Consider the following 288,358-nt stretch of genomic DNA (forward strand, 5'->3'; position numbering starts at 1 on the left):
TAATCAGTGTCTCTTGGAAATATTTTACTATTCTTTTTTCGAATATTCTATGAAAGAGAAAATGCATGCAACATGATATTAAAAAATATAAACAATAACAATGCAACTAAAACCAGCTGAAGAAACAAAATATTGCAAATATAGTTGAAGTCCACTTTTTTCTTCTTTTTTTGAGACGGAGTCTTGCTCTGTCGCTAGGCTGGAGTGCAGTGGCATGGATTTGGCTCACTGCAACCTTTGCCTTCTGGGTTCAAGAGCTTCTTCTGCCTCAGCCTCCAAAGTAGCTGGGAATACAGGCACATGTCACCACCCCCAGTTTAATTTTGAATTTTTTTTTTTTTTTTTAGGAGATACGGGTTTCACCATGTTGGCCAGGATGGTCCCAATCTCCCGGCCTTGCAATCCGCCTGCCTCAGCCTCCCAAAGTGCTGGGATCACAGGAGCCAGCCACCACACCCGGCCTGAAGCCCACTTTGAACCAATTCTTCCCTCACCTCTCTCTTGCACCTTCCCCAGGGATAAGCTCCCGGAGGTAACCACTGGCTTAAATTGGACTTTTGTCATTTCCACGTTTGTTTTTGTATCTTTTCTTGTTTGTTTCTGTGACTTTTCCTACATATGCGTGTGCTCCTAAGTGATATTTCCATATTGGAGAGCTTTCTAACCACTGTCCTGAGGCAAACTGGTGTGCCAGAAATGCTTCACAAGCTGCCCAGTGCCTTAGTCAGCCAGGGCTCCATAACAAAGCACCAAGAACTGGGGATGTGAACAAGAGATGTTACTTTCTCACAGTTCTGGAGGCCGGAAGGCTGAGATTAAGGTGTCCACAAGGTTGGATTCCTCTGAGTTTTCCCTCCCGGAATATGGCACCGTCTTGCTGTGTCCTCGCACGGCTTTTTGTCTATGCATCTGCATCCCTGTTTCTTTCTCTTCTCATAAGGACGCTAGTAGGGTCAAAGTTCCACCCTTATGATCTCATAAGGAACCGTCTCAAAACTGTCACGTTGGGGATTTGGGCTTCTGCATATGAATTTGGAAGGGCACAATTCAGTCCACAGCATCGTGTTATTAATCGTTTCTACCCTCTACAATCTTACTGATTTATAAGTAAGCAAACATGAAACAATGTTTCATGAAATCACTGCCTGTGAGATACAGAACTGCTTGGCACACTTGCCCATCTTCCACTGCCTTGGCCACCTTTTTCAGAACTCAAGACTCTGAATCTCTTTGGGAAGCTTCTCTGATTTTTCACATTCCCCATAAGAAAATTCTTGGATGATATTTTTGGATATGAGCTTCATTTCTCTTCAATGGAAATTCAATGCCCACTTTTTTTGTACTGATCATTCACAAGAATAGCGAATCTATGAGGGAGAACAGAGAGACTCTTTCTTATTTAAAGTCTCAACCTGTTTGGTGTACATCTCTCTAGCAGAATCTCTGGAATGTGGAACCTCCTTGTCCATGCAGATGAAATGCCGTTATCAGTTTAAAACCAAATTAGTCCATAAAAACTCTTCTGAACCTGGCCTCAAACAGCCCAAGCCCCTCAAATTACAAAAACCACTCACAAACACCGCATTCCTCCTTAGAGGATCTCCACCAACACTGACAGCTCAGGGCTAAATTATTCTCCAGGAATTATCCCAATTGCCTGCAATGCCACACAGCTGCCTCTGCAAGAGACCCTTCCCCTTCACAGGGACAGCCTCCATCCTGTGATGGGCCAGTGCAGGGAGCGGAAAGGCCTGGCCTCCTGGCCTCCAGACAGGACAACATTGAGTCCAGAACTCCCTCTGGGATTTGTGAGGCCTTTGCATTAACTACATTTCAGTTAAACTCTTTCATTTGTTCTATTGTCCTTATTCCGGTCCTCCATAGAGGCATACCGCCATCAACTTCCCAACTCAGATTTCTATCTGAATCTGCTGCTTAAGGAACCTGACTTAGCACAGCTGGTGCAAGGCCTGGTCTCAGGAATTTGACTCTAAAACAGAATTCCAGAACTGCGCAGTCTTCTGGCTGACAGGCAGTGAAGACCTCGTCACTGGGATCCAGGGACAGAAGTATGAAGAGCCACAGCATGCTGCACCACTTGTCAGTCTCACAGTCACGAACTAGGAAGGGACTGCAGGGCACACACAGGGCGTGACACCCCACACATTTGAGAAATTCAAGGGATAAGATAAGTCTGAGAACATGAGACTCCAGTGACCGTTGCTGAATGGTATTGACACTTTGGGGCAGAAAGTTTGAGATTTAGGTCCAGAAGTTCATTGCCAATGTAGCAGAGCTCCAGCAGAAGTAGAATCTCAACTTGAGCAAAGCTACTACCACACCAGGGTCAGATCCCTCTTTGGAAAGCTGGGTGCTGAGATTTGGGGCTGGAGTATGGACATCCATGCTTTTGAAAATTTCAGCACCCTTCATTTGCCCAAACCAGTGGGTGAGCAGAAGTAACCCACTCCTCCCTGCTAAGATCAGGTGACCACTGCCTTACAAGAGAATGAGAGACAGAGCTACTTCCTCCCTGCCCCTCACCTCTGCTTAAGACCTATCCCAACAGCTCTCCTAGCTACCAGGTTAACACTTAAGTCTCAGCACAACATGGCTGGGAACATGTTGGGCCTGCTGAGGAAGGAGAAGGACTGTCCCAAAAAGAGCTGCAGGACCTTACCAACACCTATCAGCAGGAACTGGGAGAGTAGAGCCTGAAGGCCTGGCATCAAGGTGAAGGTGAGACATAGGAGGACAAGGGCAAGCTCTCCTGTGACCAAGGGTTGAGCACGCAGGCCAGGGACATGGGGGAGGATGCTAGCACACTACGGAGGCACTGGGAAGCCAGGAGAAAGCACCAGCCCATACTAAGTAAGGCAGAAATCCCAGAGCATCTCAGACATGAAGAAAGAAATCAGAAGTCTCAGAGAAGTGGGGTTGCTGGAGTGAATGTGCTATGGAAGACCACTTGATTTTAACAAGGAGAAGTGGAATGCCAGCCAATGAAGCATCACAGGAGGGCCCGGAGGCTGTTTTCCAAAGCAAGAAGGAGTGTTCTGTTGAATAGCCCATCAGTTTCACAGGAAAGCTCAATGTGGCTGCTTTCTTCAAGACTGACAGTAGAGAATGATGATACAGAACTGTGTACCCTGATATCCATAACACAATAGGATTCCCCAGAACCGAATGTCAGGTGGCAATGCTTGATCATTAGAAGGGAGGTAGGTACAGTGATTGTAATGATGGGCAAAATCGGAGTGGCATCCAGGGACCCTGGCCCACAATTAGCTGTGGAGATGCTTAAATGAGCCTGTCATTCCCAAGGGCAAGAGAGTTGGGCAGCCAGTGAGTCGGGAGGTGAAGAGATGGAGCTGGTTTATGTGGTACTGTATTGTTCAAGCAGAGAAGAAAAGCATTTGTTAATATAGATCAATTAAATATTAGTGTTATAATTCTTAGGGTAGCCACTAAACAAATGCAGGAAAGAAAGGGAAAAGAAACATGGACAGATAGAAAGCATAAAATAATATAAATGTATCAGTAATTTCATTTAATATAAACAATCTAAATGCCCCAAGAGAAAGATAAAAAATTTAAAAATACATATTCGAATTTGTGAAAAAAATGTATGTTTAAAAAGAAAACTATCATAGCTTAGCTCTCACTTATGAGTGCAAACATACAATGTTTTGTTTTCCATTCCTGAGTTACTTCACCTGGAGAATAGTGGCCTCCAGTTCCATCAGGTTGCTGCAAATGCCATTATTTTATTCCTTTGTATGGCTGAGTAGTATTCAATGGTGTGTATGAGTATATATATCTTTATATATGCATATATATATATATATATCACAATTTGCATGTGCATGTGTGTATATATACATACACACACGTACATACACACATACAAATAAATATACATACACACACATATACACACATGAACATATAAAGCAATTATGATATATATACATATACATATTGTGATATATGTATATGTGTATATATACATATATATGCATGTATATGTGTATATGTGTATTACATGTATATGTGTATGTGTGTGTATATATATGGTTGAGTAGTATTCCATGGTGTATGTATGTGTGTATATATATATATATATATATTTCTTTATATGTGTGTGTAAAAGATACATAAAAGATACATCACATAAATTGTGATATATATGCATATATATACACATATACATATTGTGATATATATGTATGTATATGTCTATGTGTGTATATGTATGTATGTGTGTGCATATATATATATGTGTATATATATATCTCTCTCACACAATTTCTTTATCCACTCATTGACTGATGAGCAATTGGGCTGGTTCTATATTTTTGCAATTGTGAATTGTGTTGCTATAAACATGCATGTGGCTTTTTCGTATAATGACTTCTTTTTCTCTGGATAGATACCCAGTAATGGGATCAAACAGTAGATCTACTTTTAGTTCTTTAAGGAATCTCCACACTGTTTTTCATAGCATTTATACTAGTTTACATTCCCACCAGCAGTGTAAAAGTGTTCCCTTTTCACCACATCCATGCTGATAGAAAACCATTTCTTAAGCCCTACATTATAGGAAAATAATGAGGTATATTACATTTAAGAGCTAGCCATGCCTTTGTCCCAGCTCTAACACAGCTCCTTCTAGAAGCTTCCTCTAACTCCCTTGAGCATCTTGATTCTTGCTTTTTTAATACAAGATCCTAATACCACCCTTACAATATTGTACCATTGTCTTATAATTTTCACACCTGTCAATTGCACCGGACTTTGAGTTTCCTCATAGCAGGAACCCTGTCTTACTGGTCTTCATCTTCTGAAACTTGGCAAAATGTGTGGCACCGGAGGATGCACAATAAATGTATGATGAGTTAAGTTAAATGCAAGAGTGCATCTGCTCATGACGTTGCATTTATCTGCCCATCTTACAGGGCATTAATAAGAGTTTAGATAATCTTCCTGTACTTCTAATGAGAAGTTCTCCTTGCAGACTACCTTCTACGTGAAGCTAAAGGCGGAGTGTGCACAAAAATCCAGAGCAAAATTTGCTCACAGAGTCCACGTCTGTTCACTAAGTCTTTGTGTTGGAATGCTTCTAGTGAAAACACAAATGTGGTTTATGGAAAAATGTGTTTTTTTTATGTTGAAATCATCTGGGTTTTCATGGAAGTGGCTCAGCTGGGCACACAGTGTGCACTGGACTCTCCTGTGAACTGCTGGCGCACGGCTGGATTGTTGCATTTAATTGGGCAACAGCTGGTGATAATTTACTGTGTATGGAGTGAGGGGTATAGTGACGGATTCACTCTTTGCACCATGTTTCATTATCTTCATTTTTGTCCTTTCAGCTTACAAGCTATAAAGGAGTGTGAGGCAGAGAGGAACTGAGAACCTGACATGAGACAGAATCCTGAGATTTGCAAGCTGGGCACTATGCACTGTTCCTTCAGGAAAGGCCTTTGTTAGGAAGTGCACAGACCCCCGATGCTTACCTTAGAGAAACGTCTGGGATTCATTTAATTCAATGTCATCTTTCAGAGCTGGTGAAACAGAGGCCCACAGAGGCAAAGGGGCCGAACTGTGATCACCCAGCAAGCCAATTGCTGAGCAAGGATTCACGTCTAAGGCTACCTCTAGCTCTGTGTTCTTTCCCTGGTATTAGGTCTCTCTCTCCACTCCTGCAACTGTCTTTCTCAAACATTACTGCCACCCACTCCATCCTTGATCAAGCTATGGGAAGGTCTGAGAAAAAGGCAGAGCTGTGACCTGCGATGTTTGACCTTTGAAGTCCTCCAGCTCTTCTGAGAGGCCTTGGCAGAAGTCTGAAATCAAAACAGAACACCAAAATCCCTAAGCACAGTAGGTATCCTCTCCTTCTGAGAATCAATTAGTTACTGTTGTAAAGCATTACACAAATGTTGTACTATTATTGGACAATCATCTGGCATGTGCTGGCTGAGTATGTTAATAGGAACACGGATAGTCCTAAGAGACGGTTTGTCAATCCACAGGATGCCCAAGAGAAAAGGAAGTTCAAAGTTGAAGTCGTTAGAGGAAGAACAGTAGCTTCTTGTCATTAGAGGGTAATGGCACTCAATTGACTGCAAAGGCTCCATCATCCTACCCACTAGGCCCCTGGGGCCAGGCAAGCATGCTTGGCCCTGACTGCCTTATTCTATCCTTTTGTGTTATCTGAAATTCCATGTCACTTCAAATAATTTATTGAATCAGGCAAGGGATGGATGGATGGATGATAAAGAGGCAAAGAGACAGAAAGATAATGAAAATAGATGCTGTATAAAAACTGTAAAGAAATAGCTGGTTTCTGCTGGGGACAGGATACACCCTGCCTTGAGGCCCCCGAGCTGCCGCTTACACCTGGAGTGTTTTTCCTTGGCTCCTGGCGACGGGCAGGTAGTCAGGACTTCCCTGCAGCCTTGTGTGCAGACGGTGATGGTGGCAGGAGGTGGATATGACAGGAGACCCCGATTCCCTGCCTTGTCTTTCTCTCCAGCTGCCAGGGAGCAGGGAACAGCACATGAACACAAGCGATGGGAGTTTCTTGCCTGCGTGTCCAGCTGCTCAGGCACCAGGCAAATGTAAATGCACCATGGCAAACATGTCACGTGGCAGCTGCCATTCCTCAGTTCACCCTTGGCCAGTCTCTGAGGAAGGAACGCAACCTTGGGCAGAAACAAGGAGGGAGAACAGCAAGGAAAGTTCAGGAGGCCGTGTTACTGAAGAAGAGCTGCCAGCCATTGTTCTACGGAGATTGGCCTTGGTTTGGAAGAATGCCAGGGAATAGTTCAGCAGTCTGGATGGAATGAATGGGAAGCAAATAAACATACCTTTTGCTGAATGATAGACATGACATGTATGTCCTCAGACAAAAGAAAAAGAGTCAGAAATAAGGTAAAATGTGACCAGGAAAAGGTTACTTCTGAGTAATTGATTTTTCTTTTATGGACAATGTGAATCTTCAACTGTAGACTTTCCCTTTTTGCTTTGGTTGCCAAGAAGCCCATGCTTTAATATGCAATTCAACTTCACTAAGCAAGTAACACCTTACGGAAGAAATTCCTATAACAAACTCTCCCCCTGGTTTTATCATAGCATTTTATCTATAGTTTCTCAAATATTGACTTAAAACATCCATCGACAACATACTGGTATTGTATTGTATTATAGTCGTACAAGCTGCATCAAAAATTTTTTGGAACAAATCAGGACAGAAATATATACATGTAGGCCAGCAAGATTTGAAAATAAAAAGGCAGGAATGAGTGCTCTAAATGCAACTGGAACCCAAAAACACGACATGAGAAGGAGAGCGTGGGGTACTGAGACACTTTTGTCCTGGTCCCAGTTGAGTGACCAGATGCCTGCAGTGTTGGACTAATCATCTCATCTCTCCTGAATGCAGTTTTGCCAGTAAAAATGGAAGAGTTCTTTAGATTGTCAATAAGATCTCTACCAAGTGTAATAATTTCTTATTTGAAGTTTGCACAGCTTGTGTGCACCTCCCAGGAAGACGGGTGGACTTGGGACAGGAGCTGAAGGCCAGAGGGTGCCACTCTGCAATTGAGACACTGCTTGAGGAAGGAGGCACTGAAGGAGTAAGTAGAGGTTACAAGGACGCTGTTATTCAAATGAGGTAAGAGCTGGCTTGGGAATTGGCAACTGAAAAGTGGAGAGAAAAGAATTTGAGCTTCCACTTTGTTGAACTCAAAAGATCTATGTGAGAAGAGGACTTTGCCAAGGCAGGACGAAAAGGGAGCTGAGGACCCAAGGCTCAAATCCCAGGGCTTGGGAGAAGCGTGGCTAGAGAGAGGAACCACAATCCTGATGGCTCCTCACAATGGTGACCTCTGAAAAATCCCTAATGGAAGTCAAGGGCAGCCACCACATGTCCTGACAACCACTAGAGGATGATAGCTTTGGGAATGCAATTTCAAACCGCACCACAGGGTGGTTGGAGCCTGCCTTGGCGGGAGTGGAGGGTGGCAGTTGTGTTTCATTGGGGCTGCCCAAATACATGCCATACATTCACTCATGGGGATGCGGCTCAGGAATGTGTTCAATATTCTCTAAAATCATGGTCACAGCAATGGAGCTTACTGGCTTCTATGTGGCTGGAAGGTACCAGAACATGGACAGAGAAGGCTGACATCTTAATCATGACTCTTTGTAGAAACCATTCTGGATCTTAATAAGTGGAATCCAGCAAAAATTTGGTGAGACCTGATCTTACTGCCACATTTGGTCAGAAAGTCTGGGATTTTTGCTAATTGATTGATTAGGACAAATATATACCAACATTTCTGACCCCAGAACCAATGACCACCCTGTCAATCAAACAGTAGGGTTTGTGAGTGTGTGTGTGTCTGTGTGTGCATGTCTGTGTGTGGGGGTGTGCATGTATGTGTGTGTGCATATATGCATGCATGTGTGTTCATGTTCATGTGTTTATATGCGTGTATGCCTGTGCTGTGTGCCATCTCTGCATTACTGTGCTTTACCCTATAAACACAACATACCATTGTCCCACTTAAGATTGCTTCATTCGATGAGTGAGGCACCTAGCCTAATGTGTGGCCCACAGCAGGGTCTGGAGAAAGAAAGAGGAGTGCCTGTGTCCTGGGACACGCAGAATTTTAGAAGGACAATGTCATGCAGATGTTTAAAGCAATAGGATATATGGAACAATAGATATATGGAACAAACCAGAGCTGCTTTCAAACTCCAACTGCTCCCAAATAGCAGGTCCCAGAGAAGTCTGGGCAACTCCCTGGGCCTCCACTTACCTACACGTAAAGCTGCAGGAAAGCACTGCCACGTGGGAGCTGCGCAGAGTGAGAGCAGCACTGTCTGCAGAGGGCTCCCTGCACTGAGCAAGAGTCCTTACATCCTTATTCCCTATCCTGCCTGTTCTCTGCTGATAGGGACCTGGACAGTCAGGAGCAGTGCCCAGCTTTCTCAGCTGCTTCCCTGTGGAATCAATGGGAGTGTGGAATGAAGGGAGATGTGGTTAAGGAGGGGAGGTGCTGGGAGTGACTTTATTGCCAGCCCTCAGCAAATGCTGTGATAAGCCACATCTGGAATAACGATGGTGTATCACACTCCCTACTCCAGCGTTTGAGACCGTGGGAGAGTCCTGAGTTAGCCTGGCATTGACCCCAGAGGGAAGACCCTGCCCAGAGGTTCCACTTTCCTGATGCCCTCGTAGGGAGGGGCCAAGCCCTACAGGGCCTCCTCAGGTGTGACTGGTGCAAGGACCAGGGGGCCTGGTGCTTCTCACCTGCTGGGTGGGAAGTACCAAGGGCTGAAGGTGTGACCTGTGAGGATGCTGATGCTTCCAAAGGATCTGCAGCCCAGGCCCAGTTCTGACACTGTGGGATCAGAGGAGAACTAGAGGCTCTCAGCCTCCAGACCTATGCCTTCTCCCCACGAGCTCCTGCTTGCTCCCGCAGCACAGGGGCCCCCCGAGCCTGAGTGTAGACCGTCCAGCCTGGGAGTCAAGCTGCAGCCTCCCCTTCCCGATATCCACCCCTGCAGCTGCCCCTGCCCTGTGATGAAGGGCATGCAGCCTGCGTGTAGAATTTTAGAAAGACACTACCATGGAGTTGCACAAATGCTGTGGATCCCCCTTGGGATGACCTGACACAGCCTCAGAGGAGACTTGGGGCCGGTTGGTTAGGGAATTCTGGGGTCACAGGTACTCAGAGCATTGTCTAGAAAGTGGGGAGGATGGAGTGAGCTCCCAGCAGGCCCAGGCTCACATGTTTGTCTTGTCAGGTGGGGAGGGGCATAGCAGGAGAAGCTGGAGTGGGATTCTCTAAACGCAGGACCCAGAATAGGTGACTCTCTTACCTGGGCCAAAGAAATGTACTGTTCAAACCATGCAGCAGCAAAGAGCAAAAGCCAAGGCAAGAAAGTGAAATGAGTACTGATGGAATGAGGGCACCTGAGAGGCTGTCTGGAGGCTGTTAACACAGCATGGAAGTCACTGTAACTCCATGGAGAAGCGCACTCATGCACCTGCCCATGGGTTTGAGACTCAGCAACATTTGAGTACATTGCTGAGTGAGGAAGGGAGACAAGACCACACTGATGCTCTTGGGTGTCATCTGGGCTTCATTTCTAATATTCAGGATGGCTTGGACCTTGCCATGGGGCGGCCTAAGAAAAACTCACCACACTTCATTAATTCACTGGTCTCTAAAAATGAATATGGAGCCAGGTGAGCCACCATGAAGTCTGCAGTGGAGAAAACTACTTTTATTCCTTACTGCTGGAACATGTCTGCTACATCTGCCTGTGATTTTAAAATGTGGGAACCAGTTTAAAGTCAAGCATAGAACTTAGTATTAGAAACATGTGTAACCCAGGCAGCCTCTGGCCACTCACCCCACAACCCACCTGCAAGACATTCAGGAGCGTCTCCTTAGCAAAGCAGTGACCCAGAAAGGTGAAGTACTGTCTGTTTTGGCTTTGACTATCTGTAGTATATGCTTCACAAGTGCTTTCTCAGCCCCACAGAGCTCCAAAAATTGCAGATTAAGTGAAATTTACGTTTCATAGCAAAGATTTGATTTTCCAAATTTTTGGAAACTTGACTCTTTCCTACCATATTAGAGATGTATTACATCCAGTAGGGTGTGCCACATAAGTGTCCTGGTCAAATAATTTAAAGTTTCCAATACCCAACAAAGATAAAACACCCTCAAATTATTGTCTGAGATCTGCTGGAATCAATGTTGCTGACAGCCACAAGCCATTTATCAAAACTGGTTAGTAATCTTTTCTTTGGCCAGATTGTATTTTCCATCACAACAGTGATGAGCAGATTTTGATTAAGACAGAATGGTCCACATGCATAATCACCCTAGATTTTTTAAGTATTTGGCAAATGTCAAAGCAAAGAATAACATGAACAATTCTATGAAAAATGTGTTCCTATGGCCGTGTTCATATCCTTCTAGTTACAGGAAAATGAAACAAGGAAAACATTTAGGCTTCTCAAGTTGCCACAGATTTGAACTTACTTACTTTTCCAATTCAGTTAAGAAAAATTCTTAAAAGATCGAAATGTGTCAGTATACATATTCATGTGCATGTAGGACTTTATGTGAACTAAATTATTCACTTGGTAAACAAATATTGGCAACTTATATGGGATAGACACTTGACTGGGTGCTAAGGTAACTATCCTGGTCACACAGGAGAGAAGACACAGTTCCAAGGGAAGAGAATGGGCTTGGAGCTTGAACAGTTTTTGTGGCCAGAAACATGTGACTCGAGCTCTCTGAGCCTCAGTTTCTGGATGGAATCAGACATCAGCTATCACAGAGTGTCACTGGGAGAGAGAAAATAATAACCATAGATGCTTCATGAAGACAGGGACTATCTTGACCAAAATTGTTTTCTCAGTCCTTACACAAATTCCAGTTAGCACTCCTCTTCTACAGGGAGCCTAGAATTTAATCAGAAGCTCTGGAAGAGCAGAACATTCTCAGCTTTGCTACCATCTACCATCTTTTTTTTATTAAAAGCTGGGCTTCACCTGTATGGTAAAACCTCGAGTGGAGGAATAAAACTCATTAACCTCATTAACACTTTCCTCAAGATGTATATATATATATGAAACCAAAAGACACAAAAAGAGCAGATATATATATGTATGTATGTATATATATATATATATATATATATATATATATATAGAGAGAGAGAGAGAGAGAGAGAGAGAGAGAGAGAGAGCAGATATATATATATCTGCTCTTTTTGTGTCTTTTGGTTTCAACCCAGAACAGAACATAAAACAAGCTTTAGGGTGACATGGATTGAGAAGGAGCAGAGAGACTGGAAAGCATGAAGCTGAAGGGATCCATGCATGTGTGAGGTTTGGCTGTGTCCCCACCCAAATCTCGCCTTGAGTTCCCACGTGTTGTGGAAGATACCCGGCGGGAGGTAATTGAATCTTGGGGGCAGATCTTTCCAATGCTGTTCTCGTGATAGTGAATAAGCTTCAAGAGATCTGAAGGTTTTAAAAATGGGAGTTTCCCCGCGCAAGCCCTCTTCTCTTGTCTGCTGCCATGTGAGATGTGTCTTTCACCTTCTGCCATGACTGGGAGACCTGCACAGCCACTTGGAACTGTGAGCCCAATAAACCTCTTTCATTTGTAACTTGCCTGGTCAGAGGTATGTCTTTATCAGCAGCATGGAAACAGACTAATACAGTGAGATTCTTAGGGCCTGAATTTGGGCGGTTTGGGGGGTGAAAAATAAATGGGCAAATCCTAGAGCTATAAGGTGATGAAGGATCACTAGCGTTTGTCATACATTAGGGGCAGAAAAGAGGAAGTGTGTCCAAGCGGCTCACACACAGCAGAGTGAGCCTCAAGGCAGAGTGGCCTTAGAGGTGACGGTGAGTGGGGGGAAGGGCTCCCTCATAGGCAGGACGTTACTTTTTTTTATTTTTGGTGTTAATTTTCAAGATGAGGCACCCCATACCTTGTGTGTCTGAAGCTCCCCCACCCCCTGCACAGCAGAGTAAATGTCCAGCTCTAAGATTCGGGGTGCACAGCCCAAACTGGAAACTATAAGCATGACATTACTTCAATCTTTTTTTACTTTAAAAAATAGTCTGAATCAGTGTATTCTATATATACCCATGTGGGTAGGTGTATGTGTATGTGTCTCTGTGTGTGTGTGTGTGTGTGTGTGTGTGTGTGTGTATTTAAAATTAGTGGCATTGCATTTCCCCCAAATTAAAGTAAATTTGACTCTCCATGAAGTCGCATGGTGTGTTTTCTGTAATTGCAAAGGTCTCACAGGGACAGTGTGTGTGCAGCTCCCTGGTGAGACACAGACCATGGCCAGTTGAGAGGGAATGCAGATGAGATGGGGTGCAGGTGGGGTGGGAAGCAATGAGACCAGTAGGCTGGGGGAGTTTGAGGCAGAATGGTCATGTGCAGAGGTCCCAGTTCAGGCAGCCTGGAAAGCTCAGAGAGGGTAACCGGATGGCCTTGAGGAGTGAGGACAGGGTGGGTGGGCAGTGTATGTCTCCCAGAGACAGAATGAAGAGCTGGGTGGAGGTGAGGACAGATGCATGTGACTTGTTTGAGCCGCTTCACTTGAGAAGTTATGGGAGGTGACTGTCAGGCACTGAGGGGTAAGTGGAGGCACTGGTAGTGTAAGCCTGAAGCTGTCTGCAGCTTGAGGTTCAGGACACCAGGGAAAGGCAGGAAGGACACATCACCCAGGCTGAGAGCGCCTCACAAGACAGGGAGAAATGGCACATCTTGGACAGCTGCAGAGAGAAAGGGCCCCCAGGAAGACTGTATTTGGCTCACGGATTCATCCAGCAAATACCACGCTAGCCACCTGCTCGTTGTGGCTAATGTGGGTGAGGACCAGAGCCAGGTAACCAACAATGAGTGACATAGCAGAGAGGCGAAGGAGTTGGGCAACTCTGAGAAAGAAAACCCAGGCAGCCGGGACGAGGGTTTGAGCCATCTAGAGAATGGCTGACAGCCTTTGGTGTGAACCTCTGGGTATCCTGTATATCCAGTGGGTACCCCTGGGTATCCAGTGAACCCCTGGGTATCCTCTCCATGCCTTCCCACCACCTCCACTTTCCTCTGGCCTCTCAGGTCCCCTGGAAGCACAGAGGAAAGAACCTCAGTGGCAGAGACTTCCCTTTGTTGAGCACTGACCACCAGCTGCATCGCCCAGCTGAACCCTCTCGGCAAGTCCACGAGGGAGCTACTGATGGTATGGCTGCTTTCCAGTGAAAAAGCTGAAGCTACGCAGGATTAATAAATTCCACTGGGGTCCCAGTTAACAGAGGCACAGGAATGAGACCTAATTTGTCCCAGAGCCCAACAAACCTTTAGTTAACACTCTGCATGCTACTCGGTTAGTTCTTGTGCCTTTGAGAGGAGCCCTCCACTGTTCCCTTCAGATACCAACTGTACTTCATTGAGGTCTCAATGGCACAGCTGCATGGCTGTGCCTCTAAGGCCAGAGCCATTACTGAGATGCATGTGTGCAGTCTGTAGAGGTATCCTTGTCTGTGGATTTGGGTCACTCCAAATCCGCAGTAACCAAGGCAAGAAGCAGCCTCTCCCATGTGATAGATTCCAACGATCTTTACAGACCAGAAGCCCTCTGGCTCCCGGCTTGCAGATGTTTTCACTGGTGTTGCATTTTATTTTCAAATCAAATCTGGATGTTTCTAGGTAGGATTTGCACTTTCTGGTTCCCATCAGCACCATCCTACCTGCAGCAATTTCTCGCAATCCCACCACTCCCTGTACCCTGAAGGCATCTGAGTTAATTATCCATATTATATTAATATCAATGGATTTGTGACCATTTTTGTTGCATATTTAGTACAATTTAAAACAAGATCTTCCAGATCAAAAGAGTCCTTGTTCAAGTACAGAAACATAGTGATTACCTGTGTACCATCATTTTGAAAAAGTTAGACCAGACAGATGTCTGTAGTGGTTTTCTCGATAATACACATATCAGCCACAATCAAGAAAGCTGCATGTCAGCTGATGCTAAAACAAATGGAATACTCACCCAAAATAAACCATGATAATATGTACAATTTTAGAATTTCACTGAACATGTATTTTATAAGGAGTGGAGGGAGAATTATCTGACAGAATGGCCTCTGAGGAGAGTTCATTGTTAGAATTAATGTTCATTTAAAAAAATATTTGAAAATCTAGAACTATGGAGATAAAGATTTATTTACCCCTCTAACTAGCTTTTGGTGCAATGAGCAAACCGCACACTGTTTGGGACTTGTGGGAAATGTGGGCAGTGAGATGATGGCAGACCGAAGAGCTCCCTTTGCCCAGCTGTGTTCCGATACTGGGAAGGAATCTGCAGGTAAAAGAGTGGAATCAAAAAGCAGATTTAAACCCTTCCAGGCAGGAGGAATAGATTTACTAAATAAAGCATCAGCTACGTCCTGCTTGTTGGTGCCCTCGGCCTCAGCCTCTTCCATAGCAGGTCTGCAGAGCTTCCTTATCCTGCCCTTTCACAGCACATGGAGGAGCAGAGGGTGGGCACAGGGTGGCTTGCGGCGGAGCCGAGTTGCAATCAGGCCCCACCTGGAAACCACAGCCCTCGCTCTCACCATCTACATCCCCACTTCGATTTTGAGCCTCTTTGCAATTTCCCATAGCTTTCACCTGCCTCCAGAGAACTGCACCTGAGACTCACCTCCTGGCACTGGTCAGCGGATTAGTCACCCTGAGTCCAAGGATTTTCACCACGTGTGCTGGAAGCCTTCACCAAGGCCATCCTCTCTATGTACCTCGGAAAGCACAGCTCTGCACGCAGGGTGAGGATAGAAAGGGAGCCCAGATGGAAGCAGTTACTAAGAAGACCCGGACTTCAAATGTCAGCTCTCAGCCAAGCCCAGACCAGCTGTGTGTGCAGTTTGCTGTGTTTGTAAACCCAGTGCTTTGGATGTGGAGGCAGCTGTGAAGATAGAGTGGGATCAGAGCCCCTAGGGTACACCATGGGGGACACACTTGGCCTTAGAGATCCATAGCCAAGGGTAGTCTGTGCTACTGTGGGTACCTCTCCCAGCCACAAATCAGAGACTATTTAATTCTAGACACTCCCCACGAATCATCACACCTTTCGTTCAAAAGGCAGAGCCTGTCAGGTAGAGCTGGTGAAAAGTGGAGCCGTGTATCTTCATCCATCCTTTCAGGCAAGAGCAATGCACTGGGTTAACACTGTGACGTTGCAATGCTCCTCTTACAGGCTGCTTTCTCTGGAGTCCAGACCTGACCCTCCACTGGTTCAGACCCAGATGCTTCTGTTGCCTTCACTATACTCAAGACAGGCCTTCATCACAGCAAGCCTTGGGACACCCTGGGAGCGCGTTCACACCTCTCTCCTGTCCACACTGAGTAGCCCTTGTCAGCAGAGATGAGGCCTTTTCATGTCTTCTCCTCAGAAGATGTCCTTCCCGAGCACGATTCCTGCTCAGTCGATGCTTGCTGCTGCAGACACCCTGCAATCCCATTTCCTGCTTTCGTGCCTTCCCATGACTTGCTCCCCTTGGGTGTGGGAGGCCTTCATGACCAGCTTCTGGTGACTATTACCATGGCAAAGTGACAGGATGTCCCTTCAAAGGTAAGGTTGTAAGAAGACTATGACTCTGTCTTGGAAGAGGCACTCTCATCCTCCCTCTTTCTCACTCAAACCTTGCTCCATGAGAAGCAAACTACCACGTCTGAGCATCCCTACGGAGATGCCCATGTGACACTGAACCGCCGCCCCAACAACATCCCTGAGGACCCGAGGCCTGTCAACCACGAGGGTGTGCCTGGTCCTCCAGAGCCCGAACCACCCCTCGTTTCTCCCCAACCCCTGGCCACACAAACTGTGAGGGAGTAAGCTTCTGATGCCTTCAGGCATTGGGTGCTAGAATAACAGATTAGACAGCAGGATATAACTACTGCCCATGCATCAATAAATGTGCAGATATAACTGGGTGTTCCGCTTTATGGTCTGGAAATGTGTTCCAAATTGTGGAACTCCCGTGCTCCTGTGCTGGGATTAACGGGAAGTCTAGGATTCCTCCTGCCTGCTGGGACCCCCGGCTGCACCATCACTCAAGGCTGGGTTCCCTGGCCACACCATCGTACCCTGAGCTGGGTCTCCCAGCTGAACCATCACACTCTGGTCTAGGTCCCCTAGCTGTGCCAACATACTCTGGGCTGGGTCCCTGGGCCATGCCATCACACTCTGGGCTAGGGCCCCAGGCCACAACATCACAGTCTGGGCTGGGTCCCCAGGCCATGCTGTCACATACTGGGCTGGGTCCTCCAGCTGTGCCATCACATTCTGGGCTGGTTCCCCAGGCCATGCAGTCACATTTAGGGCTTGTTCTCCAGGCCACATAGTCACATTCTGGGCTGAGTCCCCGGGCCACACAGTCACACCCTGGGCTGGGTCCCCTCACCACACCATCACACTCTGGGCAGACTGGGCTTGTCCCTGCATATTACTGAAGTCATAACCCAGGGAGGCATGCTGAGGCCCAGCTTCTCTGCCACAGCTACAGGAGCTGGCTCCAGGGGACAGAGCAAGGGGCTGTAACCGGGCAGCACCCAGAACCTTCGTCTCCTATGCTGCCTCCAGGTTCTTCTATCTCACAGGCACATCCTAAGGATGGTTCCTACCCATGAGAGTCAGAGCTCAGGCAGATCCAAGAAGCATGGACTCCAAATGACTCAGGACACAGCAGAAAGCCACTAAGCCAGAAGCCACTGAACCCCAGATAGCACAGCCCTGGCTCCCCCGGGTTGATCCGGCTACCCTCTCTAATATGCAGAACTTGGGAAAAAGGGCCATCCCTCTAGCTGGCTAGAACCCTGCTCAGTGGCTTGGGTTCTACCTCACAGCCTTTGGGATTTAATCACTCTGACACCCTGAGGGAGAGCCCTGCACTAAAAGGCCACTTGCCCATGACAACCGCTTCACAGACCCAGAATCCTCTGTCCCCCTCAACCCTTCACGGGGGTGCTGGAGCCCCAGCTCTTCCTCCCAAGAGCCTTGACTTCAGGGGCAACACTGCCCTTCCCTGCCTCCCTGGCCAAGGTCAAGCGAGGCAGAAGGAGCCGTGGCACGGCTGGAGGCACAGCAGCAGAGAAGACATGGCCCAGGGTGAGGAGCAGCTGAGCATGGCTAGACAACAGGATGAGGATCCTCAGAACCCGAGGAGGATGCTGGAAAAGGCATCTGTGGCTGACTTGCAAGAGCCTTGAATTTTGCTCTAAAGCTTTGGGAGATTGGCCTGTGGGCAGGCAGTTGTCACTGGAGGAACTAAAGGCAGAAGCTGTCCAGATCAGAGGTGTCCGGAGATTATCATTCTTAACAATGTCCACCCAGTGCTTATTTACAAAGAATCTACTATGCTCCCAGCCTGTCACAAGAAGGCTAAAAACATAATCAAGTTTAGTTTCTGTATTGATTAAACTGGCAGATGTCTCAGTGGCTCAGGCCCCACAGAAGCACCTATCCACATGAGAACTCATTGATTATGTGGTCATTATTGTCCCATATCAATTTGGAATATATAGTTCTTTGTTACTAATTTCTCAGCACCCTGTCTACCCACCTAAGTGCTATACAGTTGTGTTTTGTCAATGAGGAAGTGCTTTGTGATAAAAACTTCTTACTGATTCAGACTGGCACCTCTTCCCTAACTCTCACTTCCAAACCCCTGTTATTATGAATGAAAAGCGTTTAAGTACCTTAAAAGAATAGAATCTTCTACGTTCAAAGGATTGGCTCTGGGTAGAGACAGCATAGCCTATTCAATAAAGCCCTGAGCATTTACAGTTTCCAGCCATATATATATATATATATATATATATATATATATATATATATATACATATATATATATATATATATATACATATATACATACATACACATATATATGATGAATAAAGCCTTCCTTGCAGCTGTGGGCATTAGGGTGAGCAGACCTGCTACCAGGCTGCTTGAATCTGGAAATTTCGTTTAACCTACCGGAATCTCAGCATCCTTATTCAAATCAGGAAAAATAATCACCTCTACTATTTGGACACTCAGGTGGCAAGTTGAAGGCTGTCAAGAAGGTCTGGGTCCTTAAAGACACCCCTCGTCTGTCTCTGAGGGGAGTCGTGAGGCCACACTGAGGATAACAAATTCTGTCCAAATGCAAACAGGAACCAATGGCTTGATTAGCCTGAAGCCTCATCATGAAGATCTCTTTCTAAGCCACTTCTGTTCTGTGGGTCCCTAAACCCGAAGGTTCTATATCGGGAACCCATCGATATCATTATTCCAAATGCCTTCTAGTCTTCTCAGGGAGAACCTGTAATGTCATGAGCCAAGGATGTGCTCACTGGAGTTAATGATTGGACTGAGTCCCTGACGTTCCTGGAGAAAGAATGATGGAGGATTGTTAAAATCAGTGAAAAGATCAGCGTGTATGCACTCATGGGAAGAATCCCTAAGCCCCAGCTCAAATGAATGGGCAGAATGTCAACTACCGAAGGGGAGAAACAGCTATGTCAAAGGACACAAAGGACTGAGGGACAAAAAGGCACACATTTTATTCAGCTATTTTGGAGTGATGAGGAAATCCATTTACTTGCCACCTAAGTGTTAGAATGCCACAATTTATATTTGTTGTTGCATCATCTGTTTTTAGTTTGTTTCCCAATTCATTTGTTTACCCATTTAATAATTGGGCCATGTCCTTCAATCTACTGAACATCTCCTATGGGCAGGCAGTGTGTCTGGCCTGCAGTCACAGTGGTAGGACAGTTTTCATCTTCAGGACAATTGGAGGGGGATGGATTGCCTCCCAGGGAAGGAGGTCTGCTCACCTATTGCCCACAGCTGCAAGGAAGGCTATATTCATCATCTTCCAGCTCAGCACAGACCCACGTGGTACCTTCTTCATTGAAAAGATTACATTTAAAGGCTCCTTCTGTCTCTATGTCTATAAGCATTGCTATGACTTAAATCATGCTCCAGCAGCCTCGGGGACTTGCCAGTCCCAAGCAGAACTGCATCTTGCCAGCTTGCTGGGTGCCCCACTTCTAACCCATTGCTCCACCTGGATCAAGCCACTCTTGGTCCAAGATGGGGCTCACACCACCGGCTGTAGCATGGTTTGGCATGGCTTGTGACAGCCTCAAATAGAAACCAGGAATGCTGAATCACATTCTCTGTTGAGCTGCACTGAGAGCCACATCCACCCTGAGCTACCAGCCTGCCTGTGAATGTTCCAGAATGGTGGAGGTGAAAGCAGGCCTCCGGTGGCTAATGGCTGAGATGGCATTCTCCAGGAGGATCTACATATCAAGGGCAGAATTCTCCATTCCTCCCAGCAATTCCAACAATGGTGAAAATAATAAAACATGAACAACTGCAGAAATAGCAACAAGTCCTATCACTATCACTGTGTTATTTACAGCTACTTCCAAAGCAGATCTGGGACAGAAGATGGATTTGGGAGGTGAAGGAAACACTGACCAGGAGTGGGAAGAGAGCTGGGGAAGGAGCAGCACCCAGCCAGCTGTCCTGCCAGTTTTCCGAGCTCTCCTAGCAAAGTGTGGCAAACTGAGTGGCTTGAATATCAGGAACTTACTCTCTCACAGCTCCAGAGACCACAAGCCCCAAATCCAAGTGTCAGCAGGGCCGCACTTCCTCTGAAGCCTCTGAGAGAGGAGCCTTTCAGCCTCCTTCTGCTCGTGGTACCCTGGGCCTTTTTTGGCTTGTGACCTCATCACTCCAGGCTGCCTCCCTAGTCCTGACAACTGCCCTCAGAGAATGAAGCTCGAAGAAAACCCCGTGACTCAGAGTAAGTAGCAGAAGTGAGTCTTCCTCAGAGCCACATCTGCACTGACCCCCAGGACTCCCTTACGCTGCACAAAGCGTGTCTCAGTGCACACTCCAGCCCTACCTGCCCCACTCTGAGACACGCTCCCTGTTAATTACAGAACTGAAGAATATCCAAGGCTGCCTCTCCCGATCTTCTGACTTCTGTGATGATGTAGTGAGCTCCAGAGTCACAACGATGAGCCCAGGTTTCACAAGCAAGAGACAGAGGATGGAGTGGTGGTGGGAGTGAGTGGGGGCAGAACAGATCAGCCATCCTCTACCGGGCAGCATGGCCCCTCTGCACATTGCCTATCAAATCTCGACAGCAGCTCAGAAAACTGCTAGCTCAGCAGCACAGGTTAGGAAACTGACCAGAAACTTGTATTGCATTTGACCACTTTTAGTCACTAGAAAATTATTATTAGAAAATGCAAAAAGAAGAAGAAGAAGAAAAGGAGGAGGAGGAGGAAGAAAAAGAAGAAAATGGGGTGGGGCCAAGCATGGTGGCTCACACCTGTAATCCCAATACTTTGGGAGGCTGAGGTAGGTGAACCACAAGATCAAGAGATCAAGACTATCCTGGCCAACATGGTGAAACCCCATCTCTACTAAAAATATGAAAAAAAAAAAAAATTAGCTGGGTATGGTGGTGCACTCCTGTAGTCCCAGCTGCTCCGGAGGCTAAAGGCAGGAGAATCGCCCAAACTCAGGAGGCAAAGGTTGCAGTGAGCCGAAATAGCACCCCTACACTCCAGCCTGGCAACAGAGTGAGGCTCTGTCTAAAAAAAAGAACAAAAAGCAAAAGAAAAAGAAAAGAAAATGCAGTTAACCAGACGGGGCGTGGTGGCTCATGCCTATAATCCCAGCACTTTGGGAAACCAAGGTGAGTGGATCATTTGAGGTCTGGAGTTTGAGATCAGCGTGGCCAACATAGCAAAACCCCATCTCTACTAAAAACACAAAAATTAACTGGGTGTGGTGGTGTATGCCTGTGGCCCCAGCTACTCCTCTTGAGGCCGAGGCACAAGAATTGCTTGAACCCGGGAGGCGGAGATTGCAGAGTGACACAAGGTCACACCACTGCACTCCAGCCTTGGTGACAAAAGTGAAACCATATATATATATATATATATATATATATATATATATATATATAATGTGGTTAACCGTTTGGGGAAAAAAAAAAAGCTGTATCCTTTCCTAATCCTTTTTACTAAAATAAATTTCATATGGACCTAAACAATAATGTAAAAAAATACATTAAAATCACTCCTAAAAATCTGGGTGAATGCGCTTGTAATCTTGTGATATAAAAAGACATGATAATGCTATCATAGCTAGAAACATATTTTAGGAAAAAAATTATAAGCTTGAATATATGTATTTTTAATCTACATAGCAAAAAACACAACAAAAGAGCTTAGAGAAAAATGACTATTGGAAAAAGTATTTGTCTAAAAAGATAATATTCTTACTATGCCATGAGTGCTTTAAAATTAACAAGATAAATATTTTCAAAAAGATGAATAATTCCTGAAGAAAATAAAAATTAAATAGACAATAAATATGTAAAAAGATCTTCAACTCCTCCCCTAATTAAAGAAATACAATTCAAATAATATAATTTTCTATATCAGAGAAAGTCTTGACAATGCTGGGAAATGATTCAAAACATTGACACATTCACCAACCATTGCTGCAAGTCTGGGTGTTTGTTTGATAATATTCTATCAGCATTTAAAACATGTATATCACATGGCCCAATGATTTTATTATGTGCATTTATCCCAAAAAGATAGCGAATAAATTATAAAAGAGTTCTGTTTAAAAATATTCATCATAGTCCGGGCACCATGTCTCACGCCTATAATCTCAGCACTTTGGGAGGCTGAGGCAGGCAGATCACCTGAGGTTGGGAGTTCAAGACCAGCCTGGCTAAAATGGTGAAACCACATGTCTATTAAAAATAAAAAAATTAGCCTGCCATGGTGGCAGATGCCTGTAATCTCAGCTATTCAGGAGGCTGAGGCAGGAGAATTGCTTGAACCCAGGAGGTGGATGTTGCACTGAGCCAAGATGACACCATTGTACTACAGACTGGGCAATTAGAACGAAACTCTGTCTCAAAAATAAATAAATAAAATAAAATATAAAAATAAAAATTTTAAAAATTCACTATAGTGCTATTACAGAAGAAGAAAATAAAAGAAACAGAAACATTAATAACTGAAATGGCCATCAATAATTGGATTAAAAAATTATGATATATTCCTAAAGGATGTAGAAAGCAACTATTAAAAATAATAATATAAATCTGTGTTCATGGATATGGAACAAGCTCAACTGTGCTAAGTAGGTTAATGCACAACACTTCCGTGATTTAAGAAGATAGAAATTTATTTTTCACTCACACAAACTTAACAGCAGGAGGGCAGGAGGGGGAGGTTCCCTCTGCACAGCCCCATGGGCCCCAGCTTCCCAGAGGCCCCTCACCCTCACCATATGGCTTTTGGGACACCCAGAATGGATATCCACTCAGTAAATAGGAGAAAAGAGAGGAAAAGGAGATGGTCATGAGGGCAATTGTTATTTAATGGGCATAGAAGTAACATGCACCATCTTCACCTACGATTCATCAACCAGAGCTTAGTCCCTGGACCCAGCTAGACATGAGGTGCTGAGAAACAGCCCCTGGCTTGGCGGCTGCCTCTCCACTGTTACTTCACCTTACTGAAAGGGAGGGGAGGGATTAAATTGCAGTGGAAAGGAAGGCATCTCTGTCCCAGTAGAACATATCATTGACTTAAAGAGCACAGCAATTAGGACTGTATCTGCTGTGGAGCCATTCTGGGAAACTCTGGTAAATGCACACACACATATGCAAAGCCTCTCTCTTGTGACTTCACCTTGTGAGAGCTGCCTTGTTATCCAAATCTGCTTGGTTCCACAGGGTCACCAGCCCTAGCTCAAAAGTGATCTGAATCTATCAGGTTTTTGAGTATGCTTAGCATTGGTCTGGGTGTGTGTGTGTGTGTGTGTGTGTGTGTGTGTCAATTTGTGTGAATGTGAGTGCAGATGGAAAATCTAGAACAAAGACCACCGTCTGCTTAATGGTAGTTATATTTATGAAATAAGATTTAGGGTTGGTTTTTACTTCTTTAAGTTTTCATATACAAAAAAAAACCCTTATATTTAACACAGTAACTTGATATTCAGGGGGGAAAAAGCAATATAACATTATATTTATTTGGGGTGGGGGCAGGGAGTATAGTCTTTATACTTAAAAACCCTAGTGGAGGGGTTCCCAGCCTCTGGGGCTGTGGACTAGTACTCGTCCGTGGCCTGTTAGGAACCAGGCCACATAGCAGGAGGTGAGCACCCGTGAGCCGTGTGCCGTGAGCCGTGAGCTGTGTGCCGTGAGCTGTGTGCCATGAGCCAGCCTTACCACTGGAGCTCCACCTCCTGTCAGGTCAGCAGCAGCATTAGAGTCTCACAGGAACGAGAGCCCTGCTGTGAACTCTGCATGTGAGGGATCTAGGTTGTATTCTCTTTGTGAGAATCTAATGATAAATGTAATGCACTTGAAATATCCTCAAACCATCCCTGAACCCCTAAACCATGGAAAAATTGAATTGTCTTCCACGAAGTCAGTCTCTGGTGCCAAAAAGGTTGGGTACCACTGACCTAGGGGACTATGGGATGTCTTTAAGGAGGGCAGATCCCCACACTCCCTGGAGATTTTTAAGTAGGGGCTGAGGGGATGGATGGATGTGTTTTAAAGTGTCACTTGGCTTTAGTGGGAATGAGGCATTAGAGCCGCCTGGCATTGTGTGCTCCATATAGAATAATTTCAAACTTCAACTGCACATGAGGAACTAGGCTGCCTGGGTTAGCCTGTCAATGTTAAAGGGACAGGGAAAGGAGACGGACCCTTGGAGAAAACCAAGAAAGACCAGGGAACTGGGGAGAAAGCCTGAAGAACGGGGTGTCTTGGAGGCCAAGGAAATAAATTTTTGCCTGGAAAGAGGAAAGCCTGACAAAGTCAAATGTGTAGAAAAATCAAGTGAAGTAAGTACAGACATATTTTTTTTGAGTTTGCAAAAAGAATAAGTTTTTTTTTTTTTTTTTTTTTTTTGGTAGAACAGTGAGGTTGGTGGTGGCTGAGTGCAGTCTCACAGCAGGGGAGGGAGGAGGGCTCTGAGAAGCCACTGACAGCAGGCATGGGAGTCAGCAGAGGGTGAGAAAGACAAGTTGAGCTGTGAAGGGGAGGAGAGCTGCAGGACAGGAGCTGAGGGTAAAAGGGGTACAAATGGGGAGCATTTGTTTCAGACTGTTTTTTGCTGTTGTTTTGGGGGCTCTTTTTCGCTCGTTTCTTGTTTTAGAACTGGGTCTCACTCTTGCCTAGCCTGAAGTGCAGCAGTGTGATCATAGCTCACTGCAGTCTCAAATTCCTGGGCTCAATTGATCCTCCTGCCTCCTCAGCCTCCTGAGTAGCTGGAACTGCAGCACCATGCCCAGCTCCTCTCTTAGTTTTTCCTTTCTTTTCCTCTTTTTTTTTTATTGATGATGAAGGTTTAGACAAGCTTCAATGCTAATAGAAGGAGAGGTTGAAGAGAGAATAAGTTTCGCTGGTAAGTGGGGAGAGATAGATGGTACGACATCAGGAGAATGACGGTTCTTAAATATAATGGAAAAGGAGGGAAAATAACAGTGCTTATTAAAGTAAATGTTAGAATCTGTTTTCAGTCCATTGAGGAGACTGCATCACTCAGAGTAAACTAAGTGTTTTTACAAGAATCCCTCAATGTCACTGGCTTAACAGTCTTTTTGTTGCTGCTTTCTTGGCTCTCATCACAGTCCAGTGTTGGTTGTTGGGACTGAAGGTGGTGGACATCACAGTGCTCCAACTGGGGCCCCAGGAAGACCCTTTCAGAACTGGAGCTCCACAAGCCTCTGGGGCCTCCAGGACTCTTTCTTGGATCTGCTAAATCCAGTCCACAGACGGAAAAGAGGAGTCAGAGGCTGTTGCAGGGCGATTTAGAAGTTACACTTGAAAAATGGCATACATCACTTCTGCCAACAATTGCACTGGACAAAACCCAATCATTTCCCCAAAAACGCTGCAAGAGCACTAGGAATGTTTTCTAGCTGTAGACCCAGGAAGGGAAAGCGCATAGATATTGGTGAGCACTTGCTTTCTCTGTTACAGAGAAAAATAATGTTATTATTGTTGTTGCTGCGCCTGTATTGATTTTGTTAATATTTGGACATAAGCTAGTTTTATAACCTGAACAGTAGGCCTTCAGTAAATCTTCAAGGAAGGAGAAGGAGGGACAGAAGGATTGAGGAAGAGAGAGAAGGCTGTTTTTGTAGAACCAAAGCTGGTTTTTTACACAGGTATAAAAAATGCCTGCTTAATTGGTGTGATTTGAGCAGAGGTCTTTTTTATAAATTTTTATAACAAAATAAAAACCCAGTTATAGCAGTTACCATATTCACTCTGAAAAATAAAGTCAGCTGATACAAAATTGAAGCCTATCAGAAAAATGCCTTAATTATGGAGCAGTAAGAAGGTACCAGAAGCCAGAAAGACATCTAATCTACCTCACACACATACAAACACCATGGTCCCAACCAAGTGTCCACAGAGAATTGAGAGCAGCATTGGTAGCACTGATGTCGAGAGTTATACCTTTTACGCCCTTTGGGGTTTCATTCAGCTTTTTGTTTTACTTTCCTTTCGCTCACTCATTCATTAATCATTCTTGCCTTGATGGCTTCTCAGAATCAAATATTATTAGTGTTCTAGCATTCCATATAAAGGTATAGGTTTTGGCCAAAGAGTGTCTGGTTAATGCATTTCAATCTAGGGTAACAAAGCTGGTTTACTCATGATAATAGAGCAACTTGTTCCTCACACTAAATTATGCAATAATATGTGGATGAGTCTACAAAGCTCAATATATTACCAAAAATTTGTGATGTCAGTCTGAACTGGTATTTATAAATGAATAGATGTTATTAGTGGAGCAATTTTGTTAAATGAATATTGTGCCAAATTATCTCAAATTTATAAGATAACACTTATAACAATTTTATGGAAAATCACTTCCAAAATTATACCCTTATGAAGTACACACATTAATAACACACCACAAGGACACGTAAATTATATAAGAGTCAAATCCTTTTGCAGTTGTATACATTGAATAATGTGATGTTTTTGCAAGAGCAAAAGTTATACTGTTATTAAAACATACTGGCATTTAAAAATGTTGCATTAAAATCACCATAGACAACTAGAAGATACAGAGGCAATAAAGACACAGTGTTTTGAGCATGATGAGATTTGTTCCCCTTTTAAAGAGAAAAATAAAAATACAAGACCACATATACAAAAAGAATCAGATGAACTCCAAATAGTAATTAAGGAGGGAAAGTCCGACCTGTAGCTATTTTGTAAAGTTTGCTATACTGAAATGAATCAAATCATCAAAAGTATGAAGAATTCAGTTATTTAGCAATAACATAGAAACACTTCTTTCCAGGAACTCCTAGGAACTGTGGTGGCTATGCCAATGGGAGAAATGAGAGCCACTCCTGAGGCTGGAAATGATGAGTCAACACCCCACTTGTTCAGAGATCCCAGCCATATGGAACGGCCCACAGTTCCATTCATGCACTGTTGTGTATGTGCTCCCATATCCTACTTCCATGGTTTACGATTCCTCTGCTGCAAATACCATTTCTTTTTGCCTCTCATTCTCTTCTCCTTTGGATCCTCTGGTGAGTCCAACTTCATCTTTCAAGATTTGGCTTTGGAATCAAACCACTATGAAGCCTTTCTTGATCCAAGTCACGGAATTACTGCCTCTCCATTTGGCTTCTTCTGCATCCCCGTCAGGATACTTGGTTTCTGCATTACCTCTTCACTAGGCTGTAGCTGTCTTCATCATCACTGTGGACCTAAGTCTCAGCATTACTACTTCATCAGCTGTTCTCATGCTGCTAATAATGACATGCTGGAGACTGAGTAATTTATAAAGGAAGGAAGTTTAATGGACTCACAGTTCCACATGGCTGGGGAGGGCTCACAATCATGGCAGGAGATGAAGGAAGAGCAAAGGGATGTCCTACATGGCACCAGGCAAGGGAACACCTCTTTATAAAACCATCAGATCTCATGAGACGTATTTACTATCAAGAGAACAGCACAGGAAAGACCTGTCCCTATGATTCAATTACCCACTCCCCTAATCCCTCCCATGACACATAAGAATTGTAGTAGCTACAATTCAAGGTGAGATTTGGGTAGGGACACAGCCAAACCATATCAACTACTAACACAGATGGTTGCATCATTTGTTGAACAATGAATGGAGGAACAATTTGCTGTATTGTCATAAGTAAGCCAGTTTTCTTCCCCTAGATTGAGATGAACTAACTACACATTCTTTGGCTATAATCTTTGCATAGAATACTAGAACACTAATAATGTTTGATTCTGAGAAACCATCAAGGCAGCAGCCTGTATCAAAATGAATAATGAATTGGCAGTAAGGTAACCTAGAATTGTGTGGTGGCTTGGCCATTTGGTAGAGGTTTTGTGGCTTTGGACAAGATTTGGTACTTCAATAATCCTTAGTATCCTCATTGATTATATGAGGATAATGGAATGGGATTGGATGACAAAGGCTTCTTGGAGCATAAACTCCATTATTCCTGATCAACTTTAGTACTTAATTATATATTATCCTATCTTATTTATATCCTAGCTCTACAAACTACAAATATATTGCAAAGTCATCTAACATATGACATAGATCATTCATTCCTTCATTCTACAAAGTGAATGGCCTCAGTGGTGAGTCAGCCTTCTGCATTAAGGGCTATGACTGTAGAGCCCCAGGTGCCTGTGTTTGGTCCTGGCTCCATCATTTACAGTTTTCATGTCCTTGGAAAATTTACTTTTCTCTGTGTCTGGCACTTTGAGTATGTCATGCAACCTCTCTGAATGTAAATTTCAGTTTCTCCACCTGTAAAGAGGAATGATGTTATACTTCATAAAGGTGTTGCTAAGAGGCCATTGAGGGTTTTTCCAGATGCGCCAGTCTCACACACTGCAAGAAATGCAGCTGACGGCCAAGCATGCAAGTTCTGGGGAAGGAGAGATCATGAGGAAATTTTTACTCTTTCTTTGTAAACTCAGCTTAACATAGACACCACAAGGAGCATTTTTTGGATAGCTGATAATCATGAAAGAGGCATTTCTCTTTACCTCCATCATGGTGCAGTAAAAGCAACAGAAAAAAAAATGAATTAAGTTGAGACCACACTCCCACTTTATTGAAATATATACAGCTCAAATGGAATAGGCATACACAGGCCTTATAACAAGTGGTGCTCTTTAATCAGGGCAAAATTACACAACGGATTTCTGCACAATCACAAAGCCACCTAGACGCAGAAAATGCAAGACCCCACTGTTGAGTAGGATTCTTAGGACAAAGCAGTGGGAAGACTGTGAGGCTGGGAGAGCTCCCAAAGACCTTAAAGTGAGGTTTGGGACAGGTGAATGGCCTTAGTGGTTAGGAACAATGGCATCAATTGCTAATTCTCTTTGTGATGCTGAGTGTAAATGCCTTGGCCATGACAGATGATGACTAATGGTCCAACTGCTCACCCTGGCTCAGGCTGTGCTGATGCCTAGCTAGTATCTTTAAACAATGAGTGAAGTTTGGAGATGAAATGAACTCCACTAAGCTGTTCCCTTTACCAACTAAATCATGGCATGCCACAGTTAGGGGGCAGAACATCAGAAGCTACCTTCTATGACCAAACTTCAGTGTGATATGGAATTTTTCACTGACAGATTTCTACCCCTCCTTCAATTCAGCCACTCCTCTTGTATTTGATACGCATTGTCTCATTGCAACTCTGCCAGGAGGAGAAACACAACCCTGTTTCCTGAGGGCTTAAATCTATGGTGATAAGCAGGTTTCACTAGCTCTTTCTTAGCCTCTTAAGTCTACATCTCTGTTCCTATTACCAGCAAGGCATGAGGTAGGGTGGGGGCACTTGAGGAATAAAATAAAACCAAGGATACCCGCTCCAAGAAATAAATCCAGGTCTTCAGAAGGCTTACTGCTGTCCAACTGTCAATTGGCCAGTGAAAATAACTGAGTTTCCCACCAGTAAGCAGCTAAAAAGAGAGCAAAGCGGTATAAATTATTAAGCTTGCGGTACAAAGAAGACAGCCCTGGATTGTTGTGTTTCAATACACATCTGCCCCTACCAGCAGGTGAAAACTGTTTTTCAGTCAGGTCTGGAATTGCCTCTGCCAGCCTGTCCGACATTCAACCCTGGGAGCACCAGGACATCAGGCAGTGTTTTACAAAGGATAACTTAATTTAGCACCCCAAAATATGTATATGAAGTCACCAGACCTCGGATTTCTGGATGCTTCTAACCATTGCATACTTTCAGGTGAAATGCCCTCTATAGGCAGGAGTGGAGTTATGTATTGAGCTGGCAAATGTTTAGTAAGAAGTCAATTTTTACCTTTCCCTGTAGTTGGTTCTTTAAGATCAAGTGAGAATTTTAAGACAGAACTCCTGCCCTGAGATTATAATCTGAAAGAACAATACTAAAACAAACTACAAGAGAACAAACGACTTGGGTTCACATATGGTTGACACTCAGTTGTGTGGTCAAATTATGAAAACAAAGTGGGGAAGAATGAATAAGGTTAGGACAGGCTTGTAGCTGCTGGAGTAGTTGGTATAAGCTGGGGATGGACAGAACATTCCCTTCTTGACGTGAGACACGTGTATTCTTACTTAGAAACTTTTTCTGAGCACTAGATAGGCCTCTGCACTGGAAAGCAGAAGGAAAGTGTCAGCTGCCCAGACCTGGCCATGCTCCAGCTGACCACAGACACCCCACAGAAATCTGAGAGGGACCTCAAGTTTCTACTGCAGTGGAAGGGAAGGAGTCCTTCTTGAATGTCGATGCCAAAAAACAAAGTTACTCTAAAAGTTTGCAAAACCCGAGCTCAGTCTTTTACCATTTGACATTGGATGCTATGGTGGTAATGCCATAGGAATACTGAGAAGTCATACACAAATGCAACAATTATTCCAGTTTGGAGACCAGTCATATGAAGTTGCAAAACTCAGCAATACATTTAGCTGTGTGTGCAGATGAAGGTGGCCTGACAGTCAAAATTTTACATGTGCTTGAGAAAAAGTTTTCCCCACCCATGATTCTAGTTGCCAAGCTGGGGCTGTCTTGGATGTTGGGTGTTGAGGCAATGTTGATGGCAACCACCATTGGGGCCCTATAGGAAGAGCCTCAAGGTTGGCAAATGCCTTGAACACCTAGCGACCTAGCAACACACTTAGCTGGGACATACTCTGTTTTCAGACCAGTGCAGAGTACTTCAGGGCTGTTTGTGAAACACGATTCTACCCCACAAACCCATATTGAGCATCTAGTGTGTGCCACGCACTCTGCACAACACGGAAATCTAGAAAGAAATACATTCAATTTCCTGAGAACCTAGTCTTGCAAGTGAAACCTAAGCAAATAAGTATAAGCATGTGACAAGTATTGCAAGAGAATTATAGAAATGAAGTGAGATGCTTCAAAGCACCGCATTTTCACCATCAGTGCAGACATGAGGCATAACCAAATTACAAAATTACTGTTTTATGAAAACAGTTGCCTATTATTTTCTCCTTCATCACAAAATTGTTAAATATGTATATACAATGTAGAGTTTAATATGTGACATGAGCTACCAATTTTTATAAAATGTTTATAAAAATCACCAATTTTTATAATCCCCAAAGTAATTTCCTGTATTCAGTACAATGATCATCTTTTTAAAAGCAAACAAATTGAGATGCAGAATAAGGGACTATCAAAGCCACATAGCTAAGAACTATCAAAATGAAATAGTTAACTTTGGACCTTAGACTTCAAGTATAGCATTTTCCCTTTACAACATGTAGTTAGCTCCATCATAACTGCAATTCTATAATTTTTTATGATACAATTATACAAATAATTACATTAAATATAAATAGCCTAAGTTCACTAGTAAAGAATAGAGATGGTCAGGTTAGAGTTAACAGAAAGAGGAAAAAAGAAAAGAAAATTGACTGTCTGCATTTAATGTTGGATTTAAAAGGTGAGGGTCTTGTGGCTATTACCACTTAGGTTTCAGAAAGCTGGAAAGAGCACTGCTCATCTCCTCAGTACAACCAGAAAGGTAGAAAACCTGCAAGTTCACAATACTCCTAAAACTCATTAGAGACCTGAGATCTCAGTACAATCAATTAATCAAGAATGAAAGGAAAGCCTGGCAGCTAGAAGTGAGAGTGGATGTGGGTACTCACTTCCTGGAGTGGAGACCAATGCCAGATAGGCCAGTAAGAGGAATTCAGCAATCATTGAAAACTAAGGACTGAAATGAGGCTAGAATCCTGGGAGCCACAAGCTCAGAGGTCCAGTCCCACTTGCTTCTCTATGGACCTCTCCGGGTGCTCACAAGAAAGCTGGGAGAAGAGCAGGAAGCCAAGGAAGCCACCTTGGCAGCTCCTGAGAGGGAAACAGCAGCACAAGAGGCACAGAGCCCCACCCAGATCTTTCTCCCCTATCTCCTTCATGGAATAAAAGGCTAAAGCCACTGGCAGAAAGACACAAACCTGATCGACCACGTGAAAATTCACTGCAGCTAGAGAAAGAAACAGAAAACAAACAAACAGAAACAAACTTGCTCTTACCTGCAAGGAGGTATAAGAGAAAACCCAGGGCTTAGAAAATTAGACATGCCCTACTGCTGGGGAGGAGATGATTGCTGAGAGGCCCCACCCCTGAGACTAGGGACACAGGACCTGCCCACAATTGAGGCTGACCCAGGATGACAGAGAAAACACCTGCCTGCCCCCACCACTGTCATGAGTGGCAGACGGCTCCCCAGGCAGGATCTAGAGCGTGGAGAGAGAATCCAAGAGGAGATGGACACCCAGTGTGGCACAAACATAAGAAAGCCATCAGAGAGAGCATCCACCCCCTACCCACAAGGTAATACCAGAGGGCATGGATCCCTGCAATGCACTCAGGCAGTGACCCAAAGACACATCAAACCCATGACTTCATCAAGCCCCCTATCATGTTTAGGCTTTTATGCTAAACAGATCTAAAATGTTTGAAGTGATATTTTTATTATTATTGATTGATTATACAAAGTCCTTCTCTGGAATGATCTTTTTAAAATTAAACGAATGACGCCAGCCTCCTACTTAGAACTCTGCAAGGCCCACCCTTGCTAAATCCACAAATCCACAATCCATCTTGCACCAACCCCTGTTTCCCTCCCTGACAGTCCTGCAGTTCCTAAAGTGTGCTGGTGTTTTCCGCAGCCCAAAGCCCACGCATGGTTTATCTGTATGTCCGCAGTACTCTTGCTCTCTTTCATCTCTCGGGTCACCGTTTAAATATCTCCTTGTGATGATGGATTTCCTGAGCACCCGCATAAAGCAGGCCCCTTCTCGCCTTTCTCTTAGCATTCTGCCCTTTTCTTTCATAAACTGCATCACAATTTAAAATCATGTGTTTGTTTTGTGTTGACCTGAGGAACATTTCCCTCTGGATTGTAAGCTCTGTGAAGTCAAGGATCTTGCCTGTTTTTTTCTGTTGTTGTTTTTCCTTTGGTTTGTTGTCTACCTGTGGTTTTTTTGTTTTGTCTTTAAATCCCTGAACACCCAATGCCTGAAACATTGGCTGGCAATAGCAGGCAGTCAATAAAACCTTCTTAATACATTTATGACATTAGTGATCAAAAAGGTATATTTTACTGTTAAAAAGTACACTCTGAATGAAGAGTCCCCCTTAAACAGGCTTTTGTGTGAGCAACATGGCTGTTTATTCACCCAGGTGTGGGTAGGCTGAATCCGAAAAGAGAGTCACTAGAGGGTGATGGGATAGGAGTTTGTTTTATAGGTTTGGGGTAGGCAGCGGAAAGTTACAGAAGTTATAGTCTAGGGTGGTTTTTGCAAGCTGGGAGGGGGGTCCCAAAATTCATGGTGAAATCCTGACTCCAAGTGTGATGGCATTAAGAGGTGAGGACTCTGGGGGCATCAGATCCTAACGGTAGAACCCCATGAGTAAGATGTATGCCCTTTTAAAATAGGCCCAAAGAAGAACATTTGCCACTGTCCCTGCGGGATGCAGTGAAAAGGTGCCATCCATGAACACAACGTGGATCCTCAGAAGAGACCACCAGGGCCTTGATCTGAGATTTCCTGGCCTCCAGGACTGTGAGAAATAAATTTCTGTTGTTTATAAGCTCCTCAGTCTATGGCTTTTTTAAATATAACAGCCCAAAGGGACTAAAACACACAGGAGTCCCTCCTGAGACTCAGAGGGTCTTCCTGGGACCCTGCCCTTTTCCACAGCAGCTCAGCCCCACACTTCCACCCGCAATGGCAACTCTGACCCTACTCTTTTGTCATCTCAGATTCCTTCATCCCAAGACAGTTGGAATGAAGATGTCCACCTAGCTTTCTGTCCTTTCTGCAGTTGAAATCAGGCCCACGGGCTCCTTGCACCCTACTCACCTTGGAGGCATGGGCCAGGCAGGAGAAGCAGAAGAGGAAACACTCTCAGAGCCCCTCAGAACAGGCTCTATTCCCCTTCTTCTTCCTCCCTTTCCCTCTCTGTTGAGAGCCTCAGGCCAGCTCCACTCGCCAAAGCCCCTCCACTCAGCCTCGGTGTTTCCTCACACTTTGAGCACTGCTTTCTCTCCACCTGGGCCTGGGTGTCCCCACCTGAAAGACGAGGGAGTGGATGGTTGAGATGCTCTCTGAGCTCCACACTCTGAGGTTCACTTCAATCTGGCATCTGCCCCATCTTCATACCAAACCAACTTTTACAAAGGCCATCAATTACCTCCGTGTTGCTAAATCCAGTGGACATATTTCAATCCTCTTCTAATTTGAGCTCTCAGCAGCATTTAAAACTGCTCACTCCCTCCTTCTTAAAATAGCCCATTCCCGTGGCTTTCAGGATGAAACCCGGTCTTCCCTTCCAGCTCTATAGGCCCACTCTCTCTGATACGGCCATGGCGCTTGGACTTGAGTGTTCATTTTCTCACCTCCTTTTTGTTTCTATTCTCTCCCTGGATCATTTGCCCGGAACTTTGCCTTTCATTCTCAGATAACATCAAATGCTCATCGCATGACAGCTCCAACTTGGATCTCTCCTCTGAATTCACAAAGCCAGTTTCCTACTGAAGAAATTTACTGGGCTGTTTAAAAATACAACACAACAACACATCAGAAACCAGCTTTATAAATCCTTTCTCTGCACACCTGGTCCACTTCCAGTGTTTCTCATGTCACGGAAGCATCACCAGTCATCCTTTGACATAAGTCAGAAACCTAGAAGTGATCTTTCCTACCCTCCTTTTCCTCAACTCTCATATTCGACATCTCACAGAATCCTACTGATGTAACCTCATAAATATCTTTAAAAACTACCCACCTCTGCCCTTTCCACCTCAGACCCCAGGCCCAGCCACCAGTGTCAGTGTTGTGGACCTGAGCGGTGATCCTCCAGGGTGCCCACACAGACCTTTTCTCCTCAAAACGGGCCACCCGAGTCTGCCGCCAGAAGTCCATATCTTGCCGCCCCCAGCCTTCCCTGCTCACTGCTCTTACAATGAAGCTGACATGTCTATAGGCTCTATGTGGTCTGGGCCCCCAGCTGCCCAGCCTCATCTTGAAAGAGAGCACCCTGACTCTCCCCCACTCCAAGCACACTGTCACTCTCAGTATTCAGGACTGTGTGACCTCCTCTGTGGGCACTGCTCATGCTCATTCTTCAGACAGAAATGCTTCTCCTTCCTCCTCCTCACCTGGGTAAATCCCATCCACCCTTCACATCTCAGCTCTACAGGTTTTCTAGGGAACAACTTCTGTCGAGTACCTGGTTAGGAGCACCCCAAACGCTCTGTTCTCTTTCATGAGGCTTTCATTTTGCAATTCTGTTTATTGCTTGCTATTTAATTAGGCGTCCTCTCCCTTACTAATGTTCTGTCAGGGCAGAGACTATGTCTGAAGTTGCTCACATATCACAGTGCCTGGCACAGGGTAGATGCTTAATAGAAACTCATCTGAATAAACAAATGAATCCGTGAATGATGCTACGTCACAAATTAGTTTTGATATCTTTACATAAATTGGCATGGCATTGCAAAAGTCACAATGGGTTGGGAAGGAACAGATGTGGCTTCGAGCCTCAACTCTTTGGGTTTCCTGCTGTGTGGCTGTAGATGAGCCCTTTCCACTGCCAGTTTCCTCGTCTGTGACATAAATCTATTGTCCAGCTGACCCATGAGGTTCTGTCAAGTTGGCATTAAGGGATTTCCTGATTTGCCTCAGAATGGACATAAAGCATTTGATACACAGTTGGGGAACGTGGACCAGAAGAGCCAGGGCATTCCTAAGATGCTCCAGGCTGGGGTTTATAAAGCTCTGGGGTGTCACCTTTTCAGTCAACACCACCCATGGGAACCTTGGTGAAATGATGCAAGAGCTGAAATCCCAGTGGCCCATGGAACTTTTCAATGCCATACAAAGGAGCCCAGCACACAAGGCACACCTGTCAATCTATCTCTTGGTTTCCAGTTAACCCCCTTGATTTCACTTACAGCCTAATCTCCAGAAAACCTGATGTTCAAGTGAATCCAAGAACAGCAGGTGCTTATTAACTGAATAATCACGGGTCAATTTCTTTAATTACTAATGGGATCATTGACAAACTGGGTATAAAACCAGGATGTACATCTAAGCCACTGCTGTCTAACAGAACTTTCCATGATGAGGGAAATGTGCATAACTATGCTGTCCAAAATAGGAGCTACTGGCCACATGTGGCTATTAGCACTTAAAATGTGGCTACTGGGACTGAGGAACTGAATTCTAATTGCATTTAATTTAAATTAAACTTAAATAGCCAAATGTGGCTAGTAGCTACAATATTGGATAGTGCAGAATCTAAATGATGTGGCAGATACATGTGAAGTGGCTGACACATAACAGATCCACAGGGATTATGGGTATCCCCTACCCCTGGCTCCACTTTCATGGAAGTGACTAGATAATCTTCCTAAATCTGCTGATGACCTGATCCCCTGTTTAAGTTACTGCATTCAAGAAAATCAGTTTGTAAAAAGTAAGTCTCAATAATGTTATAGAAGAGAATCATAAGTCCTGACTTCTGTGAGTCCCAAGCACACCACACATTCATTCATACTCCATGCATGTGTCCATTCAACAAACACCTGCCAAGCATCTTCTCTGTGGGGAACCAGGAGACGGTGTGGAGGCTCCTGCACTTCTGAAAGAAGCAAGGATGAGTCCTGAGCTGTGAGTCCCTGCTTCTTAGTGATATTTCCTTAAAGAGCTTCTCCAACTCTCCCCGAGACTAGGCTCACTACTTAGCACTAAGCCCCTTTCTATGTTGATGCAAGTTAGGAGCAAAAATGAGGTAATAGTGATAGACTCCATTTATAGGTCCTAAGTAGAATGAAGCCAGTTTTTAATATTTAATGTTTAACATGAGCAAAACACACACACACATATAGTGATGGTTAATATTAAGTGTCAACTTGATTGAAGGATGCAAAATATTATTCCTAGGTGTGTCTGTGAGGGTGTTGCCAAAAGAGATTAACATATGAATCAGTGGACTGGGAGAGGCAGACCCCCCACCAATCTGGGTGGGCACCAGCCAGTCAGCTGCCAGTGCAGCTAGGATAAAGCAGGCAGAGGAACATAAAAGGACCAGACTGGCTGAGGGTTCTGGCCTCCATCTGTCTCCTGTGCTGGATGCTTCCTTCCCTCCAACATCAGATTCCAAGTTCTTCCGCTTTTGGACTCTTGGACTTTACACCAGTGGTTGGCCAGGGGCTCTTGGGCCTTCAGCCACAGACTGAAGCTGCATCGTTGGCATCCCTACTTTTGAGGTTTTGGGACTTGGATTGGCTTCCTTGCTCCTCAGATTGCAGACAGCCTCTTCCAGGAGTTCACCTTGTGATCGTGAGTCAATTCTCCTTAATAAATTCCCTTTCGTATATACATCTATCCTGTTAGTCCTGAACCCCTAGAGAACCATGACTAATACACATGCACGTACACACACACACACACACACTCTCACACACACACTGACCAGCAGACCCCTGCAATTCAACACTCTAAAACTGAAAACCCATGTTAGGGGTTAGGGGTGATATTTACCCTGCCCAACACTCCTTGATCCAATGGAAAGTCTGGAGCATATGAAAAGAGAGGGTAAATTAAGCCTTGATGAAGCATAAATAGTTGAGATCAGGCCATGACCAGATAGGAAGGAGATTCCAAAGAATAAAATTAATTTGTAAGGGAGTATAACTAACTGTGGCTCACATTTATTTCAACTACAGCATGTGGAATGTTTGTCTGGCATTTGTCAAATAGCAGAGTTCATTTGACTACCTCAGTATGAATTTCCAACTAACCTAGATAACCTAGAATTTCAAAGATTAGAAAAATGAGAATTATAAAACTTGCAGGAAACTGAGGTCAATGACAGTAACTGTGCCTTGCAACATAAACAAAAAAGTCCAATTCTGGCCTCTGAAAACACACCCCACCCAATGTCATTAGTCATGAATGCACAGACAAGCTCAAGCTAACACTATAAGATTTTTTTTTACTTTTATCTCTACCTCCCCCGTTCCCCCGACACACATAAACATTTATAGTTGTATAGCAATTTGTTTAGGTGATTTTTAGCTCGAATGATTATTTTGAGGATGTTAGAAGGGAGAACAAAAGCATACCCTCACACCTTTCAGGGCAGGTCTGCAGATGGCTGAAGACTTGAATCTAATGAGAGTGGGGGAGAAACAGATAGCTGGGTTGGTGAGGACCGGAAGCTCCATTTGATTGGGCACCAGCTGATCAGATCCACTTCCTGTTCTCCATCCCCTACTTCCTGTCACAGTGCAGGTGGAACCAGAGGTGGACAGGATGTATGCTCTGAGTGCAAACCCCGACTGCTGGAGTCCACTCTGAGTGGGAGCATCCAAGGCCAGGAGAGCTATGAATTCTAAGCAGATGCCACTGACACACTGCACACCTCTGAGGCAGAGGAAGATGCAGGAATCCTAGGCTGGGGAAGGCCAAATAACAGGAGCATCTCCATGCCCCCTCCATCTTCTCCACTTGGAAGATGGATTCCAACACAGAGATGTGTTGAGCTGCGTGGAAGGAGAGCAGTGCCTCTGTTCTCTCGTTTGGTGTTGTAGAGCAACAGGGACAGGGTCCCTGCACAAGGCCCCGTGCCATAAGCACAACAGGAGAGAGTGGATGCCCAGTCACCTTTGGGCGTGAAATTTCCAGACTGAGGCTGTGCTATGCTGCAAATCTGGATGGGGTGCCTGGATGACAAATTCCCATATGCAGCTCGAGCACCAGGGCCCCCACAAGAATCCTGCATAATAGCAAAATGGAGCCCCAGAATTGCACATTTCATAGCTTCCTCTGAAGTCTGTCAAGCTGGAGGCTAACAGCATGCCCCTGGGCTCCCATGTGGCCTGTTTAAGGAGGAATATGCACAACACACACACATGTGCACACAGCTGCAGCCTGATTTGCACACATGCAAACACATCTACTTTCCAGAGTTTCAGTGCTCAAAGTGGTCTCCCCAGTGTTGCCTCTAGACTCTCATTGCAATGCTCTGGCTGAATCCCAGGGACTCTGATGACACCCCTCCAGTGCATAAATCCATGAACACACAGCCTTGAATCCTTATTCCTGTAACTTCTGAAAGTAGATAATTATTTATTGTAAAGTGTAGGGTAATTTCAAAACTCAGTCTGAGTCAAAGACATTAGGCTATAGTCTTCTCTCAATGCATTAACAGTTTTCTTTCTTCCTTCATCCATCTCGTCTTGCAATAAACTACTTCTGCACATTCTCCCCTATTCTAGGCACTGGGAAAATATACAAACAAGTGAAGCTCAGAGCCTTCTCTTGGGAACATTCATCCAAAGGGAATAATATAATCGGTAAATTGGTAATAAAAGTGTTTTAAGTTTTATAATAAAATCAAGCCCAGCCCAAGAAGAGTTAAAGCTGAGAAAAAACATTCTGCTCATGATTGTTAGAGAAGATGTCAAAAAGATAAGGACTTTTAGTCTAGATTTTGAGCTAAAGAAGAGTGCCGCAGAACAAGAGGTGGCAGGACCTCCCAGCCACGGTGAGATGGTGCTTCCTGACCACTGTGGCCTTGACCAACCTCCACACAGCAGTGCCCACAATCATGTATACCTACACACACACACACACACACACACACACACACACACACACACACACACACACGAACACACAAACTCAACCACAAGCATATACACCTAGAGTTATTTCTATATACATGCACATCTAAGAGGTTGAAAAACATCAGTTGATACCTACATCTGTGATTTCAACCCAACACAAAAGGGTTCATTTTAGTTTCCTCCCTCTCTGTATTTGTAACCCTTACTGTTACAGTGAGAAACTTGGCATCCATCATCCCGAGGCCGTTTACTCATTTCAGCAACCTCACTGTATTAGCTAGCCACCCACCATGGCCTCAACCTTATGCACACCCTCCTCAGCCCACTGGGCTCTGATACCTGTGAGGTCACAATGATAGCTAATTTTATGAGTCACCTTGACTAGGCTAAATGATACCAAGATAGCTGGTAAAACATTGTTCCTGGGTGGGTCTGGGAGGGAGTTTCTGGAAGAGATCAGCATTTGAATCAGTGGACTGAGTAAAGAAGATTCATCGTCACCAGTGTGGGAGGGAAAAGAAAATGCAGGCAGGTGGCACATTAGTGACCACCCTCCAGAGCCCAGTACCTCTGGATCCTCAGCAGCTCCAGGGCTGAGACCTTGACCAACTGTGAAAATGGATCTGGCATCCCAAGGCTCACCTGGCAGGGAGAGGCAGGTTATATGGTTTGGCTGCATCCCCACCCAAATCTCATGTCGAATTGTAATTCCCACATGTTGAAAGAGGCTCCTGATAGGAGGCAACTGAATCATGGGAGCAGACTTCTCCCTTGCTGTTCTCTTGATAGAACTCTCAGGAGATTTGCTGGTTTAAGCGTGTAGCACCTCTTTCTTCACTCTTCCTTCTGCTCTGCCATGGTAAGACGTGCTTGCCTCCCTTCACCTTCTGCCACGGTTGTTAGTTTTCTGAGACCTCCCAGTCATGCTTCCTATTAAGCCTGCAGAACTGTGAGTCAATTAAACCTCTTTTCTTTATGAATTACCCACTCTCAGGTAGTTCTGTACAGCAGTGCGAGAATGAACTAATACAGCAGGCAGGAGGACGACCCCTCCCCTCCTCTCCCTCGTCCTTTTTCCTGTCCCTGAGGATGGATTTCCCGAGGGGAATGTAAGTCTTACTGTCACTTCAGAATTTTACATAAGTAAGTCTGTTGATTGACAAAGTAAAAAAAAAAAAAAAAAAAAAAAAAACTGGTCTTTCTAAAGCTATTAATTTCAACTTAAGTATCTTGTTATCAGTTCACAAATCTTCTCTATCACTTTCAAGAGAGATTTTGATGAATGTTTAGTCCTATTCTAATTATATTTTCTTAAACATTTTCAAATTTATTTTTAATTTTAATATTAGATATTTTAAATAGGATTTCAATTGTGAAAATTTCATTATTTCAATAATTCTGACACAAACTAATAATTCTAACACCAAATGCAAACTTGGTAAAATTTTCATGTCTTTTTCAATTTCAGAATCACACATCCCTTTTCTCTTTCCTTCCCTTCCTAAACAATTCAGCAGTAAATTTACTTGATGGCACAAATGTGGCACGAGTCTGCACTGGGACAGCTGGGATAGGGGCTTCAGAGCAGGGTCTGAGGCCAAGCTGGTGTTGAGGGTATCTATGTGTGGTGAGAGGGTGCAGGAGGGCACCTAGCACAGGATGTAAGGACCCTGCAGGAGGATTAGGACAGTGACTCCACGCAAAGGTGGCCTGCCGTGGGGGCTTAGGAATGCAGGTGGTAGTGAGGAGGACACCCTCATGGGAGCAAGCCAGTGTGGTTTGTAGTGTTAGAGCCAGAATGAATGAGAAGGGGTCTCTGTGGAGGGGTAATTGTGTTAATCAGATTTCTTCAAAGGAATACACCAAGGGATAGATAGCGATAAGTAGGAATAGATTTCTCAAGAGGAATTGACTCACTCGATTGTGGAGGCTGAGAAATCCCAAGATCTGCCTCCTGCAAGCTAGAGTCTTAGGAAAGCCATTGGTGGAGTTTTGTCCAATCCTGAAAGCCTGAGAACCAGTGGGGCCCAGGATATAAGTCAGGGTTTGAGTACAAAGGCCCAACAACCAGGACTTTTGATGTCTGAGGGCAGAAGAAGACAGATTTTCCAGCTCAGAGATGGGGGAACTCACCCCTCTGCCACCTTTCTGTTCTATGGGGGCCCTCCAGACATGTGATGCCTGCCCATGTTGGTGAGGGTGGACCTTTCTTACTCCACTGATTTGAATGCTGATCTCTTTCAGAAACTCCCTCCCAGACACATCCTGGACCAATATTTTACCAGCTATCTAAGTGTCACTTGGCCTAGTCAAGGTGACTCATAAAATTAGCATGACAGTGACTTCACAGATATCAGAGACCATGCAGGCTGAGGAGGGTGTGCGCAGAGGCTGAGGCCATGGTGGGAGGTTGGCTCCTACAGGGGGGTTGATGAAACAAACAAACAGCCTCAAGATGATGGACACCAGGTTTCTCACCTTAACAGTAAGGGTTACAAACACAGAAAATAGAGGAAACTAACATGAACCTTTTGTGTTGGGATGGAATCAGAGATATTAATTCAATTACCAGGTGTTTTTCAACCTGTTAGACATGTATGCATAGAGAAATAACTGTAGGTGTGCTTGTTTGCGGTTGAGTTTGCCTGTGTATATTTGTATATACATGAATACACAGAATAGATTTCCTTTCACTGTCATCTGGGAAGTTCTGGGGTAGCATACCACAATCACAGCTCAAATCTTGTTTTCTAAGTGCCACATTCCACTGGGGGAAGAGGCTAGTTCCAGGCTGGAGACAAAAAAGTAGATGGGTCTGGGCCATCTCATGCCAAAATTTAAGGGCCTGCTCCAAGAATGATGAGGACTTGTCAACGGACACAGAAGCCAGCTTGGATTCTTCCCACTAGTAATATTTGGAATATAGTAATATTTGGAATAATTTAAGCAGCAAAATAAAGATCATAACAGATTATAATCCATCAAATTAAATAGGAAACCATAAGTCCATAATTATATACATCAGTAAATCAATAAATTGAAAATGTGATGAGATACAATATATTCTAAAAATGTTACTCTATAAAGTGTTAATCAAACCATGCATCATTAATAAAGGGGAACTTTGAAACTTTGTAGGAGGCAATGAGACAAATGTTCATCTGTCAAAAATGTGTTACCTGAATCTAACCTTAAGGAAATGGCAGATTAGCCAACATTGGGTAAGTTTCTACAATCTGGCCTGTAATCTTCAAGCATTAAGAACACAAATCAAAGAAAGACTGAGAAACTGACTCAGGATGAAAGAGACTAGCTATGCATGGCAACTAAATTCAGCACACAATTCTGAACCAGTTCCTTTGGACACTGTTGAGATGGTTAATAAAACCAAATAGGGTCTGAGGATTAGCTGGGTGAGAATGTTAATTTTTTAGTTTTGATAGCTGTATTATGGTTTTGGAGAAAATGCTCGTTTGTAGAAAATTCACACTGAAGTGTCCATGTATAACGGGGCATTAGGTTAGCTACTTACTCTTAAATGGCACCGGAGAAAAAGAAATTGTACTGTGCTGGCAAGCTTTTCAGTAAGTTTGAGACTTTTTCCCAGGAAACATTATTTTTAAGAAATAAAGCAACAAATGTAACATCACTTGCACATTTTCAATTCCATATGTCAGATCCACTGTGACAAACTAAGAAAACTTTTACAAATTCAAATATCAACTATACAAATAATATTCTTATACTTATCACTATAATATTAATACTATTATAATTTTCTTTACCATCTCTATGCTTAATTCTACATCTTTTTGGATTAAGATGTTTGCTCACTAAGAAAATGATTACACCATGACACATAAACTGAGGCCACCATCCAAAGCTAAGTGAGGTTCCCCTCTTAGGGAGCTCATATTCTAGCCAGAATATGGGACTTGAATATGCACGCACCTGTAGCAGTGTATCTCACAACAAAAAAGACACATTGACCCCTTCTGAAATTATGATAACAGAGACCCCAAATCTACTCCCTACAAGTGGGAAAGACCAAATTATCTAGGTTCAAGTCACACATTACCTCATTATACACAAACCTGCATGTGTTCCCACACACATTCACACAAACACACGTGCACATGCACACACTCTCTTTTCACCAGCCCTTTAGATCCCCTGACCTATCTACTGCCCGATTCCTCCCTGACTTCTTATGGACATTCAAGGACATTCAAATTACATTAGGGTTGACTCTGCCGCTCTTCTGTGTGTCTCACTTTTATGTTTCTTCGATCATGATTCTAAAGACAGATTAATAACCCTCTTCAAAGAAAGTGTATGTGACAGAAAGGGTATGATATGGAAAGAGGTCTGAGAAAGGTCAAAATTCCTACAGCACCCAAAAGAATATACAATTTTTGACCCATGATCTATATACATTGCAAAATCTGTCAGTGTAGTCAAGTTTTGAGAAATGCAAGGGCAATTTAATAGCAATCACTTTCCTTTGCCAAAGAACCCAGAGACTACAAGGATGAAAATTAAAAGTAATTGTAGTGTTCCTCTCCCTGTGTCCAGAGGTGGGGAGGTGGGAAGAGGTAGCATGGGGAGAAATGACAGATACAGGTGAGGGGAAGGAAGGCAGCAAACCACACTGCCATGTGTGTACCTATGCAACAATCTTGCATGTTCTTCACATGTACCCCCAAACCTAAAATGCAATTAAAAAAAAAAAAGTAATTGTGAGATTACCATTCTTAGAGATAATGATGTGTGCATAATAAATGAAGAGGCTGCATTTCCATATATTAAGGCATTTGGACATATTAACTGATTCTGCTAATGACATATTTGGGACAGACAAGTGAAAATATACCTACAGTTCTTCCAAAACTTGACAAATATATTTACCTTTTAAAATGAAGACATACAGTTAATATATCACTATCACACCCTCTCTGTTCTCTTCAAAACATTCTGCCAAGAGTGTTTGCTAGTGCACTTTCCAGTCCAGTGGACCCGCACCCATGTACTGACAAAAGCCAGCAGTCACCTTTCAGCAACAGGGTACCTCTTTACATGATTAACACTGTGTTTGCTTCCAATTTCAGGAAAAGGATGGCTGGCAAGTAATTCGTTTGGCAGGTGAGATTAGTTTGGTTTTACAATTGTGCATTTTCTTAACCCACTGAGGAAGTCAAGGCCCCCTGAATCTCTCTGCTGGCTTCAGGCTGTATCTGTGAGCACCCAAGAAGAGGGCGGTCTCCAGTCAGAACATGGCACCTGTGCAGGTGTTTAGCTGTGTTATTGTTGGACACACACACATTTGGCATTTAAAGCAAACTAAAAGATTCTTAAGGTTTCTTCTGAGCAACATCATTTGTTGTGTTTTTAAAAAGAACATAAGCCTCGTCCTCATTCCTTATTAATATTTTTAATGCAGGAGATAATCTCTCTGAGATGATTTCCTACTTTAAAAATATGTATCATACTTATTTATAAAATAATTTTAGTTTATTTAATATATATTTAAATGTTCACATTGTAAGAGAGTAACTGCTTTAGGATTGTAACATCTTCCCCCTCAGACTCCCACATTTCATGTCTTTATTTCCCTAAATTAGAAAGAGCTGCCACCCCTAATTCAAGCTATCATTTCATTTTTATATGCTCCTAAGATTTAAGACTGGGCATGGTAGCTCATGCCTGTAATCCCAGCACTTTGGAGAGCTGAGGTGGGTGGATCACTTGAGGTCAGGAGTTTAAGACCGGCCTGGCCAACATGGCAAAATCTTTTTTTTTTTTTTTTTTTTTTTTTTTTGAGACGGAGTTTCACTCTTGTTACCCAAGCTGGAGTGCAATGGCGTGATCTCGGCTCACCGCAACCTCCGCCTCCTGGGCTCAGGCAATTCTCCTGCCTCAGCCTCCTAAGTAGCTGGGATTACAGGCACGCACCACCATGCCCAGCTAATTTTTTGTATTTTAGTGGAGATGGGGTTTCACCATGTTGACCAGGATGGTCTCAGTCTCTTGACCTCGTGATCCACCCGCCTCGGCCTCCCAAAGTGCTGGGATTACAGGCAAAATCTTATGTCTAATAAAATACAAAAAAAAAAAAATTAGGCAGGCATGGTGCTTCACACATGTAATCTCAGCTACTCAGGAGGCTGAGGTGGGAGAATCGCTTAAACCCAGGAGGTAGAGGTTACAGTGAGCCAAGATCGGGCCACTGCAATCCAGCCTGCACAACAGACAAAATGAAGTTGGAATTATTATTTTTTCATTAATATTTAAACAAGGAATAAAGAGGTATACATAAAGGCATATAATGTGATGATCTGATATAGGTATATATAATACATCTATGTATTAAATATACCTATTCATCTATGTATTATATATACCTATATATCTATGTGTTATATATACCTATGCATCTATGTATTATATACACCTATAGTGTTATATATACCTATATCAGACACATCCATCACCATCCATACTGGCTATTAGATCCCCAGAACTTATTCATCATGTGACTAAATGTTTGTACCCTTTGATCAACATCTATTTCTACCACTACCAGCCCCTGGAAACCATGATTGCATTCTTCACTTCTGTGAGTTTATTTTTGATACCTCATACAAGTATAATCATGTATTATTTTTCCTTTTAACTGGCTTATGTTACTTAGTATAAAGTCCTCAAGGTTTATCTAAGTTGTTGCAGATGGAAGGATTTCCTTCCTTTAATAAGGCTGTATAGTATTCTATTGTACATGTATACTACAATGTATTTATCCACTTCACTTATTAATGAACATGTCAGTTATTTCCATGTCTTGGTTATTGTGAATAATGCTGCAATAAACATGGAAGTGCAGATATCTCTTCTAGCTACTGATTTTTGTGCTTCTTTCGGATATAGACCCGAAAGTGGGATTGATGGGTCATGGTAATTCCATTTTAATTTTTTATGGCGTCTTCATACTGTTTTAATGAATATCTGTACCAATTTGCATTCCCACCAACAGCGTACAAGCATTTCCTTTTCTCCGTATCCTTGCCAATACTTAGAATCTTCTGTCTTCTCAATAATAGCGTTCTAAGAGGTAGGAGATGATATATCTCACTGTGGTTTTGACATGTATTTCCCTGATGGTTAGTGATATTGAATACTTTCCATGTATCTATTGGCTATTTGTGTATCTTCTTTAGAGACATATCTATTCAGGTCTTTTGACCACTTTTTCATTGATTGTTTGGGCCTTTTCTATGGAGTTGTGTTTTACATATTAACCCCTTATCAGATATATGGTTTGCAAATATTTTCTCCCATTCCATAGAGTTGTCTTTTAATTTTGGTGATTGTTTCATTTGTCATGCAGCAGTATTTAGTTTTATTTGTCCCAAATGTTTATTGTTGTTTTTGTTGCTTGTGTTTTTGGTATCATTTCTAAAAAGTCATTGGCAAGACCAATGTCAGAGAGTCTTTTCCCAAAGTGTTTTGCCTAAGAGTTTTATAATTTCAGGTAATTTTTCCAACATATTTATTAAAGAGACTATCATTTTCCCATTGTGTATTCTTGGCGCCTTTGTCAAAGATTATTGATCGTGGGTTTATTTCTAGACTCTCTATTCTATTCTATTAGTGTGTCTGTTTTTTTGTGCCAGTCATACTGTTTTTATTAGCACAGTTTTATAATATACTTTAAAATCAGGTAGTGTGATGCCTCCATCTTTGTTCCTTCTCAAGATTCTTTTGCTCAGGATCTTTTGTGGTTTGATACAAATTTTGAATCTTTTTTTTTTATTTCTACAAACATGAACTTGGAATTTTGATAGAGATGGCATTGAGTCTATAAAAAAATTTGCATAGTATGGATGTTTTAACAATATTAATTAATTATTATTGTTAATGCTGACCTCTTAAAATGATTTTGAAAGTATTCCATTCTCTTCAGTTTTTTAGAATGATAATGAATCATGAGTGATCAATTGGTTTCTCAGTTGTCTCTACTGGGCTTCTTTCAAATGAGTCATATTCATATTTTTTTTTACAGGTAGGAAGGGATCAACCATTTTTATTGATTTCACAGAAATATTCCTCATGTACCTGGCTCTCACATTTGTATTCATTTTCTATGCCACATAACAAATTGCCACAAAATAGTGGATTAAAACAGCTCCTTTATTATCTTACTGTTTCTGTGGGTTAAGAGTCTTGGCATGGCGTACTCTGTCCTCTGCTTAGCACCTCACAATGAATTGTTGAAATATTTCACGTTTTTGTGTTTCCAGGACTGACATTCCCAACTTCTTATTGGCTGTTGGCTAAGGCAGCTCTCAACTCTAGAGGTATCCTGTGGTTCCTTGCTGCATGGCCTTGCCATTAACTCTCTTGCAATATGGCAGCTTCCTTGTTCCAGCCCCCAAGGGAGAGAAGTCTTCTTACGCGTGCTATAAAGATGGGGTGTGTGTGTGTGTGTGTGTGTGTGTGTGTGTGTGTGTGTTGTAACATCCCATCACTATTGCCATATAAAATAACCTGATCACAGGACAAGATTAAGTGGCAAGACCATAGGGCCACTCTAAGGCCTGTCTGCCACAGCATTTAAACTCTTTCTTTGAAACTCTCTTGGTAAGAAGCATTAGAAAGTATTTAACATGTAAATTAGAAAAGATATCACTGTTGTAGTATTGTCATGTGGGCCTCCTGTGCTTCTCTGGGGAAGACTCAGACAGTAGAAAACCAACAACTGCCCTAGCAAAAGACTAGACTTTCTGATACAGAAGTCTAAACACAGACAACAAGTATTTCTTCTTTCAATCCCAAGTGTGATGGCCTTTCCCCCCACTGCCAATTCAATGAAACAATGCTAAAATTAGCCATTTGTTTTTGCTATTGTTATTGTTGTTACACTCCTTTGGCACTTAACACAGCATATCCAACATTAACTTTGTCATACGCTTATGTCCTGCCTCTAAAGAGGAAGTGCTCTTTCTCTCCTCTGATCCGGTTGTGCAACATCAGTGCCTCTTCCAGAGGTGTTACCATTACCCACCTTTTCTTAAGCTCTTTGTGCATCTGCCTTGTCATTCCTAAAATTTACTGGAAATGAATGAAGGATTATTACTCTCTGGCAACCTACAACACCTACAAGAGAACCTGGCATGTAGTAGACTCTCAGTTAATGTCACTGACTGGATGAATAAATAAATGAATGATTACATTGTACTTGGAAAATTAAAACCTCTCTCGGGGGTATGTATGCATTTTTGTATCATTTTATACATTCAACATATGGAATAAATTTAGATCAAATAAACCCATAAGAATCAACATCAACTCAATGACGGAAAAAGACGTCACATGTTCAATTAGTTACTCAGGTCCCTAAGATAATGCATGCAAATACAAAGATTAACTCTAAATCCAAAGTAAGCAGTTGATAAACAGATATTGACACACAGTCTGCAGGTACACAATGAATGAAATCCCTCTTCTTTTCAGAAACTCTCTAGATGTTAGAAAAACAAAAAACATACTGATCCAGAAAGACAACACCTGTGTCAACATCAGGGACTCCTCCCACCCATGCACATCCCTTAACCAGTTCAAAAGGAGTGGACGGTCCAGAGGCTAGAACCTGTGCCCAGCTCCTCTGAATGTACTGATCCAGCCAGCACTGTACAAAGTGCAGAAATAAAACACGCCTGTACAATGCGACTGAAATCTCATTTACCCACCTAGATATTTTAAAAATTCTATACCTGACCTTTAATAAAAACACCTTTTTAAATTGCTTAAACATAACACTAAAATATGAGCAAATAACTTTGGCCTTTGAGAGGTGGGTAAAAAAGGGTAGTAGGGGGATATCTGAAATCTGTCTTTTTTCCCTTTCTTTCTTTTTTCTTCTTTCTATTCCTCCTTCAATCCGGAAACAAGTAGGCAAGTGAACACCAGTAAATTTAAGGCATACAGGTCTACCTGAGGTGCAGAGGTATGGTTCAATGGAAAGAGTCCTAGACTAAGAAATAGAAGCCCCTAGTTGTAATCCTAATTTTCCTCTGGACTCTAAGAGTAAATCATTTCCAATTCTCAGCCTTAGTTTCCTCATGCATGAAAAGAAGCTGCTGGAGCAGGTGATTTCAAAAGTTCTTAGAAAGGTGTGATGCATTTGGAAAGAACTCTAAAGAGTCCTTACAATCAGAGTAAAGATTTGGAGGGTTGAGAATGTATGTAGTTTCAGAATCAATAATAATAATTTGTTTTTTACTGTGGAAAACTTCACCACTCTTTTCCAGATGGCTTTTTCATTAAACACCCTCAATATTATTTTTCATTGTGTTCTTGAGACTGCTTTCTAGTTTCAGTTCACACATATTTATGCCTTCTAAAATGTTCTCTAAGTTGGGAGTTCACCTGGAAGAAGTCAAAATGAAAGTGTACCACCCCACCAAGCTGTCAGTGGCCCCCCACCGAAATCAAACCCACTGAAACTGATCCTCCTCGCTAAAAATTTCAGGTTCCTTTCTCTCCCCATGCCAAATTGTTCACAAAATCTAAACCAAGGAAACAGTGGGATTTTAAAGTCAATGTACACATTTTGTGAAACTCTTCTATCCTCCTTCCCCAAACTATTCACTTCTTTGTTTCTAAGGTGGAATATATTGGAAATTAGAATGCAAGGATTCACTTACATTCATATAAATTTTCGCACTGGAAAAATGTTTCATTTAAGCCAACTCTGTTTTTTTTTAATTTTATAATTTGTTCCAAATTACCAAGATATTTTATAATAGACTTGAATTATCTGAAAATTCTCTGATAAGCATGACAAATAAACAAAAAATGAAAGAAGGGGGAATGTTTACTCATATTCATACCTAATATATTGCAATTATTTCTATGTCATATATGCCCTCATTTCTTTCACAAACCTTATTGCATTTATCTTTACCCACTGGTATGCAAGGATGCCATTATTACCTTCATTTCAAAGATGAAACAAGTTCAGGAGAACCATATGACTTTCCTGAGTTCAACAAATAAGCTAAATGAAGAACCATGTCAGTGCTGAGATTTGTATCCATATGTGATCCCAAAGCTTATGGACTTGCTCTTTTACCTCTTTGTCAGCCACACCAAAGAAATATTCAGTAAGTTTAAAACGTTTGGTGGCAACATTATTAAATTCTAAAGGCAATTCATATTTTTCTGTACATTCACTTCCTGAAGTTTTTAGGATATTAACCAGTCCCTAACATGTAATGGCTTTGGTCCAACTAGTATAAAGCATGTCAGATAAACTAATCAGAGATAAAGAAAATATTAATACATGAGTAGCTAACCATTGGTGGAAACTGGCAGGAGAGGGAAGGTTTACAGATTTAGGTAACGTGTTCTGCGTACCTGAAATTTTCTCTTGGGTATTTTCAGACTACCATAACTCCTTCATGAACACGAGAGACAGGACACATCTCTGTTTTTTTGTGGTTACTCCGACCACAAGAATGTCCAGAGAAAAAGTCTACACGGCCTGTGCAACTTGTCAGAAGATGTCACCAGTACACGGTGGTGTGCCACTAAATGTCTAACAGCCAGGTCTTTGGAGAAAAACAGGTCCTGATTTGTGGTATTTGCCAGTTTCCATGGTGTAAATATAATGACTGTGATGGATTCAAAACCTCAAACATGTCATCACTGACTGCAAGTGGGGAAGAAATGAACGGTGGCACACACTGGATAGTATTTTCACTACACAGAAACAACAGGAGCAACCACTAGATTGTGGGATAGGGGAACATGCAGTCAAATAATTAGCAAGTGGCAAATTTCGAATATTCTCTTTTTAAATATAACTTTTTACATGTTAGTTAATATTAATTTGTTAGTTAATTTTTTTTTTTTTTTGAGATGGAGTTTTGCTCTTGTTACCCCAGCTGGAGTGCAATGGCACAATCTCATCTCACCGCAACCTCCGCCTCCTGGGTTCAGGCAATTCTCCTGCCTCAGCCTCCTGAGTAGCTGGGATTACAGGCACGCGCCACCATGCCCAGCTAATTTTTTGCATTTTTAGTAGAGACGGGTTTCACCATGTTGACCAGGATGGTCTCGATCTCTTGACCTCATGATCCACCCGCCTTGGCCTCCCAAAGTGCTGGGACTACAGGCTTGAGCCACCGAGTTAATTTTTAACTAATATCTATGTATAACAACTGCGTCACAAAATTTCTGAAAACTTTGCAGTCCACGCTTGTAAGCTGGTGCAAGTGAGTTCCAGCCCTCAACTGCGACTATTTCAATTCTTGCTCTAGTGTAGGTTGTTAGTTGGGTGGATGTTTAGGGATTTGCTAGCATGTGTTAAGTGTGATTAAGTATATACACTAAGCTCCAGCAAGAAGATACCAAATATGACAGTTTAACCTTAGAGAATAAAGGGTGATGTTAGATTCTCTGTCTGAAATACTTTCTGTTAGGGAAACAGCAGGAGCAGAGAGCCTGGGAGCAGGCCCTCTGTGCTCTGAGAAGGATGGTACCCTGCTCCTAGTCTCTTCCACAGCAGCCTGGGTCCAGGGACAAGCACCCATGTAGCTGAAGGTGGCATGCCCACATTATACTCTATGAACTTTCCTTATTAAACCTTCCCAACTGTAGGGCTCTAGAAAGATTTTCAAAAATGTGGTTTTACAAAGTAAGTGCTATAATCTGTTGGCTTTCTTTTATCATCAGTAGTGCTACCTCATCATTATCCAAACTTTCACAGAAAAGGTGAAAACCTTGAGAGTAATTGCCACCTTGCCACAGTCTGGGCCTGCCAGCATCACCCTGCTGGTGACTTTATGTGTGCTGGGCTTCAGAAGGCTCCCCAGCTCCCACTGGGCTCTCAGACTCCCAGCTCTTTTCCCAGGTCACCTACCTGGACTCAGACATTTCCCCCTGGGATAGATGGTCTTTTAGTTATACTGCTTGAGTCCGTTTTTGCTTTTGTTTTTAATTTGGTCTTTATGTGTTTATCAACTATGTACTAACACCTTTCAAAAGGGCAGATCATTCTGTAATACTTATTATGGAATATAATCTCCGACTCTCTTCAACTGTTCAAAAGCACTTTTAGCCCCGTCAGCTGACTCTATTGGTACTTACAATTATTTCTCTCTGTAAGTCGCTTAGAGTGCAACTTTTGCTTTTCTGTTTTAGACTGTATCTATTAGTGTCCTACAGCAGGAGACGAAGATTTAAACTATCACTTCCTGTATCCCCATCTTCCCAATATAGTTACATCATAGTCAATGTTTACTTAATTATGACCATGTAAACTCTGTTCATAGCTGAGCCATATAATACACTATGATTACTTTTCCATTCTTGAACAATTTTTAAGCTCTGAAATTAAGAATTGTATTGTTTGTTTGCTATGTAAAAAGCAGTTTTCATTTATTCACTCCCAGATTGTCTCCCAATTGTTTAAATTCCCTTCTCATATACAGATGCATACCAGGTATTTATCGCTGTCATTGTCTTAAATGCCTTTCTTTCAGAGACTTCTAATAGGCCCCTTAGGTCTTGTGCTGTTAGCCTGAGATCCCAGTGCAGTGTCACGCTGAGGATTCTTTCTAGGATTGAGTCCTCTGCTCCCTGAATTCCAAGTTTCTCACTTATTTTAACAAAACAATTCCTTCGTATCCTCCTGAAAAACAGGTCATAGAAAATAAGTTTTTCAGACCTTACATGCCTGAAACTGTATTTTGTCTACCTTCATATAATTTATAAAGTATGATATGACAATGTAGTTTGGTGGGATATAGAATTCTAAGTTGGACATAATTTTGCTCAGATACTTGAATGAATTTCTTCTTGACTCTTATCTTACAGTGTGCTCTAGAGAAATCTGAAGCCATACTAATTCTTATCTTCAGTAAAATACTTTTTTTTTTTAACCTCTGAAGACATTTAGGATCTTACATTTAACCCTAGAGTTTTGAAATTTCATGATGGCCCTATCAAGTACAGGATAATTTGTATCCCCTACTCTTGAAAATGCAAGATCCTCAATAAAATGTTTTCCTCCCACCAGTTCCTCATCTGGATGTCTCCAGGACGATCCTACTTCTATGGCTCTCAGATTTATTGTTTGCAAAATGTGGATAATATTTATGGAGTACTTGAGAAATTAAAACATTAATATCAGTGACTCTAAGTGAAATCTGAAAAAGCACTAGACATTCTTGTTATCATTATTATTGTTGTTTTATCTGAATGAATACTTCCATATATTTGTTTTTGTTTTGCGGGTTTTTTTGTTTTGTTTTGTTTTGTTTTGTTTTGCTTTTAGCTATAGGGTTTCATTCTGTTGCCCAGGCAAGCATGCAGTGGTGTGATCGCTTTAAACAAAAACCATAGATCCTCCATCCTGGGACATTTTCTCAAATAATTTGTTTATTATTTTCTTGTTTCATATGGAGCTCAATTTCTCTTTGAATGTTAGACTTCCTAAAATGTGTGTCTATATTTATTATGTTCCCCTCTTAATTTTCAGTTCTTTATCTTTTGGCCCTACTGTCTTAGAGATTCCTTCAACTTTATCTTTTCATCTTGCTAATAGGTTATCCATTTCTCCTATCATATACTTAATTCCCTAAATTTATCTCATATTCTCAATTTCTTTTCTCTTTCTAAAAAATTCTGTTCTTATTGCACAAAGAAAAAAAGAATTTGGTAAGCTCTTTGATGATGTTAATAATGTGTATTTTCAATTGCCATCTTCCTGCACACACTCTGTGCCCTTTCATTTATTTATTTGTTTGTTTGTTTGTTTGTTTGTTTTGTCTCTTGTTTTTATGGCAGAGGCTTTCCTAAGTTAACTGGTGGACTTTTGTAGCTGCTCGTATTTAAGAGCGGGACACTAAAAATTTTTGGAAGCTTTGGCGTGTATGGAAATTTTCAACTGTGGGTTTGCTGGCAGAATCAATGACTGGATCATTTTGGAGGAATATCATCATATCAGCAGCTTTAGGTGTTGTATTAGTCCGTTTTCACACTGCTGATAAAGACATACCCGGACAGGCGCAGTGGCTCAAGCCTGTAATCCCAGCACTTTGTGAGGCCCAGGCGGGTGGATCAGGAGGTCAAGAGATCAAGACCATCCTGGTCAACATGGTGAAACCCCGTCTCTACTGAAAATACACACACAAAAAAAAAAAATTAGCTGGGCTTGGTGGCATGTGCCTGTAATCCCAGCTACTCGGGAGGCTGAGGCAGGAGAATTGCCTGAACCCAGGAGGTGGAGGTTGCAGTGAACCGAGATTGTGCCATTGCACTCCAGTCTGGGTAACAAGAGCGAAACTCCATCTCAAAAAAAAAAAAAAAAAAAAAAAAAAAAAAAAAAGACATACCCAAAAATAGGTAATTTATAAAAGAAAAAAAGGCTTAATGGACTCACAGTTCTATGTGGCTGGGTGGGGGCTCACAATCATGGCAGGTGAAAGGCATGTCTTACATGGTGGCAGACAAGAGAGAATGAGAGATGAGCAGAGAGGTTTCTCTTTGTAAAATCATCAGAACTTGTGAGACTCAGTCACTACCATGAGAACAGTATGTGTATATAAGGGAAGCCTATATACATACAGTATAGGGGAAACTGCCTCCATGATTCAACTATCTCCCACTATGTCCCTCCTACAACACTCAGGAATTATGGGAGCTACAATTCAGGATAAGATTTGTGTGGGGACACAGCCAAACCATATTAGGTGTCTTCTCTTGGGCTGATCAGATTTCCCAGAGAAGAATCCTTGAATCTACCTGAAAGCTACATACAGATCTGTCTACCTGCCCTCTGGGCTGAAGAGGGCTGGGACAGTCTCAATATGTAGCACATACAATTGCCTTTATTTCCTGTGTTCCGTGGAGTCTCCTTGTGATCTAATTTGACTCATGTCTGTCAATTCAGAAACTCTGTCTTTATCTCTTCAGAAAATAAAATTCTGGTCTCTTCTTGAGGTTAAGAGGAGTTTCCCTATCTTGCAGGGTAATGTAAATGAAGGCTTTGATACCTCTCAGACAGCCTTTCAGAGACCCCTCCAGCTTCCACTCCATCTGTACTCCAACTTTTGGAGGCACTGGGTTAGCCAAATTCTGAGACTTCGGTAAACTGTAAAATCTTGCCGGGCGCGGTGGCTCAAGCCTGTAATCCCAGCACTTTGGGAGGCCGAGGCGGGTGGATCACGAGGTCGAGAGATGGAGACCATCCTGGTCAACATGGTGAAACCCCGTCTCTACTAAAAGTGCAAAAAATTAGCTGGGCATGGTGGCACGTGCCTGTAATCCCAGCTACTCAGGAGGCTGAGACAGGAGAATTGCCTGAGCCCAGGAGGCGGAGGTTGCGGTGAGCCGAGATCGCGCCATTGCACTCCAGCCTGGGTAACAAGGGCGAAACTCCGTCTCAAAAAAAAAAAAAAAAAAAAAAAAAAAAAAAAAAAAAAAAAAACTGTAAAATCTTTTTGTCACAGATGATTTAGACATGACTTTTCTTACTGTTACGTCAGCAACTACCTGTTTTTCTGCTTTCTAGCTTCCCAAGTTCTTGCTGTGGAACTTAGAGAACTCCTATTATCTTTATTTTTATGGGTTAATGCCTTAAAAGTTGTTTTTGCTGATGTGTTCATGGAATTCTTGGAGGAGTCTGAAGCAAACGCGAGTGTTCAATTTGCCTATAAACAGAAGGACCCAAATTAATCTTCCCTCTTCTGCCTTTATTTTGTAAATACTTCTATTTCCTCATGGATACATTTCCCCTGATATCACCACAACATCCTCCTCATCCCCTTCAAAAAAACATAAAGAAATATCAGCAAAGTTAGAAATGCAATCGATATTTTCATGCCATCCTAACTTTGGCTTTGGTTAAGTACTTAACTCTAAAGTCCAGGCCAGTTTCTAATGAGGCTAAGGTGTCTCTAATCTTGTTTCTGTCAAGCCAAACATTTGGGCTGGGTGCACTGGTTCACATCTATAATCCCAGCATTTTGAGAGGCTGAGGTGGAGGTGAGGGAATGTAATTAACTTCTCTTCCCAGATCCTCAAGGGGCGTGGTTTCAAAGGCAAGAACTTCCTAGCGACATGCCTGACCTGTCTTCTTTCATGTCTCCATCTGGGAGCTTAGAGGTCTCTGTTTAACTTTCATGTGCTCAAGAAGATAGACTGCCCAGGTAGGCTTCCTTTGTTTAGAAAAGCCCATGAAAAGCTATGGGAAGACTGTGGGCCAAACAACAAATCAGATGTCAGAAATCAAAGATCAATCACTCTAGCAGAAGTTAAAAGAAACTCCTTTCATAGGACAAAAAACTTAAATGGGGTGTTAAATGGGGTGGGAATAACTCCCAGGTTAAAAGTCCCCTTCTTTCTCATCTGTGCAGACTCCATCTCTGGATCCCCTCCCACAACAGCATGGGAGCTCACTCACTCACTCCATCTATTTCTTCTTTCTCTGCCTAAGTAAATCACTTTCTGTAGAACTCTTTGGAGTCTGATATTTACTTGAACAAGCTCACTACGCTCGGTGGGGTCCTCTCCCCCATTCTTGGGTGAGTGAGGGACCAAGAGCCTGGAAGAACAACCTGAGCCCATCATCTGCAATTTGGTCACAGAAGTATTGCTTAAGGCCAGGAGTTTGAGGCCAGCCTGTCCAACACAGTGAGATCTCATCTCTACAAAAAAAAATCTTAAAAATAGCCAGGCAGAGTGGTGTGCAACTAAGCCCCAGCTACTAGGGAGGTTGGGGCAGGAGGATGGCTGGAGCCCAGGAGATCGAGGCTGCAGTGAGCTATGATCATACCACGGCATTCCAGCCTGAGCAACAGAGTGAGACCCTGTCGCTAAAAGAAAAAACAACAAAACAAAAAGAAATATATGAAAGGATTCATTCAGATAAAATAATGTTAATAATTATAATGACTTAAAAATGTGTAGTGCTTTTTTAGTTTTAACTTACAGTCACTGATATTAATCTGTGTTAAGTTTCAAGTACTCCACAAATATTATCCGCATATTGCAAATGAGAAAACTGAGATCAATAGAAGTAAGATCAGCCTGGAGACATCCCAGTAGGAAACAGTGCAAGCCCCATGTCAACCCAAGACTCTCACCCCAGACCCTGCAGTCTATCTGCCATGCCACATTGGCTCTGGTGTTTTTCTCATAACTAAACTGATAAGGCCACATTCTGTCTGTAAATAAAAACCAGAGTGAATTGCATTGAACTCGCTTCTTTGCGAATGAGGAGGATATGTAAGGCAAATCCAGAACTAGGGTTCAACTGGACCCTGTTACTTGAAAACAAGAGAGTTGTAGTAACCAGCACACACTCAAGTCAAAAAGCCATGTTGAATGAGAATAGAAAGAAGCCACCCAACTGAAGCCTTAAAAATCAAGAGTAGCAAGCTTATAAAAATTAAACTGAATCTCCGTCAACAATGAGCGAACTGGTAGGGCACTGTTGTGCTGAGCTGCCGGACTCCCACTCCACACCCCAAACTTCCTATGGTAAAGACCTAACTCCCCTTAGAACATGATCATATGAGGAGAGAGAGTCCTTAAAGAGGTAATTAAGGTAAGATGAGGTCATTAAGGTGGGCCCTAGTTCAATGTAACTAGTGTCCCTATAACAAGAAGAAATGGCTGGGCTCGGTGGCTCAGGCCTGTAATCCCAGCACCTTGGGAGGCCGAGGGAGGCAGATCACAAGGTCAGGAGTTCAGAACCAGCCTCACCAATATGGTAAAACACCATCTCTACTAAAGATACAAAAATTAGCTGGATGTGGTGGCACGTTTCTGTAATCCCAGCTAGTCAGGAGGCTGAAGCAGGAGAATTGCTTGAACCGGAACCTGGGAGGCGGAGGTTGCAGTGAGCCAAGACTGTGGCACTGCACTCCATCATGGGGTACAGAGCAACACTTTGTCTCAAGAATTGGAAAAAGAAAAGAAAGAAGGAGGAGGAGGAGGAGAAGAAATGTGGATATGTGGAGAAAAAATGCCAGGAAGACCCTGGGAGAAGACAAGCCACAGAGAGAGGCCAGGAGCAGACCCTCGGCCACCACCTGCCCCACCTGCCCATGCCATGATCTCGAATTCCTGGCCTCCAAAACTGGGCCAACATGTTTCTGTTGTTTCAGTCACCTCGTCCAGGTACTTTGCAGCCCTAGCAAGTGAACCCAGGAACCCAAAATACGTTGAACCTGACAGAGCCTGATCTATCAACCCATGACCCACTCAACACTGTTCCCCGGCACTTATAGAGGTTCAAAGACTCAGTGTTATTCTTCAAGAAAGCTTATGATCAATCTGGGGAGGGGGAGATGATCCAATCCAAATATTCAAAAATGAGAGGCTGGCACACAGCACTGACCCATCCTGGCCACTGGCTGCCTGTGCTCCGCAAGAGCACATGCTCCTGGCCCTGTGAGCTTGCTAGACATAGAATCTGACTTCTTTGCCTGTCTCTCCCTGCTCTCCCACTCCCTGCCTGCACTCTAGCCTCTCATTATAATGAACATCTGAGGTTTCACAGTGTGTCATTCCCTTCACATTCTTTGTGTGTCCTGGTGCTCCTGATGGCCCTTCCCCTTTTGTAAACTGACGTGTTTCCTAGAAGATGCTCACCACATCTCCAGAACTAAGTTGAAGTGTGGCCACCTCCAGAAGACTTTCCCGGAGCACTTTCTGAGACCAGCTCAGGGCTTCCTTCTCCCTGCTCCCATCCTTTCCTGGCTCCCTTCTGCAGTGACATCTGGGTGGCTCTGCTGGCACCTGCTTAGGCTTAAGCCCTGCCAGGATGAGTTTCCTCCAGGGCAGTGCTGTGTGGGGCCTGCTGCAGGTGAGAGGGTGGCGCCTGCATACCCAGGGCCCTTCTCCTGCTCCCAACACACCAAACCTCTCTTTGTGTTGCTTGACAAGCACAAGAGCTTTTATTTTTAAACTGGGAGAAAATAGAGAAAGAGATGAAAAAGCACCTTTCCACTCTTCATCCCTTAGATTGATTTTAAATATCCAGACAGAGAGAAACTAGAGGCAAAAGTGGCCAGGCTCCTCCAGAGCAGCAGCTATCAAAGGCGAGTTCGAGGCCTTGGGATCCCAGAGACCTTTGCAAGGGGTCCAAGGTTTGAAAGCTTTTTACATAGTGGCACTAAGACATGTTATCCCTGTTTCCATTTTCATTCTCTCAGTGCAGTTTCTGAGCCTATAGGAACCTCATGGCCTCACTGTTCTGATAGCATGTAAAACCAGTAGATTCTTCAGCTCTAAAAACATCTCTTAAAAAAAGATAGATAGATATGAAATATTTCACAAATTCTCATGTCATCCTTGTGCAAAAAAAAAGTCTCTTTTAATTAGCACAGTCAATATCAGTATATGCAACCCAAATAAAAAAAAGTCCTGTGGGGACCACAATAATCGTCAAGAGTGTGAGAAGTTTCTGCTTTCAGAGAGCTGGAGAATCTCTTCGCCCTAGAAAGATTTGGGAGGACCCGTGTAAAGCTGAGCTGTCTGGACTCCAAGTGACAAATGTGTGTACAGCGGTGGGAGGGGACCCTTGTCTCTGCCTCTAGACAGAATCCACTCAAGCTCTGCAGTCCCAAAAAGCAAAGGTTTAGAGAACATCAGAACAGCCACATTAATGAGAAGCTAATATCCCAATGGGCTACAACAAAAGCATTAGGAAGGAGACGTACAGGAAGAAGACATGAGAATATGCACTCTTATTTAAGGCTCAGACGCCCAGCTATCTCCACTACTTCCAACAGTCCTGAACTAGAAGAGTATTTTTGTTTTCTTTTTTGTTTTTTTTTTTTTTCCTCCAAGCATGGTGAAACAGCTTTTAGAAAATCCATGCACCAAGCCCGAAGGGAGAGTGGATGGGTGGTGAAGTCACCATTTTTCTTCTGAGACAGCCATTTGTCATTAATTAACACAAACTATATTCAATTTCCCCAAGCTGCCGCCAGCTCTCTTACAAATTAGTTCACTTCAGCAAGATTTCACTGAAAATGTCAGTAAACTTATTTTTCCACTAATTATTATCTAAATTCTAATCAAATTCCAACTGACAATTTCTGTATCGTACAAACTAATTCTAAATTCTTAAAGAGGAATATATTTAAAGAACAAAGCTTTTAAATATACTTGTTGTTTAGTAACAGGGTCTTACTGTGATGCCCAGGCTGGAGCACAGTGACACAATCATAGCTCACTGCAGCCTTGAACTCCTGGGCTCAAGTGATCTTCCTGCCTCAGCCTCCTGAGTAGCTAGGACTACAGGAGCATACAATCCCCTCTTGGCTAATTTCTTTTACTTTTATTTTTTAAGAGCTGGTGTCTTGCTGTGTTGCTCAAGCTGATCGTAAACTCGTAGCCTCAAGCGAATCTCCTCTCTCAGCCTTCCAAAGCACTGAGATTACGTAGTTAAGCCACTGTGCCTGGCCCTATCCTTAAATCTTCTTAAGAGAATAATGCAGAGAAGGTTACCTAAGTAGTAAAACTTGTTTTAAAACAAAATTAAGGAAAAGGACATTGTGGTATTTTTGTGAGAAGAATTGACAGATAAGTTAATAGAAAAGAGTTATAGAAGACACATACCCCTTCACACCACTCATGGAAATGTACGTGATATTTTCAATACAGAATACATCACAAACCAAAAGGTAAAGATGATTCAGTGTGACTAGTGTTTAAAACATTTCAATCTTAACTAAAGTTAGAACTTTACCTTACACTTTATACCAAAGATAAGTTCTATATGTATTGGATAGTTAAATATTTTAAAAATAAAACACAAAAGAAAATATGTGTGAATCTTTACTCAATCCTTATAGAAAAGGACTTTCTAAACATTTAAACAATCAAAAATAAAAGAAAAAAATATTGTTAAGTTTGAATGTTGAAACATAATAGCCACATAATATAGCAAAAAATAAGGCAAAAAACTGGAAACATTCATAGTAAGCATGATATAAGGTAAAGTGTCTTCATATATAAAGACCACCTGTTCAAGAATGAAACTCAGAAAGACTCAAAATCCTTTTAAAATATGAAAATGACTAAACAGAAAATTCACAGAACTAATACAAGTGATTAACACATTTGAAATTAGGTTGAACCTCACCAATTGGTAAAATAAGGAGGCATGTTTTACCCATCCAAGCACTAAGAGTCTGTGGATGGCAGCTTCCAGTGCTGGCAAGAAAACATTGAAAAGAGCACACATATATTTTCCTTCATGAGGCAAATCTGGAAGTACACATCAAGAATCTTTAAGAAGACTTAGAACTCAAAAAAACATTGTTAATCAGATAGAGAAGCTAAGTTTATTATTTACAGGAATGCACCCCACAGCATTATCATTGCAAACCTAGACAATGCTTAGTATCTCCCAGTCTCAATTCCTCCAGTGAACACCAGGAATAGTAACCTACTTGTGTATACATTATATATGGAAAGCACTTGAACTAGAGCTTGGCATAGAGCGGGCACTTAATAATTCTTGTTTGTTTGAGAAGAGAGTCTCAATGTGACGCCCAGGCCAGAGTGCAGTGGTGCAAACTCAGCTCACTGCAACCTCCACCTCCTGTGTTTAAGCAGTTCTCCTGCCTCAGCCTTTGGAGTAGCTGGTATTACAGGCATACACCTGTAGTAGAAACGGGTTTTACCATGTTGATCAGACTGGTCTTGAACTCCTGACTTCAGGTGATCCACCCACCTCAGCCTTTCAAAGTGCTGGAATTTCAGGCATGATACACTTCATCCAGCCCAATGTATAATTGTTTTTACCATCTTTTGCTGTTCCAGCAAAATTCTGATGGCAATTTCTGGCTGCTATTTCGCCGTTAGTCTCCTGCTAAGTAGCACCTGATAGATGTAGGACACTCACAGCTTCCAGCAGGCCACAAGAGAACTGTTTCCACTCAAACACTGACAATTTTGAAAGCAGAGGGATTTGAAGGAATGCATACATATATAACAAATTCACTTATTGAGACTATTCCCTTAAGATGGTAGATAATTGAGGAATGCTATTTTTATAATAGATATTTACATTCATAATTACTGATTTCCGATTGCCAGTACATGTGGCAAAATAATTTTGGGGGATGATGTGTGCTCAAGTGTGAGAAACATAAAGATACAAGATAAATTTAATACACACACACACACACACACACACACACACAAAAACATATAGGATGAAAATATATATGAGATATATAAATAAATTTATACAGATATAATATATATTATATCTAATTAATTGCATATAAAGATATAGACAGAAATGAAGAAATCAGATAAATTAGTCACTTTATGAAAGAATTCATCATCACCCATAAGACTCTAAATCTTACCTAATAGCCAAAATGTAATTAATTGGACTTTTAAAGGTAAAATTCTTATTCAGTATCTCAGGGACACATGTATTTCAATACGTGAAGTAGACATGACACATTTATTTAAATTTGAAAGTCATAGTTAATGTCTGCTAATCTCCCTACACAAATTCTGAAATACCAACACCTAGCTGTAAATAGTTGAAAGTGTGACCACAAAGAATGTGCCCATAGGCGGCTTATCTTAGGGAGATTAACCTGCTTTTTCAATTTATTCAATTATTAGAATCTTAAGAATTAAGTACTAACATTTTCAAAGTGCTAAAAAGACCCCAACACAATAATAACTCAGAAAGCTTGGACAAATAAATATGGTGACTTTAAAACCATAGCCATTTACAAAGGAATTCAGAAATAATTTAATTTGATTCAAAGAGGTTTAAATCAAACAACAGACTACCAGAATGAAAATAATGCTTTGATCAATTTTTTTTAATTTTAAAACCTCATATGAACTACACTGTTATCCTGTGTTCACCAGAGTCATTTATCAGTATATCTATCCACTTTCCAGAATGGGGGGTCGGGGGGAGAAGCTGTTACATCGGCATTTTTTTAACCTTCTCCTTTCTACACATTAGGCCTTTCTTGTGTGTGTCTTACAGAAAATTTGCATTTAGAGAAAGGAAATTTTAATCACTTGAAGAAACACCCTCTTGACCACACCAAAATCTTTCACTCCAAATCCCAAGCCATTCAAACATGACCCACGTTACAGAAATGAGGGAACAATGGCCATAAACTCTGCTTCCTCCCCCTAAACTCAACTTAGAGATTGTGTGTGTGTGTGTGTGTGTGTGTGTGTGTGTGTGTGTGTGTGTGTATATATATATATATATATTTTTTTTTTTTTTTTTTTTCTGGTCTTGTCTCAGTCTCTTCTATGGATCAGTTTTCCCCACAACTCAGTAATGAGATGAGGTAAGCCATATCTTTTCCAAATTACAGAGGCCTAGCAAGGCAAAGGTAGAGAGGAAACAAGAAGACTCTAAAATAAGTATGGAGGCAGACACTCCTTGCTCTCAGCTTTAGCCCACCAGTAAACATACTCTCACAACGTTTTTCCTTTGTAAATTCTGAACAAGTTTCATGAGCCAGTATCTCACAAACATCTGCCTTCATTATAATTATATTTCTATTTCAGCTGCACCAAGCTATTTACAGATGAGCCTGTTCATAAAGAGCTTTATAATTAAGCAAACAGAAATATCTTTTTATAGGATGCAGATCTAGGGGTGATAATCACACACAAAATACACAGCAACAGTTGCAAATAGAGTGTTTAACGCTAGTTATATAGTTAGTGATGTGCTCAATAAAGCCTGACATGTCTTTGTTCCTAAATACGAGAAAATATGGTCTTTGCTACACAGCAGTGTAAACTATTTTCCTATTTTTTTAAGCAAAGGCCACATTTTTCAGGGTGGGTTCTTAAAATGTATGTGTGTATGTGTTTTATATAACAACAGGGTTATAACACACGTTCTCTGGCTTAGTAAGGCTTAAAACATGCCTGGGATTTGGAGAGAGCTGATTCTAAATGTAAGCAGCAACGTATGGTGGCACAGAGTGTGACAGATTAAATTAGTAGATAGTAGAGATTATCTGATGGAACTCTAGAAGCTGCTGGCAGACAAAAAGAAACCTACAATACTTATTGAAACAGAAAAGGGAATTGCTCGTGTTCCAGTAAAATCTGCCTGAACCCTTGGATATTTCCCAAGAAGGCCAATCTCTGCTCTCAAAAATTCCCATAACTCTTACCTGAAACCTTTCCCCGTCTCAATGCTTCAAAGCTTTCATTTGCAGAAAATGTTTGTAAATCTTCTTGACCATCCAGAAGTCATGAAATCCCAAACCCTGGGTAGGAAAAAATAGCCATTGTTTGCTAAGATTCAGCCTTGGCACAGAAAAGGTCATATGTATCAAACAGCACTTTGTTTTAGAAGATATATGTACAGCTCATATACTGCTCCTGAGATTATGCAGTGGTGCAATGCTTTAGAAAATGATCTTAATTTGAAACACACACACAGAGAGAATAAAAGAGCAAGTCTAATAATAGTAATGCCCTTTGACCTGGTAATTCCAATTGTACAAATAATTATGAAGAAAAGAAAACTCAAAAAGCATCAATAAAATAACTTTTATCCAGCAAGAGATTTATCATATTGTTTACTATTGTCATAAAATAAAAATGGAAGGTCCTCAAATGTCCAACTATAGGGAAATGGTGAAATAATTTATGGCAGGTATATTCAGTGGAATATTCAACAGCCATAATATATTTGTTTTCTAAAAGTTTATAATGATTTGGAGGAATGTTTACTATACAATATTAATGAATAAAAGTAGGACGAATGACACAATATAATATCAACTGCATATATATGAAAGTATAATAGATGGGAGTTTCAACATAGTTTGTCTCTCTTTTGCTTGAGTCTTTTTCCTGGTCTGTGTATGTGTGTATGTTTCTTATTTTCCTCCAAGCCTCCACATCTTCTCCTTAGGCCTTTCTCTCTCCATAATGCATAATGAAAGAGGGAGAAGGGAACTCTATTGAGTTCCTTCAATGTGCCCAGTGACATTCAGTCTTGTGAAATCTTTCCATCTTCACTCCATTCATGAGGAATTGTTATCATAAGCCCATTTTAAAGGTGAAGAGAAGTTCCAGTGTGGTTGCTCACACCTGTAATCCCAGCACTTTGGGAGGCTGAGGCACAAGGATCTCTTGAGCCTAGGAGTTTGACGCCAGCCTGGGCAACATGGTGAGACCCCATCGCTACAAAAAGTATGAAACATTAGCTAAGTGTTGTAGCACATGCCTGTAGTCCCAGGTATTCAGGAGGCTGAGACAAGAGAAATGCTTAACCTCCGGAGGCTGAGGCTGCAATGAGCCAGGATGGTGCCAGGAAGCTGAGGCTGCAATGAGCTGTGATGTTGCCACTGCACTCCAACCTGGGCAACACAGTGAGATCCTGCCTCAGAAAAAAAAAGAACAGAATGAATAGATAAAGGCAAAGGGAGTTCATTTGACGCTATCCTGCTATTAGGGACATCGTAAAAATTTAGATTTGGGGTCCGTCTGTCTAAATCCCAGCTGACTAAGTGAATCAATTCTTCTCCCATGTTTTCCATGTTATTTCTCTGATATTGGACTTAAAAGACCCACTGTAGGGGGACATTGGTGTGAACTTCAGCAAATAGAGCATGCTTCCCAAGTTCAAATACAACCCAATGAGTATCAGTCACCCATCAATTTACCTAATCCTCTCAGCCTACTTCCACAATCAGCTTTCATAACTTAAACAGTTAAATGTATTATGAAGTAGAAAAAAAAAAATAACACCAAACCAATTTAAAAGATCAGACTGTTACTCAACATCCGATTGCCCCAGCCAGTGGGTATATTCTTCCTTAAGATTTCTATCCACCGCGTGAAGAGCTCCTTCCTTTCAGTTTCATTAAACTCACATCCCTTTTGTTTAAAGGTATGTTTTCTGATTGCTGATGTCTGGGATTTGGCAAACTTGAACACAGACATTCAGGTTTACTGTCTTTTACAATGTGTGGGCCTGGAGCACATTCCCTGGGCTTCCCAGATCAAAGCATGTCTAGGCCTGTTGCCCTGTCTGGAGACATCAGGTAGTTTTCCTGAAGTGAAACTACCTAGGTTTGCATGCTAGTTCTGTATTTGAATGGACTACAGCTCTGTATTAGTCCATTTTCATGCTGCTGATAAAGACTTATGTAAGACTAATTTATAAGGAAAAAGAGGTTTAATTGACTCACAGTTCCACATAGCTGGGAGACCTCACAATCATGGCAGAAGACAAAAGGCACATCACACATGGTGGCAGACAAGAGAAGAGAGCTTGTACAGAGAAATCCCCCTTTTTAAAACCATCAGATCTCATGAGACTTATTCACTATCACCAGAACAGCACGGGAAAGACCCACACCTATGATTCCATTACCTCCCACCAGACCCCTCCCACAACACGTGGAAATTGTGGAAGCTATAATTCAAGATGAGATTTGAGTGGGGACACAGCCAAACCATATCAGGCTCTTTCTCCAGCATTTTTAATCTTTGTATCATGCCTTCCTTCTTTTCTGAAAACAAATCAACAACAACAGCAACGAAAATTTTTTTTGCATTCTCCAAAAGCCCCATCTCAAGAAGGAATTCTTACTGGCTCAGATGCTCCTCTATCTGCCATTCTGATTCTCTCTTTTCATAGTTCATGTATTAATATCCTCTCTTGGAACTCTGGAATGTAGCAGTATCCTGGCTGGATGTCAGCTGTGTGTGAGGCCGGCTTGTAGACACAAGAGCTCTACGGTCACACAAACCTCTGTACCTAGGAGGGTCCTGTGCTTAGTTTAATACTCACTTGGCTGTCATCATCTAAAAAGTCTTACGAATTTTCATTTTGCACTGGACTCAAACTTGCCCACTAGTCTAGAGCCATCACTCACTTCCGGGCTGGTCACGATTCCCCACCTGGCTGTCCCTGTCTTGGGTTCTTTGCTGGCAAGTCTCTGGAATACTCACACAGTCAGCCACAGCTCCTGAGCCTCCTTTGCCGATGTTGTGTTCTGTTTGTTTCTCTGTTCTCCTTCTGAAACAGTCTGGCATCACAGATCTCCTCTAACTCCCACAGCACTGCTGCTCCATATCCCTCTCCTTTGGTTTGCCTAGCTTTGCCCTAAGGCAGTCCCATGCTTCCACACTGGCCTTTACTTTCTCTTTCTTCTCTTTTTGTAGTTCACACTGCTCCTAAAGCTGCATCTCTCACCTCGATGTGACTGACTTTTTAAAAAATTGTGTTTTCCACAACTTTTCTCTCCACCACATTAACCCTAAAGTTCCAGGTGCTGATTTGCTTTAACTCAACTCTCCCCAGCAAATGGAACTCAGCAGATAGAAAATCCTGCTCATTACTGCCCTCTTTAAACTGGTGCTTTCTACAAATTTCTTTCTTTGATCAGTGAAACTGTCATTGTATATGAGACCCACACTTCGGTATAATTTCCGAAATATTTCCCATGGTTACTTCTCTCATCCAATCTATCGTTTAGTCGGCATACATTAACATTTTTTTTAATAAGGGGATAACAAATAAAGAAATTATAAATAGCATTGATTACATCCACTGTTTATCATTTAAGAAGCATATGTCATGCCTATCCTATGTCAGTCACTGTTAGGATACAAATATGAATAAAGCATTTTACAAATGTCTCAAGCATACCTTAACTCTTACAGAAAGCCCATTGCCGCAAACCTCCCAAAGCCAAGTTCATTACATCCACAGCTACATTCTGCTTTTTGGTTACGTCTGAGCCTCCAGTGGTTAGAGTTAGTGAAGGCTCTAAGGTTTTTCTCTCATAACCTCAGATGGCATATCATAATGAAAATAAGCCTCGGACTGAATTCTGACACATACGCATTTATTATTAAGTAGGCACAAGTGGCATCCAACAACCTGTTGTGTTGGAGTCACGAAATTCAGCTCTCCGTCCTTTCCAACACTGCTTTGTGTGAAATATTCACTTGGTGCTGATGTGACAATCTTCTAGCAGTACCATTCAGCTGACATTCTAGTTCAAGTCAGGTGACAAAAATCCTTCCAGAATCAGCTAAAAACAGTCAGGCTTGGAACCCTAAGCTGAGGAGCCTATTTCAGAGGATGCCAGCAATTAGGCTCACTGGATTTTTCTTCCTTGTTCACAGAAGAGCAGGATTGACAGCATAATATTTCAAGCCAGTCCACATGTATTTCCTCATCAGTTTTATATAGGAAGTATTTTAATAATGTATTAAGGACTGATGAGCCACCAGCCAAACAATAAAAAGGCTGATAAACAATAAACAGGCTAATACCTTGAAAGTAAGCCACATCAATGGTGCTTCCATTTCAAAACCAATTTCACCCAGAATAACCAGAATAGTGGGATCAATGTTCCTTTGCTTTCCTGTTCACATTCACCTATTGTACTCACATGTGTTCCCAGAAAAAGCATGTATGCATATTGCTTAACTTTTTAGAATTTTGTATTTTGTAATAATTTTAGAGTTACATAAAAGTTACAAAAATCATACAGTTTCCGCACACCTTTCAATCAGTTTTCCCTAATATTTATACCCTAAACACATAATAAATGAACAGAACTAATTGCATCAGTGCCATTGTGTTAACTCTTCTACACACTTTGTTCTGATTTTTCCAGTTTTCCTAATTTTTTTTTTTCTGTTCCAGGATCTAATCTGTTTTTTTTTTTTTTTTTTTTTTTTTTTTACTTTGCATTCAGTTTTCATGTCTCCTAGTCACCTTTAAAATGCTCCAAGACAGTTCCTCAGTTTTCCCTTGTATCTCATGTGTGTGGCTTTTTAAAGAGTACTTGTCAAGTCATTTTACAAAATATACTTTGATACAGTTTGGTCTGATATTGACAACACAGACACATACACACACACGTACATACATACATACACACACATATACACATACACATACACACATATACACATATACACATATACACACACATAGACACACACATATATATATGGATATATATAGTAAGAATATCACGCAAGTAACATATTCATTTAGGTGTATCACATCAAAGAGTTCAAGATATCTAAATGTCATACTACTGGTGCTGTTAACCTCAATTATTTGGTTGAGGTGGTATCTGCCCTGTTTCTCTCATTTAAAATTACTTTGTTTTATAACTAATAATACATGTCTTAAAGGAGATTATTTGAGATTATTGAAACACCTTCTTTTAACTTTTAATTTTTGTGAGTACATAGGTGTATATATTTATGGGTATATATACTATGCCTGTATCAAACATCATGTACCTCACAAATATATATATATACGTATATATATACATGTATATATATACACATATATATATACGTATCGTATATATATACGTATATATATGTATATATATGTATATATATGTATATATATGTATATATATAATGCATATTTTAGTTTTAATTATTTTAAACTTAAATATATGTTGAATGTGGTCTTTGGGACTTATTGTTTTCACCTATAGTAAGTTACTAATATTTCTCCACATTGTCGCATGTGGCAGTAGTTTGCTTTACTTTATATCTATGTATTCATTCACTTTCTAGTTAATGGACAAATTTAGGTTACTCTTGATTTTGCTGCAAACATTCTTGCACAAATCTCTTGTTACATATATATATGAAAGTTTTTCTTGAGTATAAATTGAGTTGTGGATGTACTGGGCCAACAGGATAAATGAAGGTTTAAGAGAAAATGTCAAATTGTGCTCCATCATGGTTGCAACCATGGATTCTCTTTCCAGCAATGTAAAAGAGTTGTTTTGTGACACATATTTCTCCATCATTTGGTGTTGTCCATTTTTAAATTATTGCCAAGTATATGGTATGAAAAAAAAAACTCAGTGGTGTCTTGATTTCCATTACTATGATGCTATACAAATCAAGTATTTATTATAGACTATGAAATATGTTTTTAACTTTTGACTATATTTCTCTTGGGCTAGGTTCTTAATGATTTTAAAGAGCTTTACACATGTTTGACGTGACTTTATATAACTTAAACGCTATTAATTTCACCAGTAAAAAACCATCCACCTTTTCATAGTAGCCATTGTGTTATTTAACAAACCGTCTGACAATCACTGGAGTTTAAGCACAACAGAAGGGCTTGCGGTGGCCTCCCCAGGAATACCAGCCTGGGTTGAGTTCATGTCCTCAGTTGGTGTCTATTAAACAGTTAGCTAAGTGCCCCTTGGCTATAGTTAATTGGTTTAATCTGTATAGCATGTTTACATATATGCATTCACATGCACAAACACACGCAACATACAACACACTACCTAAAATGAATGACAATGTAACACTCACCTTTTCTGATCCCACTGACACCACCCTGCAGCCCCTCACCAACACCTTTGCTGATTTCCAGTGGGATCCTGCTTCCAGCCTCTTTTGTTCTCAGGGCAGCCTGTGCACTGACCCCAGATTCCCCGCTTCGTTATCTACTAATACAAATGAAGCCAGAATGCCTCAGTCCTGCCCAGCCCTCACCTTCCTTCCCAGGCATCCCTGCTTCTGCCTCCCACAGGCATGGAGCTTCAGGGACTCATGCCTGAGTCAAATCTCCAGCTACTCGCAAGTATCCTTTGCAGCTTTGACATCCATAACTGTCCCAGTTTGAGCACTTGGAAGATGTATGACATGTAAGTCAATCACATATCCTGATGAAAGCTTGTTGCTGTTGTTTTCTGTTTTTTTGTTTGTTTCTTTGTTTGTTTGTTTGTTTTCATAAAAGAAGGACAATCCCAGTGACTATCTCAAAGGCACATAGGGTCTATGGGAGGATGAAGTGAGATAATGTTTTTTCGATGTTCAGTACAATGTCTGCAAAGTAACAATAAATGTCTGTTGGTTTTTTGGTGCCTATTGTTATTAATATTGCACTTCAGGCCAGGCACAGTGGCTCACACCTATAAACCCAGCGCTTTGGGAGGCCAAGGCAGATAGATCACCTGAGGTCGGGAGTTCGAGACCAACCTGACCAACATGGAGAAACCGCATCTCTAACAAACAAACAAACAAACAAACAAACAAACAAAAAACAATGAAATTAGCCAGGCGTGGTGGTGCATGCCTGTAATCCCAGCTACTTGGGAGGCTGAGGCAGGAGAATTGCTTGAATCCAAGAGGCAGAAGTTGTGGTGAGCTGAGATCACTTCATTGCACTCCAGCCTGGGCAACAAGAGTGAAACTTGTTGAGAGAGAGGGAGAAAAAAAAAGAGAGAGAGAGAGAAAATCTGTACTTCGAGTGACCTAGGAAAACTGAAGGCTTATATATATATATATATATAATATATATATATATAATATATATTATAATATATATATATTATATATATAATATATATATAATATATATATAATATATATATTATATATATATATAATATATATTATATATATATATATAATATATATATATATTAGTTCAGTCAAACTGAGCATTCTGTTATTCCCCAAATATTAAGACAGGGATTCACTTGGCCACTGCCCCTTAGCATCTCCATGAAGACATCTTACTCAACTGTGTCTGTGATGGGAGAGAATGCTATAATCTTAAGAATCCCTAAGCATTCTGCTAACACTGATTTTATAACACTTATTCCTAGCAGTTTCTTTTACAAACAGATTCATCTCTCTGTTGTCTATGTGCTGTCTGAGAGCAAGAACTATTATATTAGTCATCTCTTTTACCAGGATCTGGGGCCAGGCCTAGAACAGAACAGGTGTTCAGGAAATCTATGTTGTGTGAATGTCTTCCTTCTCTTCTTTTTTTGTTTCTTCTTTTTTTTTCTAATCCAAAAAAAAAAAGAAAAAGAAAAAAAAACAAATTTTAAAAATCCTCCCATGGAAAAATTCTTATAATAAAGTTACTTTTGTCTGTAACCCTTATAAAACTTCATGATGTCCAGTCTAGAAACATTATAGTTTTTTTAAAAAAAGAAAAAGCCCAAATGATTTATGCCTGTTTCAGTGAATAGGGTAGCACAATTCTTGCTATTTTTTTTTCTTTTTTAATTATCTAAACCCATAAATGTCAGGGACTCTCTTATGCTCCTTAAAAATCACCCCTGACCCAGGTACAATGTATCTCTCATCTACACCAACTGGGCATGGGTATCTTGGCATCTTGTCTGTCTCTTCATATCTCCTCTGCCACAAGACATCTGAACCTCACCTTTCTCTTTGCCCAAAGCCTTCAGTTTTCCTAGGTCACTCAAGGTACAGATTCCCTGAGAGTTTAGTTCTTATTCTGCCTGGCTGCTTTTATGGAGAGAATGCTCCCATCCTTGATTGTACTTTCTTGCTTTGAAATTCCAAGGAGGAAAACAAATGAAACAGATCATCCTTCGATTCTCTGCTGTGGTCAGAGCTGCAGTGGGGAGGGGAGGAGACCCTCCCGTGAATACACTCTTGCTGCTATGATTCTGTAACATTATCATGCATTCATATTATGTCCAGGGATTGACCATATCGTAAATATAAATTATTTTGCAAGTCCAATTTTAATGTCTTTAAATATTACCATTTCCATCATCCTTTCCTGGCCTGAAACAAACCAAGGAGTACAAGCTTCCATGTTCTGTCTTATGTCATTCACAATCACAATCATTATATCATTTTATTAATTTCATAGCTAGAAGAGTTCAGTCAATGAACTGTTCTTATATTCATGGTCCTAGAGCTCACATCCATCTGTATCACATGCTCAGATATGACAGACCACACACATTCACATAGGTGAGGCTTTTCCTCAACATCCTAGCACAACCCTTCATTTATTCTTATGTCTCAAAAAACATGTACCAGAGAAGGAAAAAAAAAATAGATAACATCTATTATCTATTTTTAAAAGTCTATTCTGTTAAGGGTAAAAAGAGGAGGTAGGGTGATGAAGAGAGAGTAACTATATTCAAATGATGTTATGATTATGTCAGAATCATATTCCTGGAACTCATTACTCAAGAGTTCCAATCTACCTCTGCTCCGTGATTTGGTGTATGAGGATCCAGTGCAAGAGAGAGGAACTGCTCCAGGTATTTGGAACACAAATAGGTTTAACACAAGGAAGTAGATGCTCATAAAATCACTAGACAGATCAAGGAACAGGCATGAGGGGGGCTGCTGCTGAGCTATTCACAGGACTGTAGAGAAGGAGCCAGAGGAGAGGAGGCTGCCGCAGACTCCACTGGCTCTGCTGGATCCCTGGAACTCGGCATCTGGACTCAAAGCGCATTCCCGTGAGACCCACCTCCTTCCTTTAAGAAGCTGAAGGAGGTGGCCCACAGCTGCTACTCCAGATCTGCCTTCCAAATCTTCCACAGGTTTTGCTGACTGTGGCAGGCAATTCTCAGTCAAATCTCCAGCTACTCACAAGTATCCTTTGCAGCTTCCTGGCTTCTCCCAACAGAGGAGGTGAAATGGGGTGAGAGAGCCAAGCCACCATGCAGTAAAATGAATTGTTTCCCAGTTGCGCAGGGCAGTATTTAAGCTCACACTCTCCTCTACCAGTCCCATCACTCAGATTGTTCCTTCTGGAGCAATTCTGTTAATATCTGAGCCTTGGTTTTTGTAGCAGCAAGGTATTGTCCTTGTCCGCTTGTTGGAAGTATTGAATATAATGCATACACAGGACTAGCATAGTGCCTGAAACAAGGTAGGCACTTGATAAATTGAAAGTCTTACTGCCCCCCCTCAAGAATGATACAGTGTAAATATCAACCAATTGCAAACATTGAGCAAACACTGGCTATGTCCTTGGCTGCTTCCATGACTCCATCCCACTTAATCATGCACAACCCCATGGTGTGCATCTTGAAACATCCACGTGGTTGATGAGGAACCAAGGGTCAGAGAGAACATGCATCTGATGCAACGTGAAGGCAGGGTTCCCTTCTCTTGCCTCCCCACCCAATTCTAACACACACATACCAGCTGAATAAAACGCCATGTATTTTTCTTATGCCATTATAGAAGGGCTAATTTTTCTTTTTTTGTTTTGTTTTGTTTTGTTTTTGAGACTGAGTCTTGCTCTGTCACCCAGGCTGGAGTTTGGAGTGCAGTGGCACAATATTGGCTCACTGTAACCCCCACCTCCTGGGTTCAAGTGATTCTTCTGCCTCAGCCTCCCAAGTAGCTGAGATTACAGGCATGCGCCACCATGCCTGGCTAATTGTTGTATTATTAGTAGAGATAGGGTTTCACCATGTTGGCCAGGCTGTTTTTACCATGTTGGCCTCATCTCACCAAAGTGCTAGGATTATAGGCATGAGCCACCACTCCTGGCCACAAGGGCTAATACTAATGTCAGATTCTTCTGCTCTCTCAAACTGCTTATGACATGTAGAAATGGAGAAAGTGTGGAATCTGTGATCACTGCCCTACTGTCTGTACATTTTCACCTCACTCTCCATTCTTGATCTCTTTTCAGCTTTATGCCAAACTATTTCAGTTGTTTGCATGAACAGAGAATCTTCCAGCTGTGTCATTCTTCCTTCTCTCCCAGCCTCCCAGCCCTGGGGAACTCATTCATTCATGGAGGGGGCACCTTCTACTACTGTTCACTGAGCTAGGTGCCCTGATAAAGACTTTGAGATGAACAAAGCTTAGACCTTTCCCTCAAATGCACATGCAGTCCTGTGAGGGATGAAAGGATGTGCACCCAAGTGACTACAGTGACATTTGAGAAAACATTATTAAAATGCTTGACCTCAGACTGCAGGAACTCTGAAGGGCATGAGTGAGTCTACCCCATGACAGGGAGAGGAGGCAGGATCGCGGAGACTTCACACCGAAAGTAACTTTTATAACAGCTTTATTGAAGTGTGATTGATGTACAAAAGCTGCATGTATTTAATGCGGACAATTTAAATTGGATGAGTTTGAATATATGTAAACACCTGTGATACCATCACCAAAATTGAGGTAACAGACATAGCCAACAGCTCCCAAAGATGCTTGTGTCCCTTCTGTTTTGTGTTTGTGGTAAGGACATGTAACATGATATCTGCTCTGTTAACAAATTTTGAGTTCATAATACTGTGGTAACTAAAGGCACTGTACTGTGTAGAGCAGTATAGATCTCTAGAACTTACTCATCTTCCAAAACTAAAACTTTATACTCACAAAACAATTCATTTTCTCCACCCAGCTCCCCACCACAGCTCCTGTATTCTCTAGTTCTATGAATTTGACTGTTTTGTCTTTGTTGCGTTTTACTTTTTTTGAGAGAGGGTCTCACTCTGTTGCCCAGGATTGAGTGCAGTGGGGCAGTCATGGCTCACTGCAGTCTCCCCCCTCTGGGCTTAAGTGATCCTCCCACCTCAGCCTCCCAAGTAGCTGTGACTACAGGCACATGCCACCATGCCAGGCTAACTTTTTAAAATTATTTTTTATGAAGACAGAATCTCACTATGTTGCCCAATCTTGTCTTGAACTCCTGGGCTCAAGCTATCCTTCCACTTTGGTCCCTCAAGGTGCTGGGATGACAGGTATGAGCCCCTGTGCCTGGTCCAAGAGTTTGACTATTTAGATTCCTCATATAAATGTAATCATGCAGTGTTTGTACTTCTGTTCTTGGCTTATTTTACTTAACAAGTTGTTTCACAGTTTCATCCATGCTGTTGTAAATGGCAAGATCTCTTTCTTTTTTAAGGTTGAGTAATATTCTATTGCATAGATGCAACACATCTTCTTTACCAACTCATTTGTAGATGATGAACATGGAAATGCAGATATCTCTTTGGGATCCAGATTTCAATTCTTTAGGAAACGTACCCAGAAGTGAAACCACTGTGTCGCATGGTAAACCTCAACTTTGATGAATGATGTATTTTACCAAGTGGAAAGAAAAGCATGGGATTCTTGAAGCTTAGGATGGAGTCCTAAAAAGTCCCTCAATCTTTGCAGTTTCACCTTAGTAAACCATACTGACACTATGTGGGTGATGGCTGGACATCATTGAGATACTACATTTTGAGATGGAATAGGGGTATGCTGAAAAATTTCAAATGACTTGTGTCTCTTAAGTCCTGGAAGTACTAACCCATTACTATTGGAAGAACAGAAATGCCATCTGGCCCCAGATATGACAGACACCATGACAACACTCAGTGGGAGTGAAAGCAGAAACAGAAACTGTGGCCAGAAGGCCCTGACTTGGAGAATGGTGAGTCCTTGGATGTTGTGTGTGATTAATGGGTGGACTGGAATAAGGGTGCAGTGGAAAAGAGGCTGGAGGGGTGAGAAAAAGGCAGCAATGGGGACAGGCCCTAGGAGAGGCATGTTGGGTCCATGCCGCAGAGTCCTTGAATGTCATGATAAGATGTCCAGGCCCCTGATCTCAGATGCAGTGGGAGGCTCTTTGCCTGTCTTCAGTGGCACTCCATGAGGCAATTTTCTCCAGCTACTACCAGCACCTGGGAGGTTCTGCTGCCATTACTAGCAACACCACTCTGCTTTGTGTCTCTGTCTCTCTGTCTCTCTGTCTCTCTCTCTCTCTCTCTCTCTCTCTCTCTCTCTCTCTCTCTCACACACACACACACACACACACACACACATACACACACACACACACACACACACACACACACACAAAATTATTTGATTATTTTTCAATGAATCTGTAATGGCTGTCTCCATAGATCTTATGTCTAGGTTAAGAAACTGTATCTGACTTAGTTACTTATTATTTTTCTCACCATGCATGTGACATATGTAATTTTTAAAAATAAGAAAAAAGAAGACAGCTATAAAATTACTATGTAAAGTATGACTTCGCAACTTCTTGATGTACTTGGTATATAGCCCATGGTGAGTCACAGTGTTGCATGACTCCATGGACAGAAACCTAAGCATGAAGCCATAGACCACAGCTCACCATTCCTTAGGATCTGCTAACTCTTCCCTGCCCACTGGACAGCAGAAATGCCTGGCAATCTAGTGGCAGGTAACAAGCAGACACGCCATGCTGAAGATCCAACTGGCAGGGAGCCTTCACTTCCTTTTGCAAAGGCAAGACTCACGGCTGACGTGTCCATGCACATCAAGTTTGAGAGCTTCCACAAGACTCGTCTGTTGGAGAAAATACTCATCGGGCTTTTCAGAATTCTCTGTGCACCCCCAGCATAACAGTCAGGGGAGAAATGGGAAATGTCCTCCACACCTTAGAGTCCAGTTCTTGCCAAGAAGCATTCCAAAGTCATTTAGCTGGCTCTGCTCTCCCAGTATAATTATTCAGGCCCTGGAGAAGAATAGAAATGATGTGTCTGCTGCCACTCCCTTCCCAGCAGAGGGTGGCTGGCTCTGAAAGTTCCCCAGGCTGAGTAGGATGACCAGATGAGAATCTGTGTAGGACAACTCTGCCCCAGCCCTGAACGCCCATGCTCTAGCCAACACCTTCCAATTGGACCTGTTCTGCCACCCAGCTGCTGGTGTTTCTTCCTATATGTTAAGTCTGAGCATCTAACTGGTCTCTATGAAGGGAAAATCAGAGTTTTTACTATAATCTCTATTCAGACTGTCTAAAACAGATGGGTCTGGTGTGCTACTGAGGAGGTGGTTCACCTGGTAGGACCTGAATATGGGGTGAAGAAAAAGGGCATCACATGGAGATTCATGAAGATACCAAAAAAGCAGAGTCAGTGGAGGCAGAGAGTGAGCAGAGCTAAGAACTGAGCCCCCAGGGAAAAGCTAAATTTACTTTACCCAAGAAGAAAGTCTTAATGAGTTGCTAACATCAAGGGACTGGAGACAGATACGAAGACAGAGCACTAAACCAGGAGTGTTTTCAACAAAAATATGATCTGAAGCAGAGGGACATGGGCTTACATGGGTTTCACTGGGTTCCCTGGCTAACAGCCCCCATGCAGCTTACAGGGTGGCCACCTACAGTGTCTCCTTGTATTGCTGCAGCTTTGGAGTGAGCATCCAGCCTTCCTTTACGTTTTTAGCTTCCCTGTCAATGCAATAAATAAACATCACACAAAAAATATAGAGGCCAATTTCTCCAGGTGGTAATCAAACCATTAATCTTCAGTCTAGAAACGCCTCAGATGAAGATGCAATATGGATGACTGCTCAGCGTTGGGCTTCTCTAACCACAGATGTAGCTCCAGATGGAGGTTTTGTGGACCACGGGACCCCAAGCAAGCGGAGGCTGTCGGCATGGCCAGGTTTAGGCATGTTATGAAGAAGTGTCCACTGGCCCAGACTTTGGTCCATAGAGTTTCTTTAGCTATCAAGCCCCAGCATTCCATAGAGAAGGAGGCAGGTGTCCCCAGCACCTAATCTCTTGAGAGCCAGAAACTCTTTAAGCACCATCCAATAATGCCATAAACACGTGTACAGAGTGAAGGATGAGGTGGGAAAGATTTTCAGTGGTACTCATGATGCACAAAACAGACTGTCTAATTGTGATAATCTCACCCAATGTCCAGACTCCTAAACCAGCATGAAGGTTTGGGAAGACATGCAGAATCTCAGAGCCCACTACCTGGTTTGATATGCGGTTTCACCATCGTATGCTCATGAGACCCAGGGTTTATAACCCATACTTTGCCAAACCCAGCTCAAATCCTGCGTCTTCAGAAAATTACCCCTTATTGTTCCTAGATGCTTTTCTGATCCCCTCCTCTTTTCACATCCTAACACTCTTGAGGTGTATCTTACAATTCAGTACTTGGTGAAGTCTGTCTTAGGCTGCTCTAATTGTTCTAGAGGAGAAAGCCCTGTTACAAAAGTATTGCCAGCTACAGAAGAGTACCTTTCTCTCTTCTTCAGCAATGGGAACAGTTCAAAACATACTGTATGTTCTCAAGAAGGCCTGTGGGTTGGCTGACCCATGTAGATGTAGGGTACACTGCAGCCAGAGCAATTGAAATTCCATGGTACTAAATCACTCTTAAAGCTGAAATTACATGTAATGAAAGGATCTGCTCTGGCTCCAAAACAGAACTGAATACCTTCTCTTTCTATGACCTGAGGCTATGAATGGCCTCACCATCTGTTGTCCTCTAACACGAATCAGAAATCCAGATTTAATCATGATCTTTGATTCTCCCTTCCTTCTTTCTTCCTCAGCCCCTAAAAACAGTTTCCCCCCAAGCCTTATGAATTCTTACCACTTCGTATCTCTCAGATGGTGTTACATCTCTCCATCACTCCTGCGACTGCAGTCACACCCTCATCATTCCAGTGAGGTTTTGAGCACAACCCCATCCTGCCTTTTCGTCTACTTCTGCACTGAGTGATTCATCAACCAAACCTCCAATCCATCATGCCTCTTAAAACCGTGTAGATTAAAGTCAAGCTGTTGCTTCCCACTGCTTCCAAGATTTGTTTAATTACTTATCACAGTGTACAAGGTCCTTCATCATGAGCTCCTAGAGACATTTCTTATCTCAATAACCTTTCGCTGAGCCACGTTGACCAATTAGGAATTTCTTGAGGTCCGTGCATTTTATGCAATAGTTCTTGCTCTGCAATACTCCACCACCTCTACACCTACTTCTCAGGGCTCTGTCTATCCTTCAAGTTTCCACTCAAGCATTTTCTCCTTGTGAAAGCATTCCCAGAGTAGGGGAACCTACATTCAAATAATTTTCTACTAATATTAAAGTACTTATTACCTTGTGTTGTTGTTATGAATCTTATTGACTGCCTTGGCTGTTATTAAACTAGACATTTGCCCCTTTTAGATCAGAAATTGTATCTCATTCATCTGTGACTGCTCAGAGCTTAGCCCAGTGTCTGGCTCAATAAATGATTACTGGGTATATAGATGAATAGAGAAAGAAAAGAATGAATATAACAATGAATGAATAAGTAACTGGGCAAAGGAATGAGGAAGTGAAAAATGAGTGACAGCATAGCACAACCCTTTAGCCAGCTCTGTGGTTGGTTTTCCATTGCATGTAAATATTGCAACCTTGGGCTTCTTCTCACTGCCTGAATTAACCCTCGGCAGCTTCATCTACTTCTTTGCATTCATGGTCTCCTACGGGTTCTGACCGCTAACAATCTCTATTTCCAGGGAATGAGCTCATGAGTTTCAGACACAAATGTGCACTTTCATAGTTGTATATCCCCATGTGGATATTCCAGACACTTAAAACTCAGAATGTCCCAAATTCATGAACTTTCTTCTATAACTCAGTTATTTGTGTTTCCTTTATCAATGAAAAGAATCATTTCTATAAGTGCAATCCTTATTTCTCCAACTTTCAAATGTCCACATTCTATCCAGCCCTAGTACATCTACCTTATAAATATCTCATGCCACACCAGGCTCCCTCCAAATGCACTAGCATTACTCTAGCCTGGGAAACAACTCAGGCTCTCCTGGATGATTCCCGTTGTCTCCTGGTCTCACTGCTTGCATTTTGTCCTGCTCAAATCTACTCTCCACCCACCAGCCAGGCTGCTATTTCACAATGAGCTCACCCCAATGATTAAAACTCTTCAGTTGTTTTCCAGTGTCCTCTGGCTAAAGGCCAAACTCTTTTAAAAAGTTTACGGTGCCCTTCCTGATCCTTCACCACTCAGCCTTGAACCTGATAACTCATTGCCTTCTGTCACCATAATCTCCAATCATGTTAAACCGCTTTCAGCTCTTCAAAGACAGGCTGTTGTCTGGGGCTTGAGCCTGACTCACATATGGCTCTTTCATTGTGAAACACCCTCCCTCATTCTGCCTATACAGCCTGCATGCCCCTTGGCTCAGGTGATCTATCACCTCCTATAAGAAGCCTCCCCTGCCCACTGGCTTGGGGCCCCTCCCATGTGCTTCCTACACTTCCTCTTACACAGGAATAATAGCACTTATCACGTGATTATCGTTTTCTGGTAATAGGTCTTTTCTACCACTCTGAGAACCATAACTTAACCATTAGATGAAGGATCAGGATAATGTGTGTGTTTGGAGGTGTTGATCATCAAGCAACTTTCATGTGAGCCTTTTCCTTTGATGCAAGTGATTAATAATTTTTCAGTCTAACACTAAGTGCTCTGTGATGAACAGAGTCAAGGCAATTCTCTCACACCTTGAGACCCATGTGTTACTTAAAGAATATATATAGGACATTGAATGAATATTGAACACTTGACTAATGAGCAGACACTTATCAAGGACCTGTAACATTTCAGAAATGGTATTAAGATCCCAGGGGAATACAAAGATATTCCCCATCCATGAGAAGGGTAGGATCAGATTGAGAAGACACAGAAATACATAAAAAGAATATTACTGTAGTGCAGAACGCTGTCCCAGAGAATCTGTAAGAAAGACTTGCATGGTGCTTGAAAATTCAAAAAGAAAAAAAAAAGTGGCCAGGCTCAGTGGCTCATGCTTATAATTCCAGCATTTTGGAAGGCCGAGGTTAAAAGAGTACTTGATCTCAGGAGCTCAAGACCTACCAGGGCAACATGACAAAAACCTGTTGCTACCAAAAAAGTACAAAAATTAGTCAGGTGTAGCAGAGCACACCTGTAGTCCTAGCTGCCCAGGAGGCAGAGGGTGCAGTGAGCCAAGATCACGCCACTGCACATTAGCCTGTGTAACAGAGTCCTGTGTTAAAGGAAGGAAGGAAGGAAGGAAGGAAGGAAGGAAGGAAGGAAGGAAGGAAGGAAGGAGGGAGGAAAGAAGGAAAGAAAGGAAGGGCCAGGCACGGTGGCTCATGCCTGTAATCCTAGCACTTTGGGAGGCCAAGGTTGGCGGATCACAAGGTAAAGAGATGGAGACCATCCTGGCCAACATGGTGAAACCCTGTCTCTCCTAAAAATACAAAAAAATAAATAAAAATAAAAATAAATAGCCAGGTATGGTGGTACATGCCTGTAATCTCAGCTACTCCAGAGGCTGAGGCAGGAGAATTGCTTGAAACCAGAAAACAGAAGTTTCAGTGAGCCAGGATCACCCCACTGCACTCCAGCCTGGTGATAGAGTGAGACTGTCTCAAAAAAAAAAAAAAAAAAGCAGGAAAGGAAAAGAAAAGGAAGAAAAGGGAAGGGGAAAGGGGGAAGGGGTGGGAAGGAGGAAGGGAGAACGGGGAAGGGGGAAAGGGAAAAGGGAAGGAAAGGGATAAATTCTCCAAGACATGGCAGTAGTTAGCAGACTGGAGTGAAAAGAAATCAGTTTGCGTTGAAATATATTCTAGGATTAGGAAGCCACATTTTGGAAACAGCAAGACAAGGCAGGAATAAGTGTCACACATTTGGGGGCTGTACAGAGAAGGAAAAGAGAAAAAATAGACATTTTTGAATAATGCCTATGTGCACATTACAATTTCATGTGAATTACTCACATTGTTTAATTTAATGCACTAGATTAAAAAGAAATGTTATATATTCTAAAAATTGCCCTGTTTTGACAAATAAAAAAAAATGAAGCTCTGAGAAGTTCAGTAAATTTCACAGGAGCCTCCAAAAGTTGCAGGACTAGGATTTCAACCCCAACTCCTTTGACTCCAAGTTTATTCCTTTCTTCTATCCTAGCAGGTGAAAGCCCAGACTGGCAAAGATTTTGTACGGGATGATGGTGAGAGTTAATGTTGAATCACAGCTGGGGAGCCCACACTGGAGAAAATGGCCTCTGTTATGGCCATTTTCCCCCATCTGATTCCTATTTCCACTTTAATGGTTTGAGAACAATATCTGAGTCCTCTCAATAGTCAAAAAAAATTTTTTTGAGATGGAGTTTCGTTCTGTCGCCCAGGCTGGAGTGCAGTGGTGTGACCTCAGCTCACTGTAACTGCCGCCTCCTGAGTTCAAGCAATTCACTTGTGTCAGCCTCCAGAGTAGCTGGGATTACAGGTGCATGTCACCATATCCAGCTAATTTTTTGTGTGTGTGTATTGTTGTAGAGATGGGGTTTCACCATGTTGCACAGGCTGGTCTCAAATTTCTAACCTCAGATAATCCACCCGCCTTAGCCTCCCAAAGTGCTGGGATTATAAGCAAGAGCCATGGCTTCCAGCCTTGAATAGTCACAATTAGACCATTTTTCATTCCATGGGCCAAGGAGTAAATTTTTTAGATTGTTCTCTGTTTAATTTTTAGGGATTTGTGTACATGAACTGGTTCCTGGGTAGTATATATGAAGTATTAAGCAGTCATACAACATTTGACTTTCTCTCTTGCTTTATAGGCAATCTGTGAGAATGTCTGGTTTAAGACTCAAAAATTCAAAAGAAAAGCACAAAGTCTACACAATAGCCTTTTCGCTTATTGCTGGTACCCCTCAGTCTCTTTGGGAAGCTCACCATATCATGCCCAATGGACAAGGGATTTGTTGAGCCTTCATGTGCTTGTAGAACCTGTCTTAAGATTTGCTTCAACTACGAAAATGCTTTCACCTTTATCCTAATATAAGTTGCTATTTTTCCCCTTAGAATGTGTAACTATGGTTTTCATAGACTAAATCATGCCAATAAATACTTTCACATATTGCTGGTAGGAGTATAAATGGATTCAACCATTTTGGAAGGCAAATTGGAAATATATATCAAGAACTTTAAAAATGTCACTTTGGTACAATAATAACACTTCTTTGACTTTATCCTGAGAAAATTACCCAAGAGAGATAGGGAGATAACACCTTCCTATCAAAGATACTCATTGTGGATTATTTATTAAAAAAAATGTAAATGATGAACAAAAAGTTACCTCCAGATAGAAATGTTTATTTCAAAGTTTGTATAATGACATGAAGCAGATAACTTTTGATGGTAAGTGACAAAAGAAAGATATAAAATTGTAGGTGGAGTATGAAAACTGAAAATTGTATGCACTGGGGAAGATTTAATTAAACTACATCAAAATGTAGAAGTGTTAAGGTAGTATGATAAATAATAGACTGTTTTCTACATTTCTACACCTAAACTTTTTTAAACAATGACGATGATTGTTTTTATAATCAGAAAAATCTTTATTTTTTAAAGAGCTTTTCCTTGCTGATATTACAGACAAAAGAGAAGAGTAGAAATTGAAAGATACTAGTTTTGTAAATCAGAAGCAAAAGAAAGACTTTGAGACATATCTCAAAAGGTTTGTTGACATAAGAAAGTTAAGTAGTAAGCAATAGTTCAATCTGTGTGGTCAGATGTTTGAAAATTCTAGAATGACCTGCAGACACCCTTCCAGTTGCCAGGAGAGAGAAGAATCTTGACTGTATGACATTCCCAAAGAAATCCTGAACAACAATTTGCACTGACTCCTAAAATAAAGAGAGAGACTGCAGAATTGAATAAAGTTTCAGAAAACAGAGGGATGTCTGACAAACAGATAATTAGAATCTTCTAAGGAGAGGGGAAATGTGACATTCACGACTAGTTTTAAAAATAGTGATCGTTAAATCCTGAGTAGCGTCACAGTCACATGAGAATAGGTGGAGCCTTGGCAGCCACATTTACACGGGAGAATACACAGCGAGCGTCTGAAGATTTGTGATTCAGTAAGTGTGTGTTTCAGGAGGCTCTTCCCTAGCACAGCACACCGCCAAACCCACACTGTCTACCCTGGTGTGAATTCAGAGCCGCAGTGTGGCGGAGAGAACCGCGAGTCAGTCTCCCTCCGTCTCGAGGCCCCAGAGTCTGACGCGGCTGTAGGTGGTGCAGCTCACGGATGAGATCAGCCACTTCATGCAGCCAGTGCAGAACAGTCACTCTCCCAATATAGCAGGGACTGACTAATGCGGTGATAATGCCAGGAAGATGCTGGCACCTCTGGGAGAACGCCAACACGCTCCTCGGTCTGGGCTAAAGGCTGCATCAGAGGGGAGGGTGTTATAGATGGAGGATTTTTTTTATAAGATGCACAAAAAATCTCTCTGGCATCATTTCACCAACATGTTGCTTTAAACATGTTTGTCCATATATAAAGCCACAGACCATTACACTAAGCGAGATGCCAATTGCCTGTTCTCAACCACTGTTCATCATTCACGCTAAAGAGAGCATAACTTCTTCACTCATTCAAACTCTAGTCCTCGTGAGAAACAACCTGATTGATGCCTATCCTTTAGTGTCTGAGCTGTAGGCCCCAAAAGAGGCCCAGGAATTTTCATTTTAATAAGCATCTCCATTCATTAGGATAGAGGAAATCCAGAGATTGAACTAAGAAATGCTGCTCTGGGCTATCCGTTTATCAATCAGTGAACAAAACTTTTAAACTACTATCAGTTTCACAAATATGAGGAACTAACACCAGTTCTTAATAAAGCTGACGTTGCTGGTTCTAAATTGAACGCAATTACCATCAATATTTTTATTAAAGAGTTGGACGGAGACAAGTAGATATTATGACTCTGAAATCTTCAGATGCCCTAGGTAGAATGAGATAACCAAAACATCAAATGGTAGAATCAGGACTTTAAAAGGTTCCGGCATATTGGAAACAGCAGATCAAAGCTAACCAGATAAAAATAAAAAATGTATAAATATCCAGTTCTGTATTGTGAGTCAAATAGTGGCATGCTCAAGGATGAAAACACCTGCTTTAGTAGGTAAACAAGGCCCAGAAGTTTGAAATTAAGTCACCTAGACAGATAGGATTGCATGCCAGCATTTAGTGCTCATGACAGAAAAAAAAAAAAAAAAAAAAAAAAAAAAAAATGGCCCCGATACATCACGCTGTGCACTCCACACCTGGAGTGCTGGATTCTGTGCAGGGAGCCACATTTTAAGAAAAAAATTGCAAATTGGGACTCATCCAACAGTGAAAATTTTGATAGTAAAGGCCTTGAAAACCATTTCCTATGAGGAAAAGTGAAGGAATGAGGAATGTTTAGCCTGGAAAATAGAGGAGTTGGGAGATAAATTAGCTGTTGTCAAATCTATGAAAAGCACTCATGAAAGAATAATTCAATTCACTCTTTGCTGTTCCAAAGAGTAAAACTGAGGTCGATGAGGATAATAATATAAACCATAAGGCAACTGAGAGCGGTGCTGACCTGTGCTCCCCATCTCACTTTTGTGATGGTGCTCTCTGCACATGCCCTGTTCCCATCTCACAGATAAGTCACCTGTGAGGGCTCCTTCCTCCAGGCCTTCGCCACCCTGGCCCTTCTACTGGAATAGGCTCTCTTATTTGTCTACCTGGCTGACAGCTACACAGTATTGAGGACTTCTCGCCTCCTCTGTGAAATCTTGGCATCAACACCTACAACACCAAGACTGCCACTGAGGTGTCTTCCTCTGTGTACCCCCAGACCCCACAGACTTCATCACAGCACCTCCCCGGGTGGGTGAACAACTGTGCACACTCCTGCTCCATTTGCTGAGGTACAACTAGGCCTTACTGATTTCATCATACCTAGCACCAAACAGAACCTTAGGAAATGCAGAGAGAAAGAAAGAGAGAGAGGTCGAAAAAGAATCAGTCTAGGAGCCATAGTGAATTTACTTACACCTCCTAGATGTAACCAAATCAGGAGTAAGAACCAAGCTAGAAGCTTCACCCTTAGAAAAGGTGTTAAGATACGATGAATGACACTTTTTTTTATTCTACTTTAAGTTCTGGGGTACGTGTGTAGATCATGCAGGTTTGTTACATAGGTATACACGTGCCATGGTAGTGGTTTGCTGCATCCATCACCCTGTCATCTACATTAGGTATTTCTCCTAATGTTGTCCCTCCCTGATCTTCCCACCTCTGCTATTCCTTCCCTAGCCCCCCACCCCCAGGCCTCGGTGTGTGATATTCCCCTCCCTGTGTCCGTGTGTTCTCATTGTTCAACAACCACTTATGAGTGAGAGCATGTGGTGACACACTTTTAAAAGAGATCAGTCTACAGAGACAAGAACTCAGCCTGATGTACCACCATGAGCTCTCCTTATATGAAAAATACACAGCATATTTGCAGTGAACTCTTGGTAGGAGATGCAAAGAGAGAGAATACAAATGTTCTTCCTTGAAGCAGAAGAAACATAATCTTGATCATTTGTTTGACTGTAATTCTCTAATTTGAGTGCTAGTATTTCTAAGATAAACTAGAGTGTTTATACTTAAAGCTTATTTATCCTGAACCAGTAGGATGTCATTATATATAAAGACAATATTATGAAAACCAAAATTATCCCAAGCAAGTATGTAAAATAAAGACATTAACATTCAAAGCTGAATTGTATCATGTTGCATTGAGTATATGTAATAACATTATATTGTATCATAAAAGTAGCTATGATACTACATAAAAGTAGCTTAAAATGAAGGTGGGTAGTAATAACACTGCAATTCTGATATGTTATTAACCATCCTATTTCATAGTTCCCCAAATCTACAGATTACAAATTATTTGTCAATTTCCCTATATTTTAGAAGGCCACGAGACAGCTGAAGATGAAGGGACAATGATGTCCCAATAGCACAAGCTTACAGAATAGCTAGATTTCTCCAAAGAAGATACATAAAGTGTCAATGACCACATGTAAAGATGCTCAACATCATTAGTCATCAGTGGAATGCAAATGAAAACCTCAATTAGCTACCACTTCACAACCCACTTGGATGGCTATAATCAAAAGACAGATAATAACAAGTGTTGACAAGGATATGGGGAAATCAGAATGTAATTTGATTTTGAATTACAAAATTACATTCTGATTTCCTGCACTGCTGTGAGAATGTAATATGGTACAGCTGGGCATTTCTCCAAATGATTACACAGAGAGTTACCATTTAATGTAGGAATTTCACTCTTAGGTAGATATCCAAGAGAAATGAAAATATGTCCACCAAAAAAAAGCACTTATACACAAATGTTGGTAGCAGCATTCTTTATAACAGCCAAAAGGTAGAAGCAATTCCAACTGACCACCAACTGATGAACAGACAAACAGAATGTGGTATATAAAAAGATGGAATATTATATGGGCGTAAAAGGGATGTAATACTAATACGTGCTACAATATGAATGAACCTTAAAAGCACTATGCTAAATGAAAGAAGCTAAACACCAAAGGCCACATATTAGATTCCATTTTACGTAGCATCTAAAATAGGCAAATCTATAGAGACAGAAAGCCTATTAGGTGTTTTCACAGACTGGAGGAGAGGGTGGGGTTTCTTGGTGAGTGAGATTGCTAAAGGGTACCAGTTTAATTTGGGGGTGATAAAGATTTTCTAATACTGATTTTGATAGTCCATGAGTCTATAAATATATTAAAAACAAAGAAACTATATACTTTAAATGGGAAAATTGCATGGCATGTGAATTATATTTCAAAAAACTGTTAATCAAAAAAGATAATCTGAAAACCACAGAAGAGAAAAAACTAAAGAAGGTATTTTTCAAACATTGCAACATTCTGATCTTTGGGGAAAATACTATAGGACAGATTCTGAAAACAAGGCCCTAAACAACTTTTCTGGTAGTTTAATCCTAGTGTCCAAGAAACAGGGCAGGTATTCCCATTGGAAAATACCCAGTGCACCAAATCTGAAATTCAAATATTTAGATGAAGTATAAATTTCCTGGTAAACAATAACAATATCCCTAGAGAACACACAAATTTTATAACCATACCATCTCAGAGGAGAATTTCTGTGACAAGAAAATGCATTATTGCCTCTCCAGCCATTGAGGTCTCCTTGATTAAGACATATTTGTAGACTCTTAAAACTATCCAAAGAGAGAGAGATTGTTTTATCCTGCCCAGGATCACAAGATCCCAGGGTGGAGAACCTTCTCCATCAACCCAGGCATTTTCTAGATGAAAAGACCAAAGCAGTAGCAGAGTGAAAACGCCCCAGAGCTCTGCCTCCTCACCTCCACATCCTTGACCAATGCCAGGGCTCCTGAAATGTGCACCAAGTTTGTCAGCAAAGAGTGGATGGATATTCTGGTTTCTCCAGCATTTGTGTTCAGGTTGTGGCCACCTCTGCTGTACTGCTGGGTGAGTTGGGATGAGGGCGGGTCGGGAGTAACCTCTCCATAATTTACTATTTCCCAGAGAACATTTCCATCTAAAGATTTCCCTTAAGCAGGACTCTTATGCCTGGGCCTCTCATCTCTGGGGCTGTTCCTTCATTTCTGTTCAGTAAAAACATTTATCCAGGACTCCAAATTCCCCATCCATCATGCACTTTTTATCCAAGTGGGAACAGACCAAAGGTCTGAAGTACAGGCACAGCACGCCCTGCCTTTCACGGGCTGCCTCCCACCTCTTTAGCATCTTCTAGTTCCTGGGTTTCCACAGAGAGCCAGGCATCTGTGGGGACTGAGCAAGTTTGCACTGGGTCTGCCAAGTCACACAGGATCCAGGCAAGAGCCCGCTCGCCAACTCTTATCATTTTCCTCCTGGGCCCTGGTCAACAACCTGAGCTTCTCCTCCATTCACGGTTACACATATTAATGAATATGCATGTTCACAGCAATAGAAATTGTAAAAACACTCTCACTGTCATAAACAAAGTGGAAAAGTGAGTCTCCTCTGCTCTTTCAGACACTGCAAAGCTGCTCATTAACCATCATTTCAGATGAGTTAAGCCACTTGGCTCCAGTCACACAGCAATCAGGGAATCAATGGGCTGGTTCTCAGTCTTCTAACTCCAAGCGCATGACTGACGTGTGTGTTTCCTACACCAAAATGTGGGTCCACGTTGTGCACATAAAGCAGACCATGAGTCTATCCACAGCTGGAGTCTTGCTCGTGACTGAGTCCTGTTGATTCTCACCTAAGACCTTCCATCAGCATGGAGATGGGAGGTTCCCAGGTAGACAGGAGAGCAGTGAATTTGTGACTAGGAGGTGGAAGCTAAGCAATCAAAAATCCCGCCAGGAAAGCAGCAGCCTCCAGGAAAGAACCCTTCTCAGGCTGTGTGCCATCCCAAGTCCATCCTCCTGGAACATGCTTCCATCCTGCTAGAAATGCCTACATAGCCGTGATGTGCTAAGGAGAGCTACAGGCTCTATCCACAACCAGATTTATTGTAGAATTTCTAAGTCCCTTTCAGCTCTGGGACTAATGTGATGGAAACAACCATGACAACCTCCATTTTTGGATTGCTCTTGTGACATTTTTAAATGAAACCGTTAAACTTATATCGATAAAAATAGTATAAATCTATTGCCCAGTTAGCAAAATTAAAAGAAAATAATACTTTTTTCTATGAATTCAATTCAACAACAGTTTGTTAATTACTTGCCCTATCTCAGATTTTGTGCTTTGCCGTGAAGATCCAAAATTGAATGAAGACATGGGACATGACCTTAAAGAGCTCACAGTCTAGCAGAAGAAACACAGGCATGGGTGCATACACACACACAAACACACAATCTAAACATGATTGGGTGAGGGTGACTGGATGGAGGCGCACAGCACTGTGAGAACAGAATGAGAGCCAGGTGTGTTGAAAAAGCCTTCAAAAAGAGGTGATATCTGAGCAGAGGAAACAAGAAAACAAGTTTGGTCTTTGTTCTCTAGCAAGGACACTAATAACTCTCTGAATCCTGGCTCCCAGCAATGAATTTTTAGAAGTATGGTAAACACAGCACAACCATGCTCCACACCCCAGCCTGCTTTCTTGGAGACACAATGCAATTTCTTTCTGGAAAAGAACAGAATAGGAGGTTTTCAAGTCTCTACATGGCCTTTTGAGGGCTAGTAGATAAAAATGTCCCATCGAAGGTTGGGTGCAGTGGCTCACGCCTGTAATCCCAGCACTTTGGGAGACCAAGGCAGGTGGATCATGAATTCAAGAGATTGAGATCATCCTGGCCAACATAGTAAAATCTCATCTCCACTAAAAATACAAAAATTAGCTGGGTGTGGTGGCATGTGCTTGTAGTCCCAGCTACTCAGGAGACTGAGGCAGGGGAATGGTTTGAAACTGGTAGGCAGAAGTTTCAGTGAGCCGAGATCGCACCACTGTACTCCAGCCTGACAGAGCGAGAGACTCTGTCTCAAGAAAAAAAAAAAAAAAGTCCCATTAAATGCATATAATGCCTTCCTACTTATCCAAATAATATTTTTGGACTCTATAATCTGCCTGGAATATTCTTTTTTAATCATCAGTGATTTTGCTATTGTGACTAGAGCTGGTAGCTTTTATTGATGAAGTTTTCCACTTGGTAATTGCTGGCAAATTAAAAATAGTGTTGATTTTCTATCTTGTATCTGGACATCTTGCTAAGAACTCTTATTAGTTTTTGCAGTTGTTTTGTTCTCTTGTTCTTTGTTTTTCTGTGTCTATGATAATACCAACTACAAATAACGACAGTTTTCCTTTTCCTTATATGTCTTATTTTTCTTACCAATAGCACTAACCATCACCTCTAGTGCTGTGTTAGGCAGTGGTGATGATAGTTGGATCCAGTACACCGCTATGCACAAGGGCACGTGGTATATAGATTTAAGCAGAGGTCATCTCAGAAACTAAATCAACAGCAAAGTTAGTTGGCGGAAATTCATTAGGGATGAACAGTATTTGCCTGATTATGCAAAATTCCTAAGGTTTTTCTATTTCTGTATCAGATTTCAGCTTTTCTGGCTACAACTATTTGTACACCGATTTTTTTTAATTAATGATGCTAAAAGGATTTTCATGTTTCAAGCTTTGTACACAAACCTAGCAGGCAAAAATCTTCCATAAACATATTCTAAGCTCTTGGCAAACTTTCCTCAGGAGCAAATATTAACTCGAGATAGTGTTTATTAGCATTTATAAAATAATCACTGTAATAGTGGCATGTAATTGGTAGAGGTAAGTGCTTATCCAAGCCAGGAATTAATCAAGTTTGAGCTCTTTAATAGGACCTGATCAGAAATAATTTATTTTTTGCACAGTTTACATTTTAAGTAACAATGTGAGTTTCCCTAATTTCATGAAGATGTACTTCACCTTAGAGTTTCCCTAATTTCATGAAGATGTTCAGGAGAAGGGAATTCTGTGTTATATAACATAGATAAAAGCTAGAGACTCCGTAACTTGACTTTTTACCCTGTATCTCCAAGACTGGCCTAAAACTTACAAATAGAGATTATTCCAAATTAAACAGTCATTATGCTTCCATATTTGCTCTTTTATGAAGCATTTTTTTGCTATTTTCCTCCATACTAAGAAGTATATCCTGATACAAAACACCTGTTCCCCATAAGGCCATCCAGCCAATTCACTCCAGAGAAGAAATGCTGTCAAGTTATTCAGAAGCACATTTGCAAGCAATGTAGGCTTCAGGAAAAACAAAGAGGCAAACCAACTTTCCCAGTGGGAAGTTTCCAGCAAGCAAAGGGAGTGGCTTTTTATAGGCAAGAGAGGCCACTGCAGAAGAGCGGGGGCGGGGGTGGGGGGTGGGACTGGAAACACAGACAACGGCCAACACATAGCAAAAACGGAACTCTGACTATACAGCCTGCAGTGGCCAGCCCAAGAAACAAGAAAGCAGCCCCTTCTCAACAGTAAAGACCCCAAGAAGCCAGACTGTTGGAAGTTAGACTTTCAGGAAGCCAGATAACTATTCCTAGGAACAATCCAGGGATCTAAATAATAACTTTCATAACAGTTGACCCCAAATGGCCAAGACTTGATTAAAGAACTGACAGCTTCCTTAATTTTTGTCCCTTCTTTCAATTTAACACCAACCAGAGGAAACCAATTATGTGCCCCCAGACCAATCCCATAGGAGGCCCTGCCTCTAGTGAGCCACCTCTGGCTTCTTCCTGCCAACAGCCTCCAGTCAAGGCACACTTGAAGCCTCCCTATTCTAACAGGAAGCTTTTCCACTCCTCTACCTGCCTTTGAATCTCTGCCAAAATGAAAGCGATGGTGGTTGACTCCCTTGCAAGAGCAATCTCAGGATATATATCCTTTGCTTCTTCTCATTTGGCTTGTCTTCATTTATTCCCAGAAGTGAAATGCTCTGCTTGGCTTTTTCGTGCCTGCAGAAACAGAGACGGATCCCGCAGACCTCACATATTTTCCCTCTACCTCTCTTCTCTTTTGTCTTCTGTTGCCATGCTAAGATCTGTTCTACCCCACATCCGTTTCTCTCTTAAAATTGTCCCAAGCAGGATGTTCTGATTAATTAGGCTATAATCACTGGTTGGAGGGGTGTGTTCCTTTGTGAGCAAACTTTGAGGCAGACAGAGGCCCCTGTTCCAATGACATAACCGTAATGTTGAGATTCATTTTGCTTAAAGCACATAGCTGCTTAGAAATGAATGGGTCATAGAGGCCAGAAAAAGCATAGACAAAAAGCAAAGAGATCCCAGGCCCACAGAAACAAGACAGAACAAACAAAATAACACTGCTCATAAACTTAAAAAAAAAAATGTTTAGCTGGAATGGTGTGAAATCCAGAATCACGTTAATACATAACTTGTGTTCTATTTGTTTTGTGAATGTGTGGAATTGTCCATTTTTCAAGAGCAAAATGTTATCCGAATGCAAATGTTGAGCTTCTAGGTAAATTTTTGTGGATAAAGCAATGTGATCTGTGTGTAATCATGCTACCCCTACCAGGAAAGCATTTGGTTGGCTCACTTGCCTATGGGAACTTCTTAGTTCACACTGACATGCCACAGTTTTGCAAAACTTTGTTCTCAGATTGCTCACCCTTGTTGGTATTTTGATATCTCAGATATGGTCCACCATAGTGTCTTTCTGAGGATCTGCAATTATGTAACGCCATGTCCAAATAAGAATCACTCCTTGGCAGTACGCCACTGGCTACATCTGCCCAACATCGTCATTTGTTCACTTCTCCTTCCATCCTTTCCTCCTGTTTTTTCCTTCCTCCTTTTCCATCTCTTTCTCTCCCCCATGAGGATTGCTATTTTTCCTCTGATTTAAAATTTCTAAAATAAATAGAACAGGAATCAGCACTTCACAGAACTGAAACTATCATATTTTAGCACACTTTGCCACACGTCGTCTGTCAGGCACCCTGGCACCTATATTCCAATGCTGTTCTACCTTCAGGGGATAGAAAAAACAGATGCCACCTGGGGACTGCGAATCCAAAAGCCTTTGCTGGGTCTTCCTTTTTCTACCCTTTGAACTGCATAGATTCACTGGATAACATCTCTTGATCCCTCATCTGTAAGATATGTGGGTTACAAAGATAATCTTTTAACTTCAAGCTCTAACTCAGGGTTTAAAATGAAACACAAACGCTGGCAGGACAATACATTGAGGAATTATATAACTTATTGTCTTAAGCCAGGACATTTCTGAGAGTGACAGGCAGTGTTATCATAATTTTAATGGTATCATAAAAATGAACCTGCATATTTTGGGCAGACCAGAATATATGGTCACCTTATCTGTGGGGTGGTGCTTAAAGATAAGGGCTGCACACATCACCTGAGGTGAGTGCCTCCATCACAGAGAGACTGTTCCTACTGTGAACGGATGCTTATGCATGAAAAGGAAAGTTATTTATATGTTTTATGGTGTTAATGGCCCGTATTATAAAAGCAACGCCTTATATTCACAATGATGTGTAAGTTGCAAAACCTGTCTATATTAGCTTTCCTTTACATTGACTTCGTAATACTCGAACTGCTAATTCTTCGAGGAAACTTAAGGATATTTCCAAAATTACATGACTAATTATTTCACCTCTTAGGTTCTTCCTTTGCAAAGGCAGAAGACATACCACATCCAGCAAGGATAGTTGAAACAGGTAAGATCTCACAGGTAGGCCACCCAACACAGCATCTGGATGTGTGAGGAACTCAAAGACTGTTAGTTTCTCCCTCTTCATTTTCTACAAATACCTTATCTATAATATCCAAACTGCTAGGTATAATTCCTGTCAGAAGGAAAGAGCCTTAAAAATCATTAATGTGTCATTTTTATGCTTTCCTTTTCAACAATTATACTTGGTATAAATTAGATTTTCTTAGTTTAAGAGTAAGTTAAAATTAGCATACACTACTTCTGACTAGTAGTAGTATATGAATAAGTTGAAATTAGCATATACTACTTAGTAGTGTTAAGTGCTGAGGTGCTTGAATTTCCCAGATAGAATGACATTTCCATGAACAAAATGGAAACTTACAAAGTCTCTACTGCCAGGAGGAATTTTGTTGTCAAAGCTAGAAGCACACCATGAAGAGGCCAGAAAAGACCATGTCCCGGGTCTGAGGTGTTTCAACCAGAGCAACTCCATTTGGATAGGCTCTGGGTAAAATGTGCTGAGACCAACCGTACTGCATTCCCAGGAGGTCAAGCATTCTAAGCCACAGGATGAGATGGGAGATCAACTCAGATACAGCTCATAAATATATGGCTGATACAACAGGTCGCAGTAAAGAAGGCAGAACCCACCAAAACCAAGGAGAGCTAATTTTAATCCATTAGCATGCTAAGAGACACTCCTACCAGTGCCGTGACAGTTTACAGATGCCATAGCAATGTCAGAAAGCTACTCTATATGCCCTAAAAGGGAAAAACCCTCAGCTCCAGGAATTGCCCACCCCTTTCTCAGAAAACTCATGAATAATCCACCCCTTGTTTAGCATGTGATGAATAAATAACTAAGTATTCACAGGCCAGCAGCTGAAGCCACTGCTCTACCTATGGAGTAGCTATTCCATTATTCCTTTACTTTCTTAATACACTTGATTTCACTTTACTGTATGGACTAGTCTTGAATTCTTTCTTGCGCAAGATCTGAGAACACTCTCTTGGGGTCTGGATCGGGACTTCTCTTCTAGTAACAACCGTGTGACCAAGACCTTGTCCTTGTCCCTAGTACTCCTGAAAGAGTAAAGAAGAGAGAAAATAAAGAAAAGAGAAAGAGGAGTCAAGAGGAAGGAAATGTCAGACTTCTCAGTAACTGCCCCATCTGACCCATGCACACATGCATGCACACATCCAGAAGGGACATAACGGTGTTACTTTGGCACTGGAATCCTGGCTGAGCCTCAGCATTGTGTCCCTGTGGCCTCAGGACGTCCCCCCCACTCACTGCAGTCAGCAGGAGCCAATGTGCTAAGATGGAGAGTGTCACCCACCACCCACCTGGTTCCTATACACCTAACCACAAAGGCACTGCAAATCATACAGGATCTGGTTTCATAGTGTTGTTTTTCTCCTCATAAACACAGCCAACTGTGCTGGTAAAAGCAATTTCTGCCTGGGAGGTGCAGGGCACCTGTGCATGGAGCAGCTCTTCTTCCTCCTGCCTGAGACCCAGCCTCCTTTCCCTAGGCATCGGCAGAGTGGAGCTCTTTCCTGAAGATAAATATTTATTGTTTCAAAATAGATCTTAAAAAATACATGGGCCTCAATCCTTTTTCTTGTGGGTTGTCCCTTCTCAGGACATTTTCAGTACCAACATCCTGTGTTTCTATTTAAGCAAACCTTTCTGCTGTGGTATGCACTCACACTCATTTTTAGGTAAATGCAGAAATCTGTGAAGGGCTTTCTCCAAAGGCTGGTGGAGAATGAGTTGAAATTAGCATATCAACTATTGTTACATAAATAGGACTCCTAAAGAGCTTTAAAAGTTTGCTTTGACCAGACAATTTACATATTTTTCTGAATTATCAACTTTCCTACATAGAAAACTTCTACTGAGCAAACATCAAACTCAATCTAAATTTATTTAGTTAGTTATTATTATTTTTTATAGTACTTTAGATTCTGGGGTACATGTGCAGATCATGCAAGATTGTTGCATAGGTACATTCATGGCAAAGTGGTTTGCTGCCTCCATCCCCCCATCACCTATACCTGACATTTTTCCCCACATTATCCCTCTCCATCCTCTCTCCCACTATCCCTTCCCTGCCTTCCACAATGGATCCCAGTGTGTGATGCTCCCCTCTCTGTGTCCACATGTTCTCATTGTTCAACACCTGCCTATGAGTGAGAACATGCAGTGTTTGATTTTCTGTCCTTGTGCCAGTTTGCTGAGAATGATGGTTTCCAGGTTCATCCATGTTCCTATAAAGGACATGAACTCATCATTTTTTATAGCTGCATAGTATTCCATAGTGTATATGTGCCACATTTTTTTGTCCAGTCTATCATTGATGGGCATTTGGATTGTTTCCAGGTCTTTGCTATTATGAACAGGGCCATGATGAACATGTGTGTGCATGTGTCTTTATAATAGAATGCTTAATGGTCCTTTGGGTATATACCCAGTAATGGGATTGCTAGCTCAAATGGAATTTCTATTTCTAGATCCTTGAGGAATCGTCACACTGTCTTTCACAATGGTTGAACTAATTTACACTCCCACCAACAGTGTAAAGTGTTCCTATTTTTCCACATCCTCTCCAGCATCTGTTGTCTCCAGATTTTTTAATGATCGCCATTCTAACTAGCATGAGATGGTATCTGAATGTGGTTTTGATTTGCATTTCTCTAATGACCAGTGATGATGAGCATTTTTTCATATGTTTGTTGGCCTCCTGTATGTCTTCTTTTGTAAAGTGTCTGTTCATATCCTTTGCCCACTTTTAGGTGGGTTTGCTTGTTTTTTTTTCTTGTAAATCTGTTTTAGTTATTTGTAGGTACTGGATAATTAGCCCTTTGACTGATAGGTAGATTGCAAAACTTTTTTACCATTCTGTTGGTTGCCACTTCACTCTAATGATTGTTTTTTTTTTGTTTTTTGTTTTTTGTTTTTTTTGCTGTGCAGAAGCTCTGAATTAATTAGATCCCATTTGTCTATTTTGGCTTTGGTTGCCATTGCTTTTGGTGTTTTAGTCATGAAGTCCTTGCTTATGCTTATGTCCTGGATGGTTTTGCCTATGTTTTCTTCCAGGATTTTTATAGTGTTAGGTTGTATGTTTAAGCCCTTAATCCATCTGGAGTTAATTTTAGTGTAAGGTGTCAGGAAGGGGTCCAGTTTCTGCTTTCTGCACACTGCTAGCCAATTTTCACAACACTATTTATTAAAGAGGGGATCTTTTCCCCATTGCTTGTTTTTGTCAAGTTTGTCAAAGATTAGATGGTTGTAGATGTATGGTGTTGCCCCGCAGACCTCTGATCTGTTTCATTGGTCTATGTCTCTGTTTTGGTATCAGTACTGAGGGAAGGTGTTCTCTTTCCAGGTCCATGAGGGGGCATAGGTTTAAGGGCAAGAACTTCCCAGCGCCATGCCCCTCTCCCATCTCTCTCCATCTGGGAGATTTAATGGTCTCTGTTTTAATTTTTGAGGGTGCAGAAAAAATCCAAAAGTCAATCACTCCAGTGGAAGTTCTAAGTAACTCCCTTCATTGGCCAGGGAGGTTGAAGAAGGAAGGAATTCCTTCAAGGTTAAAAGTCCCCTTCTTCCCCACCCCTTTGTACTCCATGTTTGGAACCCCTTCCACACACACTCTCTCCCCCTCATGTGGAAGTTCTCTCTCTTCCTCTCCTTTTTTTTTTTTTTTTTTCTCTTTCTCTGCAAATAAATTCACTTTCTGCAAAAACACTGTTTGGGGTCTGGTATTTACTTCGCAAGCACATTTTGGTCCTCTCTCTCATTTTTGAGAGTGCAGAAGACCAAAAACCTCAGAGAAACGTCCTCTCAGGAGAGCTAAGGGCTCCCCTAAACCCCTGAACCCCAATAGTATCATTCTGTTTTGTTTACTGTTGCCTTGTAGTATAACTTGAAGTCCAGCAGCGTGATGCCACCAACTTTGTTTGTTTGTTTCTTTGTTTGTTTAGGATTGTCTTGGCTATGCAGGCTCTTTTTTGGTTCCATATGAAGTGTAAAGTGGTTTTTTCCAGTTCTGTGAAGAAGGTCAAGGGTGGTTTGATGGGGATAGCATTAAATCTATAAATTATTTTGGGCCATATGGCCATTTTCATGATATTGATTCTTCCTAACCATGAGCAAGGAATGTTTTTCCATCTGTTTGGGTCTTCTCTTATTTCCTCGAGCAGTGGTTTGTAGTTCTCCTTGAGGAGGTCCTTCACCTCCTTTGTTAGTTTTATTCCTAGATATTTTATTCTCCTTGTAGCAATTGTGAATGGGATTTCACTCTTGATTTGGCTCTCTGTCTGTTATTGGTGTATAGGAATGCTTGTGATTCTGCACATTGATTTTGTATCCAGAGACTTTGCTGAAGTTGCTTATCACTTTAAGGAGAATTTGGGCTGAGACAATGGGATCTTCTAAATATACAATCATGTCGTCTGCAAATAGAGACAATTTGACTTCCTCCTTTTCTAACCGAATATCCTTTATTTCTTTTTCTTGCCTGATTGCTCTGGCTAGAACTTCCCATACTATATCGAATAGGAGTGGTGAAAGAGGGCATCCTTGTCTAGTGCCAGATTTCAAAGGGAATGCTTCCAATTTTTGCCCATTCAGTAAGATATTGGCAGTGGATTTGTCATAGCTTTTATTATTTTGTGATATGTTCCATCGATACCTAGTTTATTGAGAGTTGTTAACATAAAGGGCTGTTGAATTTTGTCAGAGGCCTTCTCTGCATCTATTGAGATAATCGTGTGGTTTTTGTCTTTGGTTCTATTTATGTGGTGCATTATGTTTATGGACTTGCTTGGGTATGTTGAACCAGCCTTGCATCCCCGGGATGAAGCCTATTTGATCATGATGCATAAGCTTTGATGTGCTGTTGCAATTGGTTTGCCAGTATTTTGTTTGGAGATTTTTGCATCTATGTTCATCATGGAGATTGGCCTGAAGTTTTCTTTTTTTGTTGAGTATCTGCCGGGTTTTGGTATCAGGATTATGTTGGTCTCATAAAATGAGTTGGGGAGGATTTCCTCTTTTTGTGTTGTTTGGAATGGTTTCAGAAGGAATGGTGCCAGCTCCTCTTTGTATATCTGGTAGAATTCGGCTGTGAACCTGTCTGGACCTGGACTTTTTTGGTTGGTAGGCTATTAATTGCTGCCTCAACTTCAGTCATTGTTACTGGTCTATTCAGTGTTTCAACTTCTTCCTGGTTTAGTCTTGGGGGGTGCTAGTGTCCAGGAATTTATCCATTTCTTCCAGGTTTACTGGTTTATGTCCATAGAGTTGTTTGTAGTAATCTCTGATGGTAGTTTGTATTTCTGTGAGATTGGTGGTGATATCCCCTTTATCATTTTTTATTGCATCTATTTGATTCTTCTCTCTTTTCCTTCTTATTCATCTGGCTAGCAGTCTGTCTATTTTGTTGATCTTTTCAAAAAAACAGCTCCTGGATTTATTGATTTTTTTTTTTTTTTGAATGGTGTCTTTTGTCTCTATCTCCTTCATTTCTGCCCTGGTTTCAATTATTTCTTGTCTTCTGCTAGCTTTCGAGTTTTTTTTTTTTCTTTTTTTTTTTTATCTTGCTCCTCTAGATCTTTCAACTTTGATGATAAGGTATTGATTTTAGATCTTTCCTCACTACTCATGTGGGAACTTATTGCTATAAATTTCTCTCTAGACACTGCTTTGAATGTGTTCCAGAGATTCTGGTACATTGTGTCATCATTCTTGTTGGTTTTGAAGAACATCCTTATTTCTGCCTTTATTTCATTGTTTATCCAGTCAACATTCAGGAGCCAGTTGTTCAGTTTCCATGAAGTTGTGCAGTTTTGAGTTAGTTTCTTAATCCTGAGATCTAACTTGATTGCACTGTGGTCTGAGAGACTGTTTGTTATGATTTCTGTTCTTTTGCATTTGCTGAGGAGTGATTTACTTCCAATTATGTAGTCAATTTTAGAGTAAGTGTGATGTGGTGCTGAGAAGAATGTATATTCTGTGGCTTTGGGGCGGAGAGTTCTGTAGATGTGTATTAGTTCTGCTTGTTCCAGTTCTATGTTCAAGTCCTGGACATCCTTGTTTATTTTCTGTCTTGTTGATCTAATATTGACAGATGAATGTTAAAGTCTCACACTATTATTGTGCAGGAGTCTAAGTCTCTTTGTAAGTCACTAAGAACTTGCTTTATGTATCTGGGTGCTCCACTGTTGGATGCATATGTATTTAGGATAGTTAGCTCTTCTTGTTGTATTGAGCCTTTCACCATTATGTAATATGTAATGCCCTTCTTTGTCTCTTTTGATCTTTGTTGGTTTAAAGTCCATTTTATCAGAGATTAAAATTGCAACACCTGCTTTTTTTTTTTTGCTTTTTTTTTTTTTGCTCTCCATTTGCTTGGTAGTTATTCGTCCATCCCTTTAATTTGAGTCTATGTGTGTCTTTGTTTGTGAGATGGGTCTCCTGAATACAGCACACCAATGGGTCTTGACTTTTTACCCAGTTTGCCAGTCTGTGTCTTTTGATTGAGGCATTTAGGCCATTTACATTTAATGTTAATATTGTTATGTGTGAATTTGAGCTGCCATTTTGTTACTGGTTGTTTGTTTTGGTCAATGCAGCTTCCTCATTGCATTGCTGGTCTTTACCATTTGGTTCATTTTTGCAGTGGCTATGCTGGATATTTTTTCTGTGTTTAGTGCTTCCTCCAGGAACTCTTGTAAGGCAGGTCTGGGGGCAATGAAATCTCTCAGTAATTGCTTGTCCATAAAGGATTTTATTTATCCTTCACTTATGAAGCTTAGTTTGGCTGGATATGAGATTCTGGGTTGAAAGTTCTTTTCTTTAAGGATATTGGCCCCCACTCTCTTCTGGCTTGTAGGGTTTCTGCCAAGAGATACACTGTGAGTCTGATGGGCTTTCCTTTGTGGGTGACATGACCTTTCTCTCTGGCTGCCCTTAGCATTTTTTCCTTCATTTCAACCCTGATGAATCTGACAATTATGTGCCTTGAGGTTGCTATTCTTGAGGAGTATCTCTGTGGTGTTCTTTGTGTTTCCTCTATTTGAATGCTGGTCTGCTTTGCTAAGTTGGGGAAGTTCTCCTGGATAATATTTTGAAGAGTTTTCCAGCTTGGATTCATTTTCCCCATCCTCTTCATGTACACTGATCAAGTATAGATTAGGTCCTTTCACATAATCCCATATTTCTTGGAGGCTTTGTTCATTTCTTTAACTCTTTTTTCTCTTTTCTTGCCTTCTCTTTTTATTTTGTTGAGTTGATCATCAATCTCTGATATCCTTCCTTCTGCTTGATCAATTTGGCTATTGAAACTTGTGTATGCTTCACAAAGTTCTCATGCTGTGTTTTTCAGCTCCATCAAGTTGTTTATGTTCTTCTCTAGGCTGGTTATTTTAGTTAGCATTTCGTCTAATTTTTTTTTCGATGTTCTTAGTTTCATTGCATTGGGTTAGAATATGTTCTTTGAGCTAAGAGAAGTTTATTACCATTTTCTGAAGCCTGCATTTGTCAGCTCATTGAAATAATTCTCTGATCTGTTTTGTTGCCTTGCTGGTGAGTTGTTGTGATATCTCTGGGGAGGGGAGGCATTCTGGACTTTTATGTTTTCATCCTTTTTGTGCTGGTTTCTTCCCACCTTCATGGCTTTATCTATCTTTGATCTTTGAAGTTGGTGATTTCAAGTGGGATCTCTGAGTGGATGTCCTTTCTGTTAAAGTTGGGGTTATTTCTCCTGTATGAGCCTTTTTTTTTTTAATTTTTTTAATGCAGGTGTCAGTGTGCCACTTGAGACAGTCTGTCTGTTGTCTGCCTGTAGAGGCAGAGCTGAGCTGCCCTCTTCTCATCCAGGCTGCTGTTTATTCTTTGCTGGGTTTCTGCTTATGCAGGTGGGATTAGCCCTGCCTTCCAAATGGAGGGCTTCTTTCCCTCTGCCAAGCCTGCTGCTCTTGATGGAGCTCTGTCTGATGTGTTAACTGCAAAATTCTGCTGGGAGAGGGATTCTGGTTGCTGGATCTTGTGGAGGTGGGACCTGCCTGGCCATATCCTCCTCCCCACTTTCAACTCTCCCTTCTGTGGGATGGGTAGTTCCTTCTTGCAAGTCCTCTCTCGGTGTTAGTCCAAGTCTTCACCCTGGTCTGCACAGATAAGGCACCAGTCTGGCTGGGGCTGCTGGCCTGGGCTGTCACCAGGGTCTGCAATTTGGGGCAGTTCTCAGCCAGACAATGTTTTCCTTGGCTGTGGGCTGCCGAAATCTTGGAGTGAAGCACTGTATCTTTTTCTGACTACTAAGGAAGTGATGTCCCCCTCAATCCCCCATGCCAGATATGGTTCCCAGGTGGGGCAGTGCCCCTCCTTGCCTCAGCTTGCCCCCTTTGGGCTGCTTTTGCCACCTTTTTTGGGGTTAATCTCGCTGTTCAACCAGTCCCTTTGGAATGAACCAGGTACCTCACCCGGAGACATGGATATCACTCTGATTCCGTGTCTCACTCAGTGGGAGTGGCACTGCGGAGAAGATCCCTCTTGGCCATCTTCGTGTCCCCTCCCAATCCAACTTTTCTATAGTGTATTTTTCAAAGTCTCCATAAGAGACAGATTCACCAAAAAGCTGAAGTTTTAGGACTTCTGTTCTCCACGAGTTTTTTCTAAGACCTTTGGAAGGGAACCCCACAATGCATTGATATGGTTGGTGTTCATATTTCTATGACTTTGTCTGCAGTCTGTCAGCTTGCTCCATTTCTCCACTCCCAGATCCTCCACATCTTATGTCCTCTGTTCTCAGGTTCTCTTGGCATGGTTTGTACATACTCGACTTTTGGATAAAAAGAACAATAGGGAATACACTTAGTTTGAGCTTATTGAGATATATTTCTGTAATTAAGTGTAGGTAAGTTATTGTTTTGTGTCCCAGCGTAGTGAAGGCTTTCAGGAGAATTCCTGCTTCCCAACTCTCATGGCATGGTAATATGAAAATTTAGGCCCAGAGATCATATGGCAATATAAATGCATCTTATGACATCTGGTACCAAAAGTATGTGGATCATGGAACAGAAATAAGGGTTGACATGTATAGAGTCAGAAGCTAGTCTGTGGAAAATTCTTCTAATTATCAATCATGTAAAATTTCACAGAGAGACCAGTTTCCATCAATGCTTATGGAAAAATAGAAGCTCTCTCCTATAAGAATGCAATCAACAATTCAGCAAATACAATAATGCATACACCACGCATTTGTTTATGTAAATGCAACAAAATGAACTTTATCTAAATAGTCATGTAAACAATTAGAGCATAAACATCAAGGAGATCTGTGTATACAAATTTTACATATTTCAACTATCAATAACTAAAATAATATTAATCAATGATGCTAAAAGAAGATCAAGTTATTCTTCTCCTTTCTCTATGAAAATATTACAAACTATTGATCAGCCCTTCTTCCTTTAGCCTCAGACTCAGCTCCCTTTCCCTGGGTGTCAGCAGCATGGAGCTCTTTTCTGAAGGTAAATATTTGTTATTACAAAATATAATTTCAAAAATACCATTATCCAGAGAAGAGGTAAGCTATGCAGCCAAAATCATAGGAATGAAAGTATTATACATCTGTATCAAGCAGTTAATTATCAAAAGTAATATGCTATTTTTCTAGATATTTTTGTATTTGTGCTACATCATAGCTTTTTAAAATTTGATTTCTTTTCTCATACTAAATAAGTATCATTTTGTGTGATAATTTTTATTATCATTCTTAAAGAGAGCCCCAAAACTGTATATGCTTCAGTTCACAAAAGCTGGCCCTCCCCTGGCCTCCACTACTCTACTCACAATTCTATAACATCCAAATTTAAACGTGGTAAATAACTAAATAAAGCTAAATGCAAAATTGTTTAAGGAGTTACTAACTTCTGGCCCAAATTTTGCAGGAACTCATTTTCTAGATGGTGGTGCTATCCCCTTTAATGTCGAAATTCAGTGAGAAAATTCAAAGAGATTAAATCCTAGTGAAGACTTTTCAGTGGTCACTCTGTAGTGGAGGCATGCAGCGCCTGAGGAAGGTGGCTGCCTTCCATCAGACTCATTCAAAAGAGTAGAGTCTGGGGTCTCAGGAAGGCAAGGATGGGCGCCAGACATCAGGGTGCTCCTGGCAATGCCACCTCCCACACTCTGGGCATGGCTGTTACTCTCAGCAGGAGCAAAGATGCCTCCTGCTCAGCTCCCGTGTGTCTCTGGGGAATGCCGTGTTTTGCCTCTGTCTAATCATTGCTTGATCTGCTCCTGGGATCCCATAGCATCACCAGACCACTCTCCCAGGGGCATTGTTTTCAGCTTGGCCAGGTAGAGGAGCAGAAGTGCTGAGAGTGCTGAGGTTATACTATGCTACTCCCTGCTGCCCTGGTGCTGCTGTCTTAAAGACACTGTATTCATTAGTCAGGCTTCCACTGAGAAACAGAACCAATAGAAGCAGAACAAGCAGAACCAAATAGATTTATCATAAGAAATTTGCTCATGTGATGATGAAGGTTTGGAGTTCCCAAAATCTGCAGTTGGCAAGCAGGAGAATCATGAAACCTGATCATTCTAGTCTGAGTCTGAGTCTGCTTAAGAAGGAGAAAAGAAGGAGAAAAGCTGAATGCTTTCACAAAATTACATGTTTGTATTGTCCCCAAATTCCCATGCTGAAACCCTAACTCCCAATAGGATGGTATCAGGAGGTGGGGCCTCTGGGCCATCATTATGTTTAGGCGAGTTCATGAAGACAGAGTTCCCATGATGGAATTAGTGTTCTTATAAGAAGAGAAAGAGAGTGGAGCCTTCTCTGTCACATGAGGATGCAGTGAGAAGGCAGCTGTCTACAAGCCAAGAAGCAGGCCCTCGCCACACACTGCATCTGCCAGCACCTTGCTCTTGGACTTCCCAGCCTCCAGAACTGTGAGAAATAAGTGTCTATTGTTTGAGCCTTCCAGTCTATCATATTTTTTTTGTTATAGCAGCTCCAACTGACAAAGACCAGTGGTGTAAGTTTTACTCCAGAAAGCAGCAGGCTTGGGACCCAGAAAGAGCCAATATTTCAATTCAAATCCAAAGAGAGAAAAGACTGGTATCCCAGCTCAAGCATCCGGCAGGAGTTCTTGTTTACTCAGCTTTTTTGTTCTACTCGGGTCTTCAATAGATTGGATGAGGCCCACTGTTTAGGAAGGTCAAACTTATTTACTTATTCTAGCAACTTAAATGTTAATGTCATCCAAAACACCTTCACAGACAAAGCCAGAATACTGATTGACCAAATGTTTGGGCAGCCTGTCTCAGTCAAGGTGATATATGAAATTAACCAGTACAGCCAGTACAGACAGTGAAGCAGCATCATATCAAACACCGCTTTGTATAATTCCCAGAACAAGCTCTCCCTCCTCCACCACCATTTCAACCTTTGGATAAATTTCTAACACAGAACTGAGCAATTTAGTTACACAATCAGAAAACATCTGCTGGACACTTACAAGGTGCCCAAATTACAAATGATCCTCATGTCATTTTGGGGAGTTTGTACAGTACATTCCATTTTGAAAAGAATAGAACCTATCTTAGTCTGCTTGGGCTGCCATAGCAAAATATCATGGGCTGTGTTTAAATAAGAGACATCTATTTATCACAGTTCTAGAAGGTGGAAAACCGAGATCCGGATGCCAGCATGAACTGATTCTGCTGAAGGCTCTCTTCCTGGTTTGCAGGCAGCTGCCTTCTTGCTATGTCCTCACATGGCAGAGAGAAAGGAGGCAAGTTCTCTGGTGTCTCTTCTTAGAAGGACACAAATCCCACAATGTGGGCACAGTCCTCATGATTTCATCTATATCTGATTATCTCCTAAAGGCTCTACTTCCAAATTTCATCACATTGAGAGTGAAGACTTCAACATAGCAACTTTGGGGGATGTAATTCAGTCTGTAGAAGACCCTATGGAAGATTTAAGTTGAGATTTAAGTAGAGCAGATCAGGTTTTGTAAAAGCCGCTCTGGTGTCTGTGGGGAAGAATGTTAATAAGAAGACCAGAGGCAAAGGAACTTTAGGTATGGGGCTAAGGAGTAGGAGTGGGTTGCACAGCACAGTAATATTTAAGGGAAATATCCAAAGCACTTAGTAGCACTTAGTAAAAGTTTGATGTCACCAGGTGTAGTGGCTCATGCCTGTAATTCCAGCACTTTGGGAGGCCAAGTCAGGCAGATCATGAGGTCAAGAGATCGAGACCATACTGGTCAACATGGTGAAACTCCATCTCTAAAAATACAAAAATTAGCTGGGTGTGGTGGCACACACCTGTAACCCCAGCTACTCAGGAGGTTAAGGCAAGAGAATTGCTTGAACCCGGGAGACAGAGGTTGCAGTCAACTGAGATCACACCACTGCACTCCAGCCTGGTGACAGAGCAAGACTCCATTGCAAAAAAAAAAAAAAAATTAGTTTGATGTGTTACAAGCATACAGTATTTTATTGTATTTACCTTTATTGCATTTCACAGATGCTGCATTTTTTACAAATTGAAGTTTTGTGGCAGCACTGCATTGAGCCAGTCTGTTGAAACCACATTTTCCAATAGCATGACTCATTTCCTGTCTCTGCATCACATTTTGGCAATGCTCACAATATTTTACAATTTTTGATTATTAGTATCTCTGTTATAGCAATCGGTGATCAGTGATCTTTGATGTCACTATTTTTGAGGGGACCACAAATCAGGCCTGTGTAAGACAGATAATAAATGTGTTGTGTGTGTTCTGACCTGCTCCACAGACTGGCTGTTTCCCCATCTCTCTCCCTCTCCCCACACCTCCCTATTCCCTGAGACACAAAAGTATTGAATTTAGACCAATCAATAAGCCAAAAATGGCCTTTAAGTGTCCAAGCAAAATAAAGAGTTGCACATACCTCACTTAAAACAAAAAAACTAGAAATGATTAAGCTTAGTGAGGAAGGTATATTCAAAGCTGAGATAGGCTCAAAGCTATGCTCTTTAACTAAACACTTAGCCAAGTTGTGTATACAAAGAAAAAGTTTTTGAGGGAAATTAAAATGCTACTCCAGTGAACACACAATAAGATAGCAAAACAAGCTTATTGCTGATATGAAGAAAGTTTTAGTGGTCTGGAAGGAAGATCGAAGGAGCCACAGCATTCCCTTATGCCACAGCCTAATCCAGAGCAAGGCCCTAACTTTCTTCAATCCATACAGTCTGAGAAAGGCAAGGAAGCTGCATAAGGAAAGCTTGGAGCTAACAGAGGTTGGTTCATGAAGTTTAAGAAGCCATCTCCAGAACATAAAAGTGCAAGGTGAAGCAGCAAATGATGATGGAGCAGCTGCAGCAAGTTATCCAGAAGATCTAGCTGAGATCACTGGAGAAGGTGGCTACACCTAACAACAGATGTTTAATGTAGACAAAACATCCTTCTATTAGAAGAAGATGCCATTTAGAACTTCTATAGCTAGGCAAGAGAAGTCAATGCCTGGCTTCAAAGCTTCACAGGATAAGCTGACTCTTGTTAAACGCTAATACATTCAAGTTGACCAATGAGCCATAAGAAAAGAGCTATTGCAGCTGGTGACTTTCAGTTTGAAGCCAATGATCATTTATCAATCCCAAAATCCTGAGGCCTTTAAGAATTGTAATAAATCAACTCTGCCTGTGCTTTAGAAATGGAACTCTGAAGTTTTGATAAGAACACCTCTGTTTTCAGCATGGTTAACTGAATATTTTCAGCCGACTGTTGAGATGTACTACTCAGAAGGAAAAAAAAAAAAAAAAGATTCCTTTCCAAATATGACTGGGCATTGACAATGTACTTGGACACCCAAGAGCTCTGATGGAAACTTACAAAGAGATTAATGTTGTTTTCCTGCCTACTAACACAATATTCATTCTGTAGCCCATGGATCAAGAAGTAATTTTGACTTCCAAGTCTTATTATTTGATTATATTTGGTAAGGCTATAGCTGCCATAGTGATTACCGTGATGAATATGGGCTAAGTAAATTGAAAACCTTCAGGAAAAGAGGCATCGCTCTAGATAGCCTGGAGAACATTTGTGATTCGTGAGAGGAAGTCAAAACATCAGGATTAGTAGGAGTTTGGAAGAAGTTTATTCTAACCTTCATGGATGACTTTGAGGAGTTCAAGACTTCAGTGGACAAGGTAACTGCAGATGTGGTAGGAGCAGCAAGAGAATCAGAATTAGAAGTGGAGCTTGAGATGTGACTCAATTGCTGCAATCTCTTGACATCAAACTTGAATAAATTAGGAGTTGTTTCTTATGGATGAGTAAAGAAAGTGGTTTCTTGGGATGGAAACTACACCTGATGAAGATGCTGTCAATGTCACTGAAATGACAACAAAGGTTTTAGAATATTACATAAATGTAGTTAATACACTACATTTTAGGTTTGAGAGGATGGATTCCAGTTCTGAAAGAAGTTTCTACTGTGGATGAAATGCTATCAAACAGCATCACCTGCTGCAGAGAACTTTTGTATGAAAAGGGGGGTGGAAAAACCGCTGATGTGTTAAACTTTACTATTGTCTTATTTAAAGAAATTGTCATTTTAAGAAATTACCCCAACCTTCAGCAGCTGCCATACTGGTCAACTAGCAGCCACTAATATTGAGGCAAAACACTCCACTAGCAAAAAATTACAGCTCACTGAAGACTCAGATTTAGTAGCAATTTTTAGCAATAAACTATTTAATTAAGATATGCCCATTTTTGGCCGGGTGTGGTGGCTCACGCCTGTAATCCCAGCACTCTGGAAAACTGAGACAGGTGAATCACTTGAGGCCAGGAGTTTGAGACCAGCCTGGCCAACATGTTGAAACCCTGTCTCTACTAAAAATACAAATATTAGCCAGATGTGGTGGCACACACCTGTAATCCCAGCCACCCAGGAGTCTGAGGCAGGAGAATTGCTTGAACCAGGGAGGCAGAGGCTACAGTGAACCAAGATCATGCCAACAGAGTGAGACTCCATCTCAAAAAAAAAAAAAAAAAAAAAAAAAAAGATATGTTCATTTTTCTAGATAGGATGCCACTGTGTGTTTAATAGACTGCAATATGGTGAAAACAACTTTTATATACACTCAAACTAAAACATGTGTGTGACTCCCTTTACTGCAATACTCATTTTGCTGCAGTGGTCTAGACCCAAACATGCAGTGTCTCTGAGGCATGGCTGTATGAATGTATGTGTATGGTGGGGGAAGGGGAGGGTTACTTTGTGTAGAGATAAAGACAAACAATTAATCTTACAGAATTAAACTGGAAACACATTAGGAGTCGGCTTCACTGGTTTTTGTCTCTTTTCTAGTATCATGGAAGTGGCCAATGAGGCCAAATGCAGACTCTGATTCTGGACTGGGCCAGAACCTGAGATTCTGCATTTGTGAGAAGTTTCTAAATAATGCCAAGTTGCTGGGGCTCAGACTTGCTTGTCTGAGCAGCAAAGGCTCTGTGGGGGGTAAAGGAGCCCCGGCCTAAATATCTTCAAGGATCCTGGGTGCTCCCCATGTGCTTGTAACCCTCCCCAAGGTGCTATGTGTCCTGGAAAACAAAAATATTCACTCTGGTCCTGGGCCTCAGTTCCTTCATTTGCACAGGTAAGGATTGAAAGGCCCTTCGTGGTTGCTTGCAGCTTATGTGATGGTGTGACCTTAATTCTAATGGTCTTTGTTCCAGGCACCAGGGGAAGAAGAGTCAACTGTAGTCAGTTCATAGCATCAGGGCCCAGGAGCACACGATATACTACCAATCTTGTAAAATGCCTTCTTTTTAAAGGGATACTTGGTATTAAAGCTAGCCTTAAAAACGACCCAGTAAGACATCAGTTTATCACAACAAAGTCAGCTTCAAAATCAGACTTTGCTTTGAAATGCTTCCTTCCTTGCACTTCCTCAGTGTGCAGGGAAGAGAAGCTGGCCCTGGCAAATAGGTCACTAGGGCTGTGTGTAATCAGTGCCTCTTTCAAGATTTCAAGTGTGGGCTGGCTTGGGGCTTTCATGTCCCCATAGCAGAGGTTAAGCTTTGTATTGCACGTGGTAGGTGAGTTTTGAAAACAGGAAGGACCCTTAGGAATTATAAAACCTTTTGGTTCATAAAAGCTATTTTGACTTGTCACTTCTTTAAAGTTATTTGCCTATGGGGTCCAAATTATGGGGTCCTCATCACCCACTAAATTAGTTGTCATTCTAATCAATTCCCTCTATGATCACCCAGAATCCATAGAGGAGAAGGTGTAAAAGTAGGCCAAGTTCACTGTGTGTAATTTATTTGGTGTCAAGAAAATAAATCATCACATAGCAGAATTTATACAAAGTACATGATTCATACCCACAAACTTGTGCTTTTAATTGGAAATGTGCTGTTGGCAATGCAAATTATGGGTGACTGGATTTCTACAGCTACTATCAAACCCAGGCTGAAAGGTGGGTGTAACACTCCGTGGTTTGGAACATACCCTGAAATGCCTTCCTGAGCCACAGGACTCCAGATTTTAGGTGATGCTCAAATCCCCAAGTCCAAGAGAGGTAAACACAGCTGCTGTGCATGTGAGTTTACATGATTTCCACTCCCTTGCAGGCAATCCCATTCTATCCCATTTTTTTATTGATGTGGTCTCTCTCTCAGGGTGATGTTACAAATTGCTCTCATGAGCAATTGAGCTATAATGTGCAGGTAAGCATTGTCAGAGCTAGTAAATTGGACCCGTTGAACCTTCCAGAAGGCTCTGAAAGCCCCCACAAATGGAGTCTTGAACTCAGAATTGCAAATGGAGCTGGCAAGTCCACAGGAAACATCCTCCCAATGGGGAGAGAGCCACAGGAGGGAAAGGGTTCACACAAAAACAATGACCCCTCTCAGACAGGCTCCCACTACTCTGGTGAACCAGATTCCAACATTACTCTTGCCAGACAAAATGTAATGGCAACAATAGATACCGCATGAGCATCTCCCATACGCTGCCCTAGAGGAGGCTGTACATGTGTGGCCTCATTCACCTCTAGCCTCACAAGGCTCCTATGAGGTGGTTAGCACACTACTCCTTGAATACCTGAAATGCCCAGGATTCAAAAGCAGGAAACGGTTTGGTCAAGGATTAGAAAGTGGTGGGAAGGGAATGGAAACCGGGTCTGCTGGGCTCCAAACCCTATGCTACTCCCACTGGGCTGGGCTGCCCACACCTTGGCCCCATCCCTCCTCTGCCTTGCTCCTTCCTTCACGGTGGCTCTGCTCTTCCTTTGTCTTGGCTTTGACTTGGACCAAGCAGCACAGAGTGACCTCCCTAGGGTTAAGCCCCACTGCTGGGAGACATTGCCATGTTTCTGCTCAGCTCCAAGGGCTGCTGCCTGGTTACCTAATGGGGCAGCATGTTAGACCCCTTAGCCCAGGGTCAATTTCTATTCCCTTCTGGTCCAACTCACCTTGTCTTTAAAGGGTGAGAAATAGTAGCCTAAAAAGGGAATTGATGAAGGTATTTTTAAGAGAAAGCAGTAAGCTTCACAGACTGGTGTGCCACTTGTCTTGGAATGCTTTATGGTAATCGCAGAACCTGTCTTCCCCCAGGACTCCCCCAAGCGTGTACATCTCAAAACAATCTCTATTTGGAAAAGCAGTAGTTGTAAGCCATACTTTGCACCTGAATATACCAGATGGTAGAAAGAATAGAGAGAAGCTAAAGGGGAAAAAAAATCCTTAACGTGTCTTAAGAAAACAGCCTGAGAAGCAGTGTCTCTGACATTATAGGTGGCGGTTTCAATGATCATGAGAGAATAAATCAATTTGCAGCAGCTGTGGGCTGCTGGGTAAGTCCAAAGCACAGAGCCAGTGTCATGTTAAGGAAAATAAAAAGACGTGGTTGTAAATTCACAGCTTTAGATCCTGAAACTCCCAAGGGTTACCTATCATCCTTGCTACCTGCCGGTAGGAAGTCTGTAGCCCATCCTTCCTGACTCCAGTTCTTCTTTTCATTTTCAAATTATTAAAAGGTGATGTCTGCACAGAGTGAAACTGCCTCCAGCTCACTTTTCCCCCCTCCTTCAAGCTTTTCATCATTTTCCTTCCAATTCTGAAGAGAAAGCAGGCAAGAAGCAGAGTCGAGGTGTGGAACAAGCAAGTCTTTCCCTCAGGAGGCATTTGCTCCAAATATATCTTATAAGATTTGAGCAAAGCAGATATATTTTCATGCCATATTTACAGTATATCTGATTTTTCGTAGTAGAAAAGGGAAATCGAGGGACCTCTCTAAGGCTGCTGCTACACAGGTTTCTTGCTCTGTCATTTCAGGACTGCTGTTCTCATCATCTCATGGAGGCTGGTTGTGTCTCGGCCCCAAACCGAAGCTTCCTCGAACGATACAGTCAGTGTTTGTGGTCTGCCTCCTCCAAGACTGGGAACCAAAAGACAAGGAAGTGAAGTGAAGCCACCTCTGTTACAGTGATGTCCGTGCCTCTGAAATTGGACCACACAGGGGGTCGGACGGAGGGAGAAGGAGGTTTGGGGATGGGAAGGAAGAATGCAGGATGAGGACACCACGTGGAGCCTGGAACACTGACTGTGCTCAGGGCAGCTGCGGGAGGGAGGTTTCAGACACAAGTTCTCCCTGATAAGCTCAGGGTGCGCTTGAAACAGCAAAGCAGAAGGCCCAGAGCCATGGAGAAGAGAAGTTGGAAAAGACAGAAAACAAATCAACAGGCAAAAATTGCAATCCTGCTACGTGGAATGTGAGGCTATGTAGATGGAGGCTGGGGAGAGGGCAGAAGAGCCCGCAGGGAGAAGGGGACCAACATTCATCCCAGCTTTGGTACCTCCCTAACCTTGTGTGTGATGCACCAGCTGTGCTAGACAGACAGAGAGAAAGATGGGGGGGGGGGGTGCTGGGTACCATGGCTTATGCCTGTAATCCCAGCACTTTGGGAGGCTGAGGCAGGTGGATCACCTGAGGTCAGGAGTTCAAGACTAGCCTGGCCAACATGATAAAACCCTGTATTTACTAAAAACACAAAAATTAGCCAGGCATGGTGGTGGGCACCCGTAATCCTAGTTATTCAGGAGGCTGAGGTAGGAGAATTGCTTAAACCTGGGAGACAGAGGTTGCAGTGAGCCAATATCATGCCACTGAGTTCCAGCCTGAGCAATAAGAGTGAAATTCCAAACTCCATCTCAAAAAAAAAAAAAAAAAGTATAGAAAGGTATAAGATTAATAGATAAGTCTTATTTAACTTTTACTTAACAAATTTGCAAGGTGAGTATTAGCCTCAATTTACAGATGAAAAGGCAGAAATGCCAGAGGTTAACAGGATATAGTGATTCTGTGGTACGCAGGGTTGAAGGGCTGCTTGAGTATTTATGCCCCGTCCAGGTCATGTGGCTGTGTCCTTATCCACCCAGTGCTGTGCAAAGAGCATCTTTCCCTTCCCTGCGAATGCCAAGCTTTCAAGACCCCTTTCCAAAGCATCTCCAGGCTTACTCTAGTCCCCACCACCAACTAGGAAGAAATGCCCACACCCACTACACCCCAAAGCAAACTGCTAAAGTGCCTGACCTTCTGAACCTTCTGGAGCTCTGGCTTGCCCACAAAGCTGCCTCTCCCTGACCTGCTTGCAGCTGTAGGCCAGCACTTGGTCTGCGCTCAGACCTGAACGCACAAGGAGCTCTCTGGAAGCATGGACGGAATCCTCTTCCCAACATACCATCCTTCCACATAAGACAAAGCAAAACCCACATCACGAGATCCCAAAAAGCAGACGGAACAGGTTGTCAGTTCTTCCAAGAGTTCTCCTGTTTCAGTTTTCCTTACGCCTGCCTCTCCCAGCAGTGGAGGGCTTGGCTCCTTGTTCCTGAATCCCTGCTTTCTGAATCCGTGTGAATTTACCTGAGCACTGAAAGTAATGAAAGAAAACTGAGTCCTTGCCTGATTCAGGGAAATCTGGAAATTTCTTTTATTGATAACAAGCATGAGAATGACATTGTCTGGTTGCGTTTGTACTGGTTGAAAACATTTTGCTCAGATTAGCTGCAAAGATTTCAACACCAACTGCATCATCTATCAGAGATAGGGAAGATAAGGCGGCTCTCAAATCAGCCAGCCTTTGAGAGTTGGAAAGGACTTTGATTAAACAAAGGGAACATCACAATGTTTCCTGAGCCACACACTGAAGTGTCACTGTCCTGTTGAAAACCGTATTCAGCACAGCCGTGGTCTTTGCCTTCAGACGTGCCTTCCCCTGTGTAGCGCATTCTGACCATGAACCTAACAAGAGATCCACAACTGTGACTCATTGTTTTTAGTCCTCATTGATTGTCAAGACTCCTGACAAAATTCTCAGAAATAGAAACTGAAATTGCTGCATATGCAAGACTTTCTCAGTGTGTCTGAGAACGCTCCCAATACAAGCCCCCTTTCCATCTGGCTAGAGAACTCCTCCGGGAGCAGGCACATGGAGCCCCAGAATAACTGCCGTGACAATTTCCTCTAGGATTAAACATTTCCTTGGTCGGGGCTGGAGGTCAGTCTATGCCCCTGTGAGCATACATGGAGGAAAACTGGAACCAACCAGGTAAAACTGGTTTTGTGAATGAATATAATTCACTAGTCCAGCTGTAAAATGAATCTCACAATGTGATTACACCATTCCAAAACAGCTGAGCCCATTAAAGTTCAAATTGGCAGACTTCTACTTCTTACAGAGGGAAGAGGAGTGAGCCAAGTTTTAAACAATTACAGTTTGTCACTATAAAAGGCATGCAGGTTGCAGTGAGAGTGTGCGTGTGTGTGTTCAGGTAGAAGAGTCTCCCTTTGGTGCCTTTAAAAGTGCTCTACCTTTTTAAAAGCTCATCACAGGAAGGCAGGATTGGATACCACGTGGAAATCAGAATGCACCTTCATTGATCAATGGAAAATTACCACCCTATTCTAGAAGTTCAGTGTAAGAACACTATCTATGACAGGCGTCCCCAAACTTTTTACACAGGGGGCCAGTTCACTGTCCCTCAGACCGTTGGAGGGCTGCCACATACTGTGCTCCTCTCACTGACCACCAATGAAAGAGGTGCCCCTTCCTGAAGTGCAGCAGGGGGCCGGATAAATGGCTTCAAGGGGCCACATGCGGCCTGCGGGCCATAGTTTCGGGACGCCTGATCTAAGAGAATCTCAGATCAGACGTTAGGACTCCCAAACCTTGCATAAACTTTTGAATATTCAACAAACACTTGGTTTCAGTTATGAAAGCAGTCAGGATTCCAGATTGTCAGTTGGTGGTGGTCAAGTGGAAAAGAAAAAATATGTACATACATATACATGTGTGTGTATGTGTGCGTGTGTGTGTGTAGATACATATTTAACAATATATCTATACACACACAGTCATACTTAAACTCAGAGATCATCTATTTTAATAACAGCATTTTCAAGCCGGGCGCGGTGGCTCATGCCTGTAATCCCAGCACTTTGGGAGGCTGAGGCGGGTGGATCACGAGGTCAGGAGATCGAGACCATCCTGACCAACATGGTGAAACCCTGGCTCAACTAAAAAGTACAAAAATTAGCTGGGCGTGGTGGCACGCGCCTGTAGTCCCAGCTACTCAGGAGGCTGAGGCAGGAGAATTGCTTGAACCTGGGAGGCGGAGGTTGCGGTGAGCCGAGATTGTGCCACTGCACTCCAGTCTGGCGCCTGGCAACAGAGCAAGACTCTGTCTTAAAAAAAAAAAAAAAAACAAAAAAAAAACAGCATTTTCCTTTTTCTATGAACATGTTCACAAAGGGAGAGGGGGAATGCAGAAGAGGATGGATCTTAACTCTGATCCTTGCATGCCGGAGAGAAGGGCAAGGTAAATTTATATGAGACTTCTATTCCTGCCACCTGGAATGCAACTAGCACATTTCATCATTATTTGAGAATTTTCATGTGTGGGCCAGGGACTGGATTTGCAAAAAACATGTGCCAAAAATGCATACTTGGAATTCTGTGAGGATATCTGTGAATCACAAGTTTCACTAAAACACTTAGTCCTACAAATCATGTCTTCAAGGCGTTCATTCCCACTGGACTGGTCATGGGTGGAAGGGTCCACTGGGCATTGAGCATTGGGATGCTTCTGGCTGACACCACTCAGGGGGACCCTAAGCTGCCTGAAGGGAGCCACCAGACCTCAGAGCCCACCCAAGTCATCCACGGGGGCACCAGGCCAGGGTTGTGGGTGGGGAGTAGGTGTCTGGAAGGTAGATGGAGAGAGGAGCATGGATGGGAATCCACTGCCTGCTGCCATCCCTGGGGTAGCTGTATTATTTATTTTGTAACAGGCTTTTTAACGGCAGGCCTTAAAAAATTTTTTTTCACAATTTAACCGGAGTGAATTTTGGAATCTGCTGGGCTGGGTGGTTTTGTAAGCATTCAGTCTTAAATCCCTTACCGATTCATTTTAGTCTTGCCTCTAGGTATTCTGCCTTCTGCTTTTCTTAAAGCATCTAAAAAAAAAGAAAGAAAAGAAACCCCTAAAGCAGCCCTTCTAACTATGGTAGTCACTGAGAATGAGATTTTCAAAAGCACCTTACTGTCCTTTGATGTGCAAAGGCAGGTTAGGTGTTGAGAGGTGTCTTGCAGGCCATTCCTGCTGTGGCCATCAACTATTTCAGAACCCGCTGACCTATTTCCCAACTCCAGTAGAGGACGCACGTGTCAATCTTCTTCCCTATCTGCACTTGCCAAACATTTCAAGAATGTATCATTCTTTAATCACCAAGTTTCATCATTTTCTCTCCAGACTTTTGTACCTTCTTCATGGTCATTTTGACAAAGCTTACACAGATAAAGCGACACCACGACTTAAGAAGTATATTGTCTCATTCAATCTTCCATCTTATAAAAGGAAGTGTCAACTGTGTGGATCATTTCTGCTCCACAATTATCACCTTAAGCATGAAAACATTAAAAGAAAATAAAATTTGGAACAGATATCAGACTTTTTTTCTGCTGTAAACTATCATTACTAACAGACGGCCCAGGCGCTGCTCCAACCCGGTAAGAGGCTCTCTTTGATGAAGTGGCCTTTCAAGTGACGTGGCCGAACAAGCCCGTGTGCACAGGAGCCATGCCATGATTTCAGTCACCACCTTTCATGTGTTGAACATACACCTAATGTGATGTTCGTTTTGTTGAATATCAATCATTAACATCAGGCCTTGTAAAAGGTACAACAAGAAATAAGGCAAGTTCAGAATTTCTCCTTCCATAGATTGTCATCTATCCCCACTCACCGATCCAGGAACAGAGCTATAAGCTACCATGATTTCCCTTTAAGCTGAGCCACCAAATGTTCACAGCCTTGTTTTCAGAAGTTCTGTCACCCATGGCACAGCTGGAGCGGGAGGCAGAGGGGATTCATGAGGTCCTTTCCTGAGACTTGGATGCTTCCCACCATCAGGGTGTCACTCATTTCTGGTCATCAGCTGCTGTTTCTGACCAGATCTCACTGGACTCCCAATGCACAATGGGGCTCCTTACAGCTCACTCTCACCAACAAACAGTGACTCAGAGCATAACACATAAATTGCTAATGTATCATTTTTACCGTAACACATAGGTTTCTACTATAAGTGAGGGATGAAAAGGAAAGGGTGGAGAAGACATAAAGAATGAGACTGGTCCCCTTTCTCTCTGAAGGTGGCATTTTCTCTTTTACATGCAGAGGTACAGACAAGCCCAGTCCCAGAGAGTATGCGGTGCCTAGGATTTTGTAAAATACCACTGCTACTGTTGGTAATGATCATCATGTTTATGACGCTTACTGAATACTTGCTAAATACCAGGCCCTGAGCTGTGTATTTCTTTTAATATAACACTTGTAAACCTTGAGGTGGCTTTGAGACAGATACTGTCATTCCTATTTTAAATATTTTTTAGAAAAATGAATCTTAGAGGACAAATGTCATTTGTCCAAGGTTCCATACCAAGTAAGCAGAACCTGGATTCAAACACTGACCCATCTGACTCCAAACCAGTGACCCAGTTGCTTATGGTGGGACTCAGTTTACACTGGCATCTAAACAGTGAAAGCACTGAGGAAGACTCACTAACTTAGCACCAATGCCGAGTATGCCTTAAGTCTCAAAGTTCTAACAAAACTGTGTACAATTCTGCACTCCCTTTAAGGAGGAGAGAAAAACCTACTGTTGATAGATTTTTCTGGTTATGTTTACTTGTTTTACTTTTCAATAAAATCATTTGTCTTTTTTCTGGATCATGTTTGCAAATAAATCCTTCATTCAAAAAATCCTTTCATCATTTCACATTCCCAGATCCTGAAGGCACCTGCATTCCAGCTCTGCAGGGAGGCACGGAGGACTCCACACATTCTTTCCAGCTGTATGGGCCCCTCCTCAAATGTTCAGCTGAAGAGTTCACCTCTGAACAATTTACTAGGTCTCCCAAACAGCCTACCGTCTTCACATTTGGAAAGACTAAATCCCCTCTAAAAACAACCTTCACAGTAGTGTATTTTTATTTTAAAATGTGTCATGCTGATTTGTTCATTACTATAAAGTTCCTGCCACACACTGCCTCTGGAAATCATGTCAACCATTTTCCCTTCTTTAAAAAACACCCCACTAATCTCACAATCCCATAATAGTAGTTTTCAAATGACAAACCAAGATCTGTTAGTGGGTCAGGAAATCAATTTAGTAGGTTGCAATCCACTTTTCTAAATTAAATAGAATATGATATAGAATCACATAAAAAATAAGATATGTCATATATAGGATCTCAACCAGTAGTGAGTTTTTCCCCAAAGGAACATTGGCAATGTCCAGAGACAGTGTTGGCTGTCCTAACTGGAGCAGAAGGTTACTGGCACCTGGTGGGTGGGGGTCAGAGATGCTGCTAAACATTCTAGGGTGCACAGGACAGCCCCCACCACAGAGAATCATTAAGTCAAAGTTGTCAATAACGCCAAGATGAAGAAACTCTGACCTGTGGTAAGGGTAAGTCTCATAAAGCTTTTATTCTGTGATGTAATTGTGTGTGTGTGTGTGTGTGTGTGTGTGTGTGTGTGTGTGTGTAGGTAACTTCATTTGTGTAAGGCTTATCAGTTATTCACTAAGAATGCCTAACCTTGGGTGATTTTAAGAATGACTCTATGAAATAAGTCATGTGACAAAACAACACATCCAAACACAAACTTCATCCACATAATATATATTAATCCTCACTCCTGCCTTTCTTCTGAGTGGTAAATTACCTTAAAAAGTGGCTGACACACAGCAGGTGTTCAAGAAATAAATATCTTGTCTGAAATTCCTAAATTGCTAAGATGTCATTTTTACCCTAATGTGTAGGTTTCTAATACAATTTAGGGATGAAAAGCAGGAAAGGGTGGAGAAGGGCATGGAAAATGAGACTTATCGCCTGTCTGTCAGAGGTGGGCATTTGCCCAGTTACACGTGCAGGTGTGGTCAAACCAGTCCCAGTGTGCTTCTGTGCATTTCATCTTGTTTCATCTTCACCATAAACCAACGCAGAAGGCAGGGCAGGAATCCTTGTCCTCCTTTTACAGACGAGGAAACTGAGGCAAATCAGGCAGAAAGGCAGAAGAGCAACCACCATGGACTTAGACTCCAAGAACTCATTTCTAAGCTGGGTTTTGCTGTAACTAGCACAGAGATCTTGTCTCAGTCTCTTCAATCAGATGGGCCCTTATCCATAAGATCAGGGGAGAAGACTAAATTATTTTCAAGTTCCCTTTGATTGTTAAAATCATTGCAATCAAAGAAGGCATAAAACTTTCCCCAAACAACGTGGCTGGTGAATGGCAGAGCCAGACTCAGGGCTCTGGACACCTGTCTACACCATGGCCCACATGGGCATGACCCACTCAACTAAAAGAATCTTGCAAAAATATCAGGTTGGTGCAAAAGTTATTTTTGTATGTTTGTTTGTTTGTTTTTTGCACCAATCTAATACTTTGGTAAAACTCATTTAAATGTTCACTCTTATAAAAGACAAATTTGTGTAAGGTGGTACTTTGACAAAAGGGGCAGAGCAGCATCCCTAGAACCCACTGTTTCTTTATTGAAAGACGGAGGCTTTGGACCAAAGACTGTGTTTGACCCAGCATGTTTTTATGAGAACCGAATTATAATTTCATCAGCAAATTCTTATCTGTGTCATTTTGCAAAGGCACATTCTAAATTTTTGAGAAACCAGCTGACTTGAGCATTGTGATGCTGATAAGATTAAAAAGAAGTGAATTTTGAAATGTTCTGTCATTCAGGTTGCTTCGGTGGCACAAACCCTGTAGATCTCAGAGCCCAAGGTCACCTTTATCTTCTCAAAGGGCATGTTATGAAATTGCACAATGCCTGACACTTTCACGGGAGTAAGTGACCCAAGCACGTTCTTGGGAAACTATCCCATCATGAGAGAACTGATCTGGAGATCTCAACCCATCTGAAAAACTGGCAGGAAGCCCACACAGTCTATCTGACTTCATCAGAAAACAGGCTCCTCACTTGGCCTTCAGGGGCCTTCCCAGCCTCACAGCTCCCATTCAGGGTCACCCTGCACACCCTTCCTCTCATTCTCCATGCTCTTCTCTGCTCCTCTGCTTGGGAGGAACACATTCCCTCTGCCTGGAACGCCCTGCCCGTTGTTCTGACTTGTGGGCACTTTCCTCACCTCTTACCAGTGTCTCTTCCAGCTAGCCTTCCTCCCTTCCATGCTCCTGTGAGCTCCCTGGCTCCTGTGAGCTCACAGTAATCTTTATCCTTGCTCTTCAAATGCCACACTGCACTGGGTTTTTAACCCACATGTTTGTCTCCCACACAGAACTGTGACCTCCAAGGGAGCCGGGAGAGTGGATTTCTTTGAACAGTCTGGGACTCCGCCCCCTATACTTTCAGTTACTTGCTGGATGCCCGAGTTCTCTGCTCCACTGTGAGCTCCATAAAACCCAGGATCAGCTCTCTCATGTTTTCCTGCCTAGCACATGGTTGGTGACTAATAAATATTTATGGACTCTATGAATCAACTATGAGTTTCTAGAGGGCAAAAGAATTTCTCCGTTTATATGTGTATCCCCCAACACTTAGCACAATGTCTAGCACAAGATTAGGTACCAGAAAACGTCTGAATTCAAATAAAGGCAAGTTGAGTCCTGCTACAATCCTGGTTTGATCCTGGCTAGACTTCATCTATTTTGGCCAGGTTTGGCCTTTCAAGAACTCCTCACTAAATAATTAACTGAGGCTTGTCAGAGGCCTCAGAGCTCAACAAACAGCTCAGCTTGGTCTGACTTATGCTCCAGACTGTTAAGAATTTCTTCTGTACAAACATCACATGGCCCAAGGTGAATCCAGAGGACTGATGGGGAGAGGAGGGAGTGATGGCCAGGCCTTCTAAAAGTCACTCACTGCTATTGACAGCATTTTGAGGCACTTGATTGGGATAATACAATTTTCCCATTTTAACGTTTCCACTATTGTGCCAAATTAAAGAGCAAACTCCAGCACAGGAAGTGAAAATCAGCTGAGATGGCTCAAGTTGTCTCTGTGCTTCCCTGTGTCAAACCTCCCATGTGGAAGTGGGGTCTTTAAAACCTGAATCTCTGTAACTGTGGCTTCCTCAGGTGCTTTGCGCTTTGACAATTTAACTGGTGGAGATGCCTTTGTATTAAAATGTTTACATCGGCATCTCTCAAAGTACAGTTCTTGGAACATCTGTCCTCGATCCATGGAGAAAGCTCCTAGGCCAGATGAATTTAGGGAAAGAAAGGCTCTGAAGGCCTACGATGCAGTTCTCTGGTCAACTTGTCTTACCCCGACACTGCCCAAACTCTGGCTGCAGAATCCTTCTGGCCTGAATACCCATATGTTTAGAAGGCACTTTGGAAAACACGAAAACAGTGCTCCAGAACAGAGGTCCGCACACCTTTCCTGTAAAGAGCCAGATCGTAAATAGTTAGGCTCTGCAGGCTACATGGTCTCTCTGTCTTGGGTTCTTTGGTCTGCATTCGTTTGCACAAAAACAGACTGAGGACTAGATTTGGCTACAGGCTGCAGTCATTTGTCGATCCAGTCCAGAATATTTTCCCCTTGACAACCAGTTGCCAGGCTGCACTTGAGTCATGGCATATTCTCACATCACAGCAGAGCTGCTCTTGACAGTCACTCACTCCTTCCCTTTTGGAAGTCTATGGAAATTGTTTGTTCTCATAGAGCACTTCCTCAGCAATCCCAGGCAAATGCTAAATAATAATAAGAGTCATTACGGATGCCAAACCACACCTGGTTTTGGTCACTTTCTGTGCATCCTCAGCACTGCTGTGCATGTGCTGTCATGCCCGCTCTCTATGAGAGCCACTGGGGAAGGCCGTCCTCAAACCCAGCCATGCAGCTGCAGGCACCTGTACGCTCCCGTCTCTGGTCGGATGGCTGGCTAGCAGGTTGGCCGGGCTGACCCGTGGCTGCGTCAAACTGATTTTGCAACAACCCTTGCATACAGGGCAGGGAGCCACACGCCAGGGCCACCTGCTCTAAGCAATATCCTTGGCTGTGACCAGCTGCTCCTCCAAGTCCTTGCTCTGGTTTGTTTTTTTTGTTTGTTTGTTTGTTTTTTTTGTTTTGTTTTGTTTTGTTTTGTTTTGTTTTAAATTTTCCAACAGAGTCCTGTCCAGTTAAGGGATATACCCTCAAAAACACCTGTATTCAAATCTTTTTTTTTTTTAATCATAATACTATTTGTGTGATCTTGAACATTTTAATAAATCTCTTTATATCTTAGTTCCTTGACCCCAAGTGTGGTACCACCACCTCCCTTGCTGTGTTGCTGGATGGGTCCCAAGGCAAGGTGGGAAAGCACCCAGGAAGCTTAGGAAGCACCTCTCACCTCTCCCATTTCCAAGGACAGCCCAGCCTTCTTGGGAACAGCTCCCCGTCACCCTGGATGTGGCGCAGAGTGGGACACAACCAGCCTGCCTGGTCTTCTGAGACAGCCACGTTGAAAGAGTGCAACAAAAAATAAAACAACAAGGTGTGTGTGGGGCTGGGGAGGTACAAAGAGTGATTGATTTTAGCCCAGGAGTTGGGGAAGACTTCACGGGAGACATCTGAGCTAGAATCATGTGGGGACTCAGATTTGAGCAGTGGGGAAGGGAGGAGGGAGATTCAGGGCAGACAGAGCAATGGGAGAAAGACATAGCCCCCGCCCTCCAGGTTTCTCCCCGTGGACACAGACTGATGCCACCCTGACACCGAAGCCCAGCCTCTCTCATACCCAGGAGCCTTTTCCTCAGCCAGACAGTGAAGCCACAGAATAAAGCTCATTTTGCCAAATGGACCGCTAATGTGTCCACAGCTTGTCTCCCCTTTTAGAACCTAACCGCCAAGGGCACTCTTCCCCCACAGCGCGCAGAACGCTGCCTCTGCACTTGCCTGCGTGCTCGGGCTTCAGACAGGGCTGTGAAAATAAATCTAATGACAGGCAAAACGGGTTTATCACAGAAAACTCTGGATTTCCACATCTTAGATGACCCTTCTGCTGAATTTTGGATTTCTGAAATGCAATAAAAACACTTTCTTTTCTAGCACGCTGCTAGACTTACTAAAAACAAATTTATTTAAACCTCAAGGCACCCTGTTTTCCTGATTTACTGGTGAAAAAAAAATCAAGTTTCAGTTAATTAAGTGGCATGTCCAAGGACATGCTGCTAGTTGGAGGAAGCATGAATGATACCCTAGCAACATGGCAGTGAAGCTTCACTCACTTTACTCTACTGAACACACATGGTTGAGAATTTGAATCCCAAAGCCGCAAGGCAAACCCAAATTCATATTTTTGTTTTTCTGTTCCCTGCGATCTCCTTCATGGTTTTTCTCTGCTGCCCCCCTTCCGCCCCCCTGCCAGCTTGAGACACACACACTCCTGCACACACGCAGACACACACACACACAGGATTCAAAATATTAAAGACGCATCCAATTAAGATGTGTCCTGTTGATACGAGGAAGCAGAAGGAAAAGCACCAAGTCCCCACCGTCTGGTTTCCGCCTTCAGACGGAGGAATATGCCCATTTGTGCTACGATGCCAAGGGCAGTTTGCTTCCTGCCTTGAAACCAACCAGGGAGAAAACGGCGTTCATGACCTTCAACGAGTGTCATTCCTGGTCATTTCCCTGGAATTTTTGTGTCCTTAAAAATTTTTCCTATGACAAAATCTTGCACAGAACTGTGCCATCCTGAGAGTGGATGGGTCCCCACCACCCCACCCACTGGTGCCCCGAATTGCCCTGGCGGTGCCGTCAGCGGCAGCTCTTGGTTTTACCAACAAACTTCCCCCAGCTTCCTGGGGGCACTTTGCAGTACCCACCCGAGGGACTGTGCATGAACTGAGGGACTGAGCCTCGGGCTCCCTCTCAGACAAGGCTCTCTCTCTGTGGAGGGGACAGGGCCCCTCCTCGGTGCCCCCCAGATGGTTATAAATGTCCCTGGCATTTGTTTACCCACACTAGACAGTAACCAACATTCAGATAAATGAAGCTGGCGCCTGCAGGATTTATGATCTCCTCCCGTGCTTTGCATTGTTTCTTCAGGAAGTTAACATATTACAGAGCGAAATCCTTTACAAGCGTGTGCAAACACAGAGCCACCATTAGCACTAAGGCAGTCCCAGGGGTCAGACGGACCTCCAGCCTCTCACCATCTCAGAAAGGAATATGCAGCCGGTGACACTTGCTGGCTGGCAAACAGCACCAGGGTTCTTTTCTTTTTCCTTTGTATTTACTTTTTTTCCTTTTTAAGGTTCTCATTTTGAAGAGGCAAGGTGATGAACAGGAACATATGATGGGGCCCTGTCTCTAGACACTCCCCTCCCAGAGAGCCAGGAATTAGGGAAGGTAAATTAGGGTCAGGAAAGGTGGTGTTTAGTATGTTTGGACAAGGCTGGGAGCATGTGGGGAATCAGCGTGAGGCATCCCACCTGGAGGAGGAGGCTAGGCTGCGCCTCTGTTCCATAAGCCCGGCTCCACAAAGTCTAGCCAACATCTGGAATGGATATCAAGAGACACAGGCGGCCCTCACTGGCGCGCCGGTCTACCTTTGTACTTTTCGTTGCAAATTGAAAAGCAAAACAGACATCAAGGATATATTTATATAACTGTCTTCAAGTTGCATTTTCTACTCCCATCTGCTGCACATGATAAGTTTCAAGTGTTTTCTAATAAAAAAAAAAAAAAAAGGAGGGTGTGGTGGGGTGGAAGGAAGCCTGGGTGTGCGTGTGTGCGCCTGAACGTATGCTCCTTATTTGGTGTGGAGACTGAGATTTCTTGGGCTTTGTTGAAAAGGAGAAGTTAAAACATGCAGTCTCTGAAGGCATTACTGTTTTAAAATGTTCTGATCATTTGCATGTCGCGCTTATTCAAAAAATTTGCATTGGATCACATTAAAGAGAAGGAGGATATATTTCTGAAATTCTTATACTCCTTGCTTTAGGGGAGAAGGTTAATGGGGAAAGAAGCTTATCTTTTTGTTGTTAAGTTTTTGGAGAAAAGAGAAATGTGGAGGTGTGAGATGGTGGAGTGAGATATTTAGGGAATAATATAGCAAAAGATAGAGGTATAACAGGCATATCCAAGATAATTGAGGTTTTCTACATTTAGGTAAGGATGTGAATCCAGATGTGACTTGCTGATTTTCATGAACAAAGCTGGACCCACCATCAACCATATTTGGTGCAGAGTTGGGCAGTTCGGAGACCAGTCACAGCCAAAACTAGACCTTTACTTTTCAGTTAATAGGAAATGGGAGTAAAGAACTAGGAGAGAGCAATTCTACAATTTTTCTTTTACCACTAGGCCATGCTAAAACATGAAAAGCAAAGTAATAAATCCTGAGCCAACAACCCAGATAATTCAGGATGTATTAAAACAAGTGAAGCCAGGCACGGTGGTTTTGGCCTATAACCTTGTAAGGCTGCGACAGGAGGATCACTTAAGGCCAGGAGTCCAAGACCAGCCTGGGCAAAATTGCAAGACCCTGTCTCTACAATTTTTTTTTTTAATTAGCAAAGCATGCTGATACATGCACATAGTCCCAGCTACTTGGGAGACTGAGGCAGGAGGATTACTTGAGCCAGGAGTTCAAGGCTGTCGTGAGCTATGATTGTGCTACTGCACTCCAGTCTGGGCAACGGAGTGAGATCCTGTCTCCAAAAGAAATGAAAAAATCAGTCTAAACATCGGGATGTGGATGGGTAAAAGTAAGGTGTTCTCCATGCTTCAATTAGCTGAATATTCTTCCAGTTTGTCACTTTGAAGGTGACAGTCTATCTGGAATATTTTAGAGGAAAGGCTGGATGCCCAGTTTATCTATTGATTGCTCCCGAACCCATATTTCTACTGGTGGTTTTCCCTCTGTCCATATGCAGACGAGCTTCTACAGATCTGGAAATGTATATCCTTCATTGGCACACTGGACAAGAAGACCATCAGTCATATGCACTTGACTTCTCAGAAGACATGAGGGCTGCCTCCTGATTTCAGCCAGCAGAAAGTGATGGAAAGAACAAGACTTTGAAATGAGACAGACATGAGGTCAAATCTGGGCTCCCCTGGTTACTGCCATGTAACCTTGGACCAATTACTTAGTCTATTTAATTCGCAATGACCTCATCTGGCAAATGAACCTAATAAGAAGTGTCTTCTAGGGTAGGCTGAATTCACAGGTTAACGTTTGTAAAATGTTGAAAGTGTACTTTTGGTAGGAGTTAGTACAGAATCCATCTCTGCATGCTTTCCCACTGAGTGAAGTCTCAGCCTAAGGACGCTTTTCATCGAAGCTTTCCATACACCCACTACCAAGTGACTGGGCTCATCACACCAAGCTAAATCTGTTTATTGTCTTGACCCTACCTGATTCAGACCCTCCTGTTAGCAGATAGAAGAGAGTTAGTGGCAACTGCTGGATGCCTCCTATGTATCTCATGCCCATGACAAGCACTTTTCATTTGACTCGGCTACTTCTCTCTTCTGTTGGGAAGAGCTGAAAAGTGCCTGAATTCCTGAGCTCTTTAACTGAATGTTTTTTCTCCTTGGCATGTCTTCAAGTTTACTTCCTTATGAAAGGGACTCGACTTGGGCATGAAACCTGCTAGCAGGTCTAAAGAGGGCACACAGATGTGCTAAGAGTCTGCACGATCAATGGGAGTCCTCACAGCTAAAGGGACCAAGCCATATACTTCCACGCAAAAACTATTTAAATTTGGGTACCGTTATTGTCAGATCACAAGTAATTATTTTCTAAAATAATGCATGCTTTAGCTAAAAATATATGGCTACATTTCTTTGAGATACAGTGTAGAACTCTACTTCCACATAGAAAAAGAAAAACCCACAATCATAAAGTATGACTTCACCTTCCCTTTTCTCTGTCAGGTGAAAGCAGAGAGCATTCAGAAGTCTGTCGCTTGACAGGGTGAATGGAAGCCTCTTGTCACTCTGCGGCACAGGCCCCTGACATCTGCCTTCCGCAGGCACAGAAGCCACGCAGGTTGGCGGACTCCTGGTAGACGAGCCTCCACGAGACCCCTCTCTGTCTCTCTAAGGAAACTAAACAGAGAAGCCAGCAGGAGACTGGCCACGCTGCGCTGTTAGCTCCTTGGGCTTTGCTTATCTAAAGAGAAGGAAGCTGAGTGGTAAAGAGGAAGAGAAGACACCAAAGCTCCCAGTGCAGGTGACGAATCCAGACCCCGACTATGCAAAGCACTGACTGTGCAACGTGCCTCTGTTTCCCCCTCCATAAGAAGGGATGATGACAGCACCGACTTCATGGATTTGCTGGGAGAATTTAAGGAAAAAAAAAAAAAAAAAAAAAAAAAAAAAAAAAAACCTGTGAGGCACCTAGGACTGCACTTGACACTTAAGAGATTACTCCAATAATGCGAGTGCCTTTGCCATTCCAGGGGGCCTGCGGTAGGAGTGACATCTCAGGACCCACCCCCACAGGCGAGGGGACTTTGCCCAAATGCTCACCACTCACTTCAGAAGCAAACACAGGAGGAAATCCAAACCCTACCCACAACCGTGGCAATTTTTTAATGGCTCCACACCTTGTTTTAAAAAGCTAACATTGTTTTATGAGAATAAAAATGGTTCATGTTGGAAAGATGGATAAAAATAATAACTCCTATGATGGTGAAATTCAAAAACAACTCTGTCAATGTACTTTTAAAAAGTATATATATGTATTTGTAGAACAATTAAAATATATTAAATATATGTATTTATATGCATGGATAAATAGAATTTATAAGAAACCATTGGTTTGGACTAAGCTCCTGCACTAGGCCCAACAGATTAAACCAAAATAGAAATAGTGGTACTCAAGTTCCATGCCACCAAAGTGAAATCAGGCAGCTGATCTGAGATCCTGAGAAATCAGGAGAGAGAGAAAGATAACAGCCACATAGCAGGCCAGTTTCAGCTGACGGGATAAGGAAGTCCCCTGTTTCAACCCTGCAAGAAACGTCACTGCTCTTTGTTCCCCGTGTCTGCCTTCTTCAGCCCTTTCCAGTCTAGAAAGCCAAACTCCCCAGCTCAGCTCATCATAATACTCATTCTATTTTATAGAATGAGATGGTGCCCAATTCTAGAATCACAAAAGCCAATTCAGATCTTTAAACTAAATTGGTCACGATTTTGTCTTTTGACAGCAACATACACACATACACTCACACATACAATGTTTTCACACTTTCAGTCCTGGTTCCTGTCATGTTTTCTGTTGCCTTTTTCATTGGGGGAAGAGTTTCAATTACATCAAATTTTATAACTTATAAAAAAAAAAAAGTGTTTCTCCAAGGTTAAGCAAACATGTTGCTAGTTGGTTATGAACTTCGGTTGTTTCTCCCTGAAAAAATTTCCAGTCTTGCTCAATTTCCAAAAAAGACTTTGGACTCTTACCTAAGCCTTGTTTGTCCAAAGAGGTCAGTATCAAGCCTACATGACTTTTTGATCCAGAAAATAGTAGTCATGTTTCAGTCATTCTGAGATAGTCATGGAAAATTACAACCCAGATGTTCACATGGGATCTTCTTTCTGTTGCCCAGCGCCCCATGAAGCTCTTGAACAAAACTAGAAGGTGAAAAATAAAGTCTCGCATGGTAAACAAAAAAATAAGATAATTTTGTGGTAGTGTCTCTAGGCTGAGGGAAGAGAGGGAGGAGAGCAGCGAGCAGGGGCTGAAGCCCACAGGTCTGGCCAGAACACAGTGGAGGAGAATGTGGCCAAGTGTGTACTAACGGATTCCGGCCGGGCTGCGGTAAGCCTGAGAACTGGCTTGGCCATTCACTAGCTGTGGGCTGGGAGAAAATTACTTCACTCCTTTCTCCTCAGTCCCTTCATCTGTAAAGTAGGAGTAAAAATAGTAACACTCGAATAATGTTGATGTTAAATACTTCATCTATATCAAGAGCTTAGAACAGTGCCTGGCACAAAATGTGTTTCATACATTTTGCAAATAATATAAAATGAAAGGGCTCAAAGGAATTGTTTCCAACATTTACCATGTTAAGATGCAAAAGCTAATATGGTATAATAGTGGTTGCTAGGATCTGGAGACAGGAGGAAATGGAGAGTGGATACTTAGTGGGTACGGGGTTTCCTTTTGGGATGATGAAAATCTCTTGAAACAAGAGAGAGGTGGTGGTTGCACAATGTGAATGCATTAGATGCCACTGACTTATACACTTTAAAATGGATAATGGCTGATTTTAAGTTATGTGAATTTTGCCTCAATTTTCTGAAAGAGAGAGAGAAAGAAGAAAGAGAGAGGGAAAGAGAGCAGGAAGAAAGCTATCAGTAGCAGTGGGCTTAAATGGCCCTAGGGAAGCACGGCTTTTGAGAGGAATCCCAACCTTCCAGGCTGGCCTAAACTGGCTCTCAGGTCAAGGCCATGGCCATCTTTTTTGTTGTTATCATATTCATTGTTTTTAATTGATTCTATAAATGTATACTGAGGACTTTCTACACACCCATCCCTAATCTACCAGGACTTAGAATGTGAAAATAAATTAAGGTGATTATCATCCAGTTTGAGAGTGAGGAGGAGCTATGTAGAAAAGTATCTATCATATCTATCAAAAGATATCTATCATGTAGTATAAGGAACGTCATGATTGAGCTGCCACAGGCTACAGTGGAGGTTACACCCAACTCTAAGACAAGGGATCAGGAAAGACAAGTCCTACTAAGTCTTGAGATTTGATAGAAAGACAAGAGACAGAAAAGGCATTTCCTAAAGGAATTTCCAGGCAATCACCAAAATTATACGAATTTAAAAAGATGCCTTTTATAATAAATTATTTTATCACTGCTGGATTGTGTTAAACTTTTCAATGAGCTTAAATCATTCATGGAAAAATAAAATAAGAACATGAAAAAGATCAAAAAGATGGAGGAAAGGGAATGAAGAGAAGGAAAAAGAGAATAATTTAATGACTTTATTCTAATATCATACGTGGAGGAGTTAACCAAGCAAAGAAATGTGGGAATGACCCTAAGTACAAATGAGATAAACAGTGATAGAAAAATCAATTTTAAGAATCTAACCAAATAGTAGTTTCAAGTTAGTTAATGGCAAAGACATTAAGATTTCATGTTGCCATTAAGATTTCATGTATGTGTCAATGAATTTGACTTTGACTCACATAATGATGTCCCTCCAAAATATATCTTCTTCTCATCCCATTTTACAACTACGTAAGTTCTAGAAAGTATTTCTCCCAAAGCAACAAAGCCAGCAGGGTACTAAAGAGTCTAGAAATGAAACCACAACAAGATAATTAGAGGCTCAGTGTCCTAAGGATGAAGAAGAGAATTCCCCACAGGAGGCATGGTGCCCGTCAACTAACATCAACCAGAAATACACCTGATCCATGCTTCTCTTCAACAATGAGAACAGAGAGTGGCATCATCTGCCTCTGGAAAAGCTAAGCTTCATGTTCACCCAAGGAGGATCAAAAAGAGGTTTGGAGCCCGTCAACCTTAGAAGTGAGTTGTAGGCTGTGAAAAGTTGTACTCCATGTCTTGCAATCATTTTTAGCTCCAAACTCTATAAATCTATAATAGTCATTGTAACAGGAAATTGTATAGACTCAAAGTTCACCAGAAATAAAAGCCTGAGCCAAACCCTGTTTTCAAATGACAGGGCCACTTGCTTCTATAGGTGAGTCAGGGCAGCCGCAGATAATGGCATGGAGTCTTTGCTGGGAAGAGGCTGTCTAGGATAAAAGGAAGCACTTGCCGATACTTTATTAAAACCTGGTTAAGGCTTGGAAACCTTTAAAATATGTTGGATGGGTTGAGGGTCTTTCTTCCTGACACTTCCATATTTAAACTGATCTGTAGCTCAAACCAAAATCCCCCTCCTGTTGTTCCTATAGCTCTCTGATAAAAATTCCAACTTCAGTCAAAACGCCAGGCAGACTGTACCATGGAAAAAGTTCTCACTTCAGAAGAACAATTGTCTGCTGCAGAAATAAAGTAATGCCATTCCTATGAAATCTATAAACTCAAAACAGGGACACAGAACTAGTGGTTGCCAATAACTTTAACTTCATTTATCTATATTTGGCAAAAATTGTGCTGCAGCTGGAGATGAAATGCTGAGCTAAATAACTGCAGAGACGTGCGCTCCAAAACAGCAATTACTAAGCTGTGCTGCCTTGTGTAAGATTTCACTTTTATTTATTATATTTAAAGCAACTCTCTAACTCTGTACAGTACAGACAGCATTGTCTATTCGAGCGATAGCTGCTCATAACAACATCTCCACCTCGCTATTTGTCCAAGAAGGTGCTTTCAGAGAGGCAAAAGTCTCTCTCGTGGCCACATTAACACAGCTTAGATGGCAGCCTCACCATCAAATGCACCTCTCTTTTGTCCATAATTGGAAGAAACTATTTTCATGTTCAACTCAAACTTGGCTTATCACATACTGTGCACAACTCTGATGATGGTTTTTTTTTTTTTTTATCAGTGGAGATATTGATAATTATAATTGGAAGGCTGAGGAAGAGGACTATAAATATCCCATCAGCTGCCACAGAGTTGTGGGGGAGGAGAGGTGGCAACCTACGCCTCTGAAAGGGGCTGATGGAGGAAGATGGATCCTCACAGCCATTGTCTACCCGGCCCACATCTGTTTCTTATAGTGGGTGATGATTTTCATAGAATCATAGAAATTAGAGATGGAAAAGACCCATTAGGTCATCCAGCACAGCTCTCTGCCAGTGCAGGATGATTCTCTACATGGAAGATGATCTCTTTGTTCTTCTACAAAGCTGCGATATTCACGAGTGTCTTCCCAACAGAGGATGGCTTTAAATGGCCTCCAGGGGTAAGGGAGCTGAGGCACAATTACAATCCTACCTCTGCACAACAATAGCCTTTTATATGTTTACAAGGCATGGCAAGATGGAATGTTAGCAATTTACAGAGCCTAGCACAAATTCCACTAGGAATGTTCAAACTCAATACAGAGGACATTCAGATTTTTTTAAAGGAGGAATAAGGAGCTAGCCAGGCATTTATTGAAGTTGTTTTTTAATCCAGTCCTAAAATTGTTTCCAAAAGTTGAACTCCCTGGGATTTAACACACTTTTCTTGTGTTACCATCACTCAGTTTTCCCGTGTAATGACAACCTAGCTCAACTTTTGACTTAATAAATAAATCCATTTCTATTTTTGAAACAAATTGCTGTCTCGTAAATTTGATACTGCCTTTGATCCCTGAAACTTTACAAAGAGAGCCCAAACATTTGCCTCATCTTCACATAATCCCCCTTATCTGCTGTGGTCTATCAAGAGCCTAGAAATGCGTTTACCCTTTGCATTGACTTGGTTTCTAGTTCTGATTCATGCTGTTTTCATTGATGGAATCTTCAATTTAAGAAATATCCACAGTTTGGCCTATCTATGCTTTCTAATCAATAGACACCAGACTTTGTTTTTTCCACCTTGTTTTTTTCCTACTCTATTAGGCAATAACTCATGTTACCACCTTCACATGCATTTGTGATATTCTGCACGTAACATAAAACTCAATAAACACTGACTCAGAAAGTGGGATTTAGCCTTTTCGAGTTTTTAGAGGTACATAGTCCAAAACAGTGAGTATAGAAGGCTCTCTGAACCAAGTTAGGAACACCAGCCAACTGGAATGTGAACTATTAATCTCACTTCTTCCATCCATAGATTGTCATCACCCTATACCCAGTGACTGAGCCATACTTAGGTCTGAAATATTTGGATGCAGACGAAGCAAGTCTTTGCGATTTCCGAAGGAAAGGCTTCTGTCACACAATCGCATGTGAAAGAGTGGCATTAAGTTGAGAATTGCTGGTAATATTATTTGTTATTATTATTATCATCAAAAGATATTTAATTAGACTCTCTTTTATATGTGAATGATAAAACCAGTGAAGTGGTCACGCTGATTCTATAGTAAGCCATTCTGAGTGCCTATTATACACAAAGCACAGCGCAGGAAAGGGCATGGTAAGCTGAGTGTGGCCCAGACTCCATCTCTGAGAAGCTTATAATAGGGTGAAGGATACGGAGACAAAAACGGCAGCTCTTAATCCAGGGGGCTACAGGAGGTAAGCACAAGAGAGTTGGAAGCAGAGATGGGAGGCATGACTTTGCTTTACCTTCCAGAAACCCCACACTGGCATGGGGAGTAGTGATGTGCACCTGTGGAGGAACAGTCTATAGAATGGGGATACATATGTTCCAGTTTTCTGATATCTTTCCATTAGTGATTCTGTAACCAAAACCCAGATAAACGGGTTATGATGGAGTCATCAGCAACACATCCCTTTTTAGGTTTAACTCAGGGGTTCTCTTAAATCAGGATGGTAAGTGGGAACCAGAAAAACCAAGCTTTGTCTGTCTGATCCTGCACTGACTGGGTCATGTCGGGCAGGTTGCTCATTCATTTGCCCAACCTGCTCATTCGTGGCAGTCACTCAGTGTCTCTGAGCACCAGTTTCTGTAAAACTTTAAGTATGACATAAAATGTAACATACTTTATGTCCATAGCAGTATCTACTCTGTTCTGAGGGTCAGTTAGATGATATAGCCAGCCTGAAAAGTCTAATTCTCATGAATTTGCAAAGAAATATTATCCTGAGTGATTATTTTCTAAATCTGTAAATGTAATCAGTTTCTTAATTATCTGCGCATGTTCACACATAGTTAAAGACATTAAGTTGGTGTGTTTCTAAATTTCTTTTTTATACTGCTCTGTATTTTTTATTCATTCCACAGATATTTAGTATGCGTTTATTATATGCTAGAGCCTGGGCAAAGGATTATGAATGATTACGAAGGGTCCCTTGGTTGAGTGCTATTTTAAAAGCGTTCAATTTTTGAGATGGTACTTACAGTTACCTTTTTGATATTTTGGAGTTAATTCTGTGTCTAATTCTGTTGATTTCTGGAAAACTAGTCATAACAAACCTTGTAGTCCTGCAAGGTTCACCCTTGCCAGGCGTGGGGATGAACGTCCCTTTGCACCTGTGTGGAAATTTGCTTCCATGTGTCTAGGAGTGGACTGGGCTCTTTTGGGATGGCCTTGGCAACACGCATCCAGTTCAGAGTACCAAAATGCTATGTGTTTTCTGAATCTAAGGGATTCAGTGAAAGGTGGCACTACAATCACCTGTCAAGTTTGCAAGGGATTTCCCATCCAAAATCAGTTTTTTCTCAATGTTTTTCTTTTCCACCCGATAAATCACATACAGCCCACAATTAGACTCTCTTGGCCAGAGAGACACTATTAGAAACCAGTGTTCCTTGCTCGTCTTATCTTGCTATGGAAAATATGGTCTTCCCTGAAGAATTCCGTGTAATGCCCTAAAAACATTCATTCTCTTCTTCATTTCCCGTTTCGCTGGCTTGCAGATAGGGCTTCCTGCCTCTTTCTTGCTGTTTTCTCATCCTTGATTTTCAGGGTGGAAACCTCAGTACATTTCCTCAAAGTGACAAATTATTGCGAAGGCACCAATTGGTTCAGATCTAAGTGGACAAGAAACAAAACTGCACCCCAGCTGAGGTGATGGAGACACTCACCTATCATCATGAGGGGAAGAGGCTGGAGGCTGGGTCATTTTCCAAACCACCTGCTATGGTTGTTTCACTCTTTCTTTTACTCAGCCCTTTTCTTGTATTTACACTATTTTGCCAATCAGTGTTGAGATCATGAAGACACAAACCATGACTGACTCATCTTCTAACATCCTTTAAGAGCCAGCAGCTAGCATAGATCTGAAAAATGTCCACTAGATGCTTGAGAGGTGATTTTGCACTGATTCAGCTGCCCTCTAACCACTGATTATTTTAGCTCAGGCTCTGAATGAGCAATTCAGCCCATCACGAAGGGACAGACAGAAACCAATTCATCCATAGCAAAACTAGACCAACAAACTTGATCTTACTAGCACCACTCTCCAAGAAACAAAGGAAACCAGCCACAAACAAATGAATAGACGATATCTGAAGATACATGCAATCCCAGAAGACTTGTGCTTTCACTCTGTTTCTCAGACTGTAAAGATTTGGGTGCTCTCTATCTGGTAAGCTATGCAACTTGGTAATTTTAGACAAATTGCTTAACATCTCAGTGCCTCAGTAAATCAGTCCATTCTTACACTGCTATAAAGAACTACCTGAGACTGTGTAATTCATGAAGAAAAGAGGTTTAATTGACTCATAGTCCTGCAGGGTGTACAGGAAATATGGATGTGGAGGCCATAGGAAACTTACAGTCATGGCAGAGGTGAAGGAGGAAGCAAGCACCGTCTTTGCAAGGCCAGAGTAGGACAGAAAGGGGAAATGCTATACACTATCAAACAACCAGATCTCATGAGAACTTACTCACTATCACAAGAACAGCAAGGGGAAATCTGTCCCTGTGATCCACTTACCTCCCACCAGGCCCCTCCTTCAACACTGGAATTACAACAGGACATGAGAGTGGAGTGGGGACACAGAGCAAAACCGCATCACTCGATATCTTCATTTCATTGAGATGGGTGGATAGCCAATATCCTGGCATCCTTTGAGATCTGAAATTCTTTTATTGTATTTCTCCCAGTTATCACTCAACATTGACTGGTTAGATAGGATGAGCTGAAAACCAAAAGTTTACAGTTTAATTCATTTCTAGAAAGAAATATTAAAAATTTATTTTAAGCAAGGTACCATGCTGGGTGATGGAGGAGCTTGAAGAAGGAGCACAACAATGCTTTCATCACTGAGGGTCCTTCTCTGGATGGTGTCATAAAATTATAATTCAGGAAAGGATGGCTAGAGAAAAAGCAGTTTCTCAGCAATTATGCCACTGCCATAGCATCATCAAAATGAACTGTGCACAGTCATGTCATGGGTTTGTTAGGGACGTGCTTTGTTGAGGCTAGACAGGGCTCACATCTCTCACCTACTGCCACTTCCCCTCCACACCCCCAGTACACAAAGGCCTTCTCCCTGGTGCCAAACTTCACTCTGCTTCCTTCATGTGAGGCCAGACCTTACTCAGGTTGTGTCCTCTGTCTAGGACATGTCTCTCCTGGGACTTGCTATTTACCCTTTGACCCCAGCTTATCATCCACAGACTCTCCACTGCCCTCCCTGATGTCCATCAATGGCTGATCTATCCTCTGGGCTCCCACTGCCTGGGCACAGAGGCCCTTTTCAGCAACACCATAGGATCACAGTTTTCCAGGTGGAGATTTTCCTCCCCAGGCCCAAGTTTCCCCAGAATGAGAGCTTCTCTCTAACTAAGCTGCCATCGTACCAACCCTTAGCATCGATGGGCATGTGTACTTGCCAGGAAAATAGCTGTTCTTTATCAAGGCCAAGTGGCATGGGTCCATCAGACTCTTTGCCTCTGGTAACCCCAAAACTGAATAAGAAACAATTTCCCTGTACAAAAGCCAGTCTCACATTCTAGAAGCCAAATCCCCTTAAACTCACCCCTTCTTAACAATGCTAGAGAGACATAGCTAAAGGCATGAACCTTGGGCAGCATGTCAGGAATCTGACAGAAATGTGCAGACAGCCAAGGCAATCTCAGTCTCTTCTCTATGTAGGACTCTGCCTTTTTCTCTATCTCTTTCTCCTCAGCATATTACAATGGCCATGTGCCCTCCCATGGGACTGTCCTCTTCCTGAGGACAAGAACGGCACCCCACCCAATGCCTTAGATCATGCAGAGAATGTACACAGATGGCAAGTACTGAATTTAATATAATTAATAACACAATGAACACTGCTCTATGGACCTCACAGGTACCAACTCATTTAGTCCTCAGAATGACCCAATAAGGAAGTGTAGTGGTCAGGCTTCAGAAACAGAAACAATAGGAGAGATAGATGGAGAAGACAGATAGATAGACAGACAGACAGACAGATATACATGTATATGCATGTGTATATGTGTATATATGTGTGGATATATACACACATATACACATATACATAACATATATATATATATATATATATGTATATATAATATATGTATATCCTATTGTTCCTATTTCTGGGGAGATCTGAAGACAATGTTTTTCTATTGAGTATTATATTACACAGCCATTGTAATATGCTGAGGAGAAAGAGATGGAGAAAAGGTGGAGTTATAGAGAAGAAGCTGAGATTGCCCTGGCTTTCTGCACGTTTTTGTCAAATTCCTGACATGCTGCTCAAGGTTCCTGCTTTTAGCTAATCTTTCTAACGTGTGTGTATAGATATATACACACACATATACATATATACCTACACACATATATATGTATGTGTATGCAAGTACATAGATATCATATATATATATACACACGTGTGTGTGTGTATGTGTGTGTGTGTGTGTGTGTGTGTGTGTGTGTGTGTGTGTGTGTATCCTATTGGTTCTGTTTCTGGGGAAGCCTGACCACTATACCCCCTTACTGGGTCATTTTGAGGATTAAATGAGTTGCTACATGTGAAGGCTGTAGAGCAGTGTTCATCACGTTAGTAAGTATATTAAATTCAGTACTTGCAGTCTGTGTACATACACATATATATGTATAATATGAGATAGAGACAGAGATTGGTCTTAAAAAATTGACTTATGTGATTTTAGGGGCTACAAATGCACAAGCTGCATGGTAGGCCTGCAGGCTGCAGACTCAGGGAAAAGTCAATGCTGCAGCATGAGTCTGAAAGCAGAGTCTGGAGACAGAATCCCCTCGTCCTCGGGGCATGTCAATCTTCTTCTCTGAAGGTTTTCAGCTGACTGGATGAGTCTTACCCACACTATGGAGGGTCATCTGCTTTACCCAAAGTCTACTCATTTAAAGGTTAATCTCATCGTAAACTACCTTCACAGAAACATCCAGACTTGTATTTAACCAAATATCTGGGTAGCATAGTCTAGCCAAGTGGACACGTAACATTGATTATCACAGGAGGGTATCATCTTTACTCTGACTGTTACAGAAGCAGAAAGAAAGACACAGATAGTTTCAATGACTAGCCCCAACTCACACAGCAGTATGTAGTGCCATTGAATTTGGCCTGGGCAGTCGTCCCAGGAACTTATGTTCTTAAACCCTGAGCAGTGCCACCCTCCTGTGAGTTTCAGCATGGTATTCCTTATTTTGGTATGAGGCTGTATAAAGGGCAACTGCTGAAAATGCACCATCTCTTTCTGATATTGTCAAGTGGGTAATGTTATAACACTGAACCAGAAATGTAATTCCAAGTCACAGAACCCAAGAGGTTGACTGTATACTTAGCTTGGTTGCATGATATCAGCCTAAACATCAACCCAAACCAATTCACCAAGCCCTTTATGGCTGAGAGGAAGGCACTTCTGTCAGGAGTTTCTGGCTCATCTGCTTTGGTTTTTGGCACGTGTGTGCATGTAGACATGTGTATGTCTGTGTGTGTGCATATGTACATGCATCTTAAGGAATCTGCTTCTGGTTCTTTGGGGACACTGATGATGACGGAGTTCTCTATTTCATCATCTATAACTACTTCCTGCCACACAGAACAGAATCCTAAGGGCCCCTAAACCTGTTTGAAGCCTCCAATAGAGCGCCAGCTCACTGTATGGTTAACAAATCTGGGTTTGAATCTTACCTCTGTCACTTTATAAGTAAATATTCGTATAGACAAGTTCTTTAATCTCTCCAAGTTTGGTTGAATCCCTGCAATGGGGCTGATAAGAGCACCCACCTGGGATGGTTACCGTGGGGATGCAGGAATGATGCGCATGTAGAAGCAGCCCGGCGCCTGGCAAGGGGCAGACACAGCAGATGACAAACACCCTTCTGAAGGGCGATTACTGCCTCATATCAATGTTTCCTCACTGAAAACTTTTCACAGGAAATATGCCTAACCAAGGCAAGCGCCTCCTTCAGAGTCTGTATATGCTTGGCTGGGCATGGTGACTCATGCATGTAATCTCAGAACTTTGATAGGCAGAGTCGGGCGGATCACTTGAGGTCAGGAGTTTGAGACCAGCCTGGCCAACATGGCAAAACCCCGTCTCTACTAAAAAGACAAAAATTAAGCAGGTATGGTGGCACATGCCTGTAATACCAGCTACTTGGGTGGCTGAGGCAAAGAAACATTTGAACCTGGGAGATGGAGGTTGCAGTGAGCTGAGATTGTGCCTCTGCACTTCAGCCTGGGTGACAGAGAGAGACTTTGCCAAAAAGGAAAACAAAAAAGTCTGTATATACCTGTAGGCTGCAGAAGAGTCAGGACTCCCAAAGGCTGGCTCTAGCGGGAACCTGTCTAGCAGGACCTTCTTGCTCACCCCATGCTGGCGTTTAGCAGCCCACTTTGCCCCAGGCCACCACCCCCAGGTGAAGCCCTCCACATGCTGTCTCCATACAGGGATCAGCCACCTGTGGAGGTCCATTCTTTCCATAGGAAAGTGTGGCCCAGCTTCTCCACCGTGGTGTCTGTGGGACTGTGTCAAATCTGGTACCACTGCCCTGGTTCTGCTAGAGACAACCATACCTTAATCACCCCATGTTTGTTCCAGGAGGAAAATCCTGGAAGTGATCTTGTGTGGGGCACTAACTTTTCTCAGTTTTCTGTAGGAGATTAAGTGATTCTGTCTTCTAAGCTCTGACATCATTTCAAATGCATGAACATTGGCCTGAAGCTTAATAAATTTCAGCCATCGTATATTCTCAACTTTTGCTCAGGCTGGAGTTCCTCTGCTTAACAAAAAACAGTCATGAACCAGATGAAAGCAATTTTCCCACATGGCACCTTCATCTTATTTTCCAGTCTCTGAGTAAAAGACCACACCTCTCACCTTGCAGCTATCACAGAACACGGGAAAGTCTGCATGGCTCTCACAGGAAATGATGCACATTCCGCAAATTCCCCACAGGGCCCAGGGGCCTCCCTGCTCCTGCCCCACACCGTGCAGTGTGCATCAGCACAGAGGTGTGGAGGAGCAGCAAGAGTAGAGACCAGCAAAGGTGGCTGTGTGGCTAGGGGTTGGCCTCCCTCAACACTGGATGAATTGACATTGAGCACGTACTAAGTCTAAGGAAATCCAGCTGCATGCTGGATTTACAGCTGTGTACAAGACAAGTATCAGCCCTCTTGGTCTTACTTTTTGGGGAATGCACAATTAATCACTTACATTGCCATTGTTATACTTGCTACAAAGGAGAAGGGTGGGCCATGAGCAAATGCAAAACAGGGGGACTGGATGTGGTCAGGAGGTTGTTAAACCCTGCCCTAGAAAGTAAGATTTTAGTTGAAATCTAAAGTGTGATTAAGAGTGAGCTTGGTGAAAAAGAATCCAGAGAACTTTACAGGCTGAGTTGAAAAAGATGTGGGACTGGCCAGAGGCAGTGGAAGCCCACTGTATTCCAGAAACTAAAAGAAGTCCCCAGCAGCTGAGATACACAAAGCAGGGAGGAGAGAGGTTCAGGCTGGTGCACCAGGCAAAAGCCAGCACTGGCAAGGCCCTGTAGAATACACTGAGTTTCAATTTTTTTTTTTTTGAGATGGAGTCTTGCTCTTGTTTCCCAGGCTGGAGTGCAATGGTGCATCTCAGCTCACTGCAACTTCCACCTCCTGGGCTCAAGCAATTCTCCTGTCTCAGCCACCTGAGTAGCTGGGATTACAGCCATGTGCCACCACATCTGGCTAATTTTTTATTTTTCATACAAATGGGGTTTTAGCATGTTGGCCAGGCTGGTCTCAAACTCCTGACCTTGTGATCTGCTTACCTTGACCTCCCAAAGTGTTGGGATTACAGGCATGAGCCACCACACCTGGTCAGTGAGTTTCAATTTTATCCTGTAAGACAAGGAAAGCCACTGAAGTTTAGGCAAAGGCATGAAAAGAGCAGGTATCTCTCCTAAAACACTATTTTGCCCTATGGATAATGGAGTTGTAGGAGGCAGAAGCAGATGAGATTCTACCAAAACCTTGTCCACCCACATTCATAGCAGTACTACTCACAACAGCCAGAAGGTGGGAAGAACGTGAATGTTCATTGATCCACAAATGGACAAACAAAATGTGGCACATCCATGCAATGGAATATTACTCAGACACAAAAAGAAACACAGCATTAATACGTGCTGCAAGGTCTGGGAACCTGGAGACTATTATGCTCAATGAAAGAAGCCAAACATGAAAACCCACATATTATATGACTTCATTCATATGCCACACATAGAATAGGCAAATCCATAGAGACGGAAAGCCAATTTGTGACTGCCAGAGGCTGAGGAGACAGAGGAACGGTGAGTGATGACTTAATGACAATGGGCTTTAAATGTAGGATTACAAAAATTCTGAAACTGGAGGATGGTGATGGTTATACTACACTGTGAGCGCACCTAAGGCATCCCTGAACTCTACACTTCAACACGGTTAAAACGGTAACTTTTATATTATGTATATTTTTACTGCAGTAAGAAAAAAAGAGCGAGTACTGTGGTTATATAGGCAAGACTTGAATGCAGCTCAGCTGAGGATGGTAGCAGGGGTGGTCTTAACCATTGGGTAGAAGCACCAGGTGTCAACTTGGCAGGCTGGGTTTTTGTCAAGTTGGGGCTACAACATACAATAGCAGGAAGCCCAGGAAGCTGGACAGCCAGCCTCAGAAGGTCAGCAACAGGAGGAGGCGGGTTTCCTGTCAGGCCAGCAAACTCAGGCCAGGGCAGAAGGCAGAGCGGCTGAGTGGAAACCCAGCCAAGGGAAAGGGGCCCCACAGTGCAGCGCCAGATGATGCTGCTACATCAGAATGCATCCTCGTACCACCAGATCTCCCGAGAAGCCCAAAATAAAGATTTGTATGTTACGTTTCCCAACCATTAAAGGTAGCAGCTCATTCAAAAACTTTGAAATGTGTGGGCCGTATAAAACATATCTCACTGGGGCGGTCACTTTGCAACCTCTAACTTAACACGCTCTTAAGCTAAACATGGCATCAAACCAGGACCCCGACCTCCGAGAAGGTTACAATTTAATTTGGCAGATGAGCAATTTATCTAAAGTAAAAAGAGATATGGCAAACAATGCCACAGGAGTCAGTGTCAGATGAGTGAGTAGAGTTTGTGCTTTGGGTTATACATGCCAAGGGAAGAGGAAACTGGAGAGTTGACACAAGGATCAAGAACAGCAGAAGCTTCCCAGAGAGAGGGAGAGATGGTGTAAGACCAGAGAGTAAGCACACACATGCACACATGCACACGCATGCATGCACACACATACATGTGCACGCATGCACACACGCACGCACATGCACACACACGCACACATGCACACATACATGTGTACACATGTACACATGTGCACATGCGTGCACATGCACACACATACATGTGTGCACACACATGCACGTGCACACACATACATGCGTGCACATGCATGCACACACACACACAGAAGCCTGGGGTACATACAAGGAGAGAACCAAGGCAGCACCTCTCATGCAAGGTATGAGACAGAGACCCAGTGTCTGGAATGGGCACGCAAGGATTAACCCCAAGGAACAATGCGAGAAGTGAGTGACTGAAACCAGGTCAGAGTAGCCAGGGCAGCCCAGGGATAAACCCCTCTGTTCTTCTTGCCCCACCTTCACCCCATGGGTGAGGGAGGGATTCCTGTCCCAGGGTTCCGGGAATGATCAAACACAGGTCACACAGCCCTGGAAAGATGAGAGGTGCTGCTGTTTATCGGCCACATTTCCTCACTGCCTGGGGGAGGAGGACACTGCAGGCCATACAGGGTCAGCATTTGGGAGTGGAGCCCAGTGAGCAACCAGAGGCTGCGGGAGGCAGGCTTTGTAGTACCAACAGGGTGGGGTGCCCCTGGTCCTCAGGGGAGGGTGTGGTTGGCTTGTTTGAATGATGTGGCGAGCTAGCAGAAAGCAAAACCTGTTAGGCTAAGGATGGGGTGAGTGCAGCCAGTCCGGCCAACTGGCTCTAGCTGAGTTGGGAGGGCTTCCCACCCAGTGGGGGTGTATCGGACAAAAGCAGGGGAAGTCAGAGCTAGGACTGTGGGGTCCTCTGAGGCTCAGATATGTCAGGGCAGCACCAGACATTTAGTCCTTATAGGACACTCGCTCAGAACCATCTGATCAAGCACAGTGGGACAATGTCACTCCCTGCCTAAGACTTGCCCACTCTCCACGCAGGTGGAAGGCAAGCTCCTTAGAAAATCACCATGCAGATCTGCTGCTTGTCCGCTCCTGCTCCAGCATGGAGGCTCTGCCTCCGCACTACAGCCTCTCCAACTGTCCCTGGTCCAGGTCGGGCCTGGTGCATCTGAGAAGCACAGCAGTGAGAAAGCCAGGGACACCTATTCGCTCGCCTCCATTGCTCCCTACCACCCCCCGTCTGGACATCCCGGTAAGCCCTGCTGGTGGCATTGCTGTAAGAGTTGCCCCTCCGTGAATACCGCACTTCAGTGTTTACAGAATCTGCTCACATGCATTACTGCATTTCTTCTACTCAGCAATCCCTAAAGTAGATATCATAAACTCCATCTCACAGATGAGAAAATCGGGTTCAGAGAGGTTAATTAACTTGCTTAAGATCCAACTGTGAACAAATATCAGACCAAAATTTGAAATGCAAGTCCCTGGTCTGAAAGTCCAATATTGTTTCCCTAATACCACCACTTCCATTCTAGAAAAATAGTTCTCCACATCTCTGCCCTCATCCTCTTCCCAATGTTGTCTATCTTCAGTCAGAATGACAAAGTGCTCCAAAATGTATTCATGAAAAGCAGTCCTTCCAGCCGTTAACAAATCATCTAGCATTTGGCCATATGTTCCATTAGGTCTTTAAATGGAAAATGTCACAGATGATTCCCCAATTATTTCCTTTGTAAGGTCTCCAAGCTAGCAGCAAATCTTCCTGAGTTCAGAGACTACAGTATAAAAGATTGCATGTGTATGTGTGTGCACACATATGTGTGGAAGTGTGTGTGTCCTGGTGTCCTTAATCCCCCAAATATGTGTCCTGTTGATAAACACATCATAGGACTGTAATAAATGCTTGTTGAAGTGAAAATAAAATTCATCTGAGTTCACTTAAATTTCACAAATAACGTTTCTACAGGCTACCAGCGGCCATCCTTAGGAAAAGAAAAGTTTACTTAGGGAAAGGACTCACCCCTGGCTTGGGTGATGAACTGAAGTCACCTGCGTTCATATGGAACATGAGCGTATACTGAACTGATGTCAATTGCACTTTGTTTTCTTTTTTTTTTTTTAGCTAGGAATAATATTAAAATTTATTGATATCAACCTAGCTTTGGAAAGATAACAAAGACATTCCTACTCTTTTCTGAGGGAACATTATAATAAATTCAGTCTCTAAAAGCCCTGTACTTACTGAAAAGATTGCACTTTGAAGAGATTTGAAAGACAGTATACCAAATTGTATAGATCAGTGGTTTTATTCAAAGTGTAGTCACCAGAAGAGCAGCACTAGCATGTCTGTTTAAAATACAGATTCTAACTCCTATCTCATACCTAAGGAATCAGAACCTCTGGCATGAAGTTTCCAGATGATTCTAATAGGTGCTGAAGTTTGAGAACCCTTGGTAGAACAAAACTATTTAAAATGGTAGATGAAGTCCTTGCCCATGCCTGTGTCCTGAATGGTATTGCCTAGGTTTTCTTGTAGGGTTTTTATAGTGTTAGGTCTTATGTTTAAAGCTTTAATCCATCTGGAGTTAGTTTTTGTATAAGGTGTAAGGAAGGGATCCAGTTTCAGCTTTCTGCATATGGCTAGCCAGTTTTCCCAACACCATTTATTAAATAGAGAATCCTTTCCCTTTTTCAAATGTTCTGTCAACTGTTCCTATTCCCATTTTCATAGAAGACAAAGGGGAAGTAAGGTCTATCAGCAGCCAGGGTTGCTGAGCCACTCCTCCCTTCCACCCTAGCATCTTGTTTCTGGGAACTCACAGGGATGAGCTAGAGCATTTGTCCATGTGGGCCAAGGAGAGATTGATTATCAAAGCCAGACATGCCCTAACCAGCCCACACCACCATGGCCAACAGGTGTCATACCAACAGGTATCACAGTCAGAGTTGGAGGAGGACAGAGGTATGTGAAAGCAAGCAAGTAATGTAGAGACAAAATTTAAAAAAAGGGATTTGGGAAGCCACAAATGAGCTACCAGATAAGTAGCTATAGGTGGCAGGCAAATAGACAAGTCACCCAGAACCTTGAAGTCCACACGCACCAGGCCTTCACCCAGAACCTTGAAGACAACCCGCACTTGGTGGGTCATTCCCCACAAAGATCATGCCACTGATTGTGTCATGCTCACAGGAACAGACGCACATGTCGGTGGCTTCAAGTCTGTTCCACCAGCAACGGGCAGCATGGCACCAAGTGAGTCACATTGGTTCTGTGACTCAGTTCCTCAACTTTACACTGGAAACATGACTATTTCACAGGAGTCTTGTAAGACTGAAACAAAATGATACACATGACAGTGCTCAGAATAATAGTTGAATGAGAATGTGATAGGGTTTGGCTGTGTCCCCACCCAAATCTCTCCTCCAGTTGTAATAATCCCCATGTGGCAAGGGCAGGGCCAGCTGGAGATAATTGGATCATGGTGGTGGTTTCCCCCATTCTGTTCTCATGGTAGTGAATAAGTCTCACAAGGTCTGACAGTTTCATAAAGGGGAGTTCCCCTGCACAAGCTCTCTCTTGCCTACCTCCATGTAAGACATCCCCTTACTCTTCATCTTCTGCCGTGATTGTGAGGCCTCCCCAGACATGCTGAACTGTGATTCCATTAAACTTCTTTGCTTTATAAAGTACCTAGTCTGAGTATGTCTTTATTAGCAGCTTGAGGACAGACTAATATAGTATGTGTGGGTGGCTGAAAGAGGTGTGTTTATTGAATGAAAATAATCAAAATCCACAGTTTTGAACACCTTGACCAGATGTCTGGCTTACCTGAAGAGCTTTACATGTATTCTCTACTTCCCCCTTCACAAAGTAACTCTATTAGGAAGATAATTTTACTATCCCCATTTTATAGATGACAATTTCCTCGTAGAGAAATTTGGTAACGTGCCAAAGATCACACAGCTAAGGAGTTCCACAGAGGCAGCCCAACACAGGCAATGGAGTGGAAGTCCCCCCATGACACAGGGGCAGCCCAACACAGGCAATGGAGTGGAAGTCCCCCCTCCCGCCACCGTTAATCACAGAACAAGATAAATAAGGAGGAAGAAGAGGGAAAGTAAGTTTCATTGATCAAATTGTTCGATCCTCACAATGACACTATGAGGTAGGCATTGCTTTGACCCCATTTCACTGGTGAGGACATTGAGGACCCAAGAGGCTGATTAATTTGCACTAGAGAAATGGAGGAGAGAAAACAGATGGGATGTTGGGAACCACAAATGGCTTCTTTAGCCTATTTGTGCTAAACAAGAGATTGAATCGTATGGCCAGTCTTCCTGGGTTCAAATCGCAGCTCCATCATTTACTTGCTGTATGACCTTAGGCAAGTCAGTTCACCTTCCTGTGCCTCAATTTCCCCATCTGTATAACTGGGATAATAATAGTACTGACCCCCTACATATCATACACATGTATCCCAGAACTTAGAATAATAATACCAACCTCACAGTCAGTTGTGAGGATTAAACCGTTAATAGATACCGAGTACCTGCTACCCAGTGTGATCTGCACACCATCAGCAGCACCTGGGGGCTCTTTAGAAAGACAGAATCCCTGCCCAATGCAGTCACTGACTCTGAACCTGACCCCAAGGGATGTGTAATTTGTATTCACATGGACCTTTGAGAAGAGCTGAGAACAGTACAGGGCAAGTGCTCCTTTAGCAAATGTCTGTGGTATCATCACAGCCACGGCCTGAGTGTGGGCAGGGAGCAGGGAAGGGTGGAAAGTGAACCAGGTAAAGTAAGTTGGAGCTAGACTGTGGAGGGCTCAGCCCAGGAAATGAGGCATCCTGAGGTGACAGAGGAGTGTGGGCCTGTGTTCCCCAGGCCTGGCTCCCGAGGGACCGCTGAACAATCAAGTTGCTCCTTCTAACTCTCCCCCACTGTGTGGTCAGGACTCAAAATGAATCAAATGAGAAATTCATGGCAAAGTGCGCTAGGAACTGGGACACGCTATGCAAAAGTGAGGGTTCATGACTGAAACAGCAACTGCCTTCCCAGGGGAGGGGAACCTGGGCCCTGGGATTCAGAATGCTATTCCAAGAGGGAACAGAATGGATCACCCTGGGTGTGTGTGGGGGCCAGAGGCTGAGGATGACAAGACAATTCTAAAAGTCTATTATTTTAGGACATCCCCAGGTGGTTCTAAAGGGGATTGGTGACTTAGAGTGTCAGTTCTCAAATGTGGGAGGGCACCAGGTCTTTCCTGAGGGTAATTTGGACACAGGGTCTCCGGCCTTCTTCCAGAGCTCCTGATTCAACGGCTCGGGGTGGATGAGTTTGCTGGAACTCCTGTAACAAAAAACCACACGCAGAGCTGCTTAAACTATAGGGTTTCATTTTCTCACAGCTCTGGAAGCTGGAAGTCCAAGATTAAGGTTTTGGCAGGGTTGGTTTCTTCTGGGTCTGTGAAAAAGACTCTGTCCCAGGCCTCTCTTCCTCTCTTCTAGCCTCTGATTGTTTGCCAGTCATCTTTGGTGGTCTTGATTTATAGAGACATCACCCCAGTCTCTGCTTCTATGTTCACATGGTGCTGTGTGCGTGTATGTGTGTGCATGTGTGTGTGTGTGTGTGTGTGCATGTGTGTGTGAATGTGAATGTCTCCTTTTTTTTTTTTTTTTTTTTTTTTTTTGAGATGGAGTTTCGCTCTTGTTACCCAGGCTGGAGTGCAATGGCACGATCTTGGCTCACCGCAACCTCCGCCTCCTGGGTTCAGGCAATTCTCCTGTCTCAGCCTCCTGAGTAGCTGGGATTACAGGCATGAGCCACCATGCCCAGCTAATTTTTTGTATTTTTAGTAGAGACGGGGTTTCACCTTGTTGACCAAGATGGTCTCGATCTCTTGACCTTGTGATCCACCCGCCTCAGCCTCCCAAAGTGCTGGGATTACAGGCTTGAGCCACCGCGCCCGGCCCCGTGAATGTCTCCTTTTTATAAGAACACCAGTCATATTGCATTTAGGACCCACCAGCTCCAGTATGACCTCATTTACAGGAATTACATCAGCAACCAGCGTATCTCCAAAAACAGTCCCATTCTGAGGCACTCAGGGTTAGGACTTCAACATATGAATTTTAGAAGGATGCAATTCAGCTCTCTCTCAATACAGATTACTCTGCCATTGTGCCTTTGTTCCTGAACTCCCACACGTCCTCTGGGAACATAGCCCTGGACTTCCCAGAGTGGTCACCAGTCAGTGCCCACCTCTGTGAAGGTGCCATTCACAGCTCATTGGTGCTGTGTCCCTCCAAGTCGCTCTCTTCCAAGACCCCAGTGATTCCCAGGGCAACTGCCTTCCCAACACATCTATGGAGCTGAAAATCTGCAGTTACCATGGTTAATATTCCTGACTTGATTGGCACCACCAGTAATTGAACGGCAGTCTCTCAAGCGCAACACAATCTATTCATTAGCTTCTATTGTGTTGGACCATTGCATCAAACCACATTATTTTTCTGCTATGGAAAGGAAAAAAGAAGAAGAAACGAAGAAAGAAAAGGCAGTCATGAATACAACAACGCTATGTTGCCATATGAGATGTTGCAGTTTTGCTTCGAGGGTGAAATCGTTCTAGACGGAATGTAATGTTGTACCAGCTCTGGCCCCATCAAGAATGGTGAGATGTAAAGTGAGAAATCTTAATTTTGGTGGCACAGTCACACAGAATCGGAGCTAGAAATCAAAACTAGCCGAGTCCCAGTGTTTGTGTCATGAAGGCAACTGCTCGTTTGTTTACCATACTGTCAACATGCTCAGAGCCATCTCGGAATCCGCGTCTCCCGTACGTCTATTTATACCTTACCCCTCTTCCCAGCACTTTGGAAATCTTTTGTGAGCTTGTGGAAGTTTTTATCTGATGACTTAATAAAAAGTACATGGATTGGTAAAGTTCTTGGATTTTTATCTCCGGTTTCTATTTTTAATCATCATGACAAATGTTTTGTTTGTTTTTAAGCTAGAGATGCTTTACTTTTCTTACTGGAATTCCACTTTCCTTCTTTTATTCATTTACTTCTCACTGATCTCATTCACAGTTCCTGGAGATATCCTAATATCATACTGTGTGGCTATACACACAATTACATTTTAAATAATAAAGAAAATGCAATAACAAGAAATGGTGGGCTTTGGGGGTTTGATTGTTTTTAACATTCCAGCATGTAATTGTAAAACTCTTCTGGTTTTTTAATTTCTGGCTTAGTTAATGGGAAATTGTAAGACTTTAAAAACTGAGTGTGAACAACCTTGACTGTTTCCTGCTCTCTGGGCCCACGTCACTGAAAGCTGAGAAACAGCTCCACTCAATGGACTAACATCACTTAGAACCTCCTTCTCCTCAACGCTGGCCCTTAGCTGTGCGTGTGAATACCATCTGGGCACTTGTGGATTCTCTCTTCTTCATATACTGCCTCAACTTATCCCTTCCATTCACCTCTTCCCTATGTTTCTCAGTTTACCATTCTGCCACCTTCCTACAGAACACCTGTTCCTCATCCAGACCTTATCACTTCATACCTGGATTTGGAAATCACCTCTCTGACTACTTCTCCCTGTCTGCCCTCTTGACTTAGAATCAGGTAACTTCCTAAAACCACTTATATTTCATTTCTGGAGAGAGTCTGCAACATTAAAATTACTTCTCCCTAGAAAAAAAGAGTTGAAAAATTCATAATCCAATGACCGCAACCACTCGCAAAGCCCTGTTTTTCCAGAACTAGGTGAAAATCTGTGCCTCTGGTGTCTGTGTGCTCACCCTGCACCCTGGTTCTCCGGAGGCTTCACCACTCCCTGCTGCCCTGCACAGGGTGCTGCCCAGGCTCTGAGGTCTGCCTGACCCTGACGATGTTGGTGCAGCCACACTCATCATGGCACTTGCACCCATTAACGCTTCCAATGCAGCGTGATTAGGCTCAGCCATCTGACTCTCCCATCGTCTAAGCCCAGATATCCTCCCCGGTTCCAGCTCCCTCCCATCTCCAGTTTCACATCCTCAATTCCAGCAGCATCTTGCATAGGATCCTTTTGCTCCTCGCCTTCACCCACGTAAACTTCGTCACACTCCAATCCCAGTTCAAGTTCTGGTTTCCTCCTTGAAGCCCTCCCTGCCTTCTACCCCATAGCAGTTTGCCCCCAAGGCAGCTCTATGCAGTGCAGGGGGGCCTGGGACAGGCTGAGTCAACCAAGCTTCAGGAAAGCTCTTTGCTGGCTGGCTGGCTGCACACACTTTCCTGTTTTCCACTACAGAGCACTAAATACATCACTGGTACTGCTCAGAAAAGGCTTTCAAATGCTTTGAAGTCTGCATAATGAAGACAATAGTTATACAGATATGAAGTATTCTGCTGTATAAGTTTTTTTCCCCCTCAACGCAAAATGAAGCTGCTCCTCTTTTTAACTTCCTAGGACTCAAATGCCCTCAGGTGCACTTAAAAAGTCCAGAGAAGCGTGTAGGGTGCACGCAGGCCACTGGCTAAGCAGGAGTGGAGAACAGGTTGCTGATTCTCAAGGCTCCTCCCTCCATCTGCGGGATTGGCTACATCATATTAGGGTCAAGTCACAGGAGGACGCGGGACTCTTCCAAGCTTGGCCTACCCTAACTCTAGGCTCGAGCCCCAGTGGGCTCCATCTCACTTCCCAAACATCTCATGCCCTAATACTGGCTTAACTTTGACGTCTCCACCCCTTTCCGCCATGGTCTGTGTGCTGGAATGCCTTTCACTTGTGTTCTAAGGCCCAGTCCAATGCTCACCTCTCTAGAAAGCCTTCTCTCTCCTCTCCCCAAGGGAAGCATGAGCTACCCTCGCCTCCTTCATGCTCCTGCAGCCTTTTGAACTCGGTTTTCACTTCCGGTTTTTCGTCTGCTGGTCTTGCTGTTAACCTCTCTCTGCACTGAGCGAAGATTCACCATTCCGCTTCCTCCTAAGAATGCCTCTTACACCACAACCTCTCACCCCTTGTCCTTGACTTTATCAAATACTCAACTTGAATCCTCAGTGCAAACCTGGAAGCCAACGGGAGAGCAAATTGGAGCTGTGAAATCATCCTCACCCCATCACCCATCCCTCGGCTATGAAAAGAAATACACGTGAAATTGTTAAGAACAAGATCTGGAAAACAGTAGGCGCTTCAATGAGGCTGATAGCTTCCCTTCTTTCTCATTGTAGGAAATACGAACCTTAACATGATGAATTCCCAAGTATTTTAAATGATAATAAATTATTTCCAGCCTAAGCAGATATTCAAATGTGCTGGATTATGAGAGCAATGTTGCTAAGAGCTGAGCCTTGGAAAAGGCCTGGAAAATGCTACAGTAAAAACTCTCTGGACTTTCTCTATGTATTCTTCAATTAACTCAACTGGCAACATGAGCCACTAAATGATGCTAAAGCCACAGTTTTCATGGCATTCTTGACTCCTTTGCTCTTTAGCCAAATCTCAACCCCAGTCCCAGCTCTGAAGTGGACCTGTCTGTGAGATCACCAGCCCAGCCCTCACCTGTATGAATGAGGTGACCCATGTATCCAGAAAAGTACAAGTGACATTTTCAAAGTGACAGTGAGAGCTCCGATCACAGTTACTCTCTCTGTTCAAGGCTGCTTGTACCACCACAGGCCATCAGACGGATGCTGTCCACACTCTATTATAGCAAGAGGGTGGGGAGTGTGGAGGGAGACTGTAAATGACTCTGCTCTCTGAGAGGGATGCCAGGGCGGTTGGGAAATGCATCTGCTGTGTGCCACACCCTTGTCTCCAAGTCCTCCTTGCTCAGTGGGCTCTCAGTTACCAGGTCAGACCTGGGTGACACATCCTTTCTGAGCTCTGTCTTGGAGTATATTCCATAGACAGTGTGGTCCTAGGTCCTAAATCCTCCTCCTTTCTGGTGCATCAATCATGTTACTGCCCTCATAGACACACACACAATCTAGCCTCTCCTTCTAAGCACAAAGACTCCTTAAGTTTATTTTTTTTCAGGGTCGACATCAGGTTCTTCAAGACAGCCCTTAAAATATTTATTATTTTAAGGAAAGTAGATGTGAAGCTATTATAACTTCAGCAAAGAGCTTTGATTCATTAAACCCAATTTAATAAAAGTCCAGTTAAATTTTGATTTTCTAAAAAATTCTTTGTATATGTGTTATCTCCAAAAATGCCTAACAATTCTCTGTGCGTCTAACTCCAGCACCTTCTGAGCCCACAAGTGTTGCTTTTGAACGTGTGGGTTCCTGCAGGAAATGTACTCAGCTCACCTAGCAACAGCCCATTCTCCATCTTCCAGTTGTGTTTTATCCTTTGTCAGTGAGTGTTGTAATTTCCAGAGCCTTACTCTGAGCATTTTCAACATCTAATCAGTATACATTGAGGAATTTAATTAATTTTCATTTTGTTCAAAGTTAAAATTTAATGCAGTGCTCCGCTGAAAATTAAGATATGCATGTATTATAATTTAGTGTGCATTCTAAAGTGAATTATTACCTGGGATTCATTAAATAAGCTACTTCTTGGGTACATGAAGGGAGGTATCAGTGGGTCACATTTCACTCTGGGGAAGGAAAGGAAGATTGATGGAGGGCCAGCCAGGCGCCAGACACAGAACCAGGTGTTTTCATGGCCTTCACTTCCCTGAGTCTCACAGTCATTCTGCCAGGTGGCGTCCGTAGGAAGGCACGTGGGACTGTGTGATAATCTGGACATTGCGCTGGCCCCGGAATTTCTCTGCTGGTTTTTGTGGGTCCATGTTTCCCAGGCATTCGGTGAGAGGCACGGGAGAGAGCAGACACACGGAGAAAGGCTAAACGGCTGGTCTTTTCTATTTAAGGAAATCTCAGAGCACATGCCATAAATTATCCTCTCCTCGGTTTTCCTGACGCACATGAGGAGTCCTGAGTCAACCCTCAGGCTTGGTCCCATGGCAGCTTTGGTTGTGGGCCACTGGGCTGCCACATTTGTCACAGCCAGACACGGACCGGGTCGTCCCACCCCCCTGGGCTGGCCCCCACCCTTGGTGATCTGCTGCTCCTTCTGGGCAATGGAAGGCACCAGGATGTTGAACACCTTTTTTTTTTTTTTTTGGATGGAATCCCACTCTGCCTCCCAGGCTGGAGTGCAATGGTGCAATCTCACTCACTGCAATCTCCTCCTCTCAGGTTCAAGCGATCCTCCTGCCTCAGCCTCCCAAACAGCTGGGACTACAGGCGTGTGCCACCGCGCCCAGCCTGGATGCCTTTTTTAAAAAAGTAACAGCATACTTAAGAGTTTCTAAGTTTCCAAGACACTGCGTTATACCTGGCATGCTCATCTCACCGGACCCAGCCTCTCGGGGAAGAATATTGGGACTTCATTATTCAGGCCCTTCCTTCCACAAGGACTCCCTCCCCAACTCTTGTTAAGGATTTTATTATTTTCCACAAAAAAAAAAATTGTATACAACTATTCAATAAACAAAGGACTCTCCCAGCTTGATCCTTTCTCATCTGGAACCCAAGGTGGGGGGACAGTCATATCTCACCAAGCCACAAAATGGCCACTCTGGGACATGCCCTTCCTCACACTGCTTTTCTTTTTCTTTTTCTTTTTCTTTTTTTTTTTTTTTTTTGAGATGGAGTTTATTCTTGTTTCCCAGCCTGGAGTGCAACGGCAAGACCTCAGCTCACTGCAACCTCCACCTCCCAGGTTCAAGTGATTCTCCTGCTTCAGCCTCACAAGTAGCTGGGATTACAGGCATGCACCACCACGTCCAGAAAATTTTTTATTTTCAGTAGAGAAGGGGATTGTCCATGTTGGCCAGGCTGGTCTCCAACTCCTGACCTCAGGTGATCCACCCGTCCCGGCCTCCCAAAGTGCTGGGATTACAGGTGTGAGCCACCACGCCCAGCCCACAGTGCTTTTCCATGGCTGTGGTGCCCTCCCAACACCAAGGCCCACCCTCCTCCCTGACCTCCAGCTTTCTTTTTGTCTAACCTTCCCAGTCCACAAATAGTTGCATCTTTAGAATAGAGCACAGTTCTCGTCCTCAGTTTGACATACTACACTGCTGGCAAGGATGTATTCTTGGGAAGCTTTTTAAAGTCTGTCTGCAAAGAACACCAAGATTAAATGCGTCTCCCCAGCCTGAACGGGGATGGCAATTTTTGCAGAGCGGTCCTGCAGGCCTAGGGGACCACAGCTTGGGCTGAACACCCGTCAGTTGGTCTAGACAGCAACTACTCTAATTTTGGAAGTGCAGGCGATCAGTGAAGCCAGCAAGCGGCATTACTGTGGCTTCATCTATTGTGGACACAATTAAGTAAGTGAGATATATTTATGAATTCAAAACAGCTTAGTCATTCTTTAAAGTCAGTTTAAAATCCAAACCGGAACTATTCATATGGTCTCTCCTTTTAAGTTACAAGGTTTTATGTTATGTATATGAATGAAATATATTTTACCAAGTGAGAATAGTTTCTTTGTATTTAATCAGAAAATGACAGCATTTTGGTGGTGTTGAAGAGTCGACACAGATCGTCTAACTGAATCCTTTCCTTCACTTTTGGTTTTCCGCGTTCCAAGTTTTCTTGTTTGTAATCCTATTGCTGTCTTCATTAGAATATAGAAATGCTTCTCTCTTGGCCTGACATTCACTTCTAGCTGAATTATGGGTGTGATTTAAAAAAAAAAAAAAAAAAAAAACAGTTAACTAGGAGACTGTGTTCCTTCCCACACTGTGCCGATGGCGGCAGCACATATGTTAACTCTTTCTAGTTTTGGACGAGAGTGGGTGAATATGATACGTATTGCTGGCCAGATTCTGTGGATTTTTTTTTTAGCACAGCAAATTGATCTAACAAATATCTTCTTATAGTTGTACGATACTCTGGTAGGTAGAAAGAGTAACAACCTATCATTTTATACCAAAAGGGAACTTTTACATTTTAAAAAAGCACCACTGTGAATATAAAATGGAATATTATACAGCCAATAAAATGAGGTGTATAAAATGAGGTATGTACATTTGTATTTAAAATAATAGGAACGATTCTTATTTCTAAAATTATTTTAACAGTAAAAATGCAAACTATTCTATTAACTATGCATAGTTGAGATATCATAAATACAGAATTACATAATGTTTACATGAGACTATGCTTGTGCTTGTACGTCTTTCTCCCTGTCTCCATATATAAACAGTGATTGTTTCTATTGGAAAGACCAGGGTAACCTTTATTTTAAAAATATGCTCTAGAGTTTCTGAATTTTTATGAGGCATCTTATTTTTAAAAACCAAAATATTATTTTAAATTTTATTTCAAATAAAATATATTTATTTCAGCAGCCCCATGGGCAACAAAGGAATAAAGCAATATTGCCTAGCTTTCTAATTCCAAAGATATTTTAGCCTTTTGGTTATCCCAAATAATAATTCATGTGTAATAATAGGGAGAGACATTTCCCAAGAGGTTTAGGAAAGCCTTTTTTTCACATGACTTATAACTTTTCAAATTATCTACAAGACGCAGAGCAAAGGGAAGGATGGAAGCTCCCACCGCTGTGAAAATGCTCCTGTTTCACATTCTACTATGCTTTGGCATATAAGCAGCTGCTATAAATGAATTGATATATTCTGTCTTGTTACCACAACAATTAGTCAAAAAGTGAAAGGCTCAGTCAGTTCAGTGTGCTAGGCCTTGGATGTCACACAGGAGCCCTGAATGAGGTAAAATGAAGGTGCAGGGAAACTTTATTTTACCCACCAGATGGCCTGAGAACCATCTCACTGCATTGCACTGAAGCACGCTTGCCTAAGACTTTCACAACCATTCTTGTTTCCTGTTGAAGGTAGATGTGGTTTCCTCAGGATTTGAACTGATGAACTGTCAGGTGGTCCAAAAGTCACTGTGCAATTGTCATTTTGCCATTGCTTTTAGTGCAATTACTTTTGCACCAACCTAATAGTTGCATGAATATGTATATCTCGCCTTAACAAGCCAAGTTCCTCTAACTTGCTTTCTGTTTCCCAGATAGCTACCCAAATCAAACCAACTCCACATTCTTGACCTGTGTACGTTGTTTTGTTTTGCTTTGCATTGCTGAAAAATTGTACTCTTGTGCATAATAGAAGACACATGATTGAAGTGCATGGTGGAAAGTCTCCCAAATGTGCCCCAGTAGAATCTGACCCAGCACTCTATCGGTCCCTGCCTGGGGTGGCTGAGGTTGCAATCCTGCCCTCTCCTCTCTACATCTGCTCTAATCCACCATCAGCTGCAAGGAAGGAAATTAGTACAGGGAGAGGGAACAATGAACACACTGTAATTTCTACAACACACTAACAGTAATACTAACAAACAGCTCAGCGCTGTAATTCAGCACCTCCAAACACTCAAGTGTAGTTGAGATTAAAATCTGCATCTCTTCAAGAACTAACAGAACTGACTTAGGGCATCCCAGGCCTTGAGCACTGTAGGTGCTTAATAATTGTATATTGAAGGAACAAACAAAATGAATGAATGTAGATAGTATGTGAGAAAATTCAGGGAATTCTCTCTAATACATGTTTCAACAAAGCTCTATATATGTCTGTTGTGAAATGTCCTTTTCTTTAATCAGTCATGTTTCTTTCAAATCATGAATTACAAAGAAATTTCAGGCACAGTGGTTCACACCTGTAATCCCAGCACTTTGGGAGGCTAAGGCGGGAGGGTTGTTTCAGGCCAGTAATTGGAGACCACCCTGGGCATCATAGTGAGATCCCATCTCTACCAAAAAAAAAACAAAAAACAAAAAAAACCTTAAGTGGACCAGACTATATACAAGACACAACAATCAGGTTAAATCAGAAGAATCCCTTTAAAAATCGAAGTAAATTTTCCCAAATACATTTTATTAAAGAGAATGGAGTAAACCATTTATACGATTGTTAGAAGATTCCAAATTTAAAATGCAAGCAATTTCCTCAGAAACAAAAGTATACCTCTAACTCACCCATCTTTTACATTTGTATTTTCCAGTACAACATAGCCCAGTGAAGACAGCATTTAGAATGGTGGTTATAATGGTATATGAAAAAAAAATAGAATAATTGTGGTGTTTTTTACAGTTAATGCTGTTTTTAAAGTAGAGAAAATTCAACAGAAAGAGCTAAATCAAGCAGGTAGCACATAAGCTATAAAGTAGGCAATCTTCAATCATGCTCTAAACTATATTGTTAAATAGCATTTGAAGTATTTATATATTAATTTTTCCTATAAAAGTACATATAGAAAAAGATAAATTAGATGCAGCATTATAATTAATAACAAAACAAAAACTACTGAAAAAGTTATTTTATCTAGATTGAAAAATACTTTTTAGATACATTTCAAATTTAGGTCCTTATTAATTTTATGTAAAACAATATAAATGCTTAAGTGTTTTTTTTCTTTTTCTTTTTCTTTTCTTTCCTTTTTTTTTTTTTTTTTTTTCCTTGAGATAGAGTTTTGCTTGTGTTTCTCAGGGTGGAGTGCAAGGGCATGATCTCGGCTCACCACAACCTCCACCTTCTGGGTTCAAGCAATTCTCCTGCCTCAGCCTCCCAAGTAGCTGGGATTACAGGCATGCGCCACCTCGCCCAGAAAGTTTTTTATTTTAGTAGAGATGAGGTTTCTCCGTGTTGGTCAGTCTGGTCTCTAACTCCTAACGTAAGGTTATCTACCTGCCTCAGCTTCCTAAAGTGCTGGGATTACAGGTGTGAGCCACCACACCCAGCAAGTGTGCTTTCTTAAAACAATGTGTATTCAGAAATACCGTGAATCAGGAAAACACTGATTATATATTTAGATAGAAAACATAATTGAATGCTAAGTCTTCTCACACTACTGCCATGTCAGTTCAGCCTGGCACTTATATTTTACAATATAGTTTTCTGTAAAATACCTTAAACCATGCTAGAATGTGAACTCATAAATCAGAGCTAGCATAACCTCAGCAGTAGCACTGAGAACACTGCAAATACCACAAATTTGTTGCCTCATCATGGGCATGATAAACCCAACTGAGGTAGTGAGGTTGACGCAGATCCTACGTAAATATGGGAAAGAGGACCTTCTCCCTGACCTTTAAATCCTTATGTAAAGTTTGCTGTCTTGTACAATGTTATCCTTAATATAAAAATAACACCTACTCATGTAAAAATTTATTGGAAAATTGAAAAGTGAGAAAGAAGAAAATCTTGCCTTTGGTATGCAGGTCCTTTCTTTTTAAAGCCACATTGGAATCATACTGTACACAATTTCATATTTAGCTGACCTTTTAATTTAACATTATATCTTTAGCATTCCTTATGATATTACATGTTCTCTGTGTACAGAAATTACAATGTATATAGCTCTTCCCCTACCCTTGGACACTTACATGGTTATCGATCTTTTGAGACAATAAATAGCATTACAGTGAATGATAACAGAAATGTTATGTTACACCATCAAATTAAAAGCACAGCACAACATGCAACTGGGCACAATTCAATCTGAATCTAATGATTTTAGACAGCAAGATTATTATAAATCCTGGGTGCATGCATTCAATTCTTCATGATCCAAAAACTTACTAAGTGTGACTTTGAATGCCTTCCCTGGTGTCACTGATCAAGTTGCTGGAAGATTGAAAGCAAAGAATGTACCATGACACGTCACCAGGCTTTCATCGGGATTCATTTGAATACATTAACCAATGTGTCAAACAAAACCCCTTTCCGGAGGTGGCAGTGAGCCGAGATTGCGCCACTGCACTCCAGCCTGGGTGACAGAGCAAGGCTCTGTCTCAAATAAATAAATAAATAAATAAATAACATCTTCCTCTTGTAGCAATCAGCTCATACTTTTCATTCTAGTACCTGAGCAGGTAGTAAACATTCTCTCAAAAAGCTGATGGAAAGCTAGGTAATGGTGTGACCATCACTTCTCCAATGATCAAAAAGAATGATCTATATTTAGCACGGAGGAAATGTCTTTCAATTCCTAATGTTTACCTTTTTATTTATGCATGCTCAGTTATAAGCCATCAGCCAAGGTAGATCACTTTATGCTTCAGTTTGGAAAAGGGAAAAAAATTAAAAGGAAAGAAGTGCAAAGCCAAAATAACAGGGCCTAAGAAAGAGAAGTTGATTTCCCCTGCAGGCTAACAGTCCTCTTTGGTCAGCTTGGAATTTCAGGATGCCCTGCCCTTATGTCCTTTCCCTGTCTACAGGTGCTTCTGCCGCAAGTAGCAGGAAAGAGTGGGATCAGGGTCGCCCCCCAGCAGTGAGAGATTGTACCCAGGACTGACATGTATCACCTGGCTCTGCTCTCTGGATCATTACCAAAGCAAATCACAGGCCCACAGGAAACTTCAAAGAAGGCAGAACACACTTCTCCCATGCATCTGCTTGTTAACAGAAGCAGATATTGGTGAAAAGCTCATGCCTACCATACAGATCTAGACCCTTGCAGAAACCAGCAGTGCCTCTTCCCATCTACAGATGCTGAGATTTCTTTCTCCACACTCGATAAAGGAACAGTTGGCTCCTCTGTGCTGGCGTGGTCTCAGCTATGTGGTCGCTCAAATAATCCCAATGGTGGTACAAGGCCAGGTGTTTTGATATTGTATTGACCTTGACAGTAATAAATCAACTTTTGGAGACAAGGGATGAGCTCTTCAGTTAGGCTTGATCTTGGAGGCAGAGCAATGGATGTTTTAGGAGGGGGTTCTAGAGTATAATGGAATTCCGCCCCCAGCTGTGCATCATAATTAGATGGACAGTGTTGGAAAATATGCCCCTCTGTCAGGTAGAAAAGGACTGCAGGTCACCTTACACTGTGAAACAAAGAACAGCTTTTGATTATCTGTGAGCATACTTCCCTTCTCTGTAATTCCCCTAAGTAATATTCTCTGAGGACCATATGACTTCCTCAAGAAGTAATAATAATAATATTCCTAATCACAATAAAAACAAAGACTTATACAGTAATATTATTAGATGCCAGGCACTGTTCCAAGTACATTGCACATACACAGACTCTCTGCATCCGTGGGTTCCACATCTGTGATTCAACCAACTGCAAGTTGAAAATATTCAGGAAAAAAAATCTGTACCGAATGTGTGCAGACTTCTTTTTCTTGTCATTATTCCCTAAACTGTACAGTATAACAACTATTTACATAGCATTTACATTGCATTAGGTATTATAAGAAATCTAGAGATGATTTAAAGTATACGGGAGGATGTGCGTAGGTTATATGCAAATACTATACTATTTTATATCAGGGACTTGAGCATCTGAGGATTTGGGTATCTGCAGAAGATTCCAAAATCAATCCCCCATGCATTACTCAACACTGAGGTAAGTACTATTTTGTGACCCATTTCAGATAAGGAAACTGAGGCACAGGGAAGTAAATGAACCTGCCCCAAACCGTGCAGCTAGAAAGTAGGGGAGACATTTGGCTTCAGAGACCCTGGTCTCTTTCATTGTACCAAGATGCCTTCAGCAGGTTGTTGATTCCTCTCAAGACAAACACAGAAGGGCCACTGTTTCCATTTACAGATGCAGACCCAGCCGAAAGTCACCACTTGCGAACACCAAAGGAGGATTTGAACCTGGAGTGAATGCAGCTCCACAGCCAAGAGTGTTTCCCCGCTGCCAAGCTGCTACTAGCATTATTACCCTAAGGCATCAGACCAAGTTCTTTTTTCTGGTTACATTTCTGCCAGTAGAGACACTTCATTTCTTCTCACACAGCCTCTTTCATGTCATTTGATGTTACTCTTCAGCCCTCTTAGAAAGAGCTTGCAATCCCCCGAGAGTGGCTTCCTTGGGTCATGCAAATATTGCTTGTTGCCTTTGACCTTGCCTTGAAGACCTCTTTGTCTACAGTGGATGTTTAACTCTCCTTGGGGAAGCTATTTAATTCAGACCTTCTCCCCTAAAGAAACACGGATCCCTGAAAGCCGACACTCAGATTTCCTGCGACAAACCAAGTTATGTAATCTCTGAGTGCTTATTTGCCCTTGAGGTTTCCTAGCAGGCTTAACCTTGAGCTCAGCAGATAAAAGCCTGCCTTTTCCTAAGGGAGGTCTGCCCTCAGCAGCACATTCCACACGGGAGGAGAGGAGAATCAGCCATGCTGCTTCACCACTGGCAGCTGGAAAGTGGGATGGGTTATCAGTCTCCTTAGGACAAAACATCTCAGAGCAGCTCATGGCGGTGGAAGACGACCATGATGACCAAGCTGATCTGGGACTCTGATGAGCCTAGCATTAACTGATGGACTTTTGACCCATCTTTTACCTAATATGCCTTTTTCCTCATTGAAATTTAGAGCTACTGCCATCTTTAGAAGCTTTTGATGAATATGCAGGATGGCTGGAAGCTAAGCAGCATAATTGAATTTGCAACTATTTGCTACAGGACTATAATTTAATGGGAGCATAATAATTTACTAAATACCGTTACAGTGGCATCACATTCCGTTAATCAAAGAAATGAAAAAGATATATGCAGCAATGTTTCTTTATTATTCATAGTAGCTTTTCATAGAGTGGTTACCTCTAGAGTAGAATGGGTGTTATCATTTTAGCTTCCAGATTTGGATATTCTAAAACAACATCAAATCCTACTACCTCCAAATTCAATTCATTCAAAATCTAGTACCAGCAAACTGAAGCCCAGTTTCTAATGTCTCCTTTCAAACACCACATTCACCACATAGTTTGCAGCTATCCAAAATAGCTTCTATTTTTATAAAGCAATAAATAATAAGAATTATGTGTTGAGGTTCAACTATGTACCAATCATACAGAACTGGATGCATTAGGGGTGTGTGTGTGTGTGTGTGTGTTCTAATCTAAACAATGATTCTACGATGAAAGTGTTATCATCTCTAAATATAGAGATGATAAAATAAAAGTTCAAAGAGATTCAAGGTCACCCACCTAGCTAGGTGAGGAAGCCAAACCCAGGACCTAGCTTTCTCTGACACTGTGCAACTGCCTGCTTCTGTGAGATTTCTCCAATGTAGATAAAACACCAAGTATTTTCCAAGATGCTGCATGAACTCAAATGATTAATGACTAAATGATGGTGCTCCAAAAACAAAAATGGTGAACCAGCCAAAGCAACAGGCCACCTCCTCCCTCTAAGCACCTGGGGAGGGTTGAACTTCTTCTGTTTTCTTCCCTCCAAGCTAGGACTTCTAAGGTTTCTGTAGATGAACCACTTACTATGAGAAGCAGGCATTTCTGGTCAATATCCTCAACTGTTAACACTTAGAGAAACATATATATTCAAAACAGAAACATTGGGAATTTTTATTTTCTCATTTGTCTCAGAACCAGGTACACTCTAAAGACTTGATCCTGGTTTTTGGGACAGGCTTAGCATGAGTTCCATGGCACTCTGCCTGAACAGCATGTTCGGGAAGAATTCTTTCTTCTCTCCCCATAGTTACTGAGGTTTCTCACAACTTTCCTCAGCTCCCTTTCTCAATAGGCCTCAGCCTTGAAAACATACAGGCTGCATCTTTGGAGGCAAGGGCAGCAGATTTTCAATAGTGCTCATCTCCAGCCGCAGCTGGAGTCACATGAGTTGCATGCATGAGGATTCAAGGCCACATGGAGAAATTCACATCACCTAACGTTTCTCAGCCCATGCCAACTTGGTATTAGAAATGGATTCTAGAAGGAGAAACATGAGATCACATCATCAGGAAGATTTTCACTGCTCCAGTAATTGCTTTGATTCCACAAAGCTGGGATTATATCCCCCTGAAAATGTATCTTCATACCAGAAGATCTCAGAGGGGGTCTTATATGAGCTTTCATGAGAAAGTCCTGTCAATCATGTTTAGCCACCACTGTCTTCTCCTCCAAGACCAAACATCCCTTATGGTAACACTGTGGGAACCTGCACAAAAATGGCCAGAAAGCCGTCTGCAGTCAGTGAGTCCCTAAGTCTACTCCCACCATAGCCCAGGAGTCAGGGTGTTAAGGGAAATACATGGAAAGACAGTTTCCAAATTCCTTAACATACAGTGTCGGTCCTGAGCATTTCCCCAGTAACAGAACCACCACCATCTGGCCCCACCCAGAAAGGAACATTTTACACCCAGTAGTTTCCACTTGCAAACCCCTTCTCCCACGCCTTCTCCAGCAGACACAGACATCCCCACCTCCAGCAGCTCCTCCATGCATACCGTTTGTAGCTCTGATCTCTGAAGCACACCATAACATGTGCACACATTACTCCTCATCTGTCCTCACCCTTTTCCATGCCACGGTGTGGGTCAGTTCATTTCCGCTTTAGCATTTCCACCGCCCTTAGTACTGGCCACTGCTTCTTGAGACCAGCGTTGCTCCATGGATTCCCACAATGGGTTCTGTGGCACCTGGAATCCCTGGGGCCCTAAACCGTGAGTGGGAGAATGCCCCTTGCTCACCTCAAGTTGCTCTTCAGCACAGCCTCTGGACCCTGGCTGCTGGGGCTGGGGTGGCCCTGACTACCCACCATGTGGTGCAGCAAAGGCCCTTGAGGCTGAAGCACTGGAGAACTTCCCACACAGGCAACATACCATCCCCTCGTCTCTCTTGCACAGTTACTGCTTTACCAAGACCATCCTAGAAGGCAGTGGGATGAGGACAGGGGACCAGCACAAACAGCAAAGGGAAGGACAAGGACCCAGACATGGGTGATGCTGCAGAAATGGAGACGTGGCAGAGGCCAAGTGCATTGTGAGGAAGCATAAACTACCTAGTCTGTGTTCTGCTGATGGCTTGTTGTGAGCTGGAAGGTTGTTTAATTTTTATGTCCTCAGTTTCCCCATCTGTGCCATGACAGGGACAACACTCAGATACCATATAGCTCTGGCAGTGCAGGACCTCAAAGCCAAAAGTAAGATCAAATGAATCACATGTGTGGTGGATGGGGTGGGATAGTCTCATTTCATGACAAAGAGATGTTTTGAAGGATGCTAATATTGTGGTGTTTAATGAAGGATGCCATTGGCATTGTGTAAAGACACAGAACCAGGAGAGGCAGGTTCAGAAAGGAATCTAATATGAAACTTGAACCCAGACATAGTCTCAAGCATAAATAGAAATTTCATATGTGAAAAAGGAAGCTTTCCAAATCAACAGAAAATAATTCTTTGGCAAACGATACCAGACAAGTTATTTGGGAAGTGGGAGAGGAAGTCAAGATCTTTAGCCCCTTCTTACGTCAGCATTTTTTCTAGCAGGATCACAGATTAAAACATAAAAACCATAAAACAAAAGAAAGGCACTAGAAGGAAATGTGAGTGATATTTTATAACCTCTAGGCACAGAAAGACTTTCTTAAAATGTCTGAATAATAAGATGCATACATAAAGGAAAAATTACATATTTAGCTTCAAATACAGGTTTTATGGATATAAATATGTTTACACAACAGTAAAACAACAAATATTTTAAGACAAATGGCAAAGTAGAAAAAGTGTTCTCAGGCATATGCTAACAAAGAGTTGATATCTACACTATACAAGGACCAAGGCTTTCACTTCAGACAGTTCCAGAGGTTCAAGAAAGAGGCAGCCTAGAAAGACAAAACTTTCAGACACAACCTGCTTTACTCTGACCAAACACCACAGAAAAAAATGGGGTCCCACCCCCACCCACAACAGCAAAGGCCAAGTTGTAGGCACTAGACCTCTACCCTTTCCAGGTTATAATCAAGCACCCGCAAGTCTTGAGAAAGAGGTTAGGGACTTTGATGAGCCCTGACCCCCTACCTCAACTCCCTGGCATCAGTGAAGACCACATGGGGAGCCTGGACTTCCACCCCCATCGCACCATAACTGGGTGCCTCTCCCCCTTCCCACAGGGGTGGCATCAACAATGGCTTACAGATGAATCAGAAATCTTAGCAATGCCCAGTGATTAAAAAGCCATCCAGGTATGACATCAGCAGAGGTCATATGAGGAGCAGTAATGAAGTACTTCCATTTCGGGTGTCGTCATGGCGGCTTGGTGGACACCCAGAAAGTCCACCCACACTCACAGGGGTGGAAAGGCTCTCCCTCATGCATATATCTCTGGAGGCTGAGTGGGATCCTTGACTTCTACCCCCACCACCTTGCCAGGAATGAGATGCTGCCACTCTCCACCTCTTTTCCTGAAGGAGTATGTTAGAGGAAGCCAGAAAAATAGGAGATTTAGAGGAGATCCAGAGCTTCGTACCACAATATTCAAAATGTCCAGGTTTCCATCAGAAATGACTCATCATTCTAAGAAGCAGGAAGATTTCAAACCGAGTGAGAAAAAAAGTCAATAGACGCCAATGGAAAATTGGAATTATCTGACAAAGATTTTATAGCAGCCGTTATAAAAACAACTTAAAAAGTAGTTATGAGCATGCTTGGAAAGAATTAAAAATAGAAAGCCTCAGCAAACACACAGAAGACATAAAAAGGAACCTAATGGAAATGCTTGAACTAAAAAATGCAATAACTACCAAAAAGAAAAAAAAGCCAGTGGATTTTCTCAACTGCAGAATACAAGGATATATATATATATATATATATATATATATATATATATATATATCAGTGAACTTGAAGGTAGAAAAATAGAAACTGTACAATCTTAACAAGAGCAAATGGACCAAAAATTTTAAAATGACCATGCCTTCTGGGACCTAAGTGACTATGTCATAAGATCTAGCACTCCTGACATCAGCAACCTGGGGTGAAGCCGCAATGTGGAGCTGAAAAAGAACCAGAAGAAATAAAGGCAAAAAGCTCAAAAAAGAGACAAACTTGTATACCAGTAAGCGGAGCAAATCCTAAATAGAATAAATGTTAAAAAAAAAAAAAATACAAAGACACATCACAGTCTCGTTTCTGAAAACCAGAGTCAAAGAAAGATCTTATAAACAACGAGATACTACACCTCACTTATAGGAGAAAAACTACTTGAATGATAGCAATCTCAATCTCTCTCTTTGTCTCTCTCTCTCTCTCTCTCTCTCTCTCTCTCTCTCTTTAATTAATTATTGAAAAGGAATGCTAAGAGAGGTGATGCAACATTTTTAAGTTCTGGGGAAAAAATGTAAACATAGAATTCTGTATATAACAAAAAAACATTCCTAAGAAAGGAGTGGGACATTAGAACATTCTAGATTTGAATTTAAAAAATGAAGAAGAGAACTTGTCAGGAAATCTATCATAAAAGAATGGCCAAAAGAAGTTCTCAAATGGAAAGGAAAAGATGAAAGAATGAATCTTGTATCATCAGGAAGGAAGAACGCAGGAAGAGTAGAAATATGGGTAAATACAATACATTTGTCTTCTTCTCTTGAGTTTCTTCATTCATGTTTGATAATTGAAACTATATATATATATATATATATATATAAAACAATATTTGATGGCATTCTAAATTTATGTGGAAGAAATATTTTAGGCAATTACATTATTATAGGCAATAGTAAAGAGATGTAAAGGAAGGTAAGATTTCTTCACTCGAACTGGTAAAATCCTGGCACTTGATGTAGACATATATAAATATAAATGGTTGTTAGAACAAGCAGAATATCAGCAAGGATGTAGATGAACTCAACGAAATCATCAACTAACAGAATCGAATTAACACTTCAAAAACACTTTTCCCTAATCCTCTATCTTATAGCCCAGCCTGGAGTGCAGTGGCACAATCTTGGCTCACTGCAACTTCCACCTCCTGGGCTCAAGCGATTCTCCTGCCTCAGTCTCCCAAGTAGCTGATATTACAAGTGCCCACCACCATGTCTGGCTAATGTTTGTATTTCTAGTAGAGACGGGTTTCACTGTGTTGGCCAGGCTGGTCTCTAACTCCTGACCTCAGGTGATCTGCCCGCCTCAGCCTCCTGTACTGGGATTACAGACATGAATCACCATGCCCAGCCCATATACATTCTTTCTAAATACCCGCAGAACATACAGCCCACATCTTCTTTTTAAATATCCACAGAAAATAAACCAGGATAGACTATATCCTGGACTGAAGAAAGAAAAGGAAGGGAGGGAGGAAGGGAGAGGGAGAGGGGGAGAGAGAGAGAGAGAGAGAGAGAGAGAGAGAGAGAGAGAGAGAGTAAAAAGATAGAAAAGAAACATAAACTCACCAAACTTTAAAAAGTGAAACCACATATAGTGTTTCATTTGCCCACAATAGCATCAAACCAGAAATCAGGAACAAAAAGAGGAGAGTAAAATCTCAACAAACTTAGAAACTAAATAACACATTTCTACATAGTTCATGGGTCAAAGAGGAAGTCTTAAAGGAAATAATTAAAATATTTTGAACTGAATGAAAATGTACAATATACTAATTTTGTGACAAATAATGCAAGAAGTGCTGAGAGGGGAAATTATATTATTAGATGTTTGCTTTAGAAAATGTCTTTAATTATTTAGAAATGCTGTTAAGTATCAATAATCTAAACTGCCACCTCAATCCAGAAAAAGAAGAGCAAAATATACTCAAAGCAAGCAAAAGAAGTAAAATACTAAAGATAATAGCTGAATCCAGTGAAACTGAAATTAGAAATACAACAGAGAAAATCAGTAAGACAAAAGAGCTGCTTCTTTGAAAAGATTGATAAAATTGGCAAGTCTCTACCAAGACTGACAAAGAAAAAAGAGAAGTTATAAATTACCAACATCAGAAATAATAGAGGACCTGTTACTATAGACACCAAATATAAGTGAATACAATAAGCAATCCTTTATTCATAAATTTGACAATTTAGGTTAAATAAACCAATTTCTCAAAAAGCATATATGACTGCAACTGATCAAAAACTAAATGCATAATTTGGATAGTCCTATAGTTAATAAGGAAATCAAGGAGGCCGTTTAAAATAGCCCAGAGAAGATGGGTTGGGAATATTCTCTCTCTCGCTGTGATAACATCAATATTCTGTTGTGATATTGTACTGTGGTTTTGCAACCTTTACAAAAAACTGTGTAAAGGTCACATGGAATTCCTTCATACTATTTCCTACAACTGCATGTGAAGCTACAAAACTTTTACAAGTTTTAATTAAGAAAATAAACTAAAATAAAATTTAAAGAACATTTTGAAATACATTTAAGTGAAAGATTTTTTTCAAAATACAAAACTAACTTGCTTTATATAAAACTGTAGTGTATACTGCACTTATATAAAAGTAGACAAAGAAAGCTGCATGAGTTTACAATGGCAAATCACTAAACAAAATATAACATATGGTTTAAGTATTAAAAAAAAAAAGCAAACCACAAAATGATACCAACTGATATCAAGTAACTTAATGGCATACGAAAACAAAAATTCATCACTATTACACACACACACACACACACACACGCACACATGCACACATACATACACACACACCCAAAAATATAGCAAACAACATGACATTCACAATATCCAGCATCCAATAAAAACATACCAGGCATGCAAAAAAGCTTAAGTTTTTCCATAACCAAAAGCAAAAATAATAGAAACAGACACAGACATGACAGATATGAGAGAACTAACTAAAATGTTAAAAAGCGAATATAACTTTATACCATATGTTCAAGAAGGTAGGAGAAAATATGACCACTATGAGGAGGGAAATAAAATATATATTTTAAAAATCCAAATGAAACTTAGAGAATTTTTTTAAAAACTTCAGCCTGAGCAACATGGCAAAACCCCATCTTTACAAAAAATCCAAAAATTAGGCAGGTTTGGTGGCACACGACTGTAGTCACTGCTACTTGGAGGGGTGAGGCGGGAAGATCACTTGAGCCCTGGAGGTTGAGGCTGCTGTGAGCCATGATGGTAGCAAAGCACTCCAGTCTGGGCAACAGAGAGTGAGACCATGTCTCAAAAGAAACCTTAAATGAAATATAAGCACATCTGACTTAAGGCAGATTAAACACTGGATAAGGAGAGATAGGTGAATTTAAGGAAATAGTAGTAGAAACTATCCGGACTTAAAAAGAAAAAATGAGGGAATAAAAAGTAAAAGCAAACAAACAAACAAACAAAAAACACAGATCATAAGTGATTTATGGGACACTGTCAAGACTTTTTTGTTACCAAATTTGATGAAAACTAGAAATCTGAAGTTCTTAAAAGCTAAACTAGCTCAAGTAAAAAGCACCAAAAAAAAGATGCAGAGTCACATATTTTTGAAAACTAGAAACTAGTAAGAAAAGAAAATCTTTAATCCCAGCACTTGGGAGGCCGAGGCAGGTGGATCACCTGAGATCAGGAGTTCAAGACTCATGGGCAAAATGGTAAAACCACGTTTCTACTAAAATAAAAAAAATTAGCTGGGCATGGTGGTCCACACCTGTAATCCTAGCTACCTGGGAGGCTGAGGCAGCAGAGTTGCAGAGGTTTCAGTGAGCCAGTGAGCCAAGGTCCTGCCATTGCACTCCAGCCTGGGTGACTGGGTGACAAGAGTGAAACTCCATCTCAAAAAAAAAAAAAAAAGAAAGAAAGAAAGAAAAAGAAAAAAGAAAAGAAAATCTTAAAAACAGCAAGATAAAAAAGATACAATAAGTAAAAAAGCACAAGTTACCAAATATAGCAGGCATCTCGCCAGAGACTACACAAGCCAGAATACAATGAAGAAACACATTCAAAATACTGAATGTATTTTAAATTCCTTATCCTAAAATTCCTTATCCAGCAAAACATATTTCAAAAGTGAACAGTAAATGAAGACATTTTCGAGACAAAATCTGAGCTAATTCCCTACCATCAGACCTGCTCTACAAGAAAAAGAAAAAAAAAAAGTGTTTCTCCAAAAAGAAAGAAAATAATACCAAATAAAAATGTGGATGTAAAAAAAGGAATGAAGAATGTTCAGAATGAAAAACATGTGGATAGGTATAAAAATACATTTAACTACTTTTAATATCTATGACAATAATTGTTTAAAGCAATAATAATGTATTGTGAGTTTTATGGTTACATATAAATAAAAGGTGATGTCACAAGAAAGGGGTTATTGAATGTATATTGTAGCAAGGTTCTCACCATAAAACTGAAGTGGAAAATTATTATTTGAGTATGGGCTTTGATAAATTAAAATTGCATAATGTTAACCCTAGAACAACCACTAAAACAAAAAAAAATACAAAACAAAACAAGAGAACAATAAAAATGTACAATTATAATCTAATAGAAGAAATAAATGGAATCATTTTAAAAAGCTTAATTAATTCATAAAATGCAAAGGTTAGTAAAGAATAGATGAAAAAATAGTCAACAAATAGCAAGAAAGTAATTTTAAACACAAACATATTCATTAGTTCAATAAACGTAGATGAAAAAAAATCCCTCCCCAATTAAAGGCAAAAATTGTTAGATTGGATTAAAATTAAAAAAAAAAAAACAAGATTCAATCATATTCTATTACAGTAAATCTAAACTAAATACAAAACCGAAGTCAAAAGGGTGAAAAAAAAAAAAGTAAATACTACAAACACTAATCAAGGAAACTGGAGTGGCTATTACTATTAAAGTAGTATTTCACAACAAGGAATGTATCATCATAATTCCAGGGGTAGACAGGAATATATCATAATAATAAAGAACCTACAAAAATCCTAAATGTGTAGGCATAAAAATGTGTTGATGTACATGAAACCAAAATGTACGAAACTAGAATGAGAAATAAACAAATATATAATTATAGTTGGAGATTTCAATACTCCCTTTACAGTAAGTCATAGAATAATTAAAAGGAAATCAATAAACATATGGAAGACTAAACAGAACTGTCAATCAAATTGACCCAATTGATATTCATAGAATATTCCACCAACCAAAAGTATATTCACCAAACAACAGTATATTACAGTCTCTTAAGGTGCACATAAAACATTCAAGATAAATAAGATGATGAGCCTTAAAATCTCAACAAATTGAAGATAATTAAAATTATAGAGTAACTTCTCTGATCATAATGTAACTAAAGTAGAAAACAATAACAGAAAGGTAACTGAAAGACTCCAAAATATTTGGAAATAATATTACACACTTATAAATAATGCATCAACAGAGAATCTAAAAGGAAATTAGAAAATATTTTGAACTGAAATAAAAAGCCAACCTATAAAGATTTCTGGATTGCAGCTTACAGCTTAAACAATATTTAAAGAAAATTTTATAGCATCAAATGCTTATATTAGAAAGGAAGAAAGATCTTAAATAAATGATATTATCTTCTACCTCAAGAAATTAGAAAAAAGAGCCATTTTAACCCAAATAAATAAGAAAATATTATAAAGCAGAAATCAATAAAATTAAAAATTGAGGACCCAAAAAATCAGTAAAATTTCAAACAAGTTTTATGAAAATATCATTAAAGTTGATAAATCTCTGGCCAGACTAATCAAAAAATAGAGAATGCACAGAATATCAATACCAGCAATGAAAGAAGAGGCATCACTACAGATATTCCAGACATAGAAAAGATAATAAGAAAATGTTGTGAATAACTTCTTGTCAATAAACTTGACAACTTAGATGAAATGAACAAATTTCTTGAAAAATATAAATAACCAGTTCTGAAAGGAGAAGAAATAACATTTGAACTTTATCTTTCTAAAACCCTTTATTTGAAGTCTTATATTCAAACTGCAGTTGAAATTAAATTTACAATCAAAGAAATTTTTCACAAATGAAACTCCAGGCTCAGCTGGCTTTATTCAAGAATTCCATCAAACACATATAGAAAAAATAGTATCAATTCTACATAAACTCTTACAAAATACAAAAAGGAAGGAGAACATCTCAACTCATTTGGTGAGGCTTGCATTGCTATGATACCAAAACTAGAAAAAAAAAAGACATTTTAAAAAAACTACACAACAATATTCCTTATGAATATAGACACAAAAATTGCCTCCCTTCCATGCAGTATCCCAAAGCTTCCTTCCATGCAGTATCCCAAAGCTTTCCTAGACTTAATCATTTTCTCCTAGCTGCATTTACACCTTTCTATCATTTATTATTATAAACTGCTGTTCACACTTCTCCCCTTGTCAGAGGATTATAGGATAAATTCCATAGTCCTTGTGTGTAACAGTGCCAGTAAGTAGGTCCGCGTTCTTTTGACGCATAGCCCAAAATTAAATGACACTTGGAAATCATCTTTTTTATTAACCTTTCTTGCCATCACTCTCTCTTTCACATGCACCCACATACACACACACACACACACACACACACACACACACACACACAATTTCCAGCAATAATTACAAAGAACCTAGCTTTTGAATTTAATAGAAGGAATGTATTGCTTCATTATGTTATCATTTAAATCCTGTCACTAAAAAGCAATTAATTTTTTTTCTTTGTTTATTGTTTTGTGTTAAATAATCCTCCACCTTCAATGCTGATTCCACCTTCCTTCAATTCAGCATTGGTTTTCACATTTTGAGGATGTCTTCTTTTTCCAAGGTACACTGAAATCTGGTAGAAAGTTAAAAGTTTTCATCAGAGAAAATAGTAATATTCTGACCTCTAAGAGCTCTTATTGTTACCCTAACATCAGATCTAAGACTCAGTTTCTGGCCTGGGGAAAAAAATTGAGCTAATAATTTTCTTGGAGGATTATTGAGAGATCAAATTTTTAAAAAGGACTTTTAAGAGACCAAATAAGGTTTTTTTTTGTTTTTTTTTGTTTTTTTTGTTTTTTTTTGAGACGGAGTTTCACTCTTGTTACCCAGGCTGGAGTGCAATGGCACGATCTCGGCTCACCGCAACCTCTGCCTCCTGGGTTCAGGCAATTCTCCTGCCTCAGCCTCCTGAGTAGCTGGGATTACAGGCACATGCCACCATGCCCAGCTAATTTTTTTGTATTTTTTAGTAGAGACGGGGTTTCACCATGTTGACCAAGATGGTCTCAATCTCTTGATCTCGTGATCCACCCGCCTCAGCCTCTCAAAGTGCTGGGATTACAGGCTTGAGCCACTGTGCCCAGCATTTTTTTTTTTTTTGACATGGAGCCTCGCTCTGTTGCCAGGCTGAAGTGCAGTGGCATGATCTCGGCTCACTGCAACCTCTGCCTCCAGGGTTCAAGGGATTCTCCTGCCTCAGCCTCCCGAGTAGTTGGGACTACAGGCACATGCCACCATGCCCAGCTAATTTTTGTATTTTTAGAAAAGACAGGGTTTCACCATGTTGGCCAGGATGGTCTCAATCTCTTGACCTCATGATCTACCCACCTCGGCCTTCCAAAATGCTAGGAAAATGAGATTTTAAAAAAAAGTATAAAGATGGTTTTGTGAATGGTAAAATAATGTACAAATGCAAAGAATTGTTGTATTATTTTACACACATAAAAGCAGTATAAATAAAACTTAAGAATAGGGGCTTGGAGATATTAGTTCCATAATTCACACCCTGGCTTTGACACATACTTGCTGTCTGACCTTGAGCAAGTGACTTATTTTTGATCTCGGTTTCCTCCTTTATAAAATGGTGATAATAATATCTAATAAAATAAGCCTGCTATAATAATTAATACATTAATTTACAAAGTGCTTATAAAATATTTGATATACACTAAGGGATTAATAGGTTGTGAGTTGTGGGCTTGAAAACTAAAAATATGAATTGTGATGGATTATGAAGGACATTGAATAAAATGATAATGTATTTCTGAGTCAATGAGGAACCACTACAAGATTTGAAGAAGGAGAATGACATGAAGGAATAGATGGTGTAAGAACAGTAAGCCAATGGGAATGCCGAGTGTCATGGGAGAAACTTGCAGGGGAGAGGCATCTAGGAACACACAGCCCGGGTCTTGGTCACTGAGCATTATCCAGTTTGAAGAGAGAAGGGGAGGTAAGTGGAAAGGGAGAAAAAAGACAGTGTTAATAAAAATGTGATAGGATACAAAATTCTTTGCCTCACATAAGGCCAATGATGGGGCAATTCACTACAAAACTTGAATAAGCCCATTGGCAGTAATGGATTGCAGAATAATATGATATTGTTCCTGATTTTGCTCAAAATCAAAGTTTCCATGATATCAGGAGGAGGACAGTCATATAACTGTTGTAAATGAATTTCCAAGTCAAAAATATTTCATTTTGAATTCCAGCCTCACCACTAACTGGGTCATGTTAGGCAGACAACCTACCTGAACCTCTTCTCTTCAACTATACAATGAGGATAATGACACCTACCTCATAGTTTTGTTGTGAATATGATGTGATATGACATGTAAATGCTTGATGCCAATTTCTTACCCAAGGAAGGTATTCGATAAAGTATAATTTCCATTTTTAATCTCTCAAATCTATTAAATTATACTGCAGTGGTATGAAATGGAAGGAGATGGGGAGCCTGGATCAGGGGTCTTACTATGCTGGAGGTTCCATCTTCTGACAACAGCCCAGAAAGTTCTGCAAAGCTTTTTTTATTGGCTTAACATCTCAGTGAAGCTTCAGCTCTCCTGATTGAGAACCCTGCTAAATTACACTGAATGACTATTCAAATTTGGCATATTAATTAAGGTTTATATTTGGATGTATTGTATTAGATATCTTGCAAGACCAACATTCACTCAATGATAGACACTTTTATTAAAATGATCTGTTACTTTAGATAAGAAATTAGTTTTCTCTTATATACCTCCAAGTTTTAAAAAAAAAGTTCTCATTTTGATTGTTTCAAAGTTTTGTACCATAATGAATTCTCCTTTCATAGCTTTTCAATAATTATTTTATTTTAATTAAATTGTTTTTTCTTTCTCTTCCAAACCTAGTTTGAAGTTGTGGCTCTTACCTTTGCTTATATTTTGTTAATTTTCATTTTTAGAATTATATCTGTTAAGGCAGTGGTCCCCAACCTTTTTGGCATCAGGGACCAGTTTTGTGGAAAGCAATTTTTCTACAGACCAGGAGAAGAGGGGATGGTTTGGGGATAATTCAGGTGTACTACATTTATTATTTATATTTATAAATAAAGTGTACTTTATTCATATTATTATTACATTGTAATATATGATGAAATAATTCTACAACTCACCATCATGTAGAATCACTGGGAGCCCTGAGCTTGTTTTACTGCAACTGTATTGGTCCCATCTGGGGGCGATGGGAGACAGTGACAGATCATCAGGTATTAGATTCCCACAAAGAGCATGCAGCTCAGGTCTCTTGCATGTGCAGTTCACGATAGGACAATAGGATTCATACTCCTATGAGAGTGTAATGCCACCTCCGATCTGCCAGGAGGAGGAGTTCAGGCCCCAATGTGAGCAATGGGGAGTGGCTGTAAATATGGATGAAGTTTTGCTCCCTTGCCGGCAGCTCACCTCCTGCTGTGTGGCCCAGCTCTTAACAGGCCATGGGCCAGTACTGATCTGTGGCCCAGGGGCTGCGGACCCTTGCTTTAAGGAATATTGTAACCCTTTATAGTCTCGTGCCACCCTAATCTTGGAAATGTGTTCGAGGTAACATTTAGGTAAGCTAAAATTTAGGTCAGCTAAACTTCATCATTTTTTTAAAGATCAGAGCTGAAAATTGGCTTTGTCTTAGGCACTTGTAGCATTCTCATGTTAACACTTGCTCAGTTCACCAAATTGTGCCAGAATGCAGCCTCACTTCTTCAGTGGCAGTGGTGTTGAAGAAGCTGTACTAGATTATGGAGAAGTCACAAAAATCATACAATGTTGAAGCTAAGTGGAAACTGAAGGATTGCCTATTTCAGCCACCTAATTTTGGAGATGGGAAAATCACACACACAAAATAATAAATACAAAAGGAGATAGTGTTTAAACTACTATTTTTCTGTTATCTTACCCGTGGACAAGACACACACTTTTGAGTAAAATATTAGGGCTTTTCTTCTATACATAATTATCCATATGGATTTTTAAATACAAGGTGACCTAGGTGTTTTGGTTTTGCAAGGAAAAAGAAAAACGATCAGTGATCATTGTTCCATTTCTGATGGGCATAGTACAATTCAGGAGACTCTGCCTTTCTGTGATTCTGAGGCCTTATCACCAACAGTGGTCTTTATTAGTAATGGAGGGGGTTTAATCTCATAAGCACTTAAACGCATTTCGCTTCTCTGCAACAATAACTTGTATTCCTATATCTATAAAGCATCTAAAACTCTGTCTTCCTGAATATGCCAGTATCAATACAGAAAAAAACATTATACTTTGACCTTGTAGTCTATTCTGTGGCTTGCTATATCTAGTTTTCTTTTCTTTTCTTTTCTTTTTTTTTTTTTTTTTTTTTTTTGAGATTGAGTCTCACTTTGGTCGCCCAGGTTGGAGTACAATGGTGCTATCGTGGCTCACTAAAACCTCTGCCTCTGTGTTCAAGCAATTCTGCAGCCCTAGCTTTCCAAGTAGCTGGGATTACAGCTGTGTGCCACCACGCCAGACTAATTTTTGTATTTATAGTAGAGACGGAGTTTTGCCATGTTACCCAGTCTGGTCTTGAACTCCTGACCTCAGGTAATCCACCCACCTCAGCCTCCCAAAGTGCTGGGATTACCGGTGTGAGCCACTGCACTCAGCCTCTAGCTTTCTTTTTCTGTGCCTTATTTTATTGCTTGTTAGGAGATCTTTACTGGTATCTGCTTGCTCATCCTCGTTTTGAAAACTGAGAATAAGTTACATTCCTCCATAAAGAATTGCCCCTAGACACTGTTGGTCAAGTATTGCTTCAATTTGTGTTTCTGTCTTGAGTTCTTTTGGTCCACTCAGAAGGAATGAATCGAGGCCCATGCTCACATGAAAGCTGGTTGTGGCTCCTAGTTTAAGTCAGTGAGTGCCTCTTTTCCCTTTTGCTCAGGCCCTGTGTTCAATAAAGGCAATTTTTCTTGAACTCTGGTGTGTATGAGGAGGGGGATCTCTTTTTGTTTTGTCCTCACACATTTGAAATATCTTCCTATAATGGTCCTAGGCTTATAAGGGAGGAAATTCCTACTACATATCCCATCTTTGGTGAGTCCAGGTCTTGTCTCCTATTCCTAGTGCCCCATGCCTTGAAAACTAAAGTTCAAATTCTTCAGGTTCAGCAGCCACTCTCAAGGTAAAATCCAACTGCTGAACTTGGCTTGCCTAGGTTTTCTCCCTGCTTATTTTTCCAGGCTAAAAACATAACTTTTCTACCAACACATCTACATACTTAAGAAGCAGCAGTTTTTAAAATATGTTTTTAGTTAGGATATTAGTCACTTTTACATAGAAGGTTGCTCTGGGTACCTCATTCACCATTTTAACAGAATTCTAAAATACAGTATTCCCATAATAATTATTTTTTAAATATTCTGACATTTTAGGTGTCTTTGTTTTGTTTCTAGTTGGTAAGGGATTTGTTTTTCCTTGGATCGTTCTGCCAGTTATCATTCAACTGCAGTACAGAAACACAGTTCAGTGCTGCCTTAAACTCATGTGAGGACAGGGCCCCTGGTCCTGGACAAAGCTCTTCCCAATCTTCTTACTGGGCTATGCTAGAGATATGAGGGTGCAGCCACTTTTCCTCATGACTCTCATCTTGTGGTCACAAGGTGGCTGCCCCCTCCACGTGTCACATTTGCTTTCGAAGCAAGAAGAAACCAAACGTGAAGAGCATCAAAGGCTAGAACTGCATCAAGAACGTGAAAGCTTTTCCAGAACCCTCAGCTCTATCTCACTGGTCAGAATTGTGTCACATGGCAGCCCAGTTGCAACTGTTGACACTCAAATAAAACCGAGGTTCCACCAATAAGGTCAGTAGAAAAAATGAGTATGGAGGGGTCCTGAGCAGCCTCCGCCACAGCTGCTCACTTCCTGCCTTCACAGCACTGCCTTCAGCCAACACCTGAACTATCTGTACGTTCAGAATGCTTCTCCTTTGTGGCCTAACGTATGACCAATCAATACAAATGTATTTTATGTATCTTAGAATTATTATGTGGTCTTCTATATTTTTGCTTTTTTTATTTACTTGGCACAGCATGAGCTAACAAAGGTACGTTAATTTGTTGTTTTCTGTATGACATTTTTCATATTTGGTGCATTAATGTTTATGATTAATCTTCATTACAAGTTGTGATCTTTTTCACAATGTAGTATTTATTAGTATTCTTTGGTTGTTGGTAAACTTGCTGGATATTAATTTTACAATTCTATTGTATTTTTATTTACATTTTCCTGGCATGTCACCACCTTTCTGTTACAGTTGTATCTCATTGTTTGCATAGGCTTTTCCACAGATCTCTCCATCTTCTCTCCCTACCCAAGCTCAATATTCTTTTAATTTCTTATTATAACATTTTATAATATTTGCATTCTATTCTGTAATCATACTCCCCATGGTCATAAAACCTGATGCTTCATTTCAGTGAATTCAATGTTACCACCAGCCTTTTCCTTTTTTTTTTCTTCTTCCATTCTTCCATCTCCCTCTTCCTCTCTCTTCTCTCCCTCCTTCATTCTTTTCCTTCTTTCTTACCTTCTGCCTGTGACTGCTTCTCTTTCTTCATCTTAAGACCTCTATTCATCTGTTTGTCTTCAGTTTATTCTTTCATACTTTTGGTTTTTTGTTGGTGGTAGTGTTTGTTTTTGTTTGTTTTTTTTTTTTCCTGGCAGAGCTATAGAGAGTATGTACTCTATGAGCATATACACTCTGAGTTATTGAATGCCTCAGGAGACAGGTCTGTTGTTTGTATACTTGGATAGCAGGTAGGTTGCACATAAACATTTTTAGTTGTAATTCCATCCTCTAAGAACTTTGTAAATACTGTTGCGCTTTCTTCCACATTTGAGTGCTATAAAAATGTCTGAGGGTAACCTGCCTTGTTCTCCTTAGGGATAGTTTGATTCCTCCCTGTGTGCCATAGACATATTTCTGTTAGTTTTAGTAAAACATGTTAGAGTACTTTTGTCCTGAATTAGTTTTATGTGGAGCATGTTGCCTTTCCATGTGTGGAATCCAATCTCTTAAGAAATTTTCAAAAATTTAAAACCAGCATTTAAGAATTTTACCTTATGTGATTTTTTCATCTCTTTTCCGGGTACAATTGTGATTATGTGAGATCTTGGTGGTCTGCCTTAACTACCAGTGATTTCTGCGGTAAAAACCCTTTGCAACTTGCTTCTTTTCCTGCTGCATTGTGTCCAGTCTCTCCAACTTGCTTTTTACATCCCAGCGTGTATTTTAGCCAGGTATATTTTTTTGACTTCTTATAATAAGTTTCTCATTTCTGTAATGATTTTGTTCTCATGTTTAATTTCTTTGTTTCCTTATCTCTTCTTAGAGGCCCTATGTTTCTCCTCGAGTACTTATCTCAGGTCACATTTTCATTAATATCTTTGAATCCACAGAGAACTATGCGTTCATATACTTCTTACTCTTTATGGCACTATACATATATATATATATACACACACACACACATATTATGATATATATACACATATATTGTATGTATACACACATATATTATGATACATATAGACATAGACACATATATATTAAGATATATATACACTATGTTATGTATTCATATACATATACACATATATACACATACACACACACACACACACACATTTATATATATATATATATATATATATATATATATATATATATCTCCTCTACTTTTCATATTCAAATCTCTAGTAAGTTTGTATAGGTCCCATGCTCTTAATGACTATTTATCTTTGAATGAATCATCTACTTGCAAGATAGTGTTGGAGAGGGGAAGGAGATTGGGCCCGAAGAGCTGGAACCCTAAACCTCAGTTTCTTACCTCTGAGCTTTGTCTCAACAACTGTCTCCACCAGAGACATGGCCCTCCTGCGGCCCACATGTCTCGGGCTTTAGATCAACTTTATTTTCAGCTCTCAAGACTATTAGCTGCACTTCCCTTCCATCCATCTACACTAATCACTGGCTTTTTCAGAGATGCTAACTCTACACAGCTCCTCATTCATTGCCACCTCCCCTCCCATTTCCGAAAGTTGAATGGAAGTCAGAAATCTAAAAGCCAAGATGCTCCCAAAGCTTGTCCATCAGCATTTCCCACTTGCCCTGGAGAACTCCTTTCTCCGTCCACTGTGCCCAGAGTTCATGTAGATGCAACAACCTCCCCCAGTGTCCCTCCTGGCCCTGAATATTACTCAGTCATTGATACTTCTACCCTCCAAGAGTTTTTACTGTGGTAGGGAAATGGTTTTTTTGGCAAATTAGCAAATGATAAAGGGTACAAAAACCATATGATTAGAAATGAGCAGAAATTATCAAAATAGTAATGATGGTTATTATTTCTTGAATAGCAGAATTATAGATCATTGTCATTTTTTTAAATTTCTTACAATGGCTACATAATAACTTGTATAACCAGAAAAATATGATGCATTAAAAATGATGGGCCTCTTATGTCAGCAAGTTCTAGGGAGACACAGACATTCTCACCAAACCCATGACTGGCTCTTCTACAGCTCTCGAGTGGACATGCTCTGCTTCCACAGTCCCTGGTTGAATAAATGGGGTACAAAGCTGAAATCTGATCACTTTAGAACTCTTCCATAAAGCTAGGAAATATTGTATATAAAATACCTGGAGCTCTCTGAGAAGTGGAAGGAGTTCATGCCATCCTTATAAGAAACATTTCTGACCTTCTCAGATACATTGTTCTATCCTTAGCAAATCTGCTTTTTACATAGTTAAACCTCTGGAATGAATTTACCTCATTAAGCAGAAGCAGTGCCAATGAACAAGGACTGTATTTCCAGAGAACAGAACTCACAGCTGGGAGGGCCAGCACAGCCTCCTCTCAAGGTGCTGGGCCCATCTCTCCTGGCTTTATATCACTTTGTCTTTAGAAAGGAATCAAAAGAGCCCCAGTCCATCACTAACACAGAAACACAAGCACAATGCTGAGGGTGAAATAGCTCAGAGAAATGACCAGATTGAGGCTGTAAAACAAAAGCAGCCCATGTGACTAGCATCCCTTCAAAGTAAGTCCTCACACACTTTCTGCATCCTAAGAAAGCAGACACGTAAGCTGAAAGAAACTGGGACAATTCGAGAACTAGACTAATTGTTCAAATACTTAAACATGGTCTTACACTTACCTAGCATGTCACTGTCTTCATCCAAAACATACACACATATACATATACATTCACATAAAACTTAGAGAAATACAGGATTCTGCTCAATATAAGAAGGAGTTCTTTAACAAGTAGAAATTTTGTAAACGATATGGACTGGCTGATGCTCGGGAGAGTTTGGGAAGATAACTGGAATGGCCCCTTTAGTTCCCAGAAGTGAGTCTGCAGTATGTAAATCTTCTGAGTAAAACCTGCCTTATCTATGTGATAACATGTCTTCAAACATTAGACTCGGTAATTTTAACTACAATAAACCCAATCCACCCATATTTTGCCCTTCAACACAAACCACTAAATTCCAGAACACGGCCAAAGACACAGATCATCTCTAAATTATCTCTAAAAAATTTTAGAATGCTTAATTGTAAACAAAGAAGAGAGTGAATATTCTTGGATGACTGTAGATGGCTAAGATTTCAACTGTTGGATTACTTCCTGAATTTTCTGTGTAAAACATCAAGTTTCAAAATAAGAACTACTGTTATGGATGTGAAAAATACCCCAACTTTCCAAATGCACCTCATGTCATTAGATTAATTTGCTATGCACCTCGGGCAATTATATTAGTGGCAAAGCTATTCTTCCAGACCTCGTCCCCAAGCAGGCACTATAATTAGAGAAAGCCCACATCCCAACAGACAAAACCTCTGCAGACTGGAAGGCAGAGCCCATTACGCCAAGCGCCTCTGACTCTCTCTGTGTGCCGAACACAAGGCAAATGTGCATTGTGAAAATTAACACAGCCAGAAAGGAAGCATCCCACAGGGTGAATCAATACCCAGCAAAGGATAATGGGATTCCTGCTCAGGCAGCTGTGTCCTGCCCCTCCCATTAGCACCTGTCAGTAAGAGCAGTCAGGGCCAGGCGATGGGTACCCGCCCCCCCCCCAGCTCAATCCTGACGATGATCATTAGCTCCAGCCGGTTCAGAGGCACCCCATGCTGCCAAATAGTGTCCTTTTCTCCTTAAGTGCAGACAAACAATGTCTTCTCCTCTAATAGCTGGCACAGATCTTGTTAATCTTTCTTGTTTCACTTCTGTTTTGCCCTCAGCACAGTGTGTAGGAGAGATCAACTCGAAGGTAGAAATTAGGTTATTCAAGTTAATTTCAGGACATGCTCTACTCAGAGACAGAACCATCTAGGCTGGCCTGCGTCACCTAGAGGTAATCATAGGATGGAAATAATACTCCACCAATCATATCACCTGGTAAATAATCAATATCTACCCTTTGGACCTTTGTTACTACCATTTGCTAAGAGAAAAGACTGAAGGATTTCACAAGGCTAAAAATCTCTCTCTGCCTTCTTTCCTCCTTCCTCTTATTTACTCCAGTTTTCCTTCCTTCCTACTTTACTTCCTTCCTTCCTCTCTCCCACCCTCCTATCCCTTTCTTTCTCTTTATCTTCCTCTCTTTCTCCCTTTCTATGGTTTTTACCCTTCGTCCTCCTTCCAAAGTAGACATTAATAGTCATCGAAAGGAAAACTGGACATGCAAAATATCAGTTAACACTTAACCCTAGAAAAAGGTAAGTATTTTTAAGTGCTTCTCTTCACAGATAAAGTTCTGAGTAGGTGTGTGTGCAAGTCTGTGGAGGACCTAAAAGTGGAATAGGTGACCAGTCCAGGCACCCTTCACTTGCCCTGTTTTCAAAATGCTTCTGTGGTAAGGGCCCAGGAATGCTAACATCTTCCAGAAATTCATCATGAACTGTGATTTTTACCTGGGTATATTATATTCTATCCAAAAGAATTGCAAAGACACTTCTTAACTAAATCAGCAGTCTTTTTTGCTTTTGTCTTTCTTTAGGCCTGATTTTCTTCTTAACATTACATGTATATGGACTTATAATCCAGCCACAGCCTATTCTTAGGACAAGCCACTTGCTTTAATTGGGAGGAAATCAGCAAAACTTCAGAAAGTATTGCATAATATTGATTTAATCTCTCCCCATCATGTATTCACTCCTCCAATCATTCACAAGTATCAGTTGAGCACCTGCTTAGGGCCAGATGCTTGTGTCTCACAGTTTAGTTGGGGGAGTTGACATAGGGAAGAAGGGAAAGGAATGGAAGGGAAGGTGTTTTCACTAAGTCTGGTGATTTCTAAAGAGCTCTGGAGACCAAAGACCAAAAACACTCAAATCCACTGACAGCATGAATAAGCTCCTTGTCCCATTCCTTTTTGCAATGAAAGGTTTGTGCCTGGAACATCTAAAAAAATTTTTTCTTATAAAAAAAGCTATACACATTTATTTCTAGAAAGTATAGATAAGAAAGTGAGAAAATATTTAAGTTACCTATAATCATCATCCCAAACTTTTGGTATTTCTCTTCCATGTGTGCGTTTTTCTCTTGTCCATATAGTTTGAACCATTTGATATTACTTATGTCAAACCACATTTTGACATACAAAATAGCAATTTCATAAGATTCAACCTCATACTGTGGATAAATTTATAGACATGGAAACATCGTGTACATATTTGTATCCTGATTTTTTTCATTGAATTAAATAGCATAAATTCCTCTGACATTAAACATTTTTAAAGTTTAAAACTCAACAAATTAAAACAATTTTCAATGGTTTGCCATTTTTCATTTTATGAATGCAAAATAAATGCTTATAGCAAACTACTTAAAGGAAAATTTTCCTTTTTGCATTTTCCATATTGTTGTGAAAAACATCCAAATCTCAAGCTTCTTCCAGTCATGTCTTTGATGCTTTGAAGTCAAATATGAAAGATGCGCACTTCAAGGCAAGAGCAAACATGACCACTTAGCATTTTGTAAATTAGACTCGATTTTTGAATAACGCTTATAAATCAAAGACTGTTAGTATGTGCACTTGACCCTGATCTCCCACAGAATTAGTTTTTGCAACCAATAGCTTGTGCTGCCTAAATATTTACCCTCTGCCATCACTAAGCTACATGCTGCAATCTACTTGTTGAAATATTATTCCAGTTTTAATAATGTCCTTTCACTTAGGGACACCTATAACTGCAAGAGACTCAGTACTGACTCCCAACAGCTCCACTGAACATGTAAACTAAAATATTCCTTCCAGCTTCCTAAATTGGGTGATGCCCTCATGATTAAGACTGGAAAAGTAGATGGGGTCACACAAGTCAAAAAATGGTAAAAACATTCATTTGGAAAGCACATTGGAGATCATTTACTTGAAAATCGGAAATAGAGCAAATACTTCCATTTTATTAAGGCAAAAGCTTCAGCGGGTTACCATGGGGGAAATTCTGCAAACTGAATACATCCCAGCTTTTCCCAGGAAATCTTACATGGAGATGAATCACCCACCGTCCATATGTTTTGCCATATTTCACCAAGCACATGACAGAATGCAACTTAGAAAACCCCCACAAATGTCATGCCAGTGCTCAGCCAGCCCTATCCATTTTGAAAATGGTGGAAGTGGGGATTCTAAAGGTGGTTTTTATGTACTTGCAATGATATGATTTAAAATGGATAAAAATAAAGCAAAATTCTTTTAAGAAATTTTAATTCCAAGAAACTACAGAGAATAAAGATTCTTTTAAAATGGTTTCACCTTAGATAGCTCTCTAGATTCACATTTGAATTGAAAAGTGTTTATTTGCTGAGTTAAATTCACCCTATACATCACCATCCATGAAGGGATTTTAGCCAAATCGCCTGAAAGGTCTGCAGCAGGTAATCTGTGTTTCCTCACACTCTGAAAGTTGCACTTCTAATTTTCCATATTTCATGGAACGCACGTTTCCTTTAAAAACTTTTGAATTTGCTTTGGGTGCTGGTTCTATGTCTCATCCAGAAGTAGGAGGAAGAAGTCAGCTGTTTGTAAATAGAAGGCAGCAACTGAGAAGGGATTATAATAATTTTCACTTTGATAGTATCTTACACTTGAAATTTCAGGAGCTTTGCAAACTTGTAAGTATTATTTCTCTCATTTCTATTAGGAAGAAAACTGGGCCACAATCCACCCGAGAGAGTAAGTTAGTTAAAGTCAACAGTAGAAGTGGTAAGTGTGATATCCTCTTTGCAGGCCATTGAATCTCACTTCCTGTGAGTCACGCCAAGTTGAGAGATGACATCATTAGGGCTGACCCCTGTCAGAACTGCACATACATAAAGCCCTTGCAACCACATGGAAATCATTGCTGGTCCTGGGGAAAGTCGTTTGTTGTCCAAGAGATGATTGATCACATATTCACAGCTGGAGATTAAACAGGTTCAAAGATGTAGTGGTGATCACCTTTTGCCATCACTCCAAAAAGAGTATTGAACAGGAGTACCAGGAACATAGCCTCCACATGTCCAGATGCTTCTCCTACTCACCCTCTACTAAGCATTCAATACTATTTTTTTAAATGTCAAGTACTATTTATTTTGACATTTTAGAAATGTCCCTGAAAGACAAATCAGTGTTTTTAAAGATGAATAATCCTGATAGTAAATTTACGGCTTTGAAAGTCAACACACATCCCTCCCTTCACCATGCTGGCAGGTTTTGAAGCCTTTTGCAGGAATTAGAAGTAGCCTTGGTCCTCTTGGTCAAGACTGACCAAACATTCAGGCAGTGTTTTAATATATTAGCCAAAACCTAAACTAGCACTCACATGTAAGCCTTTTTTATTTCTAGGGCTTACAAAGATCATACAAATAAACACATATAGTCAGATGCACAATACAGAAAATCAATACTGGCAGAACCCATTTTCTTTTTTTCAACCAATGTATCAAATTAAATACAAAGTCAAATTGCTCTACAAGATAATTTAATCCCTTGGACCAAACTCGGCCTGCCTTCTATTTTGGTAGGTGAAGGTTTCTGGACAACCTGCCATGCCCATCCATTCCCAGATTGCCTGTGGGCTGCTTTTATGCTACAACAACATGGTTGAGTTACTGACACAGAAAATGTATGGCCCGCAAAGGCTACAGTTTACTTTCCAACCCTTTATAGAAAAAACTTGACAACCCCTGGCTTATTCTATAAAATGAGTTAGCCATTAAAGATCCTATACAATTATGAGGAAAAAATAGTCACATCTTTAGAGCAGATTCAGGGGAGGCAGCCTGGATAAAAATGCCCTCCCTGATCCTGCCTGTGGTCCATGGTACCTGCCCACCCTCATCCATGAGCCATGAATTGGTCATAAGGGAAGCACATAAGGGAAGTTGAGTCTGTCAATGATTCCCAGTAGGGAATTATACTTCACCTCAGAACCATTCATTGACCTCAGATATCCATTTTCTAGCTACCAAACTCCCTGGTCTTAGCTCAGCACACCGCTGCTCAGTCAACATTGTCAGATGCTTCAGAAGCCAAGGAGGATGAGGAGCAACAGTCTCCTAGTTCGGAAATTAGATAAACAGTGGTTATTTTAATGAGAGCAGGTATAGGGAGGTGGCAGTGTAGCAGCCAATGTGAATGGAAAGTGAGAAAGAGAAGATGAGAAGTGTTGATTGTGCAGGCTTCTGCAAGAAAGGAAATGAGACAAGAGGGCTGTCCTTCAAGGAAGAGGATTGTTAAAAGGGTTTGGTTTTGTTTTGCTGTTTTGTTTTAAGGATGGTATACATTTAAATGTGCTAACAGGCTGAAATCAAGAATCCAGGGAAAAGCCAGAGGCGGGAATCTGAAGATACAGAACAGACATAGGAGGCACAGCAAGAACTCAAAGAATGGGAGTTAGGGGGTTGAGACAGGTGGAGAGCTTTGCCTTGGACAAGAAGTAAACCCACAGTGGCTGCATGGACTACAACCACCAAGGCTCACTCTGAACCATAGAGCAGGTTAACGTAGCGGAAAGGCAGCCCCCAGGCAGCTGAGGTACTTGTGCCATCGGCCAAGGGGCCAATGACGAACTAACATTTCAAGGGGCAGTTGAGGGCCCAGGCACACCAAATAACATTTCAGAGAACCCCCTGCCTTCCCTCAATGTTCTGCCTTTTGGGACATCAGTCTCAAGCCATTCAGGAGTTCCTGAGAAACCTCGAAGCTGGCTTGAAAGAAGCTATGTACCTATTTGCAAAAATCACATTTGCCTTTTCACTAGACTTTAGCTCTAACTTACAAACCAGCCCAATGTTTTCATACCTGTATTTGCACAAAATGTAGAGAAAACGTCATATTTCAGAAAGAGTGAAAAGCATGGGAATCAGGAGAACAATTAAATGTCAGAGGAGGAAGCACTTTCTGGTGTTGACGCTGACTCTCTGTTTACAATAGGACTTGTTCAGGAAACCTTCAGTGATTCATACAGAAAACAAAATCAAGAAATTACTTTGTCAAAATGTGCAAATTTAACCTCCAGGGATTTGGGGAGGGGGCGGTGGGAGCAGTTCTGTAATTACAAGTCGCATGGAGGTACTTCATTCTTGGCAGTGATGGGGAAGTGCAAATTGAAAAGTATGTAGTGACAGTTGGTGGCAGAAATCCTAGAGAAAACTAAGCCTGCCAGGTACCAATCGGTGCATGACAAGATCATTGCAAATGCTTGGATGACTCATATTTTCCCCTTACAGTTGCACGCTGGTTCTACGATATGTGATTTTTGAGATTTTATGATTATACCTGGTGTCACACATGGTCTCAGGGGACATCACAATCTTTTTATTTGTTTCCTTCTCTTGGGTCAAAAACCCAGAGGGGTGAAAAAGAATCAAAATATTTTGGAGGTTAGACATCATTTTGGGTTTTTTAAGAGCTATACAAAGTTAAACTCTCGTAGCTTTGAAATTAACAAGGAGAAATAAAGCAAACAAACAAATTAAACATGACACGTGGTGAGCATCACATTAGCGACAAACATTGACTGTGCACCCTTATTCCAAGTAAGGGGAAGGGCTGAGTGACTCCATACATCATTTCTTCCTTCCTGCATCCCGTAAGTAGTGTTAGGAGACACTGCTGGCATGCTAGGGTTGCTACAACCAAGCCCCACAAACTGGGTGGTTAACAACTGAAATGCACCATCTCATGGTCCGGAGGCCAAAACTCCAAGATCAAGGTGTGGGCAGGGTTTGTCCCCTCTAAGGCAGTGAGGGAGACTCTGTCCAGAGCCTCTCCCCCATCCCTGGTGCTTTGCTGGCCACTTTCAGTGTTCCTGGACTTGTAGAAGCATCACCTCAATCTCTGCCTTCATCTTCACATGACCTCCTCCTGTGTGTGTGCCTGTGTTAAAATTTCCCCTTTTTAGAAGGACACTAGTCATCCTGGATCAGAGTTACCCTAATGCCCTGACCTTAACTGGGTGTAAAGACCTTATATCCAAATAAGGTCATATGCTAAGGTGCCAGGGTTTAGGACTGTAACATATCTGTTTTTCTTTTTCTTGTTACTTCATTTTTTCTTTTTTTGGTGGGATGGGCAGAGGGGCCACATTCCATCCCATGGCAGGCACTTACTTTGAACTTGGCCCTTCATCCCAAGGTGAAGGTGGGCAGTGATCAACAAAAGAGAGACAGCGCTTGTCTTCATAGAGTTTAGAATCAGGAGGAAGGATCAGTCAATCAATTAACAGGCACTTAGCAAACAGTGACTTCTTGACAGTTACGGCGAGTGATAGGAGGGAAAACCCACGGGTGGTAGGAAAATGTGCAATGGAGGGATCCACACCGTTGGGGGCCAGGATCTGCTCCCCAGGAAACAGCGTGGAGAGGAGGCCGGTGTTGCCAGGCTAGGATGGTGAGGGCGTCAGCGGAGAAAACGGCCTGTGTGGGGGCCAGTGGGGGGAGCGGGTGGATCTTGGCAAACAGCAGGAATGGAAACGGCTGGAGCATATGTCTCAATGACATAGTCACAGAAATGAGAAGAAAACCTGCCATTCTCACTGACTGCTCTCTTATCTCCCCACAGGCTACTGTTCCGTGGGCTCCTTGCACCCACTCCCTTCCTCCCCTCTTTTTATAACATTTAGAAGCACTTCGTTTTGTGTTTTCTTATTTTTCAGGAACACATTCATGAACTGCCCAAGGCCAATGCCCTGTTTTTAGAAGGCGTGTTCCCCATACCTGGCTCTGGCTACCACCTTTTAAGAAGCAAGCTGTGACAGCTCCCAGCCCTGAGCCTCTTTGCTGAATTGGGCACTTTTTCACCATGTTCTAGCATCCTCTATGGCATAGTCATTAAAAGCCCAGATTCTGGATTCAGACTGCCTGGGTGGGAACTCTGTCACAGCGAATTGCTCCGAATCTCCACTTCCTCAGCTGTAGAACAGGCATGCAAAGAGTTCAGCACTCCGAATACCCTGCTCCCCAATTTGTTATGAAGATCAAATGAATGGATCCAGGTAATGCACTTGGAACATTTCCTGGCACAGAATGAGCAGAAAATAAATATTGGACATGACAACACTCCATGTAGGTCCTGCCTGCTTTAAATACTCTTTCACATGATTTTAAATGTCTTAGGGACCTTTTCACCCCATGCCTAACAAATCATATGGATATAGTACATGCACAGTCAGTAATCACTTAGTGAATGAGTAAATAAATGAAGCATATATTGAAGCATTGCCTGAAATATGACACATTCCAATTCCTGCCTCAAATTAGAGATGGTCTAAAAGACTAAGGTCATTTCTAAGAGTCTTTCTTTAAAGAATTACTAATTCACATTCTATCAATTTATGGATTCATAGCTTGACTTATTATTTGTGAGCTAATTTGTGAATTATTATTTGTGACCCAATCTGTGAATTATTTGTGAGCTAATTTGTGAATTATTATTTGTGAGCTGATTTGTGAATTACTATCTGTGAGCTGATTTGTGAATTATTATTTGTGAGCTGACTCACAAATAATCTGACAAATAGGCCACAGTTGCTAAAAGAAAAAAAAATGTGCTTGTTTTATTTAAAGTGTATTAAAGTAGTAACTATAGCTAAATATTTTAAAATATATAAATCACATGACCATGAAATGTCAGGGGACATTCAGAAAGCCCTGTTAAGAAGGCCCCCGTGTAAGTAAGATAGGCTCTAGGTCCATTCAGTCAAATGAAGTATGAATGTGTGCTACACATGTCAGTTGTGGACGCTAAAAGTCTTCAGGTGGTACTGGTGATGCATTGTTATGTAGTGTCAGCTTTTACATTTAATCCCCACATAATCATGGGAGGGAAATGTTGTCATCATATTATACGGAAGTAGAAAAATGTAGAAGCTGATTCAAAGCCCAAGTTTCTCTTCAGGGACTTTAAAATTGCCATTTTCATTTTATCCTAGAAGTATGCCTCTTAATCTCTATTTCAAATTTGGTTCACAAAGGCATACAGCAGGTTTACTGTGTGTGTTTATTGATACATCATAACTGTACACATTTATGGGGTACATGTGATATTTTGATACACACATACAATGTGCAATGAACAAATCAGGGTAATTAGTATATCCATCACCTTGAACATTTATCATTTATGTGTGTCGGAAATATTTCAAATCTTTTCTTCTACCTATTATGAAATTTACAATATACTCTGGACAGGAATGGTGACTGATGCCTGTAATGCCAGCACTTTGGGAGGCTGTGGCAGGTGGATCACTTAAGGTCAGGAGTTCAAGACCAGCCCGGCCAACATAGTGAAACCCTGTCTCTACTAGAAATACAAATTTAGCCAGGCATGGTGGCATGCCTGTAATCCCAATTACTCGGGAGGCTTGAACCTGGGAGGCAGAGGTTGCAGTGAGCAAAGATCATTGCCACTGGGAAACAGAGCGAGACTTCATCTCAAATAATAATTGTTACTATTATTATTATATACATACATAGTATTTTTAACTATATTCACCTTACTGTGCTACTGAGCACTAGAACTTATTCTAATTGTATGTTTGTACCCACTAACAAACCTGTCTTCATCTCCCCTACACCTCTCAGCCTCTATCATTTTACTCTCTACTTCCCTGGAATCAACATTTTTAGCTCCCATATATGAATGAGAACATGCAATATTTCTGTGCCTGACTTATTTCACTCAATATAACGACCTTCAGTTCCATTCATGTTGCTGCAAATGGGATAAGATTTAGTACTATTCTTAGATCTGAATAGTATTTTGATGTGTATATTTACCATATCTTCTTTATCCATTCATCCACTGATGCTATAGAAGAAAATTCCACCTTTGTTTTTCCTCAAAGCTGGGGTAGACATTGAGAAAGGGAGAAAAGCATGGCACTTGGTGTCTTCTAGTGGCTCAAGGACATTGGCTCCTGGAGAGGGAAAGTCAGCAGCTGGGGAGTAGAGAAGAGCCACTCATGCTGCAGTGCCTGGTGTTTGAGCAAAGACAGTTCCTCGTGTGGGGTCGTCCTGGCTGCCTTTCACGTAGGAGACAGTGAGACTGGGCATGCTGGCCACCTCCCCAGATACTGATGAACTCAGATGATTATGTATCTGCATGTGCTGTCATCAAAGAATCAGTAAAGGTAACTGACTAACCCAAAGAGAGAAAGATTGATGACTTTGACTTACTCGGTCAGAAACACTGAGAAATGATCAACTTGTACATGCTAATAGAGGCAATGAGAGACACATAAGTGAGGCTTGGGACAGTATTTTCAAATGTTTTCTATCTGAACCTGAGTATCATTATTGTAAAAATCACAGAATCATCTGTGAATGAAGACATTCAGAGATGTCATCATTACACAAGAGACAACAGACATCAGATTTTAAAAACAGTTTAAATAATCTAATGTGCCAGAATTTATCCTACAGTTGAGGTATCATCTTGGTCATCACAATCAGTTGATAAATGTGCATTAGATTTTAAAACATCATTAACAATTCAAGTGGAATAACCCATGTTTCCCCAATGATAGCAGATATGACAATTGCATTTAAACACATTTCTGTTGCAGATAAAGCTACTTAATATGTCAGGCAATATCTCTAAAAAAGAGAGAAGGGATAAAGAAATGTTGTGATACAACAAAAGTAATTTTACTACATCTGTGCAGATGTGGAAAAGAGACTTGTCAGTAAGATAACTGTAAGTAGGTTAAATAGCATACAGATATCATTGTAATTGTTCAGAAGAAATTTGTTATAGACTGTTTAAACTGGAAATTTTATTTCTAAATTTGCCAATCTAGATTTTATGAAGTTCACTTTTAAAAAGAGTAAAAATATGAATAAATACATTCCCCTTTCTTCTTGAGTTTCCTAATTGATAGTTTCCTAATTGATAGTTAAATCAAAAATTATAATGTTATCTCATATACTTGTTATGAATATATGTAAGAAAGATATTTAAAACAATTATAATTTTAATAGGAAAGGATAAAGGGTAACATTTCTACACTTCACCTGAACTGGTAAAATGTCAACATCAGTAGCCAGTGTTATAAATATAAAATGTGATATTTGAGCAATAACTAAAATGTCCATACAAAGATATACACTCAAAAACCATATAAATCAATCAAAAGGACATCTAAAAAATGTTAAAGAGAAGAGAAAAAAAACAAGACAAGAAAGACAGGGGCAAAAAAAAAAGAAACAGAAAATAAGGAGAAGACAAAAAATAAAATAGCAGACATCAGTCTTAAACTATTAATAATTACATTAAATGTAAATGGTTTAAAATACTAATTAAAGGCAGGGATACACAGAGTGAATTAACTAAATGATCCATTGGGAAAGGAGCCACCAAGCTAGCCTGGATATTTGACAATTGAGGCAGCAGCTGCTGAAACTACATCAGTGGGAAAGCTATAATGATCATGGTAAATTGAAAATTAAGGAATGGAAATATAAATATGCCTTGCAGACATTTGATATATTAATAACAAAGAAAGTAAATTTTAGGCCAGGGATGATAGCTCACACCTGCAATTTCAGCTACTCAGGAGGGTGAGGCAAGAGAATCACTTGAGCCTGGGAGTTGGAGGTTGCAGTAAGCTGAGATCATAGCCCTGCACTCCAGCCTAGGTGACAAAGCAAGACTTTATTTAAAAAAGCAAAGAAAAGGGAAAGGAGAGGAGAGAAGGGGAGGGGAGGGGAAGGGAGGAGAGGGGAGGGGAGGGGAGGGGAGGGAAAAAAGTAGATTTTAGAGCTAATAAAACTACCAAGAACATAGAGGGCATTATATAATGACAAGATGGTTAATTCACCAAAAGATACACAATTTAAAAATATGTGGACATCAAACAATAAGTTGTAAAATCTGCGGAGCAAGAACTGATAGAACTGAAAGGAGAAGTTTAGCTGAAAACTTTAACACCTCCTTCTTGACAATTGCTAGAACTTGACAGAACACCATTATGAATGTATAAACAAAACACCATTGATCAAAAGTATCTAATAGATATTTATGCAATACACTGGCCCAAAACAACAGAAAACACATACTTTCTAGGAATTCTCATAACATAATAACAACATGGATTATATCCTGGACCATAAACCTAACCACAAAGACAACAGAAAAATATTCAAGCACTTGGAAACTAAACAGCAGACTTCTAAATAACCCATGGGTCAAAGAAGATGCCTCAAAGACCTGCACATGCACCTCAGAACCTAAAGTAAAATAAAATTAACAAAAACAAATAAAAACATTGAATTGAATAAAATGGAAATGCAGCATATTGAAATTTGTGGGACATAGCTCAAACGGTGTTGAAGGGAAATTTATAGTACTCAATGCTTACATTACAAAGAAGGAAAATCCTCAAATCAATAATATATGCTTTCACCTCAAGAATCTAAAAAGGAAAAAGAAAAATAAACTCAAAACAAGGAGAGGAAAGGAAATACTAAAGATTGGAGCAGTAATCCATGATATTGAAAGCAGAAAACAATAGATAAAATTAATGAAACAAAGAAACAGTTATTTAAAAAGAACAATAAAATTTACCAAGTCTCTTGCAAAACAGAAGACATAAGTAATCGATGTCAGTAATGAAACTGGGCATATCACTACAAACCCTGCAGAAACTTAGATAAAATGAACTGATTCCTGAAAAAGTACAGACAACTATAATTCATTCAATGTCAAATACATACTTCAAATAGCACTATAACTATTAAGGAAATTAAATATGTAATTTTAAAACTTCAAAAGCAGAAATATCTAAGTCCAGACCGTTTCATGAGAAAATTCTTCCAAGTGGTTAAAGAATAACTAAAATCAATTCTATACAATATCTCCCAGAAAATAATGTGGAGAGAATACTTTTCAATTCATTTTATGGAGCTGTTATTATCCTGTTAACAAAGCTACACAAAAGATAGTAGGAAAAAAGGAAACTACAGATCAATATTCCTCACAAACATAGGTGTAAAAAACCTTTAACAAAATATTAGGAAATAGAAATCATTAATATATAAAGAGAATTATACCATAACCAATTATGATATCATAATCAATTATTCCAGATGTACACAACCAGAATGCATGAATGTTCAACATTCAAAAATTAGTCAATGTAATCTGTCATATTAATAATCTAGAAAAAATCCAAGATTGTATCAATTGATACAGAAGAATCATTTAACAAAATTCAACATTTATTCATGATAAAATCTCTCAGAAAAATAAGAATAGAGGAAAACTTCCTCAATTCGATAAAGAAAATCTATTTTTAAAAACCCAAAAGCTAGTATTATACTTAATGTTCAAAGACAACGCTTTTTTTTCCTAAGACTGGGAACAAAGCCAGTGTTCCCACTCTCACAGCTCTTACTCAACACAATATTGGCAGTTCTAGCCAATAGAATAAAGCAAGGAAATAAAATAAAGGCATACAGATTAAAAAGGAAGAAATAAAACTATCCATATTTGCAAATAGGATAATTATCTATGTAGAAAATACAGAGGAATCTCAAATAAAGTTCTAGAGTTAATCATCTCAGCAGGGTTGCAAGATGAAAGACAGGTAATCAAAATCAAATATATTTCTGTATACTATCAATGAACATATGGACACCAAAACTAAAAATCTTATTAACAACTTCTCAAAACATAAGAGATTGTTATTTGCAAACATAGCAAAACATATAAGATACTTGTAGGCTGAAAACTACCCAATAAACTGATTAAAGAAATCAAGAAAGATATAAACAAACAGAAAGATATACCATGTTCATGGACTGGAAGATAAAGATGTCAATTCTCCCCAAATTGATATACAGGTTGAATGTAATTGCTATCAAAATTGTAGCAAGATTTTGTGGTAGCTATAGATAAGATTATTTAAAAATATATATGGAAATGCAAAGGAACTATAATGGCCAAAATAATTTTGAAAAATATATATAAAGTGAAAATAATTAGTCTACATAATTTCAAGACATTTTATAGCCACAGTAATCATGACTGTGTGGTATTGGTTGAAGGGTAGACATATAAGTCTGGGAAACACAATAGTAAACAGAGAAACAGATACAAATATGCCCAGTTGATTTTTGACAAAGGTGCAGGAGCAACTCAGTAGAGTGAGGGTGGCTTTCTAAACAAATGGTGCTATTGTAATTGGCCATCTATAAGCAAAAATTTCAAAGTAAGTCCAAAAATCTTCTATAACTAATATGCAAGTCTTGAGATAAAATATAACCATGCAAAAATCAATTATATTTACATGATGTCTTCAACCTAAACTTCACAGCTTCTACAAAAAAATAAATCCAAATAGATTGCAGGTTTAAGTGTAAAAACAGAGCTATATAATTTATAGAAAAAAAATAGAGGAAAATTTTAGAGTCTTGGGCTAAGCAAAGATTTCTTAGACTAGACACAAAAAGCATGATATATGGAAGAAAAAAATGGTAAACATGGATGTCATCAAAAGAGAATGTGGTGAAACTGGATCACTTATATGTTGTTGAGAATATAAAATTGTTCAGTCACATTGGAAAACAGTTTGGCAGTTTTTTATAAAACTAAACTAAGACCTACCATGCACCCAGCAATTGCAGTGTAGGGCATAAATCCCAGAAAAATTAAAATTATGTACTGTGTCAAGGATACATGAGATCTTTCTGTATTATTTCTTACAACTGTATGGGAATCTACAATTGTCAAAAAATAAAAAGTTTAATAAAATAGCATAATTTTTTAAAACACAAGAGATGTACAGACTTCATAGTCATCTGTTTTCTATCTCCCCAACCCCACTGCCAGAATGCAAGTGACAAGAGAGGTGAGATGAGATGTGGGTAGAAGTTGACCATTTCTTTGTCTCCTACACAAAAGAACTACATGGTGGACAGTGGACACTCAAATCTTTGTTGAATATGTCAAGGCAGGGACAGGTGCTGCAGAGTGACTTTCATAGAGCAAGGTATGCCAGACTGAAGCTTAGCAAATAATTCCACAGTGCAGGGCCCTGCCCATACCTTCAAACTTGTCTTAAACCCATGCTTCAACACAGACAGGTGCTTTGCCTGCCTCTGTTCCGGAATTCTTCAAGAAACCTGCAGATAACGTACACCTAGTGCTTGTTCAATTCTACCTTATGAAGCATGTCATTCAGTTTGCCTTTTGAAAATATCATTAAAGTTGTATCTTACAATAATAATGACAGCTGACATTTATTAAACATATACAATGTGCTGGACATGTTTCTAAGCATTTTAATCTATTTTCCCATTGAAGTTATACAACTACTTGGAAATTCTACTATCTTTATTTTTAAGAAACTGAGGAGGAGAGATGTTAAGTAATTAACAGATTTATAAGCTATTAAGTGTTTGAGGAGATATCCTAACTCTAAAGTTTCATTCTTGAACTCTGTAAACCATTCCACTGCATGGCCTCACATGGCTCAAGACTGAGTTCTGCATAAGGAGAGGAGGTCTTGATCTCCATAAATTTTGCTACCACATAGTGCATGAGGTATTTCAATTATGATTCTTTTATTTTGTTTTGTTTTGTTTGAGACAGGGTCTTGCTCTGTTGCCCAGGCTGAAGTGTAGTAGCATGATCATGGCTCACTGTAACCTCCACATCCCAGAATCAAGCAATCCTCCCATTTCGGCCTCCTGAGTAGCTGAGACTACAGGTGTGCACCACCACATCCAGCTTATTTTTATATTGTTTGCAGAGACAGGTTTTCACCATCTTACCCAGGCTGATCTCAAACTCCTGGGCTGAAGCAATCCACCCACCTGGGCCTCCCAAAGTGCTGAGATTACAGGTGTGAGCCACCACATCTGGCTGGTATTTCAATTATGAGTTATTTATATACTGAGTGTTGTAAGCCTGTACTTCTTTTCCTCCCTCTCCCTCTTTATTTCCACAACCTTCTTTTGACAGGAGAGATTATTTAAAAGACAGTTATTAATTCAGGGCATGCAGAAATATAAAAAAAAAAAAAGCAGTTTTGTAAACCTTCAGAAGAAACTAGAAAAAGAATATTAAAGGCCAGGAAAGTAAATAACAGTTACAAATTCTTCCCTACTCTATTTTTATAAATAAAATGTTTTAAAATTGCAATGTCAATTCGGGTTTTCTTTTTCCATAGAATTTTACATTTTGTGATGTTTGGGACAAATGGCTACACAGTCCTAAGGGTCAAAAGATGTTATCACACCATTTTATTGTAAGAGGAATTTTTTTAAAATTCTTCATTATTGAAGTACTCCATTTCCAGTCTCAAGACAGTGAGTCCCAAGGACGGCCCTTTGTTTTCTGAGACAGACGGGAGGGTAAAGGTGATGGTGGGGAGGAAATACACTGAAAAGTCAAGAAATAACTGGACTGTTGATATGAAAAGTAGAGTGACCAGATGTGAGGGAGAGGCCTGGAAGAAGGAGAAGGCACAGGCTGGCCGAATGCAGGGGCTGCCTGACAGGAGGGGAATGAAGGCAGAAAAAGGGGCGTGAGAAAATCCATTCTGAAACAGAGAACATGGACCCATCACTGTTTAGAGAGAGCACCGGGAGAAAGATTGGAGATGTTGAAGAAGGAGTGTTTGAGGTTTCATCAGGCAATGTAGGATGGAAACCATTTTCTGGGTCTCTCCACAAAATCCTTAGAAAAATTTCTCCCTCCAAGGAGTTGCCTAGAAAATTTAGAAGCTTGCTACAATCTGGTAACAAGAAACTTCAAATTGTAAGGCATAGACAGAAATGTCTATTCATTAACTCATTAATTAAAAGAGTAAAAAAAAAATGGTTCATGTGTTAAGAAAATCAGTTCTACTTGTTTGGATTAACATGAAATTTAAAACTAAGTTTGATATTACTTATTACAGCTTATTCTCATTCAACTTTCATCTAAAACTTTTATATGAAAGACCACCTCGAACTATTGTGCTGAACTCTGCTTTGATGGAGAGTGATTCACGAAAATAAATCAGAAGAACCACTGAACTGTCTAGTGAAGAGACTGCAGGTGCCTTCAGGGTCCAGATCTCAGAGTTCCGTTGATTCTACAGCAGTCTTACTTTAGCCCAAGAAGGAAAAGAGTCTGAAGACTCTAAGAGACACCAGCAAGGACAAGGTCAACGGGCAGCAGAACCAAAAGCCAGAACAGGCTCTAGGCAGAGCTTTAATGACTCCAAATACGTATGCTCATTTGAACTTCTCAACACATCCTCCTTTGACTCTGCCTCCTCGTGCAGATTAAGAAACAGACCTAAGGCCTCGCCATCCTTGCCACTGATAAAGTGAAACCAGAAAGCAAGATGAAGCTCCATTTTTCCCCAATATCCCACTGGGGAAGGTAGAAATTTTGCTAAGGATTTTGTGGAGAGACCCAGAAAATGGATTTCATCATACATTGTGTGATGAAACCTCAAAAACTCCTTCCGCCTTTCCAGTCTTTCTCCTGGTGCCCTCTCTGAACAGCGATGGGTCCACGTTCTTTGTTTCAGAATGGATTTTCTCACACCCGGTTTTGCACCCTTATTGCCTTCCTCTCAGGCAGTCTTTCTGGATTCCTCAGAAGGAGAAACTGAGCCATCAGTCAAGTCACAGTGTCACTCTGTCCTGATTTCTTCTCCAGAGTATCAAGTAGCAAACTGCCAGGGATATAAGCTCTTTTGGGGATGAATGAAAACATCACTGGGTCATCTGCCAGTAAATCATTTCCAAGTGTAGTAAACTCGGAATTGAAACTATCTATCCAGCCATGGGAAGTAAAACCCTTCCCAGTTAGTAGTAACTGACACACTCAGTCACTTGGGCAATTGCTCCTCTTGGACAACAGCTAATTGATACCCTCTTCCACATGTAAACATTTGAATGTTAACTCTCTGCACTTGAATGTTCTTTTTGTTTCGACCACTTCTGTAGGGAGCGGGAAAAAGACTGATTGGCTGATTGGATAATAGAGAGCTAAAATAAATAAGAAAAACTGTACAGAAACAATTTAATTTTCCAGCAGACACATTCACCGAGTTTGGATACCAGCCATCTTTTTCTTGATGATCAGTCCTAACACCTGAAAATACTCGCATGAGAAACTACTTTTCTGGATTTGGGGCTTTTTCTATGAATCTGAGTAAACCATTCATCTTCACTAAAAGCAGGACCCTAAGTTGTTTTCAAAGCTAGAGCTACTGGTATCCATTGGTTATAAGTCAATATTGATAAGAGATTTTGTTACCTAAGAATCTCCCAATAAGGCCGGGTGCGGTGGCTCGAGCCTGTAATCCCAGCACTTTGGGAGGCCGAGGTGGGTGGATCACGAGGTCAAGAGATCGAGACCATCCTGGTCAACATGGTTAAACCCCGCCTCTACTAAAAATACAAAAAAATTAGCTGGGCATGGTGGCGCCTGCCTGTAATCCCAGCTACTCAGGAGGCTGAGGCAGGAGAATTGCCTGAACCCAGGAGGCGGAGGTTGCAGTGAGCCAAGATCGCGCCATTGCACTCCAGCCTGGGTAACAAGAGCCAAACTCCGTCTCAAAAAAAAAAAAAAAAAAAAAAAAAAAGAATCTCCCAATAGAATTTTGTCTCTGACACCCAATCCTGTTCATGCTACAGTCTGTTTTTACTTCCTCCCAGCCAGAACTAGTAAGGGCAAGACATTCATTTTTAGAGTGGTGCCACCAAAACCAGAGAGTGGGTTGGCATCTCCTCCATCACTATCACCTTAATATCACCTCTTCCCAGGCCACTCAAAGTCAAAGGAAAACACGTGAGTCTAGGTATATGCAGTCTCTGGAAACTGTAAATTGCCCTGTAAATGGAATACACCATAATCATACAAGTGGTTCTTGTTCATTTACACTGCACTCTAAACCCCACGCTGTGCTGAAATCCTCACATAGTCAGTGTTTCAATGTTGCTGCAGATCTGAGCTGTTGATGTTACATGTTGAATTTTCTTTTGCCATTTCCACTCACATTCCAAACACCTTGTGTGAAACCAGAATTCTTGTTAATTATTTTTCATATCATAAGCATTTCAGTCTTGCTATTACAGAGGACCATATAACTTAATGTCCAAACTGCTACAATGTTGAGAGTGAAAGACAATGCTATTATTAATTATTCAAGGACTTAAAGCAAGAACTGAGACTGTGCTGGGCAAACCAGGATGTGTGGTCAAGCTGACTACAAGCCTCCTATTATGGAAGCTCTATTTCAATGCATGTGTTATTTTATAATAAAGAGATAAAAGCTGATTAATCCTGGGGCTTATTTTGTCTTTTTCTCATTACTTGGAATTCATTATGCAGGTGTTCTTGGAGAAGAGAAAATTCTTCTCTGGTCATTTTCACTGTTTTTATCTCTGGTCAATTTTTTTCTATCTGTGCTATCTCCTGCCTAAATTACACTACTTTCTATTTCCCTTTGCCAATACTTCTTTAACTGTATCTTTATTTTTTTACTAATGTAGAAATATTATACCGTAGGTGTATTTGGAATCATGTCATTTCCACTGAGATGGTATCTTTTATTTTTAAAAATCTAGAGTTGCTATTTTGAGATCTAATTGCATGGCATTGAATATGCTCATTGCTCATTTGTTATAACAAAATCATACTTAAACCCAGGCTTCTGGGTTAGGACACACCTGCTGGGAAACATTATGCTCCAGCCAAAAGTGTGTAAGGGAGAAAAGAGAAAAAAAAGACTGTCAAGTATCATATGAGAAGGTGAGGGATCAGGCACACCCTTCTACTGGGTTTTAGAAGCCTTACCTGAGTTTTAGACATGATACATGATAAAGGAAATTTATGTTTTACAAAGATCATTTTAAAAAAGAAACAATTTGTTGAAGAACAGAAAATAAGATGAGGAGAGTTTCATTGAAAAATTCAAATAAAGTTTAGATTTGGGGAAGTGTAATGTGTTTATCAGAAAAAAATATAAATTGATTTAACAATTTCATCCACAAGGATCATCAAATGAAATAATAACATAATTTCACAATCTTGCATCTCCATACTCCCCTGCCGAAAAAAGCTACAAAGGATAACACGTTTTATGTCATGTAAGCAAAAACAAATAGTCTCTCCCTAGGCTTAAAAAAAAATGTTGCTTTAAAATAACTGTGCTAGTTTATATCTGAACTAAAGTATCCATCAAGGTAGGTTTGTTTTTCAATTCCTGTCAAAATAAACACGTAGTAAGGAAAGTGGTATTTTAAACCAGAAAAAAATATATATGTTTTAAATAAGAAAAACTATGTTGGCAAAGTTGTTTAATAATATAGGAAGGACTTACTCAAAAACAGTACTCAAAATTAAATACATAATATAATTGTAGCCACAGTAATAATGTTTTTCACACACTCACACATACACATCTTAGTAAGCTCTCTCTTCAAAGACTAGAAATAAATAAAACAAAACATTCATTATAGTTTTTTCTTTCTTGATGATGGAATATAAATAATTTTTTCTTGGATTTTTTTCATACTTTTCTGAACTTTTCACATTTCCTGCTAAGAACATATATTACTTTTAAAATAATTTTTTTGCAAAAAGAAACAAATAGGAGAAAAAAAAACAGCAGTCAAAAGACTAATATCTCCCTGAAAACTTTTTAAACAAAAAGTGTGAGTAACAGCATTGCCTCTTCCTCCGCTACGCTGCCATCCCCTGAACTGAAAATCTTGATATTATGGGAATCCCATATACAGTAATTTCAGGACATTCCCATATTAACTTGGCCAACTCAATCAGATCCACAAAGGCAGGATAGGTGACTCTGGCTGGACACATTGTAATAGTGCTGGGAAGATGGAGGTGCATTGTCACAGCCTCAACATAGACAGACAAAAACCATATGCTCCTTGCTTGAGAACCACCCAGATTATTCCAATGGCTTACATTCTTTGGCCATGTGTGATGCAGTCACAGTCACATGCCTCGTTGGGTCCCAAGTGTCTTCATGGGTGGAGAGCAATGTTTGAAGCACATTCGCACCAGCTATGGGGAGCGTGTACTCTTCTCAAAGACTCACATGTAGGCTTCACACTAAAGAGGAACATGCTGTCAGAACAGCCACCACCATTCCCTGAGTGTTCTGTGCCTCTAGAAGGATTCAGACTCCACTTGAATTGGCAGTCTCTCCAAGTCGTGAGGAATATCCATCCAGCCCTGTGCCACATGCTGAATTCATTTTTGTCCGTGGAACAGCTGAGCCTCTTCAAGTTCCAGGAAGCAGTTAGTGGAGGGTTTCTCCCTCCAGCCGCTGCCCCCACTTCTATTTTAATGATAGACACGGACAGAAGGAAGGCAAAGCAACAAAGCCACCCCTTTGTCAAGGGAGAGAATAGCCACAATAACATCCCTTTGCAAACCATCTTGGTCTCCCGGCGTTAATGAATCTCATTAGGATGTGCAGGTGTGTGACCTCCGACTCCCAAGATTTTGATGTGTAAAGCTCTTAGGGAGGGTATTCCATTTACTAGACGTGAATGCCCTAATCATTAATGTTATCCTACTTTTTTGTTAGAATCAGAGTTCAGGAAAAGCAGCGAATCTAATGGGTGCTGTCTCTCAGTATGCCGGCTTGGCTCAGCCTGGGTCAGGCATCTGCACCCCAACACTCCCAAAGTAAGAGCTGTATAGATCAGTTCTTTCAAAGTGATTTGTTCTATTAGCTAAAATTGAAACAATCAAGCTGAATGGGGTGGGGCAAGTTATCATACCCATATTTCTGAGATAAAACTATAAGATCACTAGGTCAAAATTGCCTGCAAGAGACAGGGAACATGGAAATCCAGTTCTGGCAAATATTCCTGGCACCAGTTTCTAGCTGCACCACTAGCTTTATAAAGAAGCACAAATGCCAGGCACGGTGGTTCACACCCGTAATCCCGGCACTTTGGGAGACTGAGAAGGGAGGATCAACTGAGGCCAAGAGTTCAAAACCAGTCTGGGCAACAAAGCAAGATCCTCTCTCGAATTAAAAAAAAAAAAAAAAAAAAAAAAAAAAAAAAAAAAAAAAAAGCACAAATGTTCAACAAAACTATTCTATTATTCTATACAACACATATTCTCTGTCCTCCTCATTTAGTGCTTGTCATTTACTCTCTTGTCCTGTTAGCCACTCTGAGTATGTGTCCCTCCCATGAGATCTAGCTTTTCTATCTGTGCTTCTGTATGTACCATGACCATGTGTGCAGTGATCTTCTATATTAAATCTAAATGTAGATGAACACAAAGAATGAAATCATAAGTAGCATGGCTTCAGGAAGAAGCACAGGCTTTGGAGTCTGAAGACATGCAACAACTCACTGTATTTGCTACTCTGAGTGAAATTCAGATTCCTCATCTTTAAAATGGGATAACCATCCACATCTTTCAGGACTGTTGAGATTATCAGGGATCATGAATGTGTCAAATTAAATGGTAGCTGTGAAAACTAACACAAGAACAGAAAACCAAACACCGCATGTTCTTACTCATAAGTGGGAGCTGAACAATGAGAACACATGGACACAGGGAGGGGGACATCACACACTGGGGCCTGTCAGGGGTTGGGGTACTAGGGGAGGGATAGCATTAGGAGAAATACCTAATGTAGATGATGGGGAGATGGATGCAACAAATCATCATGGTACATGTACACCTATGTAACAAACCTGCACATTCTGCACATGTACCCCAGAACTTAAAGTATAAAAAAAGATGATAGCTGTGGATATTACACTATTTTCCTCACTAGAAATAAAGCTGCTTTTCCTTGGGTAAAACTTTGCATCATGCATAGAGCACCACTGTTTTTTTTTTTTTAAGTTCCTTAATTGTTTATTGCGTAATTATTATTGAAACATTAAATAAAGATTTAATAAACCCCTCTTCATTGGGATGCTGCACGACGTGGATACAGAAAGAAGTCTCTACCCTCTCAGAAGTGAGAATCCAATTGCAGAACTCAGTCTAGAACAACACAGAGCCCGAAAGTCAACAATACCAAACTCTGCACTGTGCCCCATAAATGCTGGTCTATTGAGCTGAATACAGATAAGGGTGGGAGGGTGTGCTGAGTGGTGGCAACTAGAAGAGAGAATGTGGGGTTTATTCTGTGGACTCAATCATCCAGGACCCTGGGAGACCTGGGCTTGTAGCTGTGTGGGTGGACCAAGTCCATAAATGAAGGAGAGAGTGAAGCAGGTGCTCCGCGGGCCCTGAGCGGCACACACGTGGTCACCCAACAGCAGCAGCAGCAGGAGTATCGTTTTCAAAAAAGGAGGATTTTAGATTTTGTAATGGGTATTTTGCCTGTTTTTTCTAGGGCAGGTGGTGGGGATTATTTTACTTATTTCAGCTCCAAGCACCATTTGGGGGATTCTTCCTGGTCAGCTGCGCTTGTTCCAAACTGTCTCCCAGGAAGAAGGTTGCCCATGAGCCTGTCCCATGTCCCTCCTCCTGGCACAGAACGGTGGCAGCAACAATGACAAGACCCTGAGCTGGTGTCATGAACTCTAGGGGTGAGTAATGGCGCCGTCAGGGTGGGATTGCCTTGGCATCGTGCCTTGGGCCAGCCCAGGACCAGGAGACTGGAAACTGGGTTCTGGTTCCTGCCCTGCCATCCACCACCATACACAAGCCCAGGACTGTCCTGGACCTGGCCATTTCAAACCCTCACAGAAGGACCACACTGCTCCTTGGAGCATATGTGACGTGATGCCCACACACTGGGGTCTGAAATAAGAGAAGAAATGGCAGCCGCAGTGGTGATGTCTGCCTTCTTCCATTAGCCTGTGAGGGAATCCTGATGTCTCAGAGCTGGAAGGACCTTCCAAGGCTCTGCAGATGAGGAGCTGCACCTGCTGGCCAGCCGTTCACTGCCCGGTGGACAGGATGATGGGCAGAGAAGGTGCTATGCCAGGAGGCGCAGCCGCTCCAGCAGGCTTCATGAAGTCATCGGATGTTAAATTTAACCTCATCACAGTTGGGACAGCAGCCGGTGCACCAGACATCACCGGCTCTGGGACGTTCCCCACATAACTGTGAGCACAGTTCACAGGCTGCTTTGGGTCACCATCTGGAGGCACCAGAAAGAAGGCGCCCTGGCACTGCAGAAGCAGACAGCAGCCCATCCGTGTAGGAGTAGGTCCATTTAGGGAGCTGCGGCCAGGCACTCCACACCCAAGAATTCCACGAAGTGAAAAAACTAAGGCTACACAAAGAAGTTTCTCACAGTCTTCTTGTTAATAAGTGAAAGAACCCGGCTGTGCACTCCGTTCTGTCTGACAAGGATGTTATGGGGCGCTTTGCTCTGCTGTGTTTTATTTAGTTTGCTTTTTGGTTTTTGGGATTTTTTTTTTAGATTAGTCTCACTCTGTCACCCAGGCTGTAGTGCAGTGGCACGATTTTGGCTCACTGCAACCTCCACCTCCCAGGTTCAAGCAATTCTCCTGCTTTGGCCTACCGAGTAGCTGGGATTATAGGTGTCTGCTACCACGCCCGGGTAATTTCTGTATTTTTAGTAGAGATGGGGTTTTACCATGTTGGTCAAGCTGGTCTCAAACTCTTTGATTTCAGATGATCCACCCGCCTTGGCATCCCGAAGTGCTGGGATTGCAGGTGTGAGCCACCACGCCTGGCCCTTGCTTTGCTGTTTTATTCATTCACCCCAAGTGTTTCACGCACTGTTATTGCCTGTAAATCCATTTTGGGATTTGGTACCCATAAGATGCCAAAATTACAGTTCATTTGAGTTACTTTTAATACCCAGTCTCTACCTAAACAGGTATTGGTCAGTCAAGCTCGTTCAGCCCTGACTATCTAATTGCAAATGCTCATCAGAAGTGTGGGAAGTGCTCAGTAGGCATTAAGTGCAGAGCAGTGGTATTTATCTCAACTTGGAGGTGCAGAGAAGAGCTTCTGGCTGCAGAGGATGGACCAGGCTTTGGGATTAAGATTGAAACAAAGACCAGGCATGGTGATTCATGCTTTGGGACGCCAAGGTAGGAGGATTGTTCGAGGCCAGGAGTTTGAAACCAGACTGGGCAACATAACAAGACTCTGTCTGTAACCAAAAAAAAAAAAAAATGTTGCCAAGTGTACTGGTACACACCTGTGGTCATGGCTACTCTGGCTGGCGGCTGAGGCAGGAGGATTGTTTGAGCCCATGGAGTTCAAGGTTGCAATGAGCTGTGAGCACGTCACTGACTCCAGCCTGGACAAGAGATCATGACCCTCTCTCTAAAAACAAAATAAAACTAAAATTTAAAAACAAAAAAACTCATTGAAACAGGATGAGAAGGGGAAAGGGGCTGTGGGCAGAGGGCAGATCATGACTTGGGGGCTGGAGGGTGAAGGCTATAGTGCTGCCATGCTGCTCAGGTTCTCTGCAGTTCACCAGGAGGGACCACACCCCAAGCCCTTCACCCCATGAACCAACTCAAGAGGAGCAGGCAAGTCCAGGACCCGTGCGGTCCCCCACCCTCTGTGCACAGCCCACACTGTACACCTCCTGGATGCTCACCTTCCAGTCCCTCTTCTACAGCTGTTCAGACTCTGCTATTCATCAAGGACCAGTTCCTATGCTGCCTCTTCCCTGAGAAGCTCCAAGCTCCTGGCAGCTGGAATCCATTTCCCAATGCTCTATGCGGGCCCTTAGCTCCCTGAGGAAAACAGTGCCCACTCAGCACTGTGGCTCCTGAAGCATCTTCCCGCCTGGTCCCAGGCGGGACCAGGACACAACAGAGGATGCAGGGAAGTCCACAGGAAAGTCTGCAGGAGTCAACTGAACTGAACTCTGGGGCGGATGGACATGGCCAGTGACGGATGTATAGCCAGGACAGGTTAGATGGTTGTTTCACTGAGCCATGAGGATCTGGCCTCATAAAAGAAGAGAGCGTGTCTAACAAAGCCTAGTACCAAGTGGGAGGCAGTGGGGGCCCACGTGAGTGAGCTGGGAGCAGGACCAACCTGAGGGCACTGTCCAACCCTGTCTAGCTACAGAGGATTCTGGGAAGGTTAAATGGACAGTGTGTAAGAAAGGCATTCGGTACATTCTAATGTGCTCTGTAAATGTGTGTGACACAAGAACAGAAAACCAAACACCGCATGTTCTCACCCATAAGTGGGTGCTGAACAATGAGAACACATGGACACAGGGAGGGGAACATCACACACTGGGGCCTGTTGCGCAGTGCGGGGGCTAGCGGAGGGATAGCATTAGGAGAAATACCTGAGGTAAATGATGGGGGAATGGATGCAGCAAACCACGACGGGATGTGTATACCTATGTAACAAACCTGCACATTCTGCACATGTACCCCGGAACTTAATGTACCATTTTTAAAATGTGAGCTAAAATCCTGACAAACATCAGCTATAGAATTATTATTTCTCCCTTCTGTGTGGCTTCAGGTCATTGAGGGCTTTCTGAATCTACACTCAGAGTTGGCTCATTTGAGGCCAAGCAGTCACTCAAGGGCTGGCCCTTCATGGGGGCAGTAGAAGGAGCTGGCCCTGGTAGGTAGTTCCCGGGGCTGCCTGGAGCCTTGTCCACTCCCTGTGCCTCCATCTCCCCATCTCACATGAAGGCCTGGCCTGATGGCTCATAGGCCATCTCCAGATTATGAATCTGCTATTCTAAAAACTCCAGGATGAGAACCCCAGGGGCTTAGGGCTGCCAGAAATACATAGGCAAGTGACACCAATGACTTCTTTCTTTCCTCGCTGCTCCTCTAGCTCCTCAAGCTCTGTCTGACTGTCCTAAGAACAGCGGTTACTGACCGTGTTCGTTTGTTCTGGCTGCCATAAGAAAATACCATGGTTGGTTGGCTTCAACAACAGAGATTGATTTTGCCTCTGTTTGGGAGGCTGGAAGTCCCTGATCAAGTTTGGTTTCTGGTGATGTCTCACACCCTGTCTTGTAGATGGCCACCTGCTCCCTGTGGCCTCATGTGGCCTTTCCTTTGGGCATGCATGGAGAGACAGCCCTGGCATCTCTTCTTATAAGGACACCAGTCCTGGAGGACGAAGGCCCTACCTTTAAGTCCTCATAGAACCCTTATTACCTCCTGCAGGCCTTATCTCCAAACATAGCCACACTGGGGGCTGGGACTTCAATGTATGAATTGCAAGGGACACATCTCAGTCCACAGAAGTGACCAGCCCCAGGGTGACGTTTTCTCTGTGCACAGCCATCAAAGCACATCAACCAGTCCTTCTTTCCTGCCCTGTCACAATTCCACACAGCAGTGACCATGGCTAGGCCCCCTTCTACCACTGCTGCAAAAGAAATCCAGGCCCGCCTCTGCAGTCTTTTCGGAAGACAGGAGTTTTGAGCTGAGGCTCCCTGCACGGCTTGAATAAAAGGTTCTGAAATCAAGACAGGTGTTACCCAACCAACTCCACATTCTCACCAGGAAACCTCCCTGGTGGGGAACTGAATAGAGGAAATTGCTTGTGTTCAAGCTGAGCCTCTGAATCACAGGGCCGTTATCACCCCCACTGAAATCCCTATTGTGCTTTGGACAAGAATGGCGGGGGGGTGCACCGCGGGGGCCTGGAAGGATCCCACCTCCACCAGGGTACTTTACCAGGTCCCAAGGGCCTCCCTGCCCACCTCCCGTTGAAACACTATTAGGAGACTGGGACATTTCCAAATTTGACTGACCCATGTTTTCAACCATATTAATCACATTAAATCGACAAATACAACCTCCACCTCCCTCTATGCCACGCTCTGAGCTGGACTCTGGGGAGCCCTTAAGAAGCCCTGAAGACTTCTTGGAGGGAGAAGAAACTCACCATACCTGAGGCTTTTAAAGCATCAAACCACATGAACATTGTGTCAAACGGGACTTACATCTAAAAGCTGATGTGGGCCAGGCACGGTGGCTCATGCCTGTAATCTCGACACTTTGGGAGGCTGAGGCGGGTAAATCGCCTGAGGTCAGGAGTTCGAGACCAGCCTGACCAACATGGTAAAACCCCATCTCTACTAAGAATACAAAAAATTAGCTGGGCGTGGTGGCAGGAGCCTGTAATCCCAGCTACTTGGGAGGCTGAAGCAGGAGAACTGTTTGAACCCAGAAGGCGGAGGCTGCAGTGAGCCAAGATTGCGCCATTGCACTCCAGCTTGAGTGACAGTGCAAGACTCTATCTCAAAAAAAGAAAAAAGAAAAGGTGATGTGAAGGAAAGACCAGAGGGAGGGACCAGGAGGAACAGCTCCAGAAGGATGGTGAAGCTGAACCCACAGCGAGGCAAACTGCACAGAGAGAGGGAAGGAAATTCCCCACAACAGACCTGGCAGGCACATCCTCCGTAGGCGGGAAGACAGAACTATGAAAAGTGTGTTCATTCTAGTGGTTGCAATTTGACCTCCTTCACATGCTGCCAGCACCTTGGAGCCTGAGGATCCAAGAAATGTGTCCATTTGCTGATCTCAACGCACAAAGCAAGGTTTGGTAGGGAAAGCAGGGATGATGGAAATGGCACAGCCTAGGGGTGGGAAACAGCCGGCTCAGTGAGCATCGGCCCTGAGACCTACCAGTCTCGTTCTGTTCTCTGGGCCTCCATTTCTTCACTTGTGGGATGGGGAATGAAGCCAGCAGTCCCTTCTACTGGGTGGGGTCTTTGCAAGAATCAAATGAGAAAATAGATGTGACAGAAAGGTGGGACCTCAGGTGCTCTGTGGCTGCAGGGCTGGCACTGCAGAGCACAGCCACAGCAACAGAAGAAACAGCAGCAAATGCCCCCGTCCGTCAAAGCCCTGGCTCTGCAGCTAGAGAGACCACTGTGTTCTCACCTCAGCTCAGCCAGTTACTGGCTTGGAGAGGTCACTTTACCCCTCTGTACCTGTTTCCTGGGCTCATTAAAAAGAGACGGCTCCCTAGGATTAAATGAGGCAATGCTTGTAAAGCCCCTAGAACATGCTTGGCAGAGGGTCATTTGTCCCATTAAGAGGAGCTATTGTTATTAATATGGTGGTTTTTATTGAGAGGGACCAGTGGTTTTTCACGCTCAGAAGCCCAGGCACACATTCAAAGGAAGAAGCTCAGGGAGTGTGGCTGGAGCGCGGGGTTCCAGGGTGGCTCACCCTTCCCTCCTCTGCTTCTCGCTCTGCTGAGCACCCTGGTCCCCTCAGTCCTCCGGGTCTTCCCTGTGTTGTTCCCTCTGGAAACTGCTCCCCTCTGTGGGCTGTGGCCCATTTCTGCTTGTTCTTCCAAGGTGTCACCCATCCAGGACGCCTGTGTGAGTGTCTAAGCCTCACCATCCCTGACACACCTGCGTTCAGCTCTCTGTTCCCTCTCCGGATGGCAAGCTCTGTGAGGGCAGGTGTATTAGTCAGGGTTCCCCAGAAAAGCAGGACAGATAGGATGGGGGAGAGAGAGAGAGAAAAGAGAGCGAGAGAAGGGTTTTAAAGAATTATCTCATACGGTTTGGAGGCTGGCAAGATCTGCAAGTCAGGCCCAGGGAAGTGCTGACGTCACAGCTTGAGTCTAAAGGTATTCTGGGGGCAGAACTCCCTCTTCCTCTGGACACCTCAGGGTATTTTTCTCTTAAAGTCTTCAAGTGATTTGGTGAGGCCCACCCACACTGTGGAGGGTCATCTGTTTTCCTCAAAATCTACCAATCTAAATGTTAATCTTATCTAAAAATACCTTCACTGCAGCATCTGGACTGGCATTTGGCCAAGCACGTGAGTGAGACGGCCCAGTCATGTTGACACGTGAAATTAACCCTTGCAGCAGGGGCTGGCCCTCCCTTCTTAACCTCTGTCACTATCGTTGAACAGAGGACCTAACACTTAGCAGGTGCTCAATAAACATTTGTTAAATAAATGAACAGATGGATGGACTAGTGGTTCTATATAATCACTTAGAGAGAAGCTATTATATGTCAGAGATAATCTGTATTAAAAATCCATGTTTAACTGGTTTGGCACGAAACAAATGGACTTTTGGAATAAAGCAGTGTTCTATTTCGAGTCTTCCTCTTTGGACCCCAGAGGTCAGCAGCATCCACAGTCCAGGCCAGCTGCTCCTCCCAGGCCTGGCTCACACCCATTGTAGAGAACACCACTCTCTGGAGGCCACGAGAGGAAAGGGCAGGAGACACTCGACTCATGCCAAGAAACTCGCCCCTGCTCCTCTGCCTCAGGAAACAGCCAAGGCTGAAAGGAAGCCCCTGCAGGTGTCCGTTCCAGGGGCTTCTGTTTATTAGTATTCCCATGAACTGGGAAACAATGGTGCAAAGTGAGCTACTCCGTGTATTACAAGTTGTTTGGAAAGCACACTTGTAAATGTCTGATCAGATAATTTACATGAATCTGCCTCAGATACAAAGTGACCCTGGGCTGGGCTGGTGTGGCCTCTTTCCAGTCACGCTCCTTTCCTCTAGTCACCCCTTACACACCATGTAGGATAAAGCTTGGCATCACAGAAGCGCATCCTCTAGGGAATGTGATGTTTGCTCCAAGAGAGAACTCAGATCAGAGGACTGCAAAATTGATGGACTGGAAGGAACATGAAGATCATCTGAACACCTGCAGATGAAGCAGAGGCCCAGGAAGGCCAAGGGCTGGGCTCAAAGCCACAGTGCAAAGTCATCTCAGAGCCAGAACCCAGGCCCCGTTCTCCTGGCGCTGTTGCTCAGGAAAGTTACAGGCTGGGTGGACTCATGAAAGTCACCAGTTAGACTATAATTCACAAAGACAGAAAAATGCCTTCTGGTCTAAAATTCAAGTCACAGTTTAGACCAGAGATAAAGTCCATGATTTCTCCCTTGCTAAAACCAGTATTTACGGCATTTGAGTGAGCAGTAAATTACTAGTTACAAGCAAAAAATGTGCTTTCTCCATGTTCACAAACATATCATCACCTCCAATACTGCATCACTATTATACAGTATATGGCCAATTTGCCTGTTATATTTGGGGTAATTTAATCAACTGTCTAATGTATATTCTACCAACCCATGTATGTGACTCATCATTACAGTGTACTGACTCAAATAACTTCATATTAATGGGCCGCAAACCACTTTAAAATGAATACTGGCCTTATCTCATATATACATTTTAATTTTATAAATGCGTGATTGTAGGAGGAGATCTAAATATGCAAAAATACATTTACCTACTAGAAAATTCCAGTGACACTTGGTTCCAGAATGATGAGGAAAAACTCCAAGACCTACGGTAGTCAAAATAATATATCCATTCCAAAACACCATTCATCCAACTCATGGAGACAACATTTCCTTCAGTATCTCTTAAAATACTGGGTTTCAAAAATTTAATGTCCTAACGTATAAAAATCGTGCACACACATGTAGGCAATCAGAGCCTTTCTGGAGGGTCTGTCCAGTAGGCAAGCACATGATTCTGAGGTCACCCTTGAACTACAACAAGACAGTGTCTGTGGAGCTCAGAAGAAGCTGCCTTTTCTTTTACTGACACAGGTATGTTATATCAAAGGAGAATATTTTCTCAACCCTTCAGAAGGGACTTGCCAGGCACGCTCTTGTTTGTTTGGGATGAGGTTAAGTGAGCGATGCCTTGGATAAGGAGTGTTCTGTACCCTGTAGCTCTCGCCTGGGGAAGTAGTTTTCAGTGCAGACTCACTCATCGTGTTCCTTTTCCTCCTGTGCTGGGAGGACACTGAGTTGGTTCAGGAAAAGCTTGGGCTGTGAAAGGACAACTGCCTAGAGTTTCAGCCTCTCCTAATAGCCCTTACCACCCCATCTCACCAAATGGATGAATTCTTCCTCTCTTCATTATAGCATTGACAAGAGTTTCTGCTAAATGCTTCCTCTGTCAGAGCAATTCTCCTTGGTACTGTCAATTGGTTAACCATTCCATCCCCCTTTCTAGCCCAACCCTTTTGATTGTTTTTAAATTAGTTTAGTTGGGAAAAAAAAAAAAAAAAAAACTAAAAACAAGAATTTTACTCTTAGCTGCTTTGGTATCATAAGGTAGCTTTCACTGTGATTGCCACAAGCCCAACTGAGGTGCGAAGAGGTGCAGAGACACCATTTCCCGTGTCAGTAACTACCTCCAGTATTTGCAGGATCACCTCCCATCATTGCAGAGCCTACAGGGAAAAAAACTCAGTCTTCTCCTGCTGGAATTCCCAACAAACTCCATGACTCAGCCAAAGATAACCATCAATGTTTCTACGAGGGAATGCCTTTCCTGCTTTTCTCAGGGAATTTACATATTTCTGAATCCTGAGTCCTAAGAAAAATAGTTTTAAAAACAGGAAAACTGGAATAACTATTATAAAGTTCCTACAAGAAATAGAGTTAGCAATCAAGACATTACTGGTTCGATGGAAGCCAGTGATTCGAGTTAAAAGCAAGAGAGAAAATGTCTTATATAGACTCCAACGTTAGAGTCAATCTTTCTGGAAATCAGGACAGGGCAAAGAATTGAGAAGCAGGGTAATCTAATCAGCTGGTTTTGCTTGTAGCTGTTACTGCAAGGGTGTGTTCTGGTCCTATCTGCTGCTAATGGTGTGTCACTGTTACAAACAAAATAAATATTAATACCTTTATACACAGAGTATACTTTACACAAATCCTGAGTGTTGCAAGAAATAACAAGTTTTGGAAGCCAAATAAATCCTTAAATTGGCAACATTGACATGATACTGTGTTGTTCTGTTAGCCATGCTGGGAGATCCAAGTGTTACATTACTGGAAGGAGACACGAGGTATTCTCTAGAGCTTTCCCGTGTTTGAATATTTGCTAGAGGCTACAGTTCTTTGTCAATACTTCAGTAGAATAAGTGCAAAGAGAAAACATCAATGTACAATACTTCTACATGAAATCAGAAACTGATGTAAAATGCAAATTAGCAAAAGTAATAGGGCTTTCAAAGGCAAAACCAAAACCAGGGCCAGAAGACAGAATATTTTCACTGTTAAAATAGGAAACAAGCAACATGTCCCCTAACAACCAAATTGAGGGTGCTTTGGATGCACATTTATAATCTGACCAACTCAATATGAAACAGAAAAAAACTCTGCATCTTGAATATTTGTTACAAAATTATTGCACATGGTAGTTGATGCTCTGAGTATTTTTAAATGTTTTTAAAAATAGCAACTTTTAGATATTAAATATTTTCATAATATCTTTCTTCTTTTTATTTATTTTTCTTTCTACTTTTAAATACTTTTTATTTGGTGTATATTTTGTGTTAAAGTTCTCTTAATATTTTCTATTATCAAATGGCTCTATCAAAAAGAGATCACTCTTGAAGTTATCAAAATATTCATCTTGCCAGCAATACATCACTTCATAAAAATAATCCATACATTTGCTATTATATATTTTGTTTGGACAAAGTTGCTGAAACTTTTATTATAGCCCTATTAAAAATGATTTACTATTTATTAGTATGATCACTCATAATTAATTTAAAATACTTATCTAAAATATTACTAAAAAATAAAGACTAACTTACAATTTTAGGAATTCCAGCTTCCCATTCTCAAGTCCTAAATATTAATATTTGTTGGGAGTTTGAAAACACTACACACAGTGGTGCTTATGTAGATTTTGGCAGACAGAAAGTACAAGTTTTGCCAAGTAACACTATCCAGCATTGTAATAAGTGCTAATATGAAAAGGCAGCACACTTAATAAGGTTTATAAAATGAAAGCCACATTGCTTTGATGATATAACATAAAGGTAACACGTCTCTTCCAACTTGTAGCACTTATTTACAGCTAACATTTATTTCCCTTAGAAACATGTGGAGGAGTTAATCTCTATAAATGGCAATCATTATTATTTAAGTAGAAACTTAAATCCTTTGAAATTGAGGTTCTAAACTAAAATGCATTCTTTAAATCATTTTACACATCTCATCCCCTGATACTGGTGGTGAGAAAAAAGAATGAAAACAAAGGAATAGAAAAGAGGCAATTCTTATATAATCTCACAGAAAGAAAGATTTCCTTGAAAACAGTTTTTGGAGAGAAGCCTTGGGTCTGAGATAATTTAATAAAATAAATATCCTCTGAGCTATTCCTAATTTATCTTTACTTGATGGTGGTTGCAGATTGGATTCTGCAGGAGGCAGATGCCAAGATGGAGGTTGAGAGTTGATGCGCTTTGTTTGAGAGTGACACCTATTAAGAAAGAAAGGGAGGATTGCACAGGGGAGCTGGCAGAGAGCAATGACAAATGGTGAAACAAAGCCTCTGCCAGGGTGATCCAGGGCTAGGGTTGTCTTTGAGGAGTCCAATGTGGGGCAGAGTTGGCTCATTCTTGTTACCCCCACTTTGCAGGGTCAAGGGGTAGGGGTGCCCTGAGAACAGCATGACTCAGCAAAGCTGAGGCAAACCTCCAAGCAGCTGCAGCAGCTGTGAGCTAACCACACTCTACGCCTCAGGAAGCAAGTCCTTTTCTTTCTTATTTCTTTTTTAATTGAGATCTTGCTCTGTCACCAGGCTACAGTATAACGGCGCAATCGTGGCTCACTGCACCCTCAACCTCCGGGGCTCAAGTAATCCTCCCACTTCAGCCTCCTAAGTAGCTGGGACTATAATTGTAAGTCACCATGCCCAGCTCATCTTAAAATTTAACAATCTCACTGTGTTGCCCAGTCTGGTCCTGAACTCCTGGGCTGAAGCAATCCTCCCACCGAAGTCTCCCAAAGTACTGAGACTATAGGTGTGAGCCATCATGCTTAGCCAGCAAGTCCATTTTTTAAAGGGACTTTGAACAGCACATCTCTGCATCTACCATACAGTAAATATGACCAAAAAGGCAAAAACAAAAAAATCAACAAATGTTGGCAAAATCTCCCCAAAGCCCCAACAAACTGTCACATAGTCCTTTTGTTTAAAAGAGTAATTTACATAATAGATGGAGTGAGTGCTTACAACATGAGGTCAGAGGCATATCAAAAAAGATAACCCAGTATTAGTCATTCATAAAAATTCAAAAAACTCTCAGGGGTCTTATGTTTTTCCTTGTGAACAACACAACCTCAGTAACCACTTCAGAAGGTCCTCTAACAAGTACAATGTATATGGAAACTTTTAGGAATTAGAACTACTTTTGATATGTGTGTCCTAATAAAATAGCAATAAATTGAACATAAATTATATTCTGGGATATTGACTCATTCCAGTATACTTAAATTTCTTACTAAACCAGAAAAGTATAGGAATGTTGGCACTAGATTACCGACGTTAATTGGTGTGCAGCAAATGAAACTTTGTATTATCTCCATCTCTTCCTGAGGTCATCTTATATTTGCAAAGGCTCACAATGAGATAATAGGCCAGATTTATAAAAGGTACTTTCCATTTTGGCCCAGGCAATTAAACAGAAACAAAAAAACCTGCCCCCACAATTGCCTAACTGCAGGTGCGATCAGTAGCTGGCAGGTGCAATTAGACAGGAATCCTCATTCAGAACCTCTGAGTGACAGATTAGTCAATTATTTGATAGTAGACACAATGATTTTCACATGTAATTTTGTATTCAAAGCTATTCATAAACTTTAAAATTGATAAATAATGGGAAAGACTCCTGAAAAAAAAAAGTCTTTCCCAAACTAATTATCTCTTATTACAAAAGAAGAGGCTGACTTGATTCTTAACCTCACCTATGAACTTGAGTCAACAAAAGAGAGGAGTCCAATCCCTGGCTTAACTCAAATTTCTTAAGAACCCTTTGAAGAATGAGAAATTCCGGATCATTTTAAACCTTCTAAAGCCTCTCCTCAACTAAGCAGGCCTTTAACACTTTTTCTGTCAAAGTGCATGACATTGGAGTCAATCCAAAACTTGCCCTTAATGAATCATTTCTTCAGCAAAAATTGTTAAGTGCTATCTCTGTATCAGGGACTGAGATGAGTGATAGGACATGATCTCTGCCAAGAGGTAATGAGATGCAATTATTGAAGAGATGTGAGGACAGAGACAGAAGAGAAGGAACCCCACCCTGTCTAGAGCAGACTGGGCAGACTCCATGGGGTAGTAGTGGGCACTGAACAGAGTCAAACAACAGGCTTCAAAGCAAAGGGATGTATATTTATGTGGGAGTATAATCACCTGTCAATCATCAGGGATAAAATGCCATCTAATAATAGCATACTCCATTTCACAAATTACTTTAAAATGAACAACTCTTCTTTAAAAAGATGATTATACTACATTGGTTAGGGTAAATACTTTTTTTTTCTTTATTGTACTTTAGGTTCTGTGGTATATGTGCAGATCATGCAGGATTGTTGCATAGGTACGTACATGGCAAGGTGGATTGCTGCCTTCATCTACCCATCACCTATATCTGGAATTTCTCCCTTCATTATCCATCCCCATCCCCTGCTGTCTCTTTCCTAACACCCCAACTGACTGCAGTATGTGATGCTCCCCTCCCTGTGTCCATGTGTTCTAATCATTCAACGCTTGCCTATGAATGCATGTTAATGCATTATTTGGTTTTCTGTTCTTGTGTCAGTTTTCTGAGAATGACAGTTTCCAGATTCATCCATGTCCCTATTTTATCAAGTATAAAAACACTAAGTACTATAAGTAAAAGACAAAGATCATCAGCCTGAATTTACAAAAAGCACAATCCAATTGTATGCTGCTTATAAGAAACATATATGTGTATAAAAAAAATTTCAAATGAACAAATGGAAAAACATATACCATATAAACACTAATTTTAAAAAAGCCATTCTGATCACAGAAATACTAAACGGAGGGTACATTTCATTATGACAGCAGGATCAATCCAACAAGAAGATATAACAACCCTAAATGTGAACACACATAGTAATGTAATCTCAAAGTATATAAATTTAAGAACTGGCAGAACTAAAGGCAAAATAAGTAAATTTGCAATCACAGAGACAGTGAAACACCTCCCTGCTCCAGTAACTGACGAAACAAGCAGCCATAAATATCAGCAGACACACTGGAAATGTGAACAATACAAAAACATGCGATGTAATTAGCATGCATAGAACACTACACCAACAACTAAAAATACACATTCTCTTCAAGTGCACTTATTCTAGGCCTAGCTATGTCCCACTGCTAAGGCATGACATATTTAGTATCTCTGAATGCCCCAAGCATTCAATGAGGTCTATTGACTTTGGATAGATAGAACTTGAACATCTCCTAGGCCTATGTCAGCTCTAGGAATCATGCATTTTACCTCTTCCCAGTCCTTCTTGCCTGGCATCATGGAATTTCATACTCTGCATGTTCACTTTAGTGATCAAGAAGGGAACCTAGGGATAACCAGTACAGATCTCTGGCTCTCTTTCCCTACATGGCTCCTTCTGGTACCCTGTCCCACCAGTTCCAGCACCTCCACCTCCCTGAGCTCTGGTCTCTGTCTTCTCAGCTCAGCAGCACCACCATTCTCTGCTTGGAATCCTCTCCCTACACTGAGGATGAGAAGATTCTTCTGGGCAGGAATCCAGGGCTGTTGGTTGACCTCATTTGTTTCTACAACCTGCAGTCTGTTCTCCAGGGTCTAACAAGGGTTGTTTAAGAGTTGACTCCATTTTCTACTTGTTTATAGCAGAATAATAAGTTTGGATCCCCTTACTCCATTATGGCTGACTGGGTTTTTTAATCCCTTTAAACTATTGTATTGATCATTGATATGTGTGGGTTCACTAAACAATTTTGATTGAAGTATTTTTGTCCAGTTTCACCATCCTACTACTGTTCATTTTTTATATTGCTGAGAATATACTTCATCTTCGTGATGCCATATACAGATCAACTCACACAAAGTCATTAGGCTATGGAGGACAGAAATGTTAGAATCTTGCAGTAGTTAAATTCAGCTAAAAGGGAACTTAAAAGGTCTAGTTCAAACCCTCATTTAAAAAAGTGAAGTAGTAGAAACTAATTGTTCATTGAATCTGTTCCCCCTTCTTCCTGGCCAACACTAGAATGCATTTACCAGTCTGATGTGCAATTAAGTATGGCCATGTGATTCACTGCAGCCAGTGAAATGTGAACAGAGCCCACATAATCTTAAACTCTTTTCTCATCTACCAGCTGGATTATTGAATGACCATGTGGAAGACTGGAGAGTGACCAGAACTCCCAACTGGCCTCTGTGCAAATAGGCAGCCTATCTACTTTTAAAGTGTGAAAGCACTGGGAGTTAGCAGCTAATGTTACCTTCATAGATACATAATGGAAACTGACACCCAGGAAGGGAAAATGATAAAGTTCATCAGGCTAACATTTTTTTCACATCCAAACTATTTCCATATTGATTCTATAGCAAGTGGCAAAACCATGCCTGATGTGTTATTAAATCATTTTTTATCTACAATAGTGCCTTCTTTTTTCCTTTTTTTTTTTTTTTTTTTTTTTGAGAAGGAGTCTTGCTCTGTCACCCAGGCTGGAGTGCAGTGGTGCAATCTCAGCTCACTGTAACCTTCACCTCCCAGGTTCAAAGAGTTCTCCTGCCTCACCCTCCCAAGTAGCTGGGACTACAGGCATGTGCCACCATGCCCAGCTAATTTTTGTATTTTTGGTAGAGACAGGGTTTCAACATGTTGACCAGGCTCCTGACCTCAGGTGATCCACCCACCTTGGACTCCCAAAGTGCTAGGATTACAGGCGTGAGCCACCACACCTAGCCAATAGTGCCTTCTTAAAGTAGCTTTTTGTTTTTTATATACTATAAATGCCACTAGAATATGATGAAGGGAAAAAGACTCATTCCACTTTCCATATGCCCAAAAATAGCAGGGCCAATCAGTAACTACCTCCATAAGATTTACCCTAAGCATATCTGGCCAAGCACATGAAAGGGAAAAAGATCTTCTTCAGAAATTGTAATCTGTAGTGGGCTGGGGGACATTTTTAGTTGTAGATATTTGTCCAGTAATTTTTGAAGAAGAGTAAATTTATGAAGCTAAGCAAATAAGTACACCTTCATCTAAAGATTTAAATATCCATAGGTAATACTCTGTGCAGAACTCACAGATGCCAAAAGTAGACTGTCTGTACCACATAAGGACTTTGGTCATGTAACTTAGCCTCTTGTGCAGTTATCAATTGATTGCCCTTCAGCTCCAAATCCACCTTTCTTTGACCTACTTTGTAATACTCTAAGACTCAGTGTTGCCCTCTGAATAATGGGATATTGACACTTGCTTTCTCTGTGTCAAGAAATTCCTTGAGGATCAAATGAAGCTGAGCATCAGTGCACCTCATATGGCATCAACAAACCACCTCTGTGTTATCATCAGCAGCACACTCACCCCAATCATGGGGAACTAGTTCACGTCAATACTTCTCTCACAACAGGGAATTTCTGTCCTGGAAACATGTCAGCCCTGATGACATGCAGTCATATGAAAATAGGAGGCTAACAAGCATTTCTCCTCTCTCCAGTCAAAGCAGCTGTTTCTACGCCCTTCTGCTTCTGCTCCTGCCCCCAATGCTGTAAGTCATGTGGAAATTCCACCCTGGTGTCAGTTACACACTGGGAAGAATGAAAGGAAGGAAGGAAACTCTTCCTCAGGCCTCTCTGACAGCTGTGAGGATCCAGTGGTCACCAGGGCTGAAATATTTCCATGTTTAGGGGATGTAGGATGGTTTTTTTCTCCCTTCTCTTTTATTAAAATAAGCTCTCAAGTCCTGTCATGAAAAGGTAAAGCTTTACTTTACAGGTAAAGACCTGTGAGACAGGGCTTGAGAGCAGCACCAATTCTGAGGCTATTTACACACCCACAGTGCCCAAGGGTCAGATGTGGCCATGAGCATAAAGCTAAACAATTGAACTCTGACAAGGCTGACTGATCACTTTCCCCAGATTAGTTATTTTCAAGGCAAAGCAGTGCAGGTGCATGGCTTCCTGCGACTGGAATGACTTGCCCAGTGAAGACGACGTGGTTCGACACAGCCAGTACAGTGCAGAGAAAGTCTCTAACCACAAGCTGACCAGGCTGGCGGCATGTGGCCCTGGAGTCCCAGGCTCCCTGCCAAACCCCAGATTCATGGACCCCACGCAAAAAAACAGGTGTGAGGCAGTGAGGGCGGTGAAATGGCCTCTATTGTTTTTATAACAATCTCTTCTCATTTTCTATACTGCAGCTTTCATTCAGTCCATTAAATGCAATTTCCTGGCATCACCCAAGCTTGAAAGGCCAGATCAAAAGTACGGAGTGTCCCAGCTGTGTGGGACTCGTTCAGACCTAACATTAACCACAGCCCTTGCGAATGATTTATTCCATTGGAGACATGGAGACACCCTGTGTGCTTCCTCTTTGTGGGACTGGCTTTATTGTTCTGCCGGTACTCCAATTGTGCAAACATTTCCTTCATGCACTCGTCTCTCCTACAACAAAACAATTTTGCCCCTGCTTTGATTTTACACCTGTAGGACACATAAATGGGGAGGGCCTTGTGGAGCTGGGAGATCATGTAGTGCTCCAACAGACAGACTGCCTGCCTCTGTGAAGGAAGTCCCTTTCATCCTCCTGTTTTGGGAAACACAGTAACTAGAAAGCTGAATTCTGTGCCAATGATCAATCAGATTTTAAGGTTGTGTTTAAGGAACCTAAAAAAGAAGACACAATGTGCTTGGTACACAGTAGATGATAAATAAATAGCAACAGAGTCAAAGTAATGGGAATAGGCAGGGTGCAGTGGCTCATGAATATAATCCTAGCACTTGGGAGACTGAGGTGGGTGGATTGCTTGAGCCCAGGAGTTCGAGACTAGGCTGGGCAATATCGTGAGACATCGTCTCTACATAAAATTTAAAAATTAGCCAGGCCTGGTGGTGCACGCCTATAGTACTATCTACTCGGGAGGCGGAGGCCGGAAGATCACTTGAGCCAGGAGGGTGAAAGTTGTAGTGAGCAGAGATCGTGCCACCACACTCCAACCTTGGAGACAGAGTGAGACTCTGTCTCAAAACAAACAATAAAACAAACAACAACAAAAAACAAGAAAAAAAAAAAGTAGCGGGGGTAGGAGGAGCATGGGATCTGAACCAAGGACCCTGAGTGTGGCTCCAGCATTGGGCAATGGCCTCCAGCTTCATTAGAACTCAGAATCAGTGTTCATTCATCTAAGTTCATAATCACACTCATCTTTAACATTCTCTTACACCCATAAAGTGGTGGAAAAGGAAAGAGCATTGGACCAAGAGCCCAAGTCTAGAGTCCTGTTACTTTTCCCCCTTAACCAGCTCAAGTCATCTACCAGCTCTGGTCCCTGTCTGTTAAGATCAGGAAGGATAACCCTTATCTCCTATAAAGCTTCCCAAGGGTTATAGCAAGAATGAGACCAGGTTTAAAAAAAAAAAAAAAAGCTTCAAGAAACGTAAAAACAGTAAGTACATGGAAAGATTATTTTTATCTATTAAACAAGAAAACTAAAAAGTGTAATAGGCTCTTTTGGCAAAATCTGAATTAGCTACAGAATCAGAGCTCTCCAAGAGGGCAATTGCTTTTTCCCTTCAAACACTTGTGTGTGGCTATTTCAGCAACATGGTCCTTGTGTGTGGCTACTTCCCTATGACAAAGTCAACCACTTGTGGGTAGAACTGCTTCATAAGTAGCCTCTTTCCATTTTAGTTTTCCTTGAAGGAAATCAAACCATTTTACCCATATTTTGAAATGGTTGCTATAGGGCAGGCAGACTGAGGTGGGAGAAATTTGAATCTGTAGAGAATCTCCTGTGATGTAACTGGCTACATCATCACTGGAGATTCTCTACAGATTCAAATTTCTCTTTCTTCCTTTTTTTTTTTTTTTTTTTTATCTTTTGCTCTTGTTGCCCAGGATGATGGAGCACAATGGTATTATCTTGGTTCACTGTAACTTCCACCTCCTAGATTCGAGCGATTCTCCTGCCTCAGCCTCCTGAGTAGCTGAGATTACAGGAAGCCGCCACCACGCCAGGCTAATTTTTGTATATTTAGTAGAGACAGGTTTCACCATGTTGACCAAGATAATCTTGAACTCCTGACCTCAGGTGTCGTCCACCCATCTCAGCCTCCCAAAGTCCTGGGATTATAGCCATGAGCCAACGTGCCCAGCCCCTCTTTCCAGGCCTTTTCTGGATCTAGGAGAAAAACTGAGTCTGACATGTTTAAAAGCCTGAAAAGAAACAGCGCCTACTCTCTCTGAGGGCTGCTACCTGAGAGGCTTTATCTGCATACCAAGGTCACCTTTGCCAGGCAGGCCTCTTCCTTTTCCCTCCCACAACCTGTTGTGTCACTAGATCCTAATTTACCACCATAACCTGTTTTGGGCCATGCTCTGAGCCTCGTTCTTTCTGTAACCTCAAGATGGTGTAGAAGCTTCTGTACCTCTTCTGGGCTTGGGGCTTCATTCTGAAGATTCCCGTGTATGCACATGACATAAATGTGTAATTACTCAATCTGCCTCATGATAGTCATTTTTCAGCAAACTTTTAGGGGGACAACCCTTGGGCCCCCGCACCCCCCGGGAATTTTCTACCTTCAGAATCAGGTAAACTGCATCCTCTTCCTCCACTCTGACTCTTTAGTAACAACTAAAATTTACCAAGATTTGCAGCTGCCAAGAAATCTCTGCATCTCTATGGAGATTCTTGAAGACCCTACTATCAGCAGAACCCACTGGAATGGGTTTATAATGGAAGGCCGACAGGCAGTAGGGCTGATATTTTGGATAGATGAACTGCCCTCTCTTTTTTTTTTTTTTTTTTTTTTTTTTTTTTTGAGACAGAGTTTCGCTCTTGTTACCCAGGCTGGAGTGCAATGGCGCGATCTCGGCTCACCGCAACCTCCGCCTCCTGGGTTCAGGCAATTCTCCTGCCTCAGCCTCCTGAGTAGCTGGGATTACAGGCAGGCGCCACCATGCCCAGCTGATTTTTTTGTATTTTTAGTAGAGACGGGGTTTCACCATGTCGACCAGGATGGTCTCGAACTCTCGACCTCGTGATCCACCCGCCTCAGCCTCCCAAAGTGCTGGGATTACAGGCTTGAGCTACCCCTCTCTTCATTCATGCTCTCAGCAACCCACTCCTCCTCCAAAAGCTCTGAATACAGCCTCATTTCAGGAGAAACTTCGGGTTTTGCTGCTGTCACAAAATCTACTGTCATCTGAAACACTCATAAATAGATTTGCCTGAAATTAAGCAACATGAAATAAATGGTGAAACCAATGACACCAAGAGAAGTGAAGATGTTTATTGGTGTTTTTTTTTTTTAAAAAAAAAAAAAAAAAAAAAAAAGAAGCCAAAGCTTTGGAATGTCCCAGTCAAAATTCAGCATGTGACAGTGGAAGGCAGCATGACCCCGTTCCCAAACTTTCTTTGCTCAAAGTGCCCTAGCATCTCTGTAATTTGTTCACAGTACCCTTGTGCCAAAAGAAATATCTAGCAGTTCCCTTTATTAACTACTTCGGTTATAAGCATTTACGTCCTAGCAAGCTAGAAGCCAATGGATAAATAATACGTAAATGGAAAGCAAAGAGGCCATTGTATTTCATTCTAAAATAGTTGCTTACTAATGGCTGTTTACATCCTTTGGGCCCCACACTACTTCTCAATCCTTGGACTCAGAATGGACGTTGCTACTCTCATTTCCTGTTTCATATTGGTTTTTCTGCAATAGGGAATTTTTATCTAAGCAACTTCTAAAAATCCAGCTTTGCAAAGGTCTGTTATTAAAAGGAATACGGCGTGACCCAATGTGGAAACCCAAACACCTCAACCAGCAATTCGCATGCTGCCTGACACAGGTTGAGTATCACTGTGCTTTCCTAGAAAACCGAAAAATTCTCAACAACCTGCAGGCCGTGTCTGCCTTCACTGTAGTCCACAGAGCTGCTTCAGGGCAGGACTGACAACTCACAGGTCTAGTGAAAGATCCCTGGGTGGGGAAGCTGAAGGCCTGGGTTTGAATCCTGACTGCCTCCAGCAGCTGTGCAACCTTAGATCAAGCAGCAAACCTTTCTGGGGTTTAAATTTCTATGCATAGAACGGAGGTGAGAATCCCTAAGAACAACTTACTCCAGAATTCTCTTCTATAAAAAGGTAACTCCAAAGTAATCCACACATATTTTTGGAAGGATATAAAGTGTGACCATAAAACTATGCTCCAGTTCCCCAAACCTGTTTACAGATATCATTAAAACAGAGACATGAGCTGTGACCACGGCAATTCTGATGTGGGTCTGAGACGGGGCCCTAAATGTGTATTTTTTTAAAGTTCCTCCAGATGATTCTGTTGCCTGGATTAATTTGGGAATCATTTCCTACTGACAACACAGCAAAATCGACAGTCTCGTGCTCCAAAGGACCGAGTCAGCAAAAAATGTCTGCACATATTAAAATCTATCTCATTATTTGCTTTTAATGATACTTCATTATATTCTCTTTCCCTTTTAATTTGGTTGCATCACTCAAGTAGGTGTGATTCCCAGTTTCTTGTCAGAATGGACACAAGGCCTTACCCTGCCGCCCTAGAGCTCACAGAGACGGGAAAACCAGAGTGTCCCAACATGGTTGCACCAAATCTCCAGCTGTCCGTTTGCAAAAGAAACATAAACAGTTTCATTTTCACAATAATTTTTTTAGAAGACTTCTCCAGATATCTACATTTTCTTTGGCAGTCTGACTTCTATGACACAAAAGTTCAGGGTCAACTTTCCAAAAAATAATGAGGAAAGAGCCAACCAGCTGCTCAGTCATGGCCTCGCTTTCAATACTAATTAGTGCAAAAGCACACATGAAATTCTGGTGCAGACAAATTGTTCCTTTCTCACTGAACTTAGCTAGAAGGCTGGAAGGGGCATTTGGAAAGATAGTCACTCGTGGGACTTATTTTTTAAAACACGAAAAAGAAGAGAATTTTAAAGCAACATCCACAGAATCAAAGTATAGGTTCATCACCAATTATTTCCTCTTCAGTGAGAGTTAGGGGCCAGTTACAAAGTTCAGTGTTTGGGTTTGGGTTTGAGGGATATTTTTTTTCCCCGACTACTGAGACAAAGCCATAATCTATGAAATACAGCAGATTTCTCGTGGGCCTAGTTCTGCATGCTTGCAAACATTTAAAATTGCACTTGTGGTGCATAAAAGTTTTATAATGATCTTACACACAAATATAAATTCTGTCCCACACAGGGTAGAAAGACCTAGAAGCAGAAGCAGTGAACAGCTGAATGTGAGCACAGAGTCATAAATTCATAACACTTACAGCTTTTTAACAACCCTATCATAAATGTGACTGATTTCAATTTAATTTATAGGATTTTGCAGCCAGGTCCAACAACGTCTTTTGAAAATCAAAAATTGAGAAACAATAACATATAGTTTCTATAGTTTCAATTTCCAAGAAAATGTCCATGATCTTCGGGTAACTCTGATAAGACAACATCTGGGCCATCCCTGCTTGTGCAAAATGACTTGGGGGAAATCCCTGAATTCATTGCAGCAAACTGCAGGAGTCAAAAGAAGGCTCAGAACACATGCTTATGTCAAACCACGGTGCACATAATGAAGGCTTGGCAGTGGGTTTCCAGGGAAACTTTCCAGTAGAGTAGGAAAAGCCCTATCTTTTGTAAGATAGACAAATCTGCATTCAAAACCCAGTCTTTCCTCCTTAGCTGAGTGATGATCACATAAGGAACTATAGTTCTTCGAAGCTCAGCTTCTCAATTTGGAATAAGGTATTTACGGGCTTTCTGTGCTAAGCACTATGCTAAATATTTGCTTGTATTATCCATTTCAGCTTTAATAAAACTTTATGGTGCTTTTTAAATTCCACTTTACACAAGACAACTGAGGCACCCAGAGATGAGCCTCTTCCTAGATCTTACCTTCTATACGTGGAGAAAAGATTTGCATGAAGGCAGTCTGACTTCAAAGTTCTTATCTTGACCATTGTTCTAAAGTCCTTCACTCTAAAATGCAAGTACCTTGCTGGGCACAGTGGCTCACTCCTGTAGTCCCAACACTTTGGGAGGCCCACATGGCAGATCACCTGAAGTCAGCAGTTTGAGACCAGACTGGCCAACATGGCCAAACCCCATCTCTAATAAAAAAAATAAAATAAAAAAATTAAAAAAAATCAGCCAGAGGTGGTGGCACACACCTGTAGTCCCAGCTAGTCGGGAGGCTGAGGCAGGAGAACTGCTTGAACCCAGAAGGTAGAGGTTGCAATAAGCCAAAATCACACCACTGCACTCCTGCCTGGACGACATAGTGAGACTCCATCTCAAAAATAAATAAATAAATAAATAAAATGCTGATGCCTGGATTCACCTCAGAAAATGATATATTGGTGTAAAATACTCAGGACAATAATTTTTTAAAAAATTATTAAAAGGACTTTATTAGCTCCCCTTTCTGAGATAACACAAAGTCTCATCCATTATTATTTTCAGTAATTCACTGTATTGGCCCAAACGTAAGTGATGAAATCTGCTACACTACTGGCCACTGATCCACCTAAAATGTCTTCTTTACCTCAACCAGGCATGACCGCCATCCTAACCTGGGAATCAAAGTGTAATGAACCTTCATCCCAGGCAACCTCTGCATAGCCCCCTCAGTTCTAGGGGGATTTAAGGGCCACATTTTTCAGGTTTTCTGAGAGTACATCTTATCTTCAACAGAGTCTTTGTGTGTCTCCTCTGGGAATTCCCAAATATATTCAATTATTACTTTTTCAAAGAGCAACAGACAGCAGTCAAGCACCCACTACATATCACGCATAGTGCCACCTGCCAGAGACGCCAGAGCAAGACTTACCCACACATTACCCCCAGAGAGCTTTGGGTTCAGATTGGAGATAGCCAGGAAGCAGCAAGGTCAGGACTGCGTGAGGCTCCAGGATGGGCAGAGAAGCAGGGAGGAACCACCCAGCAGGTGGGATCCTGGTAAGCAAACAGAGCTTCCTGGAAGATGTGGCCTCAGAGCTGACACAAAGGCTGGAAGAATAACCAGAAGAAATTCCGGGAGAAGCCACTTGGGAAGACATGGTCAGGATGCATGGCTGCCATCAGAACAGGAGAGGCCCAGGCCACGGGAAACGAACGTGGAGAGCAGGAATGAGAAGGGAGAGGCGCCATATGGACCAAATGTCTCACCAAGATGATGCACCGCTCATTCACTTAATAGACAAACTCCAGGAAGTGCAAGCATATTCTGTAACCTTCCTACAAGCCCTGAAAGTAGAAAAGATGCAGGCAGCACAAAACGACTGTACGGCTCTTTGCTCTGGATACAACCCTGTGAAAGTTAAATATAAAGGCTTGAGGCTAAGTCAGAAAAGTCATATACTTATAAAAACTTACGGTATCAAATTTGCTTTGCAGAAAAAATGTAAGACGTTCTAATGGTCTTTGCTTCTCTTTCCCCTGAACCCAGCCCCTATGAAGTAAACATTCTGTATCCTCAAAATTATGTTGCAAAAACTACCTTGCATAGATCTGATTTACATGCATGATGTATGATGTATTTCTTTATGTGCAAAGCAAAATTCCATTGAGTAAAATGTACTCAGTATCTTAGGGGAAAAAAAGCAAAGAATAATAATTTCTTTCCTTTGAGTCTAGAAGTTAATTTCTATGCTGGACAATTTTTTAATAACGTTGGACACACCATGGGATTTTTGGAAGTTCATTTTTGAACCCTCTTAAGTTAGAATTTTTCTTCTAGCTCAGATGGATCTTTTATCTGTTCTACCCTTAATACTCCTGCTAATCTTAGTATAGAAAAGCTTCATAATTTGAAAAAGAGAAGTTTAACAAGACATGAGGCTGATTGTTTGCACAATCAGAACATCTAATTGAGCTATAGTATTCTAAACCACGCTTGCGTGCAGGGAGATAATTTTTCCTTCATTTCCTATTTTATCAGAAAATTAACCTTCATTTAAAACACTGTGGTCTGAAACACTTTTATAGTTACATCCTCTCCACTGTTTGAAAGAATTTGAATTTTAAATTTTCTATCCTGGTCTTTAAAAATGAAACAAACCGTGGATGTGTTGGGGACCAGGTGTTTATGATCAAGCAGACATCAGAATGTGACGTGGGTCCAAAGCCCTGCTCCTGCCAGCCAAGGGAACTATGCTACCAGATCTGTTGTTAGTTTTTCAACTTTTGGTGAAATAATGAGGCTCTGAATTTGCATAGCAATCTTTTTGTCTGAAACCTAAGAGTCCCACAGATCTTTCATTTAATTGTGCAAACACTGGAAACCTTTATTAAGTACCTCTCTGCATGGAGAACTCAGCTTGGCCCCAGACAAGCCAGACTTGAATCCTGCAATGATGACACAGAGTTGGCCATGGTACAAGTGAAGTTAGGTAATTCGTTTGACACACAGTTCACTAAGCACTAAGCACTCATGACACATATGTAACCAGAGTGGGCCCAAGTTCATCTGGGGTCATCTTGTCTTGTAATATTCTGGAACGAATACCCAAGCTGTCATTTCACAGATTGCTGATATTTCTACCAGAAATTGAGTCTCCGCCAAAGTATTTCTGAAGATTCTGAGACAGGGTGAAGGGTAGAAGGAGGCACCGTCTCACATCTAGACATCTGTTACAGGTTGAATCCTACATGCCCTCGAAATGGATCTGTTCAAGTCCTAACCCCTGGTGTCTGTGAACGTGACCTCATTTAGAAGTAGGGTCTTTGCAGATGTAACCAAATTAAAATGAGGTCATTAGGATGGGCCCTTATCCAATATGACTGCTGTCCTTATAAGAAGAGGGAAATGTGGACACAGACACACAGGAGACACTATGTGGCAACAGAGGCAGAGACTGGAGCGTCGCAGCCGCAAGCCGAGGAGCCCCGAGGCTGGCCAGCAACACCCGAAGCTGGAAGGGGCAACAGAGAATTCTCGTCACACATGAGAATACAGAGAGCCCCAGAGATGAGCTCTTCCGCCAGCTCTGGCCACTTACACGTGGTGATGGGATCTGCGTGCAGGCAATCTCACTCCACAGTTCTGGTCTTGACCATCGTACTAAAGTCTTTCACCCTAAAATGCAAGTAACCGGGTCCACTTCAGAAAGGGCTCAGGTTTCAGAGAGAGTGGAGCCCTGCCAACACCTTGATTTCAGACTCCTGCCTTCCAGAATTCTGAGAAAATAAATTTCCATTGTGTTAAACCACCCAGTTTGTGGGATTTTGTTACGGCAGCTGCAAGAAACAAACACACCATCTCAGCTATGTCTGTCTTCCCTGCTGCTCGGCTCCACAGTGAACAGGGAGCCAGGCCTTTCACTCTCAGACCGCCCTCATCCAGGACTGTCATGTGTAACAGACCTTTATGAAGGGCTGGCCCTGTAGGGGCTTGGGTCCCAAACTTTTGGCAGGGGCCAGCCAGCCTTTTCCCCTAGAGTTCTTACCCTACCTCCCACCACAATTCTCGACTGAAATCCTCATTTCTAGGATTTGCCCATAAGAAAATCCAAATCACTTTATAGCAGAATAACCCTGTCTACCCCAGGAAGGTTCCTGTTTTCCTTCTATGCAAAACTAGGCTCCCCAGAACCATGATCTGATTAAATAACTGAAAGGTTCCTTCACAGATGGTCCTAGCCCAATAATCTATCCTCACCGTGGGGGCTCTGGGAAATGGTTTGCAAAGAACTCCTCACATCGTAATCACCTTGAGTGTCTGCCTAAAATGCAGATCCCACTGGATTACAGGCTTTTTAGGGGGAGTTTAGAAACCTGCATTTTAAGTCCTGGTGACCAAGAACCACAGCATTAAAGCCAAGAGCACAAACTTCAGCCAACCTTTAAAACAGCCGTTCTTTCCCTCTTCCTTCATAACAACGCCAAGGGTAGAGGCTGATAGGCTTGCTGCAATGTCCCCTTGGACCAAATCTGATTCTACTCCTGTTGCAAACACAATACAGAAGTTCCACACACCCTCCCACCAGCCTCTCCCTCCCCAGCACAGCGACAGCTCCTCCCTGGCCAGGCCTCAGTCTCAGAGGTGGCATCCTCTTTGCTATTGAACTTGAACCCTGATGCCACTTGGCAGTGGAGACTTTGGGCATGCTAGTCAGAAAGAGCCATTTCCTCCTCTGCTCTCCTCCCCCTCTCAGGACCCAGCTACATCCTCCAGCAGTGGCCACCTCCCTCCTCACTCTGCCTTCCTCGTTCCTAGTATCTTCTGAGACTTGGTAAGACTACCAACATACATTAACAGTTCCTAAATTATTTTAATGCAATAACTCAAACCAAGTTATTTGATCTTACTGGCATTGAACACAAAATAATTCTCACCCTGAGGTTGATGCACCTTCCCTGTATTGAATGCACAGATGAATCTGAGTCCCACAGTAGAAGCCTGCTGTTGTCACCAGCTTGCTCTTTCCTTTGCTTTCCCTCCTGTTTATCTACTCTAGGGAAGAAAAAAGTCACATTCCTTCAATAAATATTTATTGAACTACTACTTTGCTCCAGGCAACGGACATAAATAATTCAGGGACTTTACCACTGAAGAAGGAATAAAAAGTAAACAAAACCTATGGAATAAATATGGATCATGTTCTATTGGAGTTCAGAGGAGGGAACCTCAATGCAGCACGACCTAGTCAAAAAAATCAGCACAGAGTTGCTGGGACCTAGGGTCATGAAGCCACTGTGGAGGAGGCATGAGAAAAGTTGAGTCCTGCAAGGTCCTTTTGCTCACAAGCAGTAGAAACAGACAACGTGGTTGAAATGTTTCAGCAGGCCACATGGCCCAGGCATTAAAACACCAACTATGTTTGCTTGAGGGAGCTACGTAACCTTCCTGAGCCTTAGTTTTCTCATCTGTTATATCAAAGTAATAAGAGTTTTTGAAACAAATGAAAAAAATTAATATATAAAGTGCTTAGGAAAGCATATAATAAGCTCTCAATAACTACCTATTATGGCTAAGGAAAAAGGTGGACTTCATAAAGATAGATCTCAGAACAGAAGAAAGACTGAAAACCAAGCCCCGTAGAATGAACCAGAGCCAGGGAAGCTCCATATACCATGACTATGGACCTCAAATAGCTGTGCATCAGGCCCCTGTCAGGTAGGCTCCAGCCAACTCTTGCAATTCCCAGGAGAGGGATTCTGACTGCCCAGCTTGGAGCAGAGGGCAGGTCCCAGTGACATGGCACCGGAGGCTCAGACATCCCACTTTGCAAAAGATTCCAGGCAAGGAAACTGACAGGTCATGGTCTGGATGGGGGCAACCCAAGAGGCTTTGGTATAGTGGGAGCCTGGGGTTTGTAGCAGGATAGAAGGAATGTATGCTTTTTCAGTGAGCAGTGAGAAACTACTGAAGGAAGGGAAGACAGGAGCACTGAGTGCTTGCTCAGGGACATAGGTCATTCTCAGTAGGCACCATCAGGCATTGAAGACCGTGGAGCAAGCTCACCTGATAAATTAGGCCTTGTGTCCCCACTCAAATCTCATCTTGAATTGTAGTTCCCATAATCCCCACATGTCATGGGCAGGACCCAGTGGGAGGTAATTAAATCATAGGGGCAGTTACCTCCATGCTGTTCTCATGATAGTGAGTGAGTTCCCATAAGACATGATGGTTTTTGTAAGGGGATTTCCCCACCCTTCGCTCTGAACTTCTCCTTCCTGCCACCATGTGAAGAAGGATAGGTTTGCTTCCCCTTCTGTCATGATTGTAAGCTTCCTGAAGCCTCCCCAGTCATGCTGAACTGTGAGTTTCATAAATAAACTTGCTTTCCTTTGTAAATTACCCAGTCTTGGGTATTTCTTTATTAGTAGCTTAAGAACTCACCAATACACCACCTTACCCCTGTCCCAGCCCTGGTGCCCCAGCAGGAGGCCCCAGCCCACCAGGCACTCTGGTCTTCCCCAAGAGGTGTCTATGGAGGGCCCTTCTATGGCTCAAGGATGTCTAATGTACATGCATCCAAGTTCAGATCCATCTCCTTGCATGATAAAGGTCGTTTCTAAATGGCTCACTTTTCTAATGTACACACAACGAAACTACATGGAGATCCTGGAATTTAAGATACAATTTTCAATCTACTTGGCCCCCAAATTCAGTAGAATTTGGATCTTTTCAAGTGTTTTAAAAACAATCTGTGCTAATGGCACAATGTTCTTGCTAATGCCCTTTAAGGGCCAAATTTTCAAAAATGGCAAATAAATTTGTTTGTCGTTTCCATGTGTAGTTTTATGGGTGGGTATAAATACTACAGTTGAAATAACAAGCTGATTTTTTCTTTGCAAACATTTATACTGAGGATTGAATGAGGTGTAAATTGGAAAGGTTATCCCCGTCTAAGGAAAAAGGGCAGGGCCATTCTCAGCTCAGAGCACACCAGACAGCCAGGGTCAGAAAGGGGCTATGACAGCACAGGGTGTTCTCCTTAAGCCAGGCTTCAAGAGAAACTGGGCTGGTCTGTCCACACAGCAGGCCACAAGAACACTAGCTGCAGCTTGTCGCTTGCCTCAAGTAACTCCTCTTCCCTCTTCCACTTCACCTCAGGAATTACTCCAGACCATCCACCCTAGACATCACCAGAGCCTGCGTCTCCAGGCTCTCTGATCCCATAATACCGACTCCCTAAATTTGCCCTGGGATTGCTCTATTTGGACAACAGTTTTGACACTGGACTTCAAATTTCAGTGAACTTTCACCCACATCACCCCAGAACTCAGATTCATTCCCTGCCTTAACTTCTGGGTCCTTAGGAGTCCTCTGCCAGCGTGAGCCCCTCAGACTCCTGCCAGTGGGCTGGTCCCTGTATATAGTAGGGGCAAATGCACAAAAGCTTAGAATCCAGGCAACCACATTCACTGCATTCTGACTGTTCCTCCACTCCAACGGCTAACTGACATACTCCAAAGCACAAGGCAAAACTAGAGACTGGGGTATGGTCTTCATGCTCCTCTGTTTTCAAATATATTTGATGGCACTGTAGCAAGGGCATCACCCTGGGCTATGCCAGGGTAGCAGGGCTGAAAGCTCACAGCCGGCTGGTGCCTTTCTGAATGGCCACACTTATACTCTGCTAGTCATTGTGTATTGTGACCGTCAACCCTGGCTGCACCCAGTTAAAAGTGAGAAGCAAGAGGGAAGTCCATGCTGGAATCAAGTTGTGTTGCACTGGGACCAGGAGAATGCAGGCTCTTGGCATTTAAAGAAGTAGTTAGTACAATGCACCCAGGCACTGGGGTCCTGCCTCTCCCCTCCTGATGAGGAGGGGCAGGCCAGGGGCTGGAAGAGACAGCTGACCCCCTCTCCTGCTGTACAGGCCAGCCTAGGCGAGCTGGGCAGGCATCAGGAGGGAGGAGGTGCTGCGGACACTTGGATGACCAGCAGCAGCCAGGCCCTGCTGCCCACAGGAAATGTTCCTGGAGGAAACCACGGGATTCTAGAAGTCTCGGGTCTTCCCTCCCAACACAAGGACCCCCTTCCCCACAGCCTCACCCTGTCCTAAAACACTGTGCATTGGGTCACATGTGAGTTGGGACCTCATCCTCAAAACCTTCCCTCAAAACATGACATAAATGTCTATACCTCTACCCAAGGTCAACACTTGGACAGCCAAGAGAGGCCTTGACCACACTCCTGGACCCTGCCATCTTTCCTTCCTCCACAGGACAGCACAGAAACTCAAAAAATGCCTGCAGAATAAAGCACACATTTTATTTTTGAATCCAGTCTCTGTTCCCCATAGAGCACGTAAGCGTGAAGGCAGGACTGTCTGCTTCCTTCACGCTCATATCCCAGCACTTACTCAGAGCCTATCAACCAGCCAGAGCTCAAGAAATACATGGTGACAAAGTAAATAAATTCGTCTGTGGAGACACTAAAGCTTTCCTAGGACCGGCATAAAGGAAAATCTTCAACACAGCTAATACCCAATTCTCAGATCAACTTCATTTTACTGTCATTCATAAGTGCCCTAGCTTATTTGCATAGCAAAAATAAGATTTCACTGGATGCCATACTCAAAACAGTTCCCTGAGAATTACTCAGCAGAGGCCTGGATTAGTCGATGTGTTTAGTTTGGAAGTTCCTGACTTCACAAAAGTTACTTTCAGTTACTAGGAATTTTCCAGTACATTTTCTTTGGCTTTATAAAAAAAGATCTGATCCAATTATGATTTTTCTCTCTCTAGAATTTCTACATTTAGCTTCAGGATTTATCAATGACATTTTCTCAAAGCAAGAAAGTCTCTTCAGCCAACAGTATAACTGTTTTAGAAGGGAAAGGTGGATTTTTTCCCCCTTTTTTGAAGCTGTTGGTGCGTCTGGGAGAACTCACAGACTCACCCCCCGCTTCTCTATGGTGGCTTTGGGAAGAACAGCAAATTTGGAATTCTCACTTGCCGGTGGTACTGGCATCAGAGTTCTTAGTGGACTTTTGCCAAAGGCCATTAATAAAATACATTCCAAATGTCCTAATGAGCATGCCCGTGAGCGTGGTCATGTGTACAGCTTGGACTGGCTCTTGGCGACAAGTTGCCCTCACAAAGCTCAAGTCTCTGTTTCCAGCAGGCTGCGTCACAGAGGACCTGCTGCAGTGAGCCTTCTGGAGGTCAGGGCAACGTGCGGAAGGGCACGTCGCTGCCAGCCACTCGCACTCCAGCTAGGACCCGGAGCTGGGCACCAGCTGCGCCCAGCTGAGAGGTGATGTCAGATGTTCCTGTCGGGATCCAGCTTCTAACTAGAAGCAACTCCCATGTAATGGAAGAGCAGCTTCCCTGCTAAGCTTCAACCCTGAAGCTTAGTGACCCAAATGCTTCAGGAAGCACTGCCTGGGTTTTGCCAGAGACATAAAGGTCTTACCCCATTAATTGGTGCTTAAATATAAAGGATAAACACTGCAGAATCTAACCTAAAGTTGCTCCCCACCTTTTCCTACCCCGAATGTACTATGACCCTAGAAAACACTTACTTAAATAAGTAGTTTATTTAAACAAAAATAAATATCCTGAAAACTACTCCAGGATAGATTTCTGCATTATGGAATTGTAAAGAAAAGAATAATGATTATTCCCTGTTTTTAGAAAACTAGATTTTTTGTGTGTGTGTGGTGGAACTTCCTTTGCTACTGACACAGTGGACAGGGCACCCAAGGATAAATTTACCCAAAGATAAATGTTTGCAATCCTTCCATGCAATGACCCTGGGACACCCAGCAGTGCTAGGTATTTACATAAGCTGGACCAGACAGATAACTCAGTACACTCCAAACAATATGCCTCTGAGTGCTGGTTTCCTTAACACAGGTTCAGATGGAAATAGCCCTGTATGCCCAAAGGGCAGTAGGATTTTCTTCAGTCCCTCTGTCCTGATATCAAAATGCGACGCTATTTTCTAACATTTTAGGTTTTGTTCAACCCGGAACCGTTATTGACCCCTGCATCCTCAGCACCAAGCACAGAGGCTATTTCTAGTAGGTGAACAGCAAATTTTTGCCAAGTGAGTGGTAACCACCATCCCTGAGCTACCTTAGATATTTGTTCTGCCAGATCTGCTCTGAGTCCATAGATATAGTTTGGCTATGTCCCCACCCAAATCTCATCTTGAATTGCATGTCTCAAAATTCCCATGGTTACAGGAGCAACCTCGGGGGAGATAATTGAATCATGGGGGTGGTTTCTCCCATACTGTTCTCATGGTTGTGAATAAGTTTTAACCTGATGGTTTCATAAGGATAAACCCCTTTTGCTTGGCTCTCATTCTCTCTCTTTGCCTGGTCCCATCCATGTAAGATGTAACTTGCTCTTCTTTGACTTCTGCCATCATCATGAGGCCTCCCAGCCACATGGAACCTTTTTAATCCAATTAAACCTCTTTCTTTTGTAAATTGCCCAGTCTCGGGTATGTCTTTATCAGCTGTGTGAAAAACACTAATACAGCCATGGTGAGGGTCACTGCCAAAGGCAGCTTTCCTGGAAGCCTCTCAGAAGATGCCAGGGCTACAGTTGTGGCATCTCTTGAGTAGCCTGATCTTTACAAGGACATAGTCTGTCCCTAGAAAAATTACCTGGTGATGCTCACTTTTGAACAATATCCCAAGAACATATTGCTTGGTGCCCACTCTCCTGTTTCATTCCTCCAGCCTCTGCTTCACTCTCCCCAGCCTGCAGTCAGCTGGAGGTCTCTTCTGCAGTGGCTCAGCACCCCCTTCCTGAATGGCCACTACTCTCCTAGGCTGACAGCCTCCCCTCAGCCAGGGCAGGTTTGTCCCATGCAGCTGAGAGTCCAGCAGGGAAGATGAAAGTCACCAGGTAAAACAAACAAAGCTCAATGCAAGAGGACCAGTAACCACTGCTCCCCGATTCTCCTCAGCTCTGGACTGTTCCTCAAGGATCCCATGCTTGAGCTCTAAATCCTCGGGTTCTCACCTCAGTCTCTCCAATACAAACATCCAAGGCCCGTGCTTTTTGTTCTAAAATCCTGTGCCATGCCTATTCCCAATGACGAGTGCTTCAGTAGTTTGAGAAAATGTTGTAGGGTATTTTCCCATCAGCAGCATTTTTAATAAAAATACCCTAAAAGCGAACTGAAGCCGAGATTGGCCCTGGACTTGGGACAATCTCCCACCCATTCTGACAAAGGAGCCCAGTAATGCTATGCAAAGAGTCTCCCTCCCAGGAAAGGCCCAAGTACTCGATTCTTCTTCAGGAGGTGACACAAAATGTCCATTAGAGCTAGAGAAACTTGCTCTGTCTCTAAAATTATTTTCATTACTTCCTCTGAACCAACCACTATGAGGAGCTCAAGCCCATTTCCCAGTTTCTTTGCAGGCTCTCTGGACATACTTGGTTCCTGCTGTCAGCACCATGGCTTTGCCCACCCAGCAGAGAAAACATGGATCACAATTGGGTTTCCAAAATTGTTACCCTGTCATAATATAACCAAACTCAGGTCCAGGCCACTCGTCGCCTGAAAGCCAAAAACTCAAGAGATAAGCTTTGGTGAAAGGAAAGTTAGCTTCATTCCAGAAGCCAGCAACCCAGCGTAGGCAGTGAACCAGACTTCGAGGATCCCCTCTCTGAGTTGTGCCTCTGGATGAGGGAGTTTTAAGAGAAACAATCATCCAAACATTCTTGTGAAACCTATGCAGTTTTCAGGTGGGCAGTTAATCGTTCCTTTCTTGGTCAATGTTTTGAGACCTTCTGCAGATGCCACCAGCCTGTTCCTATCAGGTACGTAAGCCGATGCCCAGAGACATTAGTCTGAGTATTTTCTTTTCTCTCCTTTGAAGGCCCTGTTTTCCTGAGGCTGATTTCAGTGAATAATCTACATACTCAAGCAAAGTAATAATTATATTCAAGCAATCAGGCTTTTCTCTAACATGGACTCCATCCTGTTGCAAGAGGGCTGCCTGCCTCTAGAGCTGAGGCTCCTACCAAAAGCAGCAATGATGTGCTAGGAAGGGCATAAGCTTCGGCGCAGCACATCTGCTTTCCAGTTCTGCTGCAACAAGTAGCACCTAGGACTTCCGCCTGGTGACTTCTCCCTCCAAACCCTATCTGAAAACACACTGACAATTATTACAACAAATGAGGATTAAGCACAGTACCATGTGAGTCTAGAATATAACTAGCACTTAACACGTAGAAACCATTTCTTGAATCTGGTGAAGTCTTATTTTCATCTGTGTTCATAATTTTAAAAGGCTTTGTTGATTGTTGAAATAATTTGGTATGATAACTCATGAGCATGTTTAGAGTGAGAACATGAGTTTTTGGCATCAAACATAACAGTCCTCGGTTCCTGTTAATCTGGGAAGAGCTGGGCTGTTTGATGGGTGCTGTAGATACAGGTACCTGAAGCTGTTTCCCTGGCGTCCTTGTTCATGTCTCCCCCTTGGCTTTGGGGCTTCCCTCTGTGTTGCTTCCCAGAGAGAGTCTGTGTCTTACAGACCCTTCCGTTTAACTCACTTCATGATGCTGGACGCCACTGGAGTGGGCACATTCTACCATCTCAGCAAGCCACAGCCTTTGGGGGGGACTATGTCTGGGGCTGTCCCTCCCCCAGGGTGTGAATAATTTTTTTTAACATTTTTTAATTTATTTATTTTTTGAACTTACACATTGTAATTGTACTGTTAATGCTTCGTTCTTAGGCAAACCAGGAAACCTGGAAAGAGCTTTTAGTCTGCAGCTAACCCTAACCCTAACCCTAACCCTGACCAGAGGTGACACCTCCCACACAGCCCTAGCCCCACTCTCTTGCGAGGTGGCACCCTGCGGTGGGTCCCCCGGGACAAGGGATTCTTAACTCTGCCTTTTCAGCAGCCTCCCCAGAGGGTGGGAGGATGAATACAAGGGCCCAGCCCCACCCTAGGGTCTAAAGCCATTCATTTTCGGTGGAGTCCTGGCATTAATATTTTTTAAAACCTCCCCAGGAGCTTCTTCAGTGAAGCTTGCTTTTAGAATCTTTGGTCTAAGACCTTGTTCCTCACCAGTGCGGTCACCAGACCCACAGCACAGGGAGCAGCCAGGGTCTGTCAGTCATACCAAGTGTCTGACCCACCCCAACCCTGTGGAACCCAAACCTGCATTTTAACCAGATGCCCGGGAAATATATCCACCGAGAGGTGTGAAGAGCCCAAGCTGCTCAGCACCATTGTACTGGCTGCCTAACATAGCATCACAAGCCTGTGGCTCACACAAGGGAAATGTGTCATCTCCGCAGCACTAAAGGCCAGCTGCCTGGGAGCCAGGTATTGGCAGGTGGGTTCCTTCTGAGGGCTGGGAGGGAGAAGGCTTCCAGGCCTGTCTCCCTGGCTGGCAGGTGGCCCTCTTCTCCCTCCGTCTCTTCACCTCATCTTCCCTCTATGCCTCTGTCTCTGCATCCAAATTTCCACTCTTAATAAAGACATGGGTCATGCTGGATTAAAGCTCACCCTAAAGGACTCATTTTAACTTGATCACCATATAAAGATCCTATCTCTAAACACAGTCACATTCTAAGCTCCTGAAGGTGAGGACTGCTACATACAACTTCAGGAGGACACTACTCAGCCTGTGACACACATTCTAAGCCTGACTGGAGCCTGACTTTACCTCCACCCCTCTGATCCCCAGCCCTGGGCATGGCACTGGGGCACAGAGCTTCCTGCCACCCCTGGAATCCAGTGGTTTCTTCCCTAGCCTGTGAGGACTAAGCTCTATTTCTTTTTTTAATTTTGCCCAAATTCCTATCTAAGGAATCTGGGGAGTCATGCACTACAAACCATAAATTCTCATCAGATTAGCTTTATTTAATCCTATATATCATGATATACTTTCCAGCCTAACTGTAGCATGACATGACAAGACAAGAAAGAAAATCAAAATATTTTACCCCAAAACATGTTTAGTTGCCATATCTTCAAATGGTCCTGCAAAGCTGCCCTTTGTGGGGGAAAATCTGCATCTGTAAAGAATCTCTATTAACATAGCTAGATCTTTTTCTTCCAGGCCCTCCCAATCCTCAAGAGATTAACTAAAAGTCTGGCACCTTTTCTGAATTGGCGATATTTGTCCTCTGTTGTCTCTAAGATGTCTCTAAGGGCAGCCACTACAAGACTTCAAAGAAACCTTGGTCTCTGCTGTCTTTTATCTTAACGTGAACATTTCCTTTCTATCAGTCCCAGTTCTTTAGACAAACTCCACCAATTGTCAACCAGAAAATGTTTACATTTACCTGTAGCCTGGAAACCTCCACTTTGAGTTATACCACCTTTCTGTACCAAACCAATGTATTTCTTAAATGTACTTGACTGATGTCTCATGCCTCCCTAAAATGTATAAAACCAAGCTGCACCCAGCCACCTTGGGCACAGTTTCTCAGGACCTCCTGAGGGCTGTGCCATGGGCCATGGTCATTCATATTTGGCTCACAATAAATCTCTTCAAATATTTTACAGAGTTTGACTCTATTTGTGGACACCTAGCCTCCTGAGAAAGGCACCCCCACTCTGGTAAAACTTAGATCAGGGTCCCTGCTCTTTGACAGCTTTCCTAACCTTCAGCCCCTCACTTTTCTTGGCTCTGGAATCTCTTCAGAAGTGATTTCTGAGCTTGACTTCCTGGAGCTGTGCCTCCCGCTGGGTATCCAGCAGGCTAAGGGCAGGGCAGGGTCTCAGCTCACTTTACCTCCCTCTGGCCTGGCACCTGGTGGACGTGCCTTCACAAGCAATGTTGGCTGTAAAATTAATGTAACACTTTAGGAAACCAAACTTAAAATCAGCACCAGGAATGGCCGTAATGTTTACACCAGTTGCAGAAGAGCAGGCCAAGAGAGAGTTGTCCAGCATGGAGATGCAGAGGTTTTTTTCAAGGGCCTTCGCTGTCTGCTACTCAGCCAATTGTCCTGGGAATTATTCTTCAGGGCCTCTGTTTGGGTTTGTTATCAGGTGGCAGGAGGCTGGAACCTAATGGGACCCCCAGCTTCCCTCTAGCTTCTCTTCATGTGCCCGCATCTCACCTGCCCTGTTCATTTTCCCAAGAAATCCCAAGGACAATGATGAAGCTGTTATCCAACTCCCCACTTAAGCTTAAGAAATGGCTCCAAAGCACTTGTGAAACTCCCTGATATTACAGGGCTGCGGAAATCACGACCATGTCCTGAGAAAGGCAAGATCCTGGTTCCCACTCCTCCAGCCCTGGTAGGGCCCAGCCTAGCACCAGCCCAAGCCCATGCCCACATTCACCTGGTATGGCTGCTCCCTCCAGAGACCAGGCGTTTTTGCAGGTTTGTCCCACCAAAGTTCACAGGCACAAGGGCAGTGGTTTCCCCTGGCCTCTACTGAGTCATCGCGAATATTTTGTTTCAATGCAAAAGCCTAGACTTTTTTCACACTCCAACTCTAATCCCAAACAAGTTAATTGTTATTATGTTTGATTTCTTACCTTCTCCCCTTCACACAGCTGAATGACAAATATGGAGTTTGGTGATGTCCTGTAACCCATGCATTCTGAAAAGTTAGAGTAACTGGGAAATTAGTTCAAAGTGAAAAACTGAAGTGAGTGTGGAATGAATTAGGTGGCTGGGTCCATGTCAGGGCAGATAAACACGGAGTCACAGCCAAGGTAATTATAATATAATATGGCCATAATCCTAGCAGCAGAGGGTGCACAATCTACTGCAAATTTGCTCTGAGATGTGCAGTTCTCCTCCACTCTCCACTTCTTCCTCAAAGGTAATATGTAGCCCAATGCAAATATAGAGTTTTTCTTTCCCCTGAGAGTTGGTTATTCATTTCTCACAATATTCTGGGGGAAAAAATTAGCATGCCAGGTGAATTCATGCATGATCTGTTCTTAGAAAGCACTAGGATATAAAAATTATGTTCTCTTGAACTTGGTCTTTTTTTTAGGTTAGGACTCTCTTCTTAAATCCATCTTCCTTTGGCTTCTATCCCTCTTTCTCTTTCTTTTTCCAGCTGATATCACATGATGGACTATGCATTTAAGATCTGAAAATAAGTGAAAAGCTTGAGCTTGAAGAAGCCAGAGGCATTTATGAATGCATGTAGAAGTCCATTCTCTAATGTATTCTCAAACAGAACATGCATTTGGAGAAGGAAAGAGAAGAAGAAGGAGAAGCCAAAACCATGTAAGATGTTTTAAAAATTAGATGTGCTATTATAAACTTAGAGAATTTTCTCCCAAATCCACCTCTGTCATAAAGAAAGCTATTGAAGGGATCATTGTAAGGACAAATATTGCTTTTCTCTTCTGTGTTCAAGGAAAGGTATCTTCTGCTCAAGAGGAAAAGAAAGCGATGATGCTGCCTCTTTTGTATGGGGAAAAGGCAGCTCTTTATTTTTATGTTAAAGAGTTGTCAAGACACTTATATTTTTCATAGCATTAAAAGTTATTTTTTATTCTACTTAATTGTTCATTGAGATTTCAAAACCAAATCTGCCTCCTTGCTGAATATCTTTGTAATATGTACATTTCACACTGGCTTATTATAATAGATTTTCTCATGGGATCTAGCATTCTGGCATCTGCTTTGTTATGATATTATAACAATAATTAACATTTCCTACTTACTGTATAGCCAGCCTTTGATCCATATTTTTAACAAAATGTAATAACAATGCTCTTTCACACAGCATCTTTCATCCCAGAACCACAGAGTAGCTGGCAGCATCATATTATAGTCTGAGATAGTTGTATTCACTCCTGAAACCCTCCCAACGCCCCCATGGGGTCTATCCACAGCAGGCATCTTCCTTAGGGGAAAGGAAGGGAAGAAAGGTCAAGTGAATTGCCAGGCAGCGAGACAACAGCAGCAGGGCCAGGAATAGAATCCAGCCCAGTTGTCTGCTCGGTCAGGGACTCCAAAGATGCAATTGCATCTATTTTTAAAATAAAAAGAGATGGGGAGAAGAAAGCAAGAGGCATTTGGCTTATTCTGACAGGGATTTGGATATGCCCTAAAAGTCATGCTATAGCTTCCTAAATGAACCCCTGGGAACAAAAGTGTGATTAGATGGTGAGGTGCCTATTCAGCAAACAGCACCTAAATCCTCTCTATAAGGACTTGAGTACATACCTGGGCCACAGGCTGGGTCCCTTTCCTCTAGAGAGGAGTTAGAAAGAGGTACACAAAGATTTCAAGAACTCTAACTCTGAATCTCTAACCAGGGCAATCAACAGACACCATGAAGCATTGCTCACACTCAGCACTCTGTTGAATAGGAAATTGTGAATTAATTTCACCCAAAGCTGCTGTTGGAATGGTATCTTAAGTCTTCTGCTTTTCTCCTTTGGGTCAAACCTCTTAGCTTGTAGACATCCTCACGGGAAAAAGAAAGAATATCACCAGGTTGAGGTTTGGATCATTTTAAAGAATAACTAGTCATGATTATGAACCAAAAGAAGCCAACTGTCACTCCTAAAATTAGAAGAATAATTGTGGTCATTATAGGAAAATTAATAATCTATGTAGAGCTAATTAATACCTAATAGATATGGAAACAAGTTTTATGCAACCTCAGCTTCACTCCAATTTACAGAATCTCAGGCAAGTGTAAAGGTGTAGATGTGGGTCAGAGACTGACATGAAAACAACAGAGCAATGTGCTTGGTGCAAAGAAGTTGCTCAAAAGATACCTCTGGGGTGAGTCACAATGAGAGCCACAGAGTGAGGAAGAATGACCGAATGGCTTGCACACGAATGAAAGAACAGCAGTAACCACCATCACTAACCCTTATCAACACAGCGCTTCCCATGTATGGGAGCTATTATTATCTCTGCCTAAAGGCGAAGACATGGAGGTCCACAGAGTTGAAGTAGGTGTCCTGAAATTATGGAGCCAGTCAGGAATGGAAGCCACCTGACATAGTCATGGATTTATATGGCTTCTAGCAAAAACATCTGTGGCCTCCAAAAAGTAGTTTTGATATGATCAATAATGGTGACGGTGATGATGATCAGTTGTAGCAGTAGTAGCAATAGTAGTATAGTATTAGCAGCGGCAGTGGTCGTGTAATAGAAGAGTCGTAGTAGCAGCGGCAGTAGTATTATTATAGTAGTAACAGTAGTAGTACTAGCCACAGTAGCAGCAGCAGTAACAGTAACAGTAGTACTACTAGTAATAGCAGTAGTATGGCAGTTAACTTGTATTTTGTTTTATGAGTCAGCACTGACCTAAACTCATTTTAACCTATCAACTAGCTTCATGACAAGCCTATGAGGCCGAATTATTAGCTTTAATAGCTAAAGAAACCAAGTCCTAGACAAATGCAGCTAGTGAGTAGTTTCTTTAATATACCTGTTTGCATGAAACCATTTGCTGGCCCCCTTTCTTTTCTCTTCTCAACAAGAGAGGGAAAGAGAAGACAATACCGCCTTGTCTGAGCTGATTCTGGAACAGCAGAAGCACTGAAGAAGAAAGGGCTGTGTCCATTCTGGCAGCTCTTGTTTGTCCCTTCCAAGCACATGAAACACCACAAAATACACTATTCTCTGATCCTGCACGGTGCCCTGATTTCCATTTCCACGGAAATGAGAACAAACACTTTTAGAAGATGACTGATTCAATAAAGCACATTCCGGGCCAGTGCATAATGAAAACATCCAATTCAATTTTAAAATGAATTCAGCCCAGGTCTATAATTTTTACCAATGCCATATGCATCTTGCTTGGCCTTCCTCTAAGATTTTCACTCCACGTGTAAATAAAAATAATAGCACTCATCAGAGTAGATCTCTTAAAGGGAGACTTCCTCATAGCAAAACAGACAGCAGAAAAAATGTGTTTGGCTGGCCTCCAGTGCCCCAGAGTGGAAGTGCCAACTAGAAGCATGCATCAGTCTAAGCCAGGCGTCACCAAACTTTTTACACAGGGGGCCAGTTCACTGTCCCTCAGACCGCTGGAGGGCCGCCACATACTGTGCTCCTCTCACTGACCACCAATGAAAGAGGTGCCCCTTCCTGAAGTGCGGTGGGGGGCCGGATAAATGGCCTCAGGGGTCCTCATGCGGCCCGTGGGCTGTAGTTTGGGGACGCCTGGTCTAAGCCTTTCAGTGCAGTTAATATCCCAGAAAGCCCACAGCCATTCCACACTGAACATGAGAGATCGCAGTGTCAAGAAACCCAAGTAGAATTCCATTTCTTGTAACTTGGGGCAGTAAATGAAGCGAAGATATAAATACTTGAAGTTACAGAGAAGTATCAAATAGGGCCTTGGCACATTGGTGCCAACTTGGGTTGCTGAACTGAATCTTGTTTCATCTTAAAAAGAGTGTTTTGCCATTTGGATGCATTCTGAAATGGTTACAATGAGACTGATGTCAGTCATTATAACTGGTCCCCACGGGATGGCGTTCTCATCGTCCTCCCCATCCTCTCATTCCACAGAATAGTGTTTTTGGAAAATGTCTTCACCCCATTGTCTTCCTAGAAAAGGAACTCCAATGATGAACAGTGCTTGATATAAAAAGCTTTACCATCAAAGCAATGGAGAAAATCATGGTCTGCCTAAACAAGAAACAAATGCTCTTCATATCACAATGTGGAAAGGCCCAGTCCTAGAGCACATTGATGATTAATTCCATCGGAAAGAAATGAAGCTTGCCGTAAAGTCATATGCTGGGATGTAGGTGGTGTCCTAGAACGGGGAGTCCTAGGCAAATGAAGCAGCTGAGCGTCATGTGTTCGCAGCTAAGATAACCACACGCCAGCTTCAGAAAGGTGCTAAGATTCTGTCCCCAAAACACACACCCGCTCTCGGCTTTCTACATGTTCAGCCAGCAGCACCTTCCCTTCCCTGGAGCCTTCCAGAGCTGCCTCTTACTGGGTTGTAGGAGTGAAATGATCATATGCAGAGAGTACCCGAAATACTCACTGTGTTTCTCTGGCTGCTGAAAAATTCTAGGAAAAAATGCTCCATCTGAAACATGTGTTGTTTGTGATTCCACTCCGCACCCTTCCACATTCAGCTTCCTATGGGCACCAGGTAAAAACAGAGGTGGCAAATGCCAGCAACCAGGAAGCAAAGGAAAAAAGGAAGGGGTGCTGCTCTGTGAGTCGGACAGACAATAATCCACGTGGAAATCAGCAATTCCCCTCCTGTCCCTGATCATATTCTAAAGAAAAAAAAAATCAGATTTTGATCTCAAGTCGGCAACATGATTTGTTCAGGTAAAATGTTGTTTAATCAAACTCGTTAAGAGCTAAGTGCTAGAATAAGGGTAAAATTGGTTCCCTGGCGTGGGAAGCTGCGCTTGGTTTAAAATGTGCTAATCTGTAAGAAACTGGAATTTAGTATCTTTTATTATAGCTTCCTAATCTCCCTCTGATGCAGCTCACTGGCTGTGCCTAACACCCTCTGCACGGAAGGAACGCTCGGCAGCGGGGAGACCTGCGCCTGCTCTTAGAGAAGCTCTTTTAGCAACTCAGGTTCACAAGACCGCATCCATTTTTGAGCAACCACGATCCGAAAATTAGGAGGTAGATGGTTACTTTGATTAAAATTAAGCTGGGTCATGTCTGTACCTTGAGATTTGGAGAAAGACAAGAAATCGGGAATCGACTCTACCTTGCCTGGCAGGTGGCAGAGTCAAAGAAGAGGGTGGAGGGGTGGAATGAGAAAGGATGCAGCCTCAACTTCCTCTTCAGCAAGGACCTATTAATATGAAAATTAATGTAATGTAATGGGCTGTTTCTTTTAATGCAGGGGGGAGAGAACCACGAGAGATTATTTTGCAGAATGATAAAGCTTCCCTATCTAGTTTATAACCCTGGGGAGATCCGGAAAAGTATGGATTTTGATCTGAACCATAATGAACTGGTAAATGATACAGCTTTCAGCTGTATAATGACTCGATTAATTTGCTGGCTCTGGTGTTAAACCCAAACAGAGGCCCTGAAGAGATAGGACTGTTATCTAAGCAACAACTAATATGCTGAAAATGCTATTTAGAAATAGCCTCATAGTTCACTCTGCTATCATGAGCCTAACTTTTATTGCTTGGCCATCTTTATAAATTCTCATAAAAATTTAATAAATGTGGTATAATCTAAAGAAGAATAGGGTTGTCATTTACAAATAAATGCCTGTTTCAATTTCAGTTTTAGATCTCAAACGTGAAACACATTTAAAAGGAGAAACTGTTCCTGTATTCCAACCTACATTATTTCTCCAGTTTAGGAGAAATATCTTTGCTGTGAGAGAAAGGTTGAATTTTTACCTTTGCTTGGCATTGTGTCAGCCAAGGTAGACTCTTATCTGTTAACTTGCCAGTGAGGTGATTTTTCTTTCCAGTGGTGCTTTTTCATCCCCACAGTGAGAAAAACCTCTTTCAAGTTTAACTTGACTGCTGAAAGGCAGCAAAGGACACAGTCGGACTTTATGCATAGTAAGAATGTATCCCTCCATTTGCCAAGCTTCATGCAGCACTGGTAGGCAGTGAGTTTAGGGTTGTTTGGATTTTATGTAACTACCAGGAAAGACAACATGACCAGTGCAAGGGGCTGCCTTATCAGTAGCTGACCTGCAGCCATATGGGGCGATTATTCTACACTGGACTGGGGGGATTTCCCACCTATGCTGAAATGCAGTTGTATTGTGCTCAGGACTCATCTCTCCAAAGGGATCTGAGAGCATGGGATGCAGAAGGATGCAATTTAGGGAGTGTTTGAAGACTGCATATTATTGGCCAGGCACGATGGCTCAAGCTTGTAATCCCAGCAGTTTGGGAGGCCGAAGTGGGTGGATCACTTGAGGTCAGGAGTTCGAGACCAACCTGGCCAGCATCTTGAAACCCCATCTCTACTAAAAATACAAAAATTGCTCAGGTGTGATGGCTCAAGCCTGTAATTCTAGCACTTTGGGAGGCAGACGTGGTGGATCACTTGAGGTCAGGAGTTCGAGACCAGCCTGGCCAACATGTTGAAACCCCATCTCTACTAAAAATAAAAAAATTAGCTGGGTATGGTGGCACACACCTGTAATTCCAGCTACTTGGATGCTTAAGCAAGATAATCACTTGAACCTGGGAGGCAGAGGTTGCAGTGAGCTTAGATTGCACCACTGTATTTCAGCCTAGGTGACAGAGTGAGATTCCATCTCAAAAAAAAAAAAAAGAAAAAAGAAAAAAGAAAGAAAGAAAACTTTATGCATTATCTGTGCTACCACTCTTCTCTGGGTGGCCCTCTCTGCTGCTTATGTCCGGGGTACAGGTGCTTTCCTAATCCTGAGTCTGGTAACTCAGCCTGCCTGTGCACCAAGAAAATACCCCAGTGCTGAGCGTGGCTCCAACATGCCAGGTAAAAGAAAGGCAAAGTCTAAACCATGCCCACTGGTTGGCAGGCAGTGGTGGCCGGGGAGCCAGCAGCTTCTCATCTCTCCAGTCCTTTTACCACATCTCATCGCTGAACCTTATGATGCATCGGTACAATAAGGAGGAAAAGGAGAGCATGGTTGTCTTCCAATAAGTTTCTCCTCTAACCACAGAGCACATTCTCCCACCCCAAACCCACCCTCAATCCCTGAGCCCATAAAACAGAGCGGTCACGGCAAACAGCCTGGACAAGATTGCCTGGGAAACAGATCCGGCTGCCATCTGCTAATTGTGTGACCTTAGGCTAGATATTTTCATTTCTTAATTCTCCAATTTCAAATCTGAAAATAGGGATAGTAGAAATATCGGCTGTATAGGGTTGCTGTGAAGTGTAAATGATTTTACTCTGTAAATGCTGCAAGAGCTGCTAAGCAGCCTGGATGAATGCTCTCTGATAATGCATGTGGGTGGGTCTCTCACTTCGTTTTTCATATATTTGTAGCCTTGGCATAATAGCTTCATTTTCATCTGTATGGGTCATCTCTCATAAGCTCTTGGGAAACTGGGCCACATAGTGGGCAATTGTAACATGAAGAAACAGAAACAGGGTGATGACATCTCTCTCTTGAGCAAATTATAAATTGTTTCTGTATCTCCATTAAAAAAAAAAAAAAGAAATGATATAAAGAAAGATCCCAATAATAACAGTACCAAGGAGCTGTTAATAGGATCAAAATGTGATAACAACAAAAATAATTCCATACATTCTAAAGCACTTTGCCAATGCCTGTAACTATTGGGCATGCAAACATAATTTTAGTTGTTGGAATCCACGATTCCTCACTAGAATTCCAGTTTCCCAAAGTAGAAATCTCAACAAACCCAAACAGATTTTTTTCTTCTTCCTCCACCTTTTCCTCCTCCTCTATAACTGCCCCATCCCTGCAAGAGAATACTCCCATGGAGGCACCCCTTCTTACTATGATTATCTTCAACTCCAACCCTTTAGCTGCAGAAAAGGACCGAAGGAATCCCACTCTCAAAGGCTTGTCCTCGGCCCCTCAAGTTCCCCTTCAAAGGATACCCTGAAAGTCCCTTTAAAGAGTGTTTAAATGAATAAAACAGGAACACTTCTTCAAAGGAAGGAGTCCCTTTGTTACATGCAAATTGTTCTTCCTGAAAAGGCTAAAAGCACTTTCCCATCAATGATCTCCTGACCCCGCACCAATCCTCAGAGGCAGGTATTATCAGCGTGGTTTTGTTGAGGGTGAAACTGAAGACAAGGGGTTAAATGGCCCGCCAGCCCTCCACAAAGGCCTTTTGTCATTTGGGAGAAGCTAATCAAGCAAATTCATCTAGGGGCAAACAAAACCCACCAAAGAAGGGGAGTATGCACCCTAAAGGTTGTTGGGTACCTCACTCTCCCTCCAAAGGCAAAAATAATACATCAAATCTGTTTAAAGAACTGCAGTATAAAAGGAATGTGGAGGCTTTGGGTGTTCTCAAGCCAAATGTGTAACGGAGTCTACAAGAAAAAAAAAAGAGAGTAACACTAGCCAATTCTGGATGATTTTCAAACTCCCTGTTTTGGGAGCCCCACCTATGGCAGGAAATACCCTCTCTTCCTCAAATACCATCTAGCCTCTCTTGACTCTAGTCCATAAAGCACACCACTGACAGGACAGTCTTCTGCGGTGAAGAAGCCCTCTTTATCGTCCTAGATTGCAGCCATCTGCCTTGGTGCCCTGTTGCCTGGGGACTTACCCAAGGGCTGGAGTAAATGTAAGACCCTCCATCCATTCGTATCCTGCTTCCATATCTTTAATCCATGGAGCCAGCCCAGCAACTCCAAGCTTTCTCTGTCACTTCTCTTACATTCTCTCCAACTTTCATCACCTGTGCAGATTCATCTCCTCCAAAAAGGCTTTTCTTGCCTTTTCCTGCCCAAACTCCACAGCTCCTATTTTGAACTTTGTCCTTCAATAGCTGAATATTTATTGAGGTCCCACTGTTTGCCAGGCATAGTTGATGGGAGGGACATGCAGGGACCCTTTTATTTCTGCCTTTCCTAAAGATTGTGTGGTTCTTCATATCGAACCCATCTCTTTATTAATGTAGCCGAGGCCTGTCCATGCACGATAGCACTTCTTTTCTCTGAAAGCCCAGAGTACTGGATGCCTAGGTGGAGAAGCAGGGTAAAAGAACCAAGGCAGAAACAGAGTTGGAGAGTCTCAGTCCAGCATTACCCCAGCAAGAGACCTACCCAACAGGGACCATGAGGCGTCCCTGCCAGGAGTGCCGGGACCTTGCCACCTGCAGCTTTGGAGGCTGGCTAGCAGCTGTGGGGACTACCAAACGCACACGCAAACCACCCAAGTTTGATTGTTTCATAAGAATTCAGCCATTAGCAGCTGGGCTCATTATTCTATCACCTCACCACCCACCACCCCCAACCCCAGGCTCTCTCCTTTGTCTGCAGGAAGGAAACTGATATCCTTCAGGAAGGATCTTCAATACTGGCATTTGGCATTTGAAACCTATACTTGCATTTTCCTATATGTACGTTAGCATACATTTTCTCAGTTAATTTGCACAACAATGGTCTGCAGGAAATTGTATTCTCCTTAATGGTATTATATAAGCAAGAGTAGTAAGAAACAAAGTAGGCTGGAAGGCTCTCTGCTCGCAAGTGCCTCCCTGTGGGCCTGAACCCAGGGCTGAAATCCCACCATGGTGATCAGCTCTGGAGGAGGAGGACGTACTCTATAGCATGGGGACAGGGGGCAGGATATACCCACATAGCAAAGCAAGGTGCACTGGAAAGGGAACTTGGAGGGATGGCGTGTAAAAGGGCGGGGGGTGGGGGGTGCATGGCTGGAGGAAAGCCCAAAATTTAAACGTGTGTTCCTGCTACTATTCAGAGTTTGCATAGCACTTTTAATTACAGGATAGCCACAGACAAGGAACGCCCATGGGTGGTCATGACTGGTTCCATTTTTAACATGGTAAGAGGTGGGCATGGATTAGTTCATTCTGTGCCAGGAAGGGGGAGCCAAGCCCCCCCCCAACTTCAGATTTCCAACCTGCTGCCCATCACTTCAGCCATTTATGCTGCCTCTAGCCTCCCATGAGGACCTGGGGCTTAGGAGTTGGCCTAGATCACAATGCCCCCTGCACAGATGCCTAACCCCAGGCTGGCTGTGCTGCATATCAGCATGAGAGGGTCAATCAGGGACTTCTGCTTCCCTAGGAAAAGGTAGGTTGCTACAATAGAATACTTCAACCGCCCCCTCTCTATCTAAGAGTTTATAACCAGACAAACCAGAATCTGACCCAGCTCTTCTCTGGACACAATCACAAAGATGGAAGGATAGAGAGAAGTTTCAGAAGCTCAGGCCAAGATGTGGTCCAGTAGCCTAGCAGAGGTCCATCAGATATCCTCAACTGCACTGTCACTTGTCCTAAGATGTAGAGCCTACTGTTCTGTCAAAATCCTGGAGCAAGATTTGTTTTCCAAGTAGATTTTAATGTGGCCAAAATCTAATCCCTTCTGCATCAGAATCCCAAAGCATTCCTCCCATCAGCCGGAAGTCAGGAATGTTTTCTTTTTTCTGCAGGTCATCCAGTTTTGTACAGTGATCATTATCTCCTACAAATCTTGAATTCTGCATTTAAGTAACTGACTTTGTCAGTTGGCATGCAACCTTTAGAAAATTTACTGAAATACCAGTCTTAAAAAAAAAAAACACCATCATTTGATGAATGTAATCCAAGTGTCACCGAAAGCACAAATGTTCCCATGGGTCTGTTACAACATTGGAGGTTCACAGTTGATCACTTAAGAATGTGCAAACTCATGCAGCCTTGTATTTACTAGGTAAGCAACTGCCATCTCTTCTACGCATGATGCACGTCCAGAGAGTCACACCTGTGTACTGTAAACTACCAAAGCCTGAAACCGGTTAAAATCAATGAGTAAATAAAACCAAAAACTACCAAATTTGTAAGATAAGAACAGTGGTAGGCCAAGAACATGGATTTCATCCTGCAGAAATGCAGAACTAAGCAAGAATCTAAGACCACTGTGTCTTTGCTAGGTACACGGTTGCATTGCAGGAAAGAGAAATATAACCAGAATAGGGTGCTGTCAGCAATTGACTTCGGGTGCCATCTGCATGTATTCCTGGCACTATTAATTTGCAATTAACAAGGGTCTTATGTTTTATCCCCTGTAACTTGCTGTCTTCAAGTTTGAGGGAGGGGGTTTAGCAGAAGGGAACATGCAGGTGGGTAGTGAGCCTTCTCAACAACAAATAATTCTGTATTTCAATACTGAATCACTGGTATGTGAGCTGGTCTCTCAAGCTAACAAAAGGTCATTCGTAGAAGGGAAATAGAATTGTTCCGTTTATGTCGTCATGTGAAGCTACTCCTCAAAAGCGTGGCAGTACATTGCAGAGTTGAGGAGTGAGCCATGACCCAGGCTGGTGATCTCCATCTATGCTAGACACAATCCATATTGAGAATCCAAATGGGTGTGCAGATTTGTCACCTGTTCGAATAGGCAGAGGGGGAAAAATCTTCAGAAATCCTGTGGGCCCAGGAGGGCACAGAGAGTTCTAGGTTTGGCCCACCCCTGGCTTCTGATCCCAGATCTGCCACTCACCAGCTATGAGACCTTTGGCAAATAAGTTAACTTCTCTGTGCCTCAATTTCCTCATGTATCAAATAGTATCGAAAGCTTACTGGGATGATTAACAAAGATCACTGTGAAGTGTCTGGTACAAAGTATGTACCATAAAGGTTGGTAATTACACATCAGGGACTTTTGCTAGAACTTTATTTGGTTGTCTCAAAGTTCATGTATGGTTTAAAAATATTTCATCCATGTTTTCTATGAAGAATGTTTTACTGAAGTGAGATTCTCAGGGCTTCCTCACACTGCTTTAGTATGGACACAGTCTTGGACGCTGCCATGGGAACACTGAGTTTGTCCAACATGGACATGGCCAACTCTCTAAGACAAATGACTTCACCAGGCAGTCAAAAAAGCACAGATCACTCCTGTATTCCAATTACTATTATCAGAACAACTTATTGCCCAATTCGACCTTGTTCTCAACAAACAAAAACAACAACAAAAAAAAAAAAAACACAAGACAACATTGGAGTGAAAACCATGAAGAATTATGTGGTGAATCCAGCTGATCTGTGATGTGAAAATGAAGAAATGATTGAAAGAAATTAATCTTTTTTTGCTTAATATTGGGTAATCTATGTAGCAACAGACACCTGCTAGAGTTGACAGAAGGCTGATGTAAAGCAAAACAGTTAATCAATAGAAAACTGGGAAATCATAGCCTATTCTAATGCAACAACTAGAGTTATTTAATAAAGGCCAAATAAGCAAGAATAGCAACAATAAGGCAAGGTGCTAATCATATATTCCACCCCTGTCTAACAGCCAAGTCAGCAGATAAACAGGGACGCAGAAGGTTTGAGTTAAAGTCTCCATGACACCAAGGAAAATATAACTCCCTCCAAAGCTGGCAGAGAAATACAGGTGCTCCTGCATCACCCCAAATCCCTGCCACTTATAGAAAGAGCATTTCATGGTGGTAGCGGCTGGGACACAATTCCCTTGAACACCCACTCCCAGGCCAAGACTTCGGGACGTGACTCATCTGGAGTGAACAAGGCAATTGTCTGTGGGGAAAATGTGTCTCCACCCCAGAGTTAGCCAAGTTCTGCTTAATTAAGTAAAACGCTGTGAGCCTGCACACGTACCGGCAATGCCTGCACTTTCCCTTTAACAACTGTGGGAAAAAACTAACACTGGACAAAGGGGAGAGGTTGTGTGCATGCACATGCAGGAGAACCAAAGGCAGTTCATGAATGTCAATTATTTGCACAAAGGTAATTGGTCAGGAAGTTACTATTAACTATATCTACAGATTTTATGCTTCACAGAAAGGTCAATGTAATTTAAGATGTACTTATTGATCATCTACCACCACATACAAGGAGATTCTGAAAAAAAAAAAAAATGTTTGCGATCAGTATGTTAAAAAATAGGGACTTGTGATGAGAGGAAATGAACAAAAATGTCAAGGAAAACGTCTCTTCCCTGATAAGCTTTCAACTCTGTGAGAGAATCTGCAAGGACAACCATTATACAAGATAGAATAATCAGGAGTTAAAGAAAAATTAAAGAAACGTTTCATAAAAGAGCAGAGAACTTATTAATTCTCTCTGGGACCAAAGTTGGAAGGGCTTCACAGAGACATTTATAAATGATGCCCCCACTAGCTCTTTGATGAATCATAACCCTACTAGTAATTGATGGGAAATATATTATTTGCAAACCACTTTATCCACAATTTAACTGCTTAAAATAAAGTATAAATAAACAACTCAGGTATTAGGGTTTGTGTCCCCCCACCCTGAAAAGATGTTAGAACCTCAAGCTCCAGAACCTCAGAATTCAGCTTTATTTAGAAATAGGATATTTCATAGGAACACTTTTACACTGTTGGTGGGAGTGTAAATTAGTTCAACCATTGTGGAAGACAGTGTGGTGATTCCTTAAGGACCTAGAAATAGAAATTCCATTTGACCCAGCAATCCCATTACTGGGTATATATCCAAAGGATTATAAATCATTCTACTATAAGGACACATGAACACGAATGTTCATAGCAGCACTGTTTACAATAGCAAAGACCTGGAACCAACCCAAATGCCCATCGATGATAGACTGGGCAGGGAAAATGTGGCACATATACACCATGGAATACTATGCAGCCATCAAAAATGATGAGTTTGTGTCCTTTGTAGGGACATGGATGAACCTGGAAATCATCATTCTCAGCAAACTGACACAAGAGCAGAAAATCAAACACCGCATATTCTCACTCATAGATGGGTGTTGAACAATGAGAACACATGGACACAGGGAGGGGAGCACTACACACTGGGGTCTGTTGGGGGGAAATGGGAGAGGGATGGGGGATGGGGAAGTGGGGAGAGATAGCATGGGGAGAAATGCCAGATATAGGTGAAGGGGAGGAAGGCAGCAAATCACACTGCCATGTGTGTACCTATGCAACAATCTTGCATGTTCTTCACATGTACCCCAAACATAAAATGCAATAAAAAAAAAAAAGAAATAGGATATTTCAGAGGTAATAAAAAGAAAGTGAGATTATTAGGATGGGCCCACAATACCACTGGTGCACTTACTAAAAACCTGAACACAGAGACAGAGGCACAGAGGGAAAACTATATGAAAAGACAGAGAGAATGCCACGGGAAGATGAAGGCAGAGGTTGGGCTGATGCTTCCACAAGTCAAAGAACACCATATTGCTGGCAAACCACCATAAGCCAGGAGACAGGCAAGGAAGAGACTCTCCCTCATGGGCTTCCAACAAAACCACCCCTGCCAACATCTGGATCTCTGACATCTGGACTCGGTAGTTCTGAGACAATAACTTCCTGTTGTTTAAGTGACCCAGTGTGTGGTACTTGGTTATCTCAGCCCTAAGCTATTTTGGAAGGCAGCCAGCCCACTAGGGTCCAGAGTCTAAGCCAATGTTCTCCAAAATTTTTCCAGGAGACCCACTGAGGTGCAGGAAGAAACTTCTAGGACTTCTAGGTATCTCAGCAGTTTAAGATTTCAATTATAGCTTATGTTTTTAAGATACTATATATTGATACAATGATATATCATTTATAAATAATTATACATATTAAGATATTTATTCAAAAATACATTATTGATAGTGATATAGATTCAAAGAATTGTACAACTGTTAAAAGAGATAAAAGTCTGGATAATCATAGAAAGAAAATGATGGCTCATGTCTCTAATCCCAGCACTTTGAGAGGTCGAGGCAGGGGGATGACCTGAGGTCAGGAGTTCGACACCAGCCTGGCCAACATGGTGAAACCCCATCTCTACCAAAAATACAAACATTAGCAGGGCATGGTGGCAGATGCCTGTAATCCCAGCTACTTGGAAGGCTGAGGCTGAAGAATTGCTTGAACCCAGGAGGCAGAGGTTGTAGTGAGCCGAGATTGCACCCCTATACTCCAGCCTGGGCAACAAGAGAGGAACTCCATCTCAAAAAAGAAGAAAAAAGAAAAAAAAAAATGAAGAAAGAAACTGAGATCCTGATTCCCTTAAATTTCTCATGGCTGAAATACAATTCCCAAAGGCATAATAATATGGCTTTAAAATACTGTGATACTTGTAATCAGAGGAAGGCTTACCTTCACAGCACTCTACAGTTCCCTGTGTGTGTTTGTGTGACTAAAGGAAGATGAGGATGATCCCTCATCCAAGGACGTTCTATCCCAGTCTTAGGGTAAGGAGCCAGGTGCTGTGGGCGTATACTGCCCTGTGTTTCAAGAGCCATATTTTGCCATTTCTCCCCATATGCCTTTCAAACAGCCAGCACAGAGGAGACAGGGAACAAATCTGGGGGCTTTTATTAACTAAACGCCGTATTTTTACCCACGCCTTTCTTTCTTCAGCCCAGTCTTACTGCCCACTGGGAATAACCACTTTCCATTCCCTACCTGTCCAGTTGCAGATCCTATTATAACTTGCAGGCAGAGATCAAGTCCCCTAAGCAGACTTTTTCCTCGGTATTTGAGGGCTCTGTGAACCTAACCTATGGGTTAGAACCAAAAAAAAAAAAAAAAAAAAAATGAGAGTTTAGGGAAGTCCTGACTGATCTATTATTAACTGTATGGTGGTATCCAGACAACTTCAACTAGAAAACAGCTGTGTTCCTTGAGGCCACAGTCAAGGGAACATATGATGCTTCTCTGGGGTGAAGCTAAGATGAACCTCACTGATCAAATGAGGAGCGCTAGAGATTTGAGAGCATTTCTCTTCAGTTGTGGGACACCCTGGACTTTGGTGTCACATTGACCTAGACTTGAATTCTGGGTCTGACACTAACTTCATGGCCTGGAGTCAGTTACTTCACCTTTCTGAGCCCCAGCTCCCCCACCTGTAAGATATGGACACTTCTCTTCTCCCATCCAGGGGGCATTCAGTGAGCTAATGCTCAAAAAATTCTGGTCCACAGTGACTGCTTGAGAAGCATCCAGCATGTACCTCTGAAGCTGTCTCTCATTCTGTTCATTATGCTCATTACAACCCTCTGGCCTGCTAGCTAATGACCCTGTTCTAAACACATCAATATTTAGAACACTGCTGGGTGATATTATGGGAGAATATATTCTTTTTAAAGGAAGCATAGTTTGAATGTGACTGCCTTCCTCTGTCCCCTTTCTTTGGAGAGTTACTCAGTTTAATGACGACATAAAAGGTAAGTGTCATCTATTTGATTTTAGCATCTTTCGTCATCGTGCCTCAAAAGAATTTAGGGAGAGTTGGCTCAATCCCCATTTGCTATAAATTTGTATTTGCTATTCGGAGATGATGGGTTCATTTCTAGCTTCTTCTAAGTGGAAGAGCTAATAAGTCAATAATGTCAGGAGGTCCTAATTTATCAGTGGCAGGGCTTGGGAGGCTGGCATGAGTAGAGTGGAAGACAGAGGACAGGAAGTGAGAACTCTGCCTCAGCTGATGGAAGCCAAGACTCTATGAAGGAGATCATGGATATCCAGGTCATTACTTCCCTCTGGAGCCATCAGTGAGTTTTCAGGCTCTCTAAGGAAAGTTTTCATGATCCTTTGCTGGTTAACTCATGACTCTCTGGATATAGACCTTAGCTGTGTGGCTCAGGCCATGTTTAGCTGACTCTCTCAGGGAAGGCAGCGTTCTAGTGGGCCTCTGGGCTACGTCTAAAACTCTGGGATCTGTTATCAAGTCCGTTGACTCTCTGGTACTGACTGTAAGGAAATGGGAAGACATTGAGAGAATGGAGTTTAGTCTAGAACAGCAAGAGACTACATTAAGAAGTGAATAGCAGGATGGTGACAGAATGCAAGCAGTGAAGAAAACAGAAAATTCAAAACTGCTGACCAGACCTCGCCCAGCCAAGGACATCGTTCCAGCAATAACCCCTCCCACAATACGATTCCTTTGCCATCTGCACTAGGACACTCACACTGGCGTGAACAGGATATTGTTCCTCTCATCCTGAGAAAGTCTTTTCCCAACCCCTCTTGCCCTTCCAGCTCTCATCCCTTTCTCTGTTTCCCATTCCAGCAAATCTTCCTGAGAGTGTGTTCTATATAAAGGGCTTCAATCCTCAGTGATCTGTACTCTTTTTACACACTGCAATTGCCCCTGGCAAGGTGGCCGATAGCCACCATGTAACATAGTCACAAAAGCAGCAGTTGACATTGTTGACCTCTTCTTACTCCTGGAAACACTTTGCTCACCTGCCTTCTAGAACACCACAAGCCCCTAGTTTTCTCACTGGATACCCCCTTCTCAGACTCTTTTGTTGATTTTGAATTTCTCCCCCAATGTCTTAACGTGGCACTTCCCCATGGCTCGGTCCTTGGAATTCATCTCCCTTCAGTATGCATTTGTCTCATCTGGTCTCATATGCTGAGGATTCTAAAATTGTGTGTCTGCACTCTGAACCTCTCCAGGAAGATCTAGAGGTGGATAGCCACCTATCTGCTTGATAGCTCTGCTTGGATGTCTAATAGAAATCTGAAACATAATCTATCCAAAATTAAGGCTTGATCTTCCACCCCTCACTGTGCCCCACTTGAAGTCCTTTGAGTTAATGGAAATGTATCTCCCAGTTGCTCAGGCTCAAGAGTTTAGATTTAGTTTCTCTCTTGACTCCTCTTTTTTCTTCTTGTACTCCAGTCTCACCTGCCAGGAAATCGTATTGACATTACCTTTAAAACATACTCAGAGTGAAATGCAGGCCTGTTTAAAGGAATGTAATATAATTCGGATTTTCTGTGTTCCGTTATAAACACCAGCATTACCTTGGAGATACTGCAGGTTCACTTCCAAGCCACTGCAATAAAGCTAATGCCATAATAAAGAGAGTCACACTAAGTTTTTGCTTTCCCAGTGCATATCAAAGTTATATAGTCTATTAATTTTGCTAAAATATTGTGCTTAAAAATGCACATACCTTAATTTAATACATTTTGCTAAAAAATGCTAACAATCATCTGAGCCTTCAGTGAGTTTTAATCTTTTTGCTGGTGGAGGGTCCTGCCTCGACACTGATGGCTGCTGACTGATCAGGGTGGTGGTTGCTGAAGGTTGAGGTGACTGTGGCAATTTCTTAAAATAGTTAATGAAGTTTGTCATATCAACTGGACTTTCTTTCATGAAAGATTTTTCTGTATCAAGTGATGCTGTTTGACGGGATTTTACCCAGAATAGAACCTCTTTCAAAATTCAAGTCACTCCTCTCCAAGTCTGCTGCTGCTTTGTCAACTCTGTTTATGGAATATTCTAAATCCTTTGTTGTCATTTCAACAAATGTTCACAGCACCTTCACCAGGAGTAGTTTCCATCTCAAGAAACCACTTTCTCTGCTCATCCATGAGAACCAAGACCTGACCCACTCAAGTTGTATCATGAGACTGCAGGAATTCAGTCCCATCTTCAGGCTCCACTTCTACTCCTGCTACTTTTACTGTATCTGCAGTTACTTCCTTTGCAGAAGTCTTGAACCCCTCAAAGTCATTCATGAAAACTGGGTTCAACTTTTTCCAAATTTCTGTTAATGTGGATATCTTAACCTCCTCCCACAAATTGCCAGTGTCCCAAATGGCATCTAGAATGAGGAATCCTTTCAAGAAAGTTTTCAGTTGACTTTGCCCAGATCCATCTGAGGAATCACTATGTATGGCAGCTATGGCCTTACAAAATTTATTCCTTAACTAACATGACTTCAAAGTCAAAATGACTCCTTAACCCATGGGCTGTAGAAAGGATGTTGTGTTAGCAGGCCTGAAAACAATATTAGTCTCCTTATATACCCCATCAGAGCTCTTGAGTAACCAGGTACACTGTCAACAGATAGTAATATTTTCAAAGGAATCTTTTTGTGTGTGTGCGAAGTTTCAACAGTGGGCTTAAAACATTCAGTAAATCACGCTGTAAACAGAAGTGCTTCATTGTTCCATTTATAGAGCAGAGGCACAATTGATTGATAATAATGTTTGCGGGCCTTGGGATTTTTGTAATAACATTACAATAAGTTTATTTACCTTTATTGTAATGCTAATTACAATAAATAAATCCTCTTCAACTTAAATAAATAAATAAATAAATACTCTTCAACTTAAAAGTCACCAGCTGCATTAGCCCCCAACAAGAGAGTCAGCCTGTCCTCTAAAGCTCCAAAGCCAGGCATTGGCTTTTTCCTCTATAGCTCTGAAAGTCCTAGATGGTTTCTTACTCTAAGAGAAGGCTGTTTCATCTATGTTGAAAATCTGTTGTTTAGTGGAGCCCCCTTCATCAGTAATCTTAGCTGGATCTTCTGGACAACCTGCTGTAGCTTCTTCATCAGCACTTACTGCTGCACCTGTCACGTCATGTTCTGGAGATCGCTTCTTTCCTTCAACTTCATGAACCAGTCTCTGCTAGTGTCAAGCTTTTCTTCTGTAGCTTCCTCACCTCTCTCAGCATTCATAGAATTGGAGAGAATTAAGACCTTGTGCTGGATAAGGCTTTGGCTTAAGGGAATGTCGTGGCTGGTCTGATCTTTTTTACAGATCACTGTAACTTTCTCAACTTCAGCAATCAACCTGTTTAGCTTTCCTATCATTTGTGTGTTCACTGGAGCAGCACTTATAATTTTCTTCAAACACTTTTCTTTGGTGTTTGGAACATGGCTGTTTGGTGCAAGAAGCTTTGCTTTCAGCCTGTCTCTGCTTTCAACCTGCCTTCCTCACTGATGAATCATTTCTAGCTTTTGATTTAAAGTGACAGACATACAACTCTTCCTTTCACTTGAATACTTAGAGGCCATTGTAGGGTTATTAATTGGCCTGATTTCAATACTTTTGTGTCTCAGGGAATAGAGAAGCCCTAGAAGAGGGAGAGAGATGAGGTGGCCAGTCAACAGAGCAGTCAGAACACACACAACATTGATGGATGAATGTTGTCATCATCATCCATCCACATAACAACATTCCAGCGTAGACATTATTCCCACTTTCTAGATGAAGAATCTGAGACTCAGGGAAACTAAGGAACATCTTGGGGCTTGTCCTCAGGTCTTCCTGAACATGGAGCTCCTGTGTCTTGCTCAGTTTCTTTAATGATCTAACAGACTTATATGGGTCTGGTTTGCAGTCCCCTAAAACAATGAAAATAGCAACATCAAAGGTCACTGATCACAGATCACTGTAATATATATAATGACAAAGAAAGTTTAACATACTGTAAGCATTGCCAAAATCTGACACAGAGACACAAGCAAGTACATGCTGTTGGAAAAGTGGTACCAACTGATGTGCTCGACCCAGGGTGGCCACAAACCTTCAATTATTTGGGGAAAAAAAAAAAGCAATACCTGCAAAGTTCAATAAGGAAATCACAGTAAAACAACGAATTCCTGAACATCAATGTTTTTTCAAACTTTAAGCCTGTCACCTCTCTTCTCTCGTCCTGGGATCCCAAAGTTATAAATGCTAACTCTGTGACTGGGTCCCACATAGCCCTTAAAAATCTCTTCTGCTCTTGTCTCCATTCTTTTTTTTTTTTTCTGTGTGCTTCAGTCTGGAAATGTAATGACTTGCTTTAAGGAATTCAAGCTCACCATTCCTGTCTCTGCTGTGTCCACATTACTGTGAAACCCAACCAATGAATGTTAGATCTTGCCTTTGCAATATGTTAGATGTTGTTCTTAATGTCAGATATTGCCTTTGGCAGTTGTAAAATTCCCATTTGATTCTTTTTTATACAGATTCTAACTCTCTATTGAAATAGTCCGTCTCTTCCTCCATGTTGGCTGTCTTTTCGTCTCTTTCCTTTAACAAACGGATCAGTTATTTTAAAGTCTGTCTTCTAACTGCATCCATTTGCTTCCATGGACTGTTTTTTAAACCTTGACTTTTGGTCACTTTTTCCTGCTTCTCTCATATCTAGTAATTTATTCTTGTGCAATGTACATTGTGGATGCCACAATGCAGAGGATCTGAATTATGCTTTCTTTGTAACCAGGTGGAGTGTTTTCCTAGCAGACAGATAAATACCAGTGGATCATTTTGATCCTGTCAATTCTTGGATTTCAACTTTCTTAGGGAAGTTTGCTTTGGTTTCATCTTTAGTCCCTAAGTGACATGGTTTGGCTGTATCCCCACTGAAATCTCATCTTGAATTGTAGCTCCCATAATTCCCAGATGTCATGGGAGGGACCCAGTGGGAGGTAACTGAATGAAGAGGGCCAGGTCTTTCCCATGCTGTTCTTGCAATAGTGAATAAGTCTCATGAGATCTGATGGTTGTATAAAGGGGAGTTCCCCTGCACAGTCTCTTGCCTGCCTCCATGTAAGATGTGACTTTGCTCCTCATTCACCTTTCACCATGATTGTGAGGCCTCCCCAGCTATGTGAAAGTGTAAGTCAATTAAACTCCTTTCCTTTATAAATTACCCAGTCTTGGGTATGTCTTTATTAGCAGCGTGAGAGCAGACTAATACATCAGGTGTACTTTTATTCCTGGGCATGGCTTTCTGGGGTTTCATATAAATTCCTGGGGGTGTTTGCCAAAGTTCTTACCTGTAAATGGAAGATAATATTATCTACCATGCATGATTATGATAAAATTTAATGGACAATAGGATTTGTTCTAAGAATAATACACTGAGATTTATATATCAAGTCCTCTGTCTTCCACTCCTCATTCCTGGGCAAACATCTCCTCTCCCTCCCCGCCAGCTTTCCCATCTGTGACACTGGATCATCAAAGAAACTGAGCAAGGCACATGAGCTCCGTATTCAGGAAGACCTGAGAACAAGCCCCAAGATGTTCCTCAGTTTCCCTGAATCTCAGATTCTTCATCTAGAGCATGCGAATAATAATGTCTACTTTGAAATATTGTTACAAAGATCTATTTAAAGCACCTAACATAGTCTCTGGGAAGCAATCAGATCACAAATAAGGATGAGCATGTTAAGGTTCTAACCACCCTACCAAAACAAGACACAGACACAGGAAACACGGGACACTGCTGTTAGTAACAACAAACCTTCTGCTATTTCTCCTCACTCCTAAAGGTGGTTGTGAATTCAGATTCCATGTCTACACCTCAGCATTTTCCTATAGGGAGTGTAAAAAGTACTCATCCCAAGTGGCTTTATTCTAATGTTTAGAAACAACTGTGCATAGATAAAGCTGCCTCCTAAAGCCTCAATTTAAGATCCAGAATCATTCTCTGCTTTCAGTTACAGGGAAGCTGAGCTATGCTTATAAAAAGCAGAGACTGAGGGATCCGAAAGTGACCACACTGCCTTGCTGTCTGCCCTGCCTCCCCAGCACACACCCAGACTCTCTCCCACCTCCATAGCTAACATTTGAGAAACAGAGGTGAGTGTGTAAGGGACGGAGGGTGGTATCCATTGTTTTCAGATCAAGATACCAGTATAAACACTTTCTGCAAAATAATTGCAAGCCTCAGTATATTAGAGATCTCTTTTTAAAGGCCACATTCACAATATTCCCTGAACTTAACCTAAAGAAAACTAAATTGTGTTGTTATTCAAAGAGATTTTAAGACAGATCATTGCTTCAGAATGTAAGCAAACTTTGAATTAGTTCTGAAAGATACACATGAAAAATCTTAGATCTGACCATCCAGCATTAGTGCATTAGTGAGCATCTACTATGAGCTAGATGCTAGGGAATAAAAAATGTCAATGAGAACTGATTGCAAGGTGCTGGGCGAGGTAACAGTCACACTGGGCACTTCTCTCTCTACTTCCCAACCCCATGGGAAGCAGACATGGATACAACTCACCATGCCTTCTTCGTGGTATTCTTTCTGGTATGAACTCCATGCTGTAGGAGCACAGGGGAGGAAGTGACCGCAGGGGGTAAATGTGGGCTGAGCAACACGGACTTCAAAGAAGGACACTTTAAAGCTGAGGGGTATAATCTGAAAGTGACACTTTTGAAGACTAAGCCAACTAGAGCTTCAATTTGCTCTCACTTTCATGTTACCCTCAGGACAGGGCTGCCTCTGCCCACCCCTGGGTGCTACCAACAGCACTTTTGGATTTTCAAGGGCTGCGTGAGGCTGGGGTTGGCTGGGGAGGAGGAACCCTCAGCTCATCTCAGGGCTTGGTCAGATGGGCAACATTCTCAACCACATACAGCAACCTGCCATCCAGTCCAGAACTCTTCAGGACCAACTTGAAAAAGTGCCTGGTTGTGGAAAGCAAGCCCCCAGCTCATGGTCCTAGTCCAGGCTGGCACCCCGGGGCCCGGCTCTCCCTGGCCGCAGCCTCGCCCTTCCGCCCCCACCCGCACCCCAGCTGGCCCCCCGCTGCACGATGAATGTCTGTGGGAGAGAAAACAATCGTTCAGGGAAGATTGAAAACACCCCTCCTGCTTCTTGCCAGAGAATTTGCATTTTTGGAACAGGTTCTTATTCTTTTTAAGGCTCAGAATGAGAAGCTTTTAGAAAAGCTAAAAATATCTGTTAACGAAGAAGCAAAAGAAAAAAAAATCCAGCTTTCTCTTCTTTCTGTGCAAAAGGCTCGGCAGCACCCGGAGGTGCAGAGTCAGCTTTTAGATTCTCTCGTGGGCTGAAAGTACTAGGGAGGAAAAGGTGTCATCGAGGCCTGGATCTTTTAGAAACAAAGATACACGAAGATAAAGATAAAAGAAACCCGAGAATGTGCTGCAAAATCATAGGAGTTGAAAACCGAAAATGCTCTGTTAGAGTTAACTTAATAGAAATTCCTCATTTTACAACTAAGGAAACTAACACGCAATAGATTACATGGCTTGCCCAGAGGGAGGCACAGCAGCTGAGACTAGGAGCCGGACTTCCCCACCCTGGCCAGTGCCCCTTCCCTGCCTGGGAGGACCTTACACTCACCATCACAGCACGTGGACCTACAACCCCGAAAATGACATAGGGGGGTGTGGTCCGACAACTGCTAATAAGGTCACCTGCCTCAGGGGCAAGCTGCCTTCCCTCCAAGCCTCGTTCTCCCTAGCAGACAGGATGAGCTGCCACAGCTCTGCCTCCTGAGGCCCAGCTTCCAGAACCCAGGGAAACATGGAGGTTTCTGCTGGCATTTCCACCTAGGGCCTAAAACTTCAGTACGAAGGTCATGAGCTCGTTCAGGATCAGAAGCATTTAATTATTGATGGACATTAGAGCTAGAAGGACTCTGCCCTCTACTCAAGTGATAGAAACAGAGGCCAAGAAGGGACATGGCTTGTCCAGGGGCGCCAGCAGGTCAGTGCAGGGCTGGGAGTGGGATTCTGCTTCCATAGCAGTGCTAGCCGCACAGTCCCACGCTGCCTCTGCTGAGCTTCTCCTTTGTTTGGGTCTTTTGCCCTTCATCTATTCTCTCAATCAATACCCTCTGTCAAGTGCCTACTATGTGCCAGGAACAGTTCTAGCACTAAGGATACAACACGGAGCAATACAAGATTCCAAACTTGGGACTGTATGTTCCACAAAACCCACATGATCTGCATCAGCCCCTAAGACATGAGACTTCTCCACAGTGTGAGGAGGTGTCCCTGCCCAGGCTTCCCCTCGAAAATGCTTTCCTTCAAGCATGCCAATCCATACCCACGGCTCCCGATCACCTACAAGATAAAGTCTACGCTCGAAGCCTCCAAGACTGGCTCTGCCCTCCTTGCCCACATTTCTTGCCCCTCCTACCCCCAGTTGTGTTGCAGCCACACACATCCATTAGCTCCAACTGGAACTGCTGCCTGGGGCATTGCTCAGCCTGCCACCCACCTGGGGCCTTTCTCCTTCCTCTTCCTCTTCCTCTCCTACTCTGCGGACCCTCTTCCCAATGCAAGACATGGACATTTTCTGTGTTCTAACTGCATGCCCATTCGTCTGTGAAGTGCTTTACAGATGCTACATCACCTAACCCCACAGTGTCATCGAGGAGACCACTGGCTCAGCCTTGCACGCCTGAGAATCATCTGGAGGAGCTGTAAAATATAATGCTCCCGGGTTCTACCCAAGATCTTCATGTACTGGGACTCTGCTGCTTGGGCATTAGAAGCTGTAAATGGTCCCCTTGGGATGTCAATGTGCAACCAAGACTGAGGACAAGTAAGTAAGGTAATAATGTCTCCATTTTGCAAATAAAGAAGGAAGACACAAAAAAATTATCAGACATGCCACATAAATTCATTGATTCCAATTTCTGTTTTTTTAAAAAAAAAAAAGATTAAAAGACAGTTTATGTGGGAATGGGATTTCTCTCTTAGGTGTCTGCTATAAGGACACCCAGTATAGGGTGGCCAGAGTTAGCAAATAAAAATCAAGATGCCCAGTTACATTTGAATTTCAGATCAATAACAAGTGCTTTGCTTGGTGTAAGTATGTCTCAAATATCGGACACACTCATACTAAAAAATATTTGTTGTTGATCTGAAACTCAAATGTAACTAAGCATCCTATATTTTATCTGGCAACCCTACTCCAGCAAATCAACATAAACAGAAGACTCTAACAGTCTTGTATTATTAGGAGACAAATTCCTAGAAAGTGCTTTCAAGTTATTACGTAAAATTTGACTCTTGCCCTGACTTTACCTGCATTGTCATATATTTACTAAGACTCACAAACAGAAAGTCCATAATGCAAAAAATAAAAAAAGACAGGTGAGTTCTTGGTTTTTTTTGTTTGTTTGTTTTTTGTTTTTGTTTTTGTTTTGAGACAGGGTCTCACTGTGTCACCTAGGCTGGAATGCAGTGGCATAGTCTCAACTCACTGCAACCTCGTCCTCTCAGGTTGAGGTGATTCTCCTGCCTCGGCCTCACAAACAGCTGGAATTACAGGTGCCCACCACAACACTTGCCTAATTTTTTTTTTATTTTTAATAGAGATGGGGTTTCCCCATATTGGTCAGGTTGGTCTTGAATGCCTTACCTCAAGTGATCTGCCCACCTCGGCCTCCCAAAATACTAGGTTTACAGGTATGAGCTACCACACCTGGCCCAGGTGAGCTCTCTAGACCTCTGTATGCCTACTCTTTTATGTGCCTAATAATAAATCTCTTGGTCCAGCCTGGCAATGCACCGGAGATTTTTCACCACATTTTGTATAAATATACATATATTATCTTTTGGTTCTCATAACACATGTCAGAGAAACAGGTTTGGTACCATTATCCCCAGTTGAGAGATGGACAAACACTGATAGTGGTAATTACTCAAAGCCACACGGATCTGGGCAGAATTAGAAGCCACATATTTTAGTATCATTGTTGACTTTTAGAAGATACAGTGCTGCTAAGGGTGAAGGTTCACTCTTAGGTTTTATTATCTCAGCTCTGAAGTTCACAAATTTAAAAGCAACAAATGAACGATTAGCTGATTAAAATTATTTTATTTCATAAAATCACACCCTCAAGAAAGGCAGGCCTTCAGAAAGACCCTGGTCGTGGCCCCGTGTTCAGCCAGCTCCACTCAGAAGGGTAAAGAGGGGGCCTGGCGTTCAGCCCCCACCCGTGGCTCCACAGCTATCCACCTGCTTCACCCTTTGCTACTGTCCTTGCAGCCTGTTTCTTCCTGCCCTGCCCCAAAAGCACAGCTGCTCCCCACCTTCCTCAGAGCACAACACTTCCATACGATTGCTGTAACCATTCAGACAATTTCAACAATTTTAAGCAAATACTGAAAACCCCTCAGCCCCATGATCTTCTGAAACGTCCATATCAGGTATTGGCAAATTGCTACACTGCCTGCACCAAAAATAAACAAGGACGACAGAGATGGAGGAAAATTCCCTTCCTGCTCTTTAAACTCCCACAAGCACCAACAACCTTGAGTGTTAAAAAAAAATCTTCAGTTTTGTTTATTAAATCTCAAGACTTTAAGAGAAGATACCCCTCTCCCAGTTAGCCGGCCCATCCCCTATCTCATTCCACGGGGCAAAGGCAAGGGAAGATTGGCCCTCTGGTCAATTCTCCAGCTTTGAGGAGCAACAACTGAGGTGGCCTCTCAGATGCCACATCACACCCCATGGTGTCACTGGTCACCTGCTGGTCACACAAAAGCTGCGGTGGTCATCCAGTGTATCAGTCAGGGTGCTCTGGAGGAACAGAACGAATAGGATAGATATAAATAGATAAGAAGAGGTTTATTCTGGGAACTGCCTCACAGGATGGAGGCTGAGAAGTCCCACGATCAGCCGTCTGCAAGATGGAGACCAGGAAAGCCAGGAGTGTGGTTCAGTCTCAGTCCAAAGGCCCAAGAACCAGGAGCACCAGTGTGAGACAGCAAGGAAAGACGGGCCTCCCCGCTCAATCTGAGAAAAGAGAACCCCCACTTCTTCCCCTTTGTGTTCGGTTCAGGCTCTCAGCAGGCTGGCTGACGCCTGCCTACGTTGGAAACAGCAGATCCTCCTTACACAGTCTCAGCTCCTCCCAGACACACCCAGAAGCCATGCTTACCAGCTGCCCCAGGGACCCCCTAGCCCAGTCAGGTTGACTCTGAAAATTAACCGTCATATCCAATTACACCTTTTGACCCAGCTGGTTAACGGAACCAAGCTCAGAGAGCCTCCTGCCAGCCCACCCAAATACAGCCCTGAGGCCGACCAGATGCATTTTCAACTAGAGCCTCAAACCTAGAGAGAGAGAAAACAGAAAGGCAAGTAAAAGTAACTGTTTGGGTCAATAACCCATGTATTCATCGCTTCAGTGACAGCGCTTATCGTATCTAAGTTCCTCGTGGTAGACGGGTGCGTGGCCTGTGCACACACGCAGGCCTGCACACTCGTGTGCACGCACACACCCCGACAGGTTAATCCCTGTATCATTGGCTGCCATGGGTTTCCTAAGAAGCTTAACAGGGCATGTTCTGACTTCAACAATGACCTGCTAATGGTTTTACATTTCTCCCAAGTATTAGAACCCACCTTTGTCACCCTTATCTCCTAATGAAATCAATAAATCGAGGTGACTTCGAGAGAGAGAGCACGAAGGCAACACCAGGGCCAAGGGCACCACGAGACTCTCCTAAGCCACAAACCATCATCTTGAGGCGATTATCAGAACTTGACTTTTTCTTCAAGAAATGGAGTTGCAGATATCCCAGCAAAAACAAAATGCCTTCCCATTTTACTTATAAAAAAAGAAGAATGTGCCTGGTAGAGTCGTGATTTTGCTAATACTAAGAAAGCTCCCTCTCCCTGAACACTCCATTCGCGTGTCTTTTCGGCGGTGTATAGTTACAGTTTGCGACGTTTCAGCCTTCTGTCTCTTTCGAGAGCGTTCAGAGCCATCGACACGCAGGTGCGCGGTTCAGGTTTATTCCCAGTTTGCCTTGATCCTTTTTAAAGGTTTGTGATTTGGCTCTGCATTCATCTTTCTCTCCAAGTTGCGAAAATCATTTTACATATTTAGTTACTTATTTCTTCCCAATCCTCCCTGGCTCTGGGACGCATCCCATCAGTCACCACCAGCCACCACCTTCTGCTTAAATTACTCTGGAGGCTTCTCATCACTCTTTGGAATTAACCAACCACAGCAGCAAAAGTCCTTAAAATGGTCCCCGCCTACTTCGCCAGGAACCCCCCCGCCCTCCTCCGTCCTGGCTTCAGCCAGGCTGGTCCTCTCTCATCTCTTACAGCGTACCCTATGGGCTTCTAACACAGGGCTTTGCACACACAGCTCCCTCCTAGAGCACCATAGAGCACTTTCACCTCGGCCTGCACGTCTCAGGTGCCCCTGGTCTGCCTTCAGGCTTCCCTCCGACTGCCCCTTTCCCAGAGATCCTTCCTGGTCTGCCTTCAGGCTTCCCTCCGACTGCCCCTTTCCCAGAGATCCTTCCTGGTCTCCCTCCCTAGGTTAACTCTGTTTTTTAGACTGCTTCCCAGCACTACACACAGTTTCTTTCACATCACCTACTGCAGCTATTGTTTTACATTTATTTCAATGGTTACTTGATTAGGATCTATCTCCCTCCCCAGATAGTAAGTTCCATGAGAGCCGAGGCTAGATAGCCCTAGGACCTAGCACAGTAATCAGCACAGAATAAACATTCTTCATATATTCCATGGATGAAAAACATAGGTGCCCAGCCTAGTTAAAGGACACGAAGAGTTTGACGCCATTTTCTCAACTACAGTCCTACTCCAGGTGATGGACAGACAGAAGTCAGGTGACGGGATGTGTGTGACTCAGCTGCAGTCATTCCCAATCAAAGTGGCCCTTTGTTCCAAGTCTCAGGTCCCCTAAGAGGAGTGTTAGATTATCCCACATAAGGCCAGGTTGAATCAGCCTTGGTCAGGGGAAAAAGAGTCATATCCACAGTTGCCTGCCAGTGGGCCGTGAAGACTCCCCCAAAATAAGAAACAATGAACTGGGCAGGCACCCCAAAAGTCATTCAACTGCTTCCTATCATTTAGCTGCACAGGAAACACAACACAACCCACAAACACACATACCTGTAACATTATCCCCATGCATTCAGAAATATCCCTGCCTAACACGATACACTGATGGAAACACACTCCCCTTCTCAACAAACACAGGTCAAGTTGATCCCAAGGCAAGGCCATGACAGCATCACAGCCTGTCAGAGTCCTGTGTCCCTGGAGACCCTCCTTGATTTCTCTTGCGACGATGCCCTGTGAGCTGAACAGTAAAGGTAACCTTGGATTACCTTTAAACACACTTGGATTTCAAGGGAGAGGAAAAGAAAGGAAAGAGAACAAATATTTTTCCCTGCAGGCTGGGCCTCTAGAGAGGAGCTAGAGGGAATCCAGGAGAGGACTGAACACAAGAGGGGCTTTGATCAGGAGGCCAGGGTCTCAGCACATGGGGAGAGGGGAGCCACTCAGGCATTCCAGGAAGACATCTGAAAATCCCTATCTGGCTGCCCCAGGATGACCCTCACTTCCCCTTTCCACACTGACCTCTCCCCATCCCTTCCCAGCACCACGTGTGGTATGTTCCAGGCCAGCCCTTCTCAGGTTCACACGTGTGGCTGGAGTCTCCCAGGATGGGCTGCTGGCTTGTTTACATGAAGCCGGGGCTCCAAAGGTTTGAGATTCCAGACTTCTAATGAGCTCCCAGATGGCGCCTCTGCCCTGGCCCAGGCACCACACTTTGAATAAAAGGTTCTACAACTCATTAGACATCTGCATAGCTCTAATTCAGGCTAAAAGTCAGCAGATAACTAACTGGCCACCAGTCCTGTTGATTGGCTGTCTAAACTACGTAAGGCATAAATCCACGGACTTCACCCTGTCCTGGATAACTTCCATGAAATGGCTTTGACCTCCCTCCTCCATGCCCAGGGAGCAGCTCCAGGGCCTCCCCAGACGCCTTTTAGTTCGAATTGTTGACACTCCCAGCGGTGGCTCTTGCCCACACCTCACCTCGTCTGACCCCATCAGTGACTCTCGTTCCTCTGCCTCACAACAAACCCGTGGCAGCTGGCAGCTGACCTGCTCCCCAAACACCATCACACCAGTGAATGCTAAGGTTTCGTTTGCAGCACACTTGGCCTAAGATTTGGAGTAAAGGGTTTTTGTTACATCAGAGGCCCTCCCTGCCAGGGACATGGACCCTGACTTTTAGATGCCCCTGTTCTCAACAGTCCTACCATCTCCTTAAGAAAAGATGCTGCCGGGCAGCCCCCTGGCACCAGGCAGCCTGACAGTGCCCCAGCCCAGAAGCTAAGAAAAGATGTTGCTCACCTCCACAGGCCTCTTTCCCTTCTCCACCCTCAATTACTCATTCCTTTGTGCAAAATAGGGTACTTTTATCTTTGTTAATCGTTTTCTTCCAAACTACGCCTTTCACCTCAAGCAGGAATTTTGCTTAAAAAGAAAACAGCATATACCCCAAAGAGAATTTACACCATTCTCTTAAGGACAGCACATGGCAGTTGCTGTTTGCAGTAAAAGCTTTCATTTTCCTCTGCACATGACCTGGCTTAGACCAAGCCATGGAGAATCACTTATTCCACTGATTCTTAGTATCTGGCCTGGGACAGCTACTGGGGTTCATATAAATGGCAGCACACCATCACCTTCCTACCTGCTTTCCCGGAAATCAACTTTCATGATCATTTCAACACTAGTCCCTCATAGCAAAATTAGAGCAGCAAGTCTGATGAATTGAAGGGAAAAGAATAATTCAAGCTATTCATTAATTGGAATGATCCACGCCACCCCATTTTTCAGCAACACGTATAACTGAAAGTTGACTGCACTGTTAAATTAACGTCAACTTTAAGCTTTCACTGTAATTAAAACTGCATTACATTATTCTTTAGGTGTAAATCCCTTGGTGGCTCATGAGTCAACACCCCCAAGCCCGGAAGCTGGCTCTCATACACACACAGCCAGCCCGTGGAGGAGCCATGCTAGCAGCCCTTATAACAAGAAGGCATCCTATTTTTATTCTGAAAGTTCTGGACCAAAAATCAGAAAGCAAAGCAGAAAGCATCTGAAAAGAAATGCGCCACTTGGTTTGCCTCCAAACTCACTTGTAAAGATACACGCCCTCCTGTTTCTGTATTTTCCCCTTCAGATTTATGACGTATACAAACAGCGAGAGGACAAACAGCCCCATTAAAACAAATTAATCCTGTTAATGACAAGAATTATAATAAAAGCAATTGGGAGGAAGCTCACAGGTAGCAGGTATCCTCCAGGTCCCGGATAACCCTTCATCATGGCAGGTGTCCTGGAACATTCCAGCCACTGGAAAACAAAACTCCAGAGGGGTGGGTGCAGAGAGTCCTGGTTCACATGCGTCTCTGCAAGGATGGATGCTTGCTATGCCAAGTATATCTGGACTCTGTGCCTGATCATGATGTGCAACTCGGAAATGTATTTCCTTTTAGTTTTTTTTTTTCTCTTTGAACAAACAAAACCAGGACATGGGCATTAATGCAATTGAGTCCCTTTATAAGAATCCCAACTGCCAAATGAGAATGGAACATTGTCTGAATGACAGGAATCGGGCCCAGGAATGGCTGGGGCCCCAGAGGAGAGGGTAGCTCAAAGGTGGCACTCTTGACACAAGGACACCCTACCACAGCTGCACTGGCAAATGCATGTTAGAGAGAGGAGAAAAGAGTAGGGAGAGAGCAGGGAGATCATCACAGAGTATGGAAAACTCACAGGATTTGACCCCAACCAAAGGAGCAAGTGTAGCCTGACCAGGACTTGAGTTTCAGAACCCGTTTTGCAAAATGAGTGATATCTCACGGCTCAGTCCCTTCCTGATCAGGAGCAGAGACTGTGCAGAGGAGGAGCTGCCGTGAGAAGTCACGACCAGAGTGTGAATAGAAGCACCCCTCAGTCTAGCTGTCCTCAGCCCTGAAGCTGCTGGCTTTCCTCCCTAGTCCTTATCCCCTCAAGGCAAGGGGGACATATCCCATTTGGAGAGTGTTTCTAAGGGATATTAGTGTTCTATCTCATTTAATCTTCATATGGGCTGCAGGTGGGGCTGAGTGGTGGTGTGGTCACCCCTACTTTACAGCCAAGCACACGCTACACATAATAGTAGTTACAGCAGAGAGATGCCCCTATTGACATCTTCTAAACCGCAAACACATAGCAACCGGTCCCTTCAGCCAATTATGGTATCACCAGGACCTACACACCCAGAAAACTTGCACAATTTCCATGAAAGGAAAGAAACAACAAGAGCACCCTTTATAGTTTACACATTATGGTCAGTAGACACTGGAACTAATTCAACAAATCTTGAAACATTAGAGGAAAGCTCATTGCCCTTTACCCAGCATTTTGATAATAAAATGCAATATCAACATCGACTAACTAAACATTATGTTAACTTTACACTGCAAATAATCACTAACTTCTGTTCTTATCTTTGTTTCTAAGCAATGGATCATGCTAATTATTATTAGAATGAGAATTAAGTGCTTTGTATTCACAAAGATACTTGGTCAACAGCTTTTCAAGGAATCTTTTAAAGGAAAAAACAAAAGCAAAAAACCTTGGAACTATGTTTCAAACATTAAAGCTAAAGTAAGATAGTTAAGATTTATAACAAATTTATTTCTACTTTGATTTATGATTTTTCCTGGGTATGCAGTGATGGTTCAATTAAAAAAAAAAAAGATCTATCAGTGGAACTCACCACATTAACAAATTTAAGGAAAAAAAAGATTAGCTCAATCAATGAAGAAAAAGCATTCCATAAATTTCAAAATTCCTTTAAGATTAAGAAGAAAAGCTTCTGAACAATATATAAGAATTTCTTCAGCTACATAAATAGTATTTAGCCAAACTTTCCACAATATCATCCTAAATAGTGCAAACTGACCTCCTTCCCATTAATATCGGTAACGAAGTATATTAGTCCATTCTTAGATGGCTGATAAAGACATGCCTAAGACGGGGTACTTCATTTTAAAAAAAAGCAAAAGAGGTTTAATGGTCTCACAGATCCACATGTCGGGAGGCCTCACAATCACGGCAGAAGGCAGAAGGCACGTCTTACATGGAGGCAAGCAAGAGAGAATGAGAGCCAAGTGAAAGGGGTTCCCTCTTATAAAACCATCAGATCTCATGAGACTTACTCACCACCACAAGAAGAGCATGGGGGAAGCCGTCTCCATGATTCAATTATCTCCCTCCAGGTCCCTGCCACAACATACAGAAATCACAGGAGCTACAATTCAAGATGAGGTTTGGGTGGGGACACAGCCAAACCATGTCACAAAGTAACAGTCCCCACAGATGCCACTGTTACTCATACAAGAGTGGTGGGAAATATTGACCCTGAAGCAAACTACCAGGATTTCAAACCTGGCTGGGCAGGTTTGTGTCATCTCAGGCAAGATTTAAATTCTGTCCACCTCAATTGCTTACTGGCAGACGCTCTCCTCCACCAAACTTCAGTCAGGGTCCTCTGAGCCCTCTATTCCATTGGGCCTTGTCCTTGGACCCTGCCTTTAGCCCACCTCTTCCAGTCGTAGCAAGAATTCCACTAAGTCAGTTTATTGGGAATCCTTGCCTTGATAGCTAATCACCCTCTATATGTGATCAGTTTCTCGTCTTCCAACTGGGATGTCTGAGTCTTTGACCTAACTTCAGTAAGAATCCCATACTCTTGATGCCTCCTCTTAAGTCATTTTCCATCTACACCCCCACCCCACTCCCACTCCCACTCCAATCCTTGGCCATAAAGCCCCACTTGTCTTGCTGCATTCAGAGTTGAGCCCCATCTCTCTCCCGACTGCCATAGTCTTGACACCTATTTCTATCATCCCAAATAAAGTCTTTCTTACTGTTTTAACAAATGTCTGAATTACTTTTTCTTTACCACTACCAATAAAATAGGAATAATAATATAACTTGCCTCATAGAATTGTCACAAGGATGAAAAGAGCTAATGCATGCAAAGTGTTAAGAAGACTATCTAGCACTTTAAAAATTTCTATGAATGTTAATAATTATTATTGTACAGTTATACATTAAAAAATATAAACAAGTGGAAAACAATCAAGAAAAATGTTAGAAAAAGTATGAGAAAACCACAAATAAATTATTCAGTATAAAGTTGCTGGAGTACAAAACCAATTTTAAAAATCAATAGCAGTAATAGTCCAGGTGCAGTGGCTCATACCTGCAACCCCAGCACTTTGGGAGGCAAAGGCAGGCAGATCACCTGAGGTCGGGAGTTCAAGACCAGACTGACCAACATGGAGAAACTCTGTCTCTACTAAAAATACAAAATTAGCCAGGCGTGGAGGCACAGGCCTGTAGTCCTAGTTGCTTGGGAGGCTGAGGCAGGAGAATTGTTTGAACCCAGGAGGTGAAGATGCAGTGAGCCAAGATCATGCCATTGCACTCCAGCCTGGGCAACAAGAAAGAAACTCCACCTCAAAAAGAAAAAAAAAAAAGTCATTAGCAGTAATAACCAACATAATCTTTAAGTTAAAATAAACAAAATAAAATAATGTTTAAGTAACAACATGAAACTTTTTCAGTAGCAACAAACTATAAGGTCCCTGGAAATAATTTAACAAAAAAAATGGGTAAGACATTTGTGAGGAACAATAGAGAGCATTTTTCAAAGACATGAAGACAAAGTAAGTTGAAAACTGTATGTTTACATGTGGAAAGACTCAATAATCTATGCAATTCTCTCAAAATAATCTATAAATTCAATACAATTGCAATCGAAATCTTAATATTGATTTTCTCAGAGCAGGCAGACAAGAAGCAATGTTTGCACTCTCAGATATCAAGATTACTATAAAGCTATAGTATTTGAATTGCTCATCATTGATATAGGTACAGTCTAATAAACAAATGAAACAAAATAGAGAAAAATAGCCTTACATGAAATAAAAAGCATAGTACTTTAAATATGGTAGTTAATATTGATGGTGTATTAGTGCCAGGTTCCACATGAAGGAATCAAAGTGCAGTAGTACTCATTTAATACTCAAAAAGTAGTTACTCACAGTATCTCCTTTTACAAATGAGGGGAACTGGGGCAGAGATGCAGAGAGCGTGTGTAAGCATTCAAAGATGGCACACCTACCTCCTCCTAAGTCATGCAGACAGATTTTGGAGCCAGGCTGTATGCCTCCATGACCTCTGCTGTACCATGTCTTTTAAAAACATGGTACTCTATAGATGCAGCCTCAAAATTCAGTAGGTAAAAACTGGAATATTCATTAAATTGTGATGAACAATTGGCTAACTATATCTAACACACACACTCACAGACACATTCCAGAATGATTAGACCTCAATTTAGAAAGTAAAATTTTAGAAGATTTAATTGAATGCCTTCATAGAGTTGGGAAGAGCTTTCCCAAACAAGTTACGAAAGCACCAACATTTTAGAAAAAGATTGATAAACTTAGCTACATTAAAATTTCAAATTTTTCTACTGTTTCTCATACTTGTGCACGAAGATTTAGGTACATGGATGTTTACTACAGTGATGTACAGTGAATTTTACCAGTAAATGCCTAACAACAAGAAAACTATGTTGTCCTATGTTTATATAATTATATACCTATACAGTTATTAAAGTGAATGAAGCCAATCTATGTATATTAACATGTATACACTTCAGATATAATTCTAAAAGGAAAATTAAGTGTCAGAAACATCAAATACAAAACATTTATGTAAAGTCTAAAAAGATATCATACAATATCATCTATCCTTGGTGAGAGCCAGGATATATACATATATAGAGAGAGAGAGAAAGATATAAGGAGGAGTAAATGGAAGACTTCACAAACGTGATCATTTCTTTGCTTAAAAAGATAATGATAACAAATAAAACATTTACAACATTAAATCTAGGTGATAAATACCTGGATGCTCACTTTGTCACTTGCTTTATTTTTTGGAAGGTTTGAAATATTTGGTAATACAAGTGATTACTATAAAATCACTCTTGGAACCAGGCAGGGTGGCTCAAGCCTGTAATCCCAGTACTTTGGGAAGTCAGTGTGGGCAGATACTTAAGGCCAAGAGCTTGAGACTAGTCTGGCCAACATGATGAAATCCCATCTTTACTAAAAACATAAAAATTAGCAGGGCATGGTGGCGGACATCTGTATTCCCAGCTACTCAGGAGGCTGAGACGGGAGAATTGCTTGAATCTGGGAGGCAGAAGTTTCAGTGAGCCGAGACGGCACCACTGCACTCTAGCATGAGTGACAGAGCAAGCTTGCATATATACACACAGACACATACATATATATATATATATATCTATAACTCACTCTTTGGTGAAAGGTAGACCTCAGACGGGAAGAGTAGAAGCAAAGAGGGCAGTCAAGCGGCTGCTTCCCAAGCCCAAGCAGAAGGTGGAGGAAGCGTGGAATCAGGGACGGCAGCTGAGATACTTTGCTCACAGATTAGATGCAGCAGGTGGATAAAGTAAATCAGAATAATCCAGAAGATCCCTGAGATTTTTCTCCAGGTAACAAGGTGATGGTGGCACCATTAACAGCGAGAGGAAGGGTGCAGAAGAACAGGTTTAGGGGAGAAATTCAGAGGCTTTTGTAGATATTTTGAATTCGAGATCATTATTAAACATCCATGTGAATTGCTGGGTAGACAGTGCACACAGGTGGATACAAACACAAATCTGGAACTCAGAGGCGAGGTCCAGAGTGGAGATATCATTTGAAAATTCCCCAGATCAAAGAACACATTTACAGCCACGGTCCTGGGTGAGCTCTTCCCCTCAGAGAGTGTGAATAGAAAAGAGAAGTGAGCTGAGAACCAGATTTGGAGTGCTCCAAAATTAAAAGGTGAATCTCGGGAGAGGGAGTGTGGTCTGCTGAGTAATGGCCCCTCCAAGATGTGTTTATGTCCTCATCCCCAGCACCTGTAAGTTGTTCTATTACTTGGGAAAAGAGGCCTTGCAGATGAGCTCAGGATGCTGTAATGGGAAGGATTATCCTGGATCACCTGCGTGGGTGCCTGATGACAAGGGCCCATAGAAGAGGAGGCAGGAGAGTTCAAAGCAGGGAAAGAAGATGAAAGACAGAAGCAGAGGCCAAAGAGGAGAGGAAGCCCTTAGCTTTGAAGATGGAGGAAGAGGTCACAAGCCAAGGACTTCAGGTGGCCTCTAGAATCTGGAAAAGCAAAGAAAGAAACTCTCCCTTAGAACCACCAGTAGGAATACAGCCCTGCCACCCTCTTGGTGTTAGCCCAGAAAGATCCTTGTTGAACTTCTACAAAAGTGTGAAAGATCAAACTCACATGGTTTTAAGCCATTAAGTTTGTGGTGATTTTTCACAGCAGAATAGGACATTAATGCAGGGAGTCACTATAAGAGAAACTGGCCAGGGAACCCAATGACAACAGCAACCATGAGATTGTTTGTGTCCCATAAGTCCATCAAGGAAACTATTTCTAAAAGAAAGGAGTGGAGCTCTGTGCCAGACTTGGCTGAAAGATACCACTGATGAAGAGAAAGAACTTTGCACAGGATTTGTTAAGGTAGAGGTAACCTGGACAGACCATCTTCGTGAAGTAAGGGCTTCCAACCTGCATTGGTCGGAGGATTAGAGAGTGAGACATCTCAGTAGAGGTCTCCTGTCAGGAGCTTGAGAGGCACGGGAGGTCAAACAAGGGTCCTGGGTTTACTTTAGAGGAGTCTGAATGCTGATGGGAACACACAATAGAAACTGAAGAACAGGTCTTCACAGAGAGGCAAAGGCAAGGAGTGCTGGGGGGATGGAGTGCAGGGCAGCATCCAAGACTCTGGCCATGGAGAGAAGCTACAGGAGGAAAGGAGGCAGCAGAGGCAGCTCCTACCCTTCATCTCTGAAACTGTGATGGGCCTTCAGATTTGTCCCACGCTAAGACAAGGACAGGTCCTTTGTATTCCTGTATCCACGAGGAATTGAACATAAGCCAATCTCTGGAAGGTGACTGAACCCTGAGTGAAGCAGTCCCTACAGCTGGGGGCAATTCCCAGGGAGAGAGGTGAGCCCCCCTCCCCAGCTCCTGTCTGCCACAGCTCAACAGTGGATGTGTTGACCCTGAAGAAAGATCCGAGAGCATCACAGTCTCTACAGTTCATCCTCCTTTACATTCACTTGCTTCTTCTAGTAAGTGTGCCCCCTCAGGGAACAGCTCTGCCAGGATTTTGGTTGGATTGGTTACCTGGGAAATTCACAAGAGAAGATTAGAAGAATAAATTTCAACCTCTACTGCTGCTGTTGACCTCAAGTATGGAATGCATATAGGAAGATATGGTTGAAAAGATGAAGTGGTTACCTGGGTGCTTCTGTCTGCTTAGGGATGTGGGAATTTAGGTAATCAATAGAGTCGGAGGTGAAAGAAAGTGAAGGGGTTTAGGAGGTTGGAGGGAATCCAAGAAGTGGAGGTGTCATTTGGCAGAGCAGAGTGTCCCCCCATTTATCAGGTAGAAGACCAAGGACAAGTCACTTAACTGCAGAGTTTCCACTTCCTCACCTTCCTGCCAGTCCCAGTCTTCAATTGTATGTTTCTTGAGTGCAGAATCCACTTTGAAATTGAAGCATCAATAGTCCGAGATAAAAAGAGAATAAAAGAAATCATGTGCTTTCTCTTATATTCCCTAGGAAAAAAAAAAAACTTACAAATTCTCCCAAATATCATACCTTGTATTTTGGGGAAAACAAATCTTGAAGGCAAAGCCTGTTTCTCAAACTTGAACATCAGTAAGATGGTCCCAAAGAATTAACAAGTACAACAAACTCAAGGCTCTCTGGAACAAGTTTAAAACATCAAACTTAGTTTTCAGAGTAATAGTTTTTAAAAGTCAACACAAAGCTTTCTCATCAGCTATATAAAACCTGTTATCATTTATTAGCAAATCTACATCTGTATGTTTCCAGAGGAATAATCTGCTGTTACCCATTTAATGAACTATTTTGTAACCATAAAAATGTGATTAGTTTATTTATATTTAATCAAAAAATACTACAAAAACTTGATAAACTTACTCCTGAGAGCTTTGCACCATTGATGAAAGATTAGAAAAAAAGTATTCAGCAACTTAATCTGATTTACTATCATAAATATTCAAATTTTACGTATCTGTTCCACAGAACAGTTGTTTAAGTGGCTTTAATTTATTTTCAATTTTATTGTCTCGACTGTATAATGCAAATCAATTGTTGAAATTGGTCGGAAATACCATCCAATAAATGTGAAACAGTCTCTCTCACTCTCTCCCTCATAAAGTGAATTAAAATGAACATGATGGAATCTCAGGATCCTATAGTCCATCATGCCAATTTCAAAGTGTGTATTTGCATCATACCAGTTAAACCAGTTCCCTGCATGTGCAGAGCGAGTAGATGCTAAAATTTAACCATTATCAAAGTTTTCTTTGTTTAAAAAATTACCTCTAGGAATTCTGTTTCCAGTAACACACAAGGCTGAGTATTTTGATCAAACACTAAAAATTCTGGATTAAAATGTTTTAAATTCTCAAAAGCATCTTTATTACATAATAAGGAATTATCAGGGCAAAATCTAAAGGGAAATTGGTAATGAGAAATAAAAAGAGCAATGAAATAAGTTTTGTCCTGAAAGCAAATCTGGTTAACTTTAATTTTCACAGCCTTTACGAAAAAGCCCAGGTCCCATTAAAAAGTGGAGAGTCCAATAGGAGAGACTCCTTCCATAAATCTGGAATCCCGAACGATTATATCCACATAGTAAGGGTATAGGGAAAGCAAACCTCACACCCACAAACACACAAGGACCGCCCTTGGTGCTGAGAAGACTGGACTGAGAGCAGGGAAGTCTTTGAGAATTTACAGTGAAAAATAGACTTTCTACCCGAATCAATGCAAACTCGCATTAACTAAAACAAAACTCATAGCTTGAAGTTTTTTGAACTTTCCAGCAAATATTACTACCAATAAAATCAAATGAGCTCTATGAATATCAGACAAAAATAAATTTTTAAAAAAAACATCCTTAGGGATAAAGAGAGTGACAGCCAGAGCATAATAATAAAGAAAAATTGATGGAGAAACTTTTGTCCTAAGTTTCATTTTTTGTTTTATTTCATTTTGTTTTTGTTTAGTGAGGAGTCATTATTACTCTTGCTCAAAATTGTTTTTTCTAGAAACTGACATATTCCATAAAGCATAGCATCCTAAAGGCCTAGGACAGGCGTCCCCAAACTACAGCCCGGGGGCCACATGAGGTCCCCTGAGGCCATTTATCTGGCCCTCCACCGCACTTCGGGAAGGGGCACCTCTTTCATTGGTGGTCAGTGAGAGGAGCAGAGTATGTGGCGGCCCTCCAGTGGTCTGAGGGACAGTGAACTGGCCCCCTGTGTAAAAAGTTTGGGGACGCCTGGCCCAGGATACTCTAAAACCCAGCTTATAGGAAACAGCCTGAAATTGCATGAAAAAGGTTATTGAGAAGTTACATGGTTTAGCTGTGTCCCCACCCAAATCTTATCTTTAATCGTAGCTCCCACAGTCCCCACGTGTCATGGGAGGAATTTAACGAGAGGTAACTGAATCATGGGGTGAGTCTTTTTCATGCTATTCTTGTGATAGTAAATACATCTCACAAGATCTGGTGATTTTATAAAGGGTAGTTCCTCATACACAGTCTGTCTTGCCTGCCGCCATATAAGACATGACTTTGCTCCTCATTCGCCTTCTGCCACGATGGTGAGGCCTCCTCAGCCATGTGGTACTGTAAGTCCATTAAACCTCTTTCCCTTATAAATTATTAGCAGCATGAGAACAGACTAATACAAGAAGTGTTCTCAAAGAAACCTCTGTAAGGAAGGAAGGCAGTGTTGGGCAGAGAGAGAAGACACTCTCCATAAGATCGCAATGGAGATCTCCAAGGATCTCTGAAGCTGTGACGGGCCTTCAGATTTGTTCCAAGCTGAGACAAAGGCTGGGCCTTCATATTCTTGTGTCAGCCAGTAATTAAACATGGGCATTCTTCGAGGAGATGCCTTAACCCTGAATGAGGCAGTTCCCTATTGTTGAAGGCAATTCCCAGTGAGAAAGGTGAGCCACTCCCAACTCCTGCCTGTCACAGCTGAGTGATAGATGTGTTGGCCCTGAAGAAAGATCTGGGGAAAGAACCACAAATTTGGTGGTGAACTCCCCTACAGTTCACCCCCTTTTAAATTCACTTGCTTCTTCTAGTAAGTATGCCCCATCAGGGAATAGCTGTCCCAGGAATTTGGTTGGATTGTTTACCTATGAAATTTACAAGGGAAGATTAGTAGAGTAAATTTCGACCCCCACTGCTGCAGTTGATCTCAAGACTATAACTGATATTCATCATTCTCCTCCACCACTGGTCTGAGAGACCCCCCATCCTCAATTTGCACCTGTTTGTCTAGGTAACTTGCCTGGTGGGGCAGTTCAGACTGTCATCTCTGAAGGGGCTGGACCCCTGGTTATCACCCCCTTTGCAAGATATGCCATCTTCACTTGGCCACTTGTAGTTAAAAGTGAGCCTGGGAGCACCAAGAGACACCCCAGTGCATCCTCCAAGCAACAAGTGCATTCTTCCCTGCCTGCGGGGCATCTGCAGACCCACTTCCCCTGGTCAACTGTGCCTGCCAGGATGATATCTCCCGTCCTTTTTGGCTGATCCTTCTCATGGGAGGCTCTAAGTGACCAGATGGCTGGTGTAAATTAAAGTTCACTGGGACTTTTGCTGCGTCCTACTGCAGAGGCATTCTTGCTCTGCAAGCCAGGACCTCTACACCCACAGAACCTCATATGGCAGAGAAAGAAAGCACACATTCCCTAAGTAGGTCACTGGGGGTGATAGTAAGTAAGGCTGCTCCTACCACTATTCTTTTCTTTGGCTCCAACCTACTTGGGACACAGCAGCCTAGACATAGTATGTGCACCATCCTAGAAGATAATGGCTTATCCTCATGGGGTATCATCTCTAAACAAGGCCCTTAACTATTTATAAAAGGCTCATCCTCCTGTCAATCTGGCAGCTTCTGGGTGAGGTCATATGTGATGGGAAGAGTGGAACCCATGGTCATGTGCCTACTGCTGAATTTCCATTGTGATAAAACGAGTTTCTTGACCTAAAGCACTGTAAGGTGGAATCCCATGTTGCTGGATGGTGATGCTGATTTAGGCCCTCAGGCAGGAAAGGCAAATTTATGCCAAGACTATCTCATGACCCAAGTCTAGAGGAGTCTCTATTCCCTGCATGGGAAAAAAATATCCACAGTCAACTTGCTACCAAATGGTTGATTAGTCTCTATAAAAGACTAATATGGGGGCTTGGTGTTGCTAGTCTCTGCTGCAAACAGATTAGACATTCGGCAGCAGCAGCATGTAGAAGAGCCATGGAGAGTGGGATCCTGTGCTGAGGGGCTCTTGCACAACCTCATTTCTGCAACTAGTGTATCCGCTGTCCCTGCACTGGGTGAGGCAATGACAGGCTCACTGATGTTCACTAACCGAGTTACCTGGCCTATTTGGTTGTTTCTGCCCCTTCCACAGTGAGTGCTCTTTGCTGGGGATCACCATGTGATACTCAGATCTTCATACTCTGCACTCACCCTGATAGGTCCATCCACAGGCCCCTAGTCTCCCATGTTTCAATCTTCCTCTTTTTCTTACATCCTCCTGCCCATGAGCCTTGCCATAAATGTCACAGGGCACCTATGCTTACCTCAGGCCACCTCACTTTCCCTACAAAGTGGATGACCAGAGAATCTCCCCAGATAGAAGTGCCCCATAAAATTTCCCCTCACTGCTGTCTCCCAAGGTCATCCCTGAGTGGTGTTGCCTGTAATCCATGTTAAATGCACATGCACCAATGAATCGAGCCATCCTGGCCTGAGAGAAAGCCATCAGTGTGAGCAGATGGACAAAGACCAGAACAAGAGTGGTAGATGACCTGAGGGCCAAGCAAACCATTTGTACAACTTCCTTGTTCTCTCTGGCCCCGGTCATGTTCAGTCCTAGATATCCTACTTCCCCTTCTGTTGGACCCACCCAATTTTACAAGCAATTGAGGCTGACAGAACCTAACCCAGCCATGCGGTTACTCAACCTCCCATGGTGACATGCTTCATCTCCATCAGGCTGAGAAGCATGCCAGGGGCTACTTCTCAAATGATGTATTCTTCTTCTCTGGTGCTGATGGCATGGCCTTTCTCCAGAATGGCAGGAGTGCAGTGATTCTCCCAGGATT

This window comes from Saimiri boliviensis, chromosome 1 (assembly GCF_048565385.1).
Source record: "Saimiri boliviensis isolate mSaiBol1 chromosome 1, mSaiBol1.pri, whole genome shotgun sequence".
Classification (NCBI taxonomy): domain Eukaryota; kingdom Metazoa; phylum Chordata; class Mammalia; order Primates; family Cebidae; genus Saimiri; species Saimiri boliviensis.